At 44.1% G+C, this 288,358-nt stretch overlaps 5 protein-coding genes and 1 pseudogene across 12 annotated transcripts; all 6 read right to left on the minus strand.

The window, feature by feature from the left end:
* Window positions 1-6,707: 6,707 nt before the first annotated feature.
* On the minus strand, window positions 6,708-44,936 carry DENND2C (DENN domain containing 2C). 2 transcript variants are annotated; one of them, XM_069944463.1, is made up of 19 exons: window positions 44,775-44,936; window positions 24,016-25,095; window positions 21,896-22,044; window positions 21,700-21,812; window positions 20,674-20,844; window positions 19,162-19,255; window positions 18,976-19,020; window positions 17,555-17,742; window positions 17,010-17,119; window positions 16,851-16,920; window positions 16,179-16,256; window positions 15,924-16,064; window positions 15,198-15,346; window positions 14,602-14,779; window positions 13,445-13,486; window positions 12,536-12,641; window positions 11,061-11,297; window positions 10,057-10,143; window positions 6,708-9,225 (listed from the first exon to the last, which is right to left on the minus strand). In XM_069944463.1, the coding sequence occupies exons 2-19, from the start codon at window positions 24,849-24,851 to the stop codon at window positions 9,194-9,196; spliced, it is 2,826 nt and encodes a 941-aa protein (XP_069800564.1). In that variant the 5' UTR covers window positions 24,852-25,095; window positions 44,775-44,936; the 3' UTR covers window positions 6,708-9,193. The 2 variants fall into 2 exon arrangements, with proteins under 2 accessions (XP_069800564.1, XP_069800563.1); XM_069944462.1 differs by having other exon boundaries at window positions 11,061-11,300.
* Window positions 44,937-95,803: 50,867 nt separating this feature from the next.
* On the minus strand, window positions 95,804-146,872 carry AMPD1 (adenosine monophosphate deaminase 1). The gene is made up of 15 exons (XM_069945331.1): window positions 146,765-146,872; window positions 132,443-132,617; window positions 130,398-130,554; window positions 124,900-125,065; window positions 122,541-122,760; window positions 121,298-121,427; window positions 118,625-118,819; window positions 113,780-113,911; window positions 112,014-112,177; window positions 108,977-109,103; window positions 108,552-108,715; window positions 103,228-103,348; window positions 101,329-101,502; window positions 97,935-98,045; window positions 95,804-96,156 (listed from the first exon to the last, which is right to left on the minus strand). The coding sequence occupies exons 1-15, from the start codon at window positions 146,778-146,780 to the stop codon at window positions 95,998-96,000; spliced, it is 2,211 nt and encodes a 736-aa protein (XP_069801432.1). The 5' UTR covers window positions 146,781-146,872; the 3' UTR covers window positions 95,804-95,997.
* A 9,170-nt stretch (window positions 146,873-156,042) lies between these two features.
* On the minus strand, window positions 156,043-172,147 carry NRAS (NRAS proto-oncogene, GTPase). Its single transcript, XM_069946367.1, has 6 exons — window positions 172,063-172,147; window positions 162,576-162,703; window positions 161,280-161,458; window positions 157,292-157,451; window positions 156,858-156,981; window positions 156,043-156,765 (listed from the first exon to the last, which is right to left on the minus strand). Exons 2-5 carry the CDS (start codon window positions 162,684-162,686, stop codon window positions 156,862-156,864), a joined length of 570 nt encoding a protein of 189 aa, XP_069802468.1. The 5' UTR covers window positions 162,687-162,703; window positions 172,063-172,147; the 3' UTR covers window positions 156,043-156,765; window positions 156,858-156,861.
* Window positions 172,148-188,612: 16,465 nt separating this feature from the next.
* CSDE1 (cold shock domain containing E1) lies at window positions 188,613-221,487 on the minus strand. Of its 4 annotated transcripts, XM_069944756.1 has the most exons (22): window positions 221,400-221,487; window positions 211,701-212,083; window positions 203,693-203,821; window positions 202,220-202,415; window positions 201,469-201,578; window positions 200,522-200,614; window positions 199,553-199,650; window positions 199,373-199,457; window positions 199,164-199,292; window positions 198,139-198,264; window positions 197,770-197,982; window positions 197,123-197,263; window positions 196,769-196,930; window positions 195,467-195,574; window positions 193,237-193,412; window positions 193,045-193,157; window positions 192,805-192,924; window positions 192,429-192,527; window positions 191,222-191,400; window positions 190,275-190,438; window positions 189,949-190,081; window positions 188,613-188,923 (listed from the first exon to the last, which is right to left on the minus strand). In XM_069944756.1, exons 3-22 carry the CDS (start codon window positions 203,810-203,812, stop codon window positions 188,876-188,878), a joined length of 2,613 nt encoding a protein of 870 aa, XP_069800857.1. In that variant the 5' UTR covers window positions 203,813-203,821; window positions 211,701-212,083; window positions 221,400-221,487; the 3' UTR covers window positions 188,613-188,875. The 4 variants fall into 4 exon arrangements, with proteins under 4 accessions (XP_069800857.1, XP_069800859.1, XP_069800860.1 ...); XM_069944758.1 differs by lacking the exon at window positions 203,693-203,821; XM_069944759.1 differs by lacking the exon at window positions 197,123-197,263.
* Window positions 221,488-262,253: 40,766 nt separating this feature from the next.
* SIKE1 (suppressor of IKBKE 1) lies at window positions 262,254-270,650 on the minus strand. 4 transcript variants are annotated; one of them, XM_069946327.1, is made up of 6 exons: window positions 270,460-270,515; window positions 266,831-266,991; window positions 266,102-266,207; window positions 264,077-264,219; window positions 263,797-263,910; window positions 262,254-263,011 (listed from the first exon to the last, which is right to left on the minus strand). In XM_069946327.1, exons 1-6 carry the CDS (start codon window positions 270,488-270,490, stop codon window positions 262,913-262,915), a joined length of 654 nt encoding a protein of 217 aa, XP_069802428.1. In that variant the 5' UTR covers window positions 270,491-270,515; the 3' UTR covers window positions 262,254-262,912. The 4 variants fall into 4 exon arrangements, with proteins under 4 accessions (XP_069802428.1, XP_069802431.1, XP_069802430.1 ...); XM_069946330.1 differs by lacking the exon at window positions 270,460-270,515 and adding an exon at window positions 270,163-270,398; XM_069946329.1 differs by lacking the exon at window positions 270,460-270,515 and adding an exon at window positions 270,114-270,398.
* A 16,319-nt stretch (window positions 270,651-286,969) lies between these two features.
* Window positions 286,970-288,358, minus strand: part of LOC138767375 (suppressor of IKBKE 1-like) — a 24,203-nt pseudogene continuing 22,814 nt past the window's right edge.

Below are 288,358 nucleotides of genomic sequence, written 5' to 3' on the forward strand. Positions count from 1 at the left end.
AGGCGCAGCAGCCACCAGGCCTGGGAAGCTGCGGAGCACAGGAGAGAAGACCAGGAGTGGGGAGAGAAAAGGTATTTGGGCAATCGTCAGTCATGCATCGCTATCACCCGTAGCCTAAATCAATGATCAGCTGATAATCGTTTCAGATATGCATTGCCATCGGCTGATTGTTGTCTCTATTACACAGAGTGATAATCGGGCAGATTCGGCCGATTATTGCTCCGTCTGATTGGACCTTAAGGATATATGCCGAGCCAAGCAATCTCTCCATCTGCAACACTGTTGCCTATATATATACACACACACACTCTCATTTTAGTCATAAAATCCCACCTGGATAAATCATAAATGTCTGCTAGATAAAGGTCCAGGGTAGTAGATGCCATTAGGCACTCGTGGTCCCGTAGCTAGGGCACCAGTGTTCAGGGGGCGGGGTAGCACTTCAAGGGGGGGGTAGCCACTCATTCTATTGTAAATTTATGTTCAATTTCACTACTTTCTGTGTATAGTAGTAAGAACCACGATGAATCAGCAACAAGAGTATTTTCGACAAATGCAAACATTTCTGACCCTTATGGAATCGCCCTATCGGGCTATGTTCTGTCTGAGTTCAGCATGACCTGTAAATATGGCCCTATGATGGTCCCACCTCTGTTTCCCGGGTAGGGTTCTCACCCTGTCCCTGCAAACAAAGACCAAGCAGAGACTACTGTGTGGATTCCCATTAGAGATAATGGGGCACATTTTGGGTGGAATCTGCTGTTTTTGGGGTGGGACAGATACTGATTCTGCTCCAAAATCAGCACAGATTTTTGCCATGTGAATGGATGCTTTCTGTATGTCATAATGCCATCGGTAATGAAGCTTGTGTCTAGGTATCCAAATCATAGGGGAGGATAATATGCTTGGGAAATGATGCAAAACTAATATAAAAGGTCATAAAGCTTTACTAGAGACCCAGCCCATCTTTAACATGCCATAAAAACCTACTTTATTACCACACAACAATAATAATAATGTATGACATGATTGGGTCAAATCGTGGCTCGAAAAGACTGAATGCCCAGTGATATTATATTAAATATTGTTAATAGACATATCTATATTGCACATTTATATAGCTACATTATAATATCATTATAATATGGAGGATCAGGATTCCCACTCAGTTCTTATAAATATCCCTTCGATACTGGGATTCCACTATCACTTCACACCTTTTTAATAAACGGAGTTAATAATTCATGTTTTTCAAGCGTGTTTGAAAAATGGCCATTTATAGGAGAAAATGACAAGTTTGTAAATGCAACCATGCAGTATACCATGGCTGTGACGAAAGCTGAGAAGCCCAGACCACTCTATGAGTCCCCGTCCACCCCCCGCGCACGCGCACTTACCGCATGTAATAGCGCTGGCAGTAGGCGGGGAACAAGAGAAGCAATTGAGCGCTGATCTGACAGGTCGGCACTCGCTTGCTCCCGGAGATCGTCCTGTGTAATAGGGGCTTTACTCTCTCCCCTGCTCCTGCTGCCTGCGAGAAGTTGGACTTCTCCTTTTAATGGTGGTCACAGCTACTATCAGTCACCAGGAGGGGCGCCCACTGCATACATTTATACAGCTCTCAGTACATAAAAGCTATAAATCAATATGCAAAGAAAGTAACGTTGTCACCTTGCTATAGGGCCCTGATCTACCATAATGTGTTGACGGCTGAGTGAAACACAGATACCAAAGATACACTTATTATCTCTGAACTTACTTTTAGGCAGGGTTGAGCCTTATTTTTGGTTCTCATATTGGTCAGTGTTTTTTTTATCAGTGCAAAAGACAGAAAAACCTGCAAATCTTTCTATTATAGTTCTTGTCTGTGTAAGGTGAGGGGGTGGATAAAGCAGTTTTGGCCAGAACAAAGCGTGGGCTGTAAATTATGGAAGACTTTCCACCCTCCAACAAGCTCCCTCCCGGTAGGAGTTTGGGTTTTGAACAATCATGTGGGTGTATGCTGTGAATGTGAGGTCAGCTGTCAGTATGTAGAGGAAGCTGCTCGACTATATATGCTAAGAAGAATAGATAGGGGAGGAACCCCCAGTGAATATTCATAGGCATACAAATAGATCAGAATATATTTGGCAGGGCACTGAAATATGGTGTGCATACTGGTTCAACTGGTTCCAGAAAAATCTCAAGTCGTCCAATACTTATCTGCTGCTGTATGTCCTTCAGGAAGTGGTGTATTCTCTTCAGTTTTGACACAGCGCTCTTTGCACTCAGAAACTGTCCAGAGCAGTAGCAAATCTCCATAGAAAACAAGGGAGGATATTTCAGCTATTTTAGTGGCAAAAGGAGGTCCTACACAATCTTATACATTCAGGCCCAGATTTATCAAAGGGTGTAAAATATAGACGGATGTAAACTGCCCACAGCAACCAATCACAGCTCAGCTTTCATTTTACCAGAGCTGGGCTGTGATTGGTTGCTGTGGTCAGTTTACGCCAGTCTATATTTTACACCCTTTGATAAATCTCCCCTTAGTATTATAGGTGTGGCTGTTCGGAGTATATTAATTTATAGTCTCCAATGATCTTGACATCTTTTGGTACAATTAATTTACATAGGCGGTGTGCTGTTTTACTCTTTTTTTTTTCATTTATTTGTGTGTATACATATTTTTTTACATTTTGCTTCTTCCAAAAAGTTGTAACAGACTTGGGACATTGAGACCTGAATTTAATTCTGTATACAAGAGCGCAATTATAGATGAGGGCAACTGGAACATGCTCGAGCCTGATCGTTCAACATTTGACTCCCAGTGGGTGAAGAAGCTGGATGCAGCCCTAAGAAGTCCGGGAAACCATGGATACAGCCTACAGCCCAGGACTCCCTTGGGTAGCATCCAACTTCTTCAAGCAGCAGGAGTCAAATGTATGATGGACTCTAGTATGCTCAAGTTGTGCTCATCTCTAATCGCAATAAGTACTGTAAATAACGTAATACATTCATGAAAAGCTAGCTGTCCAAATGTATTATATATATATGTTTAGTCAAGCTATATCTGCACAAGCAAAAGTAATGCAAAGCAATATTTCAGACCATAGCAGTTCCTTTTGAAAGCTTTAAGAACTTATGAAATTATATATATATTTATATATTTTTTTAATTCATCACAATTTGCGGTGTTACTACCTTTTAACAAAACTTTTCACATTCAGTTTTGATTGTTCGCACCCCCACAGATCACTAGAGTGATCTGGGATTAGTGCTGGACTTAAGGCCCATGGAATAGAAGGCAACGATCAGCCGACATAGTTCATATCGGTTGATCATTGCGTCGCTTGTTTTTCAAACATGTTGAAAAACAAGCGCCTATGATAGCAATAATCTGCTGCCGTCGCTCCGTGGAATAGGAGCAGTGGCAGCAGACAGCCGCTATCCCCTGTGGGCAGCCCCCCCACGGCCCTTCCTGCACTCACCCGCTTGCTGCCGACACGTGCACTAAGCGGCGGCAGCGAGCGGGGAACAAGGAGCAAATGAGCGCTCGTTTGCTCCTCAGAGTCGGCCCGTGGAATAGGGGCTTTAGTTCTCCTTTTCCTGTCTTGCTGCATGGGGTGGATTATATAGTAAGTCCATTGCCTGTAGTGAGATCGGGAGAACAACAAGTTTGAGAGAGAAGCGCTTATCTAAACTCCTCTCGTCTCATTTTAACAATTCATATGTGTCTGAACGCCGAAGACCCCAGGCAAAACTTTTGACGTCTCCATCATGTTAAAAGTTTTGTTAAATCAGAGTAGTTACTTTAATGCCACTCTGATGATCAGACTATTGTCCGGGTCACACTGTTACTGCCAGGCAAAGCCTTGTACAGCCTATGTGATACAGCACCGCCTGTCACTTATGCCAAGGCGAGAGCTTTACTTCTCATGAAGTCTGTATTCTGATGCAGCAACCTCTAACTATACTGGCAATATGACTAGAGATGAGTGAAGCGAATCTGGCGAATCAAGATTCGCTTCTTTCTGCAAAGAGAATTCTCATTGATTGGTTAAGGAAAGTCTCAAAAAAAAAAAAAAAAAAAAAAAGCTGGTAGCTGCCCATGTTGTCTGGAGCTTCACTGGGTGGGAGAAAGAGATTAATCATAATCCCTAGCGTTCGTCCAATCAGCTGCAGGCCCCTCTGTGATGTCAGCCTCTCCCCCTCTATATAGGGAGGTTCGGTAACGGAGGTGGCCACTGGTCAGTCGGCTGTGTGTGGTGAAGAGAGCAGGATGGCAGCAGGCAGTTAGAGCAGAGCAGGGAGAGACTAAGGGTGGTATTACACGGAACGATAATCGGCCGAATTGGCCCGATTCGGACGATTATCGCTCCGTGTAATAAATGCAACGATCAGCCGATGACAATGATCATCGGCTGATCGTTGATATAGGTTAGAACCTATTTTCGTCGGGCGCCGACCGCGCACCGCTGCGTGTAATAGCGGTGCGTGGCCGGCGACTAACGATATACATTACCCATCCACGTTCCAGGGCTGCTCCTGCCGTCCGCTTCTCCCTGCGTCCCGCGCGCGCTCTAGCGTCACAGAGGCCTGTCAGCTGATAGGCGGCTCAGCCAATCACAGGCCGCGGCGGTCCCGGCCTGTGATTGGCTGAGCGGCCTACCAGCTGACAGGCTGCTGTGACGCTAGAGAGCGCGCGGGACCCCCGGGAGAAGCTGACGCAGGAGCAGCCCTGGAACGTGGATGGGTAATGTATGCCAGTTTAGCAAGGGCTGCAAGGACATTGGTAACGATGTCCTTGCAGCTCTTGTCAAACGATTATCGGGCCGTGTAATAGGTCCAGTAAACGAGCAACGATCTAGCAGATCGCTTCTCGTTTACAGGTATTATCGGGCCCCCATCGGCCCGTGTAATACCACCCTAACAGGGGGATATAGGGACAGAGAGGAGAGGAATGGTGGAAATTGGATCAGTGACTGGTTGACTTTTTTTTTTTTTAATTTAAATTTTCCGATTTTTGACACTTTTACAACAACATGCTTTAACAGATTTGCCCTTCTGTAATAGTCTCAGTACTGTAGCTACTATAGTTTTGGCTGTTTTAACTAAATTCGTTAAGATTCGATTCGAATTTGACCAAAAATTTGCAAGGCTCACAAAACTAATTTCCCAGCTGCTACGCTCATCTCTACCCCATTGCGACAAAACAAAGCCAACAGAATTTCATGTAACACTTTATTTATATTTCTGTACCAGTATAAAAGCATACAAGAGAATTATACAGGTCCCAATAAAGTATTACAGATTTATCTAAAAAAAAGATAAACAGCATGTAGTAACAATATCAATAACATATACATAGAAACTCAATATGAGCCATGTTTTCAACGTAAGTGAAACCTACTATTACTGTATCAGTGTGTGCCGTTCACAAGTCAATTAGAGGGTAAACAGGTTTAGGCCAATGCACCATTTCTATACAATGTAAGGGTTAGTTAGTCATTACCTAATAGAGTTTATGCTAGTATTCTGGATCAGTAGCAATGAATAAGTCTTCATTGTATAATCTATACATCAACAGAAAAATATATTATGTAAGTATATATTATATACTAAAAATCTATTATGTAAGGAATATAGCCTGATCTCTATCTTTATCTTTAATATGGTATACATATATATATAACATCTCCTATACAGTACAGTATTTTCAATTATAGCAGCTCACGCTTGACGAGAGTTTTCTTCTATGGTCCCACCCTATTGTCTATGCTTATGCTTTAATCGGCTGTACTTGACAATCACGGCTGCCAATAAGGTGTATAGGTCTGTCCTGACCATCCATCGACAGATGATGAGACCCCTTTGTTTTGGGAGAGATAAGCCGCTTACCCCTCCCCATAGAGCACAATAGATGATAATAATAATATATAGATATATAATAATATTTGATGGCAGGTCGCAGAAAGGAAACACATCTTCATGACCACTAATAGAACGCTATACATATGATGCTGTACTCTAATACACAGTATAGCAACATTGTAATTTTAGGAGTGAAGGCGGCCAAATCCAACGTAAAGAAAGGCTGCACCCATGTTTATCAAGTAGAGATAGAGAGGAGCCCGCAGAGAGCTGAAGGATATGGCACAGCTGGATCCAGTTAACAATACAATAGTTCATTAGAATAATATTTTCATGCCTGGCCATTGCTTAACCCTAAGTAATGATATCACACAAGAGCGGGATATGCATCTGGAGAAATAGACAGCTGGCAGCAATTTGGCTACAATCTTTAACATATTATCCCTCAAAAAATGTAGTAATGTGCAGCTGGTGTATGAGTGGGGGTAAGTGGATTAACATGGTATTCGGAGATACCATTCTCAACAATAAGCTGGTTGTCTCCAGGTGGAATGCCCATAGGATATAGCAGCGGTCTGCTGCCGACGCTCCTAGTACTTGGAGCAACAGCCTGCAGACCATCGTTATCGTTGTATTTTTTCCAACACGTTGAAAGGCAAGGATCAGCCAATGGCGGTTGATCGTTGCCTTTTAACACTTGCTATTATACCAAGACATTATTGACCGTAACAGCCGATAATCGCTTGATGTAACAAGGCCTTTAACTACAATGTCACCTTTGTTGCTTTTGCACTTTTAGGCTATGTTCCCACATAGTATCTTTGCTCAGTATTTTGCAACCAAAATCAGGAGTGGATGGCCACAATCTAATGGCAAATAATTGCCGTTATTTTAGAACAACGGCCGTTGTTGCTCACAACAGGTTCTGCCATTGGTATGGGGTGTATGGGTCTCTCCAAACCAACCACCAACAGATGTTGATGGAGATATGGGGTCAGTGTGATGGACAATCAGTGCCCTACCCCTTTGTTCTGGAATAAATAAGCTCTCATGCAGCGACTTACCCCTTCTCTCCCAATAGAAAACACAGGATCTCTCAGCCGCGCTGAACGTTCCTGTGTATGGGGGGGATGGGAGAGATAAATTACAGTCGGACAATTGTTCGGCCGTCAGTTATTAATGGTATATGGGGACCTTTACTCTTGAGTCCAATATCTTGGCATTTTCTCTCTGACCGTTTTTGTTACCGCAAGCCTGATGGAAGCTAGGTCTGATGTTTGATGCGAAGGGACACACTAAATTCTACTACACATTAAATTGTGACTTTTTCTAGGAAAAAGTTTGCAGAACCCTTTAAATTGAATATCCTATATGTTTTAACATAAATACTGGTGAAATAGTTACCGTAATGCCATACCTGTCCATGCATAGCTATGTATGGATTATATAAGCGTTCACTCACTCTGCATTTATAAGATCAGGAGTCAAGTTGCTAACGTAACAACTGTGTATTTTCTGGAAATAATGTTCATTACTAAATTTGTTGTAGGAAGTATACAGTGAAAATAATGTAAGTAGCATTACGAAAAGCAATATTTCTTACAATTAAAAGATTAACATAAATGTACAAGTAGCACTTAAAGGCACTTAAACAAACCCCACCCAGATGTCTTTCACAAGTTTAAGGAACCCCACCCTCGGCATCTTTGGACACCTTCACTTTAAAGGGGTTTCCCAGGATGTATTGATGAGCTCTTATTCCCATGTAAAACAATGAAGGGCACCAAAGATGTCACAAAGAGCTAAATTACCCATCAATCATTGTTGGGCTCTTAAAGGGGTAGGGAACCTTAGCTTAATAGCTGTTGCAAAACTACAACTCCCATCATGCCTGGACAGCCAAAGCTTTAGCTGTGGCTGTCCAGGCAAGATGGGAGTTGTAGTTTTGCAACAACTATAAAGCTGAGGTTCCCTACCCCGATCTATAATTCGCCTGTAGCTGTATAAACAGTGACCATCAGGCAGCATAATCTATAGTGTACCTGTATCTGTGTATACAGTGACCATCAGGCAGCACTATCTATAGTTTTAGCTTTGGATATCCAGGCATGCAGGGAGTTGTAGTTTTGCAACAGCCGGAGAGCCAAGGTTCCCCATCCCTGGGCTTTTATAATGATATACCATCAATGTTTTAGTCCCAGAAACCCCCTTTAAATCATGTAACAATTTCTACTATGCTAAATAAAGTGCATTTTTTTATATATTTTATTCATATTTTACAAAAAAGAAAAAAACCTGAATACACATGTGACCCTTCCATTTTAAATGCATGAAACTAGCACTGTCCCACACCATCTACAGTAATATTATATACAGAACAGCGTCCATTATGGTACAATTCACAGTGATAACAGTTTATATGACAGATAGAATATTGCTTGTGGAAGTCCAGTGTAATACGGTATTATATACATAAGTGCAGATTTTTTTTCCGTAGATCTTTACTTGTCCTGTTCTATCTGTTATTTACATATAAATTATAGGAAGTGCTTTGGCCACATTTCACTGCCTTTTGTTCACCTGTTTCCAGCTTCTTTGCTTCCATCTAAACCTATTAGTAGTCTCTTCTGGTTTGATTGTCAAAATAATAACTAATTTTAGAAATCCAAAAATGAGATATTCGGTCCTCATGGAGATGGCTTTCTTAATTTATTTTTCCATTACGTTAATGTCAATATTTAAACTACCATCCAATGTCGGACTGGGGTATCTGGGGCCCACCAGTAGTGATGATCCTGGGGGCCCACCAATGAAGAACCAGTGAGAAACAACATGTCAGTCAGTGTTAGTGCAGGTTCTAAAGCCAAGGGCCCACCAGAGGATTCCCCGGTACTCTGGTGGGCCAGTCCGACACTTCCACCATCCAACTAGATTTAATAAGAGTTTTGGCAAATAGTTCCCATCTCTTTAAAACTGATATCTGGGTGGAACATTTGGTCATCCCAAATGGTGCACTCTCCAAGAACTACTAATTTAAGTAGACGTTTTTATAAGCAGCCAGAAGACATCCAGGAAATTAGATATTTTCTCTTCCTGTCTTACATTGAATATATCTTCAAGCAATCCAGCCTTTCTGGTGGCTTAATAGTCCAGGAGGCTATTGGTCCCATCACGTTTTCTCTATCTTCAATATGTCCTCATTTGAGTGTATACCAAGAGACTGAATGGAAGATTCCTTCAATCCTTCTCTTAGGAAATCTGATGGAAGATGTCAGCATTCATCTGGGAGAGCCCAGCAATTACATCTCTGTAATGCAGACCAACAATGATTTCCACCGCTTTATTTCTTTTGAAGAAACTTCATTTTATTACCTGCAAAAGGGAACATTACGGTTATGTAAATGACATATTAGATAGAGGATAGACAGTATTTCCCCTGGGGGCATTACAACAAAGGTGTTGGGCAAGACCATGGAAACAAACTCCTTAAGCTTCATTGTGACATAGTGGTGGGCATTTACACATATAGTTATTTTTCTTTAATTTTTAAATTATTGGAAAACCCCCTTTAAGAGTTACAATTAATGTTACTCTTAAAGGGGAACTCCTAGACATACTAAAAGAGCAGACTAGATGGACCAAGTCGTCTTTTTCTGCTGACAGTCTTCTATGTTTCTATGAAAAAATTGTCTCTCAAATCAACCGCTGCAGAAAGTTATATAGATTTGTAAATTACTTCCATTAAAAAAAACTTAAGTCTTCCAGTACTTATCAGCTGCTGTATGTCCTGCAGGAAGTGGTAGTTTCTTTCCAGTCTGACACAGTGCTCTATGCTGCCACCTCTGTCCGAGATAGGAACTTTCTAAAGCAGGAGGAGTTTTGTTACTACTCTGGACAGTTCCTGAGACGGACTGAGGTGGCAGCAGAGAGCACTGGAAAGAATACACCACTTCCTCCAGGACATACAGCAGATAAGTACTGGAAGACCTGAAATCTTTTAAATAGAAGTAAATTACAAAGCTATATAATTTTTTTTTAATACCAGTTCCTTTAAAAGGAAAACATTTCACACTTTTAAAAAGCTCATGAGATTTCCCAATTTGGAGAAATTTATAAGCATTTATCTACAGTAACCTTTCATTTGTTACCAATGCGGTATGCTAATCATTACTGAAAAATCACATAGGATAGAATCAGACATACTTAGGCCTTTCAAAAACTTGTTGACACCACTGGGCTCTGTTTCAGGGAGAGTCTTCAGATATTCACAGGCTCGCACCTCAAAAAGTCCTGAAAGAGAAAAAAATAGAACATTTTCCATATAAATATCAATATAATTGCGATGTCTCTTTACTGGAGAGAAAGAAAGATTCTTATCACTAAAAGTACAAGTAATTGCACATTATTGCACAGTGCTAAAGTCTAAAAATTAAACATTTGTGAGTTTTAAAGGGAACCTGTCAACATGAAAATACAATCTAAGTTATATGCATCATGTTATAGAGCAGGAGGAGCTGAGCGGATTGATATATAACTTTATAGGAAAAATCTCTAATGCTCACATGCTAAAAAGTCCAGTCCATTAAGTGACACCGCCCACTGGACTCCTTATCACAGAATGTGCAGGGATTTCACAAGTTATACTAAATCTTTTCCCAAAAAGATCTATATCAATCTGCTCAGCTCTTCCTGCTCTATAAAATGATGGTAATAGATTAGATAGCATTGTGTGACTGAGAGGTTCCCTTTAAGTTATATGGACATTATTTTCATTCTTCTGTTCCAAACAGATGAACAGGGTACCTAATGTACCTAATGTAATGACCTAATGTATCCACTGACTTCATAGGAGTTTTGACCATAGTCTGCCTGTAGGGTTCCCTTCAAGTCAGCAGATGTAAAGATATATCTAACATCATACTTTTATGCTAGTTTTTCCATTGCTCCCGATACAGAAGATAAATAAAGACAATGATGAAGGAAACCTTAGCTTAGGTATCAGTACCACCTCTCCAATGATATCACCTTCCTGTCATACAATGGAGAAACCATCATCATATCCAGTGGTCTAGCCCTAATGAAGTCATACTGGTATAACTAAGCAAGATGAGCAGGTCCAATGTCATTTCTCTCAATGAGCTACAATAGTGTGTAGCGTCCATTTTGACACAATAAGAATTGATGCAATTGATCAGGCTTTTCCGTACCTTTCACCACACTTTTCCTCAGTTCTCTGTCCTGTGTAAAACCTGCAAACATCTGAGTCTCCATGAAGAGGTCAAGAAACTGTCGTACACTCCTGGAGGTGTGGGACTTGCGGAACAGCTCTCTTTGGAAAACCCGCTGGCCCTTCTCGTTCACGTACATGTGCAAAGAGTAATGGCCAACTATTTCCACAAAGAACCATACAAAGGCTTCCGATACCAAAGAATTCAGACTGACGTCTTCTGAAAAGTAAAGAATCAGTTATTTAATGTGACAATAGTAGTAGACGTACGGGTGCATCAATAATGCTATCACATCTGTATTTGGAAGACACATCAATACTCTTACCTATAGTTTACTGTAAACAACTTATAGGGTTATTGTAGGGTATTCACAGCAGTGGGTGGCTCTATACAGAAAGATGGCTCTGGTAACGGAGACTGTGCTAATGTGTGTATAATGGTAATACATGGTGAACCTCAAAACCTCACACTACGTTTTTTTTCATCCATTTTTGCAAAAAAAAACTGATGCATTTGTGTGCATCCGTTTTAATCTGTTTTTCCATTGCCTTCCATTATAAGAAAAAAATGGGTCAAAACGCATCCCTTTTTTTTTTTAACCTACACAAAAATGCTTTCGACCACATTTTTGGGTACTTAAAAAAAATGGATCCACTTCGACCAGTTTCTTTTTATAATAAAAGTCAATAAAAAAACTCATGCACACAAATGCATCAGTTTCTCGCAAAAACGGGTGGGGGGAAAAAAAAACAACCCCCAGCCTTACTTAGCGATCTTTGGATGTTCTATAGAGAGTGAAGCAGAGGCCAGGCATGCACATTGCTGTTACTTTCTCTCTTCTCATGATCTGTGGCTGTTCAGGTTTCCACTGATCACCTAGTCATCACTTATGCTGTACATAGGTGACAACTTTGAATCTTTGGATAACCCATTTAAATGAGAGACAAAGGAGATTTTTTTTTGTGAATTGTGGGGAGAGCCTTTGGGAATATTATGTATCTTTTAAGAAATTTGTAATGCAAGTTTTTTTTTAAGTACAAAATCATGACAAAGTGGTACTCCGGTTGGAAAAAAAATTATTTGTGGAAAAAAAAGTTATATACAGTTATATAGATTTGTAATATACTTCTATTTAAACACATCTAGTCTTCCAGTGCTTATCAGCTGCTGTATGACCTGCAGTAACTGGTGTATTCTTTCCATTTTGACAGTGCTCTCTGCTGCCACCACTGTCTGTGACAGGAACTGTGCAGAGCAGGAAAGGTTTTCTATGGAGATTGGCTTCTGCTCTAGACAGTTCCTGTCATAGACAGAAGTGGCAGCAGAGAGCGCTGTGCGAGACTGAAAAGAATACACCACTTCCTGCAGGACATACAGCAGCTGATAGGAATTGTTTTTCACAGGACAGTAACAATTTAACACTAATAGCGCTCTATCTCAAGGTTCTAGCTCACCTTCTGTGAAATGTTGCTCATGGTACATGATGTCATTTCTCTGCTCCAAGATCTGGGCCAGAGCGGCCTGGAGTTTGTGAGGTAAAATGTCATCTTCATCCGATACCTGTAAAGAATGTAGATTTAAAGCGTTATGCATTGTAAAACGGTACTTGTATAAAACTGGGCAACCTGGATCAACACAGAATGAATGCATTACTTGTCTATATACAGTGGGTTTTTTTAATTCGATGACTCTTAACTAAGTGCCACCATCTCAAGTCTTCTCGCTTAGTAGGTTTTTATTCCCAGATGAATCATTTGTATGTATACAGAAACGTATGATGGTATAAGGTGGCAACCACATAACCTAGTGTCCAAATGATAGTCATCAAATGGGCAGGATACAGCCAGACAAGAAAAACGTGCATTGTGCGCTCAGCACTGTACTAAAGGGTGGAGGCGCTGGAAATAAGCCAGATGGTACATCTAGTAAACTCCCTAACTTTGTCGGACTGCCCCAGGGATCAGATTGGAGCTGTCATTTTGCAACCACTCTACAAAAGGCCTCGTATGCAATCACAGGGCAGGGACCTAAAATCTCCTGAGCCCAGGTGAAAGAAGATGACCTAAATGCACATAATGGTGCGGTGTACAAAAGGATACACCTAGACTGACTATCACCACCCATAACCAACAAACAACAGACTGATGGCTCGATTGGTAATAAGTCAGTTATCATTGCCGTCATCAAATATCCTGTCTCTGTATAAATAAATCCAGTCTCATTTGTATTCAGCTCCATCATGATGGTTACAAAGTTACTTGTAAATCATATATACATAAAGGCAATAGATGTTGTTTCCTCTAACCCTCACATGTTAGAGGAATCTAAACAGGTAAAACCCATAGACATTAAAGCGTTCTCACCTGCTGAAGAAACTTGTTTCCGCATAGATCTACTATTAATACCTAGAAAAGTTAAAATAGTCAAGTAAATAATTATCCAGATACTGTAGAAGAACACCAGCATATTTTATAGATTACATAGAGACATGGAAGCTTTTGTGTAGGTCTTGTCTGCCATCTTGCATCCTTCCGCCCATCCGATTGCAGAGACAAAGGGGTGGGATCTCTTCTCATAGTCATAGAGATAGAGTCCAGTCTCAAGCTCAACCTAGCCTAGAAATTCTATTCTCTTACTCACACTATCAAGTTTCATTGTATTCCTATGAGATGCAGCTTCAGTCTGTCTCCCTGGGATGGCTTTCTTTTTGTCAGCTTTTACAAGCAGGAGCAGAACTGTGTAAAGCTGCATATCATAGGACTATACTGGACAGGCAGTGTGAATTAGAGGCATTTTCTAACTTTGCTACGGACTGTACAAATTGCACAAATCCTGCCAAATTAGATATGGCACAAATGATGACCGCACTCAATGGCCTTTGTGCTTTTCGGGCTAGTAGTAATGCAGTCAAGGTGGCATGCCAGTGCTTAAAGGAGAAGTCCGTTCAGACCCATTTTTTTTATGAAGTGCTGGAGAGGGGGAAGGATTAAAGAAACAAAGTGCTCTTTCCTCGTCAGCTCCAGTGCTGGTGGCGGCATACCGCTGCTCTGGTCCCCAGGTGCCCGGCCACTTTGTGGCATGAGCGGGGACCTGGGTTGTGACATGTAATGTCCACTCAGCCAGCTAGCGGCCGAGGTGGGACCTTACTACGGCTGCTTACACTAGTAAATCTCACACGTCATCACCCAGGTCCCTGCTCAGACCAGTTAGCGGCCGTTGTCCTGGGGACCAGAGCGGCATTATCCAACCACCGGCGGTGGAGCGGGGGAGGTACGAGCATGTTATTTCTTTTATCCTTCCCAGCACTTGCTAAAATAATGTGTCCGTCCGGACTTCTCCTTTAATACTTCCATACTATCTAACATGAATGGAAAATAAAGTGAAAGAACATTTCAGCAATATTATAAAATGTATACAAAAGCCAATAATGTATTGACTCTCGTCAATACTAGAACGGTTAGAGAAAGTACAGTATAAGCAATATTGTAGTTCAGTTTTAGGAGGATCTATACACACTTACCTCTTCAATAGGAAGATCACTCAGCAGAGGTAATGAACAAGACAGGATTCCAGTAAGGAACGGCGTTGGAGAGCAGACAATGTCAATCATGGACGCGGGAAGTACAGGGATGTAGGTGTGCTGCCACGTGAAAGGATAGAGCAAAGCGACCACTGCATGAGCACACTTAGACAATGTGCTAAAGAGAAAGAAAGATAGAAAGTTATAAGACGTGATGCTAAATAGAATATAAAATACTAGGGAAGTATATATACACAATATATTGAATTTTATGGTAAAATGACGATGAAGAAAATATGGAAAGTCTTGTATATTGTTAGAGACACAAGTTTAATGTGTCCCTGAAACTTTTCTCTTTTGTCCGATCTTACAAAGCAGTGGCGCACAGGGCGGTGAGTTTCCAAGGCTACCATACAACACTCGAGGAGTCTTGTGTTTGGGTTCTAATAATAAGAACAGGACTGTGCACAAGACTCCTCGCAGCTCAATGCCCAGGGGGACTTCCTATCATCTCTGTATAACTGATGTAAGATCAGGGGAGGCAGTTAGGTTACTTAGATATGTCTTCATGTATCCTAACACTTAACAGGATTTACCTAAGTTTGTCAGCTACAAAGATAACCCGTCTCTCAAGCAGGAGCGAGGCAAAAACTTTGATTAGGTGCGGAACACTGAGGCAGCTGAACAGGCAGTCAAAGTCAACATGTTCCAATCTAGAATCCATGGGCCTGCATAGCTCAATCACCTGCAATGGATAAGAGGGTATATGGATAAGTAGTGAGTACGGAATAATAAATTGGTTTTCTTATACTATAAAGTAGCTAGAAAGTGCAGTCAGCATGGTATTAAATTAACCTTCCCTAAAACATTCTTAGGGCCTGTTCACACTGAGGAAAACAGGCGGAAGTTCTGAGGGGAACACGCATCATGGAGTGGGGAGGTGCGCGAGACATAACATTGAGACAGATAGGCAGGCAGAATTCCTGGCGGATTCCACGACGCAGGTTCTGCTCAGAATTTCTGCCTGTTTGATCAGTGTGAACAGGCCCTTATACTCAAAAACCAGCTCCAGATTAAATACTCTGTTATTTCTAGAAATCAGCGAATCTCCGTCCTTCTACGCGTGCAGCATTTGATTACCGATGGATCCTAGGGAGTCCTAGAAAACATGGATCGACCTATAGCTGTATCCATGTTTTCCAGGAAGCCTTAGGGCTGCATCCAACTTCTGCAGCCATCAGTAATCAAATGCCGAGCGTGCTTGAAATTCGCTTATCTGTAATTTTCTATCACTCCATATCTTCTATAGGTTAACACATTACCTCATTTCCCGATCCTGGCAGGAAACTCTTCACAGTTATAGTTCTTCCTGGTGCTGGGAATGGAGCCTCCATGACACTGCGCATAAATGGAGACACCAAAGCAGGCGACATCTCCCTCCTCTTCTCCACTTCATCTAAAATCTAAAAAAAATTTACAAAAATGGCTTAAATTACATATGTATCAAAATGATACCAGTAACTCTGAGTCTGATACAAGCTGCCCATACACATTACATTTCTTTTTTCAGTTATTACCTTGGAAAAGAGGTTGAAGCAACCCAGTCTGCTGACCATACAGTACACTTCAGGAAAACGTTTTCCCTTGCCTTGTGGCTACAATGGAAAAATACAATGTTAATTGCAGGGTTTGTATTATGCTTCATGTATTACATCCATCAATACTTCTGATGAATTATGTAAATTTTGTTTAAAAAAAAAAAAAAAGTGGAGGAGGTGTCACCCACCATTACATTATGTGAAGGGACTAAGGCAGCAGCAATGTACATGTCTGCCATGGGGCATCAAGATGTTTTTAACAGCATTTAGGGATACGCTTTACAGCAAGCCCCAAGGACGTATACACACTGGTCTGGAGCAGACCCAATTGACCTAATGGGAGATTTTTCTAGGAATGCTCAGTGGCCTGCACATGGGTTGTTTTACAGGAAGGGGGAGGCTGATCTCCGAGCCTTAGCTATTGTGAAGATCCTGTCTATACTAATAAAGAGGACAATGCTGGAAAGTAATCTGTACAGAACAGGAAGTCTCAGCTAAGTTTAGGCTTAGTGGCCAGAATGAAAACTAGATTAATTGTATAATACAGATAGTACGTAGGAATATTAGAAAATAAATCAAAATACTGACAATCAATGAGAATCGTATTAATACATTGATATCCCAATAGGTATATAGGCACACTCTACTTACCAGAAGTTTTTTACAATAGCCAAACCATCTACTTCCATCTTCTCCAGTTAGCACAAAAGAAAAGGTTTCACTGTAAAAAAGAAAAAATCCCAGTTAGAGTTATGCTGAAATGACAGTAAAAATTGTGCCTATTTGGCCACCATGAGATTATAATATTACCTTTTAAGATTTGAAGTGGGAACCCACTCATTAGAATCAGGAAAGCAAAACTGGGGGATGACTTTGAGCCTCTCTTCTGTATCTTTAGACTGTTTTAGTGGCTGGTCATTCTAGTGAAAAAAGACCAAGAGACAAAGTTAATATTATGTATGGTATCCAATATGTAGCAAAAAAAACAAAAAAAAAACGGGATGGCACAACCAGAATGGGATCACATGTGGTTCTCGGAACTCAACAGTTCCGATGCAATGGTGCTCTACAAGTCCAGTGTAAAAGCAACAGTCTCTTCAAAAATAGTAATTGTAGGAATCACTTGCGGCACTCACCAGCTTGAACTGTTTATTGCATACAAAAGATCATACTACACAGGGAATGGCCATTTGCGGTATACAGAGCTTAAGGGCCTGGAGAAAGCCTGAATCCACATTCTACGACCTTTTATATACAATTAACGTTGGCTAAAGTTCAAGTTGGTGAGTGCCGCAAGTAATTTCAACTGAAAAAGTGAAAATGCAAATAATGACTAATGGTTAGGAGTATTTTACCTTATTGGGATACTGTTGGGTAATATAGGGGATATAGCCATTTCCAGGTTGCTTTTTCTTCAAAGACACAACTACAAAAAACTCAAAAAGCTGCTGCTCCTGGAGTTCGATGAGGTCCCTCTCCAAAGTCTGGTAGTGAGGGTTCCGCTTTAGTGAGCTTTGCAAGTGAGTCAAACGCTTATTGTGCTCTAGTGGGTAAAAGAGCAGTTTTATATAAGAAACCTGTTTCATGCATATTTTAGTCAGTGTCAAAAGTAATATTTAAATTAAAATGCCTAAATTAAATTCTAATTCTTCAAATGAGGAATTATGCAATATTATTATATTCTAATCACGAACCTAAGGTGCTATAAATGTATTCTGCTGCTCACGGTTTTCTTTAAATTAAGTATTGAGAAACATTGTTATGGGCGTCATGAGATTAGGAAAGACAACCTATGAGTCCCTCCCGGATTGCAAGTAGACACAAGCTCCTACTCACCCATGATAAATCGGCTGGTCCATCCTGAATGACCAGGTATTCTGGATTTGCAGGACCATTGTCTTACTTATTGTTTGAACTTTTATATGAAAAAGAAGATTTGCCATTTTACCTATTGCTAGCATTAAGAAGTAGCCGGTGGGAAATTTGGTCAAATGTCATCTTGTCTGGCCTTAATGGTACAGTATGAGCTAAAGGAAACTGGTTCCCATGTATGGTCCATGCAACGATTTAGATAAATTACTATGCATCATGTTAACTAATGGGCAGTAGATTTCCGGGGATACGTTGATCCAGGGATTATACTGATTGCCATCAGAGTCGGGAAGGCAATTGTTATCTGCCTCATAGGGGTTTTTGCCTTCCTCTGGATCAACACAGTAGGGTTTCCCTAGGTTGAACCTGATGGACTCTTGTCTTCTTTCAACTTTATTAACTATGTTACTAAATGACTCTTGTCTTCTTTCAACTTTATTAACTATGTTACGAAATGATGGCTTAAAATCTATAAATCCATTATGTTACCATTATTATATGTTATTCCTACATAAAGTACATCTACAAATAGAAACTTGGAAATTCGACCTATACACATACTAAGGCTAAAATTTTAAAAGGCCTAAATCTAAACATCAAGACATAAAGCCACCATCAGACAACAACTTTTTTTTTATTTAGCCATTTGATGGATGTTTTTTTCGACAGCCATCATTTTGAGCCCAAACAACGGCCATTAATTTACAGCAACTGTTATTTGTTGAATATTGGCTCTTGTTTTGAAATAAAGGCTGTTATTTGGGCACAAAATGATGCCCCCCCCCCCCCCCCCCAAAAAAAAAAGCACTCAAACGGTGTGTGTGATTGTGGCCTAATAGAGGAATCACTTTGCCCTTACAAAACATAGCATATATAGAAAAGAATCATAAAATAATAGACTTACTTTTCTGACGATCCTCAGCTTCACTTTCAGATTCGCTTGCCTCCCCTAAGCAACGGAAATAACATTAGTGAGAACCTTACAAGCCTCCTCATGTGAACAATGCAGAAAAGTTACGAGTACAGATGTTAAAGTTTTGTTAAAATGAATTATGTGTTGTCAGTGCCTTCCCCACAAACATTCCCTTACCTTTTGATGTAGTGTCATGGCTAGTGAAGGTCTGAATTTTAACCCTCTTCTTTCCACGCTTGGCATCAAAAATATCCTGTATCTTCATCACAAGCTGAATAAGGAAAGAAGAGTTGGATTTACCAGAGAGTCCGTACCATAATATAACAACACACAATAAAAGCTAATCCATAAAACACGAACAAAACAGCACAATACAAAAGCACCATGTACATTAAGAGAGGCGAAAAGAGACATGGGACCTGCTCCTACTCAAAGTATGCATAGAAAGAGCACTGTAACAGAAAAAGTACTGTAACAATGAGATTAGTAAGACAGGAAGGACTGTGCGTGTGTTTCCTTGTTAGGCCAATCGCATCCTGCATGGAGTTTTGCTTTTCCTATAAACACAGGATGGGCAATACGTCTCGATCTTTTAAAGGAGAGAAATATCAATATACAGTCCATGTGTGATGGAATCTGCATGGTGATTAAAGGTGACGTTCAATCCTACCTGACATTAGACAGGGTTTAAAAATAAAAAATGTCACATGATGGATAAAACTTTTTTTTTCCAAAAAATATTTAAGTTTAAAGGAGAAGCGATTTATAAAAATATGGCAGTCGGCAGGGGAGAAATTGATTAAAAGTACTGACTTACCCCTCTCCATGTCCGGCCTCGGGACCCACGCCAGGGTCCAGGATCTACAGCGCTGATATTTTACAACCCGGCTGATGGACTGGCCTCTCAGCCAGTCAGTGACTGGGACGGGACGCCGCTTCAGTCACTGATTGGCCGAGTGGTCCGTCCATCAGCTTGGACAGGCCTCCCCCCCCCACACGGGTTGTTGTCATCACAACTTGGGGGCCTTCCAGCAGGGTCCCGAGACCGGTCCCACTGCTTGCCGCGGGCACAGGGAGAGGTATGTCAGTACTTGTAATCAGTTTCCCCCCTGCCGGCTGCCTGATGTGATAAATCGCCAGACTTCCTCAAGCGGTCTAAAATCCTCTTACACCCTAGGACTTCTAACTATAATTTATAACTATAGAAACAACTTTTTTTTCCATATCCAACAATTGTTATAACTAAAAGTATTTTTTTTTTAAAGTATAATAAATAAAAACTTTATTCTTCAATGGTGAACACCACCCATACATCATCCTACTTTTTTAGACTCTCAAAATCACAACTAAAAAAGGTTCTGCAGCACTCCTTGTCATCTGGATAGGATTTGCAGAAGTCCACGCTCATGTTGCAGAAACAACCCCATTCAGATGTATGGAATAATATAAAACGGCAAGAATTTCTGTTACAGATACAGCCATGTGCGAGTGTACCCTATATAGGTGCCTCCAGCTAAACAACTCTTTGCGAGTCATGAGTGACTCCTGTTTCCATTACACACACAGCTGCAACCTGATTGTTACTTGATATTGCGTAATGACTGGCTTTGATCAATGACTAATATCTGTTAATGGCAAATAAATTCCACTTTTACCAGCATAAAAAGGGATTTATTTAAATAAACTTACTCGAGGGAACTTCTTCCTCTTTTTAGCCGTTTCTCCATTATTCCGAAATACTTTCCATTCCATGAGTGTCACAGGCAGAGTGGAATCCTTAGGAGACTTCTTGTGAATATAAAGCTTGGTACTTTTAAGCTCCAGGGTTTGTCTTTTCAGAAAGTTTGGTTTTGAAGGAATCTGAAGAAAGAGATTTACCATAACATCACACAATGTATTATTAACAATTCTTAAAGGAGAAGTCCGGTGGGGAAGTAAAAAATCATTACGGGGTGGGGGGAAAATAAAAAACAAGTTATAGCCACCTGTCCCGGTGCCCACGCAAAGCCACGTCCCGCTTCAGGACCCCGCTGGCTGTCTTCTGAGCTCCCAGCTAGCTACATCACGACCCGGCTGACAGATCAGCCATTCAGTGACAACGGTGGGACACTGCTGTAGTCACCGATTGGCTGAGTGGGCTAAATCCCACCAGTCTGTGACGTGAAACCTGGGGCGTGACGTAAACAGAACCAGGGAGAAAAGAAAATGACAGCCGTTAGGGTCCGGGAGCTCCGTGATGCGGCGCAGTGTGGGCTTCGGGGAGTAAGCATAGTGTGTTTTTTTTATTTCCCCCCCTGCCCTTAATGATTTTTTTACTTCCCCGATGGACTTCTCCTTTAAGGTATATTATATCAGCAAGCAATATAACAGTAAATGAATTACAAGTCTGTAACCTATACATTTAAATCCATTGCTGTTGCATGGGATTTAGAGATGAGCGTAACTCAAGCATACTCCAATCCTGCCGTTTGCCATTTGATTACCGGTGGCTGCATCCATGTTTTCCAGGACTCCATCCAACTTGAGCCACCAGTATTCAAATGCAGAACGATCGGACTTGAGCATGCTCCAGTTGCGCTCATCTCTTATGGTATTATGAAAAACTTGTTATAAACTAGTGGATTTACAGGTTATATCTCTTAGCCCAAGTTTCTGGCAGAAAATATATAAATCCAGAGTGCCATGTATGATTTGCGGAATAGAACAATAATCAACCTTAGGTGCTCTGATGGTACATCTGGGAGGTGGGATCTTCCATGTTGATGGTACTTTCCAGACAGGTACAGGGGATATTTTGATATCTTCATATGGGTTTTCTTTCTGGGGAACTACAAAAAACAATGGGCTTAACGAAAGAACCACACAAAGGCTAGACAAAGCGTAACCAATACTAAAGTAGTAGGAAACCTACAGGCAACCTCCTCATAGATATTATCCTCTGATACTGTGTGATAGAGAGCAGATCGTGGGGGCTCACTGGGTTCTTCAGAGATCTGAGGGTGGTTTGTTTGTTGCATGAAGCGCCTGAATGTTTGAACATCTTCAAATTCAAAGGATTTCCTAAAAACAAACAGATGCCAAGAGATCAGTCACTGCATTCCAAGAGTGTCCCGTGATATAAGGACAATACCACAAAGATAAAAGGTGTATACAGAGAGTCAAATCTTTTGTCATTTACCTGTATGTGTTTTAAAGGATAAAATAAAAGCGCACCCTGGTTTGTGACACACAGTATTTTGAAGTGGCCTTTTAGAGTTTTTTTTTATTTTAATGTTACTTTAAATTTTATAGTCAACTCAAAGTACATATAAAAGCACATGTTGGGGCACTTCAGGTTATTTATTTATTTATTTTTTTCCCATAACCCAGTACGTCTTTGGCATGGCTATTTTTCTGGAGTTTTCCCATAGGCTTGTGTACATAAGTGTTATAAAAACTCCAGTATAAGTAAAACAATTCTTTAAAAACATTAAAAAATAAAATACACCATGAAATTCCAGATAAATGTTACGAAATAAAAATGCCATCAAAAATCCTTATAAACGCCATCATAATTATTTAAAATGCATTTATTACAAGCATTCGAAAAACTTTATGCTGACATAATTTATGTATTTATTTAAAGTGACTATTATATCAAAATTACATCATTTTCTAGTAAAATTTGTATTTGGCTTCTCTTTATGTTGCACTTTACTATATAATTTACCATTACACTGCTATAAAAACAAAATACTTAAATACTGCCTTCGATCATCCTAGAAAGTTTTTTTTATTACAAAAATTGGGAGGGGGGCTGTGTAATACACAGATAAACTGGGTCCTCCAGAAAGAGAGAGATGTTCTTCCAGCCAATTGGAGAAGGTTCTGAATAGGACACACCCTATTTACTGAGAAAATCCTAGCATAGTGTGTTTGAAAAGAGGTTTTCTTATCCAGACAACCCCATTTCTTTCTAGCCTTCATTAAAAATAATAATCTTTATTTATACAGCACTAACATAATCCACATCCCTTTACAATTGGACAAGAAAGAGCTTACAATTAGTGTTAAGCAAACCTGTCAAAATAGTCGGGTTCGGCAACGTTATTGCCTTGATTCCAAGCCGCTGCAGAAGTTGGATACCGCCCTAGAGAGTCCTGGAAAGATGGATACAGCCATAGGTTGTATCCATGTTTTTCTGGCAGCCCTAGGGTTTCATGCAACTTCAAAATCAAATGCTCTTGTTCGTATTCAGATAAACTTAAACCTGAACATTTTGACAAGTGTCAGGAATGGCAGCGGATTGCACTGTGAAATTCGGTGCGAGTCTGGTATGTGCGAACCCACCCTATAGCTAAATATTGGAACACCATAATAGACACCACTTTGACAAGGCTTTTCTAGTAGCCAGTTGACAGGAAAAATGACGCAAAGGTAGTCATAGCTAGTTGACTACATACAGGCAATTAAAATCAATGGGGCCCATGTCTGTCAGTTCACATATACACACACATATATATATATATATATATATATATATATATATATATATATATATCGACATCCCATTTGACAGTTTGACAACACATGTGTGTCGCAGATGGTAAAATAGTGGAAGAATGTGCCCAGTAGTAAATCCCTACACACATTGGGTACTGGAAGTTTTCCAGCCCATAAAGCTTTAATACGATATGATTAGAGATGAGCGAACCGGGTTCGGGTTCGAGTCGATCCGAACCCGAATATTCGGCATTTGATTAGCTGTGGCTGCTGAACTTGGATAAAGCTCTAAGGTTGTCTGGAAAACATGGATACAGCCAATGACTATATCCATGTTTTCCACATAGCCTTAGGGCTTTATCCAAGTTCAGCAGCCACCGCTAATCAAATGCCGGTTTCGGGTTCGGATCGACCTGAGCATGCTCCAGGTTCGCTCATCTCTAGATATGATAATAAGTTCTTTATATGAGTCATATATCCAAAATTGGACAAAAAATATACACAGTACAAAAGATTACATTAAATCTGAAAAAAAAAATTAAATTTTACCTTTTCGATCTAGGTCTTAGTTTTCTGTTTCCCGATTTCTTTGGCTCAGGTGGTGGAACAGAAGGGTCTGATGATTCCGTGTCACTGTCATCCACAGACTGTCTCCTCCTGTGATTGTGATAGTTGTCCATACGTTCCTCGTGGTGGTTACAGTTTGCATAGCGAAATGTCCTCCTTGGCTTAGGGAGGGGATTTATAGATGGACTTTCATCAAACGGTTCAGTATCATAATAGATGTTTTCCATACTCTTCATTCCAATTGATTGTTCCATCATACCTCCCAAATCGAGCTCCCTTTCTGTTGAAATGCTTTTACCTCTTCTTCTTTTAAATTCCAAAACCATCTCAGTCAGATCTTCCTGGGAAATCATACTGGTTTTCTTGAACATTCCAGCAGAGGTGTAAAAGTTTCCAGGAGGAAGATCTAATTCTTGGTCTAAAACTGCTTTCAGGTTAAAATTAGTATGACTTTCTACTTGGTCCTCGTAAATATTTGGTTGACGTGGAATAACCCTGTTATTTTCACCATCAAGTAAATTGCCCTTACTACCTTCCCTGAAATCCAAACCCAAGTTCTTACCACGACTTACGCCTAATTTCCTGTCGTCCAGGCCATCCTCGGTTGACTTTGTAAGCCCATTTTGATCACAAAAAGTTCTTTTGGGTTTCAAGTCAAGAAGATCTCCACACGAGCCACTATTGGCCCTGACTTCCCACTGTGAGATCTTCTGCTTGATGTTCCTGCAGTGACTTCTTGAAAGAGTTTGTTGGGCAGATCGGGTCAAGCCGCATTCTGGGCTCCCCATTGTATGCATTACAGGCATCTCTGTAGTCATAAAAGCCTCATCGTTCACTAAAACAACCTCTTGGATCCACTTAGAATGGTTTTGGGCCAATACCCTAAAAGTTTTTTTGCAAATACAATTTAAGGCTTCTTAAATGAAACCCCAAATCTGATGCCAATAAAAGGGGATTTACACGTGACTTTTTACTATTCTCATCCTCCTCCGGCAACTTTAGAACTTCAATGAAGTCACTGGTAGGATCTAGTATATTGACGTGTTTCTTCCAGGGCCCCAGCTGAAAAACAAATGCATCTTGTTACAATGTGTCCTATAGATAAGGGCCGGAGCAAAGCAACAATAACCGCAGTGTTTTAGAGCAAGGGAAAGCAACAAGTTTAACAGATTTTGAAGGACAAAAGTCATAAAAGAAAAAAAAAAAAAAGTCACACAAAAGCCGAAACAGTAAGACTATTAAATCTCAATAGTTTCCTAGCTCTTTCTGTTGTATAAGTAGTAAATAGGGATATACAGAGTATACAGGACTAATGACCATATATATATATGCAACAAAACATATAAACATCATCTTTATCATTTTATTTCAGCAAACAGAGGAATGGGTTGGGAAAGATCATGAATGAATCACTACAGGCCCGAGATAAACAGAAGGAGTGGAAAACCCTAAGCGTGTTAGTCACACGTGTGTGAGATGGAGGAACAGGATAAATAATAATCAAGGAAGAAATTATAAAGAAAAACCCAAGGGAAGATTATGTAATGAGGGTACAAAGAAAATAATTCAAACATCAGAGTAAAGGCTGGAACCCGGCCAGTCAGGACAGGTAGAAGCGGGAGGGGTGGACATCAAATGGTTTGTCCCATCAGGTAACCCCTGTGGATCTGGACTTTCTGATATCCGGCAATCAGCTGCTCTTACTGGGGGAGCGGTGTGTGGCAACTTCAGGGGAAGTGCATGGGGTTCGTTCAAATCAATGGAAAACCAAGCCATGGTAAGCAATGAAAAGCCAGCTCACACAAGCGTCAAGTTAGTTTTCCTAGAGTGTAACTAAAGACAAGAATATATATTTTTCATCTTTATTAAAAACCTCTAGAATTCCAGTACTTATCAGCTGCTGTATGCCCTACAGGAAGTGTTTTCTTTCCAGTCTGATGCAGTGCTCTATGCTGCCACCTCTGTCCATGTCTGGAACTGTCCAGAGCAGAAACAAATCCCCATAGAAAACCTTTTTCTGCTTAGGACAGCTCCTGACAGGGACAGAGGTGGCAGCAGAGAGCACTGTTTCAGACTGGAAAGAATACACCACTTCCTGCAGGACATACAGCAGCTGATAAGTACTGTAAAACTTGAGATTTTTAAATAGAAGCAGGCATGCTCTGTAACCTGGGCAAAGGTTAGGAGAGAAAGTCAGGGTCCGTTTACACAGAAAGATTATCTGACAGATTATCTGCCAAAGATTTGAAGCCAAAGCCAGGAACGCATTTGAAAATAGGAGAAATCTCAGGTTTTCCTTTATGACCTGATCTCTGTTTATAGTCTGGTCCTGGCTTTGGCTTTAAATCTTTGCCAGATAATCTGTCAGATAATCTGTGTAGACAGACCCTAATGGTCCATTTACACAGAAAGATTATTTGACAGATTATCTGCCAAAGATTTGAAGCCAAAGCCAGAAATGGATTTGAAAAGAGGAGAAATCTCAGGCTTTCCTTTATGACCTGATCTCTGTTTATAGTCTGTTTCTGGCTTTGGCTTCAAATCTTTGGCAAATAATCTGTCAGATAATCTTTCTGTGTAAATGGACCCTAATGGTGCGTTTACACAGACATATTTATCTGTAAGATCTTTGAAGCCAAAACCAGGAATGGACTATAAACAGGGATCAGGACATAAAGGAAAGACTGGGATCTATCCTCTTTTCAAATCCATTCCTGGCTTTGGCTTCCAAAATCTGTCAGATAAATCTGACAGATTTCGGAAGCCAAAGCCAGGAATGGATTCGGAAAGAGGAGATATCTCAATCTTTCCTTCATGACCTGTTCCCTGTTTATAGTCCATTCCTGGCTTTGGCTTTAAAAATCTGTCAGATAAATCTCTCACACCATTAGTTGTGACCATTAGCTATTGTAATTGGAAGAATCTGTGTTGTCTCCAACTTTATAATAGAGATGTTATATTTTATTGCAGTCCTTCGATGAGAAGCAAGAAAAGTGAGCTATACAGAACAGGAATTATCAGTGAAGTAGTTTTTTTATTTTATCTAGTTTCAACAAAAAACAGCATCTCCTGGTTAGCCAAGCAGTGACGTGTTATATCGAACACATTCATTTTTTTTTTTTTTAATAAGTTGATTTTATGGGACTGCCAGAAGCGGACAGATGCTAGCAATTATCATTTCTTACTCCGCAGCCACACAGACTTTTAACCAATGTCTAGGAGTAATAACAGGGTTTGTTCCCACTAGGGATGTGAGAGGCAGGAAGAAAGGTTTGAATGTGAAGAGGAGATATGTTTTTCCAGCTTCCTGCAATGCCGGCTGTGCCCACGCCCTAAAATACTTTCATAAACTGCTTTCCTGGCATTACCAGACAAAAAGGCCTGAACATGTCGGCTCAGCTTTTCTTTCCTGAAAAGCTTCTGAAAGGGGAGAATTTCTCTATTGCGTTAGAATGTGTTAGTCAGTTGTGAATCCAAATGAGAGAGATTAAAGAGTTGTTGTCATGAAAACCAGACCTGAAACGGTGGTTGGTTGTCACAGATTCAACTGCAAATAATGTTTGGCCGCTCTGAAGAATTACTAATGCAACCCTCCCTATCCACCCCAATACACATCATGATAAAATCCTAGTAGTCCACTCAAACATAACTTTTGATATGTTGCTGCCCATGGTGAGACTAACAATTCCTTCCATACTTGTTACTATCTATTCAGTCTCCTTCCCCCAGTTCTGAGCTGCTGCTTTCTGCTGAAAACATAAAAATCTGTATGTAAGCCTTTCTCTTTGCCTCCCCCTACTCCCCCTTCCTTCTGAGACAGCTGATGCAAACAAGTCCCCTATTGGCTTTATCTGTAACATTGTAACTTCTTTGTAATGCTGGGAGGGTTATGGTCCTTTTACACGGAACGATTTATCGTTCGAATTTGCATGATAACGATCGAATTCGAACCATAATCGTACGTGTAAACGCAGCGAACGCTCAAACGATGAGTGAGAAATCGTTCATTTTGATATTTCAACATGTTCTCAAATCGTCGTTGGTCGTTCGCAAAAAATTCGCAGATCGTTCAGTGGAAACAGTCTTTCACCGATTTCCCCTATGCGTGATCGCAAAACGATCGCAAAACGATTATTCAGTACGATGTATCGTTCCGTCTAAACGCTGATAGTTATAAAAAAAAAAACATCGTTCATTCAAAATCGTTAATCGTGCGATCGGGCGAATTATAGCTCCGTGTAAAAGTACCATTAATCACAGTGAGTTCATTAGCAACATGACCTCAGATTAACCTTCCCAGCGGTTACAAGAAAGCTACAATGTTGCAGATAAAGCCAGTAAGGGACTTGTATACATCAGCTGTTTCAGAAGTTGAAGACAGACTAAAGGCCCTATTACACTGAACGATTTTCGGCTGATATCGGCCGTTATGGCTGATAATCGTCCCATGTAATAGAGGGCAACGATCAGCCGACATGAACGATGTCGACTGATCGTTGCTGTTGTTTGCCTTTCAACATCATAGCAGTGATCTGCCGCCATCACATTGTGGAATAGGAGCGGCGGCAGCCACCCCCCTCCCAAACCGCTGGTACCGTTGGATAGATGAATGGATTTGTCGTAGGATCCATTTGGCTGCTGATGGCGTTATTTTCTTCTTTTTTTTTTTACTTTTAATCCTGTTGCTCAGGAGACAGAATGTCTCTTACCTTCATCCTCGGCACCATTCCAGCGCAGTTAGTAGTTTGCTCCATGGTCCAGTAAGACCATTGGGAGCACTGGGGCACCCATTAAGAACACTGCCCACCCCCATAGAGCCAATCCTCCCCTGGCCAAATGGGCACTATAGGGGCAGGCAGTGCCCCTAAGAGGTGCCCCAGTGCTCCTAATGGTCTTAGTGGACCATGAAGCAAACTACTAACTGCACCGGAATGGTGCCGAGGATGAAGTTAAGAGACATACCTTCCTCCTTGGTGTCTCCTATGCATTAGGGACATATCAGCGGGTTAGATTAGTCTAACCTGATGATAGTTCCCCTTTAATCCTATAGAAAGACCATCCTAGTGACTTGTTACAGGCTAAAAACTAAACATAATTTAAATGTTATAACAGAATCAGCCAAAGACCTGACCTAGATTTCCCAGCCATGGGCATTACACCAGGACATAAGTAGACAACCAATAGTACTGGCCAAAAAGTGTGTGTATTTTTTTTGTTTGTTTGTTTTTTAGCTGAGTAAAATTCAGTAATCCAGACCCTTCAAAATAACATTTTCTGCAAAACAGTTTTTACCTGTGGTATAAGCAGTATGTGTACCACTGACCGTACACGTGAGGCCAATAGGCTGTTTCCTGTTATGCGAGGTGCTCTGCTTGAATTACTTTCAAAGAGACTTTCGACAGAAAGTCATAAATCTGCTACAAGTAAAAACATGATATAAACCTGTAGTTAATTCCTGAGTATAATAGACAGGTGTGGCAGCAGCTGTCTATGGATGACGTGAGTCAGGATAAGGATGGTTTTAATCCTTTTTTTTTTTTTTTTTTGCAGAAATAAAACATGCAAATTACCCTGAATCCTATTTAGTTGTATACTGAAAGCTTTGTTTGATTTGTGCATAAAATAATCTACACTGCACTAAGCATCAGATAGCAGAAATATTGGTTTGTTCATATGAACCGATAAACAAATCAACCCTAAGAAATTGGGTCATTGGGGAAATGGTTTATTTATAGGTTGCCTGTCCATACAGGCACCTTTATGTATAGATTACATTTAGAGAGCTTAATAACACTTTATGGGCATACCACAATGTATAAGATATAGACTGTGCAGTCAAGGTACTTAAATAATAAATTAATAAAGAGGCATAATAATAAATATAATAATAAATATAATAATAAATATAATAATAAAAATAATAATAAAAATAATAATTAAAAAAAATATATAATAATAATAATAATAATAATAATAATATCCCCTCCCCAATGGGGACCCAAAAGTGTGAGAAAAAACATAAATATGCTTTGCATTTGGACCAGGAATCCATAGCCCCGAGAGTGTTATACATTACAGACCGGTGACACATTCCATTACTGGCCGAATACAAGAGAATGAATAAACCATTAAGCAATTCCATCAGAACTTTCCAAGTTTCAACCATGTGTTTTAGAATGCCAAGAAGAAGAAGACGAATAACGTTCAACGATTTGTGTCAGGTTAGTTATCGATTCATCAGTTCTGTCCTAATCAGTTGTTTAACATGATTTATCACTAACACCACCTTGAAAAGAAGCCAAGAGAACAGCATAAAGCAGGTCATACATGAGACAGTTTGCAGCCTAAAGCCAGTCAAATGTCAAGTTTTTTGTTTGTTTTTTTTAACTGAGAGAGGAAACAAAGGGTAACACTAAAGCTCCCATTGACTTCAATGGGAGTTTCAGAATGTAATTGCGCAGAAAAGCAGTGACACAACACTTTTCCACAAAGATCCTCAACTCCCACTGAAGTCAATTCATAGTTCATAGTTCAGAGAGATTTACCTGACAGATCTTTGAAGCCAAAGCCAGGAACAGACTATAAACAGGGAACGCGTAATAAAGGAAAGACTAAAATCTCTCCTCTTTTCAAATCCATTCCTGGCTTTGGCTTCAAAAATCTGTCAGATAAATCTCTCTTTGTAAATGCACCATTAGACACGTCTATTGGTACTAGTTTTGAGTTTGAAGGGCTTGTGCAAAAAGAGAAAAATATAGCTGCTTTCTTCTAGAAACAGCACCACACCTGACTATGGGTTGTGTCTTATATTGCAGTCCGATTCTATTAAAGTGAATGAGGCTCAGCTGCAAGACCACACACAACCTGTGGATAGGTATCACACTGTTTTTGAAAAACAAAACAAAAAAAAACAAAAAAAACACTTGCATTTTCTAATTCCGCTGAGAACCAAAAAGTTATATTTACCAAATCAGTTATTTCAGCCAAACAGATTTGCTTTCTCCCAGAGCAAACAGAGAAAAAAGCCATAATGCAATGTTATAAAAGTGAAGCGTTACTGCCACTTAAAAAAAATAAAAACTTTAACTAGAGATAGCTGAGGGTCTGAACACCCAGACACTGACCGATTAAACCTTTTGACGTGGCTGTGTGACAAGTGGAATCTTTTTTAAAGGGACAGTAATGCTTTAATCTAAAGAGGACAGGTCATTTTCTAATGACACACTCCCTTTAAACTCTGCCTATGATGACATGGTTTCTTGGATTTTTACAGCCGCCATGTGATCTTGTAGCACCCAACTGAGCCCCGGTTGTTTCAGGTGACAACAATGGCTTTCGTAAAACTATTTAAAGTTCTGGCCTTTAGGACATTCAGTAAAAGGAGTTGTCCATGTGACAAGAAGGTCTCACCATCATGTGAAGACATCATAAACCTGGACTACAATCTACAGCATTCTGTCGGGTTATTAGAGTCTCAGTGATAACACATGGGCCCCCAGTCTTGTAAATTCCTTGAGCCATGTGGATGCTACACAACTCTATAATTTTTCCTTTATATAAAGGAAACCCCACTGAATATGTATATTTTAATGTAACCAGGAAAAGCTGATGACATGGAGGACCAATCTCAACGTAGCGCTATCTGTATCCTTGCGCAAACAGGATGAAAGTATAGCCATGTGTGTTTATTTAAAACTGGATGAAAAGCCAGGTCAGATGCAACCCTATGGGCTCCCGCTCATCCACCAGCTCTTGGAGCCCTGCTAGGGCCTCTTCAAGCATAGTACAGAACCCAATCAACACTGGATGTTTATGGATATGTAAAAATATACATTTTATTGAAAACCAATCAGTTTACAGACAAATAGACATACCATGTATAGTATGTACAACAAGTGGACCGGGATCTCACAACTGGTGGTCCTCAAATCAAGCAAAGCAGATACAAATAAAACAACTGACTGCAGGGGCGTAGCTAGGATTCATGGGGCCCCATAGCAAAAAATCTCTTGTGATCAGAGGCAGAAGCAGCTACATGAGTGACTGGCAGAGCAGACAGCCAATGGCTGCTTGCTCTGACAGTCCACTGTATTTAACTATAAGGGCCCATTATAAACCATTATGGTTAAATACATAGATACAGGAGCAGACTACCGTCTGCTTAACCCCTTATGTACTGCCATGTGTAAGTGACCAAAAGCTCAAAAGGAACACAAACAGATCTCTGATTTACTGCTCCTGCACTGACAACCCCTGACCTCTGGTACATTTTCCTACTTGATTGCAGAAGGTGGAGAACAGAGATCAGGGGTAATCAGTGCAGTGAAGCAGAGAGCTCTTGTCTTGTTAACCCTTTTTTATGTTGCATCATGTAAGTGAACACTGGGTCACTTACACACTGCAGTACATAAGTGGTTAAGCAGAAGGACACAGGAGTCTTATCTTCCCTGTGCATCCTCAGGCCCCCCTCCTGCACAGGCCCCATAGCAACTGCCTAACCTGCCTCTATGATAGCTACGCCACTGGATATTTGCCTTATACCCACCCCCTTTAGTTTTCCCAATGATGTAAACTATTTAATTACATACTATAAATCACACCTAATAAGCAGATATACAGTTCAAATCAGAAATGTGCTAGTCAGGATAATCAGTCTATTCAAACCTATATAAGAGAAGGACACTACTGGCCAATATATGAGAAAGAGGCATTCAATAACATATGCAGAGGACCAAGACAGGAACCCCAGTCATACCCAGCCATTTCTTGTCCCTATACTTTTCAAGCATATATAGTGTCTAAACTGCATAGCTTAGGGCTGTGTCCTTTAGCAAGCTTTAGGACCCTATTATACGGGGCAATCAGTGGGAGCATGCGGTTGCCGATGCAGGGTCAGCCCATCGCTCGCTTTCTCCTCATTCCCCGCTCACTGCTGGCGCTATTATACATGCTGACAATGAGCGGGTAAGTTACACGGGCTGCCCAGATGTCCATGTCGGCTGATCATTGCCTTTTATTATACAAAACGATTATTGGCTGTAATGGCTAATAATCGCTTTGTGTAATAGGGCCTTGAAGAATATAGGCCCTCTGGTATAAAAATGCAAAGATATCTAGCTTTCTAGACTTTTTGACTGGTTTTAACAAAACGCAACCTGATTTCAGCTATGTGACCTATGATATACAGATATAGATGAATACCGTATTTTGTGTCTTTATGAAACCTGGATAATAACTATTATGGCCACTATAATGGCAGCCATTGGTGGTTGTCACCCAGAATAGCATAACTTACAGAAAAGGCCCACATAATAATAGTTCCTGCCAAGTGATAATGTTCTATAATAGTATTGTTATAGTTTTATATGTATGTGTTTTTTTTTATTATACCTAAGAACAGCTGGGATGTTGTTTTACTGTAACAATTCAAGATGCATGAAGATAAAACCCTCCTCTCTCACTTCCCAATAACAGCTCCTATTCTTGGCATTAGGGTTCCTCATTCGAAAGTCTTCATTTTGCAAATTGTTTCAACAATGCCACAACCAGTTTCATATTTAAAAACTGAGTACTGGAGACATTTTCTCGATGAGACGTTTTCTTGATGAAGGGCTTCAACATATGCCACTGTATAAGTATACGGGGACATACGGGACATAAACATTTATCGAGCTGGATGGCTTTTTCTTTCCATTGGCCCATTGTGTAGGAAAGCCCAATCTGCTGTACACAACCCCAGCAGAGAGTAAAGGCCCTATTACACAAAGCAATTATCAGCCATATTTGGCCGATACCGACCATTACGGCCGATAATCGCCTTAGTGTAATAGAAGACAATGATCAGCCGACATGCACGATGTCGGCTGATCATTGTCTTTCAACATGTTGAAAGACCAACAACCAGGATAGCAGCAATATGCTGCCGTCACGATCTGCTGCAGTGTAATAGGAGCAGCAACAGCAGACCGCCGCTATCTTCTATAGACGATCACCTGGGCGCCCCCTCGGCTCTTACCCGCTCACTGCCAACCCATGTAATAGCGACAGCAGCATAGCAAACTGCATGAGGACAATAAAAAATGGAATTTCATTGAATACTATGAGCAACTTCTACCCTTTAAAGGACAACTCCCGCGGGACCCCCAAAAAAAAAAAAACACAGACACACACAGACACCATACTCACCATCTCTCCGGTGACGATCGCCACTCGATTCGCCCGCCGTCCGCCTCTCCGTCGCCGCCTTCCGCCATCCAGCGATGTCTCTCACTTCCGGGTCCAGGGGATGGAAAAGGCTGCCAGTGCGCTTGCGCACCGGCAGCCTTTTCATTGGCTGGAGCGCATCACATGGCTTCCAGCAAGCTCAGCCAATCAGGGCTGAGCAAGCTGGAAGCCATGTGATGCGCTCCAGCCAATGAAAAGGCTGCTGGTGCGCATGTGCACCAGCAGCCTTTTCATCCCCATTCACTTTGCATGAAGACGCCGAGGAGGAAGAAGACCCGGACCGCCCCTCGGCTCTGACGTCGTCGTCACCAGATGCCGCCCCGGAGAAGAGGACCGTGACGATCGTAATAGGTAATGTATACATTCCTTAACTTCCGGGGTGGGGGGTCGGGGGTCCGAAAGTGGGGGAAGGGGGCCAGGCCGGGTATTTAACCACATTACAAAGTTATATAACTTTGTAATGTGTGTTAAATGAGCAAAAAAAAATTTTTGTGGGAGTTGTCCTTTAAGTCTTTATACACATAGGTCTATAAGTACTGTTCACAATACTACATGCTAAAAAAAGTGAAGACTAAGGGTCCTTTCACATGCATGTGGTTATCGTTTGGCCGTCTGTGGCCACAGACAAGTGACGATCAGCGGGATCAGCACTCGTTTGCAGTGCCTCTACAAATTAACTGTGCAGTCATTAACATTCATCGTTACCGGCCGCCAATTACAAGAAATTATACTGTCGTTCAAAAGATCCAATCAGCCGACAAGCTGGCATTTTCCCGCTCATCGGCTGATCACTGACACCTTTACACAGGTCGATTATCGGACGAATGAGCGTTTCTAGGAACACCACTTGGTGATAATCGTCCCGTGTAAAAGGGCTTTAACTTGAATGAGTCACTTAGTATGTTATCACTCCTTAGTATATCAGGTCTGGTTGATGTGGAAGAATCCATTGTACAACATGTTTCACACCCACTTATAATTATAGGCCAGACCCATCATATGTATAAAACGTGTAAAACTCTGTAATCAGTATATCATCATTTAAAAGGGTTCTTTCTTTTATATAAAACTAATAGAATAAAATATGTACAGCCTTTTGGAAAATGTAGTCAGTATAAGGCTATGTTCAAACTTCGGGATCATAGCAAGGGAAGACGGCCGTCTCGTTATATATAGTCGGCCACTAACAATGATCATGATTAGTTGGCGTCTATATAACAAGATGGCCGTCTTCTCCGCTATGTTACTGAAATGGGAACATAGACTAAAGTTGACAAGTCTGGCAGCACCTCTCTGCTCTCTGTTATGGGCTGCCCGGACGATCTAGCGATCTCCCAGGCACCCCCCCCTGTACTCCCCCACTTACTGCAGCCATGTGTCATAGCAGCGGCAGCGAGCAGGGAACGAGGAGCAAACGAGCGCTGACAGCGCTAGTTTGCTCCTCTCAGTTGCTCCGTGTAATAGGGACTTTATACATGCAAGCCTGTGGGCCAATCCCACCGAAATCAATGATCTCTGATTACTTTGATCTCATGTGTATGGTCAGCTTAAAGTATCCAGTATAAATTCAATGGCTATGTTCTCACATAGTATTTCCGTCAATTTTTTGCTCGGTCTTTTTTTTTTACCAAAACCAGGAGTGGGCTGAAAATGCAAAAACTGTGCAAATCTTTTCATTATAATTTTGCCCTGTCAGTTGCACTCCTGATTTTGGTTAAAAAACTACTTACGGAAATACTATGTGTGAACATAGCCAACAGATAACCTTATTAAACCTGATCAGGAAGGGGGGCGTGAGACAAGTTAGGTTAGAGACATCGGCTTTAGGGGGTCAGTAAGACGGGCCCGCACATTAGCCATTTGGTAGATACTGCTGAAATTGGTAAGTTTTATGCTGGATTTACACAGAGCGAAAATTCGCCCGATCGTACGATTAACGACTTCGAAGAAACGATTTTTCTTTTATAACAATCAGCGTTTAGACGGAACGATATATCGTACGGAAAATTCGTTTTGCGAACGCTTAAGCCTATCTCGCACATAGGTAAAATAGGTGAACGACTGTTTACACGGAACGATCTGCAAATTTTTAGCTAACGACGATTTAAGAACATGTTCAAAGATCAAAATGAACGATTCCTCGCTCGTCGTTCGATCGTTCGTTGCGTTTACACGTACGATTATCGTTCGAATTCGATCGTTATCATGCAAATTCGCACGATAATCGTTCCGTGTAAAAGCGGAATTAGTTTTGAATTTAAATTTTATTGCACGTGGTTATCTGCCTCTTAAGCTTTTCCCATCACCATCCAATACAGTGGAGTGCTATAACCTGTCATTTATACTGTAGAAAAATAGAATCCACCCTCAAATGTGTCATGGAGCTTAGATCAGGGAAATCAAGTTTAATTCTATTGTGACTCCTGTTGACTGTCATGAAACGTTGGCGTCTCCCATACATTTGCAGCCAACAAGAAAAGAGACAAGTAGCTTTACTACATTGAAACGCAATCCATTAAAACAGCTTCACTGAGCAATGTGATTAGAGGAGGCTAGCAATTTTCTACTAAGTGATTCAAAGGGTATTCTCACCCCTTAAGGGGTTAACCGGGATTAGAAAAAGCACAGCAACTTTCTTGCAAAAACAGCGCCACCTCTGCCCCAGGTTGTGTGTGGTATTACAATTCAGCTCTCTTCACTTCAATGAAACCGAGCTGCAAAGCCCACGCCCCAACTGAGGACAAGAGTGTGGCTATTTGGGGAGGAAAGTGGCCATGTTTTTTTAAGCCTGATCACATTAGCCCAAGGTCCTTAACCGTACTGTGTGGAGAGCAGCCAGACCGAGAGAATACGGGAGAAGAGTTGTAACCGCTGTGCGTTAGGGTGCCTTTCCACAGAGAGATTTTTGAAGCCAAAGCACAGAATGGATATGTGAAGAGGAAAAATCTTACCTTTATGACCTGTTCCCTGTTTATAGTTCCCTGTTCCTGGCTTTGGCTTCAAAAATCTGTCAGATAAATACCTCTGTGTAAAGGCACCCTTAGTGTCTGAGTATGTCAGTAAGTCAGTCAGTGTCTGTGTCAGTCAGCGCCAGTCAGAGTCTGAAGTGTACGGTCAGATTTAGGCAGCATGCACACATCCACAACATATGGTCCGCACGTTAAAGAGGACCTGTCACCCCCCCCCCCCCCCCGGGCCAGGGTGACAGGCTCCCGACCCCAAGTTAGATCCCCTTATACTAACCTCATCCTGGCAAGTCCCACTGCCGGAGCTGGTCCCTGGACGGAGATATCCCGGTCAGAAGCCGGAACCATTCATTCTCTATGGACGCCGGACCTCTCTCCAGAGCACGCGCGCCGGCTTCTGACCGGGATATCTCCGTCCCGGGACCGGCTCCGGCAGCGGGACTCCGCGGGATGAGGTATGTATAAGGGGATCTAGCTGGGGGTCGGGAGCCTGTCACCCCGGCACGGGGGGTGACAGGTCTCCTTTAACTGTATACTACGGACTGCACTCTTGATCTCTCATGGATCTCTGGCCATGATATTTTATTATGATGCAGGGAGCTCCAAGGCATCAAAATAAATTATAATGCAGAGAGTCCCATGAGAGGTCAAGAGTGCAGTCCGTGGAATACAGTCTTCTTGTAGACCATATATCACAGACGCGTGCAATGCCACCCTTCTCTCCTCTACTCATAAGAAATCTGTGCATTTGTATGGGGGGTGGGGGTGTATTACACAGGCTGATGGGGGCCCGATAATAACTGTAAAAGAGTTTACTGGGCTTATTACACGGCCTGATTATCGTTTAACAAAGGCTGCATGGACATCGTTACCGATGTCCTTGCAGCCCTTGTTAAAACTTTATACATTACCTGTCCAGGCTGCAGAGCTCCTCTTGCCATCTTCTTCTCCCCGGGTCCTGCATGCTGCAGCTTCAGAGCGGCCTGTCTCAGCTGACAGGCCGCTCAGCCAGTAACAGCCAGTGATTGGCTGAGCGGTCTTTAAGCTGAGACAGGCCGCTCTGAAGCTGGAGCGCGCGGGATCCAGGAAGAAGCAGAGCACAAGAGGAGCCCTGCAGCCTGGATAGGTAATGTAAATCGTAGCGATGCGTGGTCGGCACCTGACAATTATAGGTTTAAACCTATATCAACGATCAGCCGATCATAGTTGTCATCGGCTGATCATTGTATTTATTCCATGGAGCGATAATCGGCCAAATCAGCCCGATTCGGCCAATTATCGCTCCGTGAAATAGGCCCCAAATAGATGACGGCCAAACAAGCATTTGACCAACAACATTTTAAAGGTGTATGGGCACCCTTAGGGGGTCTTTTTAGTTTCCAGAACAAATAACATCCATATGATGAACCATAGCCACTAATGTGTTTTCGTTCTGTATTTCGCTACAGAACTCTGTGAGAAAAAAAAAAAAAAAAGTGCCTGCAGCCTTTATCCTGCTGATCACAATTATTGGTGTAAAGCTTTGTACAGAGATTACTAGTAAGCACACACCTACGGTTATTCACACTATTCACGTATTTAGTGATGATTAAAGATGATAAGACATAATAGAGGACAGGGAAGGTGCTGAAAGGCAGAAACGATTATCCTCTTACAGTTTAGGATCACCTATGTAGGGAAGCCACATTTTACATATACAACAGTGTATGTCTGTGATTGAATGAGCAAGGTAGGTTCAGCATGGGAAGCATCCCATCCCATAGGGAAGGGGAGGCTGAGTAGTGAGCTTCATATATTATCTTCTCTAATCGAGAAGTCTCAGTTCACTTTTATGCCTAGTGAGAAAGCAAACCACAGAATTTCAGGATAGTGTATTTGAAGGTGGGTGAAATAATCTGTGTATGTATAGGTCTAAGGCCCCTTTTAAGGGGGCCAATAAGGAACATTGCCATAATATGTACTGTGTGTAAACTTTCCAGGGATCAGCCGAGGAGCAAGAAAATGTCCACTTGTTAGCTGATCGCATCTTTTATGCTGCTTCAAAATTTATCGCAATCGGCCACACATCTCCTTGTGTAATATATTTAAATGGCCACACTAACAATACAGCGATCATTCGTGCGGGCTGGCCATGCGATTACTTGAGCTTTCTATAGGCACAGCTAACTGCTTAGGTCCTTGCATGGCCCTATACCAGGCCATGTAAAAGGAGTGTAGGGGAATGGTAATTGTAGGGGGTGACCAAATTAGGGAACCTGATAAGCTGCTTAAACAGATGTGTTTTGAGGGCACATTTAAAGCTTTGGGTATTCAGAATAAATCTGACTGATATAATCCCCTCCGAAGAAGTGGTGCAGCTCAGGTAAAGTCCTGGAGACGGAAGTAGGAGGTGTGGATTATGGAGGTACTGGATATAAACATGTGTTGACACATTCCCTTTAAGATAATCTTAGCAGTTTATGGTAGTACTGCAGTGAAACAGCAATGTGTGAACACGGCCCAAACCTGTTACCCAGTTAAATCAGAAGAACCTTTAACAGTCATTTCCTTATGATAAATAGAACTGTACACACTTATACCTATGAGTAGGGATGGTCCGAACCCTCCGAGGTTCGGGCTCGTATGAACCCGAACGCTCGGCATCAGATTCCCGCTGTCTGCCCGCTCCATGGAGCGGGTGGATACAGCGGGAGGACCGCCTGGAAAACTGTGATACAGCCTATGGCTATGCCTGTATCCCAGTTTTCCAGATGGTCCTCCCGCTGTATCAGCCCGCTGCACGGAGCGGGCAGACAGCGGGAATCATTACCGAGGGTTCGGGTTTGTACGTACTGAACTCGGTTCGGACTATCCCTACCTATGAGACCTCTCATATATGCCCATAACGTAACCACGTGTGTTGTTTCACAGAGCCCATGACCACTATATAGAAGCGTGTGCACTATTAGTATGCAGGAAACAAATAGACGTAGTCAGCATGTTGACGTTTTCCATCCCCCAATGAAGATTACGCTCCAAGGTTTTTTCACAGATTACAAGCAGTTAGTTGCTGTTTACATGGCCAAAGGCAACAGTTCCGATGCAGTCTTCTCAAATAACAGCGACTTAGTGCTTCAAGGTATATTCAGTGACCACAGTCAAAGCATACAGCACCGCTAAAGACAAAGCAGCCACCCTGAATAGGGGACGAGTAAGAGAGTGCGGGAGGTTCGACCTCCATACCCCCTACCGATCTCCAGACTGGCCGCTGATTCTTTTGTTTTAAATACACCTCTATTCATTTTCTATGGAGCCGCCAGAATGAGCCGAGTGCCATACTCTGTTCTCTCCATCGGCTCCATAGAGGATGAATAGAGCCGCAGGTCACGTGCCAACCCGCGGCTGTATTCAAAACAAAAGGAGCCAGGGGCTGATCTCGAGATCGCTGGGGGGTACAGAGGTAGGACCCCCCCCATGATCTCTTGCTTGTCTCCTATCCTGTGGATAGGGAACATGTACATTTTAATTGGAGGATCCCTTTAAGAGAGGGGAGAATATCTGCTGTCAGACTACTCTGGTGTTAGCTTATCTTCCCAAGAACAAAAGGATCGGGCACTTAAATTTCAATATGTTCTTCTCTCTTCTTATGTCTGAGAAGAGGAGAATGGGAACCCCTTAGTACAAATCAGATGGTTGACAGGTAGCCAGGTTTGTTCGACGGCCAAAAATGTCCTCATGTAATAGGGGATGGGCCGCTGATGATTGGTGGAAGCAGAGGGTCACACGGACGATTCAGCAATTTACACACCAGCACTTGTTTACATTGCACATGTAGATTCCTTATCAAGCCCTGATCCCAGGCTTCACATAAACTGAAGAGTAAAAATAAGAAGCCATAGGCAGTCATAGTATTTCTCTCAAATATCTGCTCAAGTATATGCAAGAGGATTTACCACTCACATCTACTAAACAGGGAACTAGCCGTCCTAGTTGGAACCGAAGACTTTAAAAATATCAAAGCTGCCACCTCTGTCTTACTTTACAACTTGTGATCTAGAGGCTGCCACATGATAATATTCCCTGTAGATTATATAATGCCAATACATTCAGCTGTGCCGTATAGAGATTGTCTGGGGACTGGGAATAATCACAAACTTCCCCATCTTTTTCTTTCATATTCACTGGTGTGCAAAAGTTATATAGATTTGTAATTTACTTCTATTTCAAAATCTCAAGTCTTCAAGTACTTCTCAGCTGCTGTATGTCCTGCAGAAAGTGGTGTATTATTTTCAGTCTGACACAGTGCTCTCTGCTGCCACCTCTGTCCATGTCAGGAACTGTCCAGAGCAGGAGAGGTTTTCTATGGGGATTTCCTACTGCTCTGCACAGTTCCTTTCTCGGACAGAGGTGGCAGCAGAGAGCACTGTGAGAGACTAAAAAGAATACACCACTTTCTGCAGGACGTACAGCAGCTGATACATACTGGAAGACTTTTTAAATAAAAGTAAATTACAAATCTATATAACTTTTTGCAATAAGTTGATTTGAAAGGAAAAAGATTTCTGCCGGACAACCCCTTTAAGGGGGTATTCCAAGTTAAAAGCACTTATTCACTATCCACAGGGAAGTGGCTGCACACATGTGCCGGTTCTGTTCTGAGATCACGGGAGGTTACAGTAGTCGGACCCTCTGCAATCTGACACTTACCTCCAATCCTGCGGATAGGGAATAAGTACTGATAACTTGGAATACCCATTTACTTATATCCTAGTCAATTTCATAGGAGGTCTGTGGTTTTAGGAACTTTATCAAGGTCTGGGGGAACTCGGTGGCCGTCCAGGCATGATGGTTATTGTAGTTTTGCAACCAGCTGGAGGGCTGAAGCTTCCCCATCCCTGCACTACATAAATGATAACATAAGAATATCGGAAATCTAGCACTAGCTAAACAATACCAAATATCAGCTTTTGCAGCCATGCTATAACTAATTGAGTATTAGAGTACTATTACATGGCCCGATGGGGGCCCGATAATAACTGTAAACAAGTGCTGATCTGCTAGATTGGGGCTCACTTACTGGGCCTATTACACGGCCCGACGGTCCCGGCCAGTGATTGGCTGAGTGGCCTGTCAGCTAGGACAGACTGCTCTGAAGCTGCAGCGTGCAGGACCCAGGGAGAAGCAGAGCGCAGGAGGAGCCCTGGACCATGGATAGGTAATGTATGCACTTTGCAAATCGTCAGCCGGAGGTCGTGCACTGCTATTACACGTGGCGGTGTGCAGTCGGTGCCACACAATTATTGGTCTAAACCTATATCAACGTTCAGCCGATGATCATTGTCATTGGCTGATCATTGTGTTTATTACACGGAACAATAATCGGCCGTTTATCGTTCCGTGTAATAGTGCCCTTAGACTGACGTATCCATCCTGCAGTGATTACATAATAGTACCTGGGAGCAGTCCCTGTTTACTTTTACTTGTCAGCATTTTTCTGCCTAGAAGTGTCACAACCATAAACTCTGGGGTGTCACCACTCTGAGCACTAACAAGCACTGGATGTGTCCAGATACAAGTGCCCAGCGTGAGAGAAAAGCGTCCGGGGGTTCAGAACCATGGAAGGACCATATAGCTTTTACACTGGTGCAGTATGAGCGCAGTTCTGCACCTACAGTATATTCCATCTGCATGTTCCAACCCAAATGCAAGTCTGTTGACTTAAACTGAAAGCATCCCAGGGATCCATGACACTGTGGCTTCATGGCTGTATATTGGCACATAATTTGGCCAACTGTAAATAAACACATTTTAAAGAGTTTTCTTCATAACTGGAAAAAAGATAGATGCTTTCTTCCAGAAACAGCGCCACTCTAATCCTTACTTAGTGTGTGGTATTGCAGCTTAGTTACATTGAAGTAAAGATTGCAGAGATGTAGTACCACATGCAACCTGAGGACAGGAGTGGTGCTGTGTTAGAATGGAAGCAGCTATGTTTTTCTAATCTTGGACAAGATAAAAGGACTTCTTACTGGCAATTTTTTGAACTATACCATATGTAACGTTTTTAGATGAATCTTGTATCTAAGAACTTGACATTAAGTCATTTATTATTTTTATCCTTTCACTGGCGAGTGTTTCAGCCTTGTAAATGGCTTCGTCACTATGTGAACATGGAAGTCATACGAAGTCATACCTTTCACTTTCAAACCCGTCCTTTGGCCCGAAGCCTGAATGACCAATACGAGTGCAGGTAATAGCACATTGTCAGCTTCAACGCTGCTGTAGAAATATGTTATGTCCAGTCTTATGCTACGTTTACACGGAACAATAATTCGCCTGATCGGACGATTAACGATGTCCGAGTAACAATTTTTTTTTTCATAATGATATATCGTATGAAAATTCGTTTTGTGATCGCTTAAGCCTGTCTCACACCAATACCACCAATGTTTGTGCCTAAGGGTGCTAGCACACACGACCCATGCGCAGCAGATCAGCAGCAGATTTGATGGTGCAGATTTGATGCTGTGTTCAGTTATTTACATCAAATCTGCAGCAGGAAATTCACTGCGATACGGTGTGTGTGGAGCTTCCCTAATACTGAGTTTACATGAATCGATAATTCGCCTAATCAATCGTTTAACGATTTTGAAGCAACGATTTGTTTTTCATAACGATCAGCGTTTAGACGAATAAATACTGCAGTTAGAAAAATCGTTATTGCGATCGTTTTTAAGATCACTTAAGCCCATCTCACACATAGGGTGAATCTTTGAAAGACTGTTCACACGAAGCGATCTGCAAACTTTTAGCGAACGACCAACGGCGATTTGAGAACATGTTGAAAGATCAAAATGAACGATTTCTCGCTCGTCGCTTGATCGTTCGCTGCGTTTACATGGAACGATTATCGCTCAAATGCCATCGTTACTGCGAAAATTCGAACGATAATCGTTCCGTGTAAACGCACCATAATGCAAAGCAACTAGTAAGGCATCACATCAGCTGGGGGCTTGCAGTCATCAGATAAAACTACAGCATTCTACTAGGAAAAACACAACAACAACAACCTCCTTCCTTTCTATACTGACACATGCATAACTTATTGTCAATAAAACAAACCCATGGAAGACCACTGACCTCTTATATATATATATATATATATATATATATATATATATATATATATATATATAAACTAACATAAAGGCGATATATATTGCTGGTATATTACATAGTTAACAATTCTCTAAAATATGCTAGCATCTAAAAACCTGCACTCAGATAACCCTTAGGGCTATACAGAGTATCAGATTGCCTACACATACTTTATAGGATTTAATGCAAGCTGCACTTTTTAAAGTTTGACACTAAAGTATATGAAAGAAACTCCCTTGCTTATACATGGCGCATTCTGTATATTGGTATAAATGGTGGAAGCCCATATCCCCCCAATAGCACAATAAGAAGGTACTAGGAGAGGTAGCTCCAGCTGTAATACAGGCTGTCTTGTTGTTAGATAGGAGACCATGTGTGTGAATAGACCCAGCTGGGCAGCAGAGCCTGACTTACCAGTGCAGAGTCCAGGAGACAAGGCGGCTTCACTATAATATCCACAATACTGGAAGGAAGAATAATCCACTCCTATGCAGCCTATGGATGACAGAGCTCAGCACTGTACAGTATGTTAGTCAGCAGTGTGGATGTGCAGGGGCATGTAGTGAAATGTGCTGGGTGGAGACTACTGACATAGCACTGTGGATGTGGGGAGGAAGCTTGGAACACTCCAAAGTGTTGTCATCTACTCCTCCCCCCCACGTGGGGGAAAAAAGCCTTGATGTGAGGTCACAAGCCATGTGCTGGCCTCTCCATCACATCACTTATTATAGAAGATTCATCAGAATTTCATCAGAATTTAAAGTGTTTCATCTACTTTTTTTATTGATGGTTTCAGGGAAGACGAGACCAAGTGTAAAATGCTTGTCTCATCTCAACAATGCTTTTCTTCATACCATCTTAGAGAATATAGATGTCATAGATCTGGGGTCCCGATACTTGAGACCCCTGCAGGTAGGTGCCAGACTCATAAGCTGGGACTCTTCTGGAGCTGTGTTACGTACCTGGTGTCAGAGGCGTAGCTAGGATTCACGGGGCCCCATAGCAAAAAATTTAAAGGGGCCCCCCCTCCCCTACGCACAACACAAACACTGCACATTTTTTGTGTTGCAGCATGTAAGTAAACACTGGGTCACTTACACACTGCAGTACATAAAGGGTTAAGCAGAAGGACAAACGCTCTTACCTTCTCTCCCGGGCCCCCCTCCTGCACAGGCCCCATAGCAACTGCCTACTCTGCCTCTATGGTAGGTACGCCACTGCCTGTTGTTACTTCCGGATCAGCGGTGAATTGTGTGGGACCCCCATTCTTATCCAGTTACTGATTTACTGCTGATCCCTGATGACAGGTATTGTGAATAAGGACACATTTTTGTGTCCATATTACAGGCACAAGGCCCTGCCCGAGCAAGATTCTGCCAATGTGATGACCTGAACTGACATTTATCACATCGGGTCCGAACCAGGTTTTTATTAAACGGGGAGGAGGAGGAAAACATATACAAGAACTTATACAGATTTGGAAGGACCTGTGTTTAAAAAAAATGAAGCCTTTCAGTACTTATCAGCTGCTGTATGCCCTGGGGCAAAGCTCTTTGTTCTGTTTAGAACACTTCCTGGCACGAACAGAGGGAGCAGCAGAGAACACTCAGAGTGTCGGATTGGAGAGAACTACACAACTTCCCTGGGGGCATAAAGCAGCGGAGAAGCCAGTAGCGGATTAGAATAGGTCCTTTTCGGGCGGTAGCCCGGGGCCCTGAGCTCCAGGGGGGCCCATGGCCACCCAAAAAGACTTAAACTTTCAGTGGTGCATTGTCTCCTGGCTACATTTCTGCCATGATTTGCAAAACAATTGCTGCTTTTTTTACTGCAATTTTGCACAGATCAAGGCATCATAATATTATCTATCCTGTACTACGAACACCACACTACGCTAGTGCTGCCATAGTTACAGTGGGGTGGGGGGACCCAGGCTTGTTGAACAGCCCAGGGCCTATGGTAAAGTTAATCCACCCCTGGGGGGTTATAATATGGGTGGTTTGGGCTCCTGGGGGGGGGGGGGGGGGGGCATGGCTGTTGAATCAACCACATCAAAGGATGGGGGGGGGGAAACCCTCACCTCCAACATGCTCCTCTGCTGCTGCAGCTGTCTCAGCACTAGTTGTCCTCTTCTGTCTTCTGGCACACTGCCTGCACCAAAAGTCCCTCACCTATGAGCGCTCAGATTGCACAGCACTGCCAGCACCTGTAACACACGTCACAAAGTATGCCTAGAAAACTCTCCCATAAAAAGGAATATGGCGCCTGCAGTCTGTTTTGACGTTCTGTAAAGTATACCTTTAAATGCTGTTATAAACAGCTCAGGCAAGATGGCTGCCCTCATAGTAATGCAAGTTTTAGTATCCGGCTCTAAGCAGTGGAAAAAAAAATCCATGTGACATTCACTTTGTTTCCCTTCTAATACTATGTCACACTATGTTGTATCTAATTGTATTGTAATGCACAAGTGGTCACTTCCCAGAATGCCAATTTGAATGTCTATCTGACAATAGCGCGCCTTCAGGGAGCTTTCTATTGTGTCACCGAATTCCTTTTAAGTGTTCTGTGTATATTGTGGCTGACATGGTGTCTTCATGCACTACTAATGTACAGCCCTTATTTTACATATCTACTATAGTCTTTGAAGCACAATTCAGAAAACATTGTTTAACCAAATGTCTATGTTAATTCTTAGGTCAATGGAAGAGACAGCTGGACAGGTGTGCAGGTTATTCCCTACAAGAGTGAGGTACGGGAATGTACATTAAATTGAGAGGGGACATGGCAGGATTTCTGGAAGTCTTCTACTCAACAATTCTCAATTAAAATTCGAGATATCAGGTGGTTAACATTTGTGGGACTAAAGCCCCTATTACACAGGCCGATTTGGAGGAGCAAGCAAGCGCCAACCTGTCAGGCCAGCGATCACTTGCTTCTGGTTCCCCGCTTGCGCCAAAAGCGAGCGGGTAAGAGTGGAGGGCAGAAGGGATCTGCGGGAGGGGCTGTCTGGTTAATCTTCAGATCGTTTGGAGAACCCATAGAGATAGTGGCGGTCTGCTGCTGCCACTCCTGTTGCACGGGGCTACGGCCAGCAGATCGTTGCTGTCGTTCTGTTTTTTTTTAACATGTTGAAAGATAAGAATCAGCCGACATCGTGAGTAATGGCTGATCCTTGGAGCTATTACACCAAGCGATTATTGGCCACAATGGCAGATAAATGGCCAAATACAGCCGATAATCGCTTGGTGTAAAAGGGCCTTAAATCTTCACTGTATTATTAACGTGTTTTCTTCAGATAAAACCTTGACTCATTTTCAAATCTTAGTGTAGTCCATGTGTTGTGGGTAGACATGCTTATGAATTCATGGCGTCATCTGATCATGGCAAGAAAACGTGAATGAGAGGGATCAGAAACAGACTTTCTGTACCGATAGAGTGTCCTCACGTTCACGTTGTGCCAATTACTGGAATGCGCCGCAGGTCACAGATGTACGTGACGTAACTGTGTGTACTAGGACAGCGGTGTTGATGCATAAACACAAGCAAATACTGTATTAATAGGAGCACATGGCCTTCCATGAATACTGTACAGAGGGAGTGCCAACTATTCTACAAAGATCTCAAAAGCATAGTCAGCAAAGTATGAATGAATACTTCTTCCATAGGGAACTATGAATTTCCCATTGTAAGTTAGGATTGAATAAAGTATAGGTAAAGTCATGTCACCCACATGCCTTGGGTCTATTGTGAATATACAAATTAGAGATGAGCAAACCTCGAGCATGCTCAAGTCGATCCGAACCCGAACTTTCGGCATTTGATTAGCGGTGGCTGCTGAAGTTGGATAAAGCTCTAAGATTGTCTGGAAAACATGGATACAGCCAATGACTATATCCAGGTTTTCCTTAGGGCTTTATCCAACTTCAGCAGCCACCGCCAATCAAATGCTGAACGTTTAGGTTCGGATGGACAGGTTCGCTCATCTCTAATACAAATCCAACTCAAACTCTCCTGTAAAAACATTTAACATTTTAAGAGTGTCTCCTTGTGTCCACTATACTAGCTCCCTGTATTGCTGTCCTTGCCTTTTGGCTACCCACCTCCTTAGCAGGGCGTCCCCAACCACACTGGCAGACCCCACTCTCTGCTAGGTGCTTAGGACATAAAAAAAGCAAAAATGAAAAGATATGTAAACCCACGATTACCAACACTTAAGTAATTGGGTCTGAGAATCTTCTTATCCTGTTCTGTTAGGACTTCTGACCTGTATATACCTAAACGTCCCAGTTCCAACACGTTTCTGCTGTCTTTATGATTACAGCTTCAACAGGGAACAATGGTAGAGTATATATAGTCTGTGTATGTATGGTAAATCCACAACCACAGACTTACAGCGTAGTCTCTCACATATTGCAGATTTTAGTGTATAGCTAGCGGCCGTTGTTTTAAAATAACGGTAATTATTTGTCATTAAATGGCGGCCATCCACTCAATTTCAACAGTGTGTGAACATAGCCTTTCTGTGTTTTCAATCCAATCCTGGTTTTGGTTACAAAATACTGACCAAAATACTGACCAAAATACTTTGTGTGAACATAGCGTTATGGCGCATTCACATGTTACATGAATACGGTCCATGTATGAGATTCACGGCTCGAATTCACGAACATCCCCGGAAGTGATGTTGGGAGCCGCGTGGCTGTTTCAGTACAGTACTGTGAAGATTTAAACACTTGTAGAGCTTTTTACAGCTGTCACTAATGTGCTTTATTCTTACCAATATGCCTTTTTACGTCATGGTTGGAATAAAGATATTTTGCGCTGGGTTCCTGCTGAAACCACCCGCTGTCAAATTATGACCGCAGCAGGTAATGAGTTTAGTGGTGTGATGAAGTGATGGTCTGGCTTCTGACTGGTAACCATGGCAGTCCCGGGGGGGCCTTCTGAAGGGTTTCGGGCTTGCCATAGTTATGTCAAGCCAAATGTAAATCAGCTAGTCACTTGTCCAATTTCCACCATTCCTCTTCTCTCTGTCCCTTTATCACTCTGTTAGTCTCTCCCTGCTCTGCTCTAACTGCCTGCTGCCATCCTGTTACTGAACTGCCTTATATAGAGGGGGAGGTGCTGACATCATAGAGGGGCCTGCAGCTGATTGGACGGGCCCTAGGGATTATGGTTAATCCCTTTCTCCCGCCCATTGAGGCTCCAGACAGCATGTGCGGCCGCCATTTTGTTTTGTTTTGCAAATTTCCTTAACGAATCAGCGTGAATTAGCTTTTCAGAACGAAGCAAACTGACAGCGCAATTCGCAGTGAATCTTGAGTTGCCAGATTCACTTCGCTCATCTCTAGTAAAAAAAAAAAAAGTGAATGAAACAATTTATTAAAAAAATGAAAACTAAAATTTCCCCCTCCTTACCCCTAGTGTATGGCCTCCGAATAAGCTTAACATTTGAATTTCCGCTAGTTGCGTGGATTTATAGCAGGCTGCAGTCTAGTGAGTAAACAATAACTTTGTTCTTTGTAGACAGTTTCATCTAAATAAAGTTAAAAAAACACACAAATACTGAAATTAGTTCTGCTTGGTCAGACTCTTTGAGGAAGACATGCATCATACACATCTGTGGTTGGGAGACAGCTGATGACATGGCTCATAAAGTAATTCTAATGTAATGTGTGGTGGTTAACACCAAGTTGCTGAGAGCCTCATGACGCAGGCAGCTGCCAGGAAAGAATGGCCAGTGAAATATTTATGATGCCGTTTTCCTGTTTTAGTCAAAATGCTTATCAGACAATAGTCTTTGTTTGGAAAAGTAACCCTGTACAGTCTCAAAAATAATTATTAGGATAAAGTGTTAGAAATCCTCATATATCCATATTGACAGGGACACAATTTTAGGAACATTCTTCTGGCACATCTATTCCTATCACAGAAGACACATTCTGGGACAAGAAGGTCTGTTCCATCTTTGGCTAGGAATTAGGCATATTTTTGAAGATATCCACAAGAAGAAGAGAAATGTAAAGGGCACTCACCAATAAAAACATATTCTTTATTAATTTTCTTCTTAAAAACGCCATAAGACAAGCAGGAGAGCAGACGCCTAATCCTTCTAATCAGCATGGCAGCGTGACAGCTGTTTTGTGTAATGTAGGTGCGCGAAACAGACGCGTCTGTAGAAGCGTTCCTACGTTACGCAAAACAGCTGCCGCGCTGATTAGAAGGATTAGGCGTCTGCTCTCCTGCTCGTCCTGTTATGGCTTTTTTCTAGTGCACGTATAGTAGAATTGAACATTCCATATTTCTGTATGGACTTATATCATCAATAAAATTAATATTAAGAGAAACCACCTGCTTTTATTTCATTACTTCAGTAATTTCAGTACCTTCCTTATACATTCATATTTTTAAAGAGTCACTGTCATTAAAATTAACTATTGACATGTCATCAGGCATAACCAAGTATAAAGGAATCCAACAGCACCAAGGAAGGAGGTCCAAGTCGGCCAAGAAATCAGAGATGTTAACGCTCACTGGAGGGCCTACAGTCCCAATGCCGGCACAAAGTAGACTTGAAGAATACCAGACTCCTATAATATCCGTAGTGCAGTTAATTCCAAGTTTTATTTACATAATCTGGTACAAAAGGTGCAACACTTCAACCTGCATGGTCTTTATCAAGCTTGATGAAGACCCATGCAGGTTGAAAAGTTACACTTCTTCTACCAGATGATGTAAAAAAAAGCTTGGATTTGAACTTATTCCAGATACTATAGGAGTCTGCTATTTTTCATGTCATCAGGCATGTCAAAAGTTATTGATCACAGAGGGTCTCACTGCTGAGACCCGTTGTGATGGGAGAGAGAGTGGCATCAGCGAGATCCACTCTCTGGCTGCTTGCTAATTCCAATAATGTAGCCTCATAGACTTACATTATTGGAATTAGCCATTACAGATATATGGTAGGGAAATAGCTTATGCTGCTGCCATGCTCTCTTTCCTGATCGCAACAGGTCTCAGCGGTGATACTCACTGTGATCAATAACTTCTGAGAAAATTGGACTTAATCCTTGCATAGTTAAAGCGACTCTGTACCCACAATATGTCCTCCCCAAACCACTTGTACCTTCGGATAGCTGCTTTTAATCCAAGATCTGACCTGGGGTCCGTTCGGCAGGTTATGCAGTTATTGTCCTAAAAAACAACTTTTAAACTTACAACCCCGTGCCCTACGGCAGTATCTGTGCCCTAACTTTGCACCACCCCTCTGTCTCTCCTCCCCGCCCTCCTCATCATAAGAATACCACTGGAACGTTCTCTCCATGCTGAACATTGCACAGGTCCTTAACGATCCAGCCCATGTGCCGGGCTGCCACAGGTGGGGAATAGTAGGCAATCTGCCTGGAGCATTCCTAATGATGAGGAGGGTGGGGAGGGGGGACAGAGAGGGTGTGCCAGCCTAATGCATACACAAACCAGGCCACTCCCTTAGGGCACGGGGCTGCCAGTTTAAAAGTAAATTTTTAGCACAATAACTACATCACCTGCCAAACGGAACGCAGGGCAGATCTTGGATTAAAAGCAGCTATCCGAATGTACAAGTGGTTTGGGGGGGGGGGGGGCAGATTGTGGGTACAGAGTCGCTTTAAGTGAATTAGCGGTTGACAGAAGGATAGATATCAGAGGGTTGTTGTTAATAGTGTGTATTCCAAGCAGAGATTGGTTACAAGTGGTGTGCCACAAGGGTCTGTTCTGGAATCTAACATTCTAGTATGTTTGTAAGTCACATAGGAGAAGGTTTTGTAGGTAAAGTTTGTCTATTTGCTGATGACTTAAAAGGGTGCAATAGGGTTGATATTCCTGGAGGTATCAGTAATATGGGAAATGAATTAGCTTTGCTTGATAAGTGATCCAAACAATGGAAGTTTAGGTTCAATTTTTCCAAATGTAAAATAATGCACTTGGAGGAGGAATCCTCTGTCCAAGTATCATATCAGCAGTTCTGTGTTGGCAAAGACTTCAGAAGAGAAGGATTTAGGGGTAGTGATTTCTGACTTAAAATGAGTCAGCGGTGTAACCAGGCGGCAGGGGAAGCTAATTATATACTGGATTCTATAGCTAGAGGTATAACTAGTAGGAAGAGGGAGATTGTGATCCGGCTGTATAGAGCTCTGGTGAGACCACATCTGGAATACTGTGTCCAGTTCTGGAGACCTCATCTAAAAAAGGACATTGATAAAATAGAACGGGTCCAAAGACAGGCCACAAAAATGGTGGAGGGTGTGAGGCATAAACCATATCAGGAAAGACTTAAGGATTTAGATCTGTATAGTCTGGAGGAAAGAAGGGAAAGGGAGGACATTATTAAAAACCTTTCAGTATGTTAAAGGACTAAATAAGGGTCAGGATAGAAGTGTTTTAGTAAAAAAAAAACTGAACTCAAGAACAAGAGGACACAGTGAGGGGTTAGTAGGGGGAAAGATCAGAAGAAACGTGAGAAAATATTACTTTACTGACAGAGTAGTAGATGCTTGGAACAAACTTCCAGCAGAAATGGTAGGTAAATATATAATAACAGAATTTAAACACGCCTGGAATAAACATATATCTATCCTAACATAAAAGAATGGAAATACTAAAAGGGCAGACTAGATGGACCCAGTTATCTTTTTCTGTCGACAATCTTCTATGTTTCTATCACTGATGACATGTCATATTTTTAATCACAGTGACTCTTTAAGTGTTTAAAAGATTGTCTCATGAAAATAATCCCAGTTCATGTTTCAGAATGGGTTAGCTAAGCACTGTGATGCAATGCAAGGCCATTGACATTGACAGTTGACCATTCACATGATATAGATTTATATAGTATTAGCCTGCCCAGTGCTTTGCTCAGCATCCTGATGTCCACCAATATATACATCTGACAAGTCACTGTGACATATCAGAAAATATAAAAATAGACAGCACACATGTAAGTTCCTCAAAATGATTAGCTGGATATATGAAGCAATATGGCTAGGCTTGGGGCAATACATTACAAAACATTAACTTGTGCTTTTTCTCTTACAAACCAAATGTAATGCAGTAGTAATTTTAAGGTCACACGTTTCCCAACGTCTGCTGAACGACATCATAAAAATAAAATTTTTGCCTTCAAACCGTCTCAGGTTTTGTATTGCTGCTTGGTCCTTTTCAGGGCCGTTTCCAGGCTTTCTGCTGCCTGAGGCAAACCTGGGCTGATGCCCCCCCTGCCAGGGCCCACGATTCCCCCCTCCCCCCCCCCCCACCCCGGGAGCTTACCAGAACACTCCTGCTCCCTGGTGACCACAGCGGCGAAGCGCCGCAGTGGAAGGCTGTGGCGCAAGCACGCAACCAATCAGGGACAAGGCTGCTGGGGGACGTCGGACAGGGAACCCGGTGGTACGTGGGGATGACGGAGAGTGCGGGTGCCAAAATGTGTGGTGAGGCCGTGACTGCTGATGTCATTTTAGCTAAGTTAAAATTAAAGTACAAACACGAACCATCTGCATTTGAATCCCGCTGTTTTCCTGTTCCACGGGGAATGTGGAGACAGCCTGAGTCCTCTCTGGAAAACAGGAATACAGCCTAGGTCATAGGCTGTATCCCTGTTTTCAAGACGAGACTCTGGCTGTTTCCCCCTTCCCCACAGAACGGTAAGACAGCGGGATTCAAATGCTGATCGTATGAACCCGAACCTTGGCCCAGGGCCGTCTTACCCATTGGGCAGGGTAGGCGGCTGCCCGGGGGCCCTTGCGTTCTAGGGGGCCCCTGCCCTCTGTGACCTGTATTTTTTGCTTTATAAGACGCACTTATAAAACTAAGTGCGTCCTATAAAGCGAAGACGGCTCCCAAGCAGTGCTGAGCACCGCAAGGAAGCCGTCCCGCCCGCAATGAGCAGCACTCTCCTGGGCTTCTGATCGGCTCAGCTAAGCGGTGATAGAAGGGGCGGGCTGGGCAGGCGGTCCCGGAACTCACCCATCCGCCGGCCCCAGCAGCTAATGTCTCCCGTCAGCGCGCCACTCCCGTCATCCTCCGGGCACAAGCAGCGGGGTACAGAGACGCTGCCTGTTTCCTGGATGTGTCGTGCAGACTCTATCCTTCATGATAGAGGCTGCAGGACACTTCCGGCACAGGCAGTCTCTCTGTACCCCGCTGCCTGTGCCCGGAGGATGTCGGGAGTGGCGCGCTGATGGGAGACATCAGCTGCTGGGGCCGGCGGACAGGTGAGTAACTGGTTTGTTGTTTTGGGGGGCACTGGCTACTATGGGGGGCACTGGCTACTATGGGGGCACTGGCTACTATGGGGGGCACTAGCAACTATGGGGGCACTGGCTACTATGGGGGCACTGGCTACTATGGGGGGCACTGGCTACTATGGGGGGCACTGGCTACTATGGGGGGCACTGGCTACTATGTGGGCACTGGCTACTATGTGGGCACTGGCTACTATAGGGGCCACTATATGGGGGGGATTGGCTACTATGGGGGGCACTATATGGGGGGATTGGCTACTATGGGGGGCACTATAAGCAAAGATGTGGGGGATTTGATGGCGGCGGTTGGGGGGGGGGGGGTAATTCGCACCTCTGCCCAGGGGCCCATAATGCTGTTAAGACAGCCCTGCCTTGGCCCAGTTTGCCCATTTCTAAGTGGAAAGACTCTACTTGGTCATGCACTACACCCATCCCACCCAGGTGGTAATTATTATTTTTGCCAGTATAAGATGGATCCTGCATGCCCAGAGCATGAGCTTATTATATTCAATGGAGAGGCCAAGTACAGTGTAGGGTCCATTCTGAGCATGAGGCCACCTTATCATGGTGGGATGGTTTACACTATTTGAAAATGGTAACCAAGAGCCTCATTATTTTAATGGAGATTTTTTTAGCAGTTGGGGCGCTGTTTTTAGCAATTGTATTGAGCCTGTATCCTGTCATTAGCGGTGAGCTGTTGCATTTTTTGTGTTTTTGTGTATTATTTAGGGCATGAAATAATACAAGATGACAGTATGGTACAGTACATGTATTATACAGTATAGCAGTCAGTAAAAGTGACTTAATGTTTTTATTTTCTAGTTTATTAGAAACTTCCACATTACATATCCATAGTATGTTTGCAGCTTTGGCAAGGTTCAGACTGCTGTAAGTAACAATGGTCACGCCAACAATGAGACGGCATGCTTACCTTTAAACAAGCTAGTAAGGCTTGTGTCTAGACATTATGGCTCATTGAGATGTTTTATGTTTGTTCTCACTTTTGATGTTTCACAATGATGAGCCAATGTACATGTAAACACGTAATGAGTAAACCATCAAGAGCAGGAATACATCCAGGACTATGCCACCAATGAAATGGTTAACTACTCAAGTCCATAGGGGAATTGTAAGTTTAGTTCCTAGATGCTGACTACAGAAAGAAAGGGAAATCAGCCATGGAAATCCTGGGAGAAAAGTTATTTATAGTAGCTCAGATTCAGGTTGTTTTTATGACCTAGATTTTCACTATTGCTTTATGCTCATCAAACATATAGATGAGAAACTCCCAAAATTGCAACACAGATAGCCACACAACAATAACAAGAAATAGAGCAAGACATTGATAGCACAATGATTTTATTCAGGGTTGGGACTATTGCTGTAGTAGCTATAATGGTCTGCTCCCAAATGAGGTCTTCTCTTCCAGTTATAAAGCACCATAGGATGCTTTGGCATTCGAGTAAAGTGATTTTAGCAGTTATGGTGCAAAGGATTGTATAATGGGATAGCCCGAGCAATGAAACAGAGGACACCAGAATAAAAGGGGCTCTTCACTTTAACAACTTATATCCATAAGTCCTATTTTGGCATATGGATTAGTGATGAGTGAGCATGCTCTATCGAGCATAGTTCTCGACCAAGAACTATGCTTGACCGAGCACTTCGTGGTGCTCGGCACATTAGAACTCCATTGGTGGCATAGTGCCGGAGTTCTAATGTGTCTTGCAGTAACCTATTGCATTTTTTTGTTCTAATTTTTTTTGTGTTTACTGGTCCCATGAAGGGGAACCAGACACCCTCCACACTGCCGAGCAGGGGGCACCTGATTAAATGCTCCAGTCTCCCATTGATTTCAATGGGGTTCGTTACTCAAGTCAAGTACTTGAAAAATTGAAAAATACTTGACTCGAGTAACAAACACTCGAGCATTTTAGTGCTTGCTCAACACCAATATGTATTTAATGGGTGGCAAATGCTCAATTGGGATCCCTTTTTAATATGGTGGCCCCCACGTGACCTCTTCAGCTTCTGTTTAGGAGTCCGCAAGTTAGGGTCTCCAATGCATCTCTATGAGAGCGCTCCCATAGAGATGCATTCAAGACCCTGACTTCTGGCCTTAAAGAGGGGTCAAAAGAGCTGTAATGTCACCACCAGCTGGATCCGAGCAACACTGTAGGACTTGAATAAAGCCGCACGACGGAAAAGAATAAAAAAAAAAATGGCATGCTACTTTAAAAACAGAAACAATGCCTAATTAAAATTTACATTTTGTCCATTAAAGATCTAGTGTATCACATAAGTTTGTCACACTGGGAATTTGTACAACTGTTTTTTTACTTATTCATCTGCAATTATTATGTTATTGGTGTTTCTCAACTTCAGTCCTCAATCGCCCAATAGATATAGTGTATTGAATAATTTAATGTTCCTGACAATTATTAGTGGATGTTATTTTGCAAACAACGGAGGTTATTTTTAGTTGTTTACATGCATTTTTTTCACTGTCCTTTTTACTGTCTTTACTTCTAAATTCAATGGACCTCTAAAAAGGACCACACCCAAAAGGACTTGAATTAAGAGTAATGTACCATCAGCCATCATTGTAATGATGGGTGCCCAAAATAACAGACGTCATTTTAGGGCGGGGGTGGGGGACAGAAAAGGCACAGGAGCAAGACATCAGAAAGGGACCATAACTAGTATATGGGGGGCTTATCTACTATAAGCTTCCAAACTTCAACAGAGAGCACCTAACTATAGTAAGGGGACTAACTAACAAAGAGGGGGCCTAACTACTAGATGGGGGCTAATTACTAAAGAGGGTCCTAACTACTACATAGGACGCTAAATATGAAAGCTAGATCTATCTACCAAAGAGCGGCCTAACTGCTAGATGGGGGCTAACTAATAATGAGAGGCCTAACTACTATAATGGGGTGGTATAAATATTTCTTGATTTACTCTAGGAATGCTGTCATGTAGAATGGAGGGGGGGTGAAAGGTGGGCCCCAAGAAAAACTTTCTCTGGTGGGCCCAAGGTACGTTATTCTGGCACTGTATGGTGATAATATATTACCATATAACCAAGCAACCTTTTTATGGCTGTAGTGAAAAAAAGAAGTGGAGAAAAGATATTACGTAACGTCTATAAACTGCTCATTATCAGAGGAAACAATGTCTAAACTTAATGCACCACACATCCAGGAATAGCGACACAGTCTTTAACATATATGAATAGCTGCTGCTTATCAAAACAAGAAAACCACTGCGTATTGTGTTTTATTGTATGTAAAAGGATATGTAGACATATACAGTCCACTGTATACAGCTTTTTGACTTACAACATTCTGTTGTGTGAGAAGTGTTCCAGTCTATATACTATAGGCATTTCATGCTTAGTAATTCCTTAATATCATGTTGGAAATAGAATCTGCCATATGGATATTTATTTATGGATCGATAAATAAGAGTAAGAAAAAGTGCAAAGGGCAAATCACTTGGTAAGGCCTACATGTGTGAAATTGCACCTAAAGCTCCTATTACATTGGGCGATCTTTGGGATCAAGCGAGCGCCTACCTGACAGGACAGCCCTCGCCTGCTCCTCGCTATTTCATGTGCCGAAAGTGAGCGGGGGGGGAGGTGAGCTGCATCCAGGGAGCCCATAGGAGATAGCGGCGGTCTGCTGCCACTGCTCCTATTACACTGAGCGACGGCAGCAGATCATTGCTCTCCATGTTGTTTGTCTTTCAACATGTTGAAAGACAATGAAGGACAACAATCAGCCAACATCGTTCATGTCGGCTGATAGTTGCCTCTTATTACACAAAGTTTTTATCGGCCAAAATTATAATTTGCCACTATCCTTTCACTCCTGATTTTGGCTACAAATACTGAAAGAAATATTATGTGTGAGCATAGCCTAATGCTGGGTTTACACGGAACCATTATCGGGCGAATTTTCGCGATAACGTTCGCATTGAGCGATAATCGTTCCGTGTAAACCCAGCAGTTCTTAAATCATCGTTTGTCGTTCGCTAAAAATTCGCAAATAGCTTTGTGTAAACAGTCTTTTAAAGATTTTCCCTATGCAAAAGATGGGCTTAAGCGATCTTAAAAAGGATCGCAATAATGATTTTTCTTACGAATCTTCTAACGATTTTTCTGCGTCTAAACGCTGATCGTTATAAAAACCAAATCGTTGCTTCAAAATCGTTAATCGTTCGATTGGGCGAATTATCGTTCTGTGTAAACCCAGCACTATGGTGCGTTTACACAGGCAGATTTATCTGACAGATTCTGGAAGCCAAAGTCAGGAATGGATTTGAAAAGAGAAGAAATCTCAGTTTTTCCTTTATGACCCATTCCCTGTTTACAGTCCGTTCCTGGCTTTGGCTTAAAAAAATCTGTCAGACAAATCTGTCTGTGTAAACGCACCATCAGAGTGTTGGCAAAATCTCCCTGTCTAATTTGTCCGGTAAACATCATAATTAGACTAGGTTTACACTATAAAATAAAAGCTAAACGTCAAAGCTAAGAGTCTTATTTTGATTGAAAATAAAACGATGTGTTAACAAATGGACAAAGTGCCCTTATTTTGCAAAAGCAGGTGATAAACAAAGAGTATGTTCATTACTTAGACGATTGGAATCAATTACGACCATTATTCTATACGGCATGGACTAACAAGTGGGCCCCAAGGGAGAGGACCAGAAGAGTAAAATTTTGCCAAAAAACGCCACACCCTAAACATGTTGTTTTTTGGAAAAACTGCCACAGAGCCTCAAAAACGCCAGAGAGGAAAGAAACACACTGCCACACCATGAAAACGCCATGAGTGTAAGGCAGATCATACACTTCCATCGACTTCCAGCTAACATCTGGCTGCTGGCGTTTTTGCAAAAAAAGAAGCAGACGAGAGCACGCTGGAGGAACGGGAGAAAATAGGCGTGATATCTTTATTATTTTTACCACACAAGCATAGTAGTAGGTAAAAAAAAGTCGCCACTACATTTAATGAATAGCGACTGCGCAAAATTGACATGTCAGTTTTCTGTACGGCCACATGGAATCCCGGCTGGAGTGTATACTAGGGGGGCATGTATTAAAAGGCGCCTCTGCCGGCGCCGCATTTATCATTTTTCTGGGGGGAAAATGACACTGAAACCTACGTCAGCTCTGAGCTAGCGTAGGTTTCAGATTATTCGTACGGACGGGCTCCGTGCGTACGGGATATATGTAGAGGCAATGCGCCTCTACATAAATCCTCTGAGATCCGGAGCTGCAGGGACATTTGTAAGCATGGCGTAAAAAACTCCGGACTTCATAAATGTCCCCCTATGTGTATACACTCCCGCCGGGACTCCATAGAAAACAATGCTTTTTGATCTCTCACGAAATAGCAGATGTTGTTGCAATCCTGCAACAATGGCCGTTAGTTAGTGAAGAAATACATGGTGGGAACCTGGCCTAAAAGCGTAAGCTTCTCACTCACATTGCGATACACCTTAATGTCGCCATGTGCATTTTGCCTTAAATCCGATGCAAATACTTGGAAAGAACTTTTTTTTTCGGACATTGTATTTGATTCTGAATTCAGAGATAAAAAAAAAAAACAGTCAATGTAGTCATTTCCAAAAACTGTGCTGACCTTTAGCAGCATTTCCTCTAATCCTAGTCATAGTAAGGTCATGTAGAGTTATTATAAAGGAGGCAAAAACAAAGCATTGTGTTACAATGTCTATGCCGTCCAATATTATAAATTCTAGGGTCCCTTTGTACAGTTTACTATTACAGCTCACGCACCACATCAATCACAAATAGAAATGAAAGGGGTTGTCCAGCGGAAATCTTTTTCTTTCAAATAAACTGATATGAGAAAGTTATATAGATCTGTAATTTACTTCTATTAAAAAATCTCAAGTCTTCCCAATCTTATTAGCTACTATATATCATGCAGGAAATGTGTCTCAGTTCTCTATGAATCCCCATAGACAACCTCTCCTGCTCTGGACAGTTCCTGTCTCAGCCAGAGATGTCAGCAGAGAGCACTGTGTCAGACTGAAAATAAAACAACATTTCCTGTATCACATATAGTAGCTGATAAGTATGGGAAGACTGGAGATTTTTTAATGGAAGTAAATTACAGATCTATATAACTTTCTGAAACCAGTTGATCTGAAAGAAAAAGATTTTCGCTTGACAACCCTTTTTAAACGGCACACATACTGTAGAAAAATGTAAAGGAGAGCTCTGGCCATTTGAAACAATTTTGGTCAGACAGCGGAAGGGGGGAACATAACAAACTACCACAACTCACCTCTCCCCGTTCCTCTCCAGCGCTGGACTGCTGCTGAAGGAGCCGGGCTGTCTCATGGATCTCCTGAACTACCGAAGTCAAAATGATGGCTGTTTTTATTGAATGTCCGTCATTTAACAACAAATAACGGCAGTTTTTTTTTTTAATATAAAATAAAAGTCATTATTTTTCATTAAATGAAGGCTGTCCAATAAATACGTTCAGCATTTTGATAGTGTGTGAACATTGCAAAAAAGGTAGGCTTTTGGGGAGCATCCCCATGCAGTAGGTGGGGTTAAAATGATAACCGCCTATACGGCTTTTTACGGATCCTTATTCTAGGCTGCCCCCTTTTCATGGCAGGCCTAGAATAAGGCAGTGTGGGCCCCCCATGCCGTGATTGTGGGAGCTCAGCTGTCAGTATGACAGCCGGGACTCCACTCTATCTACCAAGAATGGAGAAACCCCTCTTCTTTGTCAAATCATGGCCACAATATGTAAAGAGTCTGGAGCTGTAATACTTACTGGCATACTTATCGGCATCCAAATGATGTAGTTTCCAATGCTGATGGGTTTCCCTGGCAGCCAGGGGCCATGTGAAGGCCCCCAAGGGCTGCTATGGAGTATATCGCTGACAGGCTGAATACAGGCTGTGATACAATGTATTACTGAAGTGATCTGATGATTTCTAAAAAAAGTTTCATTGTGGGACAAGAAAAAAGTGGAAAAAAGGACATGAAATAAAATGTTTGTACAGAAAATATAGATTATTAGGTATTGCCGATGGCCATTGTCTTTGCTGATGGCCATTTGAAGAGTTAAAAATTTTCATTTTTCCTTGGAAGCCACTGAAGTGCCACTGAAGCAATGCTGAGCCACAGCATGCACATCTCTTCCCCTTTTCTTCTATCTTTCCCATACAGGACTGGAGGTGCAGCCCTGTATGTCATTATGTCAAGACAGGGGGGTATAGGAGAAAAGAGACATGCCTATAAATCCAATTATAGAGATAAGCAAACTTTTGAAAAGTTTGGTTTAGCAGGTTTGATGAACCCAAACTTTTTTAATCCCCTAAAATAATATAATTTATATAATATTAGGCAGGGGCGTAGCTAAAGGCTGATGGGCCCTGGTGCAAAATTTTAGCTTGGGGCCCCCCCATCTCCCCCCGATCAGGCAAAGTCCTATCTAACGTTATATCCAATTACTCTAATGTGCCACCATGTTCTAATGCATTGTCACTGCCTCCACCTCATGTACTGCACTACTGCCCCCTATAGATAATGCCCTGTCACTGCCTCCACCTCATGTGCTGCACTACTGCCCCCTATAATTAATGGACTGTACTGTGTCATTGTCTAATCATTGTATTCCAATCTTTGACTCTACAGCTGAAAAACTACAACTCTCATCATGAACTGCCAGTTGGAAACGATGGGGGTTGTAGTGCTGCAACCTGAAGAGCCACATGCTGGAAAACTACAACTCCCATTATAAACTGTCAGCAGGGCATGATGAAGTTTGAACTTCTGCAACCTGGAGAAGTCACCTGATATCACCTGCAGTCCTATGTAACACCACAGATAACAGTGATATCTCTCTGAGTACAGATAATGTAGTAGTCACCTGCAGTCCTATGTAACACCACAGATAACGCAGTGATATCTCTGAGTACAGATAATGTAGTAGATGTCACCTGCAGTCCTATGTAACACCACAGATAACACAGTGATATCTCTGAGTACAGATAATGTAGTAGTCACCTGCAGTCCTATGTAACACCACAGATAACACAGTGATATCTCTGAGTACAGATAATGTAGTAGTCATCTGCAGTCCTATGTAACACCACAGATAACACAGTGATATCTCTGAGTACAGATAATGTAGTAGATGTCCCCTGCAGTCCTATGTAACACCACAGATAACACAGTGATATCTCTGAGTACAGATCATGTAGATGCAGCACAAGCTGGAGCTCAACGCGGTAAAGATACGGCCATAGGACATAGCTTGGGCCGCCAAGGCAGATGTCTGGAGGAGGGGGCGCTGGTACTTGCTGTCATCTGATTAGGTAAGAGGCCCAATCAGATGACAGCATGTGCCAGCGGGCGCAGCGGGACAGATTAGCGCAGTGCTTCCCAACCTTTTCCACCTCGGGGCACTCCTACTAAATGATGTTCTACAAAATAAGAAAAGTGTCATACAGTGACTCACCGGTGATGTCTTCTTTGATCTGAGGCGTCACTTTCCCTTTTCCTCTCCATCCGGCCCAGACCTCCATGATGATTCCTTCCAGATACGTTTCATCCCCTTAGAACCTGCGAGACAAACAATTTAGGCTCCGCACATTTCTAGCAACTTCCTTCCCTTCCTCCCTCCTGTCGGCTCCCATAGTAACTGCGCTGTGTGGTGTAATGTGCAGTAAAGTGAGTAGGAATGTGGGATGCCCCCTGTATGTAGGATTCCCTGCTGTGCCCGCATGAGCTAATAATGCCCCCAGAGGTGCCCCCATACAATAATAATGCCCCCAGAGGTGCCCTCATGAGCTAATTATGCCCCCAGAGGTGCCCCCATGGACTAATAATGCCCCCAGAGGTGCCCCCATGAACAAATAATGGCCCCAGAGGTGCCCTCATGAGCTAATAATGCCCCCAGAGGTTGCCCCCATGAGCTAAAAATGCCCCCAGAGGTGCCCCCATGAACTAATAATGCCCCCATGAACTAATAATGCCTCCAGAGGTGCCCCCATGAACTAATAATGCCCCCAGAGTTGCCCCCTATGAACTAATAACGCCCCCAGAGGTGCCCCCATGAGCTAATAGTGCCCCCAGAGGTGCCCCCATGAACTAATAATGCCCCCAGAGGTGCCCCCATGAACTAATAATGCCCCCAGAGGTGCCCCCATGAACTAATAATGCCTCCAGAGGTGCCCCCATGAACTAATAATGCCCCCAGAGGTGCCCCCATGAACTAATAATGCCCCCAGAGGTGCCCCCATATACTAATAATGCCCCCAGAGGTGCCCCCATGAGCTAATAATGCCCCCAGAGTTGCCCCCATCAACTAATAATGCCCCCAGAGGTTCCCCCATGAGCTAATAATGCCCCCAGAGGTGCCCCCATGAGCTAATAATGCCCCCAGAGGTGGCCCCCATGAACTAATAATGCCCCCAGAGGTTCCCCCATGAGCTAATAATGCCCCCAGAGGTGGCCCCCATGAACTAATAACGCCCACAGAGTTGCCCCCATGAACTAATAATGCCCCCAGAGGTGCCCCCATACAATAATAATGCCCCCAGAGGTGCCCCCATATACTAATAATGCCCCCAGAGGTGCCCACATGAGCTAATAATGCCCCCAGAGGTGCCCCCATACAATAATAATGCCCCCAGAGGTGCCCCCATACACTGATAATGCCCCCAGAGGTGCCCCCATACACCAATAATGCCCCCAGAGGTGCCCCCATACACTAATAATGCCCCCAGAGGTGCCCCCATATACTAATAATGCCCCCAGAGGTGCCCCCATACACTAATAATGCCCCCAGAGGTGCCCCCATACAATAATAATGCCCCCAGAGGTGCCCCCATATACTAATAATGCCCCCAGAGGTGCCCCCATACAATAATAATGCCCCCAGAGGTGCCCCCAAGAACTAATAATGCCCCCAGAGGTGCCCCCATACAATAATAATGCCCCCAGAGGTGCCCCATATACTAATAATGCCCCCAGAGGTGCCACTAAAAAAACAAACATCCTACTCACCTAATCCGCGCTGTGTAGCTGCAGGCAGCAGCTCTCCTCCTCCTCTTCGGGCTCCATCTTGCGAGCCGCATGGACGGGACTTCCGGCAGACGTGATGACGTCACATCCTCACGCCTGCCGGAGAGATCACGGCCCGGCCTCCCATAGGCTGCTGGTATGAAGTGAGAATACAGGAGGAGGACGCTGACAGGTCCTTCTCCTGTATTCTGATTGCTTTAATGTTCCGCCCGCTCACTGTGCGGGCGGAACATCAAAGCGATCTGTGCATCCCGAGAAGCTGCACGGCCGCAGCTTCTCTGGATGCTCAAAAACAAGTGGCAAGGGGGGGCCGTGCGGGCCCCCCTAGCGTAGGGGCCCGGTCGCCATGGCGACCCCGGCGACCGCTATAGCTACGCCACTGATATTAGGGGATGCTAGCTTTGCTTTGTATGCTAGACGCAATCCCCATGTACTCCAATTTGCTTTCTATCTGCCATTCAAAACATTTTGTTCCAATGTTGCTGTTTTTAATTTCCAACTGGAACATTGTAAAAATGCTGTAAATATACACGAAACAAGCTGGTGGGGGACACTGTAGACCAGGGGTACGCAACAACTTTTAGTAAAGGTCCACTTATCGGGTCAATTTTCAGGTGAAGGTCCGAGCTGAACATCATTAGTAAATGTGTTGACTTCCCCCAGTAGTATATAGCCCCCCCTGTTGCTCCCCCAGTAGTATAAAGACCCCTGTGTGCTCCCCCAGTAGTATATAGACCCCTGAGTGCTCCCACAGTAGTATATAGCCACCCTGTGTGCTCCCCCAGTAGCATATAGTCCCCCTGTGCGCTCTCCCAGTAGTATATAGTCCCCCTGTGCTCTCCCCCAGTAGAACATAGTCCCCCTGTGCGCTCCCTCAGTAATATATAGACCCCTGTGTGCTCCCCCAGTAGCATATAGTCCCCCTGTGCGCTCTCCCAGTAGTATATAGTCCCCCTGTGCTCTCCCCCAGTAGAACATAGTCCCCCTGTGCGCTCCCTCAGTAATATATAGACCCCTGTGTGCTCCCCCAGTAGTATATAGCCCCCCTGTGCACTCCCCAGTAGTATATAGCCCCCCGTGTGCTCCCCCAGTAGTACATAGACCCTCGTTTTGTGCTCCCCAGTAGTATATAGCCCCACGCTGTGTGCTCCCCCAGTAGAATATAAACCACCAATTTGTTCTCCCCAGTAGTATATAGCCCCCCTGTGCGCTTCCCAGTAGTATATTGACCCCTGCTTTGTGCTCCCCAGTAGTATATAGCCCCTCTGTGCACTCCCCCAGTAGTAATTAGTGCCCTTGTGCTCCCCCAGCAGTATATAGCACCCCTGCTGTGTGCTTCCTTTAGTTATATAGCCCTCCTGTGCTCCCCCTCCCATTTAGTATATAACATTAAAAAACAAACACTTATACTCACCTGGTCCAGGCGTCTCCTCTTCTCTTCCCCTCTTGTGGTTGCACTGCAGCGGTCACAAGAGGCCGCTTTCCCCTTTAACACAGGCCCTATTACACGGAGTGATAATCAGACGATTTGGCCGATTATTGCAATGTGCAATAGAGACAGTGATCAGCCGATGACAACGATCATCAGCTGATCGTTGGTTTAAGTTTTGGCTACATGTAATAGCGATGCGCGGCCAACGGCTGACAATTGCCAAAACACCTGATACTTTACCTCTCCCCACTCCCGGTCTTCTCTCCTGTGCTCTGCAGCTTCCTGGCCTGTGATTGGCTGAACAGCCTGTCAGCTGACAGGCTGCTCAGACACTGCTGCCGCCAGGATCGAGATGCTGCAGGTCACAGGAGAGAAAACCGGGAGCGGGGAGAGGAAAGGTATCAGGTGTTTGGGAAACGATAACAATGTCCTTACAATCAGGCCCTTACTGCCTGATTATCGAGTGTCTAATAGGTCCAATAGAGCGGCGCTCGTTTACTTAAATAATCGTGCTTGAGGGTGCGTTCACACGTACAGGATTCTCAGCAGATTTGATAGCACAGATTTGAAGTTGTAGATTCAAAGCAAAGCAAATCTGGGCCATCAAATATGCTGCGGATCTGTTGCGGATCTGCTGCAGATTCAAATCTGCGCCATCAAATCTGCTGCGGATCCTGTAAGTGTGAACGCACCCTTAGTCGGCCTGTGCAATAGGACCCTTACATTGTTGGTCTATTGGTATTTTTGCATCTGATGAGTTCACTCTCACTGTTGCCTTTTTGGATATCTAGGACACGTTTCATATTGATGCATATGGGCGCAAACTTTAGTTTATAACAAAAAGTAGCATTGCATCTGGATAATGTTCAAAAATTCCGAAATCATTCAAGCTTTAAAATACACCAATGATGTTTAACAAACTAACGTTTTTGTCATTGCCGTCAACATTTTGTTGCAAGATTTCCCAACACTGTCATATGTACTGGTGGGAGGCACAGCGCTGACGTCTCCTTATTCTCAAATGTTCTTGTACCATCTGTGCCAGCCTGCAGCCAGCTGACAAATCACATCCAATTCACGTGAGTCCTCACATTCTTTCTCAATTGATCAGACCAGGACTTCCGACAAAACCAGAGTAGAGAAGTAACCGTCTCACACCTTCCCCTTTGGCGAGGGTAGGACCGGTCTTGATGTATTCCTGTGTGTTCACCTTAACAGCTGACTGGCGCACATGTTATTCTGAAAGCAGAAGTAAGTAAAGTCTTCCTTCAAAGACTGATTTGAAGTGACCATGCAGAACTTTGTATCTCACAGCAGAAGTTCATTCATCCACTGCAATTCACTGGGCTGGTCCCAAAAATTGTCAAATAGAGCCAACATTACAGTGAAATTTGTAAAGAGATTGTGCAGCTGGTCAGTGACAGAACAAAGAAACTAGTATTGCCTGGTGCATGAAAGGGACTTTGTTAGTGACAAAGTGTCAAACTGTACTCCAACACAGAGGTTAGCTCTAAGCTCCAGGGCAGTCCTAGTTTGACTTCCACCAAGCAGTGCATTTAGTGTACCATGCTGATCTGTCAACTTCTTTTAAAGGGGTACTCGTTTCACAAAGTTATATAAATTTGTAATTTACTTCTATTTAAAAATCTAAACTCTTCCAGTACTTATCAGCTGCTGTATGTTCTGCAGGAAGTGGTGTATTCTTTCCGGTTTGACACCTGCCACCTCTGTCCATGTTAGGAAAACCTTTTCTGCTTTGGACAGTTCCTGTCATGAACACAGATGGCAGCAGAGAATAGTGCGTCAGACAGGAAAGAACACACTACTTCCTGCAGGACATAAAATAGCTGATAAGTACTGGAAGATTTGAGATAGATTAATAGAAGTAAATTACAAATCTGTAAAACTTGAGACAATTTACAGTACTAGCTAAGTGAAGTGCTTTGCTAGTCTTGGTAGTCGGCTTGTCAGCCTGCTGCCTTTGAACTCCATACTGCTCTGCTTTGGGTGCCTGGAAAAGCTGTATCCAGTCCTGGGAAACTTCAACACAGTGAAAACCTAGGTGCATTGCCCCCTGGGAAATATAGATAAGCAAAGGAGTCCATGGAGCCTTATTTAAGAGTCTAAAAACACAGGACTAGTCAGATATCCTTCCTAGCCAAGTATTGGCTCCTGTAAGGAAACCACCAAAACCACCTGTTTCTGGGTGTTGCCCCTCATCAGTGTGGAGTAGGATTCTGGAAACCTGGCTTTGGTATTTCCCTTGTCATACCCTTACACTCGTAAATGTGTTGAAAGGGACACTTAATTTGGTGGTCTCCTTAAAGGACAACTCCGGCGGGACCCCCAAAAAAAAAAAAAACACAGACACACACAGACACCATACTCACCATCCCTCCGGTGACGATCGCCACTCCATTCGCCCGCCGTCCGCCTCACCGTCACCTGCGTCCGCCGTCCAGCGATGTCTCCTTCTTCCGGGTCCATGAGAGAGAAAAGGCTGCCAGCGCGCTTGCGCACCGGCAGCCTTTTCATTGGCTGGAGCGCATCACATGGCTTCCAGCAAGCTCAGCCAATCAGGGCTGAGCAAGCTGGAAGCCATGTGATGCGCTCCAGCCAATGAAAAGGCTGCTGGTGCGCATGTGCACCAGCAGCCTTTTCTCTCCCATTCACTCTCAATGAAGACGCCGAGAAGGAAGAAGACCCGGACCGCCCCCAGCTCTGACATCACCCGACACCAGAGAAGAGGACCGTGACGACCGTAATAGGTAATGTATATATTCTTTAACTTCCGGGGTGGGGGGTCGGGGGTCGGAAAGTGGGGGAAGGGGGCCAGACCGGGTATTTAACCACATTACAAAGTTATATAACTTTGTAATGTGTGTTAAATAAGCCAAAAAATTTTTCCGCCGGAGTTGTCCTTTAATGGAACTACCCCTTTGCTAGGTCACTCCCTGAAGTGATATCTGACTCCCATGTTTCGAAACATTTAATTTAGGCCCTACAGACTCATTTGACCTTAAAGGCTGTATTACACTGCATAATAATCTGGGGGGGGGGGGGTTATATGCCATTATACTAATCCAGGGGTGGGGAACCTCAGCTCCCCTGTGATGCGCGCCGCTCTGGAGGAGGAAGAAGCCGGCATACACAGCATCCTCCGGTGTCTGTGACAGCTGCCGGATACAGGAGGATGCTGTCTGTGCCGGCTTCTTCCCCACTAGAGCGGCGCGTGTCTTCAGTCTCCTGCGGGCCGCGCGATGACGTCATTTCAGCGCGCGCCGCCTGCAGGAGAAGACCGGCACAGAGGACCTGGGACAGAAGAGGACCTGGACAGCGTGGGAGCGGAGGTAAGGTGAGAGGGATGTTTATTTTTTTTTATTTGGGGGTTAACTAGGCCACCTGGGACATGCCTGATGGGGGTGATAACTAGGCTACCAGGAACATGCCTGATGGGGGTGATAACTAGGCTGCCAGGGACAAGACTGATGGGGGTGATAACTAGGCTACCAGAGACATTCCTGATGGGGGGGATAACTAGGCTACCAGGGACATGCCTGATGGGGGTGATAACTAGGCTACCAGAGACATGCCTGATGGGGGTTATAACTAGGCTACCAGGGACATGCCTGATGGGGGTGATAACTAGGCTACCAGGGACATGCCTGATGGGGGTGATAACTAGGCTACCAGAGACATGCCTGATGGGGGTTATAACTAGGCTACCAGGGACATGCCTGATGGGGGTGATAACTAGGCTACCAGGGACATGCCTGATGGGGGTGATAACTAGGCTACCAGGGACATGCCTGATGGGGGTGATAACTAGGCTACAAGGGACATGCCTGATAGGAGTGATAACTAGGCTACCAGAGACATGCCTGATGGGGGTGATAACTAGGCTACCAGGGACATGCCTGATGGGAGTTAACTAGGCTACCAGGGACATGCCTGATGGGGGGGATATCTAGGCTGCCAGAGACATGCCTGATGGGGGGGATAACTAGGCTACCAGAGACATGCCTGATGGGGGTGATAACTAGGCTACCAGGGACATGCCTGATGGGGGTGATAACTAGGCTACCAGGGACATGCCTGATGGGGGTGATAACTAGGCTACCAGGGACATGCCTGATGGGGGTGATAACTAGGCTACCAGGGACATGCCTGATGGGGGTGATAACTAGGCTACAAGGGACATGCCTGATAGGGGTGATAACTAGGCTACCAGGGACATGACTGATGGGGGTGATAACTAGGCTACCAGAGACATGCCTGATGGGGGGGATAACTAGGCTACCAGGGACATGCCTGATGGGGGTGATAACTAGGCTACCAGGGACATGCCTGATAGGGGTGATAACTAGGCTGCCAGAGACATGCCTGATGGGGGTGATAACTAGGCTGCCAGAGACATGCCTGATGGGGGTGATAACTAGGCTACCAGGGACATGCCTGATGGGGGTGATAACTAGGCTACCAGGGACATGCCTGATGGGGGTGATAACTAGGCTACAAGGGACATGCCTGATAGGGGTGATAACTAGGCTACCAGGGACATGACTGATGGGGGAGATAACTAGGCTGCCAGGGACAAGACTGATGGGGGTGATAACTAGGCTACCAGGGACATGCCTGATGGGGGTGATAACTAGGCTACCAGGGACATGCCTGATGGGGGTGATAACTAGGCTACCAGGGACATGCCTGATAGGGGTGATAACTAGGCTACAAGGGACATGCCTGATAGGGGTGATAACTAGGCTACCAGGGACATGCCTGATGGGGGTGATAACTAGGCTACCAGGGACATGCCTGATGGGGGTGATAACTAGGCTACCAGGGACATGCCTGATGGGGGGGATAACTAGGCTACCAGGGACATGCCTGATGGGGGGGATAACTAGGCTACCAGGGACATGCCTGATGGGGGTGATAACTAGGCTACCAGGGACATGCCTGATGGGGGTGATAACTAAACTACCAGAGGCATCACTGGGGGGGGGGGGTAACTAGGCTACCAGGGACATGACTTGGGGGTTAACTAGACTACAAGGGGCATCACTGGGGGTTAACTAAAATAGCAGGGGCACTGGGGGAACAATACTTTGCCTTGCCCCATGTGCTGCAAACCCACGCTACTAACTGCCGCGCACAGTATGCGGCCCTCGAATGATTTTATTAATGCCCGACCGGCCCTCGACATGGAAAAGGTTCCCCACCCCTGTACTAAACAAATAAAAGACCTCCCATTCAGGTGACCCCCAGCAAGGGCAGATAGTAACATGACACAGCTGAGACTTCCAGCATCATGATTACCACCTGTAAGTATGAGTTCCAAACAGTAGTTTACACTACTTGAGTGTTTAAGTTATAAGAAAATTCCCTAAACTACCACACCTGAATCCTGCTCCACACTGATGAGGAGCAACACCCTGAAACAGCTGTATGTGGATGGATACCTGGCCTTGGTTTTTCCTTTGTCATTACATTTACTTATAGGGCCACTTAATGGTGGTTTTTGGTGGTATCCTTACAGTAGCCACCCCTCGGCTGGGTCCTTCCCGGAGGGATATCTGGCTAGTCCTGTGTTTCGAGACTCTTCAATGAGGCTCCATGGGCTCTTCTTTGCACCACAACCTGCAAGTATACATACATACAGTACATTCATAATGCAGTGTACCACAACTTCCTTAGCCCCTTACACGCATAGGTGCTGCATAGACACACATAAAAAAATTAACACATAGCCTCCAGCTTTGAAGCCTCTATGTTTTCATACATTCTGTGTATAAAAGATTAGAAAAAGTAGTAATTCAAAATTATAAATGATAGTATCAATGATAGTGGGTCTAAATACAACATTTGCATTGTAAACCTTGTTCATTAAAGGAATTGTTCACCCCAAATTTTTTTCTTTCAAATCAACTGGTGCCAGAAAATGCCAGAGATTTGTAATTTACTTCTTTTAAAAAGTCTCAAGTCTTCCAGTACTTATCAACTGCTGTATGCCCTGCTGAAAGTGATGTTATTTGTTCCAGTCTGACACAGTGCTCTCTACTGCCACCTCTGTCGATGTCAGGAACTATCCAGAGCAGCAGCAAATTCCCATAGAAAATCTCTCCTGCACTCCAGACTGGAAAGAATAGAACACTTCCTACAGGAAATACAGCAGCTGATAAGTACTGGAAGATTCAAGATTTTTCAATAGAATTACAAAATATTTTTTTTTGTGAACAACCACTTTAAGGCTTATGTACAAAAAGAACAAATCCATTGACACTCTATCGGTTGAATTAATCGTATTATTCATAGCAGGGGTGTAGCTAGTGGTTCAGCCTGGGGGGGGGGGGGGGCGAGTGAGTCACAGTGGGCCCCCAACTGATTATGTTATCCATAGGGAACCTCAGTAGATGACAATGCTTTCCAAATAATAAAGGGTATTTTCTACTACATTACTCATAGTGAACAGGGACTGAGAACAGTGGGAAAGACTTTCTACATTTCACATATATAACCATGTAAAAATTAAAGGGGTTATCCAGAATTGCAAAAACATAGCGCCACTCTCCTCCAAAGCTTGGATGTGGTAGTGCAGCTCAGTTCCACTAAAAGAGAATGGAACCAAGCTGTAATACCACAAACAACATAGAGGAAGCTATGGCACTATTTTTGTTTTTTAATTAGCCATCCATCCATTCTTCTATCTCTTCATCTCATATCTATCTGTCTAATATCTATTGGGCAGCATGAGGAGCACACCATAGCTGATGGTCAATGACCAAATTAGCAACATCAGGGTTTTCCCGCAGTATTAATAGAGTAAATGTATAGTACAAATGCTGTGTAATAACAATAAATAGTCCCATGCAGTCTAAGGCAACTATACTAAATAATCTATATACAAAAAAGCCAGACTACTGCAACATAACTAAATGGAATAATTCCTTTACTAATTTATAGAAACAATACATGACAATACTTTAAATATGTAGGAAAAATCAGCCTGGATAATCCTGGTGTAGCCAATTTATGCCTCCATGTAGTATTTAGACCCAATTTTAGCCCTCATATAGTTTGCAGGGTCCCTCTATGCTCTCAAATAGTAAAAAGGCTACCATCTTTACCCTAACATAGTAGATTATCCCCTTGTTCCTCCATATGGAAGATAGACCCTACCAGTGCACCCCCATATAGTAGTCAGGCCCCTCTGTACCTTCATATTGAAGTTCAGCTTCTCTGTGCATCCATATAGTAGTTAGGCCTTCTGTGCCCCAATATAGTAATAATTTCCCTCTGTTTCTATGTAGTAGTAGTTAGGACCCTCTGTGCCCTCATATAGAGATTAGACTCCCCTCTGTGAATCTATCTAGTATTTAGACCTCTCTATGCAGGCAATGACAACCCCCCCCCCCAACAAACAACAAACAAAAAACAACAAAAAAAACAACAAACAAAAAAAAAAAAAACCTAGTATCCTCTATGTAGGCATCCCCACCAGCACCATCTCATGTAGGAAATCCCCCTGGTATGTATTCCCCATGCAGCCACCCCCTTCCCCAGCAGTAATCTCCCTGGTAATCCTCCTGGTGGTTAGACACCCTCACCACCACCACTGTGAGTAGACTGTACCTCCAAATTAGGTACCCCCTTTTCAGTTAGCCAGCACTGTCTCTCTGCTCTGTGAGCACACAAGTGACATCACTCATGTCCCACAGCTCTAACGGAGGGAACGGCCTCTTGTGGCCTCAACAGTGATTGGCAGGGTGGGGAGCCAATGCTCTTCTCGCCTTGTAAATCACCCTGCTGCATTCAACTGTATGTTCTCCTCACATACTAGCACATACAGCTAAATGGTCAGACACAACATTTGGTAGCCGTGTGGGCCCCCCAGTAGCACTGGTTGCTGGCCAGGGGCCTCCTACAGCCGATAGACCTTTGTTAAGTCTGTCTGCAAAAGCAATAGCTTTTGCGGAAAGCATTAACCAGCAAAAGCTTCAGTGGGCCCCCTGCCTGTGTGGGCCCGGGAGCGGTCGCCCCTTCTGCCCCCACCAAATTACGCTACTGATTCATAGTCATCATTGCATACTGATTTTACAATAATCGGTAAAAGAATATAAGGATAACTTGTTCTCTGCAGGACAATGAATGTAAAAAATATTGGATCATGTAGAAGGGAAATTCAAGGTTTATAGCATCTCATGTCACAGATTATTGACACCATAAGTCTGTAATAACACAGATATAAATGGTGATGATGAGTTATTCATAACCTCATAAATGAGACCTAAAAGCAAAGGATTATCTCAGAAGTAACGCTACGGTTTATATTTACATACATCTAGACAACATTACCATTGTGGAGCTAATAGTCAGTCATATAGTGCACTAGTACCATGTTAATCATAGAGATTACCCAGCACCTTTAAAAGCATTTTACTTAAGAGTTCATAGTGGGAGTGAGACTTATTTGACAGCTTGGTTTTTAATTGGGAATTACAACCTACTTACTAGTAGAATGTATTGTCCCTGAAACAGTTTGTTAAAGAGCCAACATGTTGTTGGCTGCTTGAAAAACATCCTCCTCCTACATGCTGAAATTTGTATATTCCCTTAAATTAAGTGAAATAGTTCTCCTAAAAGGGGTTTTCCATATAACAGCATTATTTTATATTATGCTAGGCCCAATATAAGCTTAAAGTGTCACTGGCATTATAACTTTTAAAATCTAAATCAGCAGTAGATGTGATATAAAGCAAGTTTGCAATTTGCATTCTTTTTTTAGTTATCATGGAGAACACGGCACTTCCTGTTTTCTGACAGTTTTTTTTCTTAAAGAGTCAGAAAACAGGAAGTCCTGTGTACCCCAGGCCATCTGAGCGCTCACAGAGAGAAGGCAGTCACGTGACTGATGGACATATTGAGCCGTGACTCTCTATACTGGCCGGAATTCCTGGGTTTAGGGTACAAACACACACCGTATACGCAGCGTATTTACTGCTGCGATACGCAGCAAATACGCAGCAGATACGCAGCAGACTAGATCTAAATAACTGAACACAGCATCAAATCTGCACCATCAAATCTGCTGCAGATCTGCTGCGTATCTGCTGCATATACGGTGTGTGTGTTTGTACCCTCAGTCTGTTTTTTTACAACAGCACAAGTCTAAAAATCTGCCTTCAGGAGACTGGACCTGGATTTCTGGTAAGTTCAGCTTTGTTTTACAGCATGATAACAGCAACAAAACAAATAATGAATGTATATTGCAAGCTTGCTTTATTTCACATATACTAATGATTTTGATTTTGAACGTTATGACAACAGTGACAGTTTAAAGGAGAAGTCCAGCAAAATAAAAAATATAAGGCAGGTAGGGGTGGGGGTGGGGGGGCATAACAAAGATAGTATACTTACCATTCCCTGTGCCCCTGCTCCTGGACCTTCGCTAAATATAATTTTCAACCAGCTTCGCGGAACGTCACAACCCCACAGGAAAGTGTGGGAAATAGTTGTCTCAGCTCAGTTGTCTCAGGTCATGATGTTGCAGGGGTAAAGATGGAGGATGCCGACAGGACTCTGGCAGTGGGATGCTGCGCTGTTGCACAGTCTTCATTTAAGCCGGACTTCGCCTTTAAATTTTTTAAAAAGCGTTTAGCATAACATGATTCATACAATAGCTTATTTTCTGACTATACATTCCAGTTAAGGACTGTGAATTTACAGTTGGCAACCCAAACTCCTATTTACATTTTTTTATATTTTTACTTTACTTTTTATTTACCGTGGTGTAACTAGAATCGCTGGGCCCCATAGCACAGTTTTGATTGGGCCCCTATGATACTATATGGCTATACTTAGACATGCGATATATTTTCTTTTCTTTGTTATGCCCTGTTCAATTTTCTTTTGGTTATGTGGAAATCAATAAAATATTGTTTTGTTTTTTTAAAAAAAAAAAAACTATTATTGTTGCCCAAAAACATCAAGTGGGTGTGCTTTAGGTGTTTCCTTTAAAACCAGCCATATTTGTCATATTTGTTTTTTTTTACGGATTCTCTATTGTAAAAAAACAGCCACATCTAGTGTGGTGGGATCGTCGGGTTTTAGTTTTGTCCTGTGAAAAACCTTCCTGATTACAGGGGAACTATAAGCAGGATGAATCTAACCTGCTGATAGGCCACTATAGTGGCGGCGACGTTTAGGAGGAAGGTATGTTTCCGGTCCCGCGCTGTTAGTCGGGGTCAAGTCCGCTCCTGAGCACTGCCGCATCATCTGGCTCCCCCTTCTAATGATAATCAGTAGAGGGGGTGGGCCAGATGCCTCTAAGGGTACTCCGGAGCGGAGTTTATCCTGACAAACAGCGCTGGACCAGTGCTGAAGAGTTAGGTAAGGCACATACCTTCCTCCTCAGCGTCCCCGGCACTATCAGCAGGTTAGATTCGTCAAACCTGCTGATAGTTCCCCTGTAAAAACACACATAAAAGACAGCATAATGGCTTAAAATTGACGGATTGTTAGTAAATGAGCCCCATGGGTATTTGTGAGTCCATATATTGCTATGTCATTCCAAGCAGGAAAGCATAAATAATAAAACATCAGGAAGAGGGAAGCCTCCATGACCCAAGCACAAAGGTATTGTTTTACCATCAAACATAATGTCATTTCACATAGATGGTAGATTCATTTATTTATGTCATAAACAACTGGAAGGGAAGCTGTGAGATCCAAAAATAACACCACTCTGTAATATTTGTGGTAGGATACCGGGTGTCAGTCCTAGCCAGTTCTTATTTCCTGAATATAATGGGCACCGGACAGAAAAAGTCCTTCATTATGTAATACTCTGGGAATGATGACTAATATGACTACTATCGTATTTACAGTGCATCTGCTGTTCTTTAAAGTCCGGCGAAAATTTTTATTAAAGCATTGTATTGCCCCCCAAAAGTTATACAAATCACCAGTATACTCTTATTAACCCCTTAGCGACCCATGACGTATCTGATACGTCATGGTGCCGCTCGGGGTGTTCAGAGTGGGGTCCCGCCGGGACCGCGCTCTGAACGGCGCTGATCCCGGCTGACACGTGCAGCCGGGCAGTGCCTCTATTAGCCGGCGCGGGTCCCGTTGCCGCGCCGGCTAATTAAGCCTCTAAGTGCAGCTGTCAAACCTGACAGCTGCACTTAGAGGCACTGCGCCGCACGTCCCTGGTGTCTAGTGGGACGGATCTCCCCCCCCCGCGATGCGATCGCGGGGGGGAGATCCGTTGTTCTGCCCGTGCCGGGCCTCAGCGTCGGAATGACGCTGATCCCGGCTCGGCAATAGATTGCTATGGCCTGCAGCAGGCCATAGTAATCTATGACCGATCTAATCGATCTTTGCTGTGTATATACACAGCATTGATCTCTATGAGAGATCAGTGCTGTCTATATACAAGTCCCCCAGGGGGGCTTCTAGTTACAGTAAAAAAAAAAAGTAAAAAAGTGTTTTTATTAATAAAAAATCCCCTCCCCTAATAAAAGTCCAAATCACCCCCCTTTTCCAATTTTATAAATATAAATTAATAAATAAATAAACATATTTAGTATCGCCGCGCGCGTAATCGCCCGAACTATTAATTAGTCACATTCCTGATCTCGCACGGTAAACGGCGTCAGCGCAAAAGAAATTCCAAAGTGCAAAATTGCGCATTTTTGGTCGCATTAAATCCAGAAAAAAATTAATAAAAAACTATCAAAAAGTCGTATATGCGCAATCAAGGTACCGATAGAAAGAACACATCATGGTGCAAAAACTGACACCTCACACAGCCCCATAGCCTGGGAATGGAGCGATTTTAAGGAACGTATATTTGTTAACAATGGTTTGAATTTTTTACAGGCCATCCGATACAATATAAGTTATACGTGTTATATATCATAGTAATCGTAACGACTTGAGGAACATGCATAACAAGTCAGTTTTACCATAGGACGGACGGCGTAAATGCAAAACTCCCCGAAATCAAAACAAATTCGTTTTTTTTTTCAATTTGACAGCGCAAATGATTTTTTTCCGGTTTCGCAGCATATGTTATGGAAAAATAATGCCTGTCATTGCAAAGTACAATTGGTTTCGCAAAAAATAAGCGCTCATATACGTCTCTAGGTGAAAAAATGCAAGCTCTATGGACTTTTAAACTTAAAATGGAATAAGCAAAAGCGCAAAAAACGAAAATAGGCTTTGACCTTAAGGGGTTAAGGGAAATGCACATAAAGTGCTTTTTTCCCTGCAATTACTACTGCATCAAGGCTTCACTTCCTGAATAACATGATGATGTCACTTCCTGGATAACATGGTGATGTCACTTCCTGGATAAAATGGTGATGTCACGACCCGACTCCCAGAGCTGTGCGGGCTGTGGCTGCTGAAGAGGATAATGGCAGGGGGACACTGAGGGACACAGGGCACTGAGCATCCCTCTGCCATCATCCTCTCCAGCAGCCACAGCCCGCACAGCTCTGGGAGTCGGGTCAGGACATCACCATGTTATCCAGGAAGTGACATCCCCATGTTATCCAGGAAGTGACATCACCATGTTATCCAGGAAGTGACATCACCATGTTATCCAGGAAGGGACATCACCATGTTATCCAGGAAGTGACATCCCCATGTTATCCAGGAAGTGAAGCCTTGATGCAGTAGTTGTGCTGGGAAAAAAGCACTTTATGTGCATTTCCCATAATAAGTGTATATTGGTGATTTGTATTACTTTTGGGGGGGAAATACAATACTTTAATAAAAAATTTTGCCGAACTTCTCCTTTAACCCCTTAACGACACAGGGCATATATTTACACCCTGTGGTCGCCTTGGGGATTTCAGAGGGGGGCCGCCCGGCGACCCTGCTCTGAACCTCCGCGATCCAGGGTGCCACATGTAGCCCGGGACTGCAGCTATTAGCGGGCATGGTCCGATCGCAGTGCCCGCTAATCAAGCAATCAGATGCAGCTGTCAAAGTTGACAGCTATATCTGATTGCTTGCTGTCCCTCATACCTAGTGGTCAAGTGGGGTGGCTCGCCCCCCGAGACATTGTCCCGAAGGAGCGATCCACACATCCTCTTCCGGGCCAGGGTCTGCGCTGTAATGGCGCTGATCCCGGCTCGGCACTCGGTTGTTTTCAGCTGCAGCAGCCGAAAGCAATCGAGTGCCTATCTCATTGATCTATGCTGTATAACTCTACAGCATAGATCTCAATGAGAGATCAGTGTGCATATACTAGAAGTCCCCCAGGGGGGCTTGTAGTATATGAAATAAATAAATATATAAAGTGTCATTATTGATTTTAAAAAAAAAACCTCCTCTAATAAAAGTCCAAATCCCCCTCCTTTTCCCATGTTATGAAAAATAAATAAAGAAATAAATAAACATGTTTGTTATTGCCGCGTGCGTAATCGACCAAATTATTAATTTATTTCATTCCTGTTCTCGCACGGCAAACAGCGTAAGCGCAAAAAATCCCAAAATGGAAAATTTGCGCATTTTTAGTCGCAGCAAACACTGAAAAATTGTAATAAAAAGTGATCAAAAAGTCGCACATGCGCAATCAAGGTACCGATAGAAAGAACACATCATGGCGCAAAAAATGACAAATAACACAGCCCCATAGACCAAAGGATAAAAGCGTTACAAGCCTGGGAATAGAGTGGTTTTAAGGAACATATTTATGTTAAAAATAGTTTGGGTTTTTTACCAGCCATCACATAATATAAAAGTTATACATGTTACATATCTTTGTAATCGTAACCACTTGAGGAACATATATAACAAGTCAGTTTTACCCCAGGGCGAACGTCGTAAAAACAAATACCCCACAAATAAACAAAATGCAGGGGGGGGGGGGGGGGTTCAATTTCACCACACATTTATTTTATTTTTCTGGTTTTGCAGTGTTTTTTATGAAAAAAATTCAGCCTGTCATTGCAAAGAACAATTTGTGGTGCAAAAAATAAGGGCTCATGTGGGTTTCTAGGTGAAAAATTGCAACTGCTATGGCCTTTTAAGCACAAGGGAAAAAAAACGGAAGTGCAAAAATCGAAATTGGCTCTCTCTTTAAGGGGTTAAGGGTCATTTCACACTGGCAGATTATTGGTAGAGATGAGCGAACTTCTCGGACTTTTGGTCCGAAAGCAATTCGCTCTCTCGTCATGCCTTTGATCCCGGCCGCATACTTGCGCTCACGGGAATATGCGGCCAGGATATTCCAGGGAATCCCTGTTGAATTCCCTGGAATATCCTGGCCGCATATTTGCGGGAGCGCAAGTGTGCGGCCGGGATCAAAGGCATGACGAGAGCGCCAATGCCCTCGGACCAAAAGTCCGCCGGTCTGCTCATCTTTAATTATTGGCAGACAGGAAACCTCACTGAAAATTATCATTCAGCAATTGATTGTGCTGGCTGGCCTCACGATCGGTTGAGCGATCCAAGGGCTCTGCAAATTAGAGACAGTCTCACTGACCTTTAGTTACGATCAGTGTTACAGTTTTTCTGAAAACTTTCCCTACAATTTCTTCTCACGAGATTCTACTAATGTTCAAACGCCTTATATTATTTAAAGGGTAACTCCAGCATTTGTATTATTTCCAGTCTGACACAGTGAACTCTGCTGCCACCTCTGTCCTTGACAGTTATTGTGCAGAGCAGATAGCATAGAAACCTCTCCTGTTTTGGACAGTTCCTGCCACAGACAGAGGTGGCAGCAGAGAGCGCCGTGTCAGACTGGAAAGAATATACCACTTTCCACAGGACATACAGCAGCTGATTTAAGATTTTTAAAAGTAAATTTTAAATTTATATAACTCTCTGACACCAGTTGATTTTGAAAAAAAGTACCCTTTTAGTACACATCACATTTTAACAAACTTCTGGCATGTCATAGTGAGACCCCCAATGATCACTAAAATTAAGGGGCAGAAGTGTTTGGCTACACAGCTACACATGCTATTTTATCTCCACTCTGCATTATTTGGAAAAATAATACAAGTGTTATATAAATTTACACTGCAGGTCTATGAGACTTCAGGCAACTCCATATACCGGTTGCATCAGCTCCCCAATGTGCGCAGAGCGGAGATGAAGGGGTCCTGTGCGTGCAGCCGAGTGCTCCTGCCCCTTCATTTTAGCATGTCAGAAGTTTGTTGAATTAATGGTCATAGAGACATGTAAAAAGTTTTGATCAGTCTGGGCCTGATGGTTCAGACCCGCACTGATTGGGAGAACGAGCCACGAAAGGACGCTCTGCGTAGGAAAAAATAGGCTCATAATGCAAGTTTATGGACACTAACTTTTTTTTTTTTCTTACACAGATCTGCAGCATGGTCCTCTCCCCGCTCATTCTCTATCCTGATCGGTACAGGTCTGAACACTGTCAGAAGTTTTTTATTATGACAGGTACACTTTAAAGCGAATGTACCACTTGGCCTACAGAAAACATTTTTCACATCACCTGGTTGGCGCCGCCAAGTACTTTGCTGCGTTGCAATCCGTTTTTCAAACCGTCAACCAGTTATCACCATCTGCGCCGGTTTCTCCATCTGCAATTAGGCCCAGTCTGGGCACTGGAGGCGGGCCTAGCGTACCAATATCAGTAAACAGGGGAAGCTGGACCCGCCTCCAGTGCACCAAGCGGACGCAGATGGAGGAAAGAGCTCAGATAGTGGGAACCAGGTGGCGATTTGAAAAATTTGCTTTAAAGAAACATACCATAGTTGGAATTCAGGAATATCCCATTCCTTATAAATTATTATAAGAAATAAGAAAAGGTTTTATAGAAAAACATGATAGAATATGCTGATATTTCTATACACCCCAAATACAGGATTGTGGAGAGGTGGAGGCTGTCCATTTAGTTTTATGCAGCACATGGGGGAAGGGAAGCTAAATGCATGAAAATGGAGGGAAAAGTAAGTTTATGTTGGCACCAGGCTGTGTAATAGTTATCAGGAACTGTACAATAACCCATGTAACCTGCTGCACTATTACAGCTCTGGGGGTCGTGCTTCCTACAGCTCCTCTGTTTTTTCTCATAACAAAAATTATTGACATACTCAGTAAAACTGTGTTTTGCAAAGCTCAGAGAGCAGGTAATCTCCCTCTCAAATAAGATACAAAGCTGTGACCATGTACTTTGCAGTGTCTATGGATAAAGATATTGGACAACAGGGAGGGGCTTGTCCCAAAGTGTTCCAAAATGTCTTGTATGCTCAAAGACTAAGGAGCACATTTATCATTTTCTTTGCATCATTATTTTGGCTAATTTAGTGCTTTTGCCCACAGCGTAAAATTTTAAGCAACATTTTATCAAGACATTTGCGCTCTCTTTTATGGTGCGTTCACACCTACAGGATCTGCAGCTGATTTTCTGCAGCAGATTTCAGTTAAATAACTGAACACAGCATCTTGATGCTGTGTTCAGTTATTTAACTGAAATCTGCTGCAGAAAATCAGCTGCAGATCCTGTAGGTGTGAACGCACCCTTAACAGTTTATGCTGGCTGCGCCTTTCTTTTTTTTTTTTTTTTTTTTTTTTTTTTTTTTGCTCGAGGGGACCTAGTGTCATGTCAGCTCCTTTATTAGCCAAATTTATCATGTGTGATATTTTTTTTTTGTTTTTGTGCAAAAAATTGTGCAGCAATATTCCACCTCTACCCTGGCGTAGGCCTTTTTATCCAATTTTTCTTAGCCAAAAAATTCACTCATCCACTAGAATGGCAGATAGAGAAGTGTGGTCTTATTTTCATAGCTCCAGAATCTATTTTATGTTTATCCTAGCGCTTGCACCCTTCTTACACATATCACTGAATACCTGGAAATGATGAGTGGCGGAAATATTTATTATACCAACCTAGAGGTGTACCATGGCTGCATGTGTACATGTGTAGACACAGATTCCCTCCTGTCTTTATTATTTAATTTAGAGAAGGACGGGTATTTGTAGATTCCTGCCCGGTATCAGGGAAACATCTCTTGATTCCTAGGAAATAGTCTAGGATGAAGTTCACAGGAATGTGATGCTCACTCCACAAGAGCTGGCGTGCCCGAAGCAATCCCAGGGTTTAAAGCCTTGAAGTAGAGAAATCAGGTGCTGTAAGCTGAACTCCAACTCACTCAATTTCCTCTCATTGGTATAAGAGAAGGTTGGCAAGAGAAGGAGGGCTATGTTAAAGTGTCACTGTCGTAAATTATTTTTTTTTTTTGCAGAAATCAATAGTCCAGGCGATTTTAAGAAACTTTGTAATTGGGTTTATTAGCCAAAAAATGCATTTTTATCATGAAAAAGCAGTTTGAAGCTCTCCCCCCTGTCTTCATTGTTCTCCTATGGAGAGAGCTAAATAAAACACCAAAACAGGACAACAAAGAGTTAATCTACAAATACCTCACCCTCTATCTCCTCTGACAGTCACCACTGACCTGTCTGAGCTCTGATTACAGCTGTCACCCAGCTCTGTGCCTGTAATCCTCTGTTATCTGCTTTCTGCTGTCAGCTGCTATATCACATAGATTTATTGTAAATGACTAGAGGCAGATACTCAAAGTTGTTCTTTTATTCTAACCTATTTAAATTTTCTAACTGTAATTATTTTTATTTCAGATTTGTCTTTCAGTTGGTTTAAAAAGTCATCGTCTGCCAACCGTGTATCGCTCTGTATAAAAGGTTAGCAGTGAGTGGCTGGTGAATGTATATAGAGGTAAAATAAGTTTTACTTACCTCTCCACGCTCCCCAGTGTCCTCCTGCCTGATCCCTGCTCACCACAGCCATTGATGAAGCTTCCGAAGCCATCCAAAGTGACGGGCCGCTCAGCCAATCATTTGCTTTGCCACTGTCCGGTCACGGTCGGGCATTGGCTAAGCGGCCTGTCACTTAACAGATGAATTCAGAAGCTTCAGCGGTGGCTGTGGTGAGCGGGAAGAAGCCAGGAGGACTCAGAGGAGTGTGGAGAAGTAAGTAAAACTTTATTATTTTCTATAAGTGAGAGCCGATCTAGCAGATTGGTGCTCATTTACAGCAAATGTCCGGCCGTGTAATACAGCCCTACGTCGGCCACTTCATTCACTTTCAATAGGACTGACAGAGATATATGAGTAGAGCCCTTCTCTCTCAGTCCCATAGGCAGTGACTGCAGCAATGGTCACAGGGGCACACTATGACTCCATACTCAAGAGGCAGCGCTAGTAAATTGTTCTTTCATGGTAATCACAGAGCTTGCACCCTTCCTACTAGAGATGAGCGAAGCAGCTGGAAATTTGTTTTGCGAGCCTTGCAAATTTTCGGTCAAACGTGTTAAGATTCGCAAATTGTATCTTTAAAAATTTCATTGGGATTATTACAGGGGATTATTACAGAAGGGCAAATTTGTTAAAGCATGTTGTTGTAAAAGTGTCAAAAATCGAAAAATCACAATTTTAAAAAAATGTCAATCAGCCAGTCACTCATCCAATATCCACCATTCCTCTCCTCTCTGTCCCTATATCCCCCTGTTAGTCTCTCCCTGCTCTGCTGTAACTGCCTGCTGCCATCCTGCTCTCTCCTCCACACACAGCCGACTGGCCGCCTCCATTACCGAACCTCCTTATATAGAGGGTGAGAGGGAGGTGCTGACATTACAGAGGGGCCTGCAGCTGATTGAACCGGCACTAGGGATTATGGTTACTGCCTTTTTTCCACCCAGTGATGCTCCAGACAGCATGTGTGGCCGCCATTTTGTTTTTTTGCTAATTTTCTTAACAATCGGCTGGAATTCACTTTGTAGAACTAAGCAAATTGACAGCCCGATTCATAGCGAATTTGGATTCGCTAGATTCACTTTGCTCATCTCTACTTTCTACATATATGTTTGAATACCTGGAACTCTTGAGTGGCAGAAGTATTTACTATACCAGCCTAGAAAGCCTCAGGCATACCACGGCAGCACGTGTACGTGTGTAGACACAGATTCCCTCCCCTGTTTATCGTTTCATTTGGACGAGGTCGGGTATTTGTAGATTCTTGCCCAGTATCAGGGAAACATCTCATTACAAAATCTCACATGTTCACTTACATTGTTAAAAAAAATTCCAGAAAGCTTAACAAAAACACAAAGTTATTTATAGAAAGGAAATTGTCTGCGGGATAATATTGCATAATCACCTTGTTGATCCTAAATCCTTGAAGTAAATCTGTCTCCCCTTAACAAGAGTACGTTGCTGGTACATAACATAGTGGCTGGTATGTGCAGAGCCCTGCATGTTGCTCATTGTACAGGGAGCGGGCAGAGGCAGGGACACAGAACTTAGAGACGCTGCAGTCCTAGAGCACCCTGGGTCATGCCCTGGTAAAATTTAAAATGGTGTTACACACACTTGCTGGTGTGCGTGACAGATTCACTTTAAGGCTATGTTCACACATAGTGAACATCCGGCCGTTCCGTGACCCCGGCCGGGCCATGGAATGGCCGGTCTCTGCCTGGATCATCGCGGCTGGTACTTAAGTACCGGTCGGATGACCTGTCTGGCCGCAGAGCTCTGATGCCGGCGCATCAGCGCGCGCCCGCATCAGAGCTTCCCCCTGCACACTATGGAGCGAGCGACCGGAGCCGCTCGCTTCATAGTGTGAACTGACAGGGTTTCCTACGGCCGCAATTCAATGACATGTCAGTTATTTGCGGGGCTGCACGGGATCCCGGCCGGAGCGTATACGATGGTGATTCATCCATCGTCGTCCTGTTCTAGATGTGGTGTTCATGAGGCAAACGATATACACTTACTATGGGAATGTAGGGTGATCCAGGAGTATTGGGGTAAGATAGTAGACAAAATTAAAGACAGGACAAATGTGGTTTTCCAATACAATCCTCTTGTTCTGATTTTGGGTTGTACCATCTATATTTCTGAACATCAGCCACTCATCGCCAAATTATTGCTCATAGCTAGGACTGTCTCGATACTGGATTAAAACAGATATGCCCCCCATAAGAGAGTGGGAACATTTGGTGGTCCCAATGCTTGTATGTTAACTCTTGTTATTTTATGGAAAAATTTAATAAAGAGAGATTATATTTAAAACCAATGAATAGATGTGGAGAGTAGAGATGAGCGAACCTCAACAATTTTATTACCGGACAGCTGAAGAAGTTGGATGCAGCCCTAGAGCGTCCTGAAACACATGGAGTCCTTAGGGCTGTATCCAACTTCTTCAGCTGTCCGGTAATCAAGTGCTGCATGTATGGGTTCTGACGGACTCCAGCATGCGCTAGGTTCACTTATCTCTAGTAGGGAAGTTTTTCGAAGTCATCAGCCATGCTTCTCTAATCCTGTAAAACCAGAAGTCAAACCGTTGTTTAGCTATAGAAGAAACAGATACAGCATTGGATTTTCAGATAAAACCTATCAATACAATGGTACTGCAGTGGTGCATTTGATTTTTTTCTAGATCTACCATTATATGAATAAGTCTGAGATAAATCAAGAAGATTGCACTTCATCAGAGGATGGAGTGCAGTCGGATGTCTGGTCAGTCCGTTGGGGCGTTGGGGATGTTTCAGGGTTGTTTGCCGCATTATGGATATGAGCAGGAATGGTTTATTTTGCCCATTATTTATCTATGCCACCTACATGCTTACCACATATGGGAACTATTTCACGTTCTTCCTCTTCTTTCCAGAGAATAAATATAAAATCTCAATACGTTCAGGCTGGAAAAAGCACTTTTTTATTTTGAACCTTTAATTGTAGGTTTGGAGGCGGTGTGGCTGAAGGTGTGGGATATTTGGTTTTGGGTGTTTTTAAGACATACTTGTTGCAGCGGTGACGTTCTAGATGATGTAGGCTACATTTACTTCTGCCTGCCATTGGCCATGTGTGGCAGATTGATATAATACATACTGAGCTGAAGACGTAACAGAAAACGATTATTATAAACGTTACTCATACTTCAACCTTTCCAGTACTAGGTCCTGTTCACATCACATTTCAGAGCATCTCTTGGGCTCTATGTTGAAAAAATTTCAAAATGGGATGCCAACATGCAGCTCAACGTGAATCCGAGTGATCATTCCGCCCCTGCTCACGGCCAAGCGCATCTCTGCCCGTGTCAAAGACCCCATTCTATGGTTGGGCGGATTCCGCTGTCTGTCCAAAAAGGAACCTGTTCATTCTTTGGACGGATGGCAAAATCCGCCCAACCATAGAATGGAGTCTGTGGCATGGGCAGAGATGCGCGTGGCCGTGAGAAGTGGCGAGCTATGGAATCCGCGGCAGGTGATCTGCCTGGATTCCTCAATGTGGGTAAACATACCCTTAGTCCATTTCCCAAACATATCCCCTGTCTGTTTGGGACTCAAAAAGTAGTCGACCTCAATATTTAACAGTATTCTTGTTCATTCACAGTAAATATCTTGAAACTGGTGGAAAATTGTAGAAAAGTAGAAGCTTTATTAGAGGATTGCAGAATAATAATAATAGTTATATGTATAGTATATAGTATATGTATAGTATATACATAGTATTATGCATGACTATTAGTAATGGTTATATGTATAGTATATAGTATATGTATAGTATATGCATAGTATTATGCATGACTATTAGTAATGGTTATATGTATAGTATATAGTATATGTATAGTATATACATAGTATTATGCATGACTATTAGTAATGGTTATATGTATAGTATTATTTGTACAGCACCAACAGGTTCTGCAGCGCAGAACTATACGCAGTATTGAAGTTTTATATACATACACCTGGACAACCTCTGTAAGCTTCTACTACTGTTTCTAGTCCTGGTTTGGTTTGTCCATACACCTTCAATAGCTGTTTTGGCCAACAGCTATTATCCCCCACCCCCCTTTATACTGTACATGCTGCTCCAGTCAGACAGTCATGCATGTGTTTTTAATAGAGAGGGAAGTGATTGCCAGACACCAATGGAAGTGGTTTATCCCTAGGGAGGACAAAACATGCTCGATCCTTCATCTGCCTGGGGAGAGTTGGGAGGACCCCATACCTATTAGCTAGTTGGCCACTCCTGCCAAAACCAGCAGGTTGGGCTGACTTTTCTCCAGTATATATGGAGGCATTTATAGGTAATGGAGTTCCCACAGATAAGCTGAATTGTGTGTCTAAATGACCCGCCCAGGAGCTTTATTCATCTTTAATTATAGCAATAATCTACACAAGCGAGGAGGAAAGGAAACTTCCTTAGGCTCCCTTTCCATATACAGTGACTTTTCAGCATTTTATGTGGGAGTTTTTTTTTTGCCAGTAAAAATGGCAAGAATTTTATTCAATATATATATATATATATATATATATATAGAGTATATTTATATATATACTGTATATATATATATATATATATATGTATATATATATATATATATATGTATATACATATATTTTTTTTTTTTAATTTTTTTTTTCGTGTGTGTGGTTTTTTTGGTGTTTATTCAGGTGGTTTTCAAATTACTTTTAATTACTTACAAAAGGTCACACTTGGCCTAGAATAAAATAGCATGAGCCAAAAGGCGGCAATTGTTTGTAATGCATATTATATTTTAATATTGGATTTTAGCAATTATAGGCAGCAGTGTTTTTGCAAAAAACAAAACTCTGCACAAAACCATGCTGCAGATTTATTTTTTTTGCTACAGAGGATCAACAGCATTTCTTGCTGCATGTGGCCATACCCTTAGGCCATGTTCCCACTCTGAAAGAGACCGGCCGTTCCGTGACCTGGCGGATAATCTTTACCGCCACTGAATTTGGATGCGGCACATTAATGTGATTCCGCATCAGTGCATACTATGTGCATACACTCCGGTCGGGATTCCTTAGAAGGTACCGCTACGTAAGTTTGGTAGTAATCACAGCCGTTGTTACAACGGCCATGATTATAACGAAACTTACGCAGTGGGAACATGGCCTTATAGTGAAAAGTGACATTGTAGATGAATGTCAGGAAATAAAACTATTCCATCGTGATTTATGATTGTGAAATACATAGTGGTAACCCTTTATCATAGTCCTTGTCTAGTCACCTGTACGTCAGGTGAAATGAGAAATTTCTGTAGAACATTGCCTGTCTTTACCACAGAACTTATTCACGGGGTGGTTTGTCTAAATTTAAAATTCCTGCATTCTTCTGCAGTGGGTGTAAGGATATGAGCACATACAGCCATTTTTAGGCTAAAAAAATGTCTGACAGGTTTAGTCATTTTTAACCCTTTTGGTTTTTGGGGCAGTTTTTGGTCCTATGTTTTTAAGCATTTTTTTGGCTATTTATTTGGTCTCAGATGTTTTTGCGCCATTTTACACCTGAAAATCATCCATAAAAACTGGCCATGCATGCATATTGTTTTAAAGGGGGAAAAAATTAAAAATCCACTGCAGGCAAGGGGGTGCTGGAACATAATAAAGAAGCTAATACTTACTCATCCTGTGCCCCTGCACAGCGCTGCATAAAAGGCTCAGTGATCGCGGCCAGGCTCCTAAATCTCCCACTCCTGCAATGCCATGACCCTACTCGGGCACCCCTGCAGTCACTGACTGGCTGAGCAGGCCCTTCCCGTTGGGTCGTTACGACAACAGAACTTGGGAGAAACTGGGGCTTGGCGGTGGTCAGTGATCCTGTGGCATGGCTCTGCTGGGGCATAGGAACAGGTGAGTATAACTCCCACACCCCACAGCATACAGTGGATTTTCTTTTTTGGCTGGAGTTCCCATTTAAGGCTGGGTTCACACTACGTATATTTCAGTCAGTATATGTATATTTCAGTCAGTATTGCAACCAAAACCAGGAGTGGATTAAAAACACAGAAAGGATCTGTTCACACAATGTTGAAATTGAGTGGATGGCCGCCATTTAATTGCAAATATTTGCTGTTATTTTAAAACAACGGCTGTTATATTGAAATAATGGCCGTTATTTACTGTTATATGGCGGCCATCCACTCAATTTCAACTTTGTGTGAACAGATCCTTTCTGTGTTTTTAATCCACTCCTGGTTTTGGTTGCAATACTGACTGAAATATACGTAGTGTGAACCCAGCCCCAAGGTGCAGTTCCCTTCACAGTGGTAGGCTAAAAAAAAAAACAAAAAACATTTTCCATGAAAAAAAAATGATAAAGAACCTTAGTCACTTTGCTTGCAGTAGGGGTCCTATGGGTCCAAACCCTGCAGATCATATTGTCATTGCACATCCTAGTGATATGCTATAAAAATGTAAGAGAGTGTGCCCTTTAAATCTGATCAATATCTACTGTGTTTATTAGAATCCCCCCTTCTTGACAGATGTCTCTATTGCAAGACACTCTTATAAATCTAACACAAGGTCTGCTTCACTTTGGTCCAAATCTGTCTTTGATATATTGATAAGTGTGTGACTAACACGACACTACACCCCTGCCACTCCTATGTCTAAGGTTTTGTTAGATGTCTAAAAATGTCATTGTCATAGCTTATTAATAAATATGGTGTATTGCACCTGCCGCAGTGGTAAGGACCCTCTTACTCCACTCTTTGTTCTATGAACCAGGTGATAACCCTGTCTATACAAACCAGTAGGAGTTTATTGTTCAGTATTTAATTTACACAAGGGGGGCAATTTATCAAACATGGTGTAAAGTGAAACTGGCTCAGTTGCCCCTAGCAACCAATCAGATTCCACCTTTCATTTTCTATAGAACCTGTCATGAATGAAAGGTGGAATCTGATTGGTTGCTAGGGGCAACTGAGCCAATTCTACTTTACACCAGTTTGATAAATGTCCCCCATTATATTTTGTCAACCTTTTGAAACGCTTATGCGATATATCAAACATGGTGTAAAGTAGAATTGGCTCAGTTGCCCCTAGCAACCAATCAGATTCCACCTTTCATACCTACCTGAGTCTCCTGCTGCTCCAACTGTAACGCCATCCGCTCCCCCATAGTTGCAGGAGCAGTGGGGGACCCTGGTAGGTATGCATGCCTGTTCTTACTGTAGGGATATAAGGCATCACAATGCGGCACAGTCAAGCACACAATGGTAGTAAAGGTGCATCACTTGGCAAAATGTCTAAAACTAAGTCTCATATGAAGAGAACCAGGGTGTGGATGTGAAAAGTTTAATCATGAGCAACATGTCTGAGCACAACTTACAATCGTGAGTTAAATATAAGCAACTGGTGACCTCAAAGAGGCAAAGGGAAATTAGATATATGTATAATACATGGGGTGTGGCCATGAGAAAAGCTGCACACACCTAACTTAAAATCTTATGACGAATCCTCCAATTATACTATGATTTATGTACAAGAGAATACATGTCTATTGTGTTAAAAAAGAATGGACTATATGCATAATGTAAAGTATCCCCTATAAGAGCTGAAAATAGCTATAGAAAATCATTATAGTAAATTGCACCTTTTGTAGGTATCTTATAAGGGATGTATGAGATTAAAATAAATGTCAACTTTTTACACCAGAGCATTGTTATCATTGGGTTCTATGTGGCATTGCAGCTCAGCCCCATTCAACTGAACTGTAGACTCCTTACTGTAAGCCCTTTTATTGCTAGGAGATTCCCACAGTCACTCTATTATAAAGTAGTTTGCAGAAAGCTTCCATGCTCCCACTAGTGGCAGTCAACATTATATATATGCCTGCGATGGAGAACATTTTTTCTACAGGTAATTCAAGCAAAAGCAGCACATCCTCAGCTAGTCAGTACTGCTAAACTGGCTGTATCAACAATATATGGCCTGAGTGCTAGGATATGTTTGCCACTCAGTGACCTCTAGTAAAATATCAAACGATATGACATCACAGTAATGTACTTCCAATAAAAATAAAACCGAGAACCATTTCTGGAGCTTCCCTTTGTAGTCACCTTTCCTTTTTATTCTAACTTTAAATTTACCTTACCCAGCAGGAACCTAAAATCCAGGACCAGACTAGTCAGAAATTAGTTACGTAAAATGGCCTTAAACTGAGCTGGATGCTACGTTGGCTAGCTACAATGTGATTTGGTTTAGCCTCTATAATATGTAATGCTATGTAATTATTGTTGACCAATAATCAGGGCTGGATCAATATAGAAGATTCTTGAGCACAGCAATGTTATATATGTTGTGACTAACTTAAAGGGTTTATCAAGGTATACAACGGCAACAGGACGTTTCGGCCTCAAGCCTTCCTCAACTGACAGTTGAGGAAGGCTTGACGCTGAAACGTCCTGTTGCCGTTGTATACCTTGATGAATTTTTTTCTACAATAAAATTTATGAAGCATGATATGGTGAGTGCCGAGAATGAACTTTTATAATACTATGGGAATTTTTTCTTACAAGGAGCACCACCCTTGACACAAACATGCCGCCTAAAAAGACTATTTTTTACTAACGTAAAGGGAACCTATCAGCAGGTTTGTACATACCTGTACTTGCACTGGCAGAGCTGCAGATCCTGGATTCAGAGTTCTTTTTGTCCCCCTTGGTGCCATTTTTGATTAATTAGATATAAAGCAAATATGGTAATTATTGCGTTTGGTTCCTCTTCCCACCAGCTCATACTTCCCATCCCACTGGCTACTTATTCATAGATGAATATGATGAATACACATAAATAGGAGGGGGATGTGGCCAGCTGGTGGGCGGAATGGTGCACTGAGAGGCCAAGGAACGTCCCCAGTGCACCTAACGCGATAAATACCACATTTGCTGTAGACCTTATTATTCAAAAGTGGCGTCTCAAGGGACAAAAAGAAAACCGGCACCGGGATCTACAGCTCTGCCGCTCTGCCGTTTTTAGCATGCTCAATCCAAACAACAGCCTTTCTTTTCATAGAGAAATGTGTTGTATTGAAGTCAGTGCAAACAACGGCCATTTACACAATGATAGGGCTGTTAAAATAATTTACTTGTCAATTATTTCCGGCCATTGTGCATTGTTTTCAATGCAACTTTCTGTATAACAGTGGCCGTTGTTTGACATTCAATACAACGGCCATTGTTTTTGAGTGTCGAACAACGACCATTGTCTGTACATTGTGTAAACAAAGCCTAGTAGTGAAGTAAGAGTAGCATAATCCCTCTTCTACCCTATATTTTAACATTTGTAATGTTCGAAGTAGTATGACATTTTTTTATAAGTAGTGTTTGGAGAGATATCACCGGCACTACTCCTTAACATATAATAGTGATTATGCCGCTGGACGTATTGTGGACTAATGCAGATTCAGGACGGGGGTGCTCCTCATAAATGCACTTATACGTCATTGCACAGTTCCATATAGAGAAGAAAAGCCAAGGGCACTCACCCGTCAGTATTACTGACGGGTGAGTGCCCTTGGCTTTTCTTCTCTATATAGAACATTTTTTTATAACTTGCTTTTGGCAGTTTTTGGAAAGCACTTGAGGGTACTGGAAGGTGGAGGCCCCTAGGTAGTGAAGGGCCCATAGATACACATCCCTTTTCTTTATCACATAATTCAGCCTTGTTGTTTTCTGGGTAGTTGAAGAAGAATAGTAACAATACATGTCGGTATGGTGCCCTTATGCCACTTGGGTCAGGTTCCGGACATGCAAAGGCCTTGTGTTGCACCCACTGTTGTACAATTTTTACATCTGTTGTTTAGAAGGAATAATATATAGACCCAGGATGAGGAGGTGAAAACTGCTGACATGATTGATCCTTGGCAGAAAGCAGCCACCGCTTACATCAGATTTTAATTTAGAAATTGCACAATATCAGTATTGTCTAGACAGACACTCGTAGGGCGCTTTGATTTCCCAAAACAGTAAAGCGGTTAGGCGAAAGTTACCGTTTTCTTCCTCACCCATAAGTTATAAGTATGACCCGCTATTTCCCTTCTCTACTACGTAAATTCAGTGTCTGTTTTGATATCTGTTCCTTGACCCTGCATCCTATTTTACTGTTCAAGATTCCATTTATAGCAGTGGGGTGCAGTTATATGGAAGGAAATGGGTAGAAGAAAGGAAAGGCACTTGAGACTTCACATAGGAGGTATTCAATTTATTGCTGCGGACATCCATGGTACATGGTAAATGGGCACAAATATTTGTTGTAAACAAGCAGCCCTCAAAAACACTTAAACAAAAAAGTCTTCATATTGGATTTCAATGGTCGGGATTTGGAAACGTCTTTTTCTATAGCTTTTCATAAACAAAGGTTATAATGTATCTGAATAATATTGTCTGAATATATGAAACATGAGCATACCCTCAATTTTATGCATGATAAACAAGGCACAATTGGTTCATCCTTTACACATTACTAGAGATGAGCGCAACATTGAGAGCATTCTTGGGTAACATCATTTGACATTTGAATATTGGTTGCTGAAGAAGCTGGATGCAGCCTTAGGCTATGTTCACACTGCGTATGAATCAGTCTGTAGATCGTACGCCGCCGTACATGTGCGGCTGAAACTACGGGCGTGGGAAAAATAGATATGCGGCTGGATGAGTACGAACCGCGAACATACGCCCGTAGTACAGTTATGCTTCACTAGCTTGTTTCGAAGCGATCTGAGGCAGGTCATTTACTTGGAAATCTTCGCCCAGCCCCGTAAACCACACAGAACTTTTTGGATGGAAAAATCAAGTTTAATTTGGCTGAAATAAGTACTTTGTACGGGACCGCATGGAAATCCACGGCCGTGAGTTTCAACATTTCCGTCCTCAAACAATGGTCTTGTTCATTTTTCACGGCGCCGTATACGATCCGGCCGTAAGCTCATACGTGGTGTGCACTGTGCGGGCGTGTATCGTATACTTTCAAGCGAACGCATCAACCTCAAAACTACGTGCGTATATTCGCGGTTCGCACTACGGACGGATTCATACGCAGTGTGAACATAGCCTTAGGGAGTATAGGAAAATATGGATACAGACTATGGCTGTATCCATGTTTTACCGGACTCCCAAGGGTTTCATTCAACTTCTTCAGCCATCAGTATTCAATTGCCGAATAATTGGACTTTAGCATGCTCAGGTTGCGCTCATCTCTCCACATTACTAGGAAACCATCTGTTTAAGGTCTAAACTACATTTGGTTATTAAAGGAGTTTTGGTCAAATATGATTGATGGCCTATCCTCAGGATAGGATCTCGATCACTGATTGACAGGGTACGGGCCTGGTTAGCACCCGCACAATACAGTAAATGGGGTCTGAAGTAGTTGGCTCGGTTCACATTGTAGGGTTGGTGCGATTTACTGCAGCTCAGTTCCCACTGACATGAATGGCAGCTGAGCTGTAGTAACATATGGAACCAGTGCTATTCAATGAGTGGAGCCAACAGTTTCCGTCCCTAGTCATTGTGTAGTGCGAGAGCTAAACACTACAATAGGTACCCTGTCAATCAGTGATTGAGGATCTATGCTGAGGATACACAGCCAATAAACGGGAGTGCTGAATGTCTTAGGATAGGCAATAAATCATATTTGCCTTTGAAAACCACTTTAAAGAATACACAGTTATGAACTGGAGATACGATTTATGGAACAATCTTATAAATCTATTATTACAAATCTATTTATAAGATCAAGAAGAGGGATATATTCGAAGCAAAGTGGGAAAGAGGGATTTGGGTCAAACCAGACATTGTCCCTCCGAATGAGGGAAACTTGGGTGGTTTACATACATTTCTTGTTTAATATAATTTTAAGACCAGGAAATGTACTTTTCAGCTGAAATTCAATGTTAGGATAATAACTCTATTAGGCCTTTGGCATAGTTCCTAAAAGATTATTCAAGCTTGCTTGAAGTTTGATCAGAGATGGCCTATGAGGTTATGAAATGTATGAGGACTATCTGTAATGCTTCTTACTCGGCCGTTTTTAAAGCTTGAAGAATAAGAGTAAGTTCATAACACCAGGTCTCGTATCTGTAAGCGATTCTTATCTGGGCCACGTTAGTCTTGCGGATATCATTTCCTTGTGGCCCTTCCACTCTATAGTCTTCTCCAAGGAAATGCATCTTCTCCTACATAGACCAATCATTGGAAAGAAAATATTGGGAGAATATGTTAATCCATATAATTGTGATAAAAACCCCATCCAAAATTTGAGAGTATTGATGCAATGCACATTTTTCAGCTCTTTTTCTAAAGGTATGTGAGAAGACAGCCGAGACCACGCTAATTGTATTGTAATTCTATTACATGACCCGATGTTCCGGATAATCGAGAACCGATCTGCTAGATTGGTGCTTGCTTACATAGTCTATTACACAGCTTGACTATCGGGCAGCAATATGTATATAGAAAATAAAAAAACTTTTTTACTTACCTGTCCACGCTTCCCAGTCACCTTCTAGCTTTTCCCCACTGTCGGGAGCCGCCGCGGAAGCTGCGGCTAGTGTGTAACTCTGAAGCTCCAATGGCCGCTGGGGCCATCGGGCAGAAGCTAGAACAACATCAGTGAGCGAGGACAAGTATGTATAAAGTTTATTATTTTTTTTATACAGTCCTCAGCCATCGGCTGCGCATTGCTATTACCAAACATTTAGCATTGCGTGGTCGGTGGACACTGATGTTTCAACATGTTGAAGCACAATGATCAGCCAATGATCGTTTCTTTGGCTGATCGTTGCCTTTATTACACCGAGAGATGATCTGCCAATCGGCGTAATTTGACTCTATTGTCTCTTTTCTATATCTTCAAGCTGAGACGTTAGGTAAATACAATGAAAGCTCTCCTGAAGTCAACAGAGAGACTGAAAGTGTAAGATATAGCCAAAATTTGTGAGCCCAAAGATTCCTGACAGTCAAAAGAAAGGTTTATGGTCCTTCACTTTACTGGGGAACCGAGTACCTGAACAATCTCCTCACTTGTCTCTACTGCATCTCATAATAAATGTATACAAGGGCATCATATTCATCACATGTGGGCAAAACCAAGGCTGCATGTGATGCCTAATGGGCAAACAATATTGCCACAATATCATTTGGGTTGACTAACAATAACTTTATATATTCAATCATTATATTTGCAGTAATACCAATTATTTTTACCTTTTTATTATTCCTTTTTTTTTTAGTATATAGCCAATTAATTAGCATGCAGTTATGAGTTCTTTTTTACATAAGAGGCAGGAAAGGGTTTTTGTTAATGCTTCTTTTTACATTATGTTTAACTTGACATTGTATAATACAAGTCAATGCTGCTGCAGTTATACTAGAACTATGCAATGGGCACAGAGGGGGCCTAATACAATACAGGGAGCACAAAGGGGAACAAATACAATAAAGGGGAGAGAGAGAGAGAGGGCCAAATACTATTACAGGAGGCAAATAGGAGGCCTAATACAATACAGCTGCACAAGGGGGCCTACACTATATGGAGGCACAGAGTGGGCTTAATACTATACAGGGGCCACTGAGGGGCCTAATACTAAAGAGGGCCTATAACTGTGGAGGTTGCACAGAGGCAAAGAGTCCAAAGAGGGCCTTATTACTTTATAGGGCACTATGAAAAGTCAGTTTGTGTAGCAGTAGGGAGCGTGTTGGAAAAGTGCAGAACCTAAAATGTTTGATGGATTCTGAAAAAATTGATACAATAATGGAGAGTGAATGTTGCTGCAGATGCATCTGTTTTCCATTTCCCAAATAGTTTTTTTGGGGTTATATACCCTGGCCAAGCTGAAGTGCAGCATATTTAGTAGTTTCCTGTTACATTTCTGTTTTAAAGTGGCAATAACTAATGGCAGGTGTAAAATGAAATTTAGGAGAATTACACTAGATGTAATCATAAAGTGCTCACCTCATGGGACAATCCGCACTGCAGAACACTGCTTTTTGCAATCTCACACATGTCACAGGTACTGAGTTTGAAAACCTGTGCGGCAATGGCATATTCTTCCATCAGAGGCTCCTGTAAGCAAAAAGATGAATTTGTGAAGGTGTCTGGTAGCACCTTATCAGCTCCACATAGCCAAGTAAAGTGCACATGTCTATGGGGGAGTCAATCAGCCAACCCTTATCTAATGTCCAGCTTTATGTGAAGATAAGATGTCTTCACTAATTTAATATCCTATATTTTCAAATAATCAAAATTGATAGTATTGATAGTGTATATATGCTCCAGTCAGTGCAATAGAAAAGATGGATACAGTATGTGATGTTGGGAGGCTTGAGAACAGAAATGAAAATGATAGCTCTACCAGGTCTGATACAACAGCAAGTAAGTTATGTTTTCTTGGTTAATTATAAAATTAATTTGTGGAAAGAAAAAGGTGAAATAAAGGTTCTGACCATAACGAAATATAAGAAAACTATTGATAGATAAATTACTTTAAAGGGAACCTCACAGCTGTTTTATGCTGTTTTATTCACAGAATACGGTAACACATTAGACCACAGGTATCAAACTACAATTCCCATCATGGATGGAGCTTTGGTTTCGGCTGTCCAGGCATGATGGGAATTGTAGTTTTGCAACAGCTGGGGGGCTGCCATTTTGACATTGTGCAGCAAACTATGGGGGAAACTTACTATTACCTGTGGTTTTATTACTATATAATATTACACTGGACTTACTATTGTGGTATGCAAAAAAAGGGGTCTGTGGAGCCTCAGCTGTGAGTGTCAAAACACTGGAATAACCAGATATCCCTCCAGGGGTGCAAGGGGTGCCTCCCAGTGGGGCGATCATCAATCCACTTTGATACATAGTCCCTTAGGTACCATCAGTTGTGAGACTATTGTGGTGCACAATTATCATGTTCTTCTGTTTTAGCCTGTTTACACCACCTTTCTCATGGTGTCATTTGTGCCAATAATTCACCAAAGATGTGTCTCAAGGTTTAGTAAATTAATCGAGTTTTACAAGTTTTGCCCCTTGTTCATAAAGATTTTGGTGCTCAGTAAATCTGGGCCTATGTGTGTATAGGAGAGATGTGTCACATAAAGGGAGTCTGTTAGCCATATGTTATTTCCCCCCCCCCCCCCCCCCCAACACACTCAGCCCTTTCTGCCTTGACTGATGGGTGTACAGCAGGGATGGGGAACCTTTGGCTCTCCAGCTTTTGCAAAACTAAAATTCCCATCATTCCTGGACAGCCAGAGCCGATAGCTTTGGCTGTCCAAGCATGATGGGAATTGTAGTTTGGCAACAGCTGGAGGGTCGAAGGTTCACAATCCCTGGTGTTTGGGGTTCAGATCTGGAAACCAAAATATTTACATCAATCATGTAGGACTGAGAGGGGTGGGGGAGTGAGGAGACATACATGCAGGACTGGGAGGTGTAGGAGAGTGAGGAGACATACATGCAGGACTGGGAGGGGTGGGGGAGTGAGGAGACATACATGCAGGACTGGGAGGTGTAGGAGAGTGAGGAGACATACATGCAGGATTAGGAGGGGTGCGGGAGTGAGGAGACATACATGCAGGACTGGGAGGGGTGGGGGAGTGAGGAGACATACATGCAGGGCTGGGAGGTGTGGGGGAGTGAGGAGACATACATGCAGGGCTGGGAGGTGTGGGGGAGTGAGGAGACATACATGCAGGACTGGCAGGACTGGGAGGAGTGAGGAGACATACATGCAGGACTGGGAGGTGTGGGGGAGTGAGGAGACATACATGCAGGACTGGGAGGAGTGAGGAGACATACATGCAGGACTGGGAGGTGTGGGGGAGTGAGGAGACATACATGCAGGACTGGGAGGAGTGAGGAGACATACATGCAGGACTGGGAGGGGTGGGGGAGTGAGGAGACATACATGCAGGGCTGGGAGGTGTGGGGGAGTGAGGAGACATACATGCAGGGCTGGGAGGTGTGGGGGAGTGAGGAGACATACATGCAGGGCTGGAAGGGGTGGGGGAGTGAGGAGACATACATGCAGGGCTGGGAGGTGTGGGGGAGTGAGGAGACATACATGCAGGGCTGGGAGGTGTGGGGGAGTGAGGAGACATACATGCAGGACTGGCAGGACTGGGAGGAGTGAGGAGACATACATGCAGGACTGGGAGGTGTGGGGGAGTGAGGAGACATACATGCAGGACTGGGAGGAGTGAGGAGACATACATGCAGGACTGGGAGGTGTGGGGGAGTGAGGAGACATACATGCAGGACTGGGAGGAGTGAGGAGACATACATGCAGGACTGGGAGGTGTGGGGGAGTGAGGAGACATACATGCAGGACTGGGAGGAGTGAGGAGACATACATGCAGGACTGGGAGGTGTGGGGGAGTGAGGAGACATACATGCAGGACTGGGAGGTGTGGGGGAGTGAGGAGACATACATGCAGGACTGGCAGGACTGGGAGGAGTGAGGAGACATACATGCAGGACTGGGAGGTGTGGGGGAGTGAGGAGACATACATGCAGGACTGGGAGGTGTGGAGAAGTGAGGAGACATACATGCAGGACTGGGAGGGGTGGGGGAGTGAGGAGACATACATGCAGGACTGGGAGGAGTGAGGAGACATACATGCAGGACTGGGAGGTGTGGGGGAGTGAGGAGACATACATGCAGGACTGGGAGGAGTGAGGAGACATACATGCAGGACTGGAAGGTGTGGGGGAGTGAGGAGACATACATGCAGGACTGGGAGGTGTGGGGGAGTGAGGAGACATACATGCAGGACTGGCAGGACTGGGAGGAGTGAGGAGACATACATGCAGGACTGGCAGGACTGGGAGGAGTGAGGAGACATACATGCAGGACTGGCAGGACTGGGAGGAGAAATACATGCTGTACTGGGAAGGGTGGGGGAGTGAGGAGTCATACATGCATGTATGACTGCAGTCCTGCATGTATATCTCCTCATTCCGCCACCTCTCCCAGTCCTGCATGTATATCTCCTCACTCCCCCACACCTCCCAGTCCTGCATGTATATCTCCTCACTCCCCCAACCCTTCCCAGTCTTGCATGTATGTCTTGTATTTGAGGGGTGGGGGAGAGAGGAGACATACATGCTGCAGCCCAGCACAGCCTTTATGGAACACTGAGCATAATAAAGAGTTGACAGATCCCCTTTAAGGCTGGCAGGGCAAAGAGCGGCCACTGGGGACCATCACGATTGTTGATTGAACCAATTAAACCTTAGACAATTATGCATTTCCCCTTCGTATTATTATTATTATTATTATTATTATTATTATTATTATTATTATTATTATTATTTATAGAATGCAGAATCAGTGTGTTGTTACCTTAGTGTAATGGAACTGCATGGGATCATCTGTAGACAAGGATATTACCAGGCCCTTCTCATGGAAGTCCAACAACGGATTCTTGGCATATTCCAAAAACAGACTATTGTTGCTCAAAGGTGACATGGCAATGGGGATTTTCGCCAAAAAGTACAGATACTGAAGAACAGGACTCTGTCAAATACAAATTTTGTAATTGTGTAAATTGTGCAAAAGAAAACCATTGTATTCCTAATTTAGAGTTAATAATTCTGTACCATAGGTTTTATTCTTGCAGCTTAACCATGCAATTCAAAATGAAATACAAACTGTTGGACTCCTTTACCATTGAGAATAAAGAGATAAAATACCTGAATGGCAGGACAGACTTAGCGTTAGAGTTTACTGCAACCTTACTGGAATGAATGACAGAATGACAGCACTAATATGATCTCGATAAAAATAGCGTAGACCAGGGGCGTCAAACTCAAACTCATTTACACTGACGCCACATCAGCCTTATTGTTGCCTTCAAAGGGCCGATTGTGTGCACCACCTAAGGAAAAGACTAAGATGTCCTTTAGGACCGGGTTACTAAATAATTGGATTGGGGAAAGGGGTAGGTGGTAACTCCAGTAGCAACTTACTTCCCTATTGGGTTCGTACCCCTAGTAGGTAATCCCCCCACCCCAGAATGCCCCCCAGCAGTAGCGTAGCTACCATAGAGGCAGGATAGGCAGTTGCTATGGGGCCCGTGCAGGAGGGGGGCCCGGGGGAGAAGGTAAGACCAGGTGTGTATGTACTACAGTGTGTAAGTGACCGAATGTTTACTTATATGCTTCAACACAAAAAAAGGGTTAACAAGCAAAAGACAGAGATCTGCTTCACTGCACTGATAACCTCTGACCTCCGTTCTCTAGCTGCACAATAGAGTAGGAAAGAAAAATGTGCAGAGGTCAGGAGTTATCAGTGCATCAGCAGTAAAGCATATATATATATATATATATATATATATATATATATATATATATATATGCGCAGTGCTTTATGTTGTGCGTAGGGGATGGGGGCCCCTTAAATTTTTTTGCGAAGGGGCCCCGTGAATCCTAGCTACTCCCCTGCCCCCCAGCTTCTTCCCCCAGTAAATAGGTGCCCCCAGCAGGTAGGCAATTTCTCATACCTCCCCCCCCATTATGTAGGTACCTCTATTGGGTAATAATTACACAGAAAATCCCTATGCTGCTTTGCAGGTAAGTGCCCCCCAGGCCACCAGAAAGTCTGCTGCACTGCATGTAAAATCTTGAAAATGAGTGGCCTACACAGACAGGGGCAATGGCACTATAGAATCTGCAAGGTATTAACATAGTAGTAAAGAAGCAGCACTCCAATTCCAGGGGATGTGGTGTTCTGTTTATTCACCCATCTACATGTATGTGCAAAGTTAAAAAAAATAAATCTCTACTAAAAACTATAAAAAATTTTAACCATGTTTAAGAAAAAATATACTTTTGCAAATGGCAGCTGATATACAGCCTCTAAGCCCCATAATATATGTAAAATAGTCACATTTTGCTTGACAATAAGTGAAAAAAAAAATTCTCCAACCCACTATTATAGGAAGCATAAAGTATTACTGCATACAACTTCAGAGATGAGCGCCACCTACTGGTCGCTGTCCTAACAATTCCCCAAGAGAGAGTTATAGGACCAATTCAAGTTTGCCTTAGGCTGTGTTCACACATGCAGAGCAGAAATGAAAAAAAGATGCAATGTGAATGCATTACTAAAACAATGAAATGCCAACATACCCTCACTGTACCTATGCCTCTCAGCTAGTTTTCCTGAATACATTGTATATTATTGTACATTTTAAGGGCAGGAAGTGAACATAAGGCCGGGTAATTTCTCCGAACTATTTACCTTTTTTAAGTTCAGTCCATGAGAAATATTATCTGCTGTCATGAATGCTGCTAGTAGATGAGTGATAGCACCAGCCTCCCCACAGTGAGGGCGGAACAGGAACGTGTTCATTCCCCTCTCCCTGGAACAAAACAGACCTTTTCATTATATATCTATTACAAGAGGCCTTCAATACTTAAAGGGGTACTCCGGCGATATTTTTTTCCTCTCAAATCAACTGGTTTCAGAAAATTATAGAGATTTGTAATTAACTTCTTTTTAAAAATCTCACGTCTTCCCATACTTATCAGCTGCTGTATGTCCTGCAGTCTGACACAGGGCTCTCTGCTGCCACTTCTGTCCATGTCAGGAACTATCCAGAGAAACAGCAAATTCCCATAGAAAATCTCTCCTGCTCTGGACAGTTCCTGTCTCGGCCAGAGATGTCAGCAGAGAGCACTGTGTCAGGGTATGTGCACACTACGGAATCTCGATGGAAAATCCGTTGCGGATTCCGCAGCTCGCACCTGCTCGCAGACTTTGGCAGCCACACGTCTTTGCAAGTGCCATAGACTCCATTCTATGCACGGGCGGATTCTGCTGTCCTTCCAAAGAATGAACCTGTTCATTCTTTGGACGGACGGCGGAATCTGCCCGTGCATAGAATGGGGTCTATGGCATGGGCAGAAATGCACGCGGCTGTCAGAGTCTGCGAGTGGGTGCAAGCTATGGAATCCGCAACGGATTTTCCATGGGGATTCCGTAGTGTGCACATACCCTCAGACTGGAAAGAATACATTACTTCCTGCAGGACATACAGTAGCTGATAAGTCTTAGAAGACGGGAGATTTTTAAATTGAAGTAAATTACAAATCTACATAACTTTCTGAAACCAGAAAAAAATTCATGGAGTACCCCTTTAAATGCACTACTTATCTAATATGTTTGCGATAGTTACACATGGGTAGCAAAACTACTTGGAAAGAAGAAAAAAGTGGTGTTTCATTCAGCCCATTTCAGACAGTTCACTAAAGAGTTAAGATAATGTGACCAGGACCATTGAGGTAAACTGGTTAGTAGGCCCAGGGTCCTATATTATTATTATTATTATTTTATTATTATTATCATTATCATCATTATTATTATTATTATTACAATGTAAGAGATGTTTGTGTACAGTCAGAGGCCAGATGGCCTAGGTATGTATGATAATCCCAGGGTTTACCAGTCATATAGATACCCCATTACTTTATATTTCATCCATAACCCAGTAATTATTAGTTTACAGGAGACTGAATCTTCCTAATCGTCTCATTTACAAGACTATTGTGTATAGTGAGATCTGAGCTATTGACTACTACTTACAGACAATGGTAGAGGTAATATAATGTCAAGTCAAATCCAGCTAAGTCTACTATTATTGCCAAAGAGCAATGTTCCCACAGGGTGGATATGGAAATGTGGAGAAGCAGTTGGCAAGCACTCAATCACGTTCTCGCTTAAAGTGATTTTGGACTGGCATTGAGAAGGGTAGAACGAAAATATAATGGCATCTAATGTGGGTCAGAAGATAGGAGGGTCTGGATAAGATGTGTTAGCTGTATATATTAGACTATTAGAGGAGAGTTGGCTCCAGCTAAACACCTATTGTTAGAGTATACTGTATACAGTATGCTGGACAGTCAACAGTATTGTAGAGCGAATGCGTAGAAGGAAAGTATTGTCGCCATGTGACCTATCATGTTTTTATATTAAAGTTGTTGTTGAGCTATAATAATTATAATAGTTTCCAGCCAGTTAAAGGGGTTATCTTTTTCTTTCAAATGAATTGGTTTCAGAAAGTTATATAGATTTGTAATTTACATCTATTTAAAAATCTCAAGTCTTCCCATACTTATCAGCTACTGTATGTCCTGCAGGAAATGTTGTTTTCTTTTCAGTCTGACACAGTGCTCTCTGCTGACATCTCTGGCTGAGACAGGAACTGTCCAGAGCAGGCAAGGTTTTTAATAGGGATTTGCTGCTCTGGACAGTTCCTGTCTCGGACAGAGGTGTCAGCAGAGAGCACTGTATCAGACTGAAAAGAAAACATTTCCTGCAGGACATACAGCAGCGGATAAGTATGGGAAGAGATTTTAAAATAGAAGTAAATTACAAATCTATATAACTTTCTGAAACCAGTTGATTTGAGAGAAAAAGATTTTCACTGGACAACCCCTTTAATTCCCATCTTGCTCCAGTGCTGATGTTGCAGCAATGGTCCCCACCAGCCTGTGTTCATTTTCCTGCACTGATGATGCTGCCTCCATACACAATCACTGCTGCCAGTCACTAGTATCATGGAGTGATCCCATTTCTGGTGATTTTTCTTGAAACGTACCAGTGTGAATATGTCACACCATACAAATATAAATTCTGTAATACCTTTGCAACCTACAATCAAAAAGGACAAAATAGGCATGTGCTTAATCAGCAAATATTTATTGAGCATCCAACGTAAGGATAGCTGACAGACATGTGCAACTATGAAGCCATCAATATCTCCAAATAAAAACAGTCAGGGAATCAATACACCTTGTCGTGCAGTACTGTCCCTGCGTCTCAAAGGGTATCGTCCAGTCAGGACCCATGTCCACTACCTGAGTTATTGCTCCAAGGAAACTACAAAATACATGCAGACCCATACACTACCACAATAAACGGTACATATGTCTACTGGCAGGTCAACACCATCATACCGAATCCTGCTACAATAAATTAATCACCTCACCCAACGTGTTTCAGTCAACCTGTGTTGGTGACCTCATCAGGGGATATGAGGCAAGAGATGTACTTTAGTTTATATGCAACATTTTTTATGCAACATTATATACTGATAACACAGATAATCTAATGCATAACAAGTACACAAATCAGACAGATCAGAGGATAGTCGTGGCTGTGGCTACTCACTATCCCAGAGTTCTGGGGGGACCAAAGAGTAAAAGGTCCCGTGTAGCAGTGACTAAAGTGGTCCTATATCCTGGTAAGCTCAGTATGTACGTGAGGGTCTGTGAGAGTCCTAAGTGTGCCCACAGAGCCGTCCTCTGGGTTGACAGAAACACGTTGGAAGAGGTGATTAGTTTATTGTAGCAGGATTCAGTATGATGGTGTTGACCTGACAGTGTTTGTCCAACTAGCACTGACTATAACAAGGACCAAATGGAACATTAGCATCTGCATGGTGGACAGGTACCGACCTGGACAACACTGCATGAGGTAAACATATGTACCATTTATTTATATGGGTCTTCATGTATCTTGTTTTTTCCTTGGAGCACTAACTCAGGTAGCGGACGGACCAACACGGATCCTGACTTGATGATAGTTTTAAGACGCAGGGGCAGTACTACACGATAAGGTTTTTATTTGGAGATTGCTTCATAGTTGCACGAGTCGGATAGATGTTGGATATTCCATAAATATTTTCTGATTAGGCACATCCTTATTTTGTACTTTTTGATTAGTTCTATTTTTCCATGTAAGGCTGGGTTCACACTACGTTTTTTTTCTTACATTGTTGCAAAAATTATGAAAAAAACAGATGCATTTGTGTGCATCCATTTTGATCCGTTCTTTTATTGACTTCCATTATAAAAAAAAAAACATCAAAACACATCCATTTATTTTAACATACAGAAACGCAGCTGACCTTACATTTTTGTGTACGTAAAAAAAAGGATGTGTTATGATCCGTTTTTTTAATAATAGAAGTTCTTGGAAAAAGCAATCAAAACAGATGCACACAAATGCATCTGTTTTTTTCATCCATTTTCCATCCGTTTTTTTTTTTTTTTTTGCAAAAACTGGATGAAAAAATGTAGTGTGAACCCAGTCTAACTATAGTAAAAAAAAACACCCTCCTGCTTTGTAAAGCTCTTGTCTCATTATCATCACAGTCAGGAATAGGTAAGACCTCTATTATAAGGCACATTGCAGTGGAATGCATTATGGGAAGGAGCTACAGAAGTGCCAGGGCATGCTACCAGTTTCAATGGTGAATAGCCATGTCCGATTTTTGCCTGACAGATTGATACATCTGAGCCATTGTATATTATGAGATGAAGAGGTAGGAGTTATGAATGGATATAATTTTTGTATAGCACAAGAGAATGTGCTGACATTATATAAATGAGGTATAAAGGTGTAATAAACAGCGCTGCGGCATGGCCTAATCACCCCTAATGGTTCTCGGTGGATTCTACTTACTACTGGATTAATGCCAGGATTCATTGTGAGCAGGCGGAGAAGTAAGACTTGACAAGCCGTTCCACCCTAAACTTATTTATACATGGATGCAGATCATATGGTGTAAATATAGCATTAGGGTGGAATGGATTTCTGCGCACGCTGATTTGTGGGCTACACCAAGAATATACTTAGACTAGGAAATACACCTGTGAACACTGCAATTCGTTCAGACACTAGTGCACCTATCTCTCTTGAGCAGTCTTGAATCAGATCTGCTTGAGTCGCACTCATTTCTAGTTATGGTATAATTTGGCAGGTAGCATTTCACAATAATACATTAAAGTAAGCGGTGGGTGAGCTCAAAAAGGTGTGTGTGGATGTCAATCAAACTAAAGATTTGACCTGGTATATGCCCCCACCAGGTGCTTGATCCTATACCTAAATACATGAATGCTAGTTTTCTGGTCCTTTTATTTTAAGAGAATATTTTGCTTAATATTACTATTAGAGATGAGCGAACCTGGAGCATGCTCGAGTCCATCCAAACCCGAACGTTCAGCATTTGATTAGCGGTGGCTGCTTAAGTTGGATAAAGCCCTAAGGCTATGTGGAAATCATGGATATAGTCATTGGCTGTATCCGTGTTTTCCAGACAACCTTAGAGCTTTATCCATCAGCCAACACTGATCAAATGCCGAACGATTGGGTTCGGATGGACTCAAAGCCAAACCCGGTTCGCTCATCTCTAATTACTATATGTCCTTTGTTTTCCCTCTTTATTTACCAATTGCATGCTGTAAATTTGTCATAACTTAAGGGAATGTACCACTAGATACCGCATGTACCACATCTGTCCATATTGGCTTTTTAGGCTTCACTAACAGGTCTCTGCACCTGGATGATGATTATCCAAATGCAGATATAAAACTATGTAAGTGAGATCTAAAAGGGTGCTTTTGTTCACAACAGTATACTCATAGTGGTACCAAGCACGTAAAACTGAAGACACATGTATTTTGACCTACAAGCCATATTAAGCCACACTCATATTAAGCCACACTCATATTAAGCCACACTCATATTAAGGAATAAGGGCGATCGGCCCTGTGTCTTACCTCCTTAGGTTGTTCAGCACTCTGATGTTGGCATACATGTAGTAGATATAATATGTATATGATGGGTTCTTCTCAATGGTCCAATCCTGGGGAAGTGGACTCTTTGATGAAAACATATGGCCGCTGTGTTTTGACTCATCATCCACACTGTCGAAGGCAGTTATCTATTGAATGACGATACAGGAGTGTGGTAATGAATATATTGTACTGTAACTGAAACTATCCATAGATCTGTAAGGTCCAGTTCACACATCATCATACTATACTTTTTTGCAGAATTTTGCAACCAAAAATTTTACAACAAATATGCAGTGTTAAGAAGTCAACTATTACATGACTATATACAGTATATAAAGGATTTATATTTGGTTTATATGCAATAATTATAATACGTATCACTAACATACAATCATTACTGTACTTACCTGTCTGAGGAACACGCTGAGCTCTTTGTTGGCATTCGGGTTGACTGTGGCTTCAAACACTGGCATGAAGATATTCTCCAGCATTTTTCCAAAATTAGGCACAGACTTCGAAGCTCTAAATATATCACTATAAAAATCAATGATAAAGATGAAACCACAAGTACACACTCATAATTACATGGAACTCAATTCACATTTTCTATAATACAGTACAAATCCAAAGTACCAAAAATGATGAGTAGTGTTGAGTGAACTTGCCGAACTGTTTGGGTTGGGCAACGTTCTCCGAACCTGAACACTCTGCATTTGACTCCCAGTGGACGGAGAAGTGTGATGCTGCCCTAGGGAGTCATGGAAAACATGAATACAGTCTAGGTATGGAGATCGTTGTCGAACCCAAATAGTTTGGCAAGTTTGCTCAGCACTAATTTTGAGGACTCTCTGGGAACATCCAAGAATTCACCATCTTGGTGTTCTTGAGTTGAGTTGCAGTAAAAGTCAAAGTCCACCCTGAGCTCCCACCGGATGTCTTGATAGCATTACTGTAATCTATTCAATGCATAAGAAATATACAGTTGAAACTTTGTTGCCGTAATTTTTATCGTGATTGGAACGCAATGAGACATGGGCGATGTCAAGAGGCACAGGAAGGTATTATGTGGCCCATGGTTTATAAAGCTGTGAAAAATCCTTCTGATCATCTGTAGGACCATAGATTGGCATACTATTATTTAACACCATAGCAGTAGAATACAATCCATCATTAACCTATTGCATAGCAATATAATATAAGAGCATGTATTGGCAAACTGGTTTGTCATTGGCTTATTTCCTTGCTTAGTGGAAATAGATGAGGTTTGGCAATCTTTAATTGCGGGAAAAGGGCATTTCACACACCTTCATCAGGTATTTTCATGGCACCTCCTGCTTTCTCTGCTAAAATAATAACCTTTCCCTGTACCCACCCTAATTGTTTTGTTCATGGCAGTCAACCAGCTGCCCTACTTATAATGACATAAAATGGAAGTGAAACTAACAATACAAACAATTTAGTTCACCTTTGTGTAAATCCATTGACAGCTGTTCCATCTCCACATAGGCTCATGCCTGGGAGGCTCACTGATTACCGTGACTCAGACCTTCTAGGCCTTAGAACAATGGACTGTTTCAGTAAATTCTTCATTCCGAGAAGTTACACACAAATATGTTTGCACCCTTATACAGTAGAACACTAGATCAATGGAGACTCTTGAGTGAGTACGACACAAGAAGACAGAAGAAAAGCTATGGCAAAAATAGAGGGTGGCACATCCACAAGGTGGTTAATAGAAAATAATGGACTGTGTCCTCAAAACGTAAACAATCTGGAAATCTTTATTAATGTACAAAACTACAGGTGCAAGACATGCAAGATAAAATCATTTAAAATACACAAATCACACACATGGAACTGTGCACGGTAAGCACAGACCCAACAGGTACCCCGACATCTACAAGTATTTCGACCCCTTCAATGGCTCATATAGTATTACAGGCTGCTGTGCCAAAACCTGACATGAGATGTAAGTGAATGTATATGTGAGCCTGTAATCAAAAAATACAAAACAAGAAGTAACAGAGGATAAATGTGGCCAAATAAGGCCCAAGCATGAAGGATGAATATCACCATAGAAGGGAGTCCATGTCGGGGTCCAATAATCCCCACGCATTCCGTCTCAACAACGAGACTTTCTCAAGGGTAATGATATGGTGAACATATGACATATAAATAGCAACCGCAATCAAGAAAATTAGAAAAAACGGTATCCATACCTATGTAATGTTTAATATAATACTTCTCCCATAGAGTGAGACCTGCTCTGCATTCCCAAACATGGCCGCAGCGTCCACAACAATGCTCTGCGCATGTGCACAGTCCTCTAACCACCCCCTCCTCAGTCACGTGAGCGATGACGTAGGAGGAGGCAAACTTTATTCATAACGTACAAGGACAATAACAATTCAGTTGGCTCCATAGAGGAGCATATTCGCCGCAGATATAATGGGGTTTAACCCCTCCACAGCCAACCATACCGTTCCTACCAACAACAGATGTAATTGCAAGCTCTCACATAATTATATATATGGCGCTATTGTAGCTAAATGAACAGATCCAATAAAGGTGTCATTACTATGAAACAAAAATAGAATGGATTCTTAATGTAAGCAACATCCAGACACTTAGCTTGTGTTACACACTATAAATAATTATTAATTAATTGTTAAACCCCATTATATTTGCGGCAAATATGCTCCTTTATGGTTTATGCCATGCTGAGTAGAGCACCCTGTATTATTATCTATTCATTTGAGTAGTGCCTTGTGCTTTTTTGTCTGATTCTTGAGTGAGTACTCCATTGGATTTTTTTCACTGATCTCCCTGAGCTCAGCCATTTCTGTGTTTTGCTGGTCTACTTTCCATTGCCCCCTTAGCCAGAATCCTGCTCCACACTGATGAGGGGCAAATACCATGAAACAGCTGTCTGTGGATGGATGCCTGGTTGCACTGGTGACTCATTTTAAGGCTGTCAGAAATCACTGCCTCTAAATCCTTCTCTTCTGAAGTCTTTTTCCAACACATAATTGCATTTGTAGGCAAATAATTAAAATAAATAGCCCCTAATTTATACATTGTATATACTTGGGTGATACTTGGCCTATTGGATGTACAGTTGGGGGTAGTACAGTCTCTGTGAAGTTTTTCCAGTATGAAGCAAACAACCCATTTTACCAGAGATATTTATCTTTTAGATGTTAATATATTTTATATATCAGAGTCTCATATCATTCACTGTATTTCCTATTCACCCCATCTATATTCTTGCATTTACATTTTTATAATCTGACTTAATAATTAAAAGCCCATATATCAACTCTTTCTATTAACTGTTGACAACTCAGATACATTTCACTTCTGGCGTGGGAAGAAACTATTTAGGGCAGTCCATTCTCCTTTGTCTGGTCTTGTTACATTCAGGTTATCCAATGCAATACTTACTATATTCTTGGAACTTGGATCATGAATTTCATGTTGGGACAGTAAACCCTGTGCAAATTGAACCAATGAGCCAGTTTAGTCCATTCATCGGGGGAGCGTCCATAGATTGACAAACGAGGCTCAGCATACTGATATCTTGCATCTTCTAGGTCTGATCCCACCTCCTGTTATTAATAGGATATATGTAAATTACATTTATAAATATAATCAGAATTCATACAAACATGCTTTACTATGCTTCATTATACCTTATTGTTAGAAGGGTGGCAAGGCACAGGTATTTCAGCTGCTGGGACACCCATCAATCTAATGGGTGACACAGCAGCAAGTGTTGAACCACTCTAATGCTTCAGCAATTTAAATTATTTTATTTCTGTTCATGAACGGGTTATGACGTGAACGGGGTATGCCCTCTGCCTGCACTGAATTTGTTATTGCTGGCATAAATTGTAGCTGAAAACTATGTGGCTCTGAGCTGGTGTAGATTTCAGTGACGGAACATGGGCAGCTCAAATGTGGCAGGATTGATGTAGATGCAAAAATACTGCAGAGACACCATCACATGTTTCTCAATGTCAGTGAACCAGCCAGACCTGCTAAGTGCTTTTATCTGATGAGTGCCATTAGGGGGGGGGGGGTTCCAAACATTCCATATTTTATGGAATTTTTGGGGCACCTTACTGAAGAAGATGGATGCAGCCTTAAGGAGGCCTTTCTGCCTGGGTTTAGTTTGTGTTGTTTGAATGTCTGATAACCTACTAGGGATAGTGGTGGTTTAGGATTATTTTAAGGCACAGATCTGGAGATTGCTGCACTGAGAGTTCCCAAAAACACAATGGTCTCCATAACTGTAAAAAGTAAGACTTTGAGAATGACCAGGACTCTCCCTAGAGTTGGTCAGCCAACCAAACTAAGTAATTGGGAGTTTGGTAAGGGGTTAGGTGAGGGGTTAGGTAAGGGAGATTTTTTTTTCAGCAGCTGGGACAGAAGGACTGGTCACGGTCGTGAGAACGCTGAGTACACCAAGGTACAGAGATCTTCATAATAAAAACATAATCCAGAGAGCTCTGGATCCCAGACTTGGCCAAAGGATCGCCAAGACAAAATAGCAGCAGCTTGGGGAGAACTCTGCGAATGTCCCGTGTCTGGCCCAGCCAGAGCCCTGAATTGAACGCAAATAAACATCTCTGGAGAGACTTGAAAATGTCTTCCACTGATGGTCCCCATCCAACCTGACAGAGCTTGAGAGGATCCACAGAGTAGAATGTCAGAAGTCCTCAAATCCAGGTGTATACTTTGAGGCATAATAACGAAGAAGACTGAAGGCCATAATCACCGCCAAGGTGCTTCAATTACGTGCTAAATAAAGGGTTTGAATACTTATGTCAATGCAATGCAAAAATTTCTAAGATCCTATTGTCCCTTTGTCATTATGGGGTTTGAGAGCAGAAATTTTATTTTATTTTTTTTTATTTATTTTTTTTGGGGGGGGGGACTTTTTTTTTTAATTCTTTTATTTTAATGCAAGGCTGCAACACCAGGTTAAGAGTCCCTGTTTTTAACTCTTTAACTTTTTCTGGTGTAAGATAATGTTTTTGTAACATACTGTGTAACTTGGGACATTGTACAGCTTAGTTTATGTTAATGAACAAGATCCAACATACAAGTGTGAACAGAGTCTTGGCACCTAAAAAGGTGTTCTAATCATTGAATCTTATGAGGATAAAATGTAATAACCAAAACATTTTTCCTCCATAGAGTGTTACCTTAATGATAGTGGCGAAATATTCACCATCAATAAAATTTTCCGTTTTCAGGTACAGGTCTCGTAATTCACTGGCACCAACTGGGTTATATTTAGCATTAAACTTGTCAAATCGTTGGAAAGTTTGCCTTCCCTGAAAAAAAAATGTATAGTAAGTATCAGTGGATTTCATAGAAATGTATTATTACATGGAGTAAAAGTAACTTCTCTAAAGCAAATCTCAAAAATAGATCTACCACTATGATTTTTACGTAAAGGGAATGTGTCATTAGAAAATGACTTATTGTGTAAATAATGCTTTTATGTTAAACATATTTTTTAAGAATTTTTGGTGACATTTTTTCTAATTGTCATTTTTCTATCTATATTACAAAATATTCCAGAAATCTTGCAGTTTTCATTCTCACCACCAGCTGAGACTTCCTGTTCTGTCTGTAGTGAGAAGAGGAGTGTGTTGTAAAGTGATCTGTACAGCATTACAACGTCATGTGACACCAGTTGGTAGATAACATCAAGACAATAGCAGCTCCCTGTGGAATGACCTTTTCAAAGGATACAGAATGCGCTCAATGATGTTTTACATTCATCTCAAGGGGACAGACTCTGTCTATTGTCTTCTATGTTCATGAGTCTTGCTGTAACCATGCGTCTTGCTGTCACTAAATGCTCCAGCAATATGGTAGTCCCCATAACAATGTACAAAAAAAAACTGGTGTAAAGTAGAATTGTCTCAGTTGTCCCTAGCAACCAGTCATATTCCATCTTTAATTTTTGAAAGAATCTGTAAGGAATGAAAAGTGCAATATGATTGTTTGCTAGGGGCAACTAAGACAATTCTACTTTACACCAGTTTGACAAATCTCACCCAATAAGTCTCATATTTTTATTAATTAAAACCAAATATTAATTGTATTTTCTGTCCATGATTATTGGGGGCAGCCATCTTGTCTTGCTTACTTCCCAGTTCAGATATATACTTTACATCAGCAACATGAACAAAGGAAACCCTTATGTGAAGACAACCCATTAACTTCTTAAGGGGAATTTTCTGGGTGACGGTGCAGGGGTCAAGGTGCAGGGAGGGGAAGGGAAAGAATTGTGTCCATAGATGATTGCTGAAAAGCTGTCTCCAAAGAACAGCATGTAATACTTAAAGAGTCACTGTCATTAATTTTTTTTTGCAGAAATCAATAGTCCAGGCGATTTTAAGAAACTTTTCTTTTGTGTCTCATAGGCGTAGTCTGGAAAAAAGCTCACTCTATTACCATTAAACTTAATCTCTCCTGCTTCTCTTACTTTCCTCAACACCAACTCTTTATCCTGAAAGGAAAGAAACTTAACAAGGAGCGTACGAGGGTGTCCTCCGGGTGGTGGAGGTTTGGCAGGGACCCTATGTGTGTCACGGCCGCGGCGGCGTCCCATGCTCCGGGCCGCCGCCGCGACCTCCCTCCATCTCATGCAGCTCCCGGGGTCCCGGTGCAGGGACCCGGCGCTGCTACATGTTCGGCCCCGGGGGGCGCCTTACCTGGTCCCGCTCCTGCCTCCGTCTGTGCCGGCCGGCGCGCGCGTCCCCGCCCCCTCGGGCGCGCGCGCGCCGGCTGTCTCAGATTTAAAGGGCCAGTCCGCACCTAATTGGCCAGTTGCACCAATCACTCCCTATTTATTCCAGCCCTGCCCCACTACAGGTGTTGGAGCCTCTACATGCTTCCCATAGCGTTTGGCCCAGCTCCCTGTTGTTCCTGATTCCCGTCCGTTACCTGGTTCCTAGTCCCTGTTCCTGATTCCTATCCGCCACCTTGTCCCTAGTCCTTGTTCCTGGTTCCTGTTCCCCTGCATCACCATTGCTCCTGTGTATAGCCTGTCACCTGCGGTCACGTCCACTGGCCTCTGCAGCACCATCTCCTGCCTACTGCTCCTGCCACGCCTCGCCTGCCGTCACCAGCAACCAAGCCAGGGGTAGCGACCTGGGGGTCGCCTGCCGCTGCAAGTCCATCCCGCCTTGCGGCGGGCTCTGGTGAAAACCAGCGGCCCCTTAGACTCCGCTCCCTGGGGAGGTTAGTGCCATCGCTGGTGACGGTCCAGTGGATCCACTAGTCCAGGCGTTACAATGTGCTCTTTCTATACCATATTTCACCTGGCCCCTTAGGGGGCCCAGTGTTGAGCCCAGCCATTCCTGTACGAATTCCACCACTCTTCTACCCTCTACTCCTTCTGGGAGTCTGACCAATCTGACATTGTTCCTCCTCGAGCGATCCTCGAGGTCAATCATTTTCCTTTTCAACACCGTATTGTCTCTCACCAATCCCTCCACCTCCCTTTGGATCTTGACAATGCTATCCTCCAAGACACTAATCCTGTTCTCAGCTTCACTGAATCTCTCCCTGATATTATTCAGGTCCTACCTTAACAAACTTATATCACTCCTGATGACTCCAACCTGCTCTGCCACTGCCGAGATGGAGCTGTCACATTTACCGATGGCTGTCACTGCTACCGCCCCCACCCCCTCCCTCTACACCATCCCCTCCGTTCTTGCTAGGGTCTTTATTTCTACCTGCTGTGGGGGAACTAAAAATTTTGTCAATCTTGCCGAGGTTTTTCCTATTGTCTTGTTTTGGACTATTGTTCTTATTAGCTTTCTTCGATGCCATTCTGCTGAAACGTCCAGGTCGAGAGCAGACCCTCCAGTCAACTCACACCTCGGCCGACCCAATCAAACTGACAGTTTTCCCCGATAGCAGGACCCTTATAACTAAAAGTGTACAGGAAGAGGAAAACAAAAATACGTGACACACTTAATCCAGCCCTGAATGGATTCCCTCCTGGGCCCCCTAGATCTAAGTTAACCAAAAAAAATAATAATAATTTCTTCCAAAATTATCAACGTTCAAAAGACAATTGATAGTCCCCCCACTATAGGTTAGGGCAGTCCAATGTCCATAAGTGGCAAATAGGGCCTGAGAATATCAGTGCGATAAACAGTTCCACCACAAATATCTTGGAGATAAAGTTAATGCACCATAGCCAGAGACGTCACGGGATAATGGCAGTACATCTCAAAACACATATTCCACCGCTCCAGTGCGTGGAACTATAAGGCGGGGGATTTATTTTGCATTGATCCAGCTATCATAAGGTAGCAACGTCCGGCCTCTGTTTATAACCAAACAGATAGATGTTAATACAATTCACAATGCCACTACTCCTATTGTTCCAAAGAAGCAGTCACTGGAGTTTTGATGGAGTTACCGGTTAGTAGACACCACACAGAAAGGTTAGTTCGTTCTGATGTTCAGCCGCATCGGGAGTGAAGAGGGCAAGCTGGTGGCAATCAGGGCAGAAGATTTCTGGCCTTGCAAGGGCAGGACCGAACCCACACTGAAAAAGTCTGTGAAATAATATCAACAGTCACAAAAACAGTTGCAATGAACATATGCTGAGCATCAATGCAGTCCCATTCTCAAAGTTTCCTGGGGCTTATTCTCTTTCTCATCAGCGTCCGTGGTGACCTCCCCTCACTGGGACTGAGGTGGCTACCCCTTTTGCCGGCTCACGCACACATGGCCCACTCCTATAGCGCAACTATGCAGCCTCCAAGGGCTGTCGTATCGCTTGGACAGCGCTGCCACCGCTACCCCTGTCCTTATATAGTGGGGCCATCACACCAGGGCATGCTGTTCTATACCAAAGTTTCTGTCGGCAAAACAAATGGGTGCCCTGCCACTGCACCCAAAGTTCCCTTAGGCTCCACACAGGCGAACAGTCCGACGAACAGGGGTGAACCCCCTGCCACTGGGTTCACCTCCTCCGTCAGCCCAATCTGCCACAATTTGGAGCTTCATACCAGCCCATACCACCAGCTTACCCTTGCTGTTCGTCGCAGTCAGACCGGCACGTCTATCCGAGCACACGCCAGCGACCCGATCTCACCGAGTCTCCGCGTGTGCTAGCTGGTCCGAGGCTCTATTGACTGCCTCTTATGACGCATTCAGCCCCACGTGACAGGCCTCGCTGACCTATTCACAGTGCTATTCAGAGGTCAGAGAGGTCAGTGGTGACTGTCAGAGGAGAGAGCCCTTGATGTGAATGTAAAATAACTCTTTGTTGTCCTGTTTTGCTTCCTTTACTTTCTCTCTCCATAGGAAAAGTTTCTTAAAATTGCCTGTACTATTGATTTCTGCAATAAAAATTTTGACGACAGTGACACTTTAAGCCTATTGTGAGCCTCAGATGGCAGTAGTGTCAGACTGGGGTACCTAAGGCCCACCAGAGCAAATGATCCTTGTGGCCTACCAATGAAGAACTAGTGAGAAACGACATATCAGTCAGTGTTTCAGCAGGTTCTGAGCTGGGGGCCCACCAGAGGTTCCTCCGGTCCTCCACTAGGCCAGTCCGGCACTGGATGCCAGCTTAAATCAATAGGTCAGTTTTGATTCCTTTGCTTCCATCCTACAAATGGGGATCACAGGTGTAGCCCAATCTAGCTTGCAAGATTCATTTGTTCATATTCCCGGGTATATATATACATAACCCACTAAAATGTCTATCACGGCACAAAGGCTTTTTGGCAATTTTTTAATTTTCAAAGGTGGCCAGGATAGGCTGAGAACAGTACTCTGCTGCTGCAATCCTCATAAATTTTCTGGTGATAAACATTAAGAGAAAGAGCCTAATGTTAAGTTGAAACGTTGCATCTTGTACACATTGGATCAATATACTTTTTTTTTTCAAATCGGAGTGTATGCAAGAGAAAATTGTATGTGAGAAAATTGATACGTCTTCAGAATCTGTAACTTTATACAGGCACAGGCATGCAAAACCTCGAAATAAGAAATGCGACACTTACAGCGTGGACATCTAGAGAATCTACTGTCAGATCATAAGGGTGGAGTTTCAGGTTTTCGAACACTTGTTTTAAGGTCAGCTGTTTGCCCTTGGCATTATATACCACGCGTTCTGAGTCCACTCGGTAAGACTTCTTAATGAAACGGAGAAGGTGCTTTTGGTTCATGCAGGCTGCGGCGTGTATATGAGTGTCAACCTTAAAAACAAACAGTAGTAGATTTCGTAGACAGGCACCAGCAAATTATGTTTTAGGCTATGTTCACACTGCGTAAGAATCCGTCCGTAGAACGTACGCCGCCGTACATGTGCGGCTGAAACTACGGGCGTGGGAAAAATAGACATGAGGCCAGATGCGTACGAACCGCGAACATACGCCCGTAGTACAGTTATGCTTCCCTAGCTTGTTTCGAAGCGATCTGAAGCAGGTCATTTACTTGGAAATCTTCGCCCAGCCCCGTAAACCACACAGAACCTTTTGGATTGAAAAATCAAGTTCAATTTGGCTAAAATAAGTACTTTGTACGGGACATGGAAATCCACGGCCGTGAGTTTCAACATTTCCGTCATCAAACAATGGTCTTGTTCATTTTTCACTGCGCCGTATACGATCCGGCCGTAAGCTCATACGTAGTGTGCATTGTGCGGGCGTATATCGTATACTTTCAAGCGAACGCATCAACCTAAAAACTACGTGCGTATATTCGCGGTTAGCACTACGGACCGATTCATATGCTGTGTGAACATAGCCTTATAGTTGTAAAATAGTATTGGGGCTTTTTTTTGGGGGGGGGGGGGTGCATTTTCTTGGCCATATTTTGCCCCATACTTTCGCTGCAAAAATGCTTAAAAAAAAAAAAAGCTGAAAATAAATCTGTAATTTCAGCCATTTTTTTTTTTTTTTAAAAACACTAACAGAGATCTGAGGTCCCTGCAGAAACGTGGGAGCCCTTGTTAATCTAGCTGCTGATCACCAGTGAATTTAGGGATTTTTTTTGTCAGTTTTCAATGAATGCTAAGGCTATAACGCCCGTCTTCACCCAGCTATGACTCACAATTGCAGAGGGTCCCAGAATACCCGATGAAATCTAAACTTTTGACATGTCTCCACTGCTTTGAAACTGTTAGGATCAACAGAATGGAAGTAGACAAATTAATGGCTTTTAAAGGCGCTCGTACCCTTCAGCATCCAAGAAAAGATGAGTACAACAGAAAAAGAACAGCAACTCCTTGATTAGTAAAAATGGACAAAGCGTTTCAAGGGACTTATTGGTGCCCTCTTCATCAGGTCCCCTGTATCTGTAGACAGTCCTATTTACTCCTATGTCACTCCCATTTGCAGATCCTTTCTCACACTCATAAGAGTTTTCACTTGGGCTCAGATGCATGGTTAGCTGCACTTTGAGTAAATAAGAGTAAATGGGGTCCATATACCCTTCAAAGAACCATAAGTAGGAGATGTGTAAAAGTGAAGCAGCAGTTTCCGCTGAACCATCAACAGCCAACCCGCCCATGTTACAGCAGCTGTGACTACTTCCGTGGCCGGGTGAGGGTCTTTTTGTTCTTCTTTGTCCTGACAGGTTGCGGTAGGGAGGTTTTACAGGGCCTCTGGTCTGGAAAAAAGGGAGGACCCATAAAAGGGAGGGTACCCCCACATTTAGTGTAAATGATCTGATTGTTTCTGGTGGGATAGGTCCAGGGGACCATCGGAGTTTCAGTGCCATATGACAGGTTGTTAGTTCCCGAGTCAGTGAGGTGCGACTATGGGATAAGTGGGTTTGGTTCTGCTAGATGCACCCTGCCAGACCTCCCTAGATTGTGCACTAATATATGTTATGGTATTTAAAGGGGAAGTCCGGCGATTGCTAAAATCCTGCAGCCAGCAGGGGGAGGGGGTAAATTGATTACAAGTAGGTACTCACCTCTCCTCATGCCCGTGATTAGCAATGGGAGCAGCAACGGAACCCGTATCGGAAGTCATTTTCCCCCGGGTTGTGAGATGTCATGACTCGGGAGAAAATGCCTGTCCCGGCTGCTGAACTGGCCGCACAGCCAATCAGTGACTGGAGTGTCGTCCCACCCCAGTAACTGACTAGCTGAGCGGCCAGCCCATCAGCTTAGTCGTGACGTGGACACCCCAGAGATACCGGAGCCCAGCGGGGGTCCCGCAGCCGCTCCCGCCGCTCACCTCTAGCACGAGGAGAGGTGCCTACTTGCTGGCTGCAGGATTTTTGCAATGACTGGAAATCTCCTTTGATGCAGTTTATTTGTGAACTTATTTGTAATTAATAAAGAGAGAGGCTGTTATGGCCATCTATTCCAACTTTACCCGAGTGCATCTTGACTTGCGGGTTAGTGGGGGTGGGGTTCTTAGTGAAAGGGAATATGGTGAGGTAGATAAGATAACGCTTAGGTCATAGCTGAACCAAACTCAGCAATAACAATAGTCATGTACTCTGGTATTAAGGGGGCATAAAAAATAAATTATGATGATGATAATAATAATAATAATATACTCAGGAAAATTCCCCAAAATGGATGCAGCGCTGGAGAAGTCTTGTAGAGTGAGAGGAAGTAATAAGGGAAGATGATAGAGTTGTGGTAGTAACAGAAACCTAAGGAAGCATGCAAGACACAAAAGATATAAATGTAGTGTAACAAAAAAAAGATATGTTACCTTTCTGCAGTTGTAAAAATCTCTATGTGGATTGTTTTTCAACTCTTTCAGTTCCTCCAGCTCATTTAGCATCTCATGGACCTTATATTTAGATGACAGGAATTTCAGGCGCCGATGGGTGTATGTCTTGCTGTAAACATAGAAAATGCTTAGACTGTAAACTCTACTCGACAGGCCCCTATAGTGTTTATTCTCTTTGTCCTATTGATACAGTGTCGGACTGGGGTATCTGGGGCCCACCAGAGGAAATGATCCTGGGGGCCCACCATTGAAGAACCAGCGAGAAACTACATGTCAGTCAGTGTTTGTGCAGGTTCTAAAGAAGGGGGCCCACCGGAGGATCCTCCGGTCCTCTAGTAGGCCAGTCCGACATTGTATAGATATTTATTAAAGCAGTCATGTAGGCTGGATTTACAAAAATGGGAAAATGCTTTAGATAACTAATATGTTCGTATTTTTGAGACAAAAATATAAAAAAATGTATAAAAATGTAAAAAATTATCATGATCAATATATACGGCCATCATTATCAAAATACGACTGTACTTTCACCTACAAAAAAACGTTGTGTGAACATAGCCCAACAGTCACAAACATTTAGGAGCAGAATACCTAGGAGGGCAAAGAAGCTCACACAATGAAACATCTTAAAGCGAATATAACCGTCAGGTACATTCGCTGTAAGTGTAGCATATCAATAGAGTGGTGCAGGTGCGGGGAAGCCGGTGTCACAGTCCTTTTTTTTTTAACCATGACCTGGTTCCTGCGCACGGTGCCGGTCTATTATCGGGCACTGGCTCGGGCTGAAGCACCGGAGGTGGGCCGGCCCACCCCCAGTGGGAGGAAACCCCCTCCCCTCTATGACACGGCTCCATCGATTTTACCACTGGGGGCAGGAGGGCCCACCTCCGGTGATTCAGCCCGAGCCAGTGCCCGATAATAGACCGGCGCCGTGCACAGCAATCGGGCCGTGGTAAAAAAAAAAGGCCTGCGGAACCGGCTTCCCCACACCTGCAACATTCTACTGATATGCTACACTCACAGCGAATGTGTACATTTGCTTTAATGATATGTAAAATATTTTCATAGTTTGAGCTGAGCCTCTTAGTTACTGGAAAACAAATCATAGGCTCCCACAGCACAACCCAGAATGGGCCCTGCACAGAAAAGGTGCAAAAACTAAGAACCAAAAAGACAAAAAAGTGACAAAAAGTAGTGAAATGATGAAACTGGTTGTGCTTACACGGGTCCTTGAGCAATAAGTGTTATTAAGAGGTTCATGTCATCAACAAATTCATGGACATCTGGGTAATTGAGATCCTTTGGTTTGCCTTTTGCCAGAGCGTCATCATCAGGGTAGACAAAAACCATGCCATCTTTGACCTGTAGTTTATATCCAAGATCGGCAGGAAGGTTATCTGTCCTAAAAGGGTCCTCATCTTTTTTAATTGGAGAAGTGAAGACTGTATATAGAAAAAAATTATACAACATTTAAAGTAATTAGTAGACAAAAAAGCGTAAACATACTGGGGGAGATTTATCAAACATGGTGTAAAGTGAAACTGGCTCAGTTGCCCCTAGCAACCAATCAGATTCCACCTTTCATTCCTCACAGACTCTTTGGAAAATGAAAGGTGGAATCTGATTGGTTGCTAGGGGCAACTGAGCCAGTTTCACTTTACACCATGATTGATAAATCTCCCGCACTGTACGTAAGATCAGCTATGTCCATCCTGGCATTTTCTTCTTTCTAGAAGCATGTGAGGGATAGATTTTATATTATAATAAATTACATTTTATGAAAACGTATCATATTTGATCTTAATTACTGGTACTGTTTCCTAGAAGAGGTGATATCCTTTCCAGGTGTCTTTTCCATATTTCTGCTGGTGCACCTTTTGGGTGAAAAATCGTCTTTTATTCCTCAGTAGTGGTGTCAATGAGACAGACCCTAGAGTGTTTGTTCCCTAGGCCTACGCTGCCTCTGTGGTGGTATTCCCCACCCCTGCTGGATTCTCACAGCGATCAAGACCGGATCTCTAGTCTCCAACGCTTGACTCTTCAATTGCGTATGAGCCGTTTCAATCATAGACGCTATCGTGGGATACGCTAGCGTGTGCCTGCGCAGTCTAGGATCACTACAAAGCATGTGCAATGGAAAATACCAGCACCAGCCAGGGCATGGACACTCTAGGCCCCGCCTCATTGACACCGCTTGTGAGGAATAAAAATACAATTTTTCACCAAAAAGAATTCTGAAAAAGACATACGGGAAGGCCTTCACCTCATCTGAGAAATGGTACCAGTAGTTTGGTTGAGTGGGTCAGTGGGTACAAATTTGCCTTAAAGGAGGAGTGCGGCACATTTAAAAATCCGGAAGTCGGCAGGGGGGAAATTGATTACAGGCACTAACTTACCTCTCCACATCCCCACGGTAAGCAGCGGAACTGGTTGTGGGACCCCCGTTGGGCTCTAGGTTCTCCGGAGCTGACATGTCACGACCTAGCTGATGGACTGGCCGCTCAGCCAGTCAGTGACTGGGGCGGGACGTAGATCCAGTCACTCATTGGCTGAGCGGGCAGTCATCAGTCTGGACAGGCATTTTCCCTTAAGTTGTGATGTCATCACAACTCGGGGAAAATGCCTTCTGGCCAGTCCCACCGCTCACCATGGACACAGGGAAAGTGCTTGTAATCAATTTCCCCCCTGCCCCTCCCGGCTGCAGGATTTTATAACCCACCAGACTTCTTCTTGATTCTTTTACTAAGACACTAATTATTTAAAATGAGGCTGACATTATGATAACCTAATCACCATGGGTTTAGCTTCTCCTAAGGGGGGCATTCGCACACTCCCTAAATCACGGATGCTATGGCGCGTAAAGCTGTGGGCTGGCATCAGGAAATCCAAGCATCAGACATCATTATGATGCCGGGGCTTTAAATCTGTTCAAATCTTCCCCTTACAACACTGACGCTACACAGAGAGTGTAAAGATACAGGACAATACAGCACTGGTGCGGTCAATGCTCAAAGTTACTGTCCACAACATGCAGATAAAAGTGTGGTGTAGAACAGTAAATATACACCCTGACAAAAGCTGACGCATTTCTGATGCTAGTCTGCACTCTTATTCATGGTACTCATGGTTAAGGGTGCAGACTGGCATCAGAAACACGTCAAATTTTGCCAGGGTGTACATGTACTGTATCTATACCATGCTTTTATCCCCATGTTATAATTAATAACGCACCAGTGCTAAATAATCCTGTATCTTCTTCTTCATACTTGCATTGGCTGAAATGTGATCGCTGCATGGAGCTGCAACGGCCAACGACATCCATGTCTTATAGGGAGTAGTATAGACAGGGGCTGTCACCCTCAACTAACCCCTTGGTTGTCCATGCATGATGGGAGTTGTAGTTTTGTAACATCTGGAGGGCCAGAGTTTGACACCCTCTACTAGATTTATTATGGTAACCTGATGAAGAAGAGGTGAAAACTAAACTGATCAGTGTAACCTATATAGGTGTTTATCAGGGATCTGTAATTTATTATCAATCTCTAATCCCTTCTAATTCTTATAACCGATTCTTCTTGTACCTGGATGTATCTCATCTTGCTCTTTCCAGGCTACACCTTCAATGTCACGGAGATACTGAGATACTGTTCTTGGAAATCGCTGGTGGGATGCTCTCATGTACTTTTCTCTTATGAGCAGCGCTCGAAACAGTCCCTTTCCAGCCAGCTCAAAGTCATCTACCGACACCTGGGATACAAAAAATGAAAGGTTAAAATAATAATAATAATAGCTCAATTTTATCATTTCTGACAAGGGAATGATGTTTTTACTTCAAACACGCTTTTGAAATAAAAAAAATATAATATAAATATATAACGGCTTTGAAAACAGTATTTATTTTGTGCGCAAATCATGTTCTAACACTAGGGTGCGCTGCTGCACAGTTTGTCTTTTTGCTGTCCATAAGCATAAACTGTCTCAATATTACTTGTTTTGCAAAAGTATTGAGTAGAAAAGACATTTCTTATGAGGCATAACACTTCTTAAAGTGATTTTCTCAAATTATGGTCTATACACAGTATCAATAGGATTTGTACTAACTAAAAGATCTCCAGTGCTTAGACCCCTGCAATTAGGGATGGTCCGAACCCACCAAGGTTCGGGTTCGGCTGAACCCGAACGCTTGGCAACGGATTACCACTGTCTGCCCACTCCGTGCAGCGGGCGGATACAGCGGGAGGACCGCCTGGAAAACTGGGATACAGCCTATGGCTATGGCTGTATCCCAGTTTTCCAGGCGTTCCTCCCGCTGGATCCGCCCGCTGCATGGAGCGGGCAGACAGCGGTAATCATTGCAGGTGGTTGGGTTCGTACGAACTCCGTACGAACTCAGTTCGGACCATCCCTACCTGCAATCTCAAGAATGAGGACCCTGAAACGGGTCGTACTTATGTGCCGCCAGTCCATTTATCTCTTTAGAATCACCAGAGATTGAGGAATGCAGCTTTTTTTTGTAAAGAATAAATGGAGAAAAAGTAAGTGCCCATTTGCGTTAATATTTTTCTTATTAGAAAAGGGCACACAAAGCCTGGTAACTGACAAGAATATTCTCCTCAAGAAAAACAGATTAGTATGAACCATGCCTCCATACAAACAACTTTCAGAAGATGTGATATAGAGATGCGTGAAGCTGGAAGGAGATACAAATGCATTACTAAAGTCTTGGGTGTATTACACAGGGCGATTATCTGCCCAATAAGGCAAAATAAGGCAAATATTGTTCCATGTAATAAAGACAACGATCAGCCGAGGAGCCGATCATTGGCTGGTTGCTGTTGTCAAGCTAGTTTAGAAATCATCAGAGGCTGATAAAAGTATATAGAAATAATAAAGTTATACTTACCTCTCCATGCTCCCTGATGTCCTCCTGCCTGTTCCTCCCTCAACATAGCCATCACTAAAGCTTCTGAAACCTTTTTTGAAGTGGCAGGCCGCTCAGCCAATCCCTGACCACGGCACTGTCCTGTCTTGGGCAATGATTAGCTGAGCAACCTGTCACTGCATAGATGGGCGTATAAAGTTTTACTTACCTGTCCATGCTCCCTGGTGTCCTCCAGGCTTTTCCCCACTCACCGCAGCCACCACTGGCTGGAAAAAGCCTGGAGGACACCAGGTAGCATGGAAAGGTAAGTAAAACTTTATTTTTTTCCATATACGCAGTATGGGCTGCACACACATCACTAACGATGTCCATGCAGCCATTCTGTGTGGTAATCAAGCTGTGTAACAGACTCTGTAAGCGAGCACTGTTCTAACAGGTCAGTGTTTGCTTGCAGCAAATGTCTTGCCCTAAATCAATTCAGGGATCAGACAGAGTATCAGTAGAGAGCATTGAGGACTGTTGCATTCCTCCCTAGGAGTGGGCACCCTGATACGGTTGCTCCAGGAGCACAACAGGAAATCCTAAAAGGTGAGGAAGAAGCCAATGGTTATGACAAATAACCTACAGAAGACTATGAACTGCAACAACTTCTTCTTACTAGTCCTCTAAGAAAAACAAGAATGGCTGCACACTAACACTTTAAGGGTTGTATTCCACGGGCCGATGGGGGCCCGATCAATAATGTAAACAAGCGCCAATCTGCTAGATCGGCGCTCGTTTACTGGGCCTATTCCATGGCCCGATAATCGTTTAGCGAGGGCTGCAGGGACATCGTTACCGATGTCCTTGCAGCCCTTGTTTAAACACCATACATTACCTACACATGTTGCTGGGCTTCTCCTGCGCTCCTTCTTCCTCCTGGTCCCAGGCGCAGCAGTAGCTTCAGTGCGGCCTGTTAGCTGACAGACCGCTCAGCCAATCACTGGCCGCCGCGGCCCTGGCCAGTGATAGGCTGAGCGGTCTGTCAGCTAAGACAGACCGCACCAAAGCTGCTGCGCGGGACCGGGAGGAAGAAGGAGCGCAGGAGAAGCCCAGCAACATGTGTAGGTAATGTATGGTGCTTGTGAGATCGTCGGTCGCCTGCCGCACATCGCTATGCGATGGGTATCCTATGATTTTAAGTTTGAACCTAAATAAACGACCAGCCAATGGCACGATCATCGGCTGATCGTTTTCTCTATTCTGCAGAGCAATTATCGGCCGAATTGGACGGATTATCGCTCTGTGAAATAGGCGCCTAAAACATGTACGAAGGAGTATCATGATTTGGGGCTCAAATCTTTATTTTCATTGTTAAAATACCGACGTGTTTTGTAGCACCTAGTCCTTAGTCATGGTTCTGTTGTTTTCAGTTACTAATATTCAGGGCATTAAATGCTGCATTTTGGTAGTGCCCAAAGGCTACACTACATTATGGGCTCTGCGAGGGGCTCATTGAGTTCATATTAGGAATTGAATACAACAGAACCATGACTAAGGACCAGGTGGTGTAAAACACGTCGGTATTTTAATGATGAATATACAGATTTGAGATTGTTTAACCAGAGCTGAAGAGAATCCTTGTTGAGGTCTTTCAGGAGATGGTAAGGGCAGCATGACCTCAAGCTGCAGAAACTTTGGGTGATGCAAGAAGATAATAACCTTAGCCCTTAGCCATACTGTGGCATGACCTGTGCATGCCGGGCAACCCAGAACTATTCATGAACTTACACATCTGTAATGTCTAAAGTTTCTTCTCGAAGTTCTACGAATCTTACTTTTAGGTCCCGTAGATATTTGATATTTAAAAATCTCAAGTCTTCCCATACTTATCAGATGCTGTATGTCCTGCAGGAAGTGATGTTTTGTTTTCAGTCTGACACAGTGCTCTCTACTGCCACCCCTGTTGGAGACGGGAATTGTCAAGAGCAGGAGAGGTTTTCTATGGGGATTTGCTGCTGCTCTGGACAGTTCCTGTCTCGGACAGAGGTGTCAGCAGAGAGCACTGTGTCAGACTGGAAAGAATACACCACTTCCTGCAGGACATACAGCAGCTGATAATTTTTAAACAGAAGTAAATTATAAATCTATATAACGTTCTGAAACAAGTTGATTTAAAAGAAAAAGATTTTCACCGGAATACCAATTTAAATATCGGATCAGAGATCGGTGAGACCCCAACCATCACTGAGACCCCAACCAATCAAAATGCGTGGCATGTCAACAGTCCTTCAAGTGACAATGCTTAATAATGCTTTAATACTTCTGCTTGCTTGATATGTCTTTGTTGGTGGCTCCATTGTTTGGGTCGCTCTTATGTAAGGTAGTCCATCTCATCAGAGGCTTGTACTGCTGCTGTGCCCCTTAATCGTAATGCAGAATAGTCCAGAAGACATGCAGAATAGTCCACAAGACATGCAGAATAGTCCAGAAGACATGCAGTCTATTTCAAGTAGGCCTAATAAATTGCAGTCATATTTGTACAGGTCAACAGCTGACATCCATCTGTAAACTGAGACCCATGCCCTAGACGTATTTACGAAGGAGGGAGACGCTGACATAGATCCTCTCAGACCATCAACATGTACAGCCCCCAGCTCACACACTCCATTTCGCAATCTTGTCATGGAAATCCACGGCTTCAGATAACTAATTATGTAATGGAGGTTACCGTCCAGGAAGATTACAACAGGGTTACTCTCCCCAAGTCCACATTACATTTGTAGTTTTGGCCGGCCTGTTGTTTGGGTGGACTCCTTCTAGTTACCATACTACCAGTTTAGGTTAGGTACACCATGGGAGCCTCATTCAGAGAGTCTCTTCAGCACCAGATGGTCTGATAAAAAAACGAACACTAAAGACCCTATTACACGAAGCAATTACCGGCCGTATTTGGCAGATACCGACCGTTACTGCTGATATTCGCTGCCGACATGCACGATGTCTCCCTCTGGTGATCAACCCCCCGGCTCATACCTACTCCTCCTCGCTCGCTATCGGCACGTGTAATAGCACCGGCAGTGGGCGGGAAACAAGGAATGACGGGGAAGTTCATCTCGGACGATATTGCAGTACCGGCCAAATGAACTTTATTTCTTTTTAATTGGGATGTGGGCGCATTCGGGTGTGCCCGCATTCCAATTCACCAAAGCCAACAATGTAGAGTGCGGGCGGAGCTGCACTTTACATTTTCTGCTCTGTCAGTCTTGTGCAGCCACTATTCAATGAATAGCGGCCACACAAAACTGACATGTCAGACATACAGACTGTATACACTCTGGCAATGCAATGTATTTTTTTTATTCAATAACGGCCAGTGTTACAACGGCCGTTATTAACTGAAAAAATACATAGTGTGAATTTCAGTGTAGGTAGTTCTAATTGATGTAACAGAGCAAACCTCTTTCCTATCCTGAACTTGATGATGATGCATTGTTTAAAGCCTTGTAATAAACTAAACCACTGGGGAATCCAATGAAATGTTAAAATGGGAAGTTGTTTTACAAACCACAAATGATACATTATAATATTTCCTAAAATAAAGGGCCTTTACTCTCCAGTCTGACACAGTGCTCTCTGCTGCCACCTCTCTACGAGACAGGAACTGTACATAGCAGGTGAGGTTTTTTAATGGGGATTTCCTACTGCTCTGGACAGTTCCTAACATGGACAGAGGTGGCAGCAGAGAGCATTGTGTCAGACTGAAAAGAATATGCCACTTCCTGCAGGACGTACAGCAGCTGATAAGTATGGGAAGACTTGAATTTTTTAAATTGATGTACATCACAAATGTATTTAACTTTATGAAACCAGTTGATTTGAAAAAGAAAAAAAAAGATTCTCGCCAGAGTACCCCTTTAAGTTTTAAACTGAAATTAATGCCAAGAAAACTTGCTCACCCAATGTTATGCTGTACTCTGGGGCACATGCCTCATCCACCTTACTGCTTCTATATTCTGCTGTATATCTAACTAATTTTGTAGGTTTAGTTTGATTTTCACTTTTGTGATTGTATTTGTGAGGATGAGAAGGCAAGTAATAGAGTAAATTCTAGATAGAAGAAAATGTAGACGTCAGATGGGCCCCTACAGCAGAGAGGTGTGATGTCGCTGTATGGTCTTTATAACCTAATTTATATGTTACATTTAATTCTCTTACCCCAGATGCAAAGTCTCCTGTGATCTGCACTCTCTGGAAATCCGGCACCCGTTTATATAGAGGGGATGACTCTTCTACTGGTGTCACACCAGCAGGCCTTGGTCCACCATTAGAAATTTTGGAAACAAATGACTTCAGCAGTTGCATACGCCTCTTCCTATCAATAGGAAATTTTACACAATAATATTAAATATAATATTAAATATTATTAGCACAGATCAATAGTAGAAGAGAATATAAGAAATTTGTCATCTACAATATATATCAGGAAACGGGCAAAACTTAAAGGGCAACTTAAGCTAAATAAAATTTCATTTAAATCAACTGGTGTCAGAAAGTTATATAGATTTGTAATTTACTTCTATTAGAAAATCTCAGGTCTTCCAGTATCAGCTGCTGCATGTCCTACATATCTATGTCTATGTCTATGACATACAGCAGCTGATAAGTACTGGAAGACTGTAGATAGTTTAATAGAAGTAAATTATAAATCTCTGGCATTTTCTGACACCAGTTGATTTGAAAGAAAAACAAATTTAACTGGAGTTACCCTTTAAGGATCTATATCTGTATAGTCTGGATTGCAGAGATAATGAAGGGCTGCGCTTTGTTATTACTGTAAATTTGCTCATCTCCTCCTTCCCTTCTATGAGCTCTATCACTTTAATTTTTCTATCTACAATGCAATGTGGGGGCTTGTTTTTTTCTGGAACAGGTGTACTTTTTAATGGCGTCTTTTATTTTACCATAATATGTACGATGGAACCCCAAAAATATTATTTTTGAAAATATAAATTGGTGAAATTAGAAAAAAGAATGCAATATGGTAATGTTTGGGGGGTTCCTGTGTCTACGTAATGCACTATATGGTAACAGCGACATTATACTATTATTCTATAGGTCAGTCCGAACACAACCATATGCAGGTTACACAGATTCTCTAATGTTATATATATTTATTTTTATGAAATCCCTTTTTTTTCCAATTAATTATTAATAAAATGGGCCTATTGTGAAGCTTATAACGGTTTTTCACCTATGGGGCTGTATGTGGTGTCATTTTTTGCGCCATGATCTCTAGTTTTTATTAATACCATATTTGTGAAGATCGGACGTTTTGATCACTTTTTATAAATTTTTTTTTATATTTATAATGTAACAAAAAAATCTGCAATCCTGGCTTTTTTCCCTCTTTTCGTTTACGCCGTTCGCAATGGCGAGTGTTTATATTTTAATAGATCGGACAATTACGCACGCTACGGTATATAATATGTTTATTTATTTTTATATGTTTTATTTATATAATGGTATAGGGGGCTGATTTTAACTTTAATTGGGGGAGGGGCTTTGGGGTATTTTAAAAAAAAAAAAAAACATTTTTCCTTTTTTTTTTTTTTTTTACACACTTTAGGTCCCCTTGGGGGACTTTTACATGCAATCATCAGATTGCATACACTGTACTATACTATGCTATAGGCATAGCATTGATCAGTGTAATAGGCGCTCTGCTCATTGAGCTTGCTGAGCAGAGCGCCAATTGGACCGCACGGAGGAAGGTAAGAGACCTCTGGTGGTCCATTTAAACGATCGGGACCCCTGCAGTTACACTGCAGGAGTCCCGATCGGTAAGTGAAAGAAGCTGCAATCGCGTATAAGGGGTTAACGGCAGGCTGCAGTGTGATTGCTGCAGCCTGTCATTAATGGTGAGGCCCCAGCTGCTTACTGTAGCCGGCCCCCACCTCCTATGAAGCGCGCTTCATAGCACCTTTGAGATCCATGATGTACAGTTACATCAAGGGTCGCCTGGGGACAGACATCCATGACATATCTGTATCCATGACGGGTCATCTAGGAGTTAATATAAGGGAAATTTCGAAAATCCTGTAGGATGAATATTGGGCACCAAGTAGGTTGTCAGGTAGGGACAAGACACTTTAAAAAGGGTCTGTGACAGCAGTACAACCTGTATTGCCCTGATGGCACCCCAGTGGTTGGGAACCCCCTTAAATTAGTATAGAAAATAGCAAAATCTTTATTGAAATTACTTTTTGTCTTGAGCCTCCTTGGTGTCTTGCTTAGCCATGTGATCTGCCAGCTCATGGTGTGCAATCGGGCAGCTGTCTTCCACATCAAAGGGAGATAGTTCGCCCTTGGTATCCGCATCAAGAACTTCTGTTGCAAACACTTTCTCAGCCAGAGTTGGGCTGTTGCCAGCACTTTCTATAGAAAGCAATGATATCATTATTGTCATAAAATTATATAAGACAACATCCAACTTGTTATGGCTACTATGTAGGGTTTAACATGGATAAGAAGAGGCCCCCAGATATAAGTTCACAGTCATACCTGTTGGTATGTTGGGTACTGGCGGTTAAAAATAACATATGGTGGATTTATACTGTATAGAACCTTAATAAACTGAAAGCACCATCACCGTTATGTAGTTGTGGCGTCTATTCATATCCATAATGTAGATAGCGGTTAGGCTTTAGTGATAGGACCACCCATGCCTGTGGTAGTTTCCATAGATAGTAGGGAGTATAACCAGTGGCGGTCTTTGGCACCAAGCACCCCAAGCGATCACTTGGGGCCCCCAACATCTAGGGGGGCCCCCACGCCCCGCTTTTGTGCTCAAGACCGCTGGACAGGGCCGCTGCCCCGCTCGCTGCTGCCATCTGAACTGTAACTAAGAGCACTCGTAATGAGCGCTCATAGTTACATGCAGCAACACTGACAGGGTGGGAGACATTGGCCCCCTTCCTGTCAGTCACTCTTGTGGCCGCAGGAAGGGTTTTCCCTGCGGTCACAAGTGGCAGCTTTGTCCTTGTGGTGCTGGCGCTCCAGTGACATCACTGAAGCATCGGCGCCAGGACAAGGGGAGTGCGGCCTCTTTTGATCGCAGGGAAAACCCTTCCTGCGGCCACAAGACTGAAGAGAAGAGGAGACGCCCGGACCCAGGTGAGTATAAGTGTTTGTTTTATTGTGTTATATACTATATGGGAGGGGGAGCACACAGGGGTCTGTTTAACTGGGGGAGCACACATCGGGGGTCTGTTTAACTGGGGGAGCACACATCGGGGGTCTATATAAATGGGGGGAGCACACATAGGGGCTATATAACAGGGGGAGCACACAGGGGGGCTATAGACTACTGGGGCTTCACAGAGGGGTCTATATACTACTGGGGGCAGCAGAATGGGGTCTATATACAACTTGTAGAGCACACAGGAGGTCTATATCCAAGTGGGGGAGCACACAGGGGGGCTATATACTACTGGGGGAGCACACAGGGGTCTATATACTACTGGGGGAACATACAGGGGGTCTATATACTACTTGTGAGGCACACAAGTGGTCTATATATAACTGGGGGAGCACACAGGGGTCTGTATACTACTGGGGCAGCACACAAGGTGTCTATATAATACTGGTGGGGCACACAGGGGGTCTATATACTACTGGGGGAACCACACAGGGGGTTTATATACTACTGGAGGAGCACACAGGGGTCTATATCCAAGTGGGGGAGCACACAGGAGGTCTATAGCCAAGTGGGGGAGCACACAGGGGGGCTAAATACCCCTGAGGGAGCACACAGGGGGCCTATATACTAGTGGAGGAGCACACAGGGGGTATATACAATGGGGCAGCACACAGGGGGTCTATATACAACTGGGGCAGCACACAGGAGGTCTATATACTTCTGGGGGAGCACACGGGGGGTCTATATATAACTGGGGGAACAAACAGGGGTCTATATACTACTGGGGGAAGCAAACAAGGGGTATATACTACTGGGGGCAGGACACAAGGGGTATATACTATTGGGGGCAGCACACAAGGAGTATATATTACTGGCGGTAGCGCACAAGGGGTATATACTACTGGGGGCAACACACAGCGGTCTATTGTTTTGGAACGCGTGTCGAGGGGGGGCCCAGACATAACTTCGCTTGGGGCCCCAGAAATGCCAAGACCGCCCCTGAGTATAACTGCTCTCTTATTGTTTCACCACTAACTATTCTAATATATCTAATGGCTACTATGCTGAGATAGTGGGGAGTATATGGATACACAATTCATATTAATAATGCCCCTCGTTTTTTTTCAGTAATGGGGAAACACGTTGGATAGATCACACTAATACTGTCAGGAATGTGCAGTAATCTGGTATGAACTGGGCCTGTTTTTTGCTTTTGTGTGACACATCCGCTTGCTTCTCAGGTCCCAGCAATGCAGGAATTACACTGAGCTCTGATAGAATTGATTTGTGCAGCTGAGCAAGGCTTTTGTTTGACTTTGTCCTCTGCCTGTCCGGAACCTGGAGGATCAGAGCGCTGGTCCAATGGGGATCTGGACAGGGCTCTTGATCCTCGTAAAAGAAATCCGAGCCAGTCTCTCATCGCTGGCTATTAAGGTTCATACCCTCATCCCAGCTCCCCTGTCTATTCCTGCGATCCCCATACTTAATTCCTCTGCTCAAGTTACCTGACCTCCCGCCTGACCTTTGACTATCCGATTGTTTACTGATTTTGTACTGCGCTGCCCGTTTGGTTCTGACTTTGGCTTGTTGACTCTCCTCTGTGTTTGTTTGTCTGTCTTGTTCTGTGTTAAAGAATATGCAAAAGAAGAGCAGGCATTGCTCCCATCTAGCCAGAATCCTGCTCCACACTGATGAAGGGCAACACCCCGAAACAGCTGTATGTGGATGGTTATCTGGCCTTGGTTTTTCCCTTGTCATTAGATTGACTCATAGGGCCACTTAATATGGTGGTTTTGGTGGTTTCCTTACAGGAGCCACCACTTGGCTGGGTCCTTCCCGGAGGGATATCTGGCTAGTCCTGTGTTTTGAGACTCTTTGATGAGGCTCCACGGGCTCCACTTTTGCATATTCATGTTTCCCAGGGGGCAATGCACCTAGGACTTCGCTGCATTGAGCGCTTTCATTAGCAGCCGGCAGTGTTGTCGTTTTGGCTGGTCTCCCTGAGATCAGTGATCTGTTTCTTTTGTTCTGTGTTACACTTACACCAGAGCAGGGACCGCCTTTGTGGTTGTCCCCAGCTGCCTAGGGCCGTTTGAGGCAAGTAGGTAGGTGGGTGGTTTCAGGCCTAGGGCTCACTGTCGTGTCTTATCCCTACCTCCCTGCCCTGACAGATACATATTATTGACCTCTGGTTGGTTTTATTTAGCATTTATCTTGATATTGTTGTTGTGGTTGTATATGGTTTTAGGCTATGTTCACACTGCGTATGAGTCCGGCCGCATTTCATACGCCACCGTACATGTGTGGCTGAAACTACGGGCGTGGGAAAAATAGACATGCGGCCGGATTGCGAACATACACCCGTAGTACAGTTATGCTTCCCCAGCTTGTTTCGAAGCGATCTGAGGCAGGTCATTTACTTGGAAATCTTCGCCCAGCCCCGTAAACCACACAGAACCTTTTGGATCGAAAAATCAAGTTCAGTTTGGCTGAAATAAGTACTCCGTACGGGACCGCATGGAAATCCACGGCCGTGGGTTTCAACATTTCCGTCCTCAAACAATGGTCTTGTTCATTTTTCACGGCGCCGTATACGATCCGGCCGTAAGCTCATATGTAGTGTACACTGTGCGTGCGTATATCGTATACTTTCAAGCGAACGCATCAACTTCAAAACTACGTGCGTATATTCGCGGTTCGCACTAGGCCGGAAACATACGCAGTGTGAACATAGCCTTAATATGCATCTTTTTTGGCATATATAACACTTTAGTTTACTTAAGGGACTGTACTTTGTAGCCTATTGGCCTACCTGCTTTATATTGTTTTTTATCATGTTTTCTTTTTTTTCTATAGGGACAGAAAGGTGGTTTCTGGTGGGATCAACCTTGTCAGGGCTGCGATATTGTGCAGGGTCATATTAAAATTAGGGAACAACAGGACCAGTTAAGGTTTCTTATTGGTCTCTCTCTTTTAGGCCATGTTCACACAACATATATCTTCGTAAAATCACAGCCGCTGTACAACAGCCGTGATTATTACGAAAATTTTAGTGAATAGCGGCTGCCAAAAACCATGTCAGAACTCTGCGGGCCGATAACATCATCCGGCCAGTACTGCAGTACCGGCAGGATGATCTTTTCAGAGAACGGCCGGTCTCCAATTACTGTTGCCTCAGTTAAAGGGGTTATCCAGCAAAAAATATTTTCTCTCAAATTAACTGTTGTCAGAAAGTTATACAGATTTGTAATTTACATCTATTTAAAAAGTCTTCCAGTACTTATCAGCAGCTGTATGTCCTGCAGGAAGTGTTGTATTCTTTCCAGTCAGACACAGTGCTCTCTGCTGCCACCTCTGTCCATGTCAGGAGCCACCCACAGCAGGAAAGGTTTTTTATGAGAATTTGCTACTGCTCTGAGACAGACAGAGGGGGCAGCAGAGAGCACTGTGTCAGACGGGAAAGAACAAGAATACACCACTTTCTGCAGGACATACAGCAGCTGATAAGTACTGTAAGGATTGGGTTTTTAAATATAAGTAAATTACAAATCTATATTACTTTCTGAAAAGAGTTGATATGAAAGATTTTTTTTTGCTGGAGTACCCCTTTAAATTGGGCTTTAGGCATCCCAACAATAGTACAGTATATTATGGTATTAGCCTACAGCCACCTTTTAGAGTAATAAGGATATTACTTAATTATTTATTGTATAATATATTTGTAAGAGTATTTCATAGTATTTTATGGTATTTTACAGAAGTAAAAAAAAAATTAAAAAAAAGTAAAAGTTTTACTGTGATTTCTCAGTTATTAATTGTTGTGGTCACTACTGGTAAATTATGATTTAGAGCAGTGTTTCTCAATCCCAGTCCTCAGGCCTCAACAACAGGTGATGTTTTGAGGATTTTCTTAGTATTTCACAGGTGATATAATTATACTCAGTGCATCAGGTATTATCACAGGTGTCCTTTGTGTGGGATAGCCTCCAAACATGACCTGTTAGTGGCCATGAGGATCAGAATTAAGAAGCACTGGTTTAGACCATGTCAATTAGCCCCAATGTTTGTTTTTCTACATTATCTAGAAGTTCTAGGCAGAAGTAGGCCAGGTTAAAACCAGAAGACAACTTAGAATCTGACTAGGAACAGGGCAGCTTGGGGAACAGTCTGCAGGATACAGAACCTAAAGGCCCTATTACACCAAATGATTATCGTATCGTATTTGGACAAATATTGGCCGATAATCGCTTGGTGTAATGGCTAGTGTTAAAAGACAACGATCACTGATCTTAGTGATCAGTCTAAAAATCAGTCTAGTCTAAAAATCTTTAACGATAATGACTAGTCTGTTGGCTGTCCTGATGAAGTCATCAGAGAGTGCCGAAACACGTGGAGTTTGCTCCAGGGCGGCTGCTCCATGATTGTCTGAGTCTCTTGGGTATTGGTACCTATTATTATTATATCTATAATTTGTTTGTGAAGGGTCTTTTTGTGCTTGACAGTGATAACCATGATTAGTGTTTAGAGATTGGATTTGGCGTCATCAGTATTTCCTCTAGATAATCAGCTGCTCCCATCAGGGAGTGAGCGAAAAATATATTTATTTGTTGCACATTTGCACCTTATTTCAGTGGATAGTTTTTCTTTGGTCACAAATCTCGATGTTATTTATTATGGGATTCTTCTTATAGATGTGGATTTAATACTTTTTGGTGTTCCAATTCCTGACTGTATAATTGTCTATTTATTATTTTGTGTTTATTGGCAATATATGTTTACTCAGACCATGGTTACAACATTAGGGTATGTGCACACTGCTTAAAACAGACGGAAACTCTGTCGCGTAATCCATCGCTTGCACCTGCTCGTGGACTGTGGCGGGTGCGGGACACATTCTTGATCATTCTTTGGACAGAGGAAGAAATCCGCCCATGCATAGAATGGAGTCTATGACACTGGCGGAGACGCACGTGCCCGCCGCAGTCCGCGAGGGATGGATTACGTGATGGATTTTCCGTTTGTTTTAAGCAGTGTGCACGTACCCTCACTTGTATGCAGCTCCCTGTAGGTTATACACCCAGCATTATTCTCTTCTTGGGTGAACCTTAGGTTTGTTGTCCCTTATTGGGAGTTTTAAACTGTTATTAATCATGTTTCTTGGTGTTTCCTTTTTTTTGTCATGATATTCAATAAAAAAAATCAAGTGATTTAGTATATATCAAGTTTGTGGAGTGCCCTCTATTATTGTGTCTTGTCTTTTCTTGTGGTTACTTGGTCTGCTGGCTGTCACTCCGAGACCATCGCTATCTCCTATGGGCTCCCCGGACAATCTAAAGATCATCTGGAGAACCCCTCCCGCAGCTCCCAACCACAACCCCCCTCCACACCCGCCCCCCCATCGGAGCATGTAATAGCTAGGAACCAGGAGCAAGCGAGTGCTTGACAGGATCTGACAGGTCAGCACTCGCTTGGTCCTCCTGATGAGCCCGTGTAATAGCGACCTTAGTAGCAGCTCCTCCTGATTGGCCTGTGTAATAGCGACCTTAGTAGCAGCTCCTCCTAATTGGCCCGTGTAATAGCGACCTTAGTAGCAGCTCCTCCTAATTGGCCCGTGTAATAGCGACCTTAGTAGCAGCTCCTCCTGTTTGGCCCATGTAATAGCGACCTTAGTAGCAGCTCCTCCTAATTGGCCCATGTAATAGTTACCTTAGTGGCAGCTCCTCCTGATTGGCCCGTGTAATAGCGATCTTAGTAGCAGCTCCTCCTAATTGGCCCGTGTAATAGCGACCTTAGTAGCAGCTCCTCCTAATTGGCCCGTGTAATAGTTACCTTAGTGGCAGCTCCTCCTGATTGGCCCGTGTAATAGCGATCTTAGTAGCAGCTCCTCCTAATTGGCCCGTGTAATAGCGACCTTAGTAGCAGCTCCTCCTGATTGGCCCGTGTAATAGCGACCTTAGTGACAGCTCCTCCTGATTGGCCCGTGTAATAGCGATCTTAGTAGCAGCTCCTCCTAATTGGCCCGTGTAATAGCGACCTTAGTAGCAGCTCCTCCTGATTGGCCCGTGTAATAGCAACCTTAGTAGCAGCTCCTCCTAATTGGCCCGTGTAATAGCGACCTTAGTAGCAGCTCCTCCTGATTGGCCTGTGTAATAGCGACCTTAGTAGCAGCTCCTCCTGATTGGCCCGTGTAATAGCGACCTTAGTAGCAGCTCCTCCTGATTGGCCCGTGTAATAGCGACCTTAGTGGCAGCTCCTCCTGATTGGCCTGTGTAATAGTAACCTTAGTAGCGGCTCCTTCTGATTGGCCCGTGTAATAGCGACCTTAGTAGCAGCTCCTCCTGATTGGCCCATGAAAGAGGGCCTTAAGGGCCACCTAAATGTTATTCTGTGCTGCCACTTAGGTAAGAAGATTTATATAACAGATTCAGATACACCATTAGGAACAGCTGTATTGGACTAGAGTCGGGTAGCGTTAGCTGTTGCCTTGCTAATATAACAGGTGTAGCAGAAATGGAAAAAAGAGAAAACGTCACCATGATCAAATGGCATGTTGTCAGCAGAGGGGAGGCCAGCTACAGTGCAACAGTATGAATATGCATTAAAAGGTTGTCAATAGGTCGTGTCTGCTATTGCAGCATAGTCCCATTCAGGTGGTATGGACCATGGCAGCACTGTTTAAGGGAAAATAGCCAACCCATTTTTCTAACGTCAGACATGCCCTTTCTTAATGGCTCACTCAGTCCCTGAGCCATCCAAAAAAGACTTATCAGCCTACTTGTTCCTCATAGTGTTAATCACGACACTTCAAGTGCCAGATTAATATTAAATCAAGAATTTCAAGTACTACACCAAGTTCCTCTGTGCAATGTATGCTATTTTACACTCTATAAGTGTCAGTCAAATAACAGATCTAATATTAAAACAAGTAATTGTAATGCTGGTAGTTTATTTTCCATGAAGGAAGCTTGTGCAACTACTACCAATTGTAAAGGAGAATTGCTATTGTACTTTGCCTCTAACTCAGGGATGGGGATTAGACATGAGCCAACCGGGTTCGGGTTCGAGTCGATCCGAACCCGAACATTTGGCATTTGATTAGTGGGGGCTGCTGAACTTGGATAAAGCTCTAAGGTTGTCTGGAAAACATGGATACAGCCAATGACTATATCCATAATTTCCACATAGCCTTAGGGCTTTATCCAAGTTCAGCAGCCACCGCTAATCAAATGCCGAAAGTTCAGGTTCGGATGGACTCGAGCATGCTCCAGGTTCGCTCATCTCTAATGGGGATCCTTCGAGCCTACAGCTGTTGCAAAACTAAAATTCCCATTATGCCTGAGCAAACGACCAATGGGAGACAGTCCGAGTATCGCCTGGAATTCTGGCATACAGCCTATTACCTAGGCTGTATCCCGGAATTCAAGGCGGTACCCGAGCTGTCTTCTCCTTCCCCAGGGAACGTGAAGGCATCGGGAATCAAATGCGGAAGGTTCAACAAGGTTCGAGTTCGATAGAACCTAACGTTTTCCGCTGTTTGATCATCTCTAAACATGTGGAAGAAGGTTCTCTGGTCATATGATGCCAAAGTTGAATGTTTGAACCTAAATGCAAAACGTTATGTGTGGCGGAAAATTAACACTGCACATCAGCCCGATCACACCATCTCCAGTGTGAAACATGGTGGCATCAGCATCATGCTGTGGGAAGGCTTTTGTCTCAGAAGGGGCAGGGAGGCTGGACAGCAGGACAGCGACACTAACCAAACCATACAGCTACAGTCGTATGGTTTACATCAAAGCTTATTCATGTGTTAGAATGGCCCAAAGTCCGACTCCAGACCTAAATCCCATTGAGACTCTATGGCAAAACTTGAGAATTCCTGTTCACAGACGCTAATTGTCCGACTGAGCTTGGGCTAGAATGGACAACAATTCAGCCTCTAAATGTGCAAAGCTGGTAGAGACTTATCCCAGCTGTAATTCCAGCGAAAGGTTCTACAAAGCTTTGACTCAGAGGGTTAAATACAAACGTACCCAACACTTTCCACGTATTTATTTTTTACATTTTTTAAAACCCATGTATCATTTTTTTTATACTTCACAATGACTTACTACTTTGTGTTGGTCTATCACATACAATCCAAATAAAATAGGTGCTGCACTTGGCTCTCTCCGGTGGCTCCATAGAGAATGAATAGGGTCACGGGTCACATGCCGTACCCGTGGCTATATTCTAAACAAAAGAGCCGCAGACCGATATGGAGATCACCAGGGGTACAGAGGTTGGACCCCCCATGATCTCTTAGTTTTGTTCTTTTAAGTACTTTTACAGCATCACGACTGACCACCAATGAAAAATTGTTCTATTGTCCTATTGTAGAAGTAAATTAAAAACTTTTTGAAACCAGTTGATTTTAAATAAATAATTTTCCCCTGGAGTGCCCCTTTAAAGACACCGGTGTTCAGTCCAAAAAATTCCGTTTTTATATCACTTTGTAGCCTCAGGTGTCCCGATTCCAACTAACTTATTTTAACTTTCTTGCTAATACCCCTCGTTCGTTACTTTTCACTTAATTGTCAGATGTGCAGGAACTTTATTGCAATAAGAAGGTGTGAATGCCAGACTCAGCGGATGAGATTATGAAGGTCCTATTCACACCCTCGAACATGATTCAATACCCCTTAGTCACACTCCTGAACCTGGAATTCACACATCATTTTGCAATGAAGTTCACGCTCATCTGCCTGTAGTGAAAAGTACAGATAGTAAAAAAAAGACAACAAAATGGTAAAATCCCTGTATCTTGTGAGCTGGAGGGTCGCACCAAGAAAGTAACACAAAAAAAAAAAAAAAAAAAAAAACAATTCTGGAATCAGGGCACCAGAGGCTACAAGGTCATACAAAACACATTAAGGGTTATTGCCCAGGGCATTGTGAGGTGTAAATCCAGCTCTACTAAGCCTTTTGGTGTTGTTGAGTTCAGCAATAATTTTTCATAGTTAATAAGGTTGAAAAAAGACAAGGCTCAACATAGAGAAACCCTAGTGTGCTGATCCAGAGGAAGGAAATGCCCTCATGAGGCAGATGACAATTGCCCCATCGCAGGGAGAAAATTCCTTCCCAACTCCAATGGGAACCAGAATAATCCCTGGATCAAAGTATCACCAGAAATCTAATGCCCATAACTTGTAATATTATATTTATGGAGAAAAGCATCCAGGCCTCCCTGAATCAGCCATGACAACATCATGTGGCAGAGAGTTCCATAGTCTTACTGCTCTTACAGTAAAGAACCTGCGTCAATGCTGATGGTGAAACCTTCTTTCCTCTAGACGTAGCGGATGCCCCCTACAAAGATCTCTGTACTGTCCATTCATATATTTGCACAGTGTGATCAGATCGCCCCTAAGACGTCTTTTCTCTAAACTAAATAACACCAAGCGGGATAACCTGTCCTGGTACTGTAACCCACCCATTCCCTTAATGACCCTCTTCTTTTTAAGTATTGTTGACTTGACAGCTCTGGAATTTTCTATTTTTTTTGTTATTTTGTGGACCTTATATCAGTAATAACTTTCTGATACTTTTCGGAGTGTAAATGGATGCATTTTATCAGAATGACTCCTCTAACATCTACTTTGTCATTTCCCAATAGTTTTGCTTGAGTTTTACATTCTACATGTTTTTGCAGACATTTTGGAAGCCAGTCTAAGTATTCTTAAAGTGAATGTACTAGTGAGTGCCAAGACCACGAATGACAGTGCTATGGGCGTTTATTATTTCGAGGGGCTTCCTGCTCACAGGCTGTGGTTAGAGCATTGTTGCAAAGGTGTACTGCCAGTTTTTTTCATAATACTAAACATATTCACACGAGGAATGATTTCTCAGGCTTAAGGAGATGTTGCTTTGTGAATTCTAATAATACTATTATCCAAAAGAATTCAGACTATGTACAGTATATGATTTTTCCTGCTACTGATATATGCCTACCCTAACATACTGCGACATCGGACAGTTCGCTGCTAAGCTGGAGCTGGACATACCTATGCTGGGTCCTAGATGAGCAAGAATATCTAAGTTTCAGGATCTAGAAAAAAATCATTTTGTATTATATGAGGAGTGCTGCGTAACCCATAATGCTGATGTTGTTACATATACAATATTCACATTAAAGGGGAACTCCAGGTAAGAAAGATTTAACCCTGTTAAATCCCCACCTATAATCTAAGCTTGTCTGCAATTGGCTTATATTACATGAATTAGTCCATTTGTCTGCAGCCCATTCTGAGGGGCCTATTCCACAGAGCGTTAATCGGCCGAATCGGGCCGATTCGGGCGATTATCGCCCGGTGGAATAGAGAAAACGATCAGCCGATGATCGTGTCATCGGCTGATCGTTTATTTAGGCCCAAACCTAAAATCATCGGTCACCCACCGCGCATCGCTTTGTGGAATAGCGGTGCGCGGCGGGCGACTGACGTTTTGAGAAGCATTATACATTACCTAGCAGGGCTTCTCCTCCGCTCCGTCTTCCTCCCTGGGTCCCGCGGTGCAGCACCAGCTTCGGTGCTGCCTGACTGAGCTGTCAGACCGCTCAGCCAATCACTGGCCTGGCCGCTGGAGTTGATGCCGCGCTGCGGGACCCGGGGAGGCAGACGTTGCGGAGGAGAAGCCCTGCAGGTAATGTATGCTGCAAGGGCTGCAAGGACATCGGTAACGATGTCTCTGCAGCCCTCGCTAACGATTGTCGGGCCGTGTCTAGCAGATCGGCGCTCGTTTACATCTTTAATCTGGCCCTGCTCTGCCAATGGAATAGGGCCCTGACTTACACCCCAAAGCTGCTAAAAATCCTCTCTTCCTGGTCCACTCTGTCTCGGCTCCTCTGTCCTTCCCCCTCCCTTCTGAGACAGAAGCCATGTTTTACAAGACTCCCTAAGACTGCATCTAACTTCTTTGGCCACAGGTAATCTAACGCCACACTGTACAGTAAAAAAAAAAAAAATCATATACTATAGGTATATATACACCAGCCAGACCACTGTTTTTAGAGCAGACCGTTTGTCGGTAACCTGGACAATGAACAGTCAACAATGGGAGAGAAAAAGGGCAGCATATGGCTATGCTCAAAATAAATGACGTGAATACCAAATGGCGCCTGTTATTACAATGATGGCTGTTGGTGCTTTATTCTAGTTCTGGCCCTTTTGAGTGTGGCTCATTTTTGAAGGCCCATTGGATTTAGTAGTAAAAAGGATGAAAGGACGGTGTAAAAAAAAAAAAACAAAAAAAAACTGTGTGTAAACAACTAAAATTAAAGCCCATTGTTTGCAAAATAACCCCTGCAAACAATAATATAATAATAATATTAATTTTCAATACACTATTTGTATTGGGCAGCCGTCATTCAATTGACTTCAGTTATAATTTGGTAATGATGGACTTTATTTTATTTTTTTTTTAAAGCGGTCGCCTTTTCTCTCTATTTTACACAATGTGAACATAGCCTATCCAAAGAAGGAGACAAGTTTGCTAAATGATTTTAATTGCGAAAATATTTAACTTGACGAGTCCTACAGGTATAACTATATTAGCCGAGATGGGAATACCCGTTTAAAGGGACTCCCTGTTAATCTTGTACGGTCACAATGAGGCGATAAATCACAGACAAAAGTGTGTAAATTTAGACTCGAGCAGGTTTATATATAACTAAAAGGTCACTAAACATTACAGTGAAGCCAAGTCCTCATACACAGTGCACAGTGAAGGTCTTCCTGTGGTGCTCACTTCAGCGGGCACATAACAATAAATTACACAATCCTTTTACTTTTTTAAGGAACATTAAATTCTTGAAGGTTTTTTTTTTTTAACAATGTAGCAAGGAACGAGTATAGTATACCGTCTCACTAAGGCCCCATTTACACAGACAGATTATCTGACAGATTATCTGCCAAAGATTTGAAGCCAAAGCCAGGAACAGACTATAAACAGAGTTTAGGTCATAAAGGGAAGCCTGAGATTTCTCCTCTTTTCAAATCCATTCCTGGCTTTGGCTTCAAATCTTTGGCAGATAATCTGTCAGATAATCTTTCTGTGTAAATGGATCCTTATGATTGTAAATGAACATGTCTTTAGTACTATTTATGCTATTCTAGCTTTTTTCATCCTTTACTTTCCTCTGCAATATAGAAAAAAAAAAAACCTGCTACCTGGAAGCCATCAACAAGCTTCTCGGGAGTGTTTTCAGTGTATAGTGCTGTACCACTATTAATCCCCTGATTGTCGTTACACCTTAGCACTTCAGTTCATTATCACATATATTCCTAAAATATGGTAACATGATACCACATGCACATGAGGCTGTGTTCACACATTGAAGTTTCATTGCATTACTGCATCATTTAATTGCATTACCTAAATATTTCAGTGCAGTACCTAATAATTTCATTGCATTACCTAATAATTTCATTGCATTACCTAATAATTTCATTGCAGTGCTTAACAATTTCATTGCATTACCTAAATATTTCATTGCATTACCTAATAATTCCAACGCATTACCTAATAATTTCATTGCAGTACCTAATAATTTCATTGCATTACCTAAATATTTCATTGCATTACCTAATAATTCCATTGCATTACCTAATAATTCCATTGCATTACCTAATAATTTCATTGCAGTACCTAATAATTTCATTACATTACCTATTAATTTCATTGCATTACCTAATAATGTCATTGCATTACCTAAATATTTCATTGCATTACCTAATAATTTCATTGCATTACCTAATAATGTCATTGCATTACCTAAATATTTCATTGCATTACCTAATAATTTTCATTGCAGTTCCTAATAATTTCATTGCATTACTGCATCATTTAATTGCATTTCTTAATCATTTCATTACATTACTGCAACGAAACACCAGCATGTGTGAACATAGCCTCAAGCACATTACATGCAAGTCAATGTGGAAATCTGGTCTTTGAGTTATTTTTTACATACAGTATAATAGCCTACAACACAATAAAACATATATAAAAACAGCAAATTAACATAAAGATGATGACACCATTGACCATAGAGCTGGCATACACCTTGACATCTTCTGTCTTTTATAACTGCATCCATTTTTATCCCTTCAATAAGGCATATGGATACATTTAATTAAAAAAAAAATAATTATATATATATATATATATATATATATATATATATATATATATTTCCCTTCCTACACATGGGTCTCCACCTGCCCTAGTGTGATAACTCCCTGTATATTAGGTCAGTTCCAATACAAGGAGACCCATGTTGGCGGTCTGGGCTTGCGGTTGGCTAGTTAGACATGAAGATCACTTAAGTATGCACACAAAAACTTACTAGCTTCTTTTGACATTTTGGTGCCGGGTCTTCAGAGCTCAGCGGAGGATAAGTGGACAGGGCAGCTAGCTGGTACCAGCTAGGATAGGGAAACTGCTAGTGTGTGCAGTCTCCTTTTGCAGTAATGTGATCTATACACTTTAAAAGGATAGGAAGCTATTTCCAGCATAGGGGTATAAAGTGGTTGCCAGAGAAGCAGATGCAATGAAACTCATTCCCTACAACGGGAAATATGTACAAAGCTGCAATGCGATTCCCTGGATTGAACACATGTAACACGTCAAAACATAGAATGAAGAAAGCATATATTACACACCAAAAAAACATCATATGTGACTAGTGTAAAATGACTAGTAAAGTAGGAACAGGTAAGAACGGGTCATTACATCCCATTACAGTGGTGCCTTGGATTACGAGCATAATTCGTTCCGGGACCGTTCTTGTAATCCAAATCCACTCTTAATGCAAAGCAAATTTTTCCTTAAGAAATAATTAAAATGCAGACAATTGGTTCCACACCCCAAAATAATGATTTATTATTCTGAATAAGATGTAAAAGAAATGAAACAAACATTCAGAAACAGCAGAATATGTGATATAATAAATTACTGTACAGTAATGGAGAGGATGGGAAACACAAGGGCGGACAGAGACTGCAGGGAGCATGAAGGAATGAGCAGGGCAGATGTGGGTACAATATAGCAGCACTCTCTGTCCAGGGAGAGAGGGGTTACAGCTATGGAGAGATTACCTCCACAGTCCTGTCCTCTGATGTAAGCCCCAGCCTGAAGTGGATCTGCTATGGTTTGGAAGGTGAGGGAGAGTTCCTGGGTCAGAGTACAGTGCTGTAGCCCACCCTATGCAGACCACGCCCCTCCCCCACTCACTCTCCCACCCAGTATAGGGAGCTCTTAAAGAGGATGTACCATCAGGTACGCTCTCTTTAAAATTACACATAAATATAACAGTGCCGACACAGGGAAGCCAGTGCCACAGTCCTTTTTTGAACCGCAGCCTGGTTCCCGCGTACGGTGCCGTTCTATTCATGGTTACCGGGTTGGGGGTGAACCATTGGAGGCGGGCAGGGCCCACCCCCACTGGGAGGAAACCTCTGCCCCTCCATGCTAGGTATGACAGATGCTACCGAGTCACAGATATTGTCTCGTAGTAAAAGAATGTATTCTGTGCAGTATACGTGCTCTATGAAATAGTGTAGAGGTCTGTGCTATTCCATCCAGCAGCCCCCGCTGAATACATCCCAAACACACTGTGGGCTCCACCAAGTATATGAGGATCTAGGAACCTACCTATGTATATGCCAGGACCTATCCTGGTGCTTACTTTAAGCCGAGCCCTCTGCACATTAGTTCATGTAGTGTCAAACTAACTCATCGCTGCCCACCAGAGCAGTCAGTATTAGCTCAGTATTAGCTCAGTATTAGCTCAGTATTTTGCAACCAAAACCAGGAGTGGATTAAAAACACAGAAAGGCTCTGTTCACACAATGTTGAAATTGAGTGGATGGCCGTCATATAACGGTAAAGAACAGCCAGTATGTCAATACAACAGCAAATATTTGCCATTAAATGACGGCCATCCACTCAATTTCACCATTGTGTGAACAGAGCCTTTCTGTGTTTTCAATCCACTCCTGGTTTTGGTTGCAATATGAGGACCACAATACTGACTGAAATATACTGTGTGTGAACCCAGCCCAAGGATGCATTGGTACATCATTGCACTTGTTCCAAATCATCATGTAGCAGTATTACTGTAAGTTATATTATATTACTGAATTGGGAAAATCTCAGTGGTTTCCCTGGGCAACACAGGACGGCAAGTAGAGTAAAACTGAAGTAAAACCTGAATAAAGGGTAAATAAAAGGTAGAGAGAGGAGGGAGATGCAGCTGCAGTTCTCAGTGTTCCACTAATGAGGAGGAGTAACAGACTGGATGAGATCAGACATCTACAATAAAGGGGTTGTCCCACTATTAGTATAAGTTATTCCCTATTCACAGGATAGAGAATAACTGATCATGGGGCAGGCTGGGGGTGTCTAACCTCTGTGGGTGGGATGGTGTATGTATGTTGCATTCTTTAAAGGGAAACTGACAGCATGAACATGCATACATCTGTGCTGCCAGTTTCCTGTTGCCAAGCACTAAAGAATGGTCGCTGACAGTGTCAGAGGCAGATTGTGACACTGGCTGCTGCTGTATCTTCAGGCAACCAACCCGCTTCCTCCAGAATGATTGACAGCCATAGGAGGCGATAGCAGCCTGGTGAATGGAGTGGGAGCTGAGAGGGTCACACCCCCTCCTCTGTGATACTGTCAGCCCGGGATAAAGAACATTTTTTTTTGTAACAAACCGGATCACACAGCAGCAGTGAAGGTAGGTATGTACTGCACATGTGATCAGCAACGAGAAAGTAGCAGCACAGATATATGCATCAGTTTCCCTTTAGGTCATGTTCAGAGGCCATGTTCATGTTTAGGCCATGCGTAAGAGATCGTCCGTTCCGTGACCGAGCGGCCGGTCTCTGAAAAGATCATCCCGGACGGTACTGCAGTACCAGCTGGATGATCTTTCGGCCCGCAGAGTTCTGATGCGGGCGCATCTGTACACGCCTGCATCAGAACACTCCACTGCACGCTATGAAGCTTGCGGCCGGAACCACTTGCTTCATAGTGAGCACTGACAGGGTTTTCTACGGCCACTATCCAATGAATAGGTGCCGCAGAAAACGGACATGTCAGTTGTTTGCGGCACCGCTAGGGATCCCAGCCGGAGCGTATACTATGTGTATACGCTCCGGCCGGGATCCTATAGACACCCAGCCAACGTATTCTCTCGTATTAACTACGACCGTTGTTGCAATCGGCAACTAAGGACGTAGAAATACGAAAAAAAAATGTAGTGTGACCTTAGCCTTAAAAGATAAACTAACAAGTTTTGTGTGTGTGCTGGTTATCTTCATGTGCAATGGACTGACTGGTAGCCACAGACACACTGCGAGTTTACAGAGAAATCCGCTGCAAATCCTTGCAGTGTGAAGGTCTTAGTGGTTATACATCCGCAGCGGAGTTTTCATTCCACTGCGAATATGTAACGCGGCCTCTTTAAACCCGCCACTGCCTAGAATATACATTACCTGCTCAGCGCCGTGGCTGAATGCGAGGCTCCTGTCAGTCCCCATCAGCCAATCAGTGCGGCTGTGCGGTAATGTATGATCCGAGCCAGAGGCTGCGGGGGGTCGGGGGGGGGGGGGCAGGGCGGGGGTTGGGTGTTAAAGGGATTATCCAGCGCTACAAAAACATGGCCACTTTCCCTCCACTGTTGTCTCCAGTTCGGGTGGGGTTTTGAAACTCAGTTCCATTGAAGTAAATGGAGCTTAATTGCAAACTGCACCTGAACTGGAGACAACAGTAGGGGGGAAAAGTGGCCATGTTTTTGTAGCGCTGGATAACCCCTTCAAAGGGTCCAGGTTACATATCCACAGTGAAATGAAAATTCTGCTGCGGATATCTAACCCCATAGACCTTCACACTACAAGGATTCGCAGCGAATCCGGTGCGTGTGAAGATACCCTGAGCGTTTGGACAGGACAGCCCCCAAAAGTAGTTGATATGCTTCACTGCTCGTGAATACATTACACAAACCTTTTTTTTTCTCCTAGTAACTTTTAAGGGTGAGCTGTCGTGTGTGTGTGTGGGGGGGGGGGGGGGGGGGTTGCCTTCCCCTGGATAAACACAATAGATTGAACCTGTTGGACTCTTGTCTTCTTTCAACCTTATTAAAGGGGTTATCCAGCGCTACAAAAACATGGCCACTTTTCCCCCTCTTTTGTCTCCAGATTGGGTGGGGTAAATGGAGCTTAATTGCAAACCACACCTGACCTGGAGACAGGAGAGCGGGAAAAGTGGCCATGTTTTTGTAGCGCTGAATAACCCCTTTAACTGTGCTATGTGCGCGTATATGCAGCAGATTTCGGCTCTGCAATTGTCTTTTTTGTCTCTTTCTCTCTCTGTAGTGTGTGTTCCCAGGCACTCACCCTCCCACCTCACTGCCCCCTACATTGACTGAGACAGGGCAGTGCCATGGCTAGTTTAACATTTTGAATGCACATGTCCAACTGTTCAATGTTTCAGTACAACTTGCGTGTCTAGTGGTGGTGGTGTTACAGTGTACAGGGCAGGTGTGTCTAGTGGTGATGGTGGTGTTACAGTGTACAGGGCAGGTGTGTCTAGTGGTGATGGTGGTGTTACAGTGTACAGGGCAGGTGTGTCTAGTGGTGGTGGTGGTGTTACAGTATACAGGGCAGGTGTGTCTAGTGGTGGTGGTGTTACAGTATACAGGGCAGGTGTGTCTAGTGGTGGTGGTGTTACAGTGTACAGGGCAGGTGTGTCTAGTGGTGATGGTGGTGTTACAGTGTACAGGGCAGGTGTGTCTAGTGGTGGTGGTGGTGTTACAGTATACAGGGCAGGTGTGTCTAGTGGTGGTGGTGTTACAGTATACAGGGCAGGTGTGTCTAGTGGTGGTGGTGTTACAATGTACAGGACAGGTGTGTCTAGTGGTGGTGGTGTTACAGTGTACAGGGCAGGTGTGTCTAGTGGTGGTGGTGTTACAATGTACAGGGCAGGTGTGTCTAGTGGTGGTGGTGTTACAGTGTACAGGGCAGGTGTGTCTAGTGGTGGTGGTGTTACAGTGTACAGGGCAGGTGTGTCTAGTGGTGGTGGTGTTACAGTGTACAGGGAAGGTGTGTCTAGTGGTGGTGGTGTTACAGTGTACAGGGCAGGTGTGTCTAGTGGTGGTGGTGTTACAGTGCACAGGGCAGGTGTGTCTAGTGGTGGTGGTGTTACAGTGTACAGGGCAGGTGTGTCTAGTGGTGGTGGTGTTACAGTATACAGGGCAGGTGTGTCTAGTGGTGGTGGTGTTACAGTATACAGGGCAGGTGTGTCTAGTGGTGGTGGTGGTGTTACAGTGTACAGGGCAGGTATGTCTAGTGGTGGTGGTGTTACAGTGTACAGGGCAGGTGTGTCTAGTGGTGGTGTTACAGTGTACAGGGCAGGTGTGTCTAGTGGTGGTGGTGTTACAGTGTACAGGGCAGGTGTGTCTAGTGGTGGTGTTACAGTATACAGGGCAGGTGTGTCTAGTGGTGGTGTTACAGTATACAGGGCAGGTGTGTCTAGTGGTGGTGGTGTTACAGTGTACAGGGCAGGTGTGTCTAGTGGTGGTGGTGTTACAGTGTACAGGGCAGGTGTGTCTAGTGGTGGTGTTACAGTGTACAGGGCAGGTGTGTCTAGTGGTGGTGGTGTTACAGTTTACAGGGCAGGTGTGTCTAGTGGTGGTGGTGTTGTTACAGTGTACAGGGCAGGTGTGTCTAGTGGTGGTGGTGGTGGTGTTACAGTATACAGGGCAGGTGTGTCTAGTGGTGGTGGTGTTACAGTGCACAGGGCAGGTGTGTCTAGTGGTGGTGGTGTTACAGTGTACAGGGCAGGTGTGTCTAGTGGTGGTGGTGTTAGTTTACAGGGCAGGTGTGTCTAGTGGTGGTGGTGTTACAGTGTACAGGGCAGGTGTGTCTAGTGGTGGTGGTGTTACAGTGTACAGGGCAGGTGTGTCTAGTGGTGGTGGTGTTGTTACAGTGTACAGGGCAGGTGTGTCTAGTGGTGGTGGTGTTGTTACAGTGTACAGGGCAGGTGTGTCTAGTGGTGGTGGTGTTACAGTGTACAGGGCAGGTGTGTCTAGTGGTGGTGGTGTTACAGTGTACAGGGCAGGTGTGTATAGTGGTGGTGTTACAGTGTACAGGGCAGGTGTGTCTAGTGGTGGTGGTGTTACAGTATACAGGGCAGGTGTGTCTAGTGGTGGTGGTGTTACAGTGTACAGGGCAGGTGTGTCTAGTGGTGATGGTGGTGTTACAGTGTACAGGGCAGGTGTGTCTAGTGGTGGTGTTACAGTATACAGGGCAGGTGTGTCTAGTGGTGGTGGTGGTGGTGTTACAGTATACAGGGCAGGTGTGTCTAGTGGTGGTGGTGTTACAATGTACAGGGCAGGTGTGTCTAGTGGTGGTGGTGTTACAGTGTACAGGGCAGGTGTGTCTAGTGGTGGTGGTGTTACAATGTACAGGGCAGGTGTGTCTAGTGGTGGTGGTGTTACAGTGTACAGGGCAGGTGTGTCTAGTGGTGGTGGTGTTACAGTGTACAGGGCAGGTGTGTCTAGTGGTGGTGGTGTTACAGTGCACAGGGCAGGTGTGTCTAGTGGTGGTGGTGTTACAGTGTACAGGACAGGTGTGTCTAGTGGTGGTGGTGTTACAGTGTACAGGGCAGGTGTGTCTAGTGGTGGTGGTGTTACAGTGTACAGGGCAGGTGTGTCTAGTGGTGGTGGTGTTACAGTATACAGGGCAGGTGTGTCTAGTGGTGGTGGTGTTACAGTATACAGGGCAGGTGTGTCTAGTGGTGGTGGTGGTGTTACAGTGTACAGGGCAGGTATGTCTAGTGGTGGTGGTGTTACAGTGTACAGGGCAGGTGTGTCTAGTGGTGGTGTTACAGTGTACAGGGCAGGTGTGTCTAGTGGTGGTGGTGTTACAGTGTACAGGGCAGGTGTGTCTAGTGGTGGTGTTACAGTATACAGGGCAGGTGTGTCTAGTGGTGGTGTTACAGTATACAGGGCAGGTGTGTCTAGTGGTGGTGTTACAGTATACAGGGCAGGTGTGTCTAGTGGTGGTGGTGTTACAGTGTACAGGGCAGGTGTGTCTAGTGGTGGTGGTGTTACAGTGTACAGGGCAGGTGTGTCTAGTGGTGGTGTTACAGTGTACAGGGCAGGTGTGTCTAGTGGTGGTGGTGTTACAGTTTACAGGGCAGGTGTGTCTAGTGGTGGTGGTGTTGTTACAGTGTACAGGGCAGGTGTGTCTAGTGGTGGTGGTGGTGTTACAGTATACAGGGCAGGTGTGTCTAGTGGTGGTGGTGGTGTTACAGTGCACAGGGCAGGCGTGTCTAGTGGTGGTGGTGTTACAGTGTACAGGGCAGGTGTGTCTAGTGGTGGTGTTACAGTATACAGGGCAGGTGTGTCTAGTGGTGGTGGTGTTACAATGTACAGGACAGGTGTGTCTAGTGGTGGTGGTGTTACAGTTTACAGGGCAGGTGTGTCTAGTGGTGGTGGTGTTACAGTGTACAGGGCAGGTGTGTCTAGTGGTGGTGGTGTTACAGTGTACAGGGCAGGTGTGTCTAGTGGTGGTGGTGTTACAGTGTACAGGGCAGGTGTGTCTAGTGGTGGTGGTGTTGTTACAGTGTACAGGGCAGGTGTGTCTAGTGGTGGTGGTGTTGTTACAGTGCACAGGGCAGGTGTGTCTAGTGGTGGTGGTGTTACAGTGTACAGGGCAGGTGTGTCTAGTGGTGGTGGTGTTACAGTATACAGGGCAGGTGTGTCTAGTGGTGGTGGTGGTGTTACAGTGTACAGGGCAGGTGTGTCTAGTGGTGGTGGTGTTACAGTGTACAGGGAAGGTGTGTCTAGTGGTGGTGGTGTTACAGTATACAGGGCAGGTGTGTCTAGTGGTGGTGGTGTTACAGTGTACAGGGCAGGTGTGTCTAGTGGTGGTGTTGTTACAGTTTACAGGGCAGGTGTGTCTAGTGGTGGTGGTGTTGTTACAGTGTACAGGGCAGGTGTGTCTAGTGGTGGTGGTGTTACAGTGTACAGGGAAGGTGTGTCTAGTGGTGGTGGTGTTACAGTATACAGGGCAGGTGTGTCTAGTGGTGGTGGTGTTACAGTGTACAGGGCAGGTGTGTCTAGTGGTGGTGGTGGTGTTACAGTATACAGGGCAGGTGTGTCTAGTGGTGGTGTTACAGTGTACAGGGCAGGTGTGTCTAGTGGTGGTGGTGTTACAGTGTACAGGGCAGGTGTGTCTAGTGGTGGTGGTGTTGTTACAGTGTACAGGGCAGGTGTGTCTAGTGGTGGTGGTGTTGTTACAGTGCACAGGGCAGGTGTGTCTAGTGGTGGTGGTGTTACAGTGTACAGGGCAGGTGTGTCTAGTGGTGGTGGTGTTACAGTGTACAGGGCAGGTGTGTCTAGTGGTGGTGGTGTTACAGTGTACAGGGCAGGTGTGTCTAGTGGTGGTGGTGTTACAGTGTACAGGGCAGGTGTGTCTAGTGGTGGTGGTGGTGTTACAGTGTACAGGGCAGGTGTGTCTAGTGGTGGTGGTGTTACAGTGTACAGGGCAGGTGTGTCTAGTGGTGGTGGTGTTACAGTGTACAGGGCAGGTGTGTCTAGTGGTGGTGGTGTTGTTACAGTGTACAGGGCAGGTGTGTCTAGTGGTGGTGGTGGTGTTACAGTGTACAGGGCAGGTGTGTCTAGTGGTGGTGGTGGTGGTGTTACAGTGTACAGGGCAGGTGTGTCTAGTGGTGGTGGTGTTACAGTTTACAGGGCAGGTGTGTCTAGTCATTACAGAACTACCCTACACTGTGTGAATAGTACAGCGACAAGCCCATAATACTGGTATATCATTATTAATCCTGTCACTGTGCCTCTGTATAAACTATACAGGCCTAATGTCATCTTCATGGAGGACAATGCTCCAGTTCATCAAGGTCAAATTATTAGGGAATGGCTGCTGGAGACCGGGGTACCTCATATGGAGTCGCCTGCACTTTCTCCAGACCTGAATCCTATGGAAAACCTATGGGATCACTGGAACCACTGTGCAGAGGCTCCTAACTCCCTACTCCAGAACTTCAATGACCGGAGGGCCGACCTTCAAGAAGAGTGGGATACCATGCCTCAGCAGGCAATAAGTCGACTTGTGAGCAGCATGAGATGTTCTTGTCAAGCTGTAATTGATGCTCAAGGGCACATGACAGGTTATTGAGAGACTGACATTTTTGCTTGGGGTATACCCACCCCTGGTGTTGGCTTTTGTTTCAGTCATTTGCACTGCAATACCAGTACAAGGAAAGAAAACTGAACAGAGATGTGGAAAAGGTACATTTTAATGTCACATCGGAGCTACAGACCTGTATTCTTTAAATAGAACCCCATACAGTATCACTCCATGTTACTTGACATTCCATAAACTGATATCTGAATTTAATGTTTTATATGTTGTTTCACAGGAAAGAACCTGATAATGTATGTACAAATACACAAAGACAATACACTTTAAATTTCATTATTGTAAAATACTGATTCAAACAAAAGGCTTAGTTTACCATAACCCAGTATTGTGAAGGCCCTAAGATTCTGTAATGTGCTACTAATATTAATGACACTTCAGTGTAAGGCAGGTGGTGGTGGTGGTGGTGGTGGTGGACAACTACAAAACCCATAGTCCTCACCTACAACACTTTGCACAACCATGATCCATTTGGTCCTATAACCATAATGTGCATTTCAGGAGAACTTAAGCAAAAACAGGTCAGAAAGTCATATGACCTGGACCATTGAGTGATGCAAAGGCCATTACGTCATTCTTCTTATGGGGGGGTTGTATTCTGAAGGCAGCAATTTTTTTTTTTTTTAAATGGTTATTAAAGTCCCAAAAACAAATGGCCGAAAACAGTGCATAGGGCATCATTGTCAGTTCGGAGAAAAAAAAAAAAAGATGCATCCCCCTGTTAGTCAGACATGCTATACTGAATTATAGTGGTATAGACCCAAAGTTATTCACAGGTCACAGCAGGTGGTCACTACACAACATAAATCCTCGAGATGGAGTGCAGCGTTAAAAAAAAAAAAAAAAAATTGCAACGCAAACATCTTCACGTCATACTCTTTGTATAACCACTTGAAGTACAGACATCAAGGTGATTTCCTTTGGGGTTAGAGCTTCACAACAGGTGCAGTTTCCATGTTGGCCCACACGGCAGCAGCTGTGTAGAGAGTGCACACACAGTGATGAGACCATCCATGAACGAGGTAAAGGATCGGACGAGTGGAGATTCTGTTACAACAGTCTTGTGCAGGTGGTGTGTGAGTTGCTGAGATGAAGACCTCCAGCGATTTGGCCAGAAAGACTAAGGAATATAACAACCAAACAAACAATCAATCAAAAACACAGAATCGTTGTACAGAATCATTGTTTGTTATGTGTGACCTCATCGCTTACCGGATTACATCAGGGAACAATGCATTCTGATGCAGCCCTGGCTATTGTCTTCATTGCTGTCTAGTTTTTTCATCCTGTACTGGTGGATTTCACGAACCAGAGTATAAAATGCATCTTCGACACCCTAAAAAGAAAGGTTGCATGGAAACAGCTGATCATTAACACTCCATAATAACTATACGGCAGAAATTGTTTCAGGGACGAGGAACATTTCAACACTGGACATGAAGGACACATAGGGGGAGATTCATCAAACATGGTGTAAAGTAGAATGGTTTCAGTTGCCCCTAGCAACCAATCAGATTCCACTTTTCATTTTTTTGAAGAATCTGTGAGGAATGAAAGGTGGAATCTGATTGGTTGCTAGGGGCAACTGAGACAATTCTACTTTACAGCAGTTTGATAAATCTCCCCCTATAGGGTTACACTCATACCTGTCTAGTTTTTGCTGAAGTCTCAACAAATGGGATCCCGTAACTCCTGGCGAGTTCCTGGGCTTGTTTGGTGTCTACAGTCCTTGTGGGCAGATCACATTTGTTACCAACAAGCACCATAGGGACATCGTCTGAGTCTTTTACTCTTTTTATCTGCTCTCTACAAAAGATAGAACGGGAGAATACAGACTGAAGGTGCAGCATATATATAGATGTATATATAAAAGTCTTAAAGTGTCAATGTCGTTTCATTTGACATATTAAAAGTTTTGATCTGTCAGGGTCTGAGTGTTCAGATCCATAGCGATCAGGAGAACGAGCGGGGAGAGGACCACACTGCAGAGCGTCCTCTCCCCGCTCTGTGTCAGTGTGATCAGTGGGGCTCCATTATAATCCCGGCTGATCACGTGACATAGAGCCGGGAGAGGACCACGCTTAGTGTGGTCTTCTCCCTGCTCTATCTCCTGATTGGTACGGGTCTGAACACTTAGAGACATGTCAAAAGTTTTGATTGATCAAGGTCTATATTTTCTGAAACGTTAGTGACACCTTAAAGCGACTCTGTACCCATAATCTCTCCCCCCCAAAACGCTTGTACCTTCGGATAGCTGCTTTAAATCCAAGATCTGTCCTGGGGTCTGTTTGACAGGTGATGCAGTTATTGTCCTAAAACGCAACTTTTAAACTTGCCCTGTGTCAAACGGCCTTGGCCTAGACTGTGTGTGCATTAGGCTGGCACAACCTCTCTGTCCATCCCTCCTCCCCACCCTCCTCATCATTAGGAATGCTCCAGGCAGATTTTCTCCTATTCATCAGCTGTGTCAGCACGGCACATGGGCTGGATTGTTAATGCACCTGTGCAGTGTTCACTGCTGAGGAATAGGAAAAAGCCTTCCTAATGATGAGGAGGGTGGGGAGGAGAGACGGAGGGGTGGTGCACATATACTCTAGGCCAGTGATTTTCAACCTTTTTTGAGCCGCGGCACACTTTTTATACTTAAAAAATACGGGGGCACACCACCAACCAAAATGGCACAAAATGACACTAAAACAGTACATATTATACATATAGTTAATATTATAGATTCTAAATGTATTTATACTCACTCGGTGTGAAACCTGGGCCTGTTTTCTTCTCCCCCGTGCTTCTCTCCTGTGCTTCTCTCCACCATACTTCTCCCCACCATACTTCTCCCCCCTGCTTCTCTCCCCCATCCCCAGGTTTCTCTCCCCCATTGTTTTCTCCTGTTTCACAGGGGCACCATAGTTTGGGGAACTTTCCCCGCGGCACACCCGACCATGTGTCGCGGCACACTGGTTGAAGATCACTGCTCTAGGCCACGGCTGTTTGACACAAGGCTGCAAGTTTAAAAGTAGTTTTTTAGGACAATAACTGCATCACCTGCCAAACGGACCCCAGGACAGATCTTGGAGTAAAAGCAGCTATCCGAATGTACAAGTGGTTTGGAGGGAAAAGATTGTGGGCACAGAGTCGCTTTAAGTAAAAATAAATGTTTTGTAAACAACAAATTGGGCCCAATTAAAGGGGTTATCTAATATTAGAAAGGCATAGCTGCTTTCTTTCGGCACCACACCTGTCTCAAGGTTGTGTTTGGCATTACATTTCATCCAATGGAGCTGAGCTGCAGTACCACACAAAAAGGACAAGAGTGATGCTGTTTATGGAAAAAAGCAGCTCTTTTTTTTCTGATCCTGGATAACCCCTTTTAAAGGGGTACTCCAGCGTGGGGGCACTTTTGCGCTCAGACCGGGGACGACCTCCCCGGTTCCCGCCTCCTTCACTGACTGGCTGAGCAGACCTGAGACGTCACGTCTCGGGCCCGCGTCAGACATCCGGAAGCGGCCGGGCACCGGAGCACCGCCATGCGGGACCCACCGCTGGAACCGGGGAGGTGAGTCCACCTCATCCCCGGTCCCAGCGCAAAAGTGCCCCCACGCTGGAGTACCCCTTTAAGCTTGTATACCTTACATGCAAGGTTATCGCTCAGTTGTACAGTCCCCTTTTATGGTGCATTTACACAGAGAGATTTATCTAACAGATCTTTGAAGCCAAAGCCAAGAAATGACTATAAACAGGGAACAGGTCATAAAGGAAAGACTATGATTTCTCCTCTTTTCAAATCCATTCCTGGCTTTGGCTTCAAGAATCTGTCAGATAAATCTGTCTGTGTAAACGCACCCTTACACAGGCCGATTATCTGCCAGGCGCATTGCTAGAAACGCTCCCGTATCATAATCGGCCTGTGTAAAAGTGACACCGATCAGCTGAAGATGGGTAAACCGCTCGATCCTCAACTTATTGAGTCTTTAGAGTGGGCTTTAAAATTTATCATTATTGCGCACACATCTTCCTGTGTAAACAGGATTGTGTGTGGCCGATAGTGATAAAAGAGAAACTGACAACACAGATGTGCATATGTATATATATATTTATAGATATGAATCAGTGCTGTCAGTTTCCAGATGACAAGCAGCAATGTATACTTACATTCACAATACTTGTGATGCGCCATCCACGTCTCCCATCTTCCGCCCATGGGGCGAGGCCTGAAGATACACCTGGCGGCCGGAAGACCTGAAAGCCGGATCACAGGCAGCACTGATGGCAAGTATGCATTGCTGCTTGTGATCTTTAAGCTGCGAGCATGGATACATAAATATCTGTGCTGTCAGTTTCCTGGGCTGCACAAACAATACAATGATCATTCGTGCAGCACGGGCCTCTTGATTTCTCATGCCATGTAAAGGCAGTTCAAATGAGCCACGTTGGCTGTCAAATTTTTACAAATAAAAGGACCCTTAGACTAAAAGCAATTCTACAAAGAAAAAAGGTCAACATTCCTCCACAGCCATTTTGTTTATGTTGGTTTTAAATGCCACAGGGAAGCCATGTGGTTCAGAGATACTTATTAGGTAATAAAGGGGCTGTCTCATGCAAATTTTTACCTATTATTTGCAGCTACAAGAAACATTGTAGAGCTGTCCCTGCGGCAGCCACCTGCTCATTCAATCACTGGATTAGGTAGGTCACAGCTGTGGCCAGTGTCTGGCTTAGCAGGTCGTTTCCGCAGGGCTAACATGTCACTTTTTTAATGCACCCTGAGGTAAACTTAAAAAAATTAAAATATTTTTTTTTGCAAAAACATAAAATTAAATTCAAGGGTTCAGGGTTTTTTTTGTATTTTCTCCCTGCATTGTGGATGCTTACTATATGAAACATACAATTAATTTCAAAGGGTTCAATTACTTTTTCTGCAAACTAGGTGTTAAAAACAGATGGAGGTCTCTTGCTTGGCTCCCCCCGCCCCTCCACAACAAGCCTGGTAAAAAAAAAAAAAATACACTACAGATATATCATAAGAGTAACTATACTGCTTGCTTTTTTGATAAGCAACCATCATTCAAATACTGCAGCAAGCTTAAAGGAGAAGTCCAGCAAAAAATGTTATTTAAGTATTGTATTGCCTCGCAAAAGTTATACAAATCACCAATATACACTTATTACGGGGAATGCTTATAAAGTGCTTTATTCCCTGCACTTACTACTGCATCAAGGCCTCACTTCCTGGATAACATGGTGATGTCACTTCCTGGATAACATGGTGATGTCACGACCTGACTCCCAGAGCTGCGCGGGCTGTGGCTGCTGGAGGGGACGATGGCAGAGGGACACTGAGGGACACAGGACACTGGAGGGACACTGAGCATCCCTCTGCCATCATCCTCTCCAGCAGCCACAGTCCGCACAGCTCTGGGAGTCGGGGCGTGACATCACCATGTTATCCAGGAAGTGACATCACCATGTTATCCGGGAAGTGAAGCCTTGATGCAGTAGTAGGTGCAGGGAAAAAAGCACTTTATAAGCAGTTCCTTGTATATTGGTAATTTGAATACCTTTTGAGGGGCAATACAATACTTTAATAAAAATTTTCGCTGGACTTCTTTAAATTTCACCATTGGGCATTACCTATAGGAATTGATATCTGCAAATGATTTGCTATTGTTGATTGCAAACACGCAAAGGAAGCCTTCCCCGGTGCGCATATACTGGTCACGCATTGCACTATACTCTTCTTGACCTGCAGTGTCTAGGATATCCAGCAAGCAGGTTTCTCCATCAATCACCACCTGCTTCCGATAAGAATCCTACGGGGAAAACAGAAAATCAAAAGGTTTTACATTTGAAGAGAAAGATCTTATAGACCAGGGGTCCTCAACTGGTGGACCGCAGCGGCCAGTTGTCCGGACCCCGGCTGCAGCGCTGCTCCCTTTTGCACAGTAACTATGAGCGCTCATAACCAGCGCCCATAGTTACCGCGTGCAACAGCACTGGCAGCTATTGGCTCCCTCCCTGTCAGTTACTCTTGTGGCCGCAGCGGTCACCTCTGATCTCTGGTGTCGGTGCTCGAGTGACGTCACTGCGCCGGCGCCAGGACAAGGGGAGAGCGGCCTCTTGTGACTGCTGCAGTGCGGCCACAAGAGTGAAGAGAAGAGGAGACACGGACCCTGGTGAGTATAAGTGTTTGTTTTTTTACATTGCTATATGGAAGGGGGAGCTAAGAGGGCTATATACTACTGGGGAGCGCACAGGGGGTCTCTACACAAACAGGGGGAGCACACAGGGGGTCTCTATACTACTGGGGGAGCACACAGGGGTGCTATATACTAATGGGGGAGCGCAAAGATTGGGCTATATACAACTGGGGGAACGCACAGAGGGGCTATATAATACTGGGGGAGCACACAGGAGGGCTATATACTACTGGGGGAGCGCACAGGGGTGCTATATAGGGGCTGGAAATAGAGAAAAAAAAATTCCAGTTTTCCCACTAATAAGCATCATTTCTGTGTGTAAATCGTTCAGCAATGTTTGTGAAACGTTAACAAAACACGTTTACTACTGATGTTCAGCTCGGACCTTCGCCTGACAATAGACCCCGGTAAGTGGACCTCCACTAAAAGTTGTTGAGTAACCCTGTTATAGACAATTAGCTTGTAAGCAAGCAGAGAGGCGAGATGTAGGGGAAGATGGAATGGCTACAGGCATCCGTAGAAGCACGTTCCTACGTGCGAAACAGCTGTCCTGTAAACAGTCATCAGAGCCTGGTGTCCCGATCTCCTGCTGCACTCTGCATGGATATTTTAATGAAGATTTAATAAAGATTTTTTGCATTTTAAACGGTGAGTGCCCCCATTATATTTCTTTTCAATACCATATATATTTATATATATCTCAGTGTAAGTAATTGATTGTTGGCTGTACCTCAATGGTAGGATCATATTCATCCACAAAATGGTTCTGTATAAGCTGTATGGTTAAGGCACTTTTTCCAACACCTCCAGCTCCCACCACAACCAGTTTGTATTCCGTCATTTCTGTAGAGTGTCTCCCTGGAGGGAAAAATGTATTGCAGTGAGTTACAGATCAAATAAATAAAAGACAAAATAAATTAATTTAAAAAGTTGATTAAGGTTTGTGGACACCTTTAAAAGCATTTTTAAAATATTGTATTGTACTGATAATGGTGCAAAATAAAAATAAAAGTTAAAACTTTTCTTGGTTCCTAAGCCCTCTTTACGGTGACCGATGACCAGATGAAAGATTAGTTTTGGTTTGGCATACTGATGATCATTAGAAGTTACCTGTCCTTTTGTACTCTCAATGGACACACCATCTCAGCCACTAGAACCTCTTGTACGATGACTGTGCATGGACTGCTCCACACCACGCTCCTATCGCAGCAGCTCCTGGCACACAGTTATAATGAAGGCAATGGCAGTTCAGCCTCCCTCTCTGCCTACATCTTTACTTATTCAGGGGAATACAGAGAGAGGTGCGTATTATAACCGTGTCCTCTCAGCAGGCAGATACGGCACAGGCTTTATTTGCCCATATGGTTTTGCGCTGATATATTAAAGGGGTACTCCGGCAATTTTTTTTTCTTTCAAATCAACTGGTGTCAGAAAGTTATACAGATCTGTGTTTTACTTCTTTTTAAAATATCTCAAGTCTTCCAGTACTTATCAGCTGCTGTTTGCCCTGCGGGAAGTGGTGTTTTCTTTCCAGTCTGACACAGTGCTCTCTGCTGCCACCTCTGTCCAAGACAGGATATGTCCAGTAGCAGGAAAGGTTTTCTATGGGGATTTGCTACTGCTTTGAACAGTTTCGACATGGACAGGAGTGACGGCAGAGAACACTGTCAGACTGGAAAGAATACACCACTTCCTGCAGGACACACAGCGGCTGGTAAGTACTGGAAGACTTAAGATTTTTAAATACAAGTCAATTTTAATCTATATAACTTTTTGAGAAAAAAAAATAAAGAAAGAAATCACCGGCGTACCCGTTTAAGGGATTGATAGCCCAGAAGGAGAGAAAGCAAGATGAAATTCGAAAGTCAAGATGGTGGCGGAAAGTGGAAAAGAGGACTACAAGGAAATAAGTGCAATACACATTAACCTCTTAACGACCGCCGACACGTCTTTTTACAGCAGCTCAGTAGTCACTGCATATACAGTGGGGTTAGGAGCCCACCCTGTGCTGTATGCGGTATGCTATAGCTGAGATATCTCTACAACTATCAGGAGCAGACTTTCGGCCTATACCTGCCATAATCAATATTGATTACAGCATGTGGTGAGGGAACTGTCAGGGGTCCGATCAGCCCCCCCCCCCCTTGCAACACAATCAGGGGGTGTCAATAGGTCACAAAAAAAAAAAAAAAGTTGGCACTTTGGTCCAACCCTTATTTTTCTCAAAAGATTTTGCTCCAGTTCAAAAAACAATGAATTCCGCGCAACATTTTTTGTCAGCACAGTCGCTTATTTCCCGACTCGTTTGCAGTTTTTCCTACAACAGAGACCAAAAGAAATCTGCCTAGCAGAGGATGTACTCGCTTAGTGACTTCATAGCACAGAAAAATACAACCAGTGCCAAGTTGGTTCCCATTATGTGTCCGTCCGTCTGTTTAAAAAAACAAGATTGTCGCCATGGAGAAAATGTAACAACCAGTAAAATGAAACCACAGAAATGATGATTGTGCCTGCAGGCTTCCTTTTCCGTTTGACACAAACATGAACTCCTCAAGTCACGTAAAAGGGAGATTCCTACAATTCCCATTATGCCTGTCACGGAGGGGCGGCCCCTGTGTCCGGTATCTGTGCCGTAATGGCGCTGATCCCGGCTCGGCACTCGGTTGTTTTCAGCTGCAGCAGCCGAAAGCAATCGAGTTCCGATCTCATTGATCTATGCTGTATAACTATACTGCATAGTTCTCAATGACAGATCAGTGTACTTATACTAGAAGTCCCCCAGGGGGAATAACCCAAACCCCAGGGGGGCTTCTAGTATAAGTGTAAAAAAAAAAAAAAAAAAAGGTTTTATTAATAAAAAGCCCCCTCCCCTAATAAAAGTTTGAATCACCCCCCTTTTCCCATATAAATAAAAGTAAATAAACATGTTTGGTATCGCCAAAAATATTAATTTATCACACTCTGATCTCGCACGGTAAATGACGTAAGCGGCAAAAAATACCAAAGTGCAAAATTGCGCATTTTTGGACGCATCAAATCCAGAAAAAATTGTGATAAAAAGCGATAAAAAAGTCGCATATGCGCATCACATCCTGGCGCAAAAAATGACACCTGACACAGCCCCATAGACCAAAGGATAAAAGCGCTATAAGCCTGGGAATGGAACAATTTTAAGGAACATATATTTGTTAACAATGGTTTGAATTTTTTACAGGCCATCAGATAATATAAAAGTTATACATGTTACATATCGTTGTAATCGTAACGACTAGAGGAACATATATAACAAGTCAGATTTACCTCAGGGCGAACAGCGTAAAAACAAAAACCCTCCAAATAAAAAAAAAACGTGTTTTTTTTTTTCAATTTCGCCACACATTGAATTTTTTTTCTGCTTTTGCAGTGTACTTTATGAACAAATTCATCCTGTCATTGCAAAGTACAATTAGTGGCGCAAAAAATAAAGACTCATGTGGGTTTCTAGGTGAAAAAATGCAAGTGCTATGGCCTTTTAAGCACAAGGAGGAAAAAACTAAAACGCAAAAATTGAAATTGGCCCAGTCCTCTAAGGGTTAATATGGTGCACCTTATTTTATATATAAAGGAAAGGCATTATCCAGTGGAAATCTTTTTCTTTCAAATTAACTGGTTTGAGAAAGTTATATAGATTTGTAATTTACTTCTATTTAAAAATGTAAGTCTACCCATAGTTATCAGCTGCTGTATGTCCTGCAGGAAGTGGTGGATTCTCTCCAGTCTGACACAGTGCTCTCTGCTGCCACCTCTGTCTATGTCAGGAACTGTCCAGAGCAGCAGCAAATTTCCATAGAAAACCTCTCCTGCTCTGGACAGTTCCTGACATGGACAGAGGTGACAGCAGAGAGCACTGTGTCAGACTGAAAAGAATACACCCCTTCCTGCAGGACATATAGAAGCTGATAAGTACTGGAAGGCTGTAGATTTTTTTTAAATAGAAGTAAATTACAAATCTATATAACTTTCTAAAACAAGATTTTCGCGGGAGTACCCCTTTAATTCTCACAGAATTCTGATCTAAATACGGCATTATGACGGAAAGTATCCAAGTATCAATGTGAAGGAAATGGGAAATAAGGAACCGTGTACAACAAGTTACTATAAAATGCATTCTAGGAAAAAGAATCAATGAAGAACAGACAATCCCTTCAGAGGACGGCCCGGCTCCAGTGTGGAGACAGAAGCGCTTACTGACACAGCCACCGCACATACACCCAGTTAGTGTGGATAAGTAGAGCTTTATAGCAGCCCTGCACAATGTGCTATCCATCATTGTATTGTACTGATGTCACTGCAGAGGGGCACACCCTTGCAACATTTCCTATCTAAGAACAGCTCCAATTTTACATAAAAGACATCCCAAAATGTGATTCCAATAGCAAAAAAACAGGAAACTAAACCTCTCATTCACAGCTTATGCTCAGTATCCTACCCCAATACTAACATGTACTGTATATTAATATGTAATATTTCTGAGAGCATCCAGATGAGAGGGTAAACCACACACCATAAGCCAGCTAGGGTGCTTTTACTTTTTTTTTTGCTTTTAGGGTGCTTTTTTTTTTGATCAGCGGGATCAGCGCTCATTTGCAATGTCTTTAAGCAGCACAACAAATTAGGTGGCCGGACTGCATAAACAATCCTTGTATCGTTCGTGCAGCCCGGGAAACTGACAGCACAAATATGTATTTTTACATATCTGTCTATATAGCAGTTTATACTTACCTTCCACGCTGCCAGTGATCTGCTATCCAGGCCTCCAGTCTTTCAGCATCCGGCTGTATCTTCAGGCTCCGCCTACTCTGTCTGTCAATCATTCTGGAGGAGGTGGGGCCTGAAGATACAGCAGTGGCTGGAGGATTGAGACCCAGATGTAGATCACAAGCGATGTGGATGGTAAGTATACACTGCTGCTTGTGATCTGAAAACTGACAGCACGGATATTATATATGCATATGTGTGCTGTCGGGGTTTCCTTTTATTGTTATCGGCCAGACATAACCCTGTTTACACAGGAAGATGTGTGTCCGAAAACGATAAATTTGAAAGTCAGTTCTAAAGACCAGAGACGTCTATACTTACTGAGAAATCTATACCTACTGTGTAGATGAAAACATTCTATAACTGGACCAGATAATTCACACAATAGGTTCAGGATATAATGAATGTGTAATAAAAGTAAATAGTAAAAGTAATAGTAAAGGGGAAATCTGCCACTTTTCTGCATGACATTATATTTCTATAGATTTGCAGCATGGGTTCCGTGCCCTCAAATCTGCCACGTCAGGCCCAGCCCAAAGAAAACACTTGCCAAATTTAAAAGGGTACTTGGACTAAGTTTTTTTTATTTCAAATCAACTGGTGTCAGAGAATTATATACTGTCAATTTGTAATTTACAGTATAGGAACCTAAAAACAGTATGGTGGCTAACTACCACATAGTGTGAGGCTACAGTGTAGGGGCATACTGTGTTTCTCCAGAAATAGAACTTACCCAGAAAATAAGCCCTAGCCATTTTTTTTCAGAGAAAAAAAACCCCTATCCTATTTTGGGAGAAACGCGACAGTAGGAAGTGACACGCAGGCAAGATATTGGGGCTTTTTCTGGAGTAAAAAGTTATTTTTTGTTAATGAAGCAATTTAGACTTATATTATAGATGGTTACAAGGACAGAGACCATATAAATGTGCTGCCGCCAGCCGTCAGCTTTATGATTAAAGTATGTAGAAAATACACGACTGCTGCCATACTGCCCAGCACAGCGTTACTTACTGACATCTCCATCTTCTACAGACAAAACAGAACAATAAATCATTTCTGTGTGGCAGAAAGATGAGCTGACACAAGACTGGTGTCCACACTGGTTGGTAACTACAGGGATCACATTACAGGATCTCATATAACAACCTCCCTGTACATTCACTCCTGTCACTTACATATCCATTAACATTCACTCTAGGACTCTACAGCCATTTTGGTGATTGCCATATTATGCTGCATCGGTCAATGAATAGGATTACACTGCAAAAGGCAAAAGTGGATGAAACTGCAACCCAGTAATCAACGTCATCACACGTGTACCACCTATCACACATAACACCTATGACGTCATCACACGTGTATCACCTATCACACATAACACCTATGACGTCATCACACGTGTACCACCTATCACACATAACACCTATGACGTCATCACACGTGTACCACCTATCACACAACACCTATGACGTCATCACACGTGTACCTCCTATCACACAACACCTATGACGTCACCACACGTGTACCACCTATCACACATAACACCTATGACGTCATCACACGTGTACCACCTATCACACATAACACCTATGACGTCATCACACGTGTACCACCTATCACACAACACCTGACGTCATCACACGTGTACCACCTATCACACATAACATGTGTCATTCCTATGCTGTTAGCTCTCTGTTAGGAGCACTGGGCACCACAGCCCAGGACCAATCTGGCCCACCCCCTCTCATTGATAATCGTAAGGTGGGCCGAAACAGTGCTCAGGGGGCGGTAGCCCAGACTCCAGTGCTCCTAACAACTTACCAGGCAGAGTATTTCAGAATAAACAGCACAGGAACAATGCTGATGATGAAGGTAAAAGACATACCTTCATCCTCAGCGCCCCATGCCCACTAGGGAGCTATCAGTGGGTTAGACTTGTCTATACTGCTCTATACTGGATCAGGGCCCTGGACTCATATCTGGCAGCTTTAGCAGCATGCACATTGTACCAATGAAGCTGTAGACAGTACACTCCTATGCTCCCTCATTGGCACAACACACACACACCCAAAGGCGAGTCTGGAAGCCATCACTGGTTTGATAACTTGTAAAAGCTGTAAGATTGCAGGAAGGCGCCGATGGCATACAGGCAGTTCCCACATCGTTGCATATATATATATATATATATATATATATATATATATATATACCAATAGACAAGCCAATGCCTGTACGAGAGGCGCAAGCTTTATTTTCTATACCTCGGGGCCTCTTCTTTCTATGGAGCAGAAGCTGAGATGACAGGACGACATATATCCCCTGCAGCTGCTCTGCTTTATTTGGAGAACACACGACTTCTTAGGGGGAGATACTCAACAAATATTTAACATTTCTGGTCTATATCTAAAGCCCCTCATTTATCAGACACCGCTACATAAGTGTGTTACACACCATGGTGACCGGTCCCATGTGTTAGACCCTGACCAACAGGTACTTGTGGTGTACCACCCTAATCATAGGCCATGAATGTTAAAAGTGTATTCTGGCACAAACTGCAGGGGTGTCTCATCTCAGCCAGTGATTGGCTGACGGGGCAGGTGACTGGCTGCAGGGGTGTCTCATCTCTGCCAGTGATTGGCTGACGGGGCAGGTGACTGGCTGCAGGGGTGTCTCATCTCTGCCAGTGATTGGCTGCCGGGGCAGGTGACTGGCTGCCGGGGTGTCTCATCTCAGCCAGTGATTGGCTGATGGGGCAGGTGACTGGCTGCCAGGGTGTCTCATCTCTGCCAGTGATTGGTTGACGGGGCAGGTGACTGGCTGCAGGGGTGTCTCATGTCAGCCAGTGATTGGCCGATGGGGCAGGTGACTGGCTGCAGGGGTGTCTCATCTCTGCCAGTGATTGGTTGACGGGGCAGGTGACTGGCTGCCGGGGTGTCTCATCTCAGCCAGTGATTGGCTGACAGGACAGGTCCTGCCCTCCTAAGCAGTGAGCAGTAGGAGTCTGGAAGTCCCTGGACCAGGAGCTGCAGGGGATCAGGGTAAGTATGACCTTCTTTTTGGCATCAGAACAATCCTTTAAGGTCTAAATATTAACACTTCACATATGGTCTGGATAGTCAGGCAGGAGAAGTGATTGAGCCTGAACGCTGCTGTGCCATTCAACACTATAGGACCCAGGGAGATAAGGGAGCGCACCGCTCAGCTCCCATATTAAGGGGGTAGCACAGAAGCTTCACATGGGGGGCCCCACACTTGTGATCAGACAGTGACCCCACCAATCACTGATCCTCAGGGCCGTCTTACCCATTGGGCATGGTAGGCGGCTGCCCGGGGGCCCTTGCGTCCTAGGGGGCCCCTGCCCTGTGACATATTCCCTGGCCCTTTAACTGGGAGTGCTCCTGATCAGCGCTGGTAGATAGGGGCTGTGCACAGCTCGCTCTTGTGGCCGGAAGCTGCATTCTGCTTCCGGTCACTAGAGGTCTCTCTCACCCCCTGCATTCCCGCGCGGAGCAGGAGAGTGACGTCACCAGCAGAGCCCTGAGAGGAAGGAGAAGCTGGAGGCCTGAAGCACAAAGCCTGAGTGAGTATGTGCTGATAGGAGGGGGGGAGGCTAGCTGGATGGGAAGGTGTTAATCATGGGAGGAAGTGCTCTCTGCAGGGACGCAGACAGGGCCGTGGGTGAACTGGTAAACAGGGAGGGGGAGGGATCGGGGGTGTAACTCCTCTGAGTGTATATATATCTCCATTCTGTGTAGGTATACAGCAGTGTATTATATACTTATCCTCCTCCTGAGTGTGTATATATATCTCTCCATTCTGTGTAGGTATACAGCAGTGTATTATATACTTATTATCCTCCTGTATGAGTGTATATATATCTCTCCATTCTGTGTAGGTATACAGCAGTGTATTATATACTTATCCTCCTCCTGAGTGTATCTATATCTCCATTCAGTGTATACAGAAGTGTATTATATACTTATTATCCTCCTGTATGAGTGTATATATCTCTCCATTCTGTGTAGGTATACAGCAGTGTATATACTTATTATCCTCCTCCTGTATGAGTGTGTATTTATCTCTCCATTCTGTGTAAGTATATAGCAGTGTATTATATACTTATCCTCCTCCTGAGTGTGTATATATCTCCATTCAGTGTATACAGCAGTGTATTATATACTTATCTTCCTCCTGAGTGTGTATATATCGCTCCATTGTTGTCTCCCTGTATACTGTATAATACAGGGAGTCTGTGTATACTGTACTATACAGTATACAGGGAAACAACACTGCTTATATATAGAGAAGGGCAAAACAACATGTCTCATATATACAGAGGGGCAACAACATGACTATTATATATGAGAACCATGTTGTCTCACTGTATACTGTATAATACAATATACAGGGAAACAACATGGTTCATATATGATATAATAGTCATGTTGTTGCCCCTCTGTATATATGAGACATGTTGTTTTGCCCTTCTCTATATATATGAACCATGTTGTTTCCCTGTATATTGTATTTTACAGTATACATACAGGGAGACAACATGGTTCTCATATATAATAGTCATGTTGTTGCCCCTCTGTATATATGAGACATGTTGTTTTGTCCTTCTCTATATATATATAAGCCGTGTTGTTTCCCTGTATACTCTATAATACAGTATACACAGACTCCCTGTATTATACAGTATACAGGGAGACATATATATATATATATATATATATATATATATATATATATATATATTATATATATATATATTATATATATATATGGTTGTACACATATATCACTATTATAGGCTATATAACCACCTACCTACTGCTCCACCCTTATACCTGTATCTATATGGTAGATAAATAGGTGGTAAGGTATATTGCCTATAATAGTGATATACTGTATGTGTGCAACATATATGACAATCACTATAATAGGCAATATACCTTACCAGATAAGGGGGTTTTGATGGTGGCTGCTGGGGGGGGGGGGATTCGCACCTCTGCCCAGGGGCCCATAATGCTATTAAGACGGCCCTGCTGATCCTGTAGGTTATACTCCTGGAATAACCCTATAAACTTCCCTCTCTGTATCTTCTGGTCCCCATGCATGCTGGGCTTCTAGCTGGGAAGCCTCTGAGCTTGTTTGGTCAATGAGACTGGAAAGCTGATCTTCTGGATCTGCTGCTGCATATGGAGTACACGGGGATTCCTGCTCCCAGCCCCCACCTGCTGGTCTCTACAGGTAAGTGCACAATGCTCGGAGGACACCCCCAGTGCACACACAGCACTCGGCTGACACTGCACATTTCAGCTGCACGTCCCCTTTAAGAGGAGCGCTATCCTACGGGGATCGCCTCCCGGGCTCGGGAATACACGTGCGGAGGAGTGACAGTGACCGGCGGTACTCACCCTCCTGCGCCGCTCCCCTCCCGGTCCATGCACCGGTCACTCTGTCCCTGAGCGCCCAGCCTTCCCTGCTCCTCACCCGGAGCGACCACTCTGTCCGGGCGCACCCTACACCCCTCCTCCCCCACAAGCCGCTTCCGCGTCCTCCGCTCCAACCCTCGCGAGATCTCCGCCCTCTGCACCTCGCCCGCCAAGCGCTTCCATCCTGTGTCCGGCGGCGGTAATGGGGGCACGGCGGCCCCTCACAGCCCAAACCCGCCAGGAGGGCATGTTACAGGGAAACGATCGGCTTTCTGCGACGTATTTTACCCTCTGTTGTGGAGGCGGAAAATCTGCATAATGTCTGCCGGACGCGGATTCAGCTTTGCTTGGAGGGATATTCTCATCTCGGCTATTATAGTTGTACTTCTAGGGCTCCTCAAGGTAATTTTTTTGCATATACACTTTTTTAGCAAACTTGTTTCCTCCTGATATGATGCTCTCTGCCTCCCATTGTGGACAGCTCGTTGTCTAGGTTACAGACCACCCGCTCTGCTGTAAAAGCAGTGGGCTGGCTGGCTTGTATATAGCCATAATCTTTTTATATATTATACACGGTATCTACACCTTCAGTAATATATATATATATATATATATATATATATATATATATATATATATATATATATATATATATAAAAACTGTGTAATATATAAATAGATTATAGCTATATATAAGCCAGCCAGACCACTGCTTTTACAGCAGAGCGGGTGGTCTGTAACCTAGACAACGAGCTGTCCACAATGGGAGGGAATGGTCAGCATATCAGTAGAACGAGACAAGTTTGCTAAATTATGGTATTTGCAAAAATATTCAGCTTGGCGTGCTCTACAAGTATAACGATATTAGTTAAAGGAAACATCCATGTAGAGGGGTGAAAAAAAAAAAGTGCTGCAAAAGCATTTAGCATTGCTTACCTGTCTGACCCAGTTCTGAAACGAACAAAAATCCATTTGCTTTGGGGCTTTTTGTTCTGTATTGTGTTTCTGCACTTCCTGGTTTATCAGTTGTACACAGTACTACAAGTCCCAGAATGCAATGCTTTCCCTCAGCTGTTCAGTCCTCCACCCTGCCCATTCCCCGCCCCAATCTGTTGCAGAACATCTAGGCTGTGTTCACATATTGCAGTTTCATTGTGTTACTGAATAGACCACACAGCATGTTGTATTCTCTTCATGTAACACCACACAGCACACTATATTCTCTACCTGTAACACCACACAGCACGCTGTATTCCCTACCTGTAACACCACACAGCACGCTGTATTCTCTACCTGTAACACCACACAGTTCACTGTATTCTCTACCTGTAACACCGCACAGCACACTGTATTCTCTACCTGTAACACCACACAGCACACTGTATTCTCTACCTGTAACACCACACAGCGCGCTATATTCTCTACCTGTAACACCACACAGCACACTGTATTCTCTACCTGTAACACCACACAGCACACTGTATTCTCTACCTGTAACACCACACAGCGCGCTATATTCTCTACCTGTAACACCACACAGCACACTGTATTCTCTACCTGTAACACCACACAGCACTCTGTATTCTCTACCTGTAACACCACACAGCACACTGTATTCTCTACCTGTAACACCACACGGCACACTGTATTCTCTACCCCTTACACCACACAGCACGCTGTATTCTCTACCTGTAACACCACACAGCACGCTGTATTCTCTACCTGTAACACCACACAGTTCACTGTATTCTCTACCTGTAACACCGCACAGCACACTGTATTCTCTACCTGTAACACCACACAGCACACTGTATTCTCTACCTGTAACACCACACAGCGCGCTATATTCTCTACCTGTAACACCACACAGCACACTGTATTCTCTACCTGTAACACCACACAGCACTCTGTATTCTCTACCTGTAACACCACACAGCACACTGTATTCTCTACCTGTAACACCACACAGCACACTGTATTCTCTACCCCTTACACCACACAGCACGCTGTATTCTCTACCTGTAACACCACACTATTCTCTACCTGTAACACCACACAGCACGCTGTCTCCTCTACCTGTAACACCACACAGCGCTGTATTCTCTACCTGTAACACCACACAGCACGCTGTATTCTCTACCTGTAACACCACACAGCACACTGGATTCTCTACCTGTAACACCACACAGCACCCTGTATTCTCTACCTGTAACACCACACAGCACGCTGTATTCTCTACCTGTAACACCACACAGCACGCTGTATTCTCTACCTGTAACACCACACAGCACGCTGTATTCTCTACCTGTAACACCACACAGCACACTGTATTCTCTACCTGTAACACCACACAGCACACTGTATTCTCTACCTGTAACACCACACAGCACACTGTATTCTCTACCTGTAACACCACACAGCACGCTGTATTCTCTACCTGTAACACCACACAGTTCACTGTATTCTCTACCTGTAACACCGCACAGCACACTGTATTCTCTACCTGTAACACCACACAGCACACTGTATTCTCTACCTGTAACACCACACAGCGCGCTATATTCTCTACCTGTAACACCACACAGCACACTGTATTCTCTACCTGTAACACCACACAGCACTCTGTATTCTCTACCTGTAACACCACACAGCACACTGTATTCTCTACCTGTAACACCACACAGCACACTGTATTCTCTACCCCTTACACCACACAGCACGCTGTATTCTCTACCTGTAACACCACACTATTCTCTACCTGTAACACCACACAGCACGCTGTATTCTCTACCTGTAACACCACACTATTCTCTACCTGTAACACCACACAGCACACTGTATTCTCTACCTGTAACATCACACAGCACACTGTATTCTCTACCTGTAACACCACACAGCACACTGTATTCTCTACCCCTTACACCACACAGCACGCTGTATTCTCTACCTGTAACACCACACAGCACGCTGTATTCTCTACCTGTAACACCACACAGCACGCTGTATTCTCTACCTGTAACACCACACTATTCTCTACCTGTAACACCACACAGCACACTGTATTCTCTATCTGTAACACCACACAGCACTCTGTATTTTCTACCTGTAACACCACACAGCACTGTATTCTCTACCTGTAACACCACACAGCACGCTGTCTCCTCTACCTGTAACACCACACAGCATGCTGTATTCTCTACCTGTAACACCACACAGCACGCTGTATTCTCTACCTGTAACATCACACAGCGCACTGGATTCTCTACCTGTAACACCACACAGCACGCTGTATTCTCTACCTGTAACACCACACAGCACACTGTATTCTCTACCTGTAACACCACACAGCACGCTGTATTCTCTACCTGTAACACCACACAGCACGCTGTATTCTCTACCTGTAACACCACACAGCACGCTGTATTCTCTACCTGTAACACCACACAGCACACTGTATTCTCTACCTATAACACCACACAGCACACTGTATTCTCTACCTGTAACACCACACAACACACTGTATTCTCTACCTGTAACACCACACAGCACACTGTATTCTCTACCTTAACACCACACAGCACACTGTATTCTCTACCTTTAACACCACATAGCACACTGACAATGCTCCTTTGCTCTTCTCACTCGCCCCATGTAATAGGGGCTTTACTCAGTGTGAACATACCCTTAGGGAATCTGCTCATCAGCCTCTGGCTTTTGAAGTCCATGCTGCACCAACCCGGGTTGCTGGAAAAGCTGGATCCAGGCCTGGGAAATGCCTGCCATTGTTCTCACTACCCCTCCCTCACCATTCTTACATGAGCACCAGTTCAAAACCACTGGTGTCGAAAAGTAATTTACTTATATTTATAAATCTTCAGTACTTAACAGCTGCTGTTTGTTCTGCAGGAAGTGGTTTCTAATCCTCTGTTGCCACCTCTGTCCATATGTCTATGGGGATCTGCTACCACTATGCCACAGGCAGAGGGGGCAGCAGAGAGCACCGTGTCAGACTGAAAAGAATGCGCTACGTCCTGCAGGACATACAGCAGCTGATAAGTACAGAAACACTTGAGATTTTTAAATAGAAGTAAACTACAAACCTTTGACACCAGTTGATTCAAACCCGGTGGCGACAGCCAGAGTTCCCCTTTAAAGGGGTACTCCAGCGTGGTGGCACTTTTTTGCTGGGACCGGGGAAAGGTGGCCGAGGGAAAAGACGTCCACTCACCTCCCCGATTCCAGCGGCAGGTCCCGCATCACGGCGCTCTGCTGCCCGGACGCTTCCGGGTGTCTGACGCGTCTGACGTGACGTCTCAGGAAACGGATCCCGCCTCCTTCACTGAGTGGCTGAGTAGACCTGAGACGTCATGTTAGACACCAGGGAGCAGCGCGATGTGGGACCTGCCGCTGGAACCGGGGAGGTGAGTGGACGTCTTTTCCCTCGGCCACCTCCTCCCCGGTCTCCGCAAAAAAAGTGCACCCCCCCCTGCTGGAGTACCCCTTTAAGTATTTTCACCAGCTTGCCTTAAAGGGGTACTCCAAAACTTTTCTATTAAAAGTACAGGCTGATGATGCAGACAGGGCGTGATGTCATAGGAGGCTTGGCTGGATCCCCCAATCCCCTGAGTGATTCACCATCTCTGACCAGCCAGAAGAAGGTGCTGCAACTTTACTGATTGTGAAGTGAAGGGAAATTAGGGCTGTGTTCACACATGTTGGAGTTTCATTACAGTACTGCAGCATCTTCACAAAAATGATGCAGTAACACGATTAAATGATGCTAAATGGCAGAAAGGATCAGAGCCGGCACTGCCAATCCCACCTGGAGAACAAACAAGGTATAAACTGTATATCCAAGTGAAAGAAAAATAATCAGCTCACCGGTTGTTGGCACTCTTCAGTGCTCCGGATCCACACCTGGCTGGTGTGTGCCAACGTATTCAAGAAAAACAATGATCCAGCACATAGCGAAGAACGTAGCCTTTTATTTTTCCATTGCAGGTAAAAACATGTGATACACCATAGTGCAGGGACCCCACAGGAATCAGACGCGTTTCGAGCGCATGCGCACTCTTGCTCACTGATAACTCCACCCCACCACATTACTTCCTTAAATACCTTGCAACCAAGTGAATTTAATAAACGTGGGGGTGAATAAATGAACATATGATGTGCTGTTAGTATTGCCACAAACCTCAGCACATACATTTGCAAAATATATATACACAAAAGAAAACAATAAAAACACTTGAGGATAAACAGACAGGGAAATAGGAGATGGACACGATGATAATAAGTAATAAATTTACACATTATGGGAACGCCAAATACTGGATACATGGGAAAATGAATGTCAGAAACCATCCATACAGCTTAAATTACAACAATGTCTATTCTTATATGTATGTATATAACCTGTATACCCATGTATTCAACCTACACCATTCCATGAACACACCTGTACTATACAAATAAATGTTATAACCAGATATGTGTGGACAATGGAAAAACAACAAATTATAAAGTCGCCATTTGTAAAACGCTGTTCATTGCGTACTGCGTGAACAAGAGGCAATATTCATAAATGTAACGTAGTTGAAATCACACATGTGAGGATGGCAGTAATGTATATATGTATGTGTGTGATGGAAACTAAAAGGGCAGCAAAGCAAAGGGAGGCAAGAAATAAATAATGAAATTAATAAAATTAATAATGAAATAATAACTCCCGACGTACATTCATGCCCTCAGGGGCACGTGTGCCCAACGTGAATTGCCAAAAGGCTTCCCGGTCTCGTAATTGTTTATGTATGTCACCACCTCTTGCTGAGGGCACAATTTTTTCAATGCCGTAGATTACAAAAGATTTGCAGTTAGAATGGTGACAGTTAATAAAGTGTAGTGATGCACCCGATTTATTTCTTAGTGGATTTCCGGTGATGTCATTGAGATGTTCCAGTGCACGAACTTTTAATTTTCTGCTGGTACAACCAACATATTTAATTTTGCACATGGTACACTCAATGACATACACCACATATGTGGAATTACAATCTATATGTTGTTTAATAGAAAAATGTCTGGTATTGGAATTATTGTAAAATGTACTGCAAACTTTCGCAAACGTACAAGTGCGGCACGGATAAGTGCCACACTTAAAAAAGCCAAGCCGTTGTAACCATGTCGGGGACCTTTTATCTGATAGGACCAAACTAGGGGACAGTATGTCCCCGAGGGTTTTAGCCCTCTTGGGGACAACTGCACAACCCTGAGCCAGTAATTCCGCCAACTTATCATCCTCCTGCAAAATATGAATGTGTTTCTTAATAATATATTTTATACTATTAAAAAGCGGAGTATATGTAAGTGACAGTACCGGTTTGGAACAGTTTTTTTGTTGTTGTTTATTTACTGGTGACTTGTGTTTAGATTGGATTAATGTTAAACGATCTTTCTTAATGACTATATTTCGTGCTCTGCTACAATGGAAATTGGTATATCCTCGAGCTTTAAGTCTATCTTCCAAGTTGCAGGCCTCTTGCTCAAAAGTGTCACTATTAGTACAGTTCCTCTTAATACGGGTCATTTCCCCCACGGGAATGGCCCGTATGGTATGAGGTGGATGATTGCTGTCCGCTCTGAGTAATGTGTTACCCGAAATGGATTTACGGTAAGTAGAAAATTCTATTTTGTTGTTAGGTGATCCCTGTAGCAGCAAATCCAAAAATTCTATACGATGTTTTTGAAAGTTGTGTGTGAATTTCAAATTATAATTATTGGAATTTAGATAGGACAAAAACAATGGTACAGAAGATCCATCTCCGTTCCAAATCATAATGACATCATCAATGAATCTTCCGTACCATTGCAAACAAGAGGAAAAAGGATTAGACACAGAAAAAATATATTGTTCTTCCCAAAAAGACATGGTGAGGTTAGCTAATGAGGGGGAGTGTCTGGCCCCCATCGAAACCCCACTACATTGAAGGAAAAATTTACGGTCAAACATGAAAAAATTATGGCTCAACAAAAAAGAGGTTACTTCCATAATGAATTCATTAAGTTCACTGGTGTACTGCCCATACTTTTGTAAGTGAAATTGAAGGGCATGCAAAGCCACCGACCATGGGATGGATGTATACAATGACGTGACATCACACGACAGCCAGTGCCACTCTGGCTGCCATGTGATGTCACTGAGTGATGTAAGGACATCTCTAGAGTCTTGCAAATAGCCTGGAACTCGCCTGACCAATGGCTGTAATAAGCCATCTAGCTACGCAGAGAGTCTCTCCAATAGTGACCCTGTACTGGACACTATAGGGCGCATGGGGGGCGGTGAAACCCCCTTGTGTGTTTTCGGTAGTGCATACATAATGGGGGTAATGGGATTTTCTACTATAAGATAGTCTGATTCTTTATTACTAAGTATGCCCAAATTTGCCCCATATGCCACTATCTTGCGTAATTCTTCCAAATATTTGCTGGTAGGATTAAATGTTAGTTTTGAATATGTAGTTTCATCACTTAATAAATTTTCTATTTGCAACATATAATCCGTTTTATTCATGACTGTAACTATACCACCCTTGTCAGACATTCTGACAATGATGTCATCAAAGGTGGACAGTGCCTTTAAAGCTTTCTGCTCATTCAAAGACAGATTATGCCTCGATTGTTTATGTATGGTATTTTCTGCAATCATAGAAGAAATATCACGTTCCACCACATGCTGGAATCGATCCATACAGTCCACACGGGACTGGACTGGATAGAACCCAGGATTTTTAGTGGTGTGAAATACATTATTATGAATTACACCTTGATCAGTAGTACCTTGTAAATCCAATAAAGACAAAAGAGCCTGTTGCTCAGAGAAATTTTTTCCTATAAATTCATTCGCAACCTCACCATCACATGGAAGTATAGTGTGAACTGGATCAACATTGAAAAAATGTCTGCGCACAGTGAGATTGCGAATGAACCTATTAACATCACACAAAATGGAAAATGCATTAGGTGTATTTGTGGGCGCAAAATTTAAACCTTTGGACAAAACAGAGATTTGGTCTTGGGATAATTCCCGAGTAGATAAATTCATTACGGTTTTTTTCTCACTTGGCTCCTCAACTCGCGTGCCTCCCCTCCTCCTATGTTTCCTGCCGCCCCGACGGGGCCTTGCTTGTTTTTTTATTTTTTATTTTTTGAGAAGTATGAGGCACTTGTCATTGAGTGTACCATGTGCAAAATTAAATATGTTGGTTGTACCAGCAGAAAATTAAAAGTTCGTGCACTGGAACATCTCAATGACATCACCGGAAATCCACTAAGAAATAAATCGGGTGCATCACTACACTTTATTAACTGTCACCATTCTAACTGCAAATCTTTTGTAATCTACGGCATTGAAAAAATTGTGCCCTCAGCAAGAGGTGGTGACATACATAAACAATTACGAGACCGGGAAGCCTTTTGGCAATTCACGTTGGGCACACGTGCCCCTGAGGGCATGAATGTACGTCGGGAGTTATTATTTCATTATTAATTTTATTAATTTCATTATTTATTTCTTGCCTCCCTTTGCTTTGCTGCCCTTTTAGTTTCCATCACACACATACATATATACATTACTGCCATCCTCACATGTGTGATTTCAACTACGTTACATTTATGAATATTGCCTCTTGTTCACACAGTACGCAATGAACAGCGTTTTACAAATGGCGACTTTATAATTTGTTGTTTTTCCATTGTCCACACATATCTGGTTATAACATTTATTTGTACAGTACAGGTGTGTTCATGGAATGGTGTAGGTTGAATACATGGGTATACAGGTTATATACATACATATAAGAATAGACATTGTTGTAATTTAAGCTGTATGGATGGTTTCTGACATTCATTTTCCCATGTATCCAGTATTTGGCATTCCCATAATGTGTAAATTTATTACTTATTATCATCGTGTCCATCTCCTATTTCCTTGTCTGTTTATCCTCAAGTGTTTTTATTGTTTTCTTTTGTGTATATATATTTTGCAAATGTATGTGCTGAGGTTTGTAGCAATACTAACAGCAAATCATATGTTCATTTATTCACCCCCACGTTTATTAAACTCACCTGGTTGCAAGGTATTTAAGGAAGTAATGTGGTGGGGTGGAGTTATCAGTGAGCAAGAGTGCGCATGCGCTCGAAACGCGTCTGATTCCTGTGGGGTCCCTGCACTATGGTGTATCACATGTTTTTACCTGGAATGGAAAAATAAAAGGCTACGTTCTTCGCTATGTGCTGGATCATTGTTTTTCTTGAATAAACTGTATATCACATGTAAGTTAATATCGGATAAAGTCCTTATTGTGGGGCTAAACTTTAAAGATAATAGATGCTCGATCATAATATGTGCGTGGAGATGAAAAGAAAAAAAAAATTTAGGCTGTATCCCTGTTTTCCAGGTGGTACTCAGGCTTGCTCCACCTTCCTCACGGAACGGGAAGGCGTCGGGAATCAAATGACGAAGGTTCCAGTTTGATCGAACCTAAGATTTCCCGATGTTCGATCGTCCCTAGTAACAAGTAGAGAATACAGCGTGCTGTGTGGTGTTACAGGTAGAGAATACAGCGTGCTGTGTGGTGTTACAGGGAGAGGATACAGTGCTGTGTGGTGTTACAGGTAGAGAATACAGCGTGCTGTGTGGTGTTACAGGGAGAGAATACAGGGTGCTGTGTGGTGTTACAGGTAGAGAATACAGGGTGCTGTGTGGTATTACAGGTAGAGAATACAGCGTGCTGTGTGGTGTTACAGGTAGAGAATACAGTGTGGTGTTACAGGTAGAGAATACAGTGTGCTGTGTGGTGTTACAGGTAGAGAATACAGCGTGCTGTTACAGGTAGAGAATACAGGGTGCTGTGTGGTGTTACAGGTAGAGAATACAGGGTGCTGTGTGGTGTTACAGGTAGAGAATACAGTGCTGTGTGGTATTACAGGTAGAGAATACAGCGTGCTGTGTGGTGTTACAGGTAGAGAATACAGCGTGGTGTTACAGGTAGAGAAAACATTGTGCTGTGTGGTGTTACAGGTAGAGAATACAGCGTGCTGTGTGGTGTTACAGGTAGAGAATACAGCGTGCTGTGTGGTGTTACAGGTAGAGAATACAGCGTGCTGTGTGGTGTTACAGGTAGAGAATACAGCGTGCTGTGTGGTGTTACAGGTAGAGAATACAGTGTGCTGTGTGGTGTTACAGGTAGAGAATACAGTGTGCTGTGTGGTGTTACAGGTAGAGAAAACATTGTGCTGTGTGGTGTTACAGGTAGAGAATACAGCGTGCTGTGTGGTGTTACAGGTAGAGAATACAGCGTGCTGTGTGGTGTTACAGGTAGAGAATACAGCGTGCTGTGTGGTGTTACAGGTAGAGAATACAGCGTGCTGTGTGGTGTTACAGGTAGAGAATACAGCGTGCTGTGTGGTGTTACAGGTAGAGAATATAGTGTGCTGTGTGGTGTTACAGGTAGAGAATACAGTGTGCTGTGTGGTGTTACAGGTAGAGAATACAGGGTGCTGTGTGGTGTTACAGGTAGAGAATACAGGGTGCTGTGTGGTATTACAGGTAGAGAATACAGCGTGCTGTGTGGTGTTACAGGTAGAGAATACAGTGTGGTGTTACAGGTAGAGAATACAGCGTGCTGTGTGGTGTTACAGGTAGAGAATACAGCGTGCTATGTGGTGTTACAGGTAGAGAATACAGCGTGCTGTGTGGGGTTACAGGTAGAGAATACAGCGTCCTGTGTGGTGTTACAGGTAGAGAATACAGTGTGCTGTGTGGTGTTACAGGTAGAGAATACAGCGTGCTGTGTGGTGTTACAGGTAGAGAATACAGCGCACTGTGAGGTGTTACAGGTAGAGAATACAGTGTGCTGTGTGGTGTTACAGATAGAGAATACAGTGTGCTGTGTGGTGTTACAGATAGAGAATACAGTGCACTGTGTGGTGTTACAGGTAGAGAATCCAGTGTGCTGTGTGGTGTTACAGGTAGAGAATACAGCGTGCTGTGTGGTGTTACAGGTAGAGAATACAGTGTGTTGTGTGGTGTTACAGGTAGAGAATACAGCGTGCTGTGTGATGTTACAGGTAGAGAATACAGTGCTGTGTGGTGTTACAGGTAGAGAATACAGTGCTGTGTTACAGGTAGAGAATACAGCGTGCTGTGTGGTATTACAGGTAGAGAATACAGCGTGCTGTGTGGTGTTACAGGTAGAGAATACAGCGTGCTGTGTGGTGTTACAAGTAGAGAATACAGTGGTGTTACAGATAGAGAATACAGCGTGCTGTGTGGTGTTACAGATAGAGAATACAGCGTGCTGTGTGGTATTACAGGTAGAGAATACAGCGTGCTGTGTGGTGTTACAGGTAGAGAATACAGCGTGCTGCCGGCCATTGCCTCTGCTGGTCGTGCCTGTCGCCGGCAAATGCTGCGCCATGGCTAGAGTAGGGACTCATGTGTATCAGAGACCTGCACTTGGGCCATGATGCAATATGATTTGATCAAATTATATACTAACTTCTGATGTTGGTTTTTAATGTAGCTGAACAAGCGTTCGTGTCAACCATGGGTGCGATGTGCAGCCATTTCTGTTCTCCAGGTTTGAGCCCCTACCACAGTGTTTGCTTAGATGGTTGATCTTCACCAAGGTATCAATGTTAAAAGGGAATCTGACAGCTACAATTCAAATTCCAAACTGCCGACGGATAGTTTGGCCAAGGAGAAATGGTATCATTTATCCATCTGTGCTTCCATAACATAAAAAAATGCTTTTCTATTACTGTCAGAGGATGGAAGGGGAGGAAGAGTTACTGTGCCTGTCTTCCTGACCTAACAGCTCCCCGCTCCATCTCCAGAGAGAACCAGTACCAAGTAATATCGCTCTATAGCGCCTCACAAGGTTCAATGTATGCGGCTAGGAAAACAGGCACCTGAAAGCCTATTCTACTCTCTAATCCAAGAGACCGCAGCACTTATACATATGTATGGGTATACATACCCATAGCTCTCTGCATTAAAGCACATACTGTTGTAGTACATACATTTTTACTGAAATTTAGCAAAATAGCGGTATAAAAATGCAATTTCACAACTGAAGTAAACTCATACTGTGCTGTTCTGCACTTTAGCAATGTGGTTTGAATGTGTTAAACATTTCTCCCCCCACTGGCAGAGAACCCCATTAGGCCCCCAATACACTTCATTGGCTGAGTCCATCACTGGCAGTGGCTTCAGCGGTCAGTATAAGGCTTTCTTCACACTTCAGGATTGGTCTGAATAGATTTCCTGACCCATGGGGCAGGATTTTTCCTGAAGGGTGTCCATCCCATAAAAAAGGCCCGGAAAGTATAGGACATGTCCTATAAATCGTCCAGAATTCCGGCACAGATGCCCAATATAACCCCCATAGAACAGTATGCCTCTGGCCACAAAAAGCAAGCGATATTGAAACTACTTTAAATTTTTATTTTGTGGTTAGAATCTAACTCCTCAAAAGTATACAAAGTAGCTAGAACCTATTCCAGTAACCTGACGGCTGGCCATACGATTTGTGGTTATGCTCCATCTATCTAACCCTTTTCTGGTCTCCGCTCAAGAAACACATTATGGGAAATGTGAGGCGCTCACTAGTTGCTGGTGAGGAACAGCTGGGAGGAAGTTGTAATAAAAAAGGTACTATAAAAGGTGCACAGTCCTCTACATAGCTGCAACAATCTGTGGTTTAGGAACATTGACTTTTTTTAGGTTTATCTTAAAGAGAACCGGTCAACCCCCGTGTCGGTGTGAGAGGCTCCCGACCCCCTGCTAGAGCACCTTATACGTACCTGATCGCGCGCTCCTGAGATGAGTCCAACTCTCATAAAGAATGACTGGTGAGTCCGACGCTCCGTCATTCCCTATGAGAGTTGGACTCATCTCAGGAGCGCGCGTGCCGGGCTTCAGGCGCTGAAATCCCAGTCACCCGACCGTCTCAAGAAGCGGGACCCAGAGCGATCAGGTACGTATAAGGTGCTCTAGCGGGGGGTCGGGAGCCTGTCACCGGGGTGACAGGTTCCCTTTAAATTTAGAGGTTTAGGATACAAATTAAGAGTAGATTGAGCAAGTGTTTTATTTTTACATAAACTCCCACCACAGATGGTGAGGCTCCAGTAGGGCTGGGCGATAATGGCCTAAATCAATATTGCGGTTAATCGTACATGTAGCCGCGGTAACGATAAATTGAACGATAATTATGACAAACGCTTTTTAAATCCACACCCCTTTTGTAAAAAAAAACAATTTTCAGATGGTAATGCAAACATGGATTTATTCCATATAACTTTGTGCAGCAAACTTCACAAGTAATATACAATTTAGCGTTCTTCTACGCCATTTTCAAGTGGCACTTGAAAATGGCGTAGGAGATGCTGAAACGTTGTGTATTACTTGTAAAGTTTGCTGCACATAGTTATATGGAATAATCCACGTTTTCATGTTTGTATTACCATCGGAGTGTTAGAGTATTTTTTACTAGCTGACTTGATCCAAGGTCTGGGATTTGTCTGCTGGCACCCACAGTTTTATTGTGCTGCCTATATTGTTTGCTATATCTATAATAGACAGGTAGATAGAACTCCTATCTTCTCTCTTTCTATCCAATATCTACCCCCAGTCACATGCTGTTCTGCTCTGGCCCCCCTCTCCCTCACAGGAATCCTTGGCGCCCTGTCACTGTGTTGGTGTAGCACATATATCTGCTGGCAGTGTCCCAGGCAGAGTGTCACACATGGGGCTTGGGCTTCCAACACTGCCAAAATATAACGGGGCACAGAGAATTCCTGTGTGGGACAGAGTGCAGTGCCCAGTGGAGCGAGGATGTGCCAACCCATACCTGACCCCTGAAGCCACTGTATGTGCAGGAGAGGGGGGGGGGGGGGGGGGCAAGGCACACCATGCAGCTTCCAGAGCTGCCAGCTAGGAGACAGACGCTCGGCGGCAGCGCTGAGCACACACTGGAGAGGAAGCTGCCGCTTGGATGCAGCCTGTCAGATCTCCAGTCTTCTTTAGCCCCCCCGCAGCAGGATCTTCCATCCCTTGCCCTGCACCAGTATGTGCGCACCCTGGCTGGGATCTGAAGGTGAATTGGAGGATCAACTTTCCACCCCCAACCTCTCCACCCAGCACCCCTCTATCTCCCTGCACCAGAATGCTCAGCGACCCGGACTCAGTGTGGGTGCAGCAGGTGGAAATGTGAGGTTGATGTAACTGTTAACAGTGTCCTGGACCGAGCGTCACATATGGCGAGCCCCTGCCCCAGACAATAGTTTTACCCAGGCCAGGCAGCGTAGGAGCAGGGACGCGAGGAAGATTAACTGAGGGGAGCAGAGCATGTAGCTGATGGGTGAGGAGGGAAAATACCGCAGATACAGTCTCTGGCGTTGGTTAACCAACCTCAACTCTGCCAGGACAGTATCAGTATTTTTATAGTATACCACTCTAGCCTCCAGTAGAAAGAGTTTGAGAATCGCTGCTCTACATGTATCGATTAGCCTTCTTAAGAAACTACAGGTAGAGGTAAAAAATAAATAAACCTGCTACAGAAGCATATAGCATTGCTTACCGGTCTAACCCAGTTGTGAAACTACCAAAAATCCATTTGTTTTGGGGGTCTTTGTTCTGTATTGTGTGGCTGTACTTCCTGGTTGAGCAGTTGTACACAGTACTTAGTGACACTGCCCCCCCCCCCCCCTGTTTTGCATTCTGACTTCTCTGCACAGGTGTAAAGGGTAAATTGAGCAGTTTTCATACCTTTTTCATACCATTTTATATCATACGTCATGGTGCTTGTTCAAGTAAAAAGATATCTTTTATAACTGCGGATTGTGCTAAGTGGGCGGGGCTACACACCACTACTTAGCCCCGTCCACAGTGCCACAGTTGGCCCCGCCCCTGCGTGGCATCATTGGTACATAGATCCCACACCCTCGACACCCATTGGTATGGGCCAACCTAGAGGGGGTGTTGTTTAGACTTTTAGACACTGCTGAGCTGTAGGCTCGAGAGGCTGGTCAGAGATGGTGAATCAGTGGGATGGGAGACCAGATCCAGCAGAGCCTCCTGTGCCACCACACCCTGCCCGCATCATTAGCCTGTGCTCAGTAAACACACACAGTGAGACGGAGGCATGGAATATTTGTCTAAGGTGGGAGAGCAGGAGACAATGTGAATTGGCACAGAGGCCAATTTTCTGCATTTCCTGGATGTCAGTCAGCTACCAGTGTGGCAGAACTGTACAGATATAATACATATACATACAGTATATCGACACATCTATACAACTTTTAATAGAAAAAAAGGTTTTCTGGAGTTCCCCTTTAATGTGGTGGCATATGCCATTCTAGCTTTTACTCAAAAGTTATATAGAAGACAAGACTTCAAAATTAAATTGGTAAAACTTTATTCTATTTTTCATTTTTTTGCCATTAAACAGAAAAAAAAAAAATATCAGAGCCAAGTTTTGTTTTTACAAATGTAAGATAAGTCTTCAATAGAAGTTCCCAGAAATCAGAAGAAAAAAAAAAAGGGGGGGGGGATGGATTGGGTTGGTTGGAACGCCAATATATTTCATTACCCAGAAAAAAGTTCTTGCTCTTCCTGGTTTATAATGCTTGGGAAATAAATAACTTGTTAACAGTGAGAAAAACAAAAATGTAGGAGGGGGGGGGGGGAATTAAGAAAATAAAAAGACAGACTACCCATGGATGAGTGAGCAGCCTGCTTCAGGTAGTGGCAGGTGTAAAAGGTAAAAAAAAAAAAAAAAAGTATCAAGTGTTTATTTACCTTGATGCATACAGCAACACAGCTAAGAATAACAGTATAATAGTTCCTGTAAACTTTGAGGAACAAGGAGGAGAAAATAAAGGAGGAGGAAAAATAGAAAATAACCACGCAGTTCAGGCACATTTTCTTCCTTTAAATTTCTACATGTCGAAGCTGCTGTCTTAGCAGGTAGGAAAAAAAAAAAAAAAAAAAAAAAAAAAAAAAAAGGTGCGTTTTCAAATATTTTTAAACTTCACACTGATGGCACATGTCACCTTTGTGGATATCTGCATTTCCAAAGTCACTTGCTTACAAAAAAAACAAACAAATAAAACGCTTTTAGAATCTTAACAGGTTCTGTTCATATATCTGAAATAAAATATTCAAATTTGATATATATATATAAAAAAAAAAAAAAAAAAGCAAACATTTGGCTGTCGTTAGATGAAGAAAATGAGAGGCTGAATAGAATATATTCCACCGTTACTATGTGGTCCTCTGATAGATGGGGAGGGGAAAATAAAATCAAGTTTGCAACTATCGGAGGTAGAATATATACTACACAGTATCAAGTGCAGAGTTTTAGAGGGTAAATTCGTAGATTATCACACTAGACATGAAAAAGGGGAGGGGAAAAAAAAAAATTGTTGCTTTAAGATGCAAAACTCAAATCAAGCGTCTTAGTGACAATAGAAAAAAAAAAAAAAAAAAGGCTCCAACTTAACTCCTCACTTGCAAATGTGCATAAATTTAAAAAGGATCTGTTCAGGATTTCCCCGACTCGAGTGCAAGATGGAACATTTTAAAACTGATGTAACTGTTACAGAATAAGATATTTTTGGGCTGCAAAGAGATGCTGCTCTTCATCCCAATATCCCTTGGTTTGATCATACTTAATCAGGTAATGTGCTTTACCAGATGGAAAAGAAAAGAAAAAAAATTCAACACAAAAGTGAATTAGTCGATGACACCAGCTTGACGGATTTTTCGCTCTATGACAAATCCCTGTGAAGACAAACAGAAAGCAAAGATTTAGCTTAGAGAAGACATAATAGTTGTTTTAACGGATATTTTGGCTTTATGTAAATTAAAGGGGTACTCCGGGCTAGGGGTATTTTTAGTGTATGACTGGGAAGGAGGTGAATAGATGCCGCTGTGCACTTACCTCCCCAGTGCCGGGTCCCGGAAGTGCCGCCCAGTTCTTCCATCCCGCTGCCTGGTCTGAGCTGCGGCTTGAGACGTGATGTCTCAAGGCCGCTCAGCCATTCAGCAGTCGTAGCGGGGTCCTGCCTCGGCCGCTGAATGGCTAAGCTGCCTTGAGACGTCAGACCAGAAAGCAGCAGCGAGACAGGAGAGCAGGGCAGCGTGATTTGGGACCCGGAACTGGAAAAGGGGAGGTAAGTGGACAGCGGCATCTATATCCACCCCCTCCCTGGCCATATACTAACAATACCCCCCAGCCCGGAGTACCCCTTTAAGCTCAAAGTAAAAAGGTTATACAAAAGAGGTTTTCCGATTAAAACTTAATCGTCCCGTTCTGGGTCCGCTTCGTGAAACACGGAAGATGAAAGCCTGTCCTAGAACATTATGTATCAATATTCATGTTTCATGAAGCGAACCACAGAACGTGTGAATGCTGCCTAAGATCGATGGGGGTCCAAACCTCTGTGCGATTTCTAGGTCAAAGAGCACCTGTCACAGCTTCCTGATTAGCTGTGAAATTATTGGTAATCTGGAAGTTCATAGAGATGAGTCTCTAGTAATAAACACTCTCTCCCTAGGAAGTACACTATTTAGAAGTAGCATCTAAGAGGCTTTTTATAAGGACAGCAGTGGGAATCACATTTGAGCTATCATGTGGCACATCAAACCAAACTTGTAATTATTTAATTACTGTCTGGGAAACTACACACAGTTTTGCAGCAATCCGACAATACTATCAGAGCGCAGTCAAGGAGTGTAGTGAGAAAATGGAATAATAAATTATGCAAAGGGGTGTGAAGGAAGGATGAACTATAAAAAACACTTGCCTTTGTGTTATCTGGGCCTCTGGGCTGACGCACGACCATGAGACGTGGAGCACTGGCATCATCTAACGTTATGCTCTTCAGTCGACTCACTAACCTATCTGGGCGAGGAGCTGCCACCAGTTCAGGGCCTTTACTGTAAAAAAAAAAAAAAAAAAAAAAAAAAAAAAAAAAGTGCCACAAAATAGTTAAGCATTTAAAACAATGTCATCAAGCAATTTACATTACAGTGGTGACAAAAAAAAAAAAAAAAAGTCATAAAAACTTAATGGGGTCACTTCAAACATGCTAGAGAATTGCATGCATCGAACACAATGGAAGTCACTTACCTTATTAGTGTAACATTACAACCACTGCACTTCCCAGTTCGCTGATTAAGAATAACTGAGAATTCCACTTCATCCCCAGCCTGCAGCTCAACTCCATCCTGTATCTCTTTCACATGGAAGAAGAGCTTCTTGCTGTCACCAATTTCATAGTTAATGAACCCAAACTAAGTGAGGAAAAAAAAAAAGTTAGCTAAAAATAGTTTAAGTTTAGCAGACAGAATTCCAAAACTTACTGGGTATTTCTTTCCACCAACATAAAATGACCACAAGAGAATGTATTTGTCCAACACTATAGCTGGGTTAGTTCTAAAAATCTTTTGAAAGTTTCCATTTCTGTGCAATCCAACTACCAGCTTTGTAGTGCAACTGTGTAGTCCACAAGTCTGCAGGCAACTGAGGCTGTATTCCCACGTTCCTCACGGAGCAGGGACGAGGAATGCCTTTAACAGAGCCTCCCCCACCCAGGCAGCATCTGTAATTAGATGCTGGGAGCGGGGGAACTGTACAGATGTGCCGCACTGTAATAAAAGTGCCGTACGGCTGCTTCATTGCGGCGCATATCTCTACAGTTCCCCCGCTCCCAGCATCTAATTACAGATGCTGCCCGGGAGGGGGAAAGAGTCCATTACAGGCATTCCTCGTCCGTGAGGAACACAGAACGTGGGAATACAGCCTAAAGGTTGGATACTAAAAATCCTAAAACGGACACCTTAGTATCAGGTTAGATAGGAAGTCTTCCACCTGTTAAACTACAATTCCTAATATTCTTGGACAGTATCGTGTTCCTATAGGCTTTATAAGTCAGTTTAAGTAAAACCTGTAGCTGCATAAAAAGAAAAAAAAATCTAAGCTAGAGGTCTTGTCAGACTAAATACAGCCGCTATATAAATAGAACAGTCCCAATGGTTGATCAGCTTCAGAAGGAAGAGAAAGGATAAAGCATTTACCTGATCTTTCACACACTCAACTGTACCCCTGCGGAGGGGCTCAATGTTGCAGGCCATGGTCTGCCCATTTTGACTTAGAACACAGAGCTGGAACTTGACTGTTTCTCCTTTCTGCAGGCAATCTGCTTTATTTACCATTCCCACGATGCCAAAGGGGAAGAGTTCTCCTTTCATGCTACCTGGAAGCACAGGTCACAGTGGGAAATCTTTAAAATACTTTAGCAGACAGCAAGAATGGAAAATGTGAGTTCTGTGAACGGATTACATTTAGAAATAAAGACCTTGAATCTATTAGGCCATACCCTTTTATGCAACAGAAAGCAGCTATTAATCAAATCTATACTAGATGCGCAGTTTCCAATAGATTTAACCCCTTAATGACACAATATGCATGTCATGGGGTCTGTGTGTGTGGTTTTTTTTCTGTCTTGCGAGTCCTCTATACCTCCTTATACGCAAACTTAAAAGGGGTTATCCAGCGAAAGTCTTAAATCAACTGGTTTCAGAAAGCTATATAGATTTGTAATTTACGTCTATTTAAAAATCTCAAGTCTTCCCATACTTATCAGCTGCTGTAAAAAGTGGTGTTTTCTTTCCAGTCTGACAGTGCTCTCTGCTGCCACCTCTGTCCACGTCAGGAATTGTCCAGAGCAGCAGCAAGTTTCCATAGAACACCTCTCCTGCTCTGGACAGTTCCTATCTTGTACAGAGGTGACAGCAGAGAGCACTGTGGCAGACTGAAAAGATTACACCACTTCCTGCAGGACATACAGCAGCTGACAAGTATGAGAAGACTTGAGATTTTTAAGATTTGCTGGACAACCCCTTTAGAGTCTGAGACTGCTATTTTGTCACGATACAGGGAAAAAAAGTGATTAAGTCATTTGCAAGGGTGCCATCGAAGGAAATATAAGGGCAGACCAGATAAACCAGGTGGTCTTTTTCACCAGTGAACATGGCCTAATTGTATTACTTAATTTAAGGTACACTCATTCACTGGCAAACGGTATATAGTCATTAAACTATTCGTCCCATCAATATGTCCCTTTCACATACATTGAGTGACCCAGGTTAGTTTTCCTCCAGCAAAATGCATAGAAGCCGGAGGGAAACGGATGTCAAAACCAATCAAGTTCTTCTAAAAATCACTTCTAATGCTGTACAGAAGGCCATTGCACACAAATATACCCCAAGGAGGAAAACTGACCTGGCTTGTTGGTTTCAGTGCTGGCTTCGCCTTCAGCTTCTGCCTCAGCTTCCACAGCTTCTTCAGGAGTCTCTTCAGCTATCTTTTGTTTGTCCACAACTATTGGGTAAAGATAATACTAGTAATATAACTAATAACTGTGCCCCCAAATCACCTTACCATTATACTTAAATATAGACTATGTATCTCCAAACCATGTGTGACACCCTCCCCCCCCCCCCCTTTAATGTAAGTATTATCTATAAACTGTGGCGTTTGAGTACTGTACACTGTACACTAATATATTAGTAATATTTACATGTGTTCGTGAGACTTTATTCTGCAGAGACAGAAGAACCATTAATTATTGACAAGAGGAAGCCAAAAGAATACTTACCCTCTTCGATAAGCTCTATCATACCCTGGTATTCAGTCTGTGTTGGATCTACACTTCTTAAGGGTCGGACTACTTTACCCCAGTATACAGTTGGATTCACATCATCAGTTGCTCCGTTAACTAGTGGTAGCAAGGTACACAAATTATTGTGGAGGAAGAGCAGAAAATAAATCCAGTTAAATTTTTAAAAAATTCTGTAAATTCTATATAGATTCAAGAGCAGCCCACATCTATTCTTACCTTGATGAGCTTTAGTGACCCTCTCAGCACTGATTTTGTTTCCTTTTCCTTTGGACAAGCAGTACTCCACCATATCCCCTAGGTCTAGCTTATCCACATCTCCAGCATACTCACTACAAGAAAAATTGAAAATGAGAACTTTCCCAGCAGACACCTTACCTACTGTATGTAAGCCTTTAGTGCAAAGATTACCTGTAGTGAAAGAAGATCTCTTTATCATGATTTGCAGTTTCAATGAACCCAAAGTTATCTTTTAGTGTGGCCACATAACCATGAAACCTTTTGCTGTTGGAATTTCGCCCAAGAACTTTTAAGGTGACTGCATTCTGCTGGCCGGTCCTTTTGGCCTCACAAATGCTGAACTCTACCTAAAATATATAAATAAGTTAAAATCACCATCTTGAGAAACTAGCCTAGGCAAGACCACTTTAGGCTACACCAACTTGGGTGAAGGGACTGTGTGCTTATACACGCTGCATTGATTGCTGCAGTGCTCGAAGGCACCAATTTCAAGCTGCACCTACATTTTTTAAAGACTGTTTAACCCTTTAAGTCCGTTTAAAGGGGTTATCCAGCACTACAAAAACATGGCCCCTTTCCCCCCTTCTCTTGTCTCCAGTTCAGGTGTGGTTTGCAATTAAGCTCCATTTACTTCAATGGAACTAAGTTTTAAACCCCACCCAATCTGCGGACAAGAGCGGGGGAAAAGTGGCCATGTTTAAAGGGAACCAATCACACTAAAATTGGGCATAAAAAGGTAAGGAAACATGCGGTTACATCAGCCAGCACGCTTCCAAACCATCCCCTTGTCCCCCCCGTCCCATGAACATTCAGCCCGCAAAGTTAGTTTAATCGTGTCCCGCGCTCTATGCAAATTACCATACAAGTAGTCACGGTGGGCGGGACGGCTGTTCGAGTAGTCAAGGTAGGCGGGGTCTTCGTCAAGTAGTCACTGGGTCCAGGGCCGGCTCCGGCGCTGTAATCACTCCCCTCCGGGCGTGTTGTAAAGCGGTGCCTGGTGACGTCACTCGAGGGGCCGGCATTGCACGTCGGCCACGCCGACGTCTTTACTAAGCTGCGCATGTGCAGTGCAGCCTGAGAAGACGCTGCTGTACTGCGCTTGCACAACGTAGTACAGCAGCAGCTTCACCCACTGTACTGCGCATGCGCAGCTTAGTGAAGACATCGGCGTGGCCGACGTGCAATGCCGGCCCCCCGAGTGACGTCACCAGGCGCTGCTTTACAACACGCCCGGAGGGGCGTGATTACAGCGCCAGAGCCGGCCCTGGACCCAGTGACTACTTGACAAAGACCTCGCCCACCGTGACTACTTGTATGGTAATTTGCATAGAGCGCGGGACACGATTAAACTAACTTTGCGGGCTGAATGTTCATGGGACGGGGGGGGAGAGGGGGATGGTTAGGAAGCGTGCTGGCTGATGTACCAGCACGTTTCCTTACCTTTATGCCCAATGTGTGATTGGTTCCCTTTAAACCCTTTAAAAAAGGTACGACAGCCTAGGATTTAACGCTTCATGCCATAATGTAGAACGAAAAAAGAAAAATTGTAGCGGGCCCTCACCATTAAAAATGCAAACAATTCAAAAATCTTCATTAAAAACGCCATAGCAGGACGAGCATGGGGATGGACACCAACTCCTTCTGATCAGCGTAGCAGCTGCGCTGATCAGAAGGAGCTTGTGTCCATCCCCATGCTCGTCCTGCTATGGCGTTTTTAATGAAGATTTTTGAATTGTTTGCATTTTTAATGGTGAGGGCCCGCTACAATTTTTCTTTTTTCGTTCTACATTGACTATAGCATATTGCATTTTCAGTAGAAGTGAGCACCCCATAAATCAAAAACAAACTCACATCCATATTATAATTACTAATGGCAACAAAATTACGGAAAAAAGTAGTGCCGATGACTTTAATTTTTCGATACATAGATAAGCTTCATGCCATTACAATACATCATGCTTCTGAATTAGCAGCTGATGCAGTCAATGATGACCAAACTATTCAAAGATATCGATCCCGCACAGGGGAAAAGTATAAATGTCACATTATATAAATCAATGTGATTTAGAAATTTATATATTATTCCCCAAAAAGTGCTTAACTGGAAAAATAAAGATGTTATAGGAGTCACAATAGGCCCATTTTTTAAAAAAAAAAGTTTTTTGGGAAGGAAAATCCACATAAACACGGGCATTGCTGTATTTGGACTGATCTGCAGAAGAACAACATGTCTTTACCATGAAGTGCATGGTGTACATGCAGCCACCTACTTTGTAAAACCCATGTAGAAGTGTTTTCAGGAAGCATCGCACAACTGTAGCACGTTATGCTTACACATGTAAAGCTTTGTACAATACTACTGAACTGTTGTATGATGTGCAGAAAACTTCAAGAAGCTTACCTTGTCTCCAACTTGTGGAGCAGGTGATCCTTCCACATCTTTGAGGTGATAGGACACAGTAAGCCTGATGCCACAGTCTTCATATGAGATGATTCCTTCTTCACCTTCCTATTAATATAGAATTTGTAATTCAATTAAAGACCACTATTATATGCTTTGACAACAAAAGTATCTGCAGGAAGTGTTATAAACTAAAAAAGAACTCAAATTCAATGACGCTGCTCTGCAGGTGCCCAACAGTCTTGCTTCGTTTTCCTGCAGGGGTTATGTGCCATACATATACAACATTATAAAACACACTGCAAGGTACTCTTGTAGAAGGTGTTAGTCTCCAAAACTGATACGGAGAGAACAGTTCTTTCAAGCTGTTATAAGAATATTTAAGCATGCAAGGGAAAGACAACCTGCCCAATGCTTTTTTTTTTGCTAGGGAACAAGCAATATGTTGCTAAGCAATAAACATGAACATTTCATATGCTGCTGGGAACAAACCAGACTGGCATGGCTTATGAGCCACACTATGGACATGTGAACAAGGCCTAGTCGCAGACCCACAGTTGGGGACTGCGCATTAGAAGTGTGCATTAGTAGTGCTCTACAACTTAAGGACCACTATGTAGAAGATACTGATCGGTGCCACAAACATGTGTCCACACTAGGACCTGTCTTTTTGTGGCACAGATCATAGCCCCATACACCAGACCAGGTAATTTGAATCTATTGGTCCAATGTTCTGTCTGTAATTGCAGACGAACGTGTGAATAGGGCCTTATTTTTATTTGTATATATAAAACTTTGTGAATGGAGACCCTGAGAAACAAAAAACACAAATAAAATAAAAAGCTGTAAAAAAACAAAAAAAACAAAAACAAAACTCATACAAGTGAGCATGGCTTACGCCCACTAACTGTCGGAGGACAAACACTGTCCAGTTTTCCCATAGCAACCAGTCGCAGCTCATCATTTAGCAAGTAAGGTGACCAGAGACTGGCTGCTTTGGGAAAACCAGACAATTCTTGGTCCCTAGATGGAGAAACTTGGTCTCTAGAGTCTGCTTGCTACATATCAAAGGGCTGGGAACCTTAGTTTAGGTACAATTGTTTTTCAAGATCACTTCACAAGCAATTTAGGAACAGAGGGCACACCATGCTGACAAACTCACCTTTTCTTTTTTCTAAGTAAAAAAAAAAAAAAAAATGAAAATAAAGCGCAATTAACATGTGACCATGATAAAAAGACTGTTTCCAACCACGGGTTACTGTTAAACATAAGAGAGGGGGAATGAAGTCAAAGAATTATTACCTTTTCTTTTCCTTTATTTGGGCTGCTGGACTTTGGAGCAGCAGTGGCTTCTTTATCTACAATACCAACAAAACGATGATCGGACTGGGTGTGGAATGAGACTGTTCCTTTGGGGAGCTTTTTAATTCTGATAGCATGATTTCTCTGGGCAGAAAGCATGTCCTGCAACAAATAGATATATGGGTTAGAAGTGTAAAACATTCACCAAGAGGTGTGTGCTCTAACAAAAAGCCTCTATGCAACGTTTTCTGAACATACACATGCTAGTGTTTAAATCTGTAGAGGCTTAGGTATCTATAAGTGTAGGACACAGGAGGGATAAAGATTTCTCTGAGTGGGGAAAAAACTACTTACAGGGACAACAGTAAACTCCACTTCATCTGAAATATGAAGCTGGTTTCCATCCAGGACTTCACTGAAGTGAAAGAACATTCTGGCATCCCGATCAACACATTTTATAAAACCAAACCCATCCCTCATTGCCGCAATCACACCCTGTGAAAGGGAAATGGCTACATCAGTGAACGACACCAGATTCAGTCCCCACATTTTGTTTCCTGCCTGGTCCTGATGGCCATTTTACTATACTAAAGAAAATCCTAGCACTACCAAAAAGGAAAGGATTATAGGGCCATGGCCACTGTCACTTTATGGTTCCACTTTTCAAATATTCAAAAGAGGGAAAGGGATAGGGGGGCGGTCGGTATTGCTGGGTCTGTGTTTCCACAAGGAAAAGAAATAAAAATAAAAAATTAATCCTAACTGCTTGCAGTTCAACCAATTCTTAACATACATAGTTACAAGACTACATCAGGTTTGTTTGCAGTCTTTTATAGTGGAGACATCTAGGTCTGCATAAAAGCTTCAGAGATTTCATACAAGCTCTAGAGATATAATTTGAGACTAAAAATCTTATTCTAACAGATAAGTTACAAAATGTCCTGTATTTTAAAATAAAGGATTACGATGAAACGTATACGTTAGCCGTAACCATTACGTACCATCTCTCGTGACTCATCTGTGAACTGGAAAGTATCTAGTAGAACTTCAATATTTGTGGCGCGTTCCAGTTTGTCCCGCCGATCTGTTGAAATGTTGAATCGCACATGATCGCCTTCCAGAAGGGTCACCTTGGATTTTGTATCTTTATCTCCGAAAGGAAGCTCTTTGGGGATCACAAAGTCAACTTTTATACGTCCTGGTAATGGATCGTTCTATGGAAATACATAAAACCAGGTTTTAATTTTAAACAGAGAAACAAAAAATTAGAAGTAATTTAAAAGGATGCGATTTAAATGCACGTAAGTGTAAAACATGGAAGTACAGAAGAAATTTAGGAAAAATTTTACTGCTAGAGTTTCTACCCTTACCTGGTTTTTGTTGGGTACTTTTGGGATAACTTTGGTAACCTCGCCTTCAAAATGTTCTATGCTGATGTCTTCAAAAATAACAGTTCCTTGAGGAAGGAGCCTCACATCAGTTGCAACCTCTTTACCCTGCAAAGTAAAATTCAAAAAAATAATATAATATAAACACATACATACACAGGTACCTTAGTTTAAGAGTAACTTGGATTAAGAGCATTTTGCAAGAAGAGCTCACAGTTTTTCAAATATGTAACTTAAGAGCATTACTTTGGTTTAAGAGCTCCCTGTACTGGGTGGGAGTGGAGGAGCAGCATGGCCTGCATAGGGGGGTCTACAGCCCTCTACTATGGCCCAGGAAGTCTCCCTCACCTTCCAAATCATAGCAGATCCAATTCAGGCTGGGGCTTACATCAGGGGACAGGACTGTGGGGGCAATCTCTCCATAGTTGTAACCCCTCTCTCCCCGTGCTGCTATACTGTGCCCACATATGTCCTACTCATTCCTTCATGCTCCCTGCAGTCTGTCAGTCCTCATTGGTCCATGCTGAACACACCCCTCCCCATTGCTGTCATATGACCACACAGACCTCTGACAGCAGCCCTGCTTCTCTATTGTAGCCTGTTGTACTACACTACTGCATTATGGGGATCTGCAGCTCCATCCTGTATATACAAACTGCTGCTGTATTTTCAGGTTTATGCCCTTACTATACATTATACTTCACATGCTGATTGTTAGTTTGAACAGTAACTTAATAAATCACATATTCAGCTGTTTCTCATTGTTTCATCTGTTCTATATGCTATTTAGAATATAAAGGAACCAATTGTCTGCATATCAGTGATTTCTTATGGGACAATTAGCTTTGGTTTAAGAGTGGATTTGAAGCGCTGTCCCAGAACGAATTATGCTCCTAATCCAAGGCACCTGTGTGTGATTATATATACACTGTATAATATATATCTGATCATCATAACTTGCATTTGGCAGAAATCACACAAAGGCAAAATCTGTTTTAAACACCTACATTTCGATCCTTGATGGTGAACTCCACATCATCTCCAGGTTGTAAGGCTTCAAGGTCTCCTTTAAATTCACTGTAGTGAAAGAATATCTCCTTTACAACATCCCCCCTTTCAATAAACCCAAAGGCTTCCTGCAGATGGCAAAAAAGGTTGACATGTAATTCCAGAACAGAGGTTTATGAGCTTCCTAAATAAAGACAACTGGGCTTACCTTCATGGCACACACCACACCCTGACAGCGCATTTGCTTCCTTTTCATAAGCAGCATGATGTTACGAGCACTCACTGCACCAGTGCTGAAAAGAAAAGGAAACCTTTTTAAAAAGGCTGCTAAGGATATTGGCTGTAACAAAAAAAAAAAAAAAAAAAGTGACAGATGAGAAAAACTTACTGTTTGTTGGTTTCAATAATAAAGTTAATTTTGTCTCCAGTCTCAAGCTGAACGTTTCCATCCACATCTTCAGGGGTATAGGTTAGATAAAACACTTCCTACGTTGGAATGGAGAGAGGGGTTACTATTACCATTTACCCTAAATAATAGCAAGTAAGCAGGCTGAGAAACCATTTAAAGGGTTTTATGTTCTGGCCATCAATGCAGCTTTAGGTCACTCCCATGTACTGATACATGTGCTGAATGTGGTTCAGGGAAGAAAAAGAGCACTGCACCTCACACCTATGGCTGATACTACTGCCCCTAGGCTAAATAAAAAACACATCTGAATTTTGTGTATGAATTGATCAAGCCACACTGCCCCATGTACCATCGTGCAGGTATCTGATACACATGGGTCCCTACACTAAGTCCACACCGTGCCAGTCAGTGGCTACCAACCCCGCAGGCGTGCACAGTCAGGGAACGGGGGCCATGGGACGGCCCTGCGACCCCCATGCCACAGGACCAGACCCAAAAACACCACACCAGAACCCGGCCAGCAGCGCCGGCGGAGAAGGTCGCCCCAAAACAGCACAGGTCTGGATGAGGTGTTGCGCTCACCATAGCTGCTGCAGACAGAATGGGAGAAGACAGGAGGGATTAAAACCATGTGCACTCAGGTGAACATTTGCTGAATGTGTCAACTCGCCTGATTGTCGCCATTTCAGAGGTAACTGCAAGATCAAAACTACCTGGCAAGCAACATAAGCAATACAACCGACAAGCACGTCAGTTGTGGCATGCCCTCGGCAGCTCATGCCAGTGCTGCTTGGTTATGTAGTCATGGTCAGCAATGGCTACGGGGTATATTTTTGCATGTTATGTTATACCTGTGTATGTTACCTATCTGGTTTATTTAGAAGAGGTATAGTGATAACCACTTTGTGTAATGTTACAATGCATTATCAACGCTGCCACAGGACTTACTCCGTTACGTTCATAGCACACACTCCCTGAGGGACTCTGGCCTGGAGCGGCCGGGGATTTGCTTTCCAAATTATGAGGCACAGCACAGACGACCTATTAGGAGACACAGGAAATTAGTTATTTTCCAGATTACTCAGCCAATTAAAATACACCGTTTAGACTAAACCCCATTGTAAACCCTATGTTTGCCTACCCAGATCCCTTGACATTTTGACAGCTTTCAGTCCCAGCTGCTTTTGGCCTCTACCTGTGCTGTCACCTAGTTTGGTCACTCCTATAAACCGTGACTAAGCACACATTTTTTGAAAGGTACCACACTTCATAGGAACCAGTGGAGCCATCAGACTGGCAGCTATAATTTAACCTCTTCCTGCCGCTGCACTGTTAATTAACGTCAACACGACAGCAGCATCTATAGGGCTCCTGACAGAATCTTCTCTCAGAGGGAAAATTCTGTCCGGTGTCCTCAGGCCTCCGGTTTTGGCTACAGAGGCCGGTGTGTGAGTGTGTGTGTGTGTGTGTGTGTGTGTGTGTGGGGGGGGGGGGGGGGGGGGGGGGTAGACATAGGGACATCAGCTTATGGGATTATGATACCATAAGCTGATGTCCAAAAATGACCTGGGCATTGAGCAATCAATGGGTTAATCTTTTAGCAGCTGGAGCCTATCAGAAAAATATGTGTTGTCGGAATAACCCTCGGATGCATTATTTGCTGCAGCCACCTGGTCTTTGTTAATAGTGCTGCAGCGATACCCTGCCGGAGAACATATGCAATTGACACAGCAGAACATTATATAGAGTCTTGCCCTCCCCCTTAGCAACGAATAAATGCAGGGCTGGCAGCACAGTGGTGAGCTCTGGTCATTTTGCCTCACTGATCACCTTATTAGCCTCAATCCTTTATAAGATGGGACTAACCCTTTAAAAGGCCAAGTAAGAAAACCCACCTGTCCATTGATTCTTTCTTCTGGCATAATTTCAGTTTTGATCTTTACTAATTTAACCGCAATAGGTTTACCAGTACGTCTGTCTGATGACACTTCAAACTCTACATCATCTGTAAAATAAACAGACATGTATTTACTTTCATGATCCTTCACCTTTGTACAAGTTATACCAAAATGTTGTTAAAACCTTAAATGGTGACGCCCCATAAAACTAAAAGCAAAAAAAAGCAGGGGAGTGTGGGCAGTTGATGGACTGCCCGCTCAGCCAACCAGTGACCAGGGCAGGACACCACTGCAGTCACTGACTGGCTGAGCAGGCAATCCATGGCTTTGCAGCAGGAGTCGTCGGGGGCCACACATGGAGCCCGGACAAAAGTTCCTGCATAGAAGAGGTGAAATCGGCACTGTGAGGGCATGGGGATGAGAATGTAAACATTGTTTATCAAGTTTCCCCCACCCCCAGCCTGCAGGAGATTTTTTTTTTTGTCTCATGGGACTTCTGTAGTTTAACAACCTGACCTTTAAATTAAGTCACATAACTTTTGTTTAACCCCCCCCAGGGGCCACTGCAAAGAGGCTGCATGACTGGGGCATATTTGTGAGAATGCCAGAGTCTCGCTCATCTGTAAATTAGAGGTCTTGTAAGTAGGGGACACCCTTAGGGGTACAAGTACTTTGTGTAGGAAAACCTGCGCAGTGTGAGGGTAGGGGGAAATGGAAGAGGGTAAAAATCAGAAAACACAATGGTTACCTCCTACTTTAAGCTCTTGCAAGTTTCCATTGTATTGTGAGCAGTGGAAGAATAGTCTAGCTTGACGTTCTGAACACTGTATAAATCCGTAAGATGTTAACAGTTTCTCAATAACGCCCGTTTCGCGGAGTGCTGAAGTACCATTGGGGTACCCGTTATGTCCATTGTTGTGGAGAAGGTTTGGGTCAAAGCTCATCTAATAAAACATTAAGCATTATTAGTTTTCCAATGCCTCTATTCAAAGATAAATCATAAAAATAAGATGCTGTTACATAGGATTACAACATGTTAAATTGGAACAAATTGCCTATTCACAAAGAAAAAACAGAAACAAAACCGCAAATAATGCAGAAATTAAAAAGCAATGTTAAAAACAGAAAAAATGGAAAACATGATGTGAATGAGGGGCTGCGCTTAAGAGTTAACATGGTTTCTCATTTAGGTTAAAATACAGTATTAATAAAGTTAACATTCCCCCCCCAGAGGGTTCGCAAAGTTGCCTTTACAATATACTTAAAACAGTCAGACACTTTCCCCTAGTTTGATAGCCAAAGTGATTTCTAACATTTGTAAGTTACTTCATTAATTAATATGACCTCTAACCCCAGAAAGCCACACATCTTGGTGCACTGCCTGTTGTCAGGGGAAATCTGTCTCTAGTAACAGACAAAGCAGGACAAGTTACAGGTATGCATTAGTATCCCCTTATCTCTTAACATGCCACCTAGCACTGTGCAAGTGCACATTCTCCAGTATAACAAAGAGGAGTATGTGCGTTGATCGGCCAGAGGTAGCATAAAAGGATGTCCATATTTTTCCTACTGGCAACAAGCCAAGCTCTGGTCCTGTTCCCTGGAGTGTGAGAATGAGAAACCCTGCGCCATGGAATGGACTCTGGGGAGCACAAAAACAGTAAGTGTGCTAAAATCACCTTGTCGCCACTCTGAAGGGTTAATCTAACAAAACCATGCAGGTTTATAAAAGTCTTTTTAGGTGACAGGTACAATATAAAAAACTTAGACAAATGGTCAATAGATCTGTTAAAGTCACTTAGAAACCATACATGCAGCAGCATGTCTCTAACCCGGCAGCACATCACAGAAGGTGCCTGTAATTCTCCCAAATAGATCCCAGATAGAGATGAGGGAACCTGGAGCATGCTCGAGTCGATCCGAACCTGAACTTTCAGCATTTGATTAGCGGTGGCTGCTGAAGTTGGATAAAGCCCTAAGGCTATGTGGAAATCATGGATATAGTTATTGGCTGTATCCATGTTTTCCAGACAACCTTGGAGCTTTATCCAAGTTCAGCAGCCCCCGCTAATCAAATGCCGAACGCTCGGGTTTGGATCGACTCAAACCCGAACCCGGTTCGCTCATCTCTAATCCCGGAGTATTATATTTAGTATGTTAATGCGTGAAAACCTTGTGCTGGCAAATGCTCATGCACGGGGCCAAATACTCCCTGACTTACAGATCTCTGATACAGTGGGGTCCTCTTCTGCTTTTTAGGCCCACATGAGGTGGAGGTAGGGGGTATAGGGAGGGCAGCAGATGGTGTAAGGGAGTCTGATACGGTATAGAGCTTCTCCATCACATACAGCTGGGACAGACAATTCAACATTAAGAAAAATAAAGAGACTTCTTTATCAAGGATGACAGTCTTGGGCCATAAACAAGTTAAAAACTACATCAAGATTCTCTACATCACTTATCAAAAGGGATGCCCTGCGCATTATTATTTGCTGCTCTCATTGAGTCTATTGTTACCTCACCACACACTCAGAGTCGCCCTGCGGCGTCCCCAGCTGAACGTTCCCGCCGTCACTTCAGTGATGGACTAGTCTCTGTAGTGACGGCCCAGCCGGCCCACCACTGGCCGCAGCGCTGCCAGCACACCCCTATAGGACAGCACTGCGGCCAGTGATGGGCCGAGTGGGCCGTCACTGCAGAGACTAGTCCATCACTGAAGTGGCTTTCACAGCTGGGGACCTAGAGATGCCGCAGGAGGTGATGTAGTAAAACACTAACAGAACGAGATAAGGAATGGTGTGACTATTGCTGCCAAGACCAGGTCTTTTAAATGGTGTTCTCTGACACTACATCAGTAATGTGTATACATGGCACATCCAGGAGCTGCCAGAAAATGCTTCTGTGCAGCCCAATAGTGCCTCCTAAAATATTTCAGGGACAGAATAAAAACCCCACACAAAACATGAAAACGTGGCGCAGATTAAACAAAAGGAAGCCACTGAGGTACACTATAGGTGACATACTAGACTGTCCTGAGCATGAAATGTAACCGTGCCATACAGAAGGAAACTACAAGTACCATAAAGCGAGCCTTCTTAAAACTGGCATGTATACCTAGTATAAACAAGACTATTATTCACTAATTAGAAAAAAGTAAACTAAAGTATATTTCAAGAATATTTATACTATACACAATTTAGCACATTCTAATTTTTCAGTTTTATTTGAAGAATTAAAAATGAAAAATGAGTGGCATACATCATACCTATGTAGGCTGATAGGCTAACGCTTCACCTCAAAATACACATGTATAAAATGACTCCATACTTGTACTACATGTCTTATTTCCCTCAAATAGCCACAAAGTTATATTGAGGGGTTTTCTGGGATTTTTTTCTTCATGGCTTACCCTAGGACAATATCACATTGTGACCCTTTTGAAGGAGATGAGCTGCAATACCAGTTATAGTAGTGTGCCCATGCTGTACTGCACCCAAATATATGGCGCTGTGTCTAGTTATAAAGAGGATGCAGCGTTCGCACAAGCTCTGTGACCATTTCCACTTCATTCAACTGATCAGCTGGTGGTTCCCAATATGATATTGTCTATCCTAACAACAGGCCATCAATTAAAACCGGAAAACCCCTTAAAATGGGGTTTTCAGATTTAAACTTAGTTGTCCCCTATCCACAGGACAAGTAGAAAATTGCAGGGGTCCGACCTCTGTGCCCCCTGGGATTTCTAGAGCAGCAACCCAGCTCTATTAATAATAAAGGAGCTGGAGCGCAGCTCTAGAGATCCCGGGGGGCACAGAGGTCGACCCCTGCAATCTCAACCTTGTCCTCTAGCCACAGGTTAGGGGACAAGTATAAATCTGAAAATCCCTTCGTGTCTACAAACTTTATATGAATCATTCCTACAGCAGGTATTTTCCTTGCAAAAGCAAATAAGGCTAGAACTAAAAACACAACTTTTGGCCATCTGAGCTATAACAAAACCACAGCTTCATTGTTCCCCTAAGACTTGGCGCTGTGGCAATCCTGACGTCTGCACTCGTTGCAGAACACAAGTCCTGGTAAGATTGTTGGAACGGTTCTGCAATCAAATGTGACTGGAGTGCTAGGTCTATTGTGTATCTCAAGGCAGAACCTATCCTTGTAAATATTACACCACTGTAAGCCAATAAATATAAGATTAGCCATGTGCTTATTTTGTAGCAGATGTTACATTATAATAAACATTTTGTTGCAAAATCACAATACCAGATCTGTGACCAGAACGCACGTTAAAAGTGGATTGGTGGGGAGTTGTCTGACTAATGACTCAGTTGTATTAAACCCAAAACTGAATGGGACTCAGCTGCATGTTTTCATGTCCCCATGCAAGAATCATTCATAACTATGGGGCAGATGATGACGATGCTACTGTCTTTTTATAGGGGAGGGGGGACCTGATGCTTTTGCATCCCATACTGCAGGATCCATTTTCCATTGAATTTGTACACTGGTAACCCAGTATTTCTTTTATATTATGCTAGTGACATGATAAAAACAAGGTCCTCCAGCAGGTACCAGTTCTGAAACTTCCAGTCCTCCATTGGTCACTTCACCTTAAAAGTGTCATCTCAACAGGCCCTCTCTCACTCATATCAGTGATTGGCTAAACACTCAGGTAAGTGCCAAGTTCCTTTAAGGGTGCATTCATACTACAGAATTCAGCCAACCACACAGATTCCCCCACTCGCCCCCGCTTGACTCTCCGGGGGTCTATAGGACAGGCGGAATTCATGGGAAGTTATCTACGCAGATACCATAGTGCGCAACAAGCTGTGACCAGCAGGAAACAGGACCTGCACCTATGACTGTACCATGACCCCACCATAATAAATACGGATTAGTAGTGGGTATGTTATTAAAAATTCAAAAGTCAAAATCTAAGGGGAAAAAAACTGGGGATACAATGAAAGCATTGTCACAGGAACACCCAGATAAACAAGGGAAGTTCTACCATGATACAGTGCAGATTTCCCTACCGCTTGAGGATCACATCTGCTGGAGAATAGTCTGTAAGGGTGCGTTCACACCTACAGGATCTGCAGGCGATCTGCAGCAGATTTGATGCTGTGTTCAGTTATTTAAATGAAATCTGCTGCAGAAAATCAGCTGCAGATCCTGTAGGTGTGAACGCACCATAAAGGCCATTGATAATGTAACCTGTACAGCAGTAAAGCAAAGTATCTCATACCCATGCCAGTAGCCAATATTATACATGACCCAAAAGTTCTTCCTCGTCCAAATTTGCATTAGAAGTGACCACCCCTTAGAAGCGCTAATATACAGATCTCTCAATGCGAGCTGAGGGAGGGAGAAATGATTAGAGGTGTAATAAGGTCTAAAATTATTTTTAAAATATACTAAAATATCTACTTGTGGGAAAATAAATAGATGAACTAAATCACATGCAGAATGCAAAAAAAAAAAAAAAAAAAAATATATATATATATATGATGAGAAACAAATGAAGTCATGGCAGGAAGAGGAGGGATAAGAAGCCACTGTGTAAGGCATGTGCCCCAACTCTATATGGACTAGAGCGAGCAGTTAATCATTAGAACTGGTGAAATAACTTACTGATCGGCCATAAGGTGATAAAGTCAGTCCGACTGGAGATGCATTGCCCAGGTTGGCACTAACGTATGCAGTAGGGGGAGAAGACGGCATGGAAAATTCAACAAATTCTTTCCAGGTGCTTGCCATATTCCTACTCCTGTTTCAACTTAATTTTACAATGCTGCATATAACAAAATCAAAACAAGACACCTTATCAATTCCAGTGAGGCTGTAAAATGAGAAAAGAACTCATTGCAAGATGCCAGCCCTAGAAGGTGAAGAGAGGTTAGAGGTCTAGACTACGATGGAAATGGCAAACCATTGTATTTGGTTATGGAAGGATGCATTGTGGCTGACAGCAAGACAAGGATAAACAGTTAACCAATTCTTTAAAATATGTACTCCGATAAGACGAGGTGTATTGTGCAAGGCGTGCAGAGAACACATTGAGGAATGAATCAAGGCCGTCCATTTTGGAAAACTCATTTGATTCATTCTCAAAGAGGAACAAACACAGATTTTGCACATAACTTGGCTGCTGGCATTACATGCACCTGGTAGAAACGGGCCGATTCTATAACACGTCAGTCATTTCTCCTCACATAAGAGACGTCTGCTCTGACAAATATTCCAAACATAATTGTTAAATAAACTACAGGAAGCAGAAATAGCCAGGCAATACAGTATACATTATGTCATGTTAAAGACGAAAGCCTTAACACTTCTAAGGCCTATCGGCCATACAATGGGCATCTTTCATGTACCCAGTGTGTGGAACAAAGATTACACCAAAAGTAAAGCATGAGGTGTGCAAACCCCACCAAAATGCATTAGGGCCCAACTGAATGGGATGTAAGAGGTGTATTTAGAAGGGTTTTTCAGTGGAGCGAACAGGGGGCATTCCCTACTGTTACCTGTTGGTCTATGGTTAAAGGGCATTACAAGCAATACCTGTGCCTGTAGGCCATCAGCTAGACAGCCATAGTTTATAACTCCCCTACATGTTGAAGGAACGTAAAGACTTTTACTACTTAGTGGATAAGTGGGTTGGTATAATCTGGTCGGCCAGATTCTTCACATGCATGTAAAAGGCTTCAATCACAATGACTTCTTTCTAGATTACACAAGACAATTCAACTGGGATAGCCAAGAAAGATGCTCCTGTGTGTAGCGGCTGTTATGGTACCCACTGCTTTAATATCCTCTTAGATCATGCCACTTATGTGACCTGTGCCAGTGGACACACATGCCTTATTAATGAAGGCGCGCTATTTAACATGTCAGGAAGTGTTTCTACTGTACCCACAGGCCCAATTCTCCCCATGTATGCCAAAACATTGATCGTTGTGTGGTCAAGCTAGTCTGTTTCTGAACAGAAAATCGCAACAGACTTATATAGGTCTACAAATTTTAGTTTAGCTTTGAGCAGGTTGGGTTCCATCACTATTTGGTATCCATCACTGGACTCTGTATGTACATGTTGCCAGATCTAAGATATTAGATGGACATTATGCTACGGAATCAGAACACCAGGGGGCACACCACCACAGGGAAGCATTATTTAGCCACCAATTAAAGTAGAAAAAAAAAAAAAAAAAAAAAAAGATAGCTGTGCATGCATAAAAGGGTATTTATCGCTACACTTTTCTACATGTGTACAGCTGGCTGCAGACACTAATGTATGCCTATTCTCCCACAAGACAGTCAGAAAGGTATTTACATCTCAAACAGATGGAAGATAGCTAAAATATGCCACCACTTTATCGGTAGGGGTCTGACATCTGGTTAAGGGGCACAGCACATGCAAATGAGGGCCGCATCATTTTAGCATCACTATGTCAGATGTCCCTTAGCAGTGTATCTAATAAAAAAAAAAAAACACCCCGTTAAGGCTTTGTTTTCTCATAATACTAAAGTTGATCTTACCCTTGACTGCACTAACAAAAAACAAAAAAAACAAAAACAAACATGTCCTGCCCAGCTAAGAACCAGCATCCATTCCTAGCAGGGACAGTGCAGGATAATTGGACATCTATACACCCAGTCTGAAGATTGCCATACACCTTCAATAAGTGATGGCTGACCGACCCTTATCCTCCCCATACACAGGAACGTTAGTTACAGCCAAGCGTTATTGTGTTCTCAATAGGGAAGGGTAATGCACAGTGAGCGCTCCCAATGCGGCTTCTCCATCCCAAAACAAAGGGGTTGGGTAGTGATTTTTCCCCCCGCCTAAATCCCATATCTACTGACATCTGTTGGTGGATGGTCGGGAGAGCCCCATACATGGTATAAAGACATGCAAATGGCAGGTATAGTCAAAAGTCTTTAAGTTTATGAGGACCATTAGCAGCATCTCCATTGTGTACTGAAGCCCCCAGTACTGGCAGCTCAGTATAAACAAAAAGAACAAGGGAAGCAGGGTGAGGAACACAAGAGGTAAGGTTGGACGATAAATACAAAAAGGGGTAAAAAAAAACAAAACAAAAAAAAAACACTCACATGAACTTGTTATATTGGTTCAGTGTGAAGGCTCAATGGCATCTACATCAACACCTATGGCATTGAATTCAAGCTATACAAACAGGGACAAAATCCGTCAGAAGGTCAGGGACCTTTGCAGGAATGGGACTAAGGAGAATATTGCCTTTCCCGCCCATGGCACAACTACTATACTGTGAAACACACAATGTACCATCCAAACACAGGCTGAAACCACTGTCATGCAGACGTTTAAAGCGATGACAACCCCCCCACACAGCTGGTACTGTCCATTTGATGAGTGCTAGTCCTTGACAGATACGTCGATGCTTCCAGTGCTTTGGGTTAAAAATCATCTTTTAAAATCAGCAGCAGCCGAGTTAACGTGGCAAGGCCTAGAGCAGGGATGAGGAACCTTCGGCCCTCCCTGGCTAAGAGTGCGTCCTAGATCTAGGCCATGCCACATTGACTCTGATGCCGATTAAAACATCATATTTAACCCTAACCAAAGCACCAGGTGCATTTTTAAAGAGACTGGGAAGGACTTACTCTCAAATGGTTGGTACCAGAGGTTTTGGAAAAGTGGATTGGTCAATACAGTATCGCTTTAAAGCTGTCAGGGAATTACAAGTAGGTTTCCAGAAAGTGAGCAGGAGAGAGTGGAACCGGTAAATAAACTGGCACGCAACATTGGGACAAAGCAGCCAGTGCGTATAAAGGGTGGGTGGAATACGCAGTAGGTTATGGCTGGTACATATTGGACCATTACAGTGGCAATGTGGCCAAAACAACTGCACTCCATTGATGCTGCTAGGTGATAGTTTACACTTAGTTTGGCACATCTGAGGTGGTATTGTGTGCTGCTGGAAGGTATTATGTGTGCTGAAAGGTGCAACTTGGTTGTCACTGCTGGGGATCATATAGGCACAGCATAATAGTTTCTTCCTGGTATGGCCCAAGGAGGAAACATTGGAGCCCTGTTGTTGTGAATTTAATCCAATTGCACAGAAAGAGGTGAGGTCAGCAGCTTTTATACAACATAATGAACATGTTGCAAAGTTGTAAATCTTCAGTATGGGACTGGATAAACCCTATCTACATGTGATGTACTGACACTGCAGCAGACTGGAGAAGGCTACCACAAGCCAGGTCGTACATGGCCCGCTGGGGTCCACCCAGGGATGCTTTTACTAAAGCGGGTTCTATATACAGTAGAACCAAAAAATTTCTTATAAGTTAACCCTTTAAAAACTACTCTATTAGCCAAAAAAGGGACAGGTTTGTAAAACCACTGAAATCAGAAATTTCTATACAACCAAGTGTAAATATTAGCCTCTCAATAAGTCTTTATTGGATTTCAGTTGTGCAAACTTTAGCTCAGAATTAGTAACATCAATTCACTGGACTCTAGTGCAGAAGTTAACTGGTAGCAAGGGATGTTCTACATTAGGGATAGGCCTTGGGCCCTCCAGGTGTTGCAAAACTAAAGCTTTGGCTGCCCGGGAACGATGAGAATTTTAGTTTTGCAACAGCTTGAGGGCCGAAGGTTCCCTATCCATATCAGTATGGTTATGCTCATTACTTAAAGGGGTACTCCAGGAGGGCACTTTTTTGCTGGGACCAAGGAGTAGGTGGCCGAGGGAAAAGATGTCCACTCACCTGTCCGGTTCCAGCGGCAGGGCACGCATCACGGCGCTCCAGTGCCTGGCCGCTTCCGGGTGTCTGACGCGGGCCCGAGACGTGACGTCTCTGGCCCGCTCAGCCACTCAGTAAAGGAGGCGGGATCCGTTTCAAGTCGGCTCAGATCCCACCTCCTTCACCGAGTGGCCCTGAGACTTCCCAGCGATGCTGGACCCGCCGCTGGAATCGGGGAGGTGAGTGGATGTCTTTTCCGTCAGCCACCTCCTCCCCGGTCCCAGGGGGGGGATAAGGAAATATATACTTATTTCACATGATCTATAGAATTGGTAACTTCTGACCAGAAAGGAAAAAGTAAAAAAGTTAACTAAGTTCAGTCACAAATGTGTATTCTGATTTTTAGGATATAAAAATGGTCAGACCAGTAACGTATAATTTTTTGGAATGGAAAATTCAAATATAGGGACAGCTAAAGCGTTAACTAAGCAGAGAGTACCCACCTTGCTGAAATATTCAGGTATTGCACTCAGTAGTATTTACCAAAGCGTGTAGACAGCAGATGGTACAGAAGGTTGTTGGTTGCTAGTTTAAAAAGAGATAGTGAGAAAATGATCTACTGAGCTAAGAAAGACGACTCCCGCTACACAATGCGAATGCAGAGTGTGGCGCTGAGAATAAAACAAAGACTAATAGCAGCGTTGGGAAGTGCTCTTGTGTAGCTGTTGAGTAGGCACAAACTTCTTGTTTCAGATCAAGCGTTGTGTCTTCAGCGCAAGTTCTCTTCTTTGGTCTTGTATGTTACTATTGTGGCGGATGTTCCTTGACTGATCTGAACTTGAAGCAGCAGTTTCAGGTGGTAGTTTCTGTTCTGTTACACTTCATACTGAAAGACAAAACAGCACTATGAATGAATGAACTATAAATAAAAAATAAAGTAAAAAAAAGTTTTTTATATGCTAACCACACAGCATATACTCTTACATTTATGCCAGACACCACCTACACCCCCCAAGACTTCAGCACTGGCACCATGGCACGGCACCAGTGTACCTTAGAAACATATGGTCCAGAGTAATTTAGCAATTGTCAGCAAGTTTAGTTGTGCACTCACAAGGCAGGAAAGGAGCAGTTTGGCACAGCTTCAGCTTGTAAGGAGTAGTGTTGCACGATGCACCAAAATATCGATACTACTATCGATATTCGGAGCAAAAAGACGGTTCGGTACCAGGATTTCCTGGTATCGATACTTTATATTAAGCTGCGCAATGGCGCAGCTTAACATAAAGTATAGTGCAGAGAACATGGCCGGCGGCTAGCTGAGCGCCGGCCATGTTCTGTGTGCTGCCCGCCCAGCTCACCAGCTCTTGCTCCGTGCTGCCCGATCCCGGGTGTTGTCGTTCCCCCGCCTCACCAGCTTCTGCTGCCCGGTCTGTGAACAGGAGCGGGGCGCTGCAAAGTAGGTCAGAGTGGTTCAGCGTGCCACAATCCATGTGACACGGTCAGGGGTTAACTCACTACCCACTGGCCGACCTCTCCTTTGCAACCCGCCGGGTCCGCCCGGGTAGGGCTGCATGCCGCTGTCTCCATGGGGCGGTATTCATACTGGGCTGTGTTCCGATGTGACTCCCGGCCCCCGCACACAAGCCGCAGCCTCCTCACTACTTGCTTCTCGTCACTGTACATCGCCTGCTGTGTACGGAGCGGCTCGGATGCTGCCGACACTTGACAGCGGCATCTACACAGTTAAATAGCGCTGTCAAAAGTGTCAGCAGCATCCGAGCTGCTCCGTACACAGCAGGCGATGTACAGTGATGAGAAGCAAGTAGTGAGGAGGCTGTGGCCTGTGTGCGGGGGCCGGGAGTCACAGTGGAGGGGGGGAGGGAGGGGGAGTGACGCCGGGACCGGGCAGCATGGAGCAGAAGAGGCTGAGCCAGGATGTGAAGGTTCTGCTCCACTACAGTTATTACTATCCCCAACATACTATACTAGTGCTATGTGTCAGCCATACAACAAATACCCCCAACATACTATACTGTGTCAGCCATACAACAAATACCCCCAACATACTATACTGTGTCAGCCTTACTACTACTACCCCTAACATACTATACTGTGTGTCAGCCATACAACTACTACCCTCAACTTACTATGCTGTGAGTCAGCCATACTACTTCTACCCCCAACTTCTATAATAAAAACAAAAAAGGGGGAAATATTGTCATCATAGCCTGTGTAAATGCATGTAATGCGTTTAAGTTGTAAATTAAAGGAACATATATTGTACCTTTGTAATAGTACCGATCTGAAGAATATAGATGACATGTGAGGTATATTACATGGTGAACATTTTTATATGCAGTCGGGGGAGTGGGGGTGGGGCACTTTATAGAATTATTATGTGCGGGTTATACGCTAAGTATCGAAATGGTATCGATCAAAATAAAACAGTTGGTATTGGTATCGAACTCAAAATTCTGGTATCATGACATCCCTAGTAAGGAGCTAGATTCAACTAAATAATCAGGAAAACACTTGAATAAGTAATCTAGAACCCCACACTGCTTAAAAGCTTCTAAAAAAACCAATCCTTTCTGGACATAATCTGGCTACAAACTAATAATTTTATGGTGAACATAACATTTGTCCTACGATGCTATGTTGAAGTAATGCCACTCGTACAAGGTCACAGAGACCTTGTATATCACTTAAGTCAGTGACCGTACAGGCTGCAATGGAAAGGAGTAACTTGAGAAGTTACTACAATGTAGGCTTCAAGTCAATCTCATTGACAGGTATGTTGTGTAAACACCAAATAGCAGACCACTGGCAGGACCAGCCAACCGTGTACAGTATGTGGGCCTACCATCGCTACCACAATGCTTGCTGGATAGTGATGAGTAAACTTGCCAAAAGTTCGGGTTCCCACAAACCCAACAGGTTGGCATTTGAATCCTGCTGCCTGGGGGAGGTGGGTAAAGCCATAGAGCTGCCTGGAAAACATGGCTACAGCCTGGCTGTCGGCTAGTTGGCTCATCTCTATTGTTGGAGAGAAAGATCAAGCATGTTTGATATCAATAACAGAATCCTTTACTCATGGGCAGGAGCCTAGAAGTTGCTTTTCACCCAAAAACTCCATTCAAAATTCCTCCACAAAAATCAGGACAGATCGCCATCAGGTGAACAGAAGTCTGCCTAACCAGGATGCCCAAAACAGACACCCCAAATCCAGCAGAACTACCAAGCACACAAAAAGGAGGGAATTTATCAGCTACATTGACCGAGGATGCCCTCACACACATTTTGTCTGGCGTTTCAGGCCAAAAAAATAAAAAGGCACCAATGCGGCACACTAGGTTTCCTTATCGCATTAGCTGTTTTTTTCTAGCATTTTTTGATAGTGTGCGAACAAACTTTTTGTGGTTGAGGTGTTTTTGTATGTCAATTTTTTTTACCTCTGCCATCACATGACCTAGCTGCTGGACCACAGCGATGGCATTTTTGAGGCAACCCGAACAATCCCATTGAAGTTTATGGAAGGAAAAAAACACTAGGGTTTGCAGGAAAAAAAAAAAGCCGCACCCTGAACACGCTGCGACTTGACACAACTGTTATGGAGCCGCAAAAACACCAGAGAGACCCCCCCCCAGAGCATCTGGAAACTAGGGGAAAATTCAGGGCTATGAGAAAGTGTCCTCCAGGTCTAAGTAAGAAAAAACGTATGAAAGTATGGGTTAAATGGCTTGGACAATAGAATTTTTTTTCCTCTCTTCAGCCTACTGGGAAAGTAGAGGGGTGAGGAGGAAGGGGATTCATATAGTTTGTGGTAATTGTGTATACTATTTGTAATTTTTACAGTGGGGAAAATGCTCTGGATTCAGGGCTTGATTAAATAAAAAAAAATGTATTGTATCACCAATATACACTTATTACAGGAAATGCTTATAAAGTGCTTTATTCCCTGCACTTACTACTGCATCAAGGCTTCACTTCCTGGATAACATGGTGATGTCACGACCCAACTCCCAGAGCTGTGCGGGCTGTGGCTGCTGGAGGGGATGATGGCAGAGGGACACAGGGCACTGGAGGGACACTGAGCATCCCTCTGCCATCATTCTCTCCAGCAGCCACAGCCCGCACAGCTCTGGGAGTCGGGTCGTGACATCACCATGTTATCCAGGAAGTGAAGGAAATGAACAGGAAACACTGAAGCCAGCCTAAGAATTGTGAAACTCTGCAACTCCCCTGCAATGTACACCACTTGTGGCATCACTGACCACCATCATAGAGTTTTTTAAAAGATATTTGTCAACTTAATAACAAATACCAACTTCACACAAGAGCTGGTGCATTTCCCAGCATAAAAAAACGCACACATGTATGGTGAGCAATTAAGATAATGCCAGCAAATTAGTTCAATATTTTTGTTTTGCAACAACTTCTGAAAAAGTTGCAACAAGCCTAACACTAAAAAGTTTAGCTATTAAACTATTGACAAATAGCACTCAATACACCAGATACTACCCCTAGGTTGTGTTCCTGTAGCTTTTCTTTGCTTACTTAATTAGGGGAAGAAAAAAATAAATAAAAATAAGTCAAGCCTTTATTAAGGTGCCTGAGACCTCAGGAACAAGGCCTAAAATCTTGCCATCAAATCTTTGCATTTTAATTGTAATGTAAAAAATAAATATATTATATATTTTTATATTCTCCAATTAAGCTAAATATATTGATTATGAATCCCCTACTAGACCCTGCTGCCACAGCTGAATGAAAGCTAGTGACAACCGCCTGTAAATCAAAGTCATGTAATTAAGCTTTGACTGACAGATAGCAATAAAGTTTAATAAAAGTTGCAAAACGAGTAGGTAAGCAACCAAATAGAAGAAAAAAAAAAAAGGTGAACAAAGGAACCAACATGACATGGCTCACAAGTGCTGTACGCCTCATTCGTGCCAATACGCCCTCAACAGCTGTTCTTCCATCTGAGAGAATTCTTATGCAGTTGTTGTAGAGGTCCCATCTAGTAACTATTATTAGGCCGCCAATTCGCAGTATTGTCTGCAGCAGCTGTGTGCTTAAGCCGCTTTATTCTGGGAACGTGGCATACAGCGATGCATTTATAAAAAGGTGGTGATGCTGCCGAAAACGCAATTCTAATGGAAAGGCTGGTGGAGACATGGCACAAAACCACTCCTTTTAACCAAAAGAGTTTTAGTGCTACACAAATACAACAACTAACATAGTAAAATCTACATAAAGTTATTTCTCATCCTAAGTGCAATGCTAATAAAGAGTACCTGCCATTACTAAAAACTACAAAAAAAAAAAAAAAAAAAATAGAGATGGCACTCCGCTGTTGGGTTTGCCTGCCACGAGCACGCCAAGACAATAGTAAAGAAGAATTCCCGGCACTCACTAAATAAATTCTTTATCCACATTCCAATAGGGAGGTTACAGTAGTCATAGGACACACTTCGCTGCATAGGCCTTCATCAACTTGACATGCTGAAATGCATCCTATAACCTCCATATTGGAATGTGAATAAATAAGGAAAGATTGGAGTTCTGGATATTAGTCTTTACTATGAATAAAAACTATGTCCTAGGGACAGAGCAAACATTTTTATTAATTGGGATCAGAGTGTTCAAAACTGACCGATCCTGGTAACGGGGCAGGAGAAGACAAGACTTTGTACAATCTCTCCTGACTTTGTTGCGCAACCTGGTCAGACACCCAAAGCCAGTCTTTTGGGCAGCGCGTGTCTAAGGCTACATTCACACTGGGTGTGTTCAATGACGTTTACAGAGGTCTATTCTACAGGGAGGGGTAGGCCACGATGTGAGCTACAGCTTCTCACAACTTAAAGGGTTATCCAGCGCTACAAAAACATGGCCACTTTCCCCCTACTGTTGTCTCCAGTTTGGGTGGGGTTTTGAAACTAAGTTCCACTGAAGTAAATGGAGCTTAATTGCAAACTGCACCTGAACTGGAGACAACAGTAGGGGGAAAAGGGACCATGTTTTTGTAGCGCTGGATAACCCCTTTAACTCAAAGAAAATACATTGATTTTATGGTGGAGTAGACAGGATCTAAGACTACAGACTGCTGTAAAGAGACTGGCTGGCAGGGGGAAAGAGGAGGAATCAATAAAAAGTAAACTGTACCATTCCTCCAAGTGTATAAATAAAACCCCTTGTCAATAGGGCATGCCCCTACAGAGTGACACTAATCACACCAACTAGACTGTGTAAAGTAGGCCATACACCTTCCAACAGCTGTCGGACATACAATCCCCCGTACACATGAAGATGCTAAAGCAAGATTCCTCTGGTGACGGAGAACAAAAGGATTGGGCAATACATGCCTAAACCACCCCACATCTGCTGGGAGAGATTCAGGAGGCCCCCATAAACATTTCCCTTTTCCTCCAATGTGTATTGTGCCCTTAAAGGGGCACACACACACACACACACACACAGATGCCTTCACAACATGTCTGCCATTTCCTTTTGCTGTAGCTGCAGGGCAAACTCCCAAGTAACAGATGCCACTATGTCTATAGTGACACCCATCTGAGGTATATAGCAGCCAATCCTTACTACATATTTTACAAACCCAACTATCTATTGTGTATAAGGCTAACCACTACTGGCAGATAGGGTAAAGGGGGTAACCAGGCACTGGCATATTGTAATCTAAGATGAGCGGCTTTTTATAGGTGGAAATCAATAGTCCAGGCGATTTTAAGAAACTTTGTAATTAAGTTTATATGCGAAATCTGCCATTATCTGCATGTAAAAAGCCTTTTCCCAGGTCCCCCCTCCTCTCCTTTCTGCTGTCCACTCCTCAGAATCAGGAAATCTCGACTGTTTTTTCATCTATCCTGTCTGGTCTATGGGGAGGGGGAAGGGGCTGAGAGCAAAGGATTGCTCAGCAGGGGAGCTATTCAGAGCCCTAATTAGAGGTCAGATAACGCAGTGGTGATGTCAGAGGAGAGAGCCCAGGATGTGAGTAATTTACCTCTTTGTTGTCCTGTTTTGCAGCTTTTACTTTCTCTCTCCATAGGAAAACCATGAAGACAGGGGGGAGAGCTTCAAACTGCTTTTTTATGATAAAAATGCATTTTTCGGCTAATAGATCCAATTACAAAGTTTCTTAAAATCGCCTGGACTATTGATTTCTGCAATAAAAATTTTAACGACAGTGACACTTTTAATGCATGTATATGGGGATTAAAAGAGATGGCCAACATCCATCTAAGGTGTATGGGTAAATTGAAAGGGGTATTCCCATTTCAGCTTATCCCCTATCCTGACAGGACCCCACCGATCCCAAGAACAGAGCCAATAGTCTGTGCGATGAATGGCACGCTCGCCACGCTCAATTCACTCTGTATGGGATACTGATCTCTGAAGCATTCAGCAGTCTCCTGGAGAATTAAGAGCAGACCGCTATGGCCACGCAGGCACAGGGAGTGCTCCATTAATCGCAGGGACTATTGCTCCCCTGTTCTCGGGGTCGGTGAGTTTCTCAGCAGTCTGACTCCCAGCTATGAGTCGGTTACACCCTATGTATAGGAAACAAGCTAAAATGGGGAAGAAAGACGACATTCTAACATGTAGGTTAGACAATCCGTTTATTGCCAGACTTTGAGGACTCCCTGGAAAAGTTTCTTTTCTGGTATCTTGCGCCATTTTTCTTAACAGACCAAAGTTAGAAATGAACAGAGTACCGAGCGCCATACTCCCTGTTGCATACAGTGAAACCTTATGAGACAAAGCTTCCTGCTACTTCTACATGAGAGACCTGGGGCCATAGAATTACATTACAGTGAGTGTTTCACTAAAGACATGCTGTCTCATAAGGTTCCAATGTGAAGCAGGAGTTTCATATAGTCATAGGATAATTCCCTTTCTGCACCCTTACCAGTATTCTCCCAGACACACAGGGCAGCACACACGATGGAACAGCTTCCTTGGGTCATCTTCACAGCTGATCACCATAGTAAAAGTGAATGTCAGGAAAACCTAGGGCTTTTTTAAAGGGGTTATCCAGGGATAAGAGTCTGGATGCTCTCTGCTTCTGATCACATGACCTTATAGGAAATTCCCACTCAGCCAATCACAGGCCACATCAGTGACCTGCCTAAGCTGGTGATTGGTTACAAGGCAATTATCTGTACACCATCACGAGCAGGAAGCAGCAGAGAGCATTGGGACCAACTAGAACAGGGATGGGGAACCTTCGGCCCTCCAGCTGTTGTAAAACTACAATTCCCATCATGCCTGAAAAACCAAAGCTTTAGTTTCAGCCGTCCAGGGATGATGGGAATTGTAGTTTTGCAACAACTGGAGGGCCGAAGGTTTCCCATCCCTGATCTAGAAGAGAAATACAGGATTGGAGTAGGAGTGTGTGCTTATTGCAGGACTAGGGGCCGCGATAGAAACACTGGGTCCATCTATTTCCCTTCTTATTATCTTAGGATAGATATGGGTTTATCCCAGGCAGGTTTATAATCAGTTATTGTAGTAGATTTACCAACCACTTCTGCTGGAAGTTTGTTCCAAGCATCTACTACTCTTTCAGTAAAGTAATGTTGCTTCTGATCTTTCCCCCAGTAACCTCTCAGTGTCCTCTTGTTCTTGAGTTCATTCTTTATTTTCTAAAAACACTTCCCTCTTTAACCTTTACCATACTTATAGGTTTCGACTGTGTCCCCCCTTTCCCCAAGGTCTGTAGGCAAAAAATTCAGGCACCCATTCTAGCGTACCATACTGTATTACATGCAGGGACATCAAACTCCAGCCTGCAAACCTACAATTCCCATCAACGATATCCATACAAGATAAAGAAATAGGCACTCACCCACGTATGTGAACCTGCGGTTTTTATGAAAAGATCTTGGAAATAAGAAGAGTTCACATACGTGGGTGAGTGCCTATTTCTTTATCTTGTATGGATGTAGTTGGACTTTTACGCCGTCCAGGCATGATGGGCATTGTAGTTCTGCAACAGCTGGAGGGCAGGAGTTTGATACCTCCTATTCTATTAAGTCATTGAAGAAGTCTGGGATAATCGATTTTTTTAATTTTTTTAACAGGAGCTGGGAGGATAAAAGAAATAACGTATTCTTACCACCGCTCCGGTGCCCAGAGCCTCACTAGTCTGAACGGTGACCCGGATCATGATGTGTGGGGCCACTCAGCAGAGTCCTGCCTTGGCCGCTGATTGGCTGAGCGTACCTCACACGTCACAACCCAGGTCCCTGTTCAGACCAGGAAGCATCCAGGACCAGCACTAGAGCGGGGGAGGTAAGTACGTATTATTTGTTTTATTCCCCCCCCCCCCTTCTCTAGTACATGTTAAAAAAAAATAAAATGGATTTGTCTAGACTTCTCCTTTAAATTATTCCTAGCTAGATCACTGGTCTACTGTACAGATATGATTCAGGGATATGTCCCCGGGCCTCCACCTCCCATAACACAGACTGGAGCCAGCAGGAAAACAGCTGAATCCCCAGCACTGATCAGGTTCATGGCGCCACATCAGGAATTCCTCCCGGCCCGGGGATTGCGACACTCCGCGGCGGGGAAACAAGCACACTGCATTTCCTAAACCACGTTCCTCATCACGGGCGCTATGCATGCTGGGAGACGTAGTCCCAACGTGACCCCGATGAAAGGCACGAGCCGCCCAGGGACTACAGCTCCCATCACCCCCCGCGCCGAGCTCCAGGAGACAGCCGCTTCGCACCCTGCCTGCCAGCTGCGGAGTAGCCGCTCCACCCGCCGCCTGATTGGACGCCCAAACACCCGATCCCCGCCCCCACCCCGCATCGTGAGACTCTTTGTCCACCCGCTACATTCACCATTATGAGACACGTACGGGCGCTGCCCAAGGCTTGTGAAATCCGCCTCAGTATACGCGCAGACACCGGGCTACCGCTCACAAGCCTCCCGCCTCCCGTAGGTGACGTGTTCCGTACATTAGTACAGACCGGCAGTCTCCAGACAGGGCAGACACGAGGCCAGGCACCGCTGACGGGGCAAGACATGACAAAGCGGCTCTGCCCACACGCAGCCCCGGGTCACTAGGCAACACTCACCGCTTCTACCCACGTCCCGCACCCCGCCCGTACCACACCGAGGCTAAACCGCGCATTTCCCGCCCCAAAATCCAGTAAAAAGAGCAAACTCACCCCAACAGCTCACAGCACTATCACCAGCGCCGCCATAAGCAGCACGGCACATTACGTAGGAATAAAACACAGGCTTCTCGCGAGATCTTGTATCCCCACGGGAGGAGGCGGGAAAAGAGCGCATGCGCAGTCCCAAATAGAGAATGCGGCGCTGGCCATAGCCCCACGCATGCGCAAAGGGCTCCTTTTCCCGAAGAGCTCGGGTGATGTAATTTTATTGGCTCCAACCCAATGTTTTTCTACCCTTGTCCTGACACAACCCACATGGAGGCACTGGGCGACCTGGCCACGGAGTGTGAGCTTTATTGTGGCCTGTCGTCTTATTGAATTAGCCAGTAAATTATTACTTCTTAACTTTCAAACTGATGGAAAAGACACCAGGCGGAATCTGTGTGACTTTTGGTGATTTCTTAAAGGGGTTGTCCAGGATTTTAAAAACATAGGGGGAGATTTATAAAACATGGGTGTAAAGTAAAAACTGGCTCAGTTGCCCCTAGCAACCAATCAGATTCCACCTTTTATTTTCCAAAAAGTCTGTGAGGAAGGAAAGGTGGAATCTGATTGGTTGCTAGGGGCAACTGAGCCAGTTTCACTTTACACCATGTTTGATAAATCTCCCCCATACCCTTTAATTCATGTGGTGTGACTACCCTTTAGACACATCACTTAGGTGCCTTATCATGCGGGTGGCGCTGAGGTGCTGTTGAACCTCTCTGAACTGGTTTTGGCATGCTCCGTCTCTTGGTATGGTGGGCAGTACCAGCCAAGGTACTGGCCAAGAGCTGTCCGCTGTGCTTTTTGCCTTTGCTCCCTCTTTTGTTCTGTTGGGGTATGTGCACTGAGGAAAACACATGGAGGACTTGTGGTGAATTGCGCCGATCGTCCCCAAACGCTCCTGCTTCACTCTCCGTCTGTGCCATAGACTCCATTCCATTCCTACGGGTTCATTCTTTTGGCGGACGGCGGAATCTGCCTGACAATAGAATGGAGTCTATGGCAAAGGCGGAGATGAAGTGGGAGCAAGCATGGACAAGCGACGGAATCCGACGCAGGTGTGTTTTCCTCACTGTGCACATACCCTTGCTGGGTAACCTCTTCCTCTGAAATGTCATGGCCTTCCACCCACTCCCCTCTGCTGACCTTGTTTTAATTCCCCCATGCTCTGAAGGTCTAAGGGTCCTATTCTATCAACAATGCTAGATCAGTGCTCGTTTACTGGGCCATCATTACCGATGTCCTTGCAGCCCTTGATTCATACTTTACCTATCCAGGCTGCAGGTTTTCTCCTGCGCTCCTTCCTCCCAGTCCCATATGCAGCAGCAGCTTCGGAGCGGCCTGTCTGAACTAACAGACCGCTCAGCCAATCACTGGCCCCGGCGGTCCTGGCCAGTGATTGGCTAAGCAGTCTGTCAGCTCAGACAGGCCGCTCCGAAGCTGCTGCTGTGTGTGGGACCGGGAGAAGGAGCGCAGGAGAAGACCTGCAGCCTGGAAAGGTAAAATATGCTGTTTTTAAATCGTCGGTTGCCCGCCACGCACCACTATTCCAAGTAGCGATGCCCGGGTGGTGATGATTTTAGGTTTATACCTAAATGAACGATCAGCCGATGACACGATCATCGGCTGATCGGTCTCTCTATGCCACGGAGCGATAATCGGCCGAATCGGGCCAATTCGGCCAATTATCGCTCCGTGGAATAGGGCCCTAAGGGTCCTATTACACGGAGCGATTTTTAAGGATTAACGACTAACGATAAACGATCGCAAACTAGATTGTTTATCGTAACCTGAAATCGTTCACCATATTACACTGAAAGATAATCGTTAGTTACGATCGTTACTATGATCGTTTATTCCTTCTGATCCCAGGAAAACAATGAACAATGTGCAATTACACTGAACAATTAGTGAACAAATGCAGAACTTGCATCTTTGTTATTGACAGCTTTTCCTGGTACCTAAAGCGGAGTTCAAAGGCAGATGGCTGACAAGCCGACGGACATGCGTAACAAAGTGTTTTGCTTTGTTTATACTGTAGATTTGCTCATCTAGTAGTTAGTTCAAATATTCCATCCTATCTGTCCCTGTCTGCAGCAGCAACCTCTCCCTAAACTAATCAGCAACAGAATAACAGCGGAACATCTGTTATACAGAGAGGGGTCACATATCCCGCTAGTAAGGCAGTTTGGGGATGGCAGCCCTACTAGCCTAGGGATTTAACTACAAACTGCACAGAAACGCCACAAAAAATGAAGATAAGAAACGTACCTTCATCTTCAGCGCCGTTTGCTCAATAAGGACATATCAGATTCTTCTAACCTAATGTTTTCCCTTTAAAGGGGTTATCCGGGTTGTTAGGAATTTTTTTTTTATATAATGCTGCCTGTTGGCGAACATAATAACCTCATGCTTACCTCTCCAAGCTCCTCTGCTCTCTGGTGTCCCTACTTATTGCAGCTGCCACCACTTCAGAGACTACAGGCCGTGTTACACACAGCGATATTGAGGAGGAAGCAAGTGCTGACCTATCAGGTCAGCGCTTGCTTCCTCCTCGTTCGTCACTTGCTGCCTTTGCTATTACATGCACAGACAACTCTATTACACCAAGCGATTATCTTCCAAGACAGACGGTAATTGGCCAGGTATGGCCGTTAATCGTTTGGTGTAATAGGACCTTAACTTGTCTCAGGAGTGACAGCCTGCTCAGCCAATTACTGAGAGAAGACAGTGCTGGTGCCAGTGATTGGCTGAGCGAGCTGTCGCTCCTGAGAGTTCGTCTCAGTCAGCGGGGACACTGGATGCAGACGCCACAACAGAATGTCGGGGTGCGCGAAGAGGTAAGCATGAGATGTTTATTATGTTCTCCGTCAGTACAGTTCTTTATTTATTTTGTCTGCCCTATGTTCTTGATGTGGACTGTAATTATTTTGGTCCCCTCATTACTTATGGTTACTTATTTTCTTGGACTAATCCTGTCTTTGTTACTGGTTCCTTGTTCCTGCTTTCCCCATTGAATACTTTGCCTGAAACTTGTAGTACTTCTGTTGGTCCTGACTTCTGGCCTTTCCTGAATGCACTCCTGTCTTCTGGGTTCCAAGCCTGGAACTTGTAGTACTACTTATGATCCTGACTACTGGTTACCCTTCTTTAAGCCCCTGCTTTGACGCTGGAATACCACTTTGGATTCCTGATCTTCTCTCCTAGTGATGGCCCTTGGCGTTACTCCTGTACTGTCACACCACAACCACTCTACTGTTTTGTAATCACGTTCTAGCTCGTGTTCATATTCCTGGGCTCCATGTTCTAGTTCCTGAACATGTTCCTGGGCCCTGTACCTCCTTGCCGCACTCCTGGACTCCATGTTTCTGGTTTAAAGTGTCACTGTCATATTTTTTATTTATTTTTTTACAGAAATCAATAGTACAGGCGATTTTAAGAAACTTTTTAATTAGATTTATTAGGCAAATATGCCATTATCTGCACTCAAAAAGGCCTTCCCCAGGTCCCCCCCTCCCTCCTCTCTCTAATCCACCGCTCATTATCAGGAAATGTCAACTCTTTTAGGAGCCCTGTCTGTTCTATGGAGAGGGGAGGAGGGAGATTTGTCGCCAGCAAAGAGCAGAGAACAAAGGATTACACAGCGGGACCTGTGTGAAAGCCCGTATTTAGTGGTGGTGCTGACTTCAGTGGAGATAGCCCGGTGATGTAGCTGTAAATTAACTCTTTGTTGTCCTGTTTTGGTGCCTCATCTTCCTCCACCCCTCCCTACTCTATAAGAGAACAATGAAGACAGGGTGGAGTGTTTCAAACTGCTTTTTCATGATAAAAATGCATTTTTTGGCTAATAAACCCAATTACAAAGTTTCTTAAAATAGTCTGTACTATTGATTTCTGCAAAAAATTTTTAACGACAGTGACACTTTAAGCTACTGTTCTGATCCTGTTGTCTAAGTTTTTGTTGTCTAAGTTTTTGTTTTACGCTTGGTCTTCTTGGTGCTGCTCCACAAAAAAACATAAGAGAGCATACAATAAACATCAATGGAAATTGTTTTGCTTAAAGCATAGTTTATTTTCTGTAGTGCTTCGCTGATTCTTAGTATGTGTTCCTTTTTGGTATAAACATAGTTTTCTATGACATGTCAAAGACTTGATACAGCTTGTAAAGAATATCGCTGAGTCATTCACAAAGACGTTGTTAACAATGTAACTTTTTATTGCTAATGAAATATTACTATTACTAAGCTTATGACGCTTTAAGGTATTGAGTGAATTGTTTCTGATATCCATCCTCTATGTATAAAATGCTTAATATATGTAATAAAAAGTAGACCAGAAATTAATCTAATTTATTTTTAATTAAAAAGAATTCCATGACACTTAGTGTTTCACGTCCGTCTACCTGGTCCCAGTTGAAGAGAAGCGAGTAACCTCAAAGAGACCACAGGAACTGGAATCAGTTACTGTTACTTACTGCTGCTCATTAGTGCAGCTTAATCCATAGTCCACATTAAGAGGGCAGAGGGGGCCATACAAGCTTATAGGAACATGAACAGTGTTCATGGTTGAGGACAACAGACAGCCTCCTGGCTTCCAGCAGACATGGCCACTTTCTTCCAGAGACAGCACCGCTCTTGTCTCCAGTTTAGGTGTAGGTTTTGTAACTCAGTTCTATTCAAGTGAATGAAGCTTAATTGGAAACCACACCTGAACTGGAGACAAGAGTGGTGCTGTCTCTGGGAGAAAGTGGCCATGTTTTTGAAGCACTGGATAATCCCTTTAAGACTGATAGTGTGTGTCATCTGCAATGGGCAGAGAGTTAGAGTGGTCCAATTTATCAAACAGCACTTATCTCATGAATACATAATTTGTTGTACAATACGCATCTGATGGATACACAGCTAGCAAAAAGAAAACGTCAGAGAAATTGTGGGAGTGCTTCTTTTAATCATGGTCTCAAATGGGCATATACAGATTGAAGAGGGCTCCTGGGCAGAAAATGTGCTCTGCCCCCATAACCTTATCATACCCCACATTCCTTCCCTATATGTGATTACAGTACAGTTACATCCAGGAACTCATAGGGGGCGTCTTCTCTGAATTAAAGGAGAAGTCCAGTAAAAATTTTTATTAAAGTATTGTATTTATAAAGTATTGTATTTTATAAAGTATTGTATTGTAAGTAAGTACTGTATGCCCCCCAAAAGTTATACAAGTTACCAATATACACTTATTACGGGAAATGCTTATAAAGTGCTTTTTTCCCTGCACTTACTATTGCATCAAGGCTTCATTTCCTGGATAAAATGGTGATGTCACGACCCGACTCCCAGAGCTGTGCGGCTGTGGCTGCTGGAGAGTATGATGACAGAGGGACACAGGGCACTGGAGGGACACTGAGCATCCCTCTGCCATCATCCTCTCCAGCAGCCACAGCCCGCACAGCTCTGGGAGTCGGGTCGTGACATCACCATTTTATCCAGGAAATGAAGCCTTGATGCAGTAGTAAGTGCAGGGAAAAAAGCACTTTATGTGCATTTCCCGTAATAAGTGTATATTGGGGATTTGTATAACTTTTGGGGGGCAATACAATACTTTAATAAAAAATTTCGCCGGACTTCTCCTTTAATCACAGGTGACAATTTCTCTGATTGGAGTTGTTCACTTTGTTTTTTTACTTTTCCATCTGGCCCTGACCATCATGAAAACTTACCAGTCACAAATCTTCTCTGCAGAATCTGCCCGACATAGATTTTAGGCTACTTGCTGGTTGACCTGGTTTGTATATCTACACCTCTTGTCCTGTTGCCTAGGAAACTGCCTTCTCACCTAAGCTAGTAAGATATGTGTAGTCTATACCTGTAGTGTGTCCAGGGAATACAGTCGATGCTCATACATGCTGTCTAATAGTCCTACTAGGGCTGGGCGATATGGGCAAAAAATAAAATCTCGATTTTTTTAAAAATTTGGACGATTCTCGATTTAAATCTCGATTTTTTTCTTTTTTTGCTAAATAAACAGAACATTTTCTCCCTGCAGCATCAGATACTATTTTAATGATATTTCAGACAACAACTGTATTGCTTTCCAGTGTAACAGAGCCCCCATATAGTATAGGAAATCATGTTTGTGCCTTCATCTACGTAGGGTGTAGTAATGGAGGTCTAGTGGATAAGGGGTGTAGTAGTGGAGGTATAGATGAGGGGTGACTGGGGAGACTGAGGGGGAATGGGGTGACACTGGGGGACACTGAAGGCGACTGGGGGGGGACACTGAAGGGGACTGGGGTGACACTGAAGGGGACTGGGGGGGACACTGAAGGGACACTGAAGGGGACTGGGGGGACACTGAGGGGACGGGGGGGACACTGAGGGGATTGGGGGGGACACTGAGGGGATGGGGGGGACACTGAGGGGAAGGGGGGACGTTGAAGGGGACTGGGGGGACACTGAGGGGATGGGGGGGACACTGAAGGGGACTGGGGGGACACTGAGGGGATGGGGGGGACACTGAAGGGGACTGGGGGGACACTGAGGGGATTGGGGAACTGGGGGGACACTGAGGGGATTGGGGGGGACACTGACGGGACTGGGGGGGACACTGAGGGGATTTGGGGACTGGGGTGGGACACTGAGGGCATTTGGGGACTGGGGGACACTGAGGTGATTGGGGGGACACTGAGGGGACTGGGGGGGGGACACTGAGGGGTGACTGGTGCAGCTGGGGGTGATTGGAGCAGTGATTTCTCCCTGCAGCATCAGATACTATTTTAATGATATTTCAGACAACAACTGTATTGCTTTCCAGTGTAACAGAGCCCCCATATAGTATAGGAAATCATGTTTGTGCCTTCATCTACGTAGGGTGTAGTAATGGAGGTCTAGTGGATAAGGGGTGTAGTAGTGGAGGTATAGATGAGGGGTGACTGGGGAGACTGAGGGGGAATGGGGTGACACTGGGGGACACTGAAGGCGACTGGGGGGGGACACTGAAGGGGACTGGGGTGACACTGAAGGGGACTGGGGGGGACACTGAAGGGACACTGAAGGGGACTGGGGGGACACTGAGGGGACGGGGGGGACACTGAGGGGATTGGGGGGGACACTGAGGGGATGGGGGGGACACTGAGGGGATGGGGGGACGTTGAAGGGGACTGGGGGGACACTGAGGGGATGGGGGGGACACTGAAGGGGACTGGGGGGACACTGAGGGGATGGGGGGGGACACTGAAGGGGACTGGGGGGACACTGAGGGGATTGGGGAACTGGGGGGACACTGAGGGGATTGGGGGGGACACTGACGGGACTGGGGGGGACACTGAGGGGATTTGGGGACTGGGGTGGGACACTGAGGGCATTTGGGGACTGGGGGACACTGAGGTGATTGGGGGGACACTGAGGGGACTGGGGGGGGGACACTGAGGGGTGACTGGTGCAGCTGGGGGTGATTGGAGCAGGAGGGCACATACATCTCCTTCTCCTCCTCCTCTCACCTCCGCACACATGCTCTCCTCCCGGCCAGACATGGAGGTCCCGGGTCTGTGGAGGAGGAGGCCACAGGGCTTACAGTAGGTGGTGATCGCGGCGCTGCGGGTCACGGAGCTATACAGCGGGAACGGGGATCTGCACTGAGCCCCCCCCCCCCCATCCCGCTGTATAGCTCCAGGACCTGCAGCGCTGCGATCACCACCTACTGTAAGCCCTGCGGCCTCCTCCTCCACAGACCCGGGACCTCCATGTCTGGCCGGGAGGAGAGCGGGACGCTCAGTGGAGGGGGCGGGGGCAGGTCAGCGGCGGCGCTGTCAGTGGCTGGAGGCTGCCGGCACCGCCCCTCTAAAGCCTGGCCACCCAGCATCTTCTCCCCACTCACCCACACCGCCCCTCTACGGCTCTCCCGCCGGCCCGCACCGCACCGCCCCTCTCCAGCCTGGCCACCCAGCATCTTCTCCCCGCTCACCCACACCGCCCCTCTACGGCTCTCCCGCCGGCCCGCACCACAACCCACCTTCCTCTCAGCTCCTCTCCAGCACAGCAGCCCGAAATGATTTTTTGTGAAAATCGAATTTACGATTTTCACAAAAAATCAAATCGATTTCAACGTTCTGGACGATTAATCGAATTAATTTGATTAATCGCCCAGCCCTAAGTCCTACACAACATATTAACACAAATTTCTCCATCCGCTGAGAGAGTATACACCACAGCTATCAGAAGAGAAGTTAAGACAAGGTTAAATATTTGAGGGGTTTGACTTTAAAGGGGTAGTGCGGCGCTAACCAATTATTCACAAAATAATACACATTACAAAGTTATACAACTTTGTAATGTATGTTATGTATGTGAATGGCCCCCTTCCCTGTGTTTCCCCCCACCCATGCTAAACCCGGAAATGTGGTGCATTATACTCACCTGATGCGTGTCGACCCCCAGCCGCCATCTTGTGACAATGATGTCACCTTCGGGAGGCCGGCCGCACCGTTGCAGCCGTCCCTCATCCCGACCCCCTTCTGCTGCGCCATCAGCTGCTCAGCCGCGATTGGCTGAGCATAACTAAGCTCAGCCAATTGCGGCTAAGCAGCTGATGACGCGGCAGAGAGGGGCCGGCATGAAGGAGGGCTGGTGCGGTCCGCCCAGCCGGCCTCCCGAAGACGACGTCATTGTCCCCAAGATGGCGGCCGGGGTATGTATCAGGTATGTATAGTGAACTACACTTCCAGGGGTGGGGGAAACACGGGGAAGGGGGGCCATTCACTAACATACCATACATTACAAAGTTGTATAACTTTGTAATGTGTGTTATTTAGTGAATAATTTTCTAACGCCACACTACCCCTTTAAGGGTCCTACTAGACAAAGCGATTTTTAACGATTAGCAATAAAACTATTGGAAACAAGATTGTTTATCATTAACCTAAAATCGTTCACTATATTAAACAGAACAATAGCCGTTAGTTGGGATTGTTACTTCGATCATTTACACCATCTGATGCCAGCATATGAAGGAATGATGTGGAATTATAGAGAATGATTAGTAAACGAATGCGGAATTATAGTGAACGTGTGGAATTACAGCCAACGATGAACAATGTTTTTGGTGTCAGCACAAAACGAATGATGAACGATTTCTTGTTGGTCGTTTGATCGTTGGCTGCATTTACACTAAACGATTTTTGCTTAAATTCTAACAATATAAGGATAATTTGCTTGATAATCGTCCTGCGCAGTAGGGCACTTAGTCATGAAAAAGGGAAAGTGGACCCTGTACATTTAGTAGTTAACACCACCAATGGAGTTTTATGGTGGGCACTGGTAGAAACAATAGGGTATTTTCCTTACAATGTTGTAGAAGAGGACGGAAGGGTTTTCTTCCACTCGGCACACTTGTGTCAATAAGCCTATTTATAGATATTGACATGGTTAAAATGGCTGCAAATGTAGGTCAACGTCTTGAGAACACAAGGTCTATGGCTTATTTACAGGAAGCTGCTGCCACTAGTTACTGCTTGGCTCAGCATTTATTAGGATTCCTTTGATGTGGTCATTTGTGGATATGGATTCTGAAGTATCTCAGTATATATCAGCTGGAATTTATTTTGCATATTGACAATGTGGTTCCTGAAGTGTCCTCATAAGCAGCATTCATTGTACTTTAACACATTGTTCTGATTTTTCTTGACACAGACGTACAACCATGCCCTTGCCCAGGCTGCACAAACTGCTCTCCATCCATTACTTGTTAGACAGCCTTGCTGTTGGCTACATGATTTATCTATTACTCGACTCCATCTCCATTGTTTTATTGTGCCTTTCATTTGTTCTATGCTATTATGCTTTTTCTCCCAAGTGAACAGTTTCAGGTGATATGAATTTCTTGTTTATATTCTCACAACTCCTGATAGAGTAGTACAGCCATATAGTTTGAAAGAACAAAAAACTAAAGGGAAGCAGCTGTAACTTGCGAGTGTATGCATGAATGGGTTTAACTGCATTACTGAATCACTTAGACCCAGACCAATGAAACCTTTTGACATGTCTCTTGGATACAACATGCAAAAAATTGCCAGCACTCCAACACCTCACACTGTGCAGGTTGCATGCTGCCGTGGCAAAAACAGAAAAGTGCAACAGCAACCTGCAAGTGCCAGGACTTACCGCACATACTCCCTCCAGCGTACGCACAATAAAAACCTGTTCTAAAGATTTTAAAAAATGAGGTTCTTAGCAAAGTATTTAATCAAACAGAATGTGCCATCTCACAGGCGTCCTCGAGACATGGTCCCTACTCTAGCATTTTTTTTTGTCTGTACTTAAGCCACGAGCAGCGTGCAACCTGCAGTGTGAAGAGTCATAGATGTGCTGCCAATTTTTCCTTTTTTTCCTGCTGAATGTGGGGGGTGTGGCTACCTCCTGTTGGCCTGCACTCCACCCATGTCCCAAGGGTGCTATAACAGAGATCATTTGGCTCCTATCTGCCCAGTTGTAGGCTTATTCAGCCCAGGAGAGGCCATTGCTAGTGTGAAAATGCCAGAGTAGGGACCATGTCTCGAGGACACCTTAACGTGGCGACATGGTACACTCTGTTTGATCAAATAGTTTGCTAAGATCCTCACTTTTTAATATCTACAGAGCAGGTGTTTACCGTGTGTACACTGGGAGTATATACGGTGAGCCCCTGCACCTGTCGGTTGCTGTTGCACCTTCTGTTTTTTTTGCACCCTTAAACAAACCGCACTAAAACTGCTAAACAATTGCAGGTGTTCAGCTGTTTTTGTGGAGTTCACAAAGTTTGTTCATCTGTACTTACCTTTCCATGCTCCCTTGGTGTCCTCCTTTTCCGGTGTCCCCCACAGCTGCCAAAAATGAATGAATCTTGGTTCGGAAGAGTTGGTTCGCTCATCTCTAGTGATAACGTGTTATCCTGTTTACACTACAACCTTTTTCTGCACAAATTCAAATGTCTGAAGTTGGGGACCCAGTTCAACTGGTATTGTGCACACTGCCCATGTCCATGGAAACAGACAAACTACTTTACATTACAAATATGCAAAGTGTTGGTATTTCAGATTTTTTTGTGTGTGTATTTCTTTTTGTAACTGTTTAGTATTGTACCTTTGTATAATAAATAAGAGGGTTATGTGTATCTAGTATATCCAGAGGTATATCTTGCTGCTTTCATTCAATCCACCATAAAGTGAAATGTTTTGGCTTTATCAAGCATGTTGCACACACATTGCACACATATAATTGTCTCCCTACAATTTCTTAAATTATATTTGTATCATACACCCAATTAGTGGTTATAGTGGCTCTCATACACACATCAGATAGGTATCACATTTTCACTGGTTAGTTTGTGAATATATATCCACCTCCCCTAGTCCCCATCCAAACAATAATTAAGTTTCTATATACATAAATAAGCAAACAGAGTCCATAAAGCCTCATTTAAGGGCCCTATTACATGGAGCGATAATCTGCCGAATATCGGTCCGTGTTCTAGAGACAACAATCATCAGCTGATCATTGTTTTAGGTTTAGACCTAAAATCGTCAGGCGCCGACCACGCATCGCTACGTGTAATAGCGTTGCTCTGCCGACGATTCCCCAAACACCTGACCCCTTACCTCTGCCCTCTCCCTGTCCTTTCTTGTGCTCCGCAGCTTCCCGATCCTGGTGGCTGCAGCATCTGACAGGCCGCTCAGCCAGTCACAGGCCGCGGCGGATCTGTCCTGTGATTGGCTGAGCAGGCTGTCAGCCGACAGGCCACTCAGACGCTGCTGCCACCAGGACCAGGAAGCTGTGGAGTACAGGAAAGGACTGGGAGCAGGGAGAGTTAAAATGTCAGGTGTTTGGGGCAAGGGCTGCATGGACATTGTTAACGATGTCCATGACGCCCTACTCCCTGAATATTGAGCCGTATAATAGGTCCAGTAAACGAGCGCTGATCTAGCAGGTCAGCGCTTGTTTACTAAAATGATCAGGCCGTAGTTGTCCCATGTAGTAGTACCCTAAGAGTCTCAAAAGTCAGGACTAGCCTAATATTCCTCCAGGGAAGGACCTAGCAAGGAGTGGCTCCTGTAAGGAAACCACTGAAACTACCATATTAACTACTTAAATTATGAGTCTGAGGATATGACAGGGAGAATATCAAAGCCAGGCATCCATCCACAGACAGCTGTTTCGGGGTGTTGCCCCTCATCAGTGTGTTGCAGGATTCTGGCTAGGCGGGAGAAATGCCTTGTAGACCACCATGGTAAAATGATCACTGATCTCATAGAGACCAGCTAAAGTAGACACTGTAGGCTGCTAGTAAAAGCGCTCAACACATTAAAAACCTAAGTGGATGCGTATGCATTAGAAGACTTTAACTCCCTCCTGCATGGGGCTCAGCACCAAAAAAACTATACAGGGGGCTATGGAGACGGAGCAGAAAGTTATACACACACATATTTATACTTAAAATGCATATCAGAAAGAATTTATGCACAAAATGTGACCAAAATACTTTGGAAGAAATGTATCGTGGCTGTGCCAGGCAGATTTTGCTTGATCTGAGGTGCAAAACTTTGCTCACCAGGTGAGTGGGCAACATGGCACCAAGGAAGCGTGCCAACTTACACACAGGTGTAAAATCTACCTGAAATTTACACAAGCTCAGAGCTGGCATAGATTTCATTAAGAGGGTATGGGCAGCTCAGATGCAGGCACCTCTACATAACTCCCCGATGGGGAGGGGGGGGGGCTACTTAATAAATCTCAGATTAAGCTGTGGAGCTGTGTTTACCCCTTACAGTTGCCCCCAGGTCATGGTGATGGAGGGGGGCTTCTGTGACATTCTCTTTAAGTACAGGATTATAACTAACAAACTCCCATATTTTCAGGTCTAAGGGCACAAACAGAGAACTGCAAGCCCAGATGTGGATTTCAGCATACAGATAAACTGTACAGCAAACAAGTGTTGTCTCTTCCAGGAAGATTCCATTTGCACTAATAAAAATGGCTGTGAATGTTTCCTAGTAACTCTCTAAACACAGACAACTGTCCAGGCTTTTCGCATGGTAAACACTGTCATGTGAGGCGGCTCTAAAAGTAGACTTCAGCAGTCCTGTGACCAATACACCCATTCTGTGCTGTTACACTCTCACTAAACGAGACTTCATTGCTTCGGGGACAAAATAAACATAAAAACTAAAATCAGAAGAATGTTATACATACAGGTTATAGAGATGGGTAATAATCTATTCATCCCTGTACGGGTAGAATGGTGATCAACACCCTATTCATCTAACACTGTCTAAGCCAATGATTAGTGCTCGATAAGTACTATTTTTTTCTTTCTTTCTCTTACTGTAAATTTTTATTAGTTTTTTTTTTCAGAAGTTTTTACAAAAAAGAAACAATAAACACAAGTAGACAGGGTGATTGTCATGCATCATCCTCACTGTAGCATCAAACAATAAGGACTATAAATCCAGCATTAATAAGGCTTTAAAGGGGTGCTTTGACAAAAATCTTTCTCTTTAAAATCAACTGCTGTTAGAAAAATATATAGATTTGTAATTTACTTCTATTTAAAAATTTTAGGTCTTCCAGTACTTATCAGCTACTGTATGTGCTGCAGGAAGTGGTGCATTCTTTCCAGTCTGATGCAAAGCTCTCTGCTGCCACCTCTGTCCATGTTGGGAACTGTCCAGAGCAGGAGAGGTTTTCTATGGGGATTAGCTGCTGCTCTGACAGGTCCTATAATGGACAGAAGTTGCAGCAGAGAGCAATGTGTCAGACTGGAAAGAATACACCACTTCTTGCAGGACATACAGCAGCTTATAAATATGTGAGCATCTCCAACACTGAGAAGATATGGCATTATTCAATCTTTGCAAAAGTTCTGGAGTGTGATACCACATGATCAGCACGATGCCGTCCTATCCCAAATTATCCTCTAGAGTTCAGGGGTGAGCCCTCCCACTTATTCATATATTTATGGTCGATAGGTGAACCAGTATTGAATATATTGGTGAAATTCGGCCTTGAGTCCAGGTCCCTGCCCTAGCAAGTTGCTCAAAAAAGGTGATGTTGGAGACTGGGAGTCACAATGTCATTGTAAAATGACGCAACCGTAAATAAGTATTTTGACGAGGGTATACCAGACCTCTCAGACAATTTTCGAAACGGACGTAAAGTACGATTGATGGGGTCCACCACATGTGCAAACCGAAAGAACCCTTTCCCCGACCACAACTTAGCAGCGGAGGAGTCCAAACCTGGGGCAAATGATGGAGTAAGGGCCCTATTCCACTGGACGATTATCGTTCAGATTATCGTTAAATCGTTCGAATCTAAACGATAATCGTTCGGTTGAAATGCAGTTAACGATTAACGACCGAACGAGAAATCGTTGATCGCTTTATAAGACCTAGACCTATTTTTATCGTTGCTCGTTCGCAAAATGTTCGCAAATCGTTCGCATTGAATAAGACATAGTTCGGTCGTTCGAAATAGATACGAACGCAATAGCGAATAAATAGCGAAGAAAAAGCGATCGCAATTACGATCATAAGTAACGATTATTGTTCCATGGAAATGAGTGAATGTTTTCAGGTCTTTCGCAATAGCGATCGTTTGAGATCGTTAATCGTTAACGATTATGCAAACGATAATCGTCCAGTGGAATAGGGCCCTAAGAAGGAAAGGATTCAGGTGATATTTCAGAGCAAAGTTAAACTTTAAGAGCACAGGTGGCCCAGATGTGCCTAGTAAAATTAATAAGGCCCAAGAGTCTGGGACGGGGAAGAACAATGGGAGACTGACGCCACGGAAAAGTATTGGGATGGGTGGGAGCTAACCATAGTTCATTTGCATAATAAGTGGATGATGAGGGGATGTGGTGTAAATGAGGAGCCCAGTAATCATGCACAATATTAGGAGTAGCCAAACCTCCCTGCGTCTTGCTGCTTATCATTAATGAGTTTGGGGTTCTATTTCTTCAACCCCCATATAAATCTGACCATGGCTGATTGGATGGATTTCAGCTCAGACATAGGAATCTTCACAGGAAGGATCGCAAAGCGATAAAGAAGCTTTGGTAAAATAGTCATTTTAAGTGAGGCCACCTGACCCAGGAGGGAGATATCGTGAGACTGCCACTTATTCAGGAGGACTTTAACATCTTTGCTTAGCGTAATTAGCCAAATACACAGATGTAGGTGTAAGGCGCCGCGTACACCCAAGTAGTGTATTGATGTTGAAGACATCTATGTACCGGGAAGCTGCATGATGGTCTGGCTGCTCAGTGACAGAGTGCTGCAGCCGGAGACTCAAACTGTAAGGGCCCTATTCCACCGGACAATTATCGTTCAGATTATCATTAAATCGTTCAAATCTAAACGATAATCGTTCGGTTGAAATGCAGTTAACGATTAACATCCGAACAAGAAATCGTTGATCGCTTTGTAAGACCTGGATCTATTTTTATCGTTGCTCGTTCACATAACGTTCGCAAATCGTTCGCATTGAATAAGACGTCGTTCGCAGTAGATACGAACGCAATAGCGAAGAAAAAACGATCGCAAATACGATCATAAGTAACGATTATCGTTCCATGGAAATGAGTGAATGTTTTCAGATCTTTAGCAATAGCGGTCGTTTGAGATCGTTAATCGTTAACGATTATGCGAACAATGATCGTCAGGTGGAATAGGGCCCTAAATGGCATCCAGTAGCGATCAATGGACAATATATATAGGCATATCACACAGCCGAGATCAGTCTAAACAACAATAATACGGAGAGAGCACGCTGGACAGCAGTATTTTAATATTGCACCTTTTTCTCTCTCACTTCATTAAACAAACCAATAAAAGTTACATTTTGGCCTCCAAAAAAGACGGGGTTTTATTCTGGGGCTATGCTTTAGCATTGAGTATATACACATCCCCACAAGTGGCGCTGCTGGAACTGCTTCATCCAGGACCCATCTAGGACTGACAGAGGAGCTAAGGAGCGTAGGACACTGGCGGTCCACTAAAGCTGGAGGAGGTAAGCTGGTAGATTGTGTACCGATGTGTCTCGTTCTACCTGGAATCTCCCATGGATGAGATGGGCAGCGCTGTGGCATGGTGTGCGCCCTGTTAAGGTACCGATCCAGCACCTGGAGGTGAGAAGCAGGATGGGTGTCAGTCGGGGCTTGGTTGGGCACCTCTTCGTCTTCTTCCCCATGTAGGGCATACGCGGTTTAGATGGTAAGGCCTAACTGCATGGATGAAGCTCGACATCTGCTCACATTGGTAGCTCGCTCCGCCCCCAATAAGCACTATTTCTATATATTTATATGATTGTTAATATCGAGGCATTTCCAGGAGCGAGCTCTGGCAAACTGGCACAAGCCTCATGGGAAATACTGCATTGCTTAGTACCAGGTTGTCTGGAACAACACTGAGAAATCATAAGCAGCTTCTGAAAAGTGTCACTAAAAGAGTTTTAAAGAGAACACACCATCAGTACATTCGAGTTTTGAACATGGATATAATTGCGCCAGCGCAGAGACGCGTCATAGAGGGCAGGGTTTCCTCCCACTGGGGGGAGGCCGGCTCACCTCCAGTGCTTCATCCCCGGCCGATGCCCCGGAATAGAACAGCGCCGTATGCGCGAACTTAAAATACCCTGCTCCAACTGACTTCAATGGAAGACAGGGAACCACATGGAAATTAAGTGACGTCACTTGTTCTTCATATGGTCTGAAGCTCAGTGCTGCACACAGGCATAGGTACATGCCCGTAAGTTTTACACAGACAAAGAGCTGCCTGATATAAACACCGTTCAGCCAATATTCACCCTTTAACATTACTGCAGGTAGATGTAGTTATAGTTGATAGTAATGGTGCGTTTACACGGAACGATTATCGTTTGAATTTTCGCAATAACGATCGCATTTGAGCAATAATCGGCTCGTGTAAACACAGCGAACGATCAAGCGACGAGTGAGAAATCGTTCATCATGATCTTTCAACATGTTCTCAAATCGTTGTTGGTCGTTCGCTAAAGATTCGCAAATCGCTTCATGTGAACAGTCTTTCAAAGATTCACCCTGTGTGTGACATGGGCTTAAGCGATCAGCGGTCTAAGTGCTGATCGTTATAAAAACCAAATCGTTGCTTCAAAATCATTAAACGATCGATTGGGCGAATTATCGATTCGTGTCAACGGATTATTACTTGGCACTGCTTTGGCACTTAAAGCGACTCCGTACCCACAATCTGTCCCCCCAAAACCACTTGTACCTTCGGATAGTTGCTTTTAATCCGTTCGGCAGGGGATGCAGTTATTGCCTAAAAAACAACTTTTAATCTGGCAGCGCTGTGTCTAACGGCCGGGGCTTACATTTGTATATGCATTAGGCTGGCACACCCTCTCTGTCCTTCCTCACCGCCCTCCTCATTATTAGGAATGATCCAGGAACATTTACTGCTGTTTGAGCTTTGCACAGGTGTATTAACGATCCAGCCCATGTTCATTATGCACGCAGGTGAGAATAGGAAGCAATCTGCCTGGAGCATTCCTAATGATGAGGAGGGTGGGGAGGAAGGACAGAGAGGTTGTGCCAGCCTAATGCATATACAAACGTAAGCCCCGGACGTTAGACACAGCGCTGCCGAATTAAAAGTTGTTATCACTATAAACGGACCGCAGGACTGATCTTGGATTAAAAGCTATCTGAAGGTACAAGTAGTTTGGGGGGTCAGATTGTGGGTACAGAGTCGCTTTAAGAAGGTAGAGCCTACTGTAACTACTAGGAAAATGAGTGAGGGATTGTAAATAAAGGGGAAATGGAGGCTTGCACAGGAAAAGGGAGAAGTGGAAAGGAAAGTGTGTAAAGCAATGTTTTAGGATACAAATACAGTTTGCAGCATTCACGAACAAGTCCTGATTCATATATGCTCAGTTGCAGGGTAAATGCAGCCCTAAAACATGATTTACCTAGGCCTACTCCATGTGTGGAATCTCAGTACATTTCCTAAATGGGACTGAGCCCATAGACCAGAAGGTTCTTAGAAGAAAAGATAACCCTTTTTTACGGATCTCACACAACCTCCTTAAACGTTAAACGAGAACTTCAGCCAAATCTAAAATTGTGGTGCAGGCAGGGGGTGGGGGAACATAATAAAGAAGCTATACTTTCAGACAAATGTTGATTTAGCCAACAATAATCTCTCCCGATCCCTCCATACACACAATGTCTTGGCTCAGCTGAGTGTTCATGTGTTCTGAATGAAGAAAGGAGGGGTGGGTGGCCAGTTCTGACTTTTGCCAGGTTCTGTCGATTTTTTTGTTATTTCTATGAAGGGACCTTAGGGTCCATTTACACAGAAAGATTATCTGATACATTATCCGACAGATTTAAAGCCAAAGCCAGGAATGGACTATAAACAGAGAACAGGTCATAAAGGAAAGCCTAAGATTTCTCCTCTTTTCAAATCCATTCCTGGCTTTGGCTTCAAATCTTTGGCAGATAATCTGTCACGTAATATTTCTGTGTAAATGGACCCTAAAAGGAACTTGACCTGACCTTTAGCTGTCCAGAAATACATGAATAAAAACATTGATTTCTCGTGCGTCTTATTGGGGGACACAGACACCGTGGGTATAGGCTGCTGCCACTAGGAGGCTGACACTAAGAAAAAACAAAACAAGTCGGCCCCTCCCAGCAGGCTATACCCACCCACTGGCACTGAGCTAATTCAGTTTAGCTTAGTGTCAGTAGGAGGCAGACGCAGGTCTGGTTACTCCAGACCAGTTTCTGCTTGTTTTTTCTTTGTATTGTAAATTTAACCTTTCTTCTAACAGGTCTGGGGCACGGTGGGTCACTAAAGACTCGCCCTGATCCCCCCCTTATGCAACCAGGGCACAGACCCTAACTGGAAAGGGGCTGTTTACCCTAGGTTGCCACCGGCCGGACCCAGCGCCCAGGACACAGACTAGCCCTGCTGTCTGCTTGTTCCTTCATGCGGACTTGCTCCGCCAGCCCCTGCCCGCCCAGCCTCCCAAAGTTGCGCGCGGCAGCGCGGCACAGTGCCGGCAGAAGATCTATGGGACAGTCAGCTTCAGGGGTAAGTAGTAACCCCCCTGCTCTCTCTCTCTCCCCCTCCCGTGGGCTGTTCGGGTTCCCCGGTCCCCTCCTGCGGCCTGTCTGTTCCCCGCCCGCCGCCCCTTCCCCATGCGCCTCCGGCTCCCGTGTCCCCCGCGTCTTCTTAACCTGCGGCGTTCCGGTCTTCCTACCGTCACCGCATGCGGGGGTCGGGTCCTGGGATGCCGGTCTTTGTAGGTGCCGGGTGCGGGGCCTCCTTTTCTTCCTACGGGCCGCGACTTCCGGGGTCCGGCCCGTGACTTCCGGTTTCGCGGCCTCCTCTACGCGCACGCCGCTCCTCTTCTCCTCCCGGTCTTTTTTGTATTTCCCGCGCGCGGTCTTCTCTCCCGCGCGGGCCAACGCCTGACGTCACCACGCACGTGACGCGTCACTCCGCTCGGGACGCGCTCCTGTGCAGCCCGGTCGGTACGGCAGACTGCAGCTCCTCGGTCGGCAAGAGTCCTCATTCCGTGGGACTACAGCCCCCAGCCTGCCGTTTTCCTGGCCAGCTTCTTCTGCTCATCTTGCCCTCAGCAGCCGTCCTGTGCCCTGCCCGGACCTCTGCCTCTTTCCGGATTTGTTTGGTAAGGCCTCTCTGGGACTCTTATGCCTGTTTTTTTTTTTTTCTTGTTACTGTTCTGAGTTTTCACTGTTTGTATTCTGTTGTTCTGCAGGCTTTTTTGGTTACTTCTTAGCCTCCAACAGCTGCCTGCCTGAAGGGATACACTAGCTGGCTGGTTTTTTCTTACTAATATATATATATATATATTTAGTTTTTCATTATGTCTGACTCAAGATCTGAATCCACACGCCGCCAGCATCCTCCTCCTTCCTCTGTTACCTACTATTTCTGTACGTCTTGTAACACTAAATCTGCTTCTGGCCACTCTCAGCCTCTCTGCGCTGCTTGTTCCATGCAGTCCTGTTCGTCTATGTCCCCTACTCAGGACCCCCCACCGGAGTCTGAGGAGTCTGCCCCGGCCTGGGCGCGCTCTCTCTGCCAGTCAGTATCGCAGATGGCTCAGTTGTCTCAGTCTGTGGCGGCCGCCCTTGATCGCCTGTCTGCTTCTTCTTCAGCGCCTGCCCAATCCCGCCCGGCAGCCAGTGGCGTACGCCCCGGCAGGAGCCGCTCCCACAAGCGTCCTCGCCGTGCCTCTTCTCGCTCTTCCTCTGGCTCCCCTGGAATTAGCCTGGCCCCTACGCATCTCTCTCCTAACAGGCGATCCCATTCGCCTGGAGATCTGTCGGATTCGGAGTCGGTTTCCAACTCTGATCCTGAAGATGTTTCTCCCGCGGCTTCCACTGTGGACAGCCTTGTGGCCGCAGTCCGCGATACCTTCCAGTTGAAGGATTCACCGGACCCATCGCCTTCTGATGAGGTCTTTTTCCATAAAAGCGGCCACCGTGTCCGCAGCACTTTCCCCAGTCACAAGGAATTTGATCACCTGTTTTCCAAATTTTGGAAGACCCCAGACAAGCGTTTCTCAAAGCCTAAACACTTGTCGGTTCTTTATCCTTTCCCCGAAGACCTCGTGTCTCGCTGGTCAGGTCCACCTTCAGTGGATCCCCCGATCTCTCGGTTGACCAAGGTCACGACTCTTCCGCTGGACAATGCGTCGTCTCTTAAGGATTCCACTGACAGACGCACCGAGTCCTTAGCTAGGTCAGCTTTTGAGGCCTCTGGCTCCTCTCTCCTACCCACACTTGCTTCCACTTGGGTGTCTAAGTCCATTTCAGTGTGGGCTAAGCAACTGAGGGACGGCCTTACCTCTGGCGTATCGGCCGAGGACTTGGCCGACCTCGCCCAACAGATTCAGGACGCGGCTCAGTACCTCTGCTCGGCTTCTCTGGACGCTGCAGCCTGTTCGGCTTTTGCGTCGGACAATATTGTAGCCATTCGCCGGTCTTTGTGGCTTCGTGAGTGGCGGGCTGACAACGCGTCCAAGCGTTCTCTCACCAGTCTTCCCTTTGCGGGCTCTCGTCTCTTCGGGAAACGTCTGGATGACATAATTTCCGATGCCACGGGGGGGGAAGAGTACCAATCTTCCCCAGCAGCGCCCCAAGCGTCAGGATTCCCGTCGCAAACCAGGCTCCTTTCGTTCCTTTCGGTCGCTTCCGCCGTCTCGCTCCGGGAAGACGGCAGCCCCTCAGAACAAAAGGTCCGTTTTCTCTAAGAACCGTTCTTCCTGGCAGGCGCGATCTGCCGCCTCCCGCCCCCCCTTTAAGCCCGGCACCTCCAAGCCCTCCTCCTCCTGAAGGTTTTCCCCCACCCGGATCTCCTCAGGTGGGCGGCCGCCTCCTGTTGTTCCAGGAGGTCTGGCTTGCGCATGTTCAGGACGCCTGGGTGCGAGAACTGATCTCACAGGGTTACAAGATCGAGTTCGTTTCCGTTCCCCGCGATCGTTTTTTCCTTTCTCGTCCCCCCAGGTCCCCTGCCCTGGCGGCCGGTTTTTTCCAGGCCATCCTTTCGCTCCTCTCAAAGGGAGTGATTGTTCGCGTCCCTCCTCTTCAACGGTTCCGCGGGTTCTATTCGAACCTATTCGTGGTTCCGAAGAAGGACGGTTCGGTACGTCCGATTCTAGACCTCAAGCGTCTGAATCGTCATGTCCGACTATCTCACTTCCGGATGGAGTCCCTGCGCTCTGTGATTGCATCTCTGGAGCCAGGCGAGTTTCTTTCTTCAGTGGATATTCAGGACGCGTATCTTCACGTGCCGATTTTTCCTCCTCATCAACGTTTCCTGCGTTTTGCAGTAGGGGAAGAGCATTATCAGTTCGTGGCTCTCCCGTTCGGCCTGGCTTCGGCTCCGCGGGTTTTCACGAAGACCATGGCGGCTGTCATGGCTCTTCTTCGGGCTCGAGGTGTCTCAGTAACCCCTTACTTGGACGACATACTCGTCAAAGCCCCATCCGCGGACCAGAATTTAGAGAGCCTCCACATCACCCTGGATACGCTCTCACGCTTCGGTTGGCTGCTCAACCGTTCCAAGTCCTCCCTGATCCCTGCCCAGTCCATCGTTTTTCTGGGAATGCGTTTGGATTCAGTACAGGCCCGCGTTTTCCTTCCAGAGGACAAGTTGCAGTCCCTTCAGGTCAACATCAGAGCTCTTTGCAGCCACCGCCCTGTGTCCATACGTTTCTGTATGAGGGTTCTGGGGAAGATGGTGGCGTCTATGGAGGCGATCCCTTTTGCCCAGTTTCATTCCCGCCCCCTGCAGCTCTTCCTGCTGTCACGGTGGGACAGGTCACTCCCCTCTCTAGATCGGAGGGTGAAACTACCGGCTCGCCTCCGTCGAGACCTTCAGTGGTGGCTGCGGTCTCCGAGCCTCTCTCGGGGTCGCTCTTTTCTTCCCATTCATTGGCAGATCGTGACCACCGATGCCAGCCTGCAGGGCTGGGGAGGGGTTTGGAACGATCTGACGGTTCAGGGAACCTGGTCGTCCAGGGAAGCTTGCCTCCCCATCAACATCCTCGAGCTGCGGGCGATTCGTCTCTCCCTTCTGCACTGGCAGACACAGCTCCGCGGTCTCCCCGTTCGGGTGCAGACAGACAACGCCACTGCAGTGGCTTATGTGAATCATCAGGGCGGGACCCGCAGCAAGGCCGCCATGATGGAAGTGGCGCTGATCCTCTCCTGGGCGGAGGAAACCGTGCTTGCCTTGTCCGCTGTTCACATTCCGGGTGTGGACAATTGGATGGCCGACTATCTGAGTCGTGCACGTGTGGATCCAGGGGAATGGACCCTGCATCCCGAGGTGTTCTCCCAGATCTGTCGCAGGTGGGGGACACCGGATGTGGATCTGATGGCGTCTCGCTTCAACCACAGACTGCCGAAGTTCGTCTGCCGGACGCGGGACCCTCTGGCTCTGGCCTCGGACGCCTTGGTGATTCCCTGGCATCGGTTCAGCCTCCCTTACATCTTTCCTCCTCTCCCGCTTCTCCCGCGGGTGGTGCGCCACCACTTCCTTTTTCTCTGGCGTGACTCCTGGCCTTCCTCCAGGCAGGCCTGGACGCTGGCCTATCCCTGAGCTCTCTTAAGGGCCAGGTCTCTGCCCTTTCAGTTTTTTTCCAGAGACCATTGGCGTCAGTTCCCCAAGTCAGGACTTTTCTCCAGGGAGTGGCGCACATTGCACCTCCTTATCGGCACCCAGTTCCCCCGTGGGATCTGAATCTCGTCCTGGATGCTCTGCAGTCTCCTCCGTTTGAGCCCCTTCGGGAGGTGCCTTTGGCCATCTTGTCCTTTAAGGTGGTTTTCCTGGTGGCGGTTACGTCTGTCCGGCGGATTTCGGAACTGGCAGCTCTTTCTTGCCGTCCTCCCCTGCTGGTGTTGCACCAGGACAAGGCGGTGCTTAGGCCCGTGGCTTCCTTCCAGCCCAAGGTGGTTTCACCTTTCCACCTCAACGAAGATATTGTTCTTCCCTCTTTCTGCCCGGCCCCCTCTCATCCAAGGGAGCGCGCGCTCCACAAGCTGGATGTGGTTCGCGCCCTGCGCATCTATCTCTCCAGGACAAAGTCTCTTCGGCACTCGGACTCACTCTTCGTCATCCCTGAGGGTCCTCGAAAGGGGTCAGCGGCGTCTAAGGCGACCCTGGCCCGCTGGGTCCGCTCCGCCATAGCTCAGGCTTACCGGAGTAAGGGTAAGTCGCCCCCGTTCCGGATTGCAGCTCACTCGACTCGTTCGGTTGGGGCTTCCTGGGCCATCCGTCATGGGGCCTCAGCTCTTCAAATCTGCAAGGCCGCCACGTGGTCCTCGCTGCACACCTTTTCTAGGTTTTACCGTGTGGACACGTTTGCATCGGCCGATGCGAGTCTGGGCCGCAAGGTCTTGCAGGCAGCAGTGGCTTCTTCCTCTTCTTAGCTCCACTCTGTCTCTTCCCACCCAAGGGACTGCTTTTGGACGTCCCACGGTGTCTGTGTCCCCCAATAAGACGCACGAGAAAGGAGGAGTTTTTACTCACCGTAAACTCTCTTTCTCGTAGTCTTCATTGGGGGACACAGCACCCACCCTCTGTTGTCTGATTAAGGTTGCCTGTTGGCCTGTGTTTTTCAGATTTTGAGTGTGAACTGTTTTTTCTTTATGTTTGTTTCGGCTCCTCCTACTGCTTTTTCACTACTGAATTAGCTCAGTGCCAGTGGGCGGGTATAGCCTGCTGGGAGGGGCCGACTTGTTTTGTTTTTTCTTAGTGTCAGCCTCCTAGTGGCAGCAGCCTATACCCACGGTGTCTGTGTCCCCCAATGAAGACTACGAGAAAGAGAGTTTACGGTGAGTAAAAACTCCTCTTATTGCTTCCAATAAGGCTGCTTCCACAGTGCACTTTACATTGTCCCTTTGCTGTATGCACTAGGTAAGCGTCAGGTGCATTATCCATTAAATATACACAGAAAACATATTTACCTCAATATACATTTTTTCATTTTAACAATTAACCCCTTACCAACATGTTTGTCACTGGGGTGTTAAAGGGGTGGTCTGTTAACTTAATCCCCTCTGGGCCGGACTGTGGTCGGCAGGGGGGTGGGAGGTGGTCCAGGAAGTGACAGTTTGGTACCAGACCGTCATGCATCCTCACTTAACCCCTTGTGTGCCAGACTGCAAGCACCATGTAGCAAGATACTGCATACTGTAAGCTGCAGAACACCTGTCAAAATAACGGGTGTTCTGCTCCTGGCCTTTTTTGTGTGTTTTTTTCTTTTGCTTTTTACATATTGGTATCCAGAGGACTGCATTGGATTCGGTGGACTATGTTAATGACCAGCATTTTTTTTTAAATTAAAAATGGTCAATGAGGGGTGTCATTTTATGAACACTTTTCTCAATTGCACCATTTCTTTTATTTTTTACAGACTTGGGGTATGTTCACACTGAGCATATACGGTCGTGCTCAGTGTCCCGCTGTGAGTGAATGAGAGGGCAAGCGCTCCTCCGCTGCCACCGCTCTCAGAAGTGACATGTCACTTATTTGAGCAGAGAGCAGCAGCTGGGAAGGTGCGCGCTCTCCCACTGAGATGATGTGACACACTGGGGCAGGCGTAGTTCTGCCGCGAATTTTATGCCTATTTTACTCAGTGTTAACATACCCTTAGTAGTGTAAGCCATCTGATAAAGGCATCCATTACTAAGTCGGGGTTTAATGTGAGCCGTTATAAAATGGCTAAAATTAACACCCCCATTATTGCCCCAGTATCCACCAGGGGTACTGAAAAGAGCCAGTACTACTAGGCTGTTTGTTTGTTTTTAAGCTAGATATGAAGATAGGAAAAACCGTGCCTTTAAAAAAAAAAAAAAAAAACAGCATCAGCCTAGTAGTATCAGAGTGGGAAGGGTCATTTATTTTCGCCCTCCCTAGCCTAATAATACCAGCCTGCCACCACACAGTCCAGGAGCACCAATTTTGACGCTCCTGGACTACTGGTGCCCGTCTCTTCCCAGTACCCCTGGTGGAATTGGTTACTGGGGTAATAAGAGGGTTAGCACACTGAGGTAAAAGCGTGCCGGGCTCTGGCTGTTTAAAGATGACATTAGACAATCAGCAGCTGAGCCGGGACATCACTGCAGCCACTTATTGACATGACATTGCGCAAGTGTCATCTCAACTAATCAGCGGCTGAAGCTGTGTCCCAGCTCAGCTGCTGATTGCAAGAAGCCGGAGAGAAGACCAGGGGGTAAGGTAACCTTCTCCTGCACCCCCCCCCCCCCTCCCTGGTAACAGAGCACAGTCTCTTCAATCCACCCCCTGGGGACCTGACTGTTACCCCTTTCCCACCCCAGTTAAGCACAATCTGGTCCACAGGGGGTTCAGTTAACTGTGGCGTTTTCTCCCCAGAAATGGCTATGGTCTTTTTTAGTGGAGCAGAAGACTTCCATTGAAGTCTACGGGAGAAAAACACCACATTTTGCAAAAAAAAATGCCAAACCCTCAGCCTGCTGCGTTTTGACAAAACTGCCGCAGAGCCTCAACAGCGCCAAGGAGGAGATAGAAAGCCCCCCCCCCTCCAAAAAAAACCCACCACGTTTCAGACAAATCATAATCTTTCATTAACTTCCAGCTAACATCTTCCATGATGCAATTATCGGGATTGTAAAAAGCATTTGAATTATTTTTTTTTAACCTCTTAAGGACCCATGACGTATTGGTACGTCATGGATCACTGTCACTTAAGGACCCATGACGTACCGGTATGGCGCGGCGCTCCGGTGAAGATGGCTGCTGATTCTATCAGCAGCCATCTTCCTTTGTCACGTAGGGGGCAGTTTCCCTGCCCCCCTTGACAACGATCGCTGTGATTGGCCGATGACTTGTCATCAGCCAATCACAGCGATTTGCTTAGTTTCCGGGACCGGACCCCGGCACAGAGCTGTGATTGATGCTGTACGAGACAGCACCAATCACAGCTGTCCCTGGACATCATCTGCCCGTAGGTGCCAGCCCCCGATCGCCCGTGATTGGCCGCCAGCCGGCCAATCACGGGCGATCCATACTACTCCCCCCATCATCACCTTCTCTGCTTGCCGAGAATCAGCAGCAGAGAAGGTGATGATGGGGGTGTTGAGTGGTGTGCCCGGCGCCCGGTGCGGTCCTGCAGTGTGCCGGGCGCCTCCTCCCCCTGTGCTTCCTCTTCCTCCCGGACCCACCACCCGTGCGTCCTCAGACACAGGGAGACAGCTAGGAGCTGATCTCCCTGTGCTCTCTCCTCCTCTGCCTCCCCGGTACTTCCTCCTCCCCCGTGTGTTACCTGCTCCCTGTTCCGCCGCCGCTGACGCCCTTCCTGGTGCCCCTGCTGGCAGCCAAACACCCACCCTCCCACCACCCTGCTGCCAGCAGGGGCACAAGGAAGGGTGTCAGCGGCGGCAGAACGGGGAGCAGGTAACACACGGGGGAGGAGGAGAGAGCACAGGGAGATCAGCTCCTAGCTGTCTCCCTGTAGCCACCTTCCCTCCCACCCTGCCATTAGACACCCTCCCACCCACCCTGCCATTAGCCACCCTCCCACCCACCCTGCCATTAGCCACCCTCCCACCCACCCTGCCATTAGCCACCCTCCCATCAGCCAGCCAGCCACCCACCCTGCCATCAGCCACCCACCCACCCTGCCATCAGCCTCACTCCCACCCACCCTGCCATCAGCCTCCCACCCACCCACCCTGCCATCAGCCTCCCACCCTGCCATCACTCTCCCTCCCTCCCTGCTGCAACCGCCACCCACCCTCCCTGCCATCACCCTCCCTGTCGCAACACCCACCCACCCTCCCTGCCAAAGCCACACACACACACACAAACACACACCACCCTGCTGCCAAAGCCACCCACCCACCCTGCCTCCCACCACCCTGCTGCCAAAGCCACCCACCCTCCCTCCCTTTTACCACCCTGCTGCCAAGCCACCCACCCTCCCTCCACCCTGCTGCCAAGCCACTTACCCTGCTGCCATGACAACCACCCTCCCCCGCACCACCCTGCTGCCATGCCACCCACCCTGCTGCCATCCAACCACCCTCCCGCCATCCAACCACCCTCCCTCCACCACCCTGCTGCCATCTAACCACCCTCCCTCTCACCACCCTGCTGCCAGCCTCCCTCCCACCCTGCTGCCAGTCACCCACTCTGCTTCCAGCCATCCTACCACCCACCCACCATCCCTGCTGCCCCCTACCCTCCTGCCACCCATCCTGCTTCCACCCACTCTCTCTCCTGCCACCCTCCCTGCTGCCACCCTCTTACCCTCTCCTCTGTCTGCCACCCTCCCTGCTTCCACCCACCCTCTCTCCTGCCACCCTCCCTGCTTCCACCCACCCTCTCTCCTGCCACCCTCCCTGCATCCACCCACCCTCCTTGCTTCCATCCACCCTCTCTCCTGCCACCCACCCTGCTTCCACCCACCCTCTCTCCTGCCACCCACCCTCCCTGCTTCCACCCTCTCTCCTGCCACCCACCCTCTCTCCTGCCACCCTCCCTGCTTCCACCCACCCTCTCCTGCCACCCTCCCTGATGCCACCCACCCTCTCCTCTGTCCTGCCAACCTCTCCCCTCTCTGCTGCCACCTTCTTTTCTTACCCTCTCCTCTCCCCTGCCATCTTCCGTCCTGCCACCCTTATTTTTTCCTGCCCCCATCATCCCCCCTGTGTGCCCCCCAAGTAAAAAAAAAAGAAAAAGTCAAAAACACACAAAATGTAAAAACAGTACATAAAACACACACACACTTACACACCCCTCTAAGGATGCCTTCACACACACCGGATTCGCAGCGAAATCCGGATGTGGATCCTGTGTCAGTGCATCCCTATGAGAATACATACACGCAGCGGGAATGACATTCCACTCCGTGTATGTAAGTTAACCCCCCCGGCGGCCAGAGCATACATCACCTCCTCCCCGCTCCGACTTGCCTCAGATGTTCTCAGCAGAATGTCCCGCTCAGCCAATCAGTGGCTGCGGCGGGGCAGCTCACTGATTGGCTGCGCGGGATGAGCAGACGCTGGGAGCCCGAAGCAAGCCGGAGCGGGGAGGAGGCAAAGTATGCTCCTGCCAGCGGGCGTTAACTTACATATAGGCAGAGGGATGTCAATCATAGGGATGCACTGAAGCTGGATCCGCAGTGTGCGGATCCGGTGTGTGTGAAGGCATCCTAAAGAAATAAAAAAAATGGCCCACAGGTTGTTCTCGGCTGAAGAGGCATTCGCCTGGATTGCCTCCGATACTGAGACAACCAGTGAGGGAGAAGAGGAAGATCCCTTGTTCCCTCTTCCTTCCTCTTCTTTCTCATCGTCATCACCATTTAGTGATAAGCCCCCAAGGAGCTGCCCCAGGAAGCCCCACAAGCCCCCTCAAGTGACCCCACCCCGTACAAACCACAGATTCCTGAGTTCGTTGGGGTCACTTGTGGGGGGTTTCCTCTGTTTTGGCAGCACGGGGGCTCTGAGAGCCCTTCGTCCTCCATTCTGGCCAAATCCAGCTTCCAAAATCCAAATTGCGCTCCTTCCTTTTGGAGGCTTTCCGTGCGGTTACTTTGCACTTTGTGTCCTCATGTGTGGTACTCTTGTAATCGGGGGAAATTGCGCTATGTAATTAGGCGTTTATTTTTTCTTTTAACCCCTTGTGAACATGAAAAATTCAAAATTACACCAACGTTTTAGTGTAAAAAATTTAATTTTTCATTTTCACAGCACATTGTTCCACATTTGTGCCTGTCACCAGTGGGGTCCATATGCTCACTATACCCTTGTTACATTCCTTGAGGGGTGTAGTTTCCATAATGGGGTCACTTGTGGGGGGTTTCCAATGTTTTGGCAGCACGGGCACTCTGCGAACCCGACATGGCCTTCGTCCTCCATTCCAGCCTCTAAATGGCGCTATGTCCTTTTGGTGACTTGCCCTGTGCCCACATGGCACATTATGTCCACATGTGGAGTATTTTCGTACTCAGGGGAAATTACCCTACACGTTTTGTGTTTATTTTCTCTTTTAACCCCTTGTGGAAATGAAGAAAAATCAAGGCTAGACCAACATTTAGTGTAAACAAAAATTAAAATTTTTATACTAAATCATTGATCTAGTCTTTATTTTTTCATTTTAACATGGGGTTAAAAGATAAAAAAAACGCGAAATGTGTAGAACAATTTCCCCTGAGTATGGAATTACTCCACATGTGGACATAAAGCGTCATGCGGGTGCAGGGTAAGCCTCCAAAGGAAAAGAGCGCCATTTGGCTAGAATGGATGGTGAATGCCATGTCGCATTTACAAAGGCCCTGTGTTGCCAAGACATTAAAAAAACAAACAAAAGTGACCCCATTCTGGAAACTACACCCCTCAAGCAATCTAATAAGGGGTGCAGTGAGGATATGGACCCCTTGATGACGGGCACATTTGTGCTGTGAAAATGAAAAAACGAAATTTTTCACTTTCACGTCACATTGTTCCACATTTGTGCCTGTCACCAGTTGGGTCCATATGCTCACTACACCCCTTGTTAGATTCCATGAGGGGTGTAGTTTCCAGAATGGGGTCACTTGTGGGGGTTTACCACTGTCCTGGCAGCATAGGGTTTTTGTAAATGCGACATGGCCCTTGAAATCCATTCCAGCCAAATGGCGCTCCTTCCCTTTAGAGGCTTGTCTTGCGGCCGCATGGCGCTTTATGTCCACATGTGGGGTATTTCCGTACTCTGGACAAACTGCTCTACACGTTTTGTGTTTTTTTTTCTCTTTTAAACACTTGTGAAAATGAAAAATTCACGGCTAGGCCAATGTTTAAGTGTAAAAAAATGTTATTTTTACACAACATCATTGATCTAGTTTTGACGTTTCTCTTTTGCACAAGGGGTTAAAAGAGAAGAAACAAAACAAAACATGTAGAAAAATTTCCCTCGAGTAGCAGCCGCAAGACGAGCCTCTAAAGGGAAGGAGCGCCATTTAGCTTTTTGGGGCTGGATTTGGGTAGAATGGATTTCGAGGGCCATGTTGCATTTAAAAACTCTCTGTGCTGCCAAGGCAGTAAAAGCCCTCACAAGTGTCCCCATTCTGGAAACTACACCCCTCAGGGAATGTAACAAGGGGTGTAGTGAGCATATGGACCCCACTGGTGACGGGCATAAATGTGGAACAATGTGGCGTGAAAATGAAATATTACATTTTTTACACTATAATGTTGGTCTAGCCTTGAATTTTTCATTTTCACAAGGGGTTAAAAGAGAACAAAAACACACAAAATGTGTAGAGCAATTTCCCCCGAGTCCGTAAATACCCCACATGTGGACATAAAGCGCCATGTGGGCGCAGGGCAAGCCTCCGAAGGGAAGGAGCGCCATTTGGCTTTTGGAGGCGGGATTTGGCTAGAATGGATGATGAACGCCATGTCGCATTTACAGAGCCCTCGTGCTGCCAAGACAATGAAAACTCCCCAAAAGTGACCCCATTCTGGAAACTACACCCCTCAAGGAATCTAACAAGGGGTGCAATGAGGATATGGACCCCTTGATGACGGGCACATTTGTGCCATGAAAGTGAAAAAAATGAAAATTTCAGGCTCTGTCCTTAACCCCTTAGGGACCAAGCCTGTTTGGGCCTTAATGACCAGGCTCATTTTTCAAAATCTGACCTGTCTCACTTAATGCGCTTATAGCTCAGTGATGCTTTAACGTATGCTAGCGATTCTGAGATTTTTTTTCGTAACATATGGTACTTTATGTTAGTGGCAAAATTTGGTCACTGTCTTATGTGTTTTTTGTGAAAAACATCAAAATATAATGAAAAATTTGAAAATTTTGCACTTTACGAACTTTGAAATACTTTGCTTCTAAAAAAAGCACATGACAAAAATTAGTTAGTAAGTCACATTATCAATATGTCCTCTTTATTCTGGCTTCATTTCGTAAACATATTTCACTTTTTTAGGGTGTTACGGGGCTTAGAAATGTATCAGCAAATTATCAAATAATCAATCATATCAATAATATGTTTGTTTAGTTTGAAATTTCTCAATTTCACGAGGAACAGGGGAGAAAACTCACCCGAATATATGTAACGCAGGTTCTCCTGAGTAGAACGGTACCGCATATATGGGCATAAACCACTGTATGGGCACACAGCAGGGCTCAGAAGGGAAGGAGCGCCAATTAGCATTTCCAGTTCAGATTTTGCTGAAGTTGTTTCTGAGCGCCAGGTGCGTTTGCAGTGCCCCTGTAGTGTCAGCAGAATAACCCCCCCAAAAGTCACCCCATTTAGGAAAGTACACCCCTCAAAGAATACATCTTGGGGTGTGGTGACCATTTTGACCCCACAGGTATTAGAGGAAAGTATTCAAAAAAAGACAGTAAAAATGAAAAAATTAAATTTTTCCAATAACATGTTTGTTTAGTTTGAAATTTCTCAATTTCACGAGGAACAGGGGAGAAAACTCACCCCAATATATGTAACGCAGGTTCTCCTGAGTAGAATGGTACCCCATACATGGGTATAAACCACTGTGTGGGCACACAGCAGGCCTCGGAAGGAAGGGAGCGCCAATTAGCATTTTCAGTGCATGATTTTTCTGAAGAAGTTTCTGAGCGCCAGGTGTGTTTGCAGAGCCCCTGTAGTGTCCGCAAAAGAGAACCCCCCCCATAAGTCACCCCATTTTGGAAAGTGCACCCCTCAAAGAATTCATCTTGGGGTTTGGTGAGCATTTTGACCCCACAGGTATTGGAGGAAAGTATTCAAAACTAGACAGTAAAAATGGAAAAAAATGTAATTTTTCCAATAACATGTTTGTTTGGTTTGAAATTTCTCAATTTCACTAGGAACAAGGGAGAAAAAGCACCCCAAAATTTGTAACAGAGGTTCTCCTGAGTACAATGGTACCCCATATGTGGGCATAAACCACTGTATAGGCACACAGCAGGGCTCAAAAGTGAAGGGGTGTCATTTTAGTTACAGGCAATATGTGGGTGTTTACTGGTTATCTGGGGTGGTAATGGACAATCTCGGGGTGTTTACTGGCTATCTGAGGTGGCAACAGGCAATCTGGCGGGGTTATGAGCAGTCTGTGCCAATCTGGGGTGGCTACGGTCAATCTGGGGTGGTCACAGGCAATCTGGGGTGGTTATGGGCAATCTGGGGGTGTTTACTGGCTGTATGGGGTGGTTATGGGTTGTTTACTGGCTATATGGGGTGGTTATGGGCAATCTTAGGGTGTTTACTGGCTATCTAGGGGTGGTTACTGGCTATCTGGGGTGGTAATGGGCAATCTGAGGGTGTTCACTGGCTATCTGGGGTGGTGACGGACAATCTGATGGTGTTCAGTGACTATCTGGGGTTGCAGCGGGCAATCTGGGGTGGTGAAGGGAAATCTGGGGTGGTGAAGGGAAATCTGGGGTGGTGACGGGCAATCTGGGCTGGTTGCGAGAAATCTGGGGTGGTTGCGAGCAATCTGGGGTGGTTACAAGGTATTTGGGGTAGTTACAGGCAGTCTGTGGCAATCTGTGGTGGTTACGGGCAATCTGTGGTGGTTACTGGCTGTCTGGAATGGTTACGGGCTATCTGGGGGGGATACGGGCAATCTGGGGTAGTGACAGGCAATCTGGGGTAGTGACAGGAAATCTGGGGTGGTGACGGGCAATCTGGGGTGGTTATGGGCTGTCTGGGATGGTTATGGGCTGTCTGGGATGGTTATGGGCTGTCTGGGATGGTTATGGGCTATCTGAGGTGGATACGGGCAATCTGGGGTGGATACGGGCAATCTGGGGAGATTACGGACAATCTGGGGAGATTTCAGGCAATCTAGGGTGGTTACAGGCTATCTGGGGTGGTGATGGGCAATCTGGCGGTGTTCACTGGCTATCTGGGGTGGTGACGGGCAATCTGGTGGTGTTCAGTGACTATCTGGGGTTGCAGCGGGCAATCTGGGGTGGTGACGGGCAATCTGGGCTGGTTGTGAGCAATCTGGGGTGGTTGCGAGCAATCTGGGGTGGTTACAACGTATTTGGGGTAGTTACAGGCAGTCTGTGGCAATCTGGGGTGGTTACGGGCAATCCGTGGTGGTTATGGGCAATCAGGGGGTGTTCACTGGCTATCTGGGGTGGTGACGGGCAATCTGGTGGTGTTCAGTGACTATCTGGGGTTGCAGCAGGCAATCTGGGGTGGTGACGGGAAATCTGGGGTGGTGACGGGCAATCTGGGGTGGTTGCGAGCAATCTGAGGTGGTTACAAGGTATTTGGGGTAGTTACAGGCAGTCTGTGGCAATCTGTGGTGGTTACGGGCAATCTGTGGTGGTTACTGGCTGTCTGGAATGGTTACGGGCTATCTGGGGGGGATACGGGCAATCTAGGGAGATTACGGGCAATCTGGGGTAGTGACAGGCAATCTAGGGTAGTGACAGGAAATCTGGGTAGTGTCGGGCAATCTGGGGTGGTGACGGGCAATCTGGGGTGGTTATGGGCTATCTGAGGTGGATACGGGCAATCTGGGGTGGATACAGGCAATCTGGGGAGATTACGGACAATCTGGGGAGATTTCAGGCAATCTAGGGTGGTTACAGGCAATCTGGGGTGGTTACGGGCAATCTGGGGTGGTGACGGGCAATCTGGGGTGGTTACAGGTAATCCGGGGTGGTTACGGGTAATCCAGGACACTTGACTTTGGTGACAGGCATAAAAAAGTGCCGGCACCATTTGGAACAAGCGATCAGTGGTATATAGTATATACTGCTGATCGCTTGTACTGGGACCACACAGGGTGGTCACCGATCATTGCTCCATGCTCTCTGCCACCTCCGGTGGTGGAGAGAGTGAAGCTTTGATCATTTTTAGGAATCCATCACTGTGAACAGTCTGTTCACAGAGATGGCGGGGGCCATCTTGGATCAGATGGCCGCCCTGGGAGGGGAGGGTCAGTGACCAGGTCACTAGGGTTAATTCTGGGAACAGGGGGGTACATGTTCTCATCTCCTCTCACTGTGGATTCACGGTGAGAAGAGATGAAAGCGTTCAGCTGCGCTGGCAATGTCTGTTACCGGTGGCCGCCGTTATACTGGTAATAACGGCGATCGCCGGTGAGGGGACTTGCCGGGACTGACCCCACACTCTGCCCCAACCCCTCAGCTACCTCCGGTAGCTGAGAGGAGGGGGCTGCGGGCATTACCGGCACCGCTGCACTATTCGCCATAAAGAGCAGATGGCAGCAGAATAGAGCCCATTAGTGATCGCCGTAAAAATCCTTATCGGCGGTCACTAATAACATAATACATGTATTCTCTGGGTCACTACGGTTACGGCGATACCACATTTGTATAGTTTTTTTTTTAACTATTATCACTTTGGCGCAATAGAAACTATCTTCCTAGCAAAAACCCACAAAAACTGTCGCCGCATTGCAAGATCCATAGCGTTCTCATCTTTTGCGCGACAGAGCTGGTTTCGGGCTTATTTTTTGCGGGAAGATCTGTAGTTTCTATTGATACCAAGTTTTATATCTATATGACTTTTTGATCTCTTTTATGACGTGTTTTCTAAAGTGGATTGGTAAAATACAGCTATTCTGGTAGTTTTTTTTTTTTTTTTTTTTTACAGCGTGTGTCGTGCGATATAATTATTGATATAGTTTTTTATAGATTGGGTCGTTACGGACGTGGCGATACCAAATATGTATAGGATTTGTGTTTTTGATCACTTTTATGTCACGTTTTATTGGGTATAGGGAATGTAATGCATCTTTATTATGGGGGGGGGGGCTGTGTTGTGTTTGGTGCACACTTTTTTTTACTTTTACACTAGTGTACATTACTGTACACTAGTGTAAAATACTTAGATCATGCTGACAGGCAATAGCCACGGCCACCCCTGTCAGCATGAGGCATCTCCATGGTGACCCCGGGGACCTTCATTAGGACCCCGGGATCACCATGGAGACATCGGGACCCCGGACAGCGCCACGGGACATCGCGATCGCGAAAGTGACCCACGGCGCCGTCCGGGATCCACCGGGACCCGTTAGATGCCGCTGTCATGGTTTGACAGCAGCATTTAACGGGTTAAACTGCCCGGAGCGGAGAATCCTCCGCTCCGGGCAATTACAGGAGGGTGGTCACCTGTCCTGCAGTCGCCGGGTGGTAATTTATTCCGATGCGCCCACCGTTAAAAGGTGTACGCATCGGAATAAAGCCCATTAGTGACCTCCGTGAAAAGGCAGCATGGCGGTCACTAAGGGGTTAAAGCGTAACTGTCATGTTTTTTTTTATTGCAGAAATCAGTAGTATAAGCGATTTTAAGAAACTCTGTAATAGGTTTTATCAGCCAGAAAAGCCTCCGTCTGTACTCAAGAAGCAATCTCCCAGCCTCCCCCCCTGACTTCTTATCTGTGCATTATCAGGCAAACACGTCTTCATTACAGAGAAGCCAGTGAAGACAGGCTCTGCTCTCTCCATTGTAAGCCTATGAAGGGGGGAGGGGCCGAGGGAGATGAGGGAGCAGGAAGAGGTGACATGAAAGTCAGCTGTTTGTAGACTCTCTGGGCACCTAAAACGCTAAATTCAGGTGTCAGAAAGGTCAGTGCTTATCTATGAACTTACTGAGAGAAGATTGCAGGGTGTTGTGCTGTGCAGAAGTCCTCCGTGCTCAGTCACTCCTAACAACCCCTCCCCTCTCCATAGCCACATAATGGAGACAGAAATCCTGCTGCTTCTGCAGTGAGCGGGGAGGCTGAGAGATTGCTTTTTCAGTACAGAAGGAAACTCTTTTGGTTTATAAAACCTATTACAGAGTTTCTTAAAATTGCTTGAACTGTAGATATTTATTGTTTTCAGAAAAATGACCCTGAAATGACAGTTACGCTTTAACCTCTTAAGGACATATGACGTACCGGTACGTCATATGTCCGCACTTGCACTTCAAAGCTTTGAAGTGCCGCGATCCCGGGTGCCGCGAGTAGCCCGGGACCGCTGCTATTAGCGGGCACGGTCTGATCGCCGTGCCCGCTAATTAGCTAATCGGAGGCAGCTGTCAAAGTTGACAGCTGCCTCCGATTACCGGAGGCAACGTTTCCCCGGGGACTAGTGGGGGAGATCGCTCCTCCGGGACCTTGTCCCGGAGGAGCGATCTCCGTTACTGATGCTAGCCGGGGACGCGTCCAAGATGGCGCCGTCCTCGGCTCGGCACTCGTTCGTTTTCGGCTGCAGCAGCCGAAAGCAAACGAGTGCCGATCTCATGGATCTCTGCAGCATATCTATGCTGCAGAGATCTCAATGAGAGATCCAAGTGTATATACTAGAAGTCCCCCAGGGGGGCTTCTAGTATATGTGTAAAAAAAAAATAAATAAAGTGTTGTTAATAGTAAAAAGCCCCCTCCCCTAATAAAAGTCTGAATCACCCCCCTTTTCCCAGGTTTTAAATAAAAGTAAACAAATAAATAAATAAATAAATAAACATGTTTGGTATCGCCGCGTGCGTAATCGCCCGAACTATTAATTAATCACATTCCTGATCTCGTACGTTAAACGGCGTCAGCGCAAAAAAATCCCAAAGTGCAAAATTGCGCATTTTTGGTCGCATCAAATCCAGAAAAAATTTAATAAAAAGCGATCAAAAAGACGTATATGGGCAATCAAGGTACCGATAGAAAGATCACATCATGGCGCAAAAAATGACACCTCGCACAGCCCCATAGACCAAAGGATAAAAGCGCTATAAGCCTGGGAATGGAGCGATTTTAAGGAACGTATATTGGTTAACAACGGTTTGAATTTTTTACAGGCCATCAGATACAATATAAGTTATACATGTTATATATCGTTTTAATCGTAACAACTTGAGGAACATGCATAACAAGTCAGTTTTACCCCAGGGCGAATGGCGTAAAAACACATTTCCCCCAAATAAAAGAAATGCGTTTTTTTTTTCAATTTCACCACACTTTGAATTTTTTTTCTGGTTTCGCAGTGTACTTTATGCAAAAATTCAGCCTGTAATTGCAAAGTACAATTAGTGACGCAAAAAATAAGGGGTCATGTGGGTTTCTAGGTGGAAAAATGCAAGTGCTATGACCTTTTAAACACAAGGAGGAAAAACCGAAAACGTAAAAACGAAAATGGGCCACGTCCTTAAAGGGTTAAAGTCCAAAAATGAGTCCTAACAGATGTAAAAAAAAAAAAAAAAAGTTATAGAGGTCAGAATAGGGCAATAAAAAAACCTTTTTTTTAAGTAGTATAGGATGACAAAAACTAGTACTAACATATATAAAATGACTCTCCTCTGAGAAACAAAAGCAGATTAATAAACCCAGATCGATAGGTTAGTTTTATTGTACAGTGAATGACATAACTAATTCACCAAAATCGGCCATATGTTCTTTTTTTTTCACAAATAGATTTTTTTTGTTGTGTAGTATATTATTATGGTAAATTAGGAGTCTATATTACATAGTACAACTGTTTTTTTGGGTCAGTAAGGGAAACATCTGATCAGGTAAGAGCAATAATACCATCATATTTTTTTTATCATTGCTCTCCAAACTTTACAAGAAGTTTTTCTTGTCAGAGTGGGTTCCTTCTGTGAGTTGTAGCCATAGGTCTGTATCATCTGGCTGTATTAATTCTTCACATATTCTTTGCCTCTGCCACATGTCTGCTTTGCTCTTAAAACCCTTGTGTCTAGATCACTCTGTTGCAACACAATGCAACATCAATAAATGTCCCTTGATAAACGTATTCACAGAGGAAAAGAGAAAATATATAAGACAGCTAGCAAGAAAAAGAAATAAGCTAATTAGGTCTCCGTTCGCTAAGTCCAGTGTCACTCTTGGTAGATGATAGAGAAGGCATACAGCTGTATGTAATGCTATTCTGAAAGAGATTGTCCAGCCAGAACAATCCCTTTAAGCAATGCAGAGGGAGGGGGCAGTTGAAAACAATTACGTTTTCTTACCTTACTGGCGCCAACACTGCACTTTTTAATGCAAATCAGGTCATATATATATTATCCTGGTTAGTGGTTACCTAAAAGTGTCACTATCATTATAACTTTCAAAATCTAAATCAACAGCTTTTGAGAACTTGTGTATTAAATTTTCTAAAGGGGGTCATGTATTGTCTATCTTATATGCAACACTTATATCATCACCAGATAAACTAAGCTATATGGCACAATGGGAACGTGATCTATCAGTATCTTATTCCACCTGTAAATGGCAAGATATTGCTCAACATACGGCTAAGATTTCCATAAATGCAGCACTAGTAGAAGCGAACTATAAAGTACTCATGAGATGGTACCTGGTACCTGTACGTATAGCAAAGATGGTGCTGGACTACCCCTCTTATTCAGATGTTGTGGTGCAGAGGGAACAATGTACCATATATGGTGGAAATGTTCGAAAGTTAGAAGGTTTTGGCATAGGATCTTTAACATGTTATACTCATTGACCCAATGTAATGTACGGATGTCACCCGACTACGCTTTACTAAATGTGAAAATACCAGGACTGCCCAAGACCTCTCAAAGATTTGCTTCCTTTCTATTCCTAGCCGCTAAAATTGCTATAGCTACTTCTTGGAAAAAAGCAACGGTGCCAATGGATCTGGTTAAATCTAAGCTAAACTGGATAATGGTCAATGACCGACTCCATGCCATTCTTAATGATAAGGAAGAATTATTCCACAAGGTCTGGCAGCCCTGGATGTCATATTTGGATCCCACATCTACTGGAAACTAATCTCCTTAGGTGGAGGTAGTCACGAGGGTTACACACTCCCCCCCTTTTCCCCTTCCTCTCGTTTCTTTGTCTTGTGTTTGTTGGTGTGTGTGTATGCTTGATATATGTTCTGGGTTGAATCGAGATGTCTGATTCAGTTATGGGAAGGAAAAACATCCTCTTATTTTTTTCTTGGTCTTGAATCCCATTCAGACTTTATCGAGATTATTGGATACTAATTTTATCTCGGGGCATGAAATGATGTTATCTAATGATGATGATGATAATATTTTCTGCCCATTGTTCTTTGTTGGCCTACTGTTAGGCTAATTGTGTGTGCACTTATACAGAAAACTTAATAAAACTCTTTGAAAACCAAAATCTAAATCAACAATAAATGTGAAATAAAGTAAGTTTGCAATATACATTTTTTTTTTTAGTTATGGAAAAAAAACAAATTCATTTCCTTTGTTCTGACCCTTTTTTCAGAGTCTAAACACAGGAAGTCCAGAACTTCCAAAGACATCTGCGCCCTCACAGAGAGAAGGCAGTTGTGTGATTGATGGACACATTGAACTGTGACACTCTGCACTGGCCAGGACTTCATGTCTTTAGTCTACCCCCAACCAACCAACCAACACAATGCTTAAAAGGCTGCCCTCAGAAGAAGGCTTTAAAAATGCATCCGAGTGGGCAGACATTCATGCCTAAGTTTCTTTTTACTGCCAAAAAGAGGGGGCTTTAGCCTTTATCCACCCCAAAAAGGTTAATATTATGTGTGGTGGTAATAGTATTCTTGCATAGGCTTTAGGAGCCATTTATAGGACTGTATTGTAGTTAAATAGAGATATCAAGTTTGGAGTCACCTTATTGTAAGGTTTGCAGCATGGCATATGGACAGCTGCAATAGCATAGGCACTTTCTGAGATAGTTACCTCTTTATACAATGGTCCCTCAACATAGAATATTAAAAGGGTTGTCCGGCGAAAAAAAATTATTCACAGAATAACACACATTACAAAGTTATACAACTTTGTAATGTATGTTATGTCTGTGAATGGCCCCCTTCCCCGTGTCCCACCACCCCCACCCGTGTACCCGGAAGTGTGGTGCGCTATACATTACCTGTCGCGTGCCGACCACGGTCTCCGATCGTCAGACGTGGCCGCGTCATCAGCCGCGATTGGCTGAGCACAGTTATGCTCAGCCAATCGCGGCTGAGCTTCGGATGACACTGCAGAGGGTGGCCGGCACTCGGGAAGATCCGCCAAGCTCCCGAAGAAGACGTCACTGCTGACGATCGGAGACCGTGGACGACACGACATGCGGTGAGTATAATGCCCCACACTTCCGGGTCTAGCGTGGGTGGGGGGAAACACGGGGAAGGGGGCCATTCACAGACATAACATACATTACAAAGTTGTATAACTTTGTAATGTGTGTTATTCTGTGAATAATTTTTTTTCGCCGGACAACCCCTTTAAATGGGGTATATATATATATATATATATATATATATATATATATATTTTTTTTTTTTTTTTTTTTTCTTTACATTTTCAATCGATAAAGACCAAAACCAATACATACAGGTACATAGCGGTTACAGTAACTATGTCCTCATGTATAGTAACCCCTATAGTAACATAGTAAACAAGGTTGAAAGAAGACAAGAAGACAAGAGTCCATCAGGTTTAACCTAGGGAAAACCTACTGTGTTAATCCAGGGGAAGGCAAAAACCCCTATGAGGCAGTGACAACTGCCCCATCACAGGGAGAAAATTCCTTCCCGACTCCAATGGCGATCAGAATAATCCCTGGATTAAAGTATCACTGGAAATCTAAGCATAAAAAAATCATATAGCATTAAAAACTAAAGAGAATGTGCTTATAAATATGATTAAACAATTGGAGGCCTATTTTTTTTTATTTATTTATACCTATACTTATTTCTCTGTGTATAGTTAAATAAAACATCTATTTTTATCATTGTCACTGTGCTGTATCTCCGCAACGTTTCTATGCAGGAATTGTGGGCTTTACTACAAGTTCACATAAATAAGCATTTTTCTTCATCTTCTCAAGTTGACACACTCCGCAGTTCAGAACATATTCACTTTTAAGGCAGTGAAACACTCATATCAGTGCTAGCTTGCGTATGTGTAAGACAGAAAAAACATCCTTCTTATCAATGTTGAAGGTCCAACCAAACATAAGATGATTGTCTTGCAATCTGAAAGACGTTGCTAGGATTTCTCTAATGAATTCCACTCCGATTCATTATTACTGGAATGTAAGAACTCCTTGCTCACCGACAGAATTGCCCGAAGCTCCTTGTTTTCCAGCTGACAACATATTTGGGGGAAGAAAAAAAAAAAAGACAGCAAGTTATAAAACATGATATTTCTAACCAGAGCAATATAAACACAGAAAAGTTATTACACTAAACATACCCCACATATCTAATTACTTTAAATGGTTACTGACATTTCAAACAATACAGAATGCAAATGAGAGAAAATGGGCGGTATCTGCAATCTGTAAGCCTGTCCCTAAAAGGTAAATCAAGGCTTCGTTCTCACCTCTAAAAACACATATGGAGCATCTATAGTTCTTTACTTAAAGTCATTCCACAGCACAGAATCAACCTGTTTTGTTGAGTGTACTTTCATCAGCAATATGTAAGGGCTTAGCAGTAAATGCTGCATTGCGACTGGTCAGACACCTAAGGGAAGCAACTGTGTGCATACTACTACCGGGCACCTTTTCGGCAGGTCCCACATCACGGCGCTCCGGTGCCCGGTTGCCCCCCCCCCCCGTGCGTTGGAGTACCCCTTTAACACAACCATGCTGCAGATGCCACTTGAAGTTCCGCCTGTCCCATTGATTCAATGTGATTTCTCAAGCGCTGCCATTTTTGCATAGTGTGAACCTAGCCTAAAAAAGGCAAAGTTACAGGACTCTGCACTAGACCTGGTTGTTGGGGACACAATTCAGAGAAACAGGCCTCAGCCTCCCTTCACTCTAGGGATTATAGTGGGTCCCAACAATATTGAACTCATATCCTTGTTAATAGTCATAATTTTACTTGAGTAAAAAAAAAAAAACTAACAGGCTGACCATTTCTTACCTCAAGCTGGGCAAGTCTCTCCTGAACATTATAGGCCTGCTCTTCATCTACTTGAATGGCTTTTCTCATCACTTCCCCCATGGCACATATTCTATCAATATAACTCTCTATTTCCTATAACAAAAGCATAAGTTGACAATTGTAATACATTCAAACACACATCATAGTCAACAATTTACAAGCATGTGCAAAAGAGAATAAAAGTCACAAGCATGTAAAAACTTTACATTTTATAGTGTAAGTAATAGGTGGACTTGAAGGTTATGAATGTAGAACTTACAGCAGCGTAGTCTTCATGAGCTCCCAGCACTGGCTCTGTTGGTACAGGTTTCTTATTCGCTATCAGCTGCAGCATTTGCCTCCTGTATTTGCTCATTATCAGTTCTAGTGCATACTGATGTTCCTCCAAAGACAACCACAGCTCTGAGAAAGATGTAAGGTAAGGAGACATAAACAGACTGGAACATATTACTGCCTGTAATACACACTGCACAGTTCCCACATTATGCATTTTCTTTCAGGTCTGCTCATGGCTGAATATATTAGAGACAATATATTTGGAGTACAGAGATCAGACCCACAACATGTAACCAATTCTGCAAAAAAACATATGTAACATTAAGGATAGGAAGGATGACTCATTTCTGTAAAAAAAAGGGGACGACAAGGGCTGCTAGTGATGTCCGTGCAACCATTGTATTAGAAGAAAAAAAAACACCCTACATACCTGTCCACGCTCCCCGACTTCCTGCTAGCTTCGGCTCGCTTCTGGAACTGTGTGAAGTCACAGGCCACTTAGCCAATCACCAGGACAGTGCTGTGGTGCTGTGCTGGTGATTGGTTGAGCAGTAGTGTCACTTCAGTGTCAGGAGCAGGCCGAAGCTAGCAGGACACCAGGGAGTGTGGACAGGTATGTAGAAGGCAATTTATTTATTTTTTAAAGCCACCAGCAGTCTGATGTGCATGGTAATAGGGCCCTTAGGGTCCATTTAAACAGAAAGATTATCTGACAGATTATCTGCCAAAGATTTGAAGCTTAAACCAAAAACGGACTATAAACAGAGATCATGTCATAAAGGCAAGCCTGAGATTTCTCTTCTTTTCAAATCCATTTCTGGCTTTGGCTTCAAATCTTTGACAGATTATCTGTCAGATAATCTTTCTGTGTAAATGGACCCAGTTAGTTACAGTTACATTGATGCCAAGTATGTATAGCTTTTTTGTTTTATTACTACCCCTGGGGGGAGGGAAGGGGAAGAAAGTTAATGAGGGGAAAAAAAAATTCTTTAGGTCATTCACTATGGGGTTTGAGTTAATTTATGTGGGTTGCATGACGTTGGCAATACCATATATGTATGTTCATTTCTTATTCTACACTTTTGCTAAATAAAATATTTTTTATTTATATTCCATCCAGGATTACACAGAACAACTACCATACCTGTCCTCAGTTGTGTGTGATGTTATAATTCAGCTCTATTCACTTCAATGGAACAGAGTTACAAAACAGCACCCAAACTGAGGACAAGAGCAGTGCCGTTTCTGGAAGGAAGCAACCATGTTTCTAAAAAAAATTTTTATAATCCCTTTAACTCTAAGGGCCCTATTCCACCGGACGATTAGCGTTTGCATAATCGTTAACGATTGCTATTGCGAAAGACCTGAAAACGTTCACTCATTTCCATGGAACGATAATCGGTACTTATGATCGTATTTGCAATCGTTTTTTCTTCGCTATTGCGTTTGTATCTACTGCGAGCAACATCTTATTCAATGTAAACGATTTGCAAACGTTTTGCAAACTAGCAACGATAAAAATAGGTCCAGGTCTTATAAAGCGATCAACGAGTATGTTTACACACACTGAAGTAGTTCTGCAGTATGCAGTACTATACTGAAACTGCAATGTGTGAAGACAGCCTTCGGGACCCAATGTAATCAGTATACTTAATATAGTAAAGCCTAATTGCCTTTCAGTAAAAAGCTTAAAAGCAAACTATTATCCTGAGCCTGTGACACTAACAGGCATAGAGACAATCAAGGCATAAGGGCCTTTGTTAGGACCCCAGCTGCCATGGTAACCCATACTGTACACTGAACCATTTCACTATAAAGTGGCTAACCCCTTTAAATTAAAGATACTAAAAAAAATGTAAAAAATATATACAAAAAACAGCTTAAAAGTCTTATCCTCCAAAAAAAAAAAAATTTTTTTTTACAAAAATCCTTTTGAAACGTCACAAAAATAATACACATTACAGTTTTATCCCTCAATAATCACAATTGCGAATAAGTGGATGCTCACCTTTATTTTCTTGCTGGAGATCTCTGATCTGAGTGTTTTCTTGACATAGAAGCACATGTGGTTTGTACTTTGATGTGTCCTTTATTTCTGCCAAATCTTCTTGGTACTGAAAAAGAATTGAGGATATACTTACCAAATGGTAAACCTCACATTTTACATGCAGGGTTCCCCCATACTAGCGACCTGTGTGTAAGCCCCACCAGTGGGAACTCCAGCTATCTAACATTAATCCTTTATTCTGTGGACAGGACTTTTGTAAGGGAATACTAGTGGCTGCAATATCCTTTTAACAGGGAACCAATCTGCCCAATTGGGCTGATATGGTTCCCTGGAGCACTGTATACAGCTCCTAAGCAGCCCGTGGCATGTACCGGCCGTGGCTGCAGCAGAAGCTGTATACCGGAGAAAGAGAGGTTTTATTACCGGGGCGCACGGCAGGCAGGGGTAGTAATTTGGCCCGCTCCCCACCCGTGTCTAGCCACCACTCTCTGCCTGCCAGCAGTGATGTTTGAAAGGCAGAGAGGCCAGTAACGGGTCTCTCTGCCTGTCAATCACCACCACCGAGCACACTGGAGGTGATAAAACCTCATTTTCTTCGGTACACAGCTTCTGCTGCAGCCATGGCCGGTATGTGCCGCGGTCTGCTCAGGAGCTGTATACAGTGCTCCAGGGAACCATATTAGCTCAATTGGGCTGATTGGTTCTCTTTTAAGCAGGGAAAGCACCTACCTTATCTGGCAGAGTATTTCCAACCTCCTTCATGGATTCGACATGCTTGTGTAGAGAGCTGGACTGTTCAATTAGGGATTCTGCAGCGTTGTCGTGATCCTTCAGTCTCTCTAACAAAGTCTTGGCGTCCTGTAAGATCTTGTCTATGGTACACGTCATGGCTGTAATTTACAGACAAGACAGGTTATACTTTGGAACTAAAGACTTTGCATGTATGAGGTAAAATATTTATTTTAGTTTTAAAACTAAGAGATTTATTGAAAATACAAAGACTACAATACAACGGCACCGAGCCTAATATTAAGAAATCGGCATATCAAAGCATACATAAAGATGCATTCAGAACATAGTACGAAACATTGCAACATTGCAACATGCATCATAAAAATCTAAGTGTCACTGTCACCATAAAAAAAAAAAAAAAAAAAAAAAAAAAAAAAAGAAAAAAAAAAAAAAAAAGAAAAAAAAAAACTTTTGACATGTCAGACATTAAAAGTTTTGATCAGTCTGGGTCTGAGTGTTCAGACCTGTACAGATCGTGAGAACGTGGCAGCAAAAGACCCCACTAAGCGCAGTCCTCTCCCTGCTCTGTGGCATGTGATTAGTTGGGTTCCGACTCAGTCAATGTAAGTCTAATGGTGCGTTTACACGTAACGATAATTGGCCCGATCGTACGATTAACGATGTCGGAGTAACTTTTTTTTTTTTTTTCATAACGAGCAGCGTTTAGACGGTACGATATATCGTACGGAAAATTCGTTTTGCGAACGCTTAAGCCTCTCAAACATTGGTTAAATCGGCGAATGACTGTTCACACGGAACCGTTTGCGAATTTTTTGCGAACGACGATTTGATAACATGTTGAAAGATCAAAATGCGCGATGTATCATTCGTCGTATGATCGTTCGCTGCGTTTACACGTAACGATTATCGTACGAATTTGCGCGATAACGATCGAATTCGAACGATAATCGTACGTGTAAACGCAGCGAACGATCATACGACGAATGATACATCGCGCATTTTGATCTTTCAACATGTTATCAAATCGTCGTTCGCAAAAAATTCGCAAACATGTTGAAAGATCAAAATGCGCGATGTATCATTCGTCGTATGATCGTTCGCTGCGTTTATACGTACGATTATCGTTCGAATTCTATCGTTATCGCGCAAATTCGTACGATAATCGTTACGTGTAAACGCACCATAAGGAACCTGACTGAATGTAAGTCTATGAAGCCTGATTTTGCTGACAGAGCAGGGAGAGGAACTCGGTCCTCAACCAAATCGTTCTCCGGATCAGAACGGGTCTAATCACACAGACCCAGACACATCAAAACTTCTGGCATGTCTCTGACACTTTAGGAGAAAAGAAGCAAAAATATTTCTCTATGGCAGGGCTTCCCCTCACACCTGGCTATCCACATGGATGCACACACACACACACACACACACACACACACACACACACATTCTACCACACAGTACCTAATACTGCCACAGTAGCAGTGCCACACAAACACCACAGTGCAGCACTAAAAACTTCTCTACAAGCAATAAACCAAAACCACAGTGCAACAATAAGTACTGCTCCACTTATAGTAAACTAAAGGTCCTTTTTGGGCGAACCAGGTTTAGCAACATTAGTGGAACCCTCTGAGTTTGATTCCCCTGGCAGCATGAAGCTGTGATAGGGCTGCCAGGAATCTAGCTGTGTCCATGTTTTCCAGGACTCCCTCGGGAATCATCCAACTTATGCAGCCACAGGGAATCAAACGCAGAGTGTTCGGGTTCAGCTAATGTTGACATTTTGACAGATTCGCTCAACATTAGTCCTTTGAGTCCTAACAATCTTCGGCCTGCCGCTGTCAAAACCAAATACAGAAAAGCAATAGTGGCCTTCATTTTCACTGAACAAGCTGCGGATCACTTCATTGTTCATGCAATACAAATGATGCGGTCAGCTAAAGATCTGGCATTTTCAACTGATGGCTGTCACTATTATGCTGCGTTTACGCTGAGCGACAATTCGCCCAATCGATCGTTTAACGATTTTGAAGCAACGATTTGGTTTTTATAATGATCAGCGTTTAGACGAATAAATCGTTAGAAAGTCTGTAAGAAAAATTGTTATTGCGATCGTTTTTTAAATCGCTTAAGCCTATCTTTCACATAGGGTGAATCTTTGAGACTGTTTACACGAAGCGATCTGCAAATTTTTAGCGGACGATTTGAAAACATGTTGAAAGATCAAAATTAACGATTTCTGGCTCGTTGCTTTATCGTTTGCTGTGTATACACGGAACGATTATCGCTCAAATGCGATCGTTATTGCGAAAATTCGAACGATAATCGTTCCGTGTAAACGCAGCATTACACAGGCCAATTATCAGCCAAAGGAGCCTTTCTAACATTCCTTGCTGATTATAGGTCCCTGTAATGCTACGTTTACACGGAGCAATAATTCACCCAAAAGACCGTTTAACGATTTTGAAGCAAAGATTTGGGTTTTATAACGATCAGCGTTTAGGGCCCTATTCCACCGGACGAGCAACTATGTAAACGTTTACTGGACCTATTCCACGGCCCCGATGATCGTGAAACATGGGCTGCAGGGACATTGTTACCGATGTCCTTGCAGCGCTGGTTTCATTCATTACCTGTCCGAGCGCAGGTCTTCTTCACCCAGTCCCACGCCACAGCATCGGCTTCTGAGCGGGACTGTCTGAACTGACAGACCGCTCAGCCAATCACTGGCCGTGGCGCTTCCGATTGGCTGAGCGCCCGGACAGGTAATGTATGGTTCTGCTGAAATCGTCGGTTGCCGCCGCGCACCGCTATTTAACCGTAGCGATGGGCTGGTGGCGAACAACGATTTTAAGTCTGAACCTAAATGAACGATCAGCCGATGACACGATCATCGGCTGATCGTTCTCTCTATACCACAGAGCGAAAATCGGCCCGATTATCGCTCCTGTGGAAGAGGGCCCTTAGACGAATAAATCATTAGAAAATTCGTAAGAAAAATCGTTATTTTGATCGTTTTTAAGATCACTTACGCCCATCTTTTAAATACACCAAGCGATCTGCGAATTTTCAGTGAACATTTTCAAAACATGTTAAAAGATCAAAATGAAACATTTCTCGCTCGTCGTTTGATGTGTTTACACTGAACGATTATCGCTCAAATGCGACCGTTTATGCGAAAATTCGAACAATAATCATTCCGTGTAAACGCAGCATAAAAGGGCCCTGTACACTGCAGCAATAAATACTGCTCCACCTGTAGTAGGACTGCGCAGCAACCCATCATGCTCCACCTGTTCCCCAACCTGTGGCTCTTCAACTGTTGCACAACCACAACTCCCATCATGCTGGCAGATCACGTGGTAACAGCTGGAGAGTACTGGTCATCAGGGGCGCTGTCCACTATAGGGACACTACTATGTCCCCGGCCTCCACCTCACACAACACAGACTGAGGCGAACAGGAAAACAGCTGGAACCCCAGAAAGCCCAGGCTTATCGGCTTCATGTCATCCTCATAACCGAGGCCAGGCACCGCTGACAGAGTAGGACATGACAGAGCGGCTCTCCTCACACGGAGCGCTACGTGACGGCAACACTCACCGCTTCTACCCACGTCCCGCACCCCGCCCATACCAAACCGAGGCTACACCACTCATTTCCCGCCCCAAAATCCAGTCAATAGAGCAAAATTACCTCACAGCGCTGCCATAAGCAGTACGGCACATTACGTAGGGGCAAGACACAGGCTTCTCGCGATAACTTGTAAAAGGGAAAAGAGCGCATGCGCAGTCCCAAAGAGAGAATGCGGCGCAGTGGCCTCACGCATGCGTAGTGGGCACCGTGCTGCGGCGCGTTTGCGTGAGGTAATTTTATTGGCCCAAGCACAATGTTTTTCTACCCTTGTCCTGACACAACCCACATGGAGGCACTGGGCGACCTGGGCACGAGTGTGAGCTTTATTGTGGCCTGTCGTCTTATTGAATTAGCCAGAAAACCATTAGTTATCCACTTTCAGACTGATGGAAAAGACACCAGGCGGAATCTTCGTGCTTTCTTCAAGGGGTTGTCCAGGATTTGAAAAACATACTTGTTTTCTGTGGGGAAAAAAAACAAACCAGTGCCACACCTGTCATTCATTTCAGTGGAGCTGAGTGTGGTGCTACAGAAATCAGCTGTGTTGTTCTAATCCTGGACAAACCCTTTAATTCATGTCATGTGATAACTGCCAGCTATTGTTTAAAGGTGCGTTTACACTTAACGATTATCGTGTGAATTTGCGCGATAACGATCGAATTCAAACGATAATCAAATTTTTAGCGAACGACCAACGACGATTTGAGAACATGTTGAAAGATCAAAATGAACTATTCCTTGCTCATCGCTTGATCATTCGCTGTGTGTACACGAGCCGATTATCGCTCAAATGCAATCGTTATTGCGAAAATTCGAACAATAATCGTTCCGTGTAAACGCAGCATAAACCAAATCTCGTCAATAAGTGGAAACAATCCTTGGATTCTTGTTCTCTGGAGCAGCAGTCCAGTCTATGTGTACAGCTGAAATGTATAGTTTTGAGGGCAAAGATTCTGTATATTTGTAGTCTATTCATTACATTGCCGCTCACTCTGGGCTTAGGAGTCAAGTGGGCGGTCTTATTAGAGATTGCCAGCTCTCTCTGTGTACACACCTATATAGGGAAGGCTGTCAATCATTGATAAAGGCAGCCCACTAGACTTCTAAACCTGAAACCTTTTACTCCTTCATGACAAAGCCCAATATGGTTCAAAATTTATATTTTTGTATTTTAACTTTTTGTTTCTCGCCTTCTAAGAACTATAGCGCTTTTATTTCTCCATCTACAGGGCCATGTGAGGTCTTGTTTTTTTCAGGAACAAGTGTACTTTGTAATGGCACCTTATCATCTACTATAAAATGTATGACGGAAACCAAAAAATATTGTTTATGGGGTGAAATTGAAGAAAAAAATGGAATTTTGTAACGTTTGTGGGGTTCCTGTGTCTATGTAATGCACTTTATGGTAAAACTGACAAGTATCTTTATTCTATACAGTAGTCTGAACAACGATATGTCATGTTTACATAGCTTGCCTAATGTTTTAACCCTTATGCGACCCGTACGTCCAGGGCCGCCTCCATGTGTTCAGAGCAGGGCCACGTGGCGGCCGCGCTCTGAACCACCGCGGTCCCGGGACCGCGGCTATTAGCGGGCACGGTCCGATCACCGTGCCCGCTAATAAAGTAATTGGATGCAGCTGTCAAAGTTGACAGCTGCATCCGATTACTTGAATGCAGCCATCCCTGGTGTCTAGTGGGGTGGATCGCTCCTCCGTGACGTTGTCCCGGAGGAGAGATCCACACATCTTACGCCGTAATGGCGCTGATCCCGGCTCGGCATTCGGTTGCTTCCGGCTGCAGCAGCCGGAAGCAATCAATGTGCCGATCTCATCGCTCTATGCTGCATATCTATGCAGCATAGATCTCAATGAGAGATCAGTGCACTTATACTAGAAATCCTCCATGGGGACTTCTAGTATAAGTGTAAAAGAAAAAAAAAGTGTTATTGTCAATAAAAAGCTCCCTCCCCTAATAAAAGTCAGAATCACCCCCCTTTTCCCATGTTATAAACATAAATAAATAAACATGTTTGGTATCGCCGCGTGTGTAATCGCCCAAACCATTAATCACACTACTGATCTCGTACGGTAAACGGCGTAAGTGCAAAAAAATCCCAAAGCGCAAAATTGCGCATTTTTGGTTGCATCAAATCCAGAAAATTTGTAATAAAAAGCGATCAAAAAGTCGTATATGCGCGATCAAGTTACCGATAGAAAGAACACTTCATGGCGCAAAAAATAACACCTCACACAGCCCCATAGACCAAAGACCATAGACCAAAAGCGCTATAAGCCTGGGAATGGAGCGATTTGAACCCCTTAGCGACCCATGATGTATCTGATACGTCATGGTGCCGCGAGGGGTGTTCAGAGCGGGGTCCCAGCGAACGGCGCTGATCCCGGCTGACATGTGCAGCCGGGCAGTGCCTCTATTAGCCGGCGCGGGTCCCGTTGCCGCGCCGGCTAATTAAAGGGAACCTGTCACCCCCCGTGCCGGGGTGACAGGCTCCCGACCCCCCGTTAGAGCCCCATATACTTACCTAATCCCGCCGGGTCCCGCTTCTGGAGGTGGTCGGGTGACGGAGATCTCAGCAGCTGCAGCCCGGCGCGTGCTGAGAGATGAGTCCAACACCCATAGAGAATGACAGGAGAGTCCAGCGCTCCGTCATTCTCTATGAGCGTTGGACTCATCTCTCAGCGCGCGCGCCGGGCTGCAGCGGCTGAGATCTCCGTCACCCGACCACCTCCAGAAGCGGGACCCGGCGGGATTAGGTAAGTATATGGGGCTCTAACGGGGGGTCGGGAGCCTGTCACCCCGGCACGGGGGGTGACAGGTTCCCTTTAAGCCTCTAAGTGCAGCTGTCAAACCTGACAGCTGCACTTAGAGGCTTCAGACCTCACGTCCCTGGTGTCTAGTGGGACGGATCTCCCCCCTGCGATGCGATCGCAGGGGGGAGATCCGTTCTCCTGCCCGTGCCGGGCCTCAGTGTCGGAATGACGCTGATCCTGACTCGGCAATAGATTGCTATGGCCTGCAGCAGGCCATAGCAATCTATGACCAATCTCATCGATCTTTGCTGTGTATATACACAGCATTGATCTCTATGAGAGATCAGTGCTGTGTATATACAAGTCCCCCAGGGGGGCTTCTAGTTTATGTAAAAAAAAAAGTAAAAATGTGTTTTAATTAATAAAAAATGCCCTCCCCTATTAAAAGTCCAAATCACCCCCCTTTTCCCATTTTATAAATATAAATAAATAAATAAACAAATAAACAAACATGTTTGGTATCGTCGCGCGCGTAATTGCCCGAACTATTAATTAATCACATTACTGATCTCGCACGGTAAACAGCGTAAGCGCAAAAAAATTCCAAAGTGCAAAATTGCGCATTTTTGGTCGCATCAAATCCAGAAAAATGTAATAAAAAGTCGTATATGTGAATATTTGCAAAGTACAATTGGTTTAGCAAAAAATAAGCGCTCATATACGTCTCTAAGTGAAAAAATGCAAGTGCTATGGCCTTTTACACATAAAGTGGAAAAAGCAAACGTGCAAAAACGAAAATTGGCTTTGACCTTAACGGGTTAAGGATAATATATATCTTAACAATGGTTTGAAATTTTTACAGGCATTTGCAGTAGTAAATCCAGGGCATTGATCACTGCCACTGCTATCAGGGCTGGCCTTTGGGTTGTGCGACCTGTGCGCTTGCACAGGGCACCTTACTCCCGGCCAGCTAGGGGGCGCTCTGGCAGACAGAGCGCTGCACTGCACATCTAACTTAAGGTGCGTTTACACGAAACGATAATTGGCCCGATCGTACGATTAACGATGTCGGAGTAATGATTTTTTTTTTCATAACGATCAGCGTTTAGACGGTACGATATATCGTACGGAAAAATCGTTTTGCGATCGCGCGCCCGCAGCCCGGCCCCCTGCTCGCAGCCCAGCCCCCCGCTCATCCGCAGCCCCCTGCGCCGGCTCGATCGCCACCCCCGCCGCCGCTCTGATCGCCACCCCCGCCGGCGCTCCGGTCGCCACCCCCCCCCCCCCCCGACGCCGCCACCGCTCTGATCGCCCCCTTGCTGCCGCCGCTCCGATTGCCACCCCCCCTCCCCCGCCGCCGCTGCTCCAATCGCCCCCGCCGTCCGCGGTCATACGTTACCTGCTCCACGCAGCAGGTCTTCAGACATCCCCCGGCTCCGCTCTTCAGTGCACTGATTGGCTGAAGAGGGGAGCCGGGAATTTCAAATGGCTCCTCTTCAGCCAATCAGTGCTGAAGAGGAGCACTGATTTGCTGAAGAGGAGGTGTTTGAAATTCCCGGCTCCCCTCTTCAGCCAATCAGTGCACTGAAGAGCGGAGCCGGGGATGTCTGAAGACCTGCTGCGCGGAGCAGGTAACGTATGACCGTGGGCCGACGGGGGCGATCGGAGCGGCGGCGGTGGGTGGCGATCGAGCCGACGCAGGGGGCTGCGGATGAGCGGGCGGCCGGACGATCGCCACCCGCCGCCGCCGCTCCGATCGCCCCCGTCGGCCCACGGTCATACGTTACCTGCTCCGCACAGCAGGTCTTCAGACATCCCCGGCTCCGCTCTTCAGTGCACTGATTGGCTGAAGAGGGGAGCTGGGAATTTCAAACACCTCCTCTTCAGCCAATCAGTGCTCCTCTTCAGCACTGATTGGCTGAAGAGGAGCCGTTTGAAACGATCGGCGAATCGGCGAAGGAGGAACGGAACGATTGGCGAATTTTTGGCGAACGACGATTTGATGACATGTTGAAAGATCAAAACGATCGATGTCTCGTTCGTCTTTTGATCGTTCGCTGCGTTTACACGTACGATTATCGTTCGAATTCGATCGTTATCGCGCAAATTCGCACGATAATCGTTACGTGTAAACGTACCATTAGAAATGGAAGTTAGATGTGCTGCCTGTCTGCCGGGGCGCCCCCCAGCTGGCCGCCTGCCTCTTCCATGCTGCAGGAGTGAAGAAAGCTGAGAGAGAAGCACGGAGAGGGAGAACTGGGACCGAGGAGGAGGCACAGACAGAAGGTGGGAGAGACAGCAGCTGCACGGGGGAGGGCAGACACACAGGAAGTGCTGCAGGAGACACGGCCCTCCCGGGAACAACGGCAGGTGAGAGCTGTGGTGCCGCTGGTACAGAACACAATCACCAGCACTGAGGAGAGGAGAAGGGCTGCCATAGTGTGTGATGAGGAGCCCTGTATACACTGGAGGCGGCCATAGTGTGTGATGAGGAGCCCTGTATACACTGGAGGCTGCCATAGTGTGTGATGAGGAGTCCTGTATACACTGAGGAGGCAGCCATAGTGTGTGATGAGGAGCCCTGTATACACTGGAGGCTGCCATAGTGTGTGATGAGGAGCCCTGTATACACTGGAGGCTGCCATAGTGTGTGATGAGGAGCCCTGTATACACTGGAGGCTGCCATAGTGTGTGATGAGGAGCCCTGTATACACTGAGGAGGCTGCCATAGTGTGTGATAAGGATCCCTGTATACACTGGAGGCTGCCATAGTGTGTGATGAGGAGCCCTGTATACACTAAGGGGGGTTGCCATAGTGTGTGATGAGGAGCCCTGTATACACTGAGGAGGCTGCCATAGTGTGTGATGAGGAGCCCTGTATACACTGGGGAGGCTGCCATAGTGTGTGATGAGGAGCCCTGTATACACTGGAGGCTGCCATAGTGTGTGATGAGGAGCCCTGTATACACTGAGGGGGCTGCCATAGTGTGTGATGAGGAGCCCTGTATACACTGAGGAGGCTGCCATAGTGTGTGATGAGGAGCCCTGTATACACTGGGGAGGCTGCCATAGTGTGTGATGAGGAGCCCTGTATACACTGAGGAGGCTGCCATAGTGTGTGATGAGGAGCCCTGTATACACTGGAGGCTGCCATAGTGTGTGATGAGGACCCTGTATACACTGAGGGGGCTGCCATAGTGTGTGATGAGGAGCCCTGTATACACTGACGAGGCTGCCATAGTGTGTGATGAGGAGCCCTGTATACACTGGAGGCTGCCATAGTGTGTGATGAGGAGCCCTGTATACACTGGAGGCTGCCATAGTGTGTGATGAGGAGCCCTGTATACACTGAGGGGGCTGCCATAGTGTGTGATGAGGAGCCCTGTATACACTGAGGAGGCTGCCATAGTGTGTGATGAGGAGCCCTGTATACACTGACGAGGCTGCCATAGTGTGTGATGAGGAGCCCTGTATACACTGGAGGCTGCCATAGTGTGTGATGAGGAGCCCTGTATACACTGAGGAGGCGGCCATAGTGTGTGATGAGGAGCCCTGTATACACTGGAGGCTGCCATAGTGTGTGATGAGGAGCCCTGTATACACTGAGGGGGCTGCCATAGTGTGTGATGAGGAGCCCTGTATACACTGGAGGCTGCCATAGTGTGTGATGAGGAGCCCTGTATACACTGGAGGCTGCCATAGTGTGTGATGAGGAGCCCTGTATACACTGAGGAGGCTGCCATAGTGTGTGATGAGGAGCCCTGTATACACTGAGGAGGCTGCCATAGTGTGTGATGAGGAGCCCTGTATACACTGAGGAGGCTGCCATAGTGTGTGATGAGGAGCCCTGTATACACTGAGGAGGCTGCCATAGTGTGTGATGAGGAGCCCTGTATACACTGAGGAGGCTGCCATAGTGTGTGATGAGGAGCCCTGTATACACTGAGGAGGCTGTCATAGTGTGTGATGAGGAGCCCTGTATACACTGAGAAGGCTGCCATAGTGTGTGATGAGGAGCCCTAGTGTGTACATAGCTCTGTCATGTGTGTGTGTGTACATAGGTCTGTCATGTGTGTGTGTGTGTACATAGGTCTGTCATGTGTCTGTGTGTGTGTACATAGCTCTGTTGTGTGTGTGTCTGTCTGTCTGTCTGAGTGTCTGAGTTTGGGGAGCTGGGTGTGGTAGTTGTGTGTATGGCTGGGGGGTAGTTTGGTGAATGGATCTGGGGGTAGTCGTGTGTATGGCCAGGGGGGTTGGTTGTTGTCGATGTGTGAATGGTGGAGGGGTAGTTGTATGTATGGCCGGGGGGTAGTGTAGTTGTGTGTATGGCTGAGGGGTAAGGTAGTTGTGTGTTTGGCAGGGGTAGTTGTGTGAATGGCTGGGGGTAGTTGTGTGTATGGTTGGGTCATGGGTGTTGTCTGGAGGGCTTGGAGGCTAAAGGTGTGTGTTTGGGGGGGGGGGGGGCACAGAAAAAAAAGGTTCGCACAGGGCGCCATTTACCCTAAGGCCGGCCCTGGCTGTTGTGGTGTCACTGTGTCCCGGTACCATTCACTGCATGAATATTGTCTATTTGACTGTTTCTGGTTTAGTAATTTTTGTGCACGTTAAAATACAGCATTATCCATTTTTACCATCAGATAACATATATGTTTTTCCTTTTCAACATACACATTAAACGCAGTGTGAACCTTGCCTTACAGTGCACAGTGGAGTTTTATTTTCATGCACTTGATTTATTTTGTCTGGCCTCTGTTCTTCCTATGGACTGTAGTTACCCTGGTCTCCTCCTTTCTGGTTACTTATTTTCTTGGACTCTTCCTGGCTTTGTTGCTGGTTCCTTGCTCCTGCTTTGCCCTGTGGACAAAAGTTTGAAGGCATACAGGAAAATGTAGAGACGAAGCTAAACAGGGCCGTCTCTAGGTAATTTTGACTACAGGACGAATCTTGATAAAAGTGCGCCCCGTCCCCGAGTGATGTCCATGTCTCAGGTAGATATGTAAATTATTATAGGTGCAGTATGAGTAGACACTGAGTCTTACCACAAGAGGGTGCCCACTGCCCTATAAAAAGGCTTTTCAGGGCTACTGGTTAGTGTATGTCCTGACCTCAAAATCATTGGTAATTGTTCTCAAGTTTTCCAGTGTAAACGCTCATAGTTCACACAGTTTTTAGATATGAACGGAATTACAAATATTCTCAGAATATATAAATTTTTTTTTTGTCTAAATGCCTATTGTTTAACCCCTTCAAGACCAAGCCTATTTGCACCTAAAAGACCAGGCTCATTTTTCAAAATCTGACCTGTCTCTTTTTATGCGCTTATAGCTCAGTGATGCTTTAACGTATGCTAGCGATTCTGAGATTTTTTTTTCGTCACATATGACACTTTATATTAGTGGCAAAATTTGGTCACTACATTGTGTGTTTTTTGTGAAAAACATCAAAATATCATGAAAAATTTTAAAAAATTAGCATTTTATGAACTTTGAAATTCTCTGCTTCTAAAAAAAGAAAGTTGTATCACTTAAATTAGTTACTAAGTCACATTACCGATATGTCCTCTTTATTCTGGCTTCATTTCATAAATTTATTTTACTTTTTTAGGGTGTTAAGGGGCTTAGAAATTTATCAGCAAATTACCACATTTTCGTGAAAGTTTCCAAAACTGATTTTTTTTAGGAACCAGTTCTTTTTTTAAGTTGATTTAGGCTTGTATACTGGAAACCCCCATAAGTGACCCCATTTTGGAAACTACACACCTTAAAGAATTAATCTAGGGGTATAATGAGCATTTTAACCCTACAGGGGATGGAGGAAAGTATTCACCATTAGGCCGTAAAAAAATGAAAAATTTAAATTTTCCAATAATATATACGTTTAGATTAAAGTGTCTCATTTTCAAAAGGAACATGAGAGAAAAAGCACCCCAAAATTTGTAACGCAGGTTCTCTTGAGTACTACGGTACCCCATATGTGGGTGTAAACCACTGTATGGGCACACAGCCGGGCTCAGAAGGAAGGGAGCGCCAATTAGCTTTTCCATTGCAGATTTTGCTGAAGAAGTTTCCGAGCGCCAGGTGCATTTGCAGAGCCCCTGTAGTGTCAGCAGAGAGAAAAAACCCCATAAGTCACCCCATTTTGGAAAGTGCACCCCTCAAAGAATTCATCTTGGGGTAGGATGAGCATTTTGACCCCACAGGTGTTAGAGGAAAGTATTCAAAATTAGACAGTAAAAATGAAAAACTCTAATTTTTCCAATAATATGTTCCTTTAGTTTGAAATTTCTCAATTTCACGAGGAACAAGAGAAAGAAAGTACCCCAAAATTTGTAACGCAGGTTCTCCTGAGTAAAAAGGTACCTCATATGTGGGTATAAACCACTGTATGGGCACACAGCGAGGCTCAGAAGGAAGGGAGCGCCAATTAGCTTTTTCAATGCAGATTTCGCTGAAGATGTTTCTGAGCACCAGGTGCGTTTGCAGTGCCCCTGTAGTGCCAGCGGAGTAAAATCTCACCATAAGTCACCCCATTTTGGAAAGTGCACCCCTCAAAGAATTCATTTTGGGGTGTGGTGAGCATTTTGACCCCACAGGTATTAGAGGAAAGTATTCAAAAGTAGACGGTAAAAATGAAAAACTCAAATTTTTCCAATAATATGTTCCTTTAGTTTGAAATTTCTCAATTTCACGAGGAACAGGAGAGAAAACTCACCCCAAAATATGTAACGCAGTTTCTCCTGAGTAGAACAGTACCCCATATGTGGGTATAAACCACTGTATGGGCACACAGCTGGGCTCAGAAGGGAAGGAGCGCCAATTAGCATTTTCCGTGCAGATTTTTCTGAGCACCAGGTGCGGTTGCAGTGCCCCTGTAATGTCTACAGAATAGAACCCCCCAAAAGTCACCCCATTTTGGAAAGTACACCCCTCAAAGAATTCATCTTGGGGTAGGATGAGCATTTTGGCCCCACAGGTATTAGAGGAAAGTATTCAAAATTGGCCAGTAAAAATTAAAAACTTGAATTTTTCCAATAATATGTTGGTTTAGTTTGAAATTTCTAAATTTCACAAGGAACAGGAGAAAAAATGTACCCCAAAATCTGTAGGTTACAGACAATCTGGGGTGGTTACGGATAAACTGAAGTGCTTATAGGTAATCTGAGGTGGGTACCTGTAATCTGGCGTGGTTACGGGCAATCTGGAGGGGGTCACTGGCAATTTGGGGTGGTCAGAGGCAAGGTGCGGTGGTCAGAGGCAAGGTGCGGTGGTCAGAGGCAAGGTGCGGTGGTCAGTGGCAAGGTGCGGTAGTCAGAGGCAACCTGCAGTGGTTGCGTGCAATCTGGGGGGTTACATGTAATCTGGCATGATTACGGGCAACCTGAAGTGGTTATGCGCAACCTGCGGTGGTTACGGGCAACCTGGAGGTGTTACAGACAATCTAGAATTGTTATGGATAGACTGAAGTGCCTATAGGTAATTTGGGGTGGTTACAGGCAATCTGGGGTGATTACGGACAATCTGGAGGGGGTCACTGGCAACGTGCGGTGATTACGGGCAACGTGCGGTGGTTACGGGCAACGTGCGGTGGTTACGTGTAATCTGGGGGGGTTACGTGCAATCTGACGTGATTACGGGCAACCTGCGCTGGTTACGGGTAATCTGGGGGGGGGGGTTAGGGGTAATTTGGGAGTAAACTATTTTACTATATTACTATATTTTCACTATATTACTATGATTACTGTGATATTTTCTATCACAGTAATCATAGTTCAGTAACAGGGACCAAATTGGTCTCTGTCACTTTAAATTTTCAGAGTTGGCTGGTTCTGGAGCGCATGCGCACTTCAGAAGCAGCCTGGACGTCGAGGAGGAAGGAGCTCCAGGATCAGGTGAGTATATGGGGAAGGGGGGGGGGGGACGGGGTGACTGGGGGGGGTGGGGGTGGGGGGGCACAGTTACACTTTTTATCCCCTGTCACCAATCATTCATGGTGACAGGGGATAAAAAGTGCCGGCGGCACATGGTACAAGTGATCAGCGGTATATAGTATATACCGCTGATCGCTTGTACCGGGACCCCACAGGGGGGTCTCCGATCACTGCCCCATGCTCTTCTCTACCTCCAGTGGCGGAGAGCATGGGGTTTTCATTCATTTTAACATTTTGAGTACTGTGAACAGACATTAGTCTGTTCACAGTGATGGCGGCGGCCATCTTGGATCTGATGGCCGCCGCGGGGAGGGGGGGGTTAGTTACTGGGGCACTAGGGGGGCTGATCTGGGGTCTGATTTTACTTATTTCATTTCCCCCCCACCATGGATTCACAGTGGGGGGAGATGAAATACAGCGGCAGCACCGGCCCATTATTGACCGCCGTTTCGGTGGTCACTAAGGGGTTAATGGGGGTCAGCTGCGGGATCGCAGCTGATTCTCATTATCTCCGGGGCTGCAGTCAGATGAGAGCGGGATCGCTATCCCTGCAGCGATCCCGCTCTCATCATAAACCCCCCTGAAGTCAGGAACGTATATATACATTCCTACTGCACGGGGCATGTGCAATAGGAACGTATATATACAGATTGCTGACGTGAAGTGGTTAAAAGAAAAAGTCATCACTTGAGATTCACTAAACAAGCGATTAAGCGATTTATCTGTGCATGTAAAAGGAACCCTAGCAGCCATGGTTACATACGGCTAATCTATGAGGGTGTAACATCTGCAAAAAGTTGCAGATGTTGCTTGATGTGTGTGTTAAAACTTTGCTCACCAGGTGGGTGGGCAAAGGTGTGTGACAAAGGAAGAGTGCCAATTGTAGCTGAAAGGCAGCATTGGCATTTCATGTATGGACTCAGATTAAGCTGTGGAGCTGTGTTTACCCCTTACAGTTGCCCCCAGGTCATGGTGATGGAGGGGGGCTTCTGTGACATTCTCTTTAAGTACAGGATTATAACTAACAAACTCCCATATTTTCAGGTCTAAGGGCACAAACAGAGAACTGCAAGCCCAGATGTGGATTTCAGCATACAGATAAACTGTACAGCAAACAAGTGTTGTCTCCTCCAGGAAGATTCCATTTGCACTAATAAAAATGGCTGCGAATGTTTCCTAGTAACTCTCTAAACACAGACAACTGTCCAGGCTTTTCGCATGGTAAACACTGTCATGTGAGGCGGCTCTAAAAGTAGACTTCAGCAGTCCTGTGACCAATACACCCATTCTGTGCTGTTACACTCTCACTAAACGAGACTTTACAAACAAATGGGACAAATGGTACAAAATAAACATAAAAGCAAAATCACAGCTTCAAGGAATGTCGTACATACAGGTTATAGAGATGGGTAATAATCTATCCATGTACAGGTAGAATTCTGCTCAACACCCTATTCATTTAACACTGTTAGTGCTCAATAATCATTGTTTCTATATAGAGGCAGTTCCAAGAGCGAGCTCTGACAAACTGGCACAAGCCTCATGGGGAATACTGCATTGCTTAGTCCCAGGTTGTCTGGAACAACACCGAGAAATCATAAGCAGCTTTTGAAAAATGTTGTGTCACTAGAAGAATTTTAGTTATGGACAAGGAGAGAAAGGAGGGCTGCACCTCACACCTATCGCTGACACTAATGCCTCTCTGCTACATTTTAAAACCAACGCCAGGATGTTGGTATATAATTTGATCAAACCATATTGCCCCATGTACTACGTGCAGGTCCTCTGGTTCACATGAGTCCCTACACTAATGCTGCGTTTACACGGAACGATTATTGATCGTATTTGCACGATAACGATCGAACTATAATCGTATGTGTAAACACAGCAAACGATCAAACGATGAGCGAAAAATTCATTTTTATCTTACATGTTCTTAAATCGTCGTTCGCAAAAAATTCGCAGATCGTTCCGTGTAAACAGTCGTTCACCGATTTAACCAATGTGCGAGATAAGTTTAAGCAATCGCAAAACGATTTTTCTGTACGATATACCGTTCCGTTTAAACGCTGATCGGTATAAAAAAAAGTTTGTTACTTCTAAATCGTTCATCATACGATTGGGCGGATTATCGCTACGTGTAAACCCAGCATAAGGGCCCTATTACACGGGACGATTATCGTGTGAAAAATCGTTATATCGTTCGAATTTGAACGATAATCGTTCTGTGTAATTGCAGGCAACGATCAAAAAATTGTTATGTGGTTGATCGTTGATTTAGATCTGAACCTAAAATTATCGTTAATCGTTTGCTAATTGTTCGCTGTAATTCCACGTTCGTTCGCTCAAGTTCTGCATTTTTTCACTAATTGTTCAGTGTAAATAGCACATTGCTCATTGTTTTCCTGAGATCAGAAGGAATAAACTATCGCAATAAGGATCGTAATAACGATCGTATCTAACGATTTCAGGTTAACGATAAACAATCTCGTTTGCGATCGTTAGTTGTTAATCGTTAAAAATCACTCCGTGTAATAGGACCCTAACTCACCACTGTGTCAGTCAGCAACCGCTAACCCCGCAAAGTGAGCACAAACGGGGAAAGGACCCCACTGTCACTGGACCAATCCCCAAGGGCCCCCCAAAACCCAACAGGCACCGCCGGCGGAGAAAGCTGCCACCAAGCAACACAAGTGTGAACATGGTCTTATCCCTCACCATTGCTCCTGCAGGTAGAATGAGAAAAATAGGAGGTACAAGTCATGTGTGCACAGGTGCCTACTGCTGATTGGGGCACATGGGTCTTACCAGTAGAAGTGTTAACACTCAGAAAAGAGAAAAGCGTAAAATATGGACAAGGAAAGAAAGGAGGGCTGCACCTTACACCTATGTCTGACAATAATGCCTCTCTGCTACATTTAAAAACCAACGCCAGGATGTTGGTATATAATTTGATCAAACCATATTGCCCCTTGTACCACGTGCAGGTCGCCTGGTTCACATGAGTCCCTACACTAACTCACCACTGTTTCAGTCAGCGACTGCTAACTAGAGATGAGCGAACCTGCCGAGGTTCGGGTTCGTATGAACCTGAACTCTCAGCTTCTGACTGCTGTTATGTGCCCGCTCCGTTGAGAGGGGGGATACAGCCGGAGGGCCGCCTGGAAAACTGGGATACAGCCTATGGCTATGGCTGTATCCCAATTTTCCAGGCGGTCCTCCGGCTGTATCCACCCTCTTCACGGAGCGGGCAGACAGCGGCAGTAAGAAGCCGAGAGGTTCATACGTACCCGAACCTCGGCAGGTTCGCTCATCTCTACTGCTAACCCCGCAAAGCGAGCACAAACAGGGAAGGGAGGCCATAGAATGTCACAGGACCAAACCCCACTGTCACAGGACCAATCCCCAAGGGCCCCCCCAAAACCCAGCATGCACCGCTGGCAGAGAAAGCTGCCACCAAGCAACACAAGTGTGAACATGGTCTCCATGTCCGTAAAAGAATTTTAAGGTCTTCATAACTGTGTGGTCTAGCACCAACACAAGTATTTAAAGAAGCCCTTTACACAAAACCATTGACAGTCACTGTGCTGTGGCCTCTGAATGGAGACTAAGGGCATGCTCATACAGCTTATAACCCTGTAACTGTTTTCACACGGAAATTGGGGCAATGCTTAGTCCCACCAACACATGCGCGAACCACAAATGTAAGACCGTTGCAATGCATACAGGATTCACCTAGTAAGTAGTTAACCAATGCCCCTAGTAGGCAGTTACCCACCCCCAGCATGCCTCTAGTAGATAGATAACCCCCCCTCCCCCCAGCATTCCCCTTGTAGGTAGTTAACCCCCCTCCTCCAGGCAGAATTCCCCCAGTGGGTAGATAACCCCCTTCCCCAGGCAGAGTGCCCCTAGTAGGTAGATAACCCCCCTCCCCCAGGCAGGATGCCTCTAATAGGAAAGGGGAGAAGGAGGAGATTGTGGTTGGTCCAACCTCTGTGCGACCTGGATATCTTAATGTGCCCCTATCCTGTGGGTAGGCTGTTTTAGCAAGAAATTAGCTGTGTTTTTTCTAAACTCTTTTTATACTCTGTAAACTATGTAGCATAGGTTGGCAGCTTATTTTCACCATGTTGAAACCCGTTAGTTATACTGTTTAAGCTGTGATTGTTGGAGATGGGGTTTAAGCTGTGATTGTTGGAGATGGGAAGATAAACTGCTAAAACATATATCATACATGTGACATTATAGGGGTGAATCCCTGAGAAAACACGTGACTAAGGGTTGGATTGAGAAAAAACATTGTTTTAAAAAAATAACACACAAAAAAAACATGAAAATAGTTAAAGCCAGCCCCCCCAACTGCTAAAAAAAAATTCCCTTAAAAAATAATGAGGCTCTTGGTTACCATTTGGAAATGGTGTAAACTACCCCACCACGTTACGGTGGCCTCATACCGGGGCAGTCCTACACTGTACTATGGCCTCTCCATGGCATGAAATACGCCTATGCTCTGGGCATGCAAGATCCTTCTTATACCGGCAAAAGTAATTAAACCACCTGGGTGGGGTAGGTGGAGTGCACGACCAAGTAGAGGCAGCCACTCTTCCCCTCTGGAACACAGAAAAAAAGAAATTTGGTCATCTCTCCTAGAACACCATTCAGACTAGGCAGGAGCATGTTGCTATGGCTGAAATTGCAAACACAAAAAAATAGTTACCTTACCATTGGTCTAATGACCCAGACTAATGCTGCGTTTACACGAAAAGATAATTGGCCCGATTGTACAATTAACAATGTCGGAGTAACATTTTTTTTTTTCAAAACGATCAGCGTTTAGACGGTACAATATATCGTACAGAAAATTCGTTTTGCGATTGTTTCGCGGTCGCTTAAGCCTATCTCACACATTGGTTAAATCGGTGAACGACTGTTATCACGGAACGCTTTGCGTATCTTTGCGAACGATCAACGACGATTTGAGAACATGTTCAAAGATCAAAATGAACTATTTTATCGCTCGTCGTTTGATCGTTCGCTGCGTTTACACGTACGATTATTGTTCGAATTCGATCGTTATTGCGCAAATTCGCACAATAATCGTTCCGTGTAAACGCAGCATAAGGGTCCATTGACACAGAAAGATTATCTGACAGATTATCTGCCAAAGTTTTGAAGCCAAACCCAGGAATGGATTTGAAAAGAGGAGAAATCTCAGGCTTTCCTTTATGACCTGATCTCTGTTTATAGCCTATTCCTGGCTTTGGCTTCAAATCTTTGGAAGACAATCTGTCAGATAATCTTTCTGTGTAAATGGACCCTTATAGTGCATTTACACAGAGATTTATTTGACAAATTTTGGAAACCAAAGCCAGGAATGGATTTGAAAGTCTTTACTTTATGATCTGTTCCCTGTTTACAGTCTGTTCCTGGCTTTGGCTTAAAGATCTGTCAGATAAATCTCTCTGTGTAAATGCACCATAAGGATTAGATTTGGGTGAGCAAACAAGTCAAACAAGTTGTTTTACTTGCTATGTATTTTTCTAAGAGATAGATCTATCAATTGAGACCAAAACCAATACACACAGGAAGACAAGAGACTTTTTTCTTTATCTTCTCAAGTCGACACACTTCCCAGTTCAGAACATATTCACTTTCAAGGCAACGGAATACTCATATCAGTGCTAGCTTGCATATGTGTAAGACAGAAAAAACATCCTCCTCATCAAGATTGAAGGTCCAACCAAACATATGATGATTGTCTTTGAAACTGAAAGACGTCGCTAGGATTTCTCTAATGAATTCCACTCTAATTCATTATTACAGGAATGTAAGAACTCCTTGCTCACCGTCAGAATTGCTTGAAGCGCCTTGTTTTCCAGCTGATAATATTTTTAAAAAAGGACAGTGAGTTCTAAAACATGTGATTCCTAACTGCAGCAATATAAGTACAGAAATATTAATAAAACAGAAATATTCACTAAATATACATAAAATACAAACAGATCTGTTGACTTTAAATGGTCACTGGCATGTCAAACAGGAGAGAGAGTGAAAGAGACTGGGCTGTATCTGCAATATGTAAAGGTAAATCAAGGCTTCCTTCTAACCTCTTAACACCCATAAAGAGCATCTATAGTTGTGTACTGTAAATCATCTCCCAGCACAGTACCAACCTGTTCTGTCCGGTGTGCTTTCACAAGCAATATGGCATGGTATAGCAGTAAGAAGTAGGTGCCGTGTTGCAATTAGCCAGACCACTAAGGGAAAGAAAATAACTGTGTGCATACTACTGGCAAACAGTTCAGAAAGTATAAGCAGCTGTTGGAAGGGATTTTTCTTATGTACAGCTGACACTTGTTGCTAGTGACTGACATCAGCAGTCCTACTGATGTTGGTCATTCAACCCTTCAAACGCCAAAATCCATAGCAGTAGTGGCATTTAAATGTCTAAATGACAAGTGCAATACCTTTTGAGTGTTCCAATGTGATTGTGTATTGCCAATCAGTTATAACTGCAGGTGAAGGCCAGCTGACTGAAGTAAAAATAGACCTGGTTGGTAGGGGCACAATTCAGAGAAACAGGTCTCAGCCCCCCTCACTTTAGGGATTATAGTGGGTCCCAGCAATATTGAACTTCTTATATGCCAGTTAAGGGTATGTTCACACTGAAATATGCAAGGAATTTCAAGTGGAATCTGCACTGCGGATGCTATTTGAAGTTCTGCCTGTCCCATTGATTCAATGGGATTTCTCAAGTGCAATCTGGGATCTGCCCTAAGAAATGACATGTCAATTATTTGAGCGGATAGTGAGTAATCCCATTGGATCAATGGGACAGCTGGAACGTCAAGCAGCATCTACAGCGCATATTCCGCTTAAAATTCCTTGCCTATTTCGTAGTGTGAATATACCCTCACAGCGATAATTTCATGTTAAAAAAAAAAAAAAAAAGAGGCTGACCTCTAGCTGGGCAAGTCTCTCCCGAATATTATAGGCCTGCTCTTCATCTACTTGAATGGCTTTTCTCATCACTTCCCCCGTGGCCATATCCTATCAATATAACTCTCTATTTCCTATAACAAAAGTATCAGTTCACAATTATAATGTCAGGGAAGGATAGGAAGGCACAAGGACAGGTGAGCCCTGAAGCTGGCACCCGCCCCACTGGT

The sequence above is a fragment of the Dendropsophus ebraccatus genome, chromosome 11, assembly GCF_027789765.1.
Source record: "Dendropsophus ebraccatus isolate aDenEbr1 chromosome 11, aDenEbr1.pat, whole genome shotgun sequence".
Taxonomy (NCBI): Eukaryota; Metazoa; Chordata; class Amphibia; order Anura; family Hylidae; genus Dendropsophus; species Dendropsophus ebraccatus.

Excerpts from the sequence above, each read along its gene's own strand:
- SIKE1 (XM_069946327.1), bottom strand. The coding sequence starts at position 270,490 with ATGGGCGGGGTGCGGGACGTGGGTAGAAGCG. Across the intron at positions 266,208-266,830 it reads GAAATACTCTGCCAGATAAG|TACCAAGAAGATTTGGCAGA; the intron begins GTAGGTGCTTTC and ends ATTCTTTTTCAG. Across the intron at positions 264,220-266,101 it reads TCTCCAGCAAGAAAATAAAG|AGCTGTGGTTGTCTTTGGAG; the intron begins GTGAGCATCCAC and ends CATCTTTCTCAG.
- CSDE1 (XM_069944756.1), bottom strand. The coding sequence starts at position 203,812 with ATGGAGAAGCTCTATACCGTATCAGACTCCCTTACACCATCTGCTGCC. Across the intron at positions 198,265-199,163 it reads TCACCATCAAGGATCGAAAT|GGTAAAGAGGTTGCAACTGA; the intron begins GTAGGTGTTTAA and ends TTTACTTTGCAG. Across the intron at positions 191,401-192,428 it reads CACTGAAACCAACAAGCCAG|GTAGCATGAAAGGAGAACTC; the intron begins GTCAGTTTTCCT and ends CTGTGCTTCCAG.
- NRAS (XM_069946367.1), bottom strand. The coding sequence starts at position 162,686 with ATGACGGAATACAAACTGGTTGTGGTGGGAGCTGGAGGTGTTGGAAAA. Across the intron at positions 161,459-162,575 it reads AATATGATCCTACCATTGAG|GATTCTTATCGGAAGCAGGT; the intron begins GTACAGCCAACA and ends TTTTCCCCGTAG. Across the intron at positions 157,452-161,279 it reads GCAGATATCAATTCCTATAG|AGAGCAGATAAAAAGAGTAA; the intron begins GTAATGCCCAAT and ends TATCTTTTGTAG.
- DENND2C (XM_069944462.1), bottom strand. The coding sequence starts at position 24,851 with ATGACTACAGAGATGCCTGTAATGCATACAATGGGGAGCCCAGAATGC. Across the intron at positions 13,487-14,601 it reads GTGATCTTCCTATTGAAGAG|GTATTAATAGTAGATCTATG; the intron begins GTAAGTGTGTAT and ends TAACTTTTCTAG. Across the intron at positions 12,642-13,444 it reads GAAACAAGTTTCTTCAGCAG|GTATCGGATGAAGATGACAT; the intron begins GTGAGAACGCTT and ends CATTCTTTACAG.
- AMPD1 (XM_069945331.1), bottom strand. Across the intron at positions 130,555-132,442 it reads AAGGAGGCTCAAGACAAAAA|GAAGAGGCGTATGCAACTGC; the intron begins GTAATTTCAATA and ends TCCTATTGATAG. Across the intron at positions 108,716-108,976 it reads TCAGCGTGTTCCTCAGACAG|ATAACTGCCTTCGACAGTGT; the intron begins GTAAGTACAGTA and ends GTCATTCAATAG.